Genomic DNA, 288,358 nt, shown 5'->3' on the forward strand with positions numbered 1-288,358 from the left:
CTGAGCGGGAACTGTACTTCCTCAGTGGTAGGGAGGCGAGCAGGCCAGAGGTGGATGAACGCAGTGCCCTTATTTGGGTGTAGGGCCTGATCAGAGCCTGGAGGTACTGAGGTGCCGTTCCCCTCACAGCTCCGTAGGCAAGCACCATGGTCTTGTAGCGGATGCGAGCTTCAACTGGAAGCCAGTGGAGAGAGCGGAGGAGCGGGGTGACGTGAGAGAACTTGGGAAGGTTGAACACCAGACGGGCTGCGGCGATCTGGATGAGTTGTAGGGGTTTAATGGCACAGGCAGGGAGCCCAGCCAACAGCGAGTTGCAGTAATCCAGACGGGAGATGACAAGTGCCTGGATTAGGACCTGTGCCGCTTCCTGTGTGAGGCAGGGTCGTACTCTGCGGATGTTGTAGAGCATGAACCTACAGGAACGGGCCACCGCCTTGATGTTAGTTGAGAACGACAGGGTGTTGTCCAGGATCACGCCAAGGTTCTTAGCGCTCTGGGAGGAGGACACAATGGAGTTGTCAACCGTGATGGCGAGATCATGGAACGGGCAGTCCTTCCCGGGAGGAAGAGCAGCTCCGTCTTGCCGAAGTTCAGCTTGAGGTGGTGATCCGTCATCCACACTGATATGCCTGCCAGACATGCAGAGATGCGATTCGCCACCTGGTCATCAGAAGGGGAAAGGAGAAGATTAATTGTGTGTCGTCTGCATAGCAATGATAGGAGAGACCATGTGAGGTTATGACAGAGCCAAGTGACTTGGTGTATAGCGAGAATAGGAGAGGGCCTAGAACAGAGCCCTGGGGGACACCAGTGGTGAGAGCGCATGGTGAGGAGACAGATTCTCGCCACGCCACCTGGTAGGAGCGACCTGTCAGGTAGGACGCAATCCAAGCGTGGGCCACGCCGGAGATGCCCAACTCGGAGAGGGTGGAGAGGAGTATCTGATGGTTCACAGTATCGAAGGCAGCCGATAGGTCTAGAAGGATGAGAGCAGAGGAGAGAGAGTTAGCTTTAGCGGTGCGGAGCGCCTCCGTGATACAGAGAAGAGCAGTCTCAGTTGAATGACTAGTCTTGAAACCTGACTGATTTGGATCAAGAAGGTCATTCTGAGAGAGATAGCGGGAGAGCTGACCAAGGACGGCACGTTCAAGAGTTTTGGAGAGAAAAGAAAGAAGGGATACTGGTCTGTAGTTGTTGACATTCGAGTGTAGGTTTTTTCAGAAGGGGTGCAACTCTCGCTCTCTTGAAGACGGAAGGGACGTAGCCAGCGGTCAGGGATAAGTTGATGAGCGAGGTGAGGTAAGGGAGAAGGTCTCCGGAAATGGTCTGGAGAAGAGAGGAGGGGATAGGGTCAAGCGGGCAGGTTGTTGGGCGGCCGGCCGTCACAAGACGCGAGATTTCATCTGGAGAGAGAGGGGAGAAAGAGGTCAGAGCACAGGGTAGGGCACTGTGAGCAGAACCAGCGGTGTCGTTTGACTTAGCAAACGAGGATCGGATGTCGTCGACCTTCTTTTCAAAATGGTTGACGAAGTCATCTGCAGAGAGGGAGGAGGGGGGGGGGAGGAGGATTCAGGAGGGAGGAGAAGGTGGCAAAGAGCTTCCTAGGGTTAGAGGCAGATGCTTGGAATTTAGAGTGGTAGAAAGTGGCTTTAGCAGCAGAGACAGAGGAGGAAAATGTAGAGAGGAGGGAGTGAAAGGATGCCAGGTCCGCAGGGAGGCGAGTTTTCCTCCATTTCCGCTCGGCTGCCCGGAGCCCTGTTCTGTGAGCTCGCAATGAGTCGTCAAGCCACGGAGCGGGAGGGGAGGACCGAGCCAGCCTGGAAGATAGGGGACATAGAGAGTCAAAGGATGCAGAAAGGGAAGAGAGGAGGGTTGAGGAGGCAGAATCAGGAGATAGGTTGGAGAAGGTTTGAGCAGAGGGAAGAGATGATAGGATGGAAGAGGAGAGAGTAGCGGGGGAGAGAGAGCGAAGGTTGGGACGGCGCGATACCATCCGAGTAGGGGCAGTGTGGGAAGTGTTGGATGAGAGCGAGAGGGAAAAGGATACAAGGTAGTGGTCGGAGACTTGGAGGGGAGTTGCAATGAGGTTAGTGGAAAAACAGCATCTAGTAAAGATGAGGTCGAGCGTATTGCCTGCCTTGTGAGTAGGGGGAAGGTGAGAGGGTGAGGTCAAAAGAGGAGAGGAGTGGAAAGAAGGAGGCAGAGAGGAATGAGTCAAAGGTAGACGTGGGGAGGTTAAAGTCGCCCAGAACTGTGAGAGGTGAGCCATCCTCAGGAAAGGAGCTTATCAAGGCATCAAGCTCATTGATGAACTCTCCGAGGGGACCTGGAGGGCGATAAATGATAAGGATGTTAAGCTTGAAAGGGCTGGTAACTGTGACAGCATGAAATTCAAAGGAGGCGATAGACAGATGGGTAAGGGGAGAAAGAGAGAATGACCACATGGGAGAGATAAGGATCCCGATGCCACCACCCCGCTGACCAGAAGCTCTCGGGGTGTGCGAGAACACGTGGGCGGACGAAGAGAGAGCAGTAGGAGTAGCAGTGTTATCTGTGGTGATCCATGTTTCTGTCAGTGCCAAGAAGTCGAGGGACTGGAGGGAGGCATAGGCTGAGATGAACTCTGCCTTGTTGGCTGCAGATCGGCAGTTCCAGAGGCTACCGGAGACCTGGAACTCCACGTGGGTCGTGCTCGCTGGGATCACCAGATTAGGGTGGCAGCGGCCACGCGGTGTGGAGCGTTTGTATGGTCTGTGCAGAGAGGAGAGAACAGGGATAGACAGACACATAGTTGACAGGCTACAGAAGAGGCTACGCTAATGCAAGGAGATTGGAATGACAAGTGGACTACACGTCTCAAATGTTCAGAAAGTTAAGCTTACGTAGCAAGAATCTTATTGACTAAAATGATTAAAATGATACAGTACTGCTGAAGTAGGCTAGCTGGCAGTGGCTGCGTTGTTGACTTTGTAGGCTAGCTGGCAGTGGCTGCGTTGTTGACACTACACTAATCAAGTTGTTCCGTTGAGTGTAATAGTTTCTACAGTGCTGCTATGTTCAATAATGGCCCTTTTCCCCCTTTATTCAAATATAGCTATTTTAAAAACAAGTCATAGAAAGTTTGTTGCAATTTCAGTTTGATCCCCCAGAAAAGACACAACACATATTACAACAAATATTAGGGTTAAACGTAAATATACTAATTGATTAAAATAAATCTATATCTTTGGAAAAAATATTTTAAAAATGATATAATCTTTGTAAATGATATCATAACTAGAACTGGTAGAGTTGTCACACATGCATCTAACAAAAATTATATGGAAGTGGAAATGCTCTACTCAAAATTACAACCAGCTATTTGCAACATTACCGCGAAAATGGAAGAGGCCCTGCATTAAAGACCAAAGTAGGTTAATGAAAATTGTGATAAATATGAAAATATACCAGTTTCATTTAAGGACCAAACAATTGACCATGTAGATTGCAAAATAGTTGGGAAGAGATTTTCGATTTACCGATTCCATGACACATGGTTTATGAACTGATACACAAAACAATGCTGGATTTAAATTATTATACAAAATATTATTGCAACCAATAGAATGTTATATACAGCACCAGTAAAAGTTTGGACACACCTACTCATTCAAGGATTTTTCTTTATTTTTAGTATTTTCTACATTGTAGAATAATAGTGAAGATGTCAACACTAGGAAATAACACATATGGAATCATGTAGTAACCACAAAAAGTGTTAAAACAAATTAAAATATATTTTATATCATTCTTCAAAGTATCCACCTTTTGCATTGCACACTCTTGGCATTCTCTCAACCATCTTCACCTGAAATGCTTTTCCAACAGTTTTAAAGGAGTTCCCACATATGCTGAACACTTGGTTGGATGCATTTTATTCACTCTGCAGTCCAACTCATCCCAAACCATCTATTGGGTTGAGGTCAGGTGATTGTGGATGCCAGCTCAATTGATGCAGCACTCCATCACTCTCCTTGGTCAAATAGCCCTTACAAATCAAATCAAATCAAATTTTATTTGTCACATACACATGGTTAGCAGATGTTAATGCGGGTGTAGCGAAATGCTTGTGCTTCTAGTTCCGACAATGCAGTAATAACCAACAAGTAATCTAACTAACAATTCCAAAACTACTGTCTTATACACAGTGTAAGGGGATAAAGAATATGTACATAAAGATATATGAATGAGTGATGGTACAGAGCAGCATAGGCAAGATACAGTAGATGGTATCGAGTACAGTATATACATATGAGATGAGTATGTAAACAAAGTGGCATAGTTAAAGTGGCTAGTGATACATGTATTACATAAGGATGCAGTCGATGATATAGAGTACAGTATATACGTATGCATATGAGATGAATAATGTAGGGTATGTAACATTATATTAGGTAGCATTGTTTAAAGTGGCTAGTGATATATTTTACATCATTTCCCATCAATTCCCATTATTAAAGTGGCTGGAGTTGAGTCAGGGTCAGTGTGTTGGCAGCAGCCACTCAATGTTAGTGGCGGCTGTTTTAACAGTCTGATGGCCTTGAGATAGAAGCTGTTTTTCAGTCTCTCGGTCCCAGCGTTGATGCACCTGTACTGACCTCGCCTTTTGGATGATAGCGGGGTGAACGGGCAGTGGCTCGGGTGGTTGTTGACCTTGATGATCTTTATGACCTTCCTGTAACATCGGGTGGTGTAGGTGTCCTGGAGGGCAGGTAGTTTGCCCCCGGTGATGCATTGTGCAGACCTCACTACCCTCTGGAGAGCCTTACGGTTGTGGGCAGAGCAGTTGCCGTACCAGGCGGTGATACAGCCCGCCAGGATGCTCGCGATTGTGCATCTGTAGAAGTTTGCGAGTGCTTTTGGTGACAAGCCAAATTTCTTCAGCCTCCTGAGGTTGAAGAGACGCTGCTGCGCCTTCTTCACGATGCTGTCTGTGTGAGTGGACCAATTCAGTTTGTCTGTGATGTGTATGCCGAGGAACTTAAAACTTTCTACCCTCTCCACTACTGTTCCATCGATGTGGATAGGGGGATGTTCCCTCTGCTGTTTCCTGAAGTCCACAATCATCTCCTTAGTTTTGTTGACGTTGAGTGTGAGGTTATTTTCCTGACACCACACTCTGAGAGCCCTCATCTCCTCCCTGTAGGCCGTCTCGTCGTTGTTGGTAATCAAGCCTACCACTGTTGTGTCGTCCGCAAACGTGATGATTGAGTTGGAGGCGTGCGTGGCCACGCAGTCGTGGGTGAACAGGGAGTACAGGAGAGGGCTCAGAACGCACCCTTGTGGGGCCCCTTTGTTGAGGATCAGCGGGGTAGAGATGTTGTTGCCTACCCTCACCACCTGGGGGCGGCCCGTCAGGAAGTCCAGTACCCAGTTGCACAGGGCGGGGTTGAGACCCAGGGTCTCGAGCTTGATGACGAGCTTGGAGGGTACTATGGTGTTGAATGCCGAGCTGTAGTCGATGAACAGCATTCTCACATAGGTATTCCTCTTGTCCAGATGGGTTAGGGCATTGTGCAGTGTGGTTGAGATTGCATCGTCTGTGGACCTATTTGGGCGGCAAGCAAATTGGAGTGGGTCTAGGGTGTCAGGTAGGGTGGAGGTGATATGGTCCTTGACTGGTCTCTCAAAGCACTTCATGATGACGGAAGTGAGTGCTAGTGATGACGGTAGTCGTTTAGCTCAGTTACCTTAGCTTTCTTGGGAACAGGAACAATGATGGCCCTCTTGAAGCATGTGGGAACAGCAGACTGGTATAGGGATTGATTGAATATGTCCGTGAACACACCAGCCAGTTGGTCTGCGCATGCTCTGAGGGCGCGGCTGGGGATGCCGTCTGGGCCTGCAGCCTTGCGAGGGTTAACACGTTTAAATGTTTTACTCACCTCGGCTGCAGTGAAGGAGAGTCCGCATGTTTTCGTTGCAGGCCATGTCAGTGGCACTGTATTGTCCTCAAAGCGGGCAAAAAAGTTATTTAGTCTGCCTGGGAGTAAGACATCCTGGTCCGTGACTGGGCTGGTTTTCTTCTTGTAGTCCGTGATTGACTGTAGACCCTGCCACATACCTCTTGTGTCTGAGCCGTTGAATTGAGATTCTACTTTGTCTCTATACTGACGCTTAGCTTGTTTGATAGCCTTGCGGAGGGAATAGCTGCACTGTTTGTATTCGGTCATGTTACCAGTCACCTTGCCCTGATTAAAAGCAGTGGTTCGCACTTTCAGTTTCACTACACAGCTTGAAGGTGTGAAAAACAAATGATAGTCCCACAAAGTGCAAACCAGATGGGATGGTGCCTTGAATTAAAGTCGTCCCTTAAATTCTAAATAAATCACTGACAGTGTCACCAGCAAAACACTCCCCCACCATCATACCTCCTCTTCCATGTTTCATGGTGGGAACCACACACGCGGAGATCCATTCACCTACACCTACTCTGCATCTCACAAAGACACAGCGGTTGGAACCAAAAGTTTAAAATTTGGACTCAATAGACAAAAGGACAGATTTCCTCCGGTCTAATGACCATTGTTCATGTTTCTTGGCCCAAGCAAGTCTCTTCTTATTATTAGTGTCCTTTAGTTGCGGTTTCTTTGCAGCAATTCGACCATGAAGGCCTGATTCATGCAGTCTCCTCTGAACAGCTGATGTTGAGATGTGTATTCTATTTGAACTCTGAAGCATTTATTTCTGAGGCTGGTAACTCTAATGAACTTATTCTCTGCCGCAGAGGTAACTCTGGGTCTTTCCTGTGAAAGTCCTCATGAGAGCCAGTTTCATCATAGCGCTTGATGGTTTTTGCGACTGCACTTGAAGAAACGTTAAAAGTTCTTGACATTTTCCATATTGACTGACCATGTCTTAAAGTAATGATGGACTGTCATTTTTCTTTGCTTATTTGAGCTGTTCTTGCCATTTAATGGACTTGGTATTTACCAAATAGGGCTATCTTCTGTATATCCCCCCACTACCTCGTCACAACTCAACTGATTGGCTCCAACGCATTAAGGAGGAAAGAAATGCCACAAATGAATATTTAACAAAGCACACCTTTTAATTGAAATGCATTCCAGGTGACAACCTCAAGAAGCTGGTTGAGAGTATGTCAAGACGGTGAACGCTATCAGAGGCAAAGGGTGGCTACTTTGAAGAATCTCAGATATAAAATATATTTCGATTTATTTAACACTTTCTTTGGTTAGTACATGATTCAATGTGTTATTTCATAGTTTTGATGTCTTCACTATTATTTTACAATGCAAAGAAATAGTACAAAAAAAGAAAAACCCTTGAATGAATAAGGCATGTCCAAACATTTGAATGGTACTGTATATGGGGTATAAACCATCCCAGTGATCCGAAAAGTCATAGTCAACCTATCTATAATATAATAATGCTCTTAGCCAAAGTGTTCTGTGCAGTTCAGTTGGTACCGCAATCGAACCAACTGGGTTGTGGGTTTGATTCCCATGGGAGACCAGTACAAAGAAATTATTCAAATGTATGCCCTCGCTACTTACTGTAAGTCGCTCTGGGTAATACGACTGCTAAATGACTTAAATGTAGGAGAGTTAACATGTAAAACTCAGCAAAAAAAGAAATGTCCTCTGACTGTCAATTGCGTTTATTTTCAGCAAATTTCACGTGTAAATATTTGTATGAACATAACAAGATTCAACAATTGAGACATAAACTGAACAAGTTCCACAGACATGTGACTAACAGAAATGTAATAATGTGTCCCTGAACAAAGGGGGGGTCAAACGTAACAGTCAGTATCTGGTGTGGCCACCAGCTGCATTAAGTACTGCAGTGCATCTACTCCTCATGGATGACACCAGATTTGCCAGTTATTGCTGTGAGATGTTACCCCACTCTTCCACCAAGGCACCTGCAACTTCCCGGACATTTCTGGGAAGAATGGCCCTAGCCCTCACCCTTCGATCCAACAGGTCGCAGACATGCTCAATGGGATTGAGATCCGGGCTTGTTGCTGGCCATGGCAGAACACTGACATTCCTGTCTTGCAGGAAATCACACACAGAACGAGCAGTATGGCTGGTGGCATTGTCATGCTGGAGCGGCATGTCAGGATGAGCCTGCAGGAAGGGTACCACATGATGGAGGAGGATGTCTTCCCTATAACGCACAGTGTTGAGCTTGACTGCAATGACAACAAACTCAGTCCGATGATGCTGTGACACACTGCCCCAGACCATCAACCTCCAAATCGATCCCGCTCCAGAGTACAGGCCTCGGTGTAACGCTCATTCCTTCGACGATAAACGCGAATCCGACCATCACCCCTGGTGAGACAAAACCGCGACTCGTCAGTGAAGAGCACATTTTGCCAGTCCTGTCTGGTCCAGCGACGGTGGGTTTTTGCCCATAGGCAATATGCCGGTGAGGTCTGGTGAGGACCTGCCTTACAACAGGCCTACAAGCCCTCAATTCAGCCTCTCTCAGCCTGTTGCGGACAGTCTGAGCACTGATGGAGGGATTGTGCGTTCCTGGTGTAACTCGGGCAGTTGTTGTTGCCATCCTGTACCTGTCCCACAGGTGTGATGTTCAGGTGTACCGATCCTGTGCAGGTGTTGTTACACGTGGTTTGCCACTGCGAGGATGGTCAGCTGTCCTTCTCCCTGTAGCGCTGTCTTAGGTGTCTCACAGTATGGACATTGCAATTTATTGGCCTGGCCACATCTGCAGTCCTCATGCCTCCCTGCAGCATGCCTAAGGCATGTTCAAGCAGAGGAGTAGGGACCCTGGGCATCTTTCTTTTGGTGTTTTTCAGAGTCCGTTGAAAGGCCTCCTTAGTGTTCATAACTGTAAGTTTTCCTAATTGTGACCTTAATTGCCAACCTGTTAAGCTGTTAGTGTCTTAACGACCGTTCCACAGGTGCATGTTCATTATTTGTTTATGGTTCATTGAACAAGCATGGAAAACAGTGTTTAAACCCTTTACAATGAAGATCTGTGAAGTTATTTGGATTTTTATGAAAAAGGAACGTTTCTTTTTTTTGCTGAGTTTACATGGTTCATTATTGATTTTCAATGTCCGTCAGAAAAGTTGCAAAGGCTATCCATCAGCCAATTACAAACATAAAACAGGGTTTTCCCCACCAAACAGCTGCATTGGACATGCATTCCATGCATTTTGGTTTGAAAGTAGCCTTACTCAGTCAGTGGTTCAAGTTGTATCTTTCTGTTGGTAACTTTGCTCTCAGTCCCTCTGACCCCATAAGCCCCTCACCCCTGATTTCCCATTGGCCCAGGGTCTCAAAACCCTCTAATCAGTCTCTCTGACAGGGAGTTACTTCAGGAATAGACAGGTGTATGGTGCATAGGCCTTCTCCACTCTCCATATGAATGGAGTATTAGCTATATATATATATATATATATTTATGTATTTATTTATATATATATATTTTTAAATATATTGTGTATATATTTATATATATATATATTTAACAAAAAATATCCATGACTTACTGACATGGATTACTTCATGTTCCTGCTGGTAGCAGGCCTCAACCTGGATGCAGGGAAATGTCCTGCCTTGGAGTATGGTTGCATCCATCTCCAACGGGCCCTTAGAAATCATATGACAAACCTGCATAGATGAACAAAATAAATTGTTAACTGTATTTAGTCAATTGAAGTCATGACAGCCATAGGTTATTTATACAGGAGTGTAAAGGTTTTTGTTCCAGCACTTCACTAACACCTCATTCAACTAATTGTGGTCTCAATTTGAACAAAAACGTTCACACAGTTCAGTCCCCTGGGACAGAAATCACCCACGTCTGTATTATTGAATGAGTTTCCCACGTTACAAGCTAAGCTACAATTCTGCATGATAGGTTCCCAAGTTTTGTTGATCTGTCTGGGTGTTAAGGATGTGCTTCAACCTGAGAAAAAAGAGGGGGAAGAAATGAACTTCACTGCTCAAATTTCAGTGCAGGTTCAAGTTGCTAAGAACCACAACTACCTTTAATGTGCCATCATTTTGTAAACAGTTTTACATATTCATACGCTTGATCAAGTTTACTTTTAGCTAGCTAATCTATTTCCAGGGAAATTGAGGGGCATTTTTATTGCTAACTTTTTCAGTCACCAATTTATCAACAAACAGGCAGTGAAATTAAGTAGTTTGACAAATGTTCAAAAGTCAGTAAGAGGTCTTCAACATATACAGTAGCTAGAAAATGTATGTTTTAATCTCTAGAAACCTAGATAGCATTCGCTATACTGCAGTGATGATGGTGGGACTCTGAGTTAGCTAGCTAGCTTTCCCACAGTAGTTTCATTTTAGCTAGCTATCTAGCATTTCCCAGGCAGTATTGATTCTGTGTTTCATGTCAAGATGCTACTCCTATGTTTTATCATTCCATGTTCTGTGTTGTATTAAACTTACCACCTGCACCTGCTTCTCGACTCCCAGCATCTACGTTACAGAATACTGCCTCCACCAATGGAAGGAAATCAGAACATCTCCCAGACGGTCGATGAACAGGGATACCTACTTCGTCAACACCACGACCAGCTGGCGCAACTGGGGACGGCTATGGAAGAGGTCTTCGCAGCGTTGCCTTCAACTAGCCGAGGATACTCGACCACCAGTTGAACCAGTGAGCATGCACACCAGCACACCAGCCCATTCAGCAACCCGCCCAGGTCTGTGCGTCCTTCTAAAGTGCTCCCTCTAACTTGGCGCAAGATGTTATTCCTTTCATTCCAGTACTCTGCTGCCTGTGACTGGAACGAATTGCAAAAATCGCTGAAGTTGGAGACTTTTATCTCCCTCACCAACTTCAAACATCAGCTATCCGAGCAGCTAACCGATCGCTGCAGCTGTACATAGTCTATAGGAAAATAGCCCACCCATTTTCACTTACCTCATTCCCATACTGTTTTTATACTGTTTTTATTTATTTACTTTTCTGCTCTTTTGCACACCAATATCTCTACCTGTACATGACCATCTGATCATTTATCACTCCAGTGTTAATCTGCAAAATTGTATTATTCGCCTACCTCCTCATGCCTTTTGCACACATTGTATATAGACTGCCCATTTTTTCTACTGTGTTATTGACTTGTTAATGGTTTATTCCATGTGTAACTCTGTGTTGTCTGTTCACACTGCTATGCTTTATCTTGGCCAGGTCGCAGTTGCAAATGAGAACTTGTTCTCAACTAGCCTACCTGGTTAAATAAAGCTGGAAAAAAAAAAAAAATTCAATACATCAACTCCTGTTCCATATGTGCACAAACTAAATCCCCCTGGCAGGCTCCAGCAGGGAAACTCCTTCCCCTGCCTCAGTGTCCCTGGTCTCATCTATCCATTGACTTTGTCACTGATCTCCCCTCCTCTGATGGTTTCACCACGATTTTAATTCTCCAAATCCTGTCATTTCATCCCTATGCCTGGTCTTCCTGCTGCTCTCCCAGTCACTGAGGCACTGTTTCAGCAGGTCTTCTGGCATTATGGCCTTCCGGAGGACATAATCTCCGACCGTGGCCCCCAATTCATGTCACGGGTATGGAGAGCCTTTATGGAGATGCTCGGGGTCACAGTCAGCCTCACTTCCAGGTATAGGCCTCAGTCAAACGGGCAGGTGGAGAGGATGAACCAGAAGCTGGGGAGGTTCCTGAGGAGTCACTGCCAGGACCGGAAGTGGGCCCAATCCCTTCCATTGGCGGAGTACGCTCAGAATTTATTACGTCACTCCTCCACCGGACTGACTCCCTTCCAGTGTGTTCTGTGTTTTCAGCCGGCCCTGGCTCCGTGGACAGACCAAAGCTCCTGCGGTGGATGAGTGGTTCAGGCGCGCAGAAGAAGTGTGGAGCAACGCTCTCATCAGACTGCAGTGTGCCATCCACCGTCAGGAGCAGACAGACTGCCACCGCAGTAAGGGTTAATGAGATGGCGTACAGATTACAGCTCCCCAGTGAAACCGGGTCTCATCTTCCTTTCATGTCCCCCTTCTCAGGCTGGTGGTTCCTGGTACCCTGGCTGATGTGTCCCCGACACCCCTCCGTAATTATAATCCACATTTCCTGTTGCTCCAGGATTATCTTCCTGCTGTAGCAAACAGGCTCAAAAGATCCTACATTTTTAGGGAATACCATTCAGAACAATGCTGACATGCCAGTACACAATGTGAAGATGACATTCAAGGCAAACATGACCGTTTCCACACATGCTGTCAAACCATACTTTGCATCATAGCACAGTCAAAATCATATTTTTCATAAAATGTTATATTTCAATGAAACCACATCAAAGTATGATGACCAAACTATTAAAGATTACTGTTGCTTCTACATTTGAAGTCGGACGTTTACTTACATCTTAGCCAAATACATTTAAACTCAGTTTTTCACAATTCATGACACTTAATCCTAGTAAGAATTCCCTGTTTTAGGTCAGTTAGGATCACCACTCTATTTTAAGAATGTGAAATGTCAGAATAATAGTAGAGAGAAGGATTTATTTCAGCTTTTATTTCTCTCATCACATTCCCAGTGGGTCAGAAGTTTACATACACTCAATTAGTATTTGGTAGCATTGCCTTTGAATTGTTTAACTTGGGTCAAATGTTTCGGGTAGCCTTCCAAAAGCTTCCCACAATAAGTTGGGTGAATTTTGGCCCATTCCTCCTGACAGAACTGAGTCAGGTTTGTAGGCCTCCTTGCTCGCACACGCTTTATTAGTTCTGCCCACAAATTTTCTATCGGATTGAGGTCAAGACTCAAATACCTTGACTTTGTTGTCCTTAAGCCATTTTGCGACAACTTTGGAAGTATGCTTGGAGTCATTGTCCACTTGAAAGACCCATTTGCGACCGAACATCCTGACTGATGTCTTGAGATGTTGCTTCAATATATCCACATAATTTTCCATCTTCATTATGCCATCTATTTTGTGACGTACACCAGTCCCTCCTGCAGCAAAGCACCCCCACAACATGATGCTGCCACCCCTGTGCTTAACGGTTGGGATGATGTTCTTCGGCTTGCAAGCCTCCCCCTTTTACCTCCAAACAAAATGATGGTCATTATGGCCAAACAGTTTAACTTTTGTTTCATCAGAGTAGAGGGCATTTCTCCAAAAAGTACGATCTTTGTCCCCATATGCAGTTGCAAACCGTAGTCTGGCTTTTTTATTGCGGTTTTGGAGCAGTCAGCAGCCATTCAGGTTATATCGATATAGGACTCGTTTTACTTTGGTACCTGTTTCCTCCAGCATCTTCACAAGGTCCTTTGCTGTTCTGGAATTGATTTGCACTTTTCGCACCAAAGTACATGAATCTCTAGGAGACAGAACGCGTCTCCTTCCTGAGTGGTAGGACGGCTGCAAGGTCCCATAGTGTTTATACTTGTGTACTATTGTTTGTACAGATGAACGTGGTACCTTCAGGTGTTTTGGAAATTGCTCCCAAGGATGAACCAGACTTGTGGAGGTCTACAATTTGTTTTCTGAGGTCTTGGCTGATTTCTTTTGATTTTCCCATGATGTTAAGCAAAGAGGCACTGAGTTTGAAGGTAGGCTGTAAGGCTCCGGGTGTCGTGGGTGTGGAGTCAAACGCAGGAGACAGAGAGTGCAATGCTGTGCATCTTTAATAGCACCAACGCACCACAGGGTGCTCACAATAGTAACGGCCCCAAACACAGGGAATGAAAATGTACAACGGAAAAGTCACGACCAGGCACAAACACGTACCTCTACAACAGAGCCGAAGGTTACACTGAAATAATCCCGCACAACAACCAGGCGGGCCGGATGTCTAATAAAGACAAACGAATCATACATAAACAGGTGCTACCAATAAACATACAAGGAGGGGGAGGAAAGACAATCAGTGGCAGCTAATAGGCCGGTGACGACGACCGCCGAGCGCCACTCGTGACATAGGCCTTGAAATACATCCACAGATACACCTCCAATTGACTCAAATAATGTCAATTAGTCTATCAGAAGCTTCTAAAGCAATGACATAATTTTCTGGATTTTTAAAAGCTGTTTAAAGGCACAGTCAACTTAGTGTCTGTAAACTTCTGACCCACTGGAATTGTGATACAGTGAAATAATCTGTCTGTAAACAGTTGTTGGAAAAATTACTTGTGTCATGCACAAAGTAGATGTCCTCAAAACTATAGTTTGTCAAGAAATGTGTGGAGTGGTTGAAAAAGGAGTTTTAATGACTCCCAACTGTCACGTTTTGACCTTTATGTTCTTTTGTTATGTCTGTTTTAGTATGGTCAGGGTGTGAGTTGGGTGGGTTGTCTATGTTCCTTTTTCTATGTGGTGTTTTTGTGTTTGGCCTGGTATGGTTCTCAATCAGAGGCAGGTGTCGTTCGTTGTCTCTGATTGAGAATCATACTTAGGTAGCTTTTTCCCCCCTGTGCGGTGTGGGTGATTGTTTTCTGTCTTTGTGTATATCCCCAGACAGGACTGTTTTGTTTCGTGTCATTCTCTTTGTTATTTTTGTTTTAGTGTTCTGTGTTTAATAAATTCATCATGAACACGTACCACTCTGCGCATTGGTCCTCCGTTCCTTGCTACTCCTCCTCAGAAGAGGAGGAAGACGAGCGTTACAGAATCACCCACCAACCAAGGACCAAGCAGCGTGGTAACGGGCAGCGGCAGAAATCTCAAGACTCCTGGACATGGGAGGAGATTTTGAACTGAGAAGGACCCTAGGCACAGGCTGGGGAATATCGCCGCCCCAAGGCAGAGCTGGAGGCAGCGAAAGCTGAGCGGCGGTGGTATGAGGAGGCAGCATGGGCAGCGCGGCTGGGACGAGAGTCAGCCCCAAAAATGTATTGGGGGGGGAGGCACACGGGGAGTTTGGCGAAGTCAGGTAGAAGACCTGCACCAACTCCCCGTGCTTACTGTGGAGAGAGGTGGACCGGGCAGGCACCGTGTTATGCCGTGAGGCGCACGGTGTCCCCGGTGCGCAGGCATAGCCCGGTACGTTACATTGCAGCGCCTCGTATCGGCCGGGCTAGAGTGGGCATCAAGCCAGGTGCCATGAAGCCGGCTCAGCACATCTGGTCTCCAGTGCGTCTCCTCGCGCCGGGGTACATGGCACCAGCCCTACACATGGTGTCCCCGGTTCGCCAGCACAGCCCAGTGCGGTCTATTCCACCTCGCCGCACTGGCCTGGCTACGGGGAGTATCCAGCCAGATAGGGTTGTGCAGGCTCAGTGCTCGAGACCTCCAGTGCGCCTCCACGGTCCGGTCTATTCGGTGCCTCCTCCACGCACCAGGCCTCGGGTGGCAGCTCCCCGCACCAGGCTGTCTCTCCGTCTCCTTCCTCCAGGTGCTCCCGCCTGTCCAGTGCTGCCGTCTCCCTCCTGTCCAGAGCTGCCAGAGTCTCCCGTCTGCCTTGAGCTGCCAGAGTCTCCCGTCTGTCCTGAGCTGCCAGAGTCTCCCGTCTGTCCTGAGCTGCCAGAGTATCCCGTCCTCCCTGAGCTGCCAGAGTCACCCGTCTGTCCTGAGCTGCCAGAGTCGCCCGTCTGTCCTGAGCTGCCAGAGTCGCCCGTCTGTCCTGAGCTGCCAGAGTCGCCCGTCTGTCCTGAGCTGCCAGAGTCGCCCGTCTGTCCTGAGCTGCCAGAGTCGCCCGTCTGTCCTGAGCTGCCAAAGCCGCCCGCCAGTCAGGAGAAGGAAGACGAGCGTTACACCAACCTAAAGTATATGTAAACTTCTGACTTCAACTGTATATTAATCAAGTTTGATCATAAATTTACTGGTAAACTCCCCCGTGTCAAACAAAATATAAATGCAACATGCAACAATTTTAAATATTTTACTTGTTCATATAAGGAAATCAGTCAATTGAAGTAAATAAATTAGGCCCTAATCTATGGATTTCACATGACTGGGCAGGGGTTCAGCCATGGGGTGGGCCTGGGAGGGCATACCCACTGGAGAGCCAGACAGAAGTTGGTTCAGAGTACAGTACATGATAGCTCAGGTTCTGCAAAGTGTCTAAGACATCCTGTAACTTATATAGCCTCCCCAGTTTCCCTTGTGTGACTTTCCCTGGCAACAACATTTTAATAAATCTATAACCTCCCCGTGACAGCAGCAACCATCTTGTCAGCAATTAAAAGCTCAGAAGTGGGTTTGACCGAAACTTGACCTTTCATCACAAGTATAGGGTCGTAACAAGGTGAACGAGTCTAAGCATCTTCTGACAGGTGGCTGTTTTCATCAGGCCTGCGGCAGCCTTGTGTTCTCAGAAAACCAGTCGTATTCTCAGAACCTCAGATAGCCACGGTGGGGCCCAGACAGAAGGAGTATGAGCATAGGCGGTTTTTGCCTTCTGATCATGTCTGAAGGGCACAACACTCAAAACAGGTTTTAACACACACACAGAGGTCTCCTGAGAGGATAACTTACGGTTTATTATAATACAATTTATTAACCCTTTAAAAAGTATGAGGCCTTGGTTTAACCCCTTCTCTGTAAACTGCATTATAAGAGACATGCCAAACTGGGGTTGTATATTTTTGACAGCATTGGTGCAATTTCAATGTTGTTTTGAGTTGCTTTGTGTATCACCAAATTAGCTTGAGATGTTTTTACTGCAACACTGCATCCACATTGCTTGACATAGGCATTTCAAAGAGCTGTCAGTCAAGGCGAGCTCATGAATATAAGCTCCCCGCCCACTTAGCCACGAGAAGAAAAAAAAATGCTGAAATGTTCAGCATTTTTATCCAAAACAAATCTTATGGGTGATATTTTCATAACGCAAAATGCGGTTTTACATGGGACTGTTAGGGTCCTTTAAATCATAACTAGCGCGCTTGTAGAACATGGGATCTAACATTGGATCTATCTAGTGATCGAGTGGAAAGTAAATCTGTGACTAGTTGATCCTGTGGGCTGCAGACATCTCATCTATATGTATGGCCTAGTTATGAAGATTCTCAGGGCTCTGGGGGTAAGCCCACCTGCTGTCATTCAGCACAACACACTCCAGTGGCAACACTTCCTGCTAATACAGTAGCACCCTGCTGTGTTTGCCTTGGGTCCATTTTACCATATTTATCTCTGCAGACAGATAACACTATTTTAGAATCCCAGCGGACTCTAACAGCTACAGGAGGCTTGGGGGTGTGTGTGTGTGCGTCTCCCTTTTCGCCCTCATGGTATCTTTGGCATAAAATGTATGTCAACAGCGCAGATACAACAGTGCCACATCAAAGTGCAGTTTTGTTTCATGTTGCTGCCATCTGGCCTTGAACTCAAACTGACAATTTTGTTGTTTCATTTGTATCACAAATAATGTTCCATGTTTCAATCACAGTTATTATAACCCTGCCATCCATTGGCAGGGTCAGGCCATGGTAAAATTGGTCCCTTTGGAATGGCTGTTTCTAGTACGAACAGCCACTGGTAGCTTACATGTTATTAGAATTGCAGCATGAACTGAGCTGCCACGTAAATGTGTTGTCATCTATAACAATTGCATGTCTATGACTTAGTTCAAGTACTACTGTACATATTGTCCTGGGTTCTGCCCAGTGACCTATTGTGAAAAGGACTTGGCTAAATCTGTCTACTTTTATTACTCTAGGCCAGTCAGAATCCCCATGCTGGACATCCTGTTTAACTAGGGAAAATTGCAAACATTTGCAGAACCACAACAATACGTTTGCAATCAAATGTAGGAAATTGAGTATGAACATGAATGCACACACGCACACAAGCAGCACACACATATGCATGCATGCATACTCAACACACACACACACAAAAACACATTTCATGCTCTCATACAATTTCCACAGTCTCCAGACCATTATGATGAAAAACGTTCTATTATGAAAGTGTGTGTGTGTGGGGGGGGTGGGGGGGGGGTAAAACAAAAACCCCAGAAAGGATAACAGAAGAGATACACAGTCAGGAGAGGAAATGAAATCACTATGGTTAGGGTATAATGTTCCGTCAATAACAGACAGACTATGTGAATTGATATAGGCCACATCGAATAACAGCTACTGCAGCTCTTCCTGCCCCCTTTCATGGAAAATTATGGTTTTCCTCTGAGTGCTGCAGACAAAATACACAGGAAGTTATCTTGAATTTACTTCAACGACAGACTGTTCTGTTCTGACATCTTGATGAATACCTAACGGAGATGAGAATTCATGTCATCTTTGACAAGTTAGTCATATAATACTACAGGTTATTCTCACAGAGGGACCACACTGGCATTCAGTAGCGTGCTGTTCAACAGGAACGATTCACCAATGTAAGGCTTAATGACTGTCATATCATACCTTCATACTGTGTCAGAACAGCCCTGATATATCGTAATATATAAGCGTAACACATTTGATAAATCCCATTGCACAATATCCATTCCCTAGGCTTTTATACAGTCATGTTATAATGACCGGCTATTATCATGTCATCTTAGGTATAGATGGCAGGAAGCACTGAAGGACGGTGGCTTAGACAAGCGCGTGTAGGGAGGCTACGGACAACAGGCAGAGGAGGAAATGTTTCCATCTCATAAATGCAGGCACATAGAGAGAACCACAACAATTGGTTAGAGGATAATTGGAATCTTGGTGGCCTTCCCTTTAAAACTCTTAAACGTTCTCTCTCTCTCTCTCTCTCTCTCTCTCTCTCTCTCTCTCTCTCTCTCTCTCTCTCTCTCTCTCTCGCTCTCTCTCTCTCGCTCTCTCTCATTGCAGTTACCATGACAACCAAGGCCTTCCCTTGATTCTAACCTAAGGAGATTCTTCCCCCCCCCCCTTTCTCTCTATGGTGACCGACACAATATGCAGATCTGGGAGATAGCGTAGGTACGGTACACACACGCACACACACATGCCCAAGAGTGGGAGGATCTTATCATATGAAAAGATCCCTGTGACGCATGTTCAGACCTTGAGGGGCAAGTGTGGTTGGGGACTAGGATGAGAGGGACAAAAAGACTGGCATTTCTACGTCATTCACAGGTGGGTTCACTAAAATACCTTCCTTTGGAATGTTACAGTTTTGTTCTCCTACTCTCACTGTGTCTACTATATACTGTCATTGAGCAGATTCTGAATGAACAATCAGCATTTGTAGCATTAAGTGGGAATTTTGGATAACTGCACAGAGGTGTGGATCATTTCCAAATATCAATGTATTCAGATGTGATACATGAATCAATATTAATTTCAGTGAGGCCTGAAAAATAACAATCGTGAACAGCTGCCGTGCAGTCCATGATCAGGAAAACCTAGAGACCAGAAGTGGTGTTTAGTTGAATACTGACAATAGAGAAACATAGTCGATTACAAAAAAAGACCTAGTCCTTGTAATTTAAGTTGACAGCATGCTGGAAGTACTCTGGTTGAGCAATCAGAGAAGCCTGTTGGAAATGTAGGTTTGGATTGGTTTGTTTGGGAGCAGTGCCTTCTACTGACAGACTAAAATCACTGCAAGCACACGCTTTTTTCCCCTGTAGATTTTTAGATAGATAGTAGATACTCTGTTCTGTTTTCTGGTGGTTTCCAGATACAATTATCACATTAGTTGCCACTAAAGCAACTGTAATCTATTCATACTTAAAATATGTTTATTATTTTTATGGAAAAGTCAACCAGTCCATGTGTGTCTATCTGAGGGCCATGGGGGCCAGAGGCAGTGCTCAGTGGCAGATGGGTGACTAGATAGACTCCCTGAAGAATGCAAGTGCAAGACCACGCTGGCCCAGCACAGTGATAATCATCACAGATCTAGAGGGATGGAATGTAATTATAGGTGGGAGGAGCTATAAGAGGACAGTCTCATTGTAATGGCTGGAATGGAATGAATGTAATGGTATCAAACACATCAAGCATATGGAAACCACATACTGTATTTAACTCTGTTACATTAATTCCATTCCACCCATTACAATGAGCCTGTCCTCCTATAGCTCCTCCCACCAGCCTCCTCTGAATGCAATACACATATTTGTTTATGGCTGAGTCTCAATCTACTCAATCTACTCAATCCCCCCCCCCCCGGGTGCACGTATTTTGCCCTGAAAGAGTTAGTTATTTGAATCAGCTGTGTAGTGCTAGGGCAAAAAACAGTGTACCCAGGAGGGGCTCCAGGACCGAGTTTGGGAAACTGTCTTAAGTGACCTACATTCTTTCATCTGAAACACCTGGTCAGTTCCTCCTGGTCTGTAGGGAAGGAAAGGAGACAAGGACATGAATCTACCTCAGGTCCCTCAGCTTGACAGAATAGGCTGGGTGGATATAGGCCTACGGTGGATCACGAGTTCCGAAAGTCTAGGTGGGTTCTACTCCACTTATTCTGTGGTCCCAAAAAGAGACGGAGGGTTTCGACTTATTCTGGACCTCCGCAACCTCAATGGGTACTTAAAGGTACTGAGGTTCCACATGCTGTCCCCAGCCCGCGTGTTGCAGGCCGTGTCCAGGGACCAGTGGTTTGTGACGCTGGACCTGAGGGATGTGTATTTCCATGTTCCTGTTCACCCTGCTCATTGGCAGTACTTCTGATTTGCTTTCGAAGGGAGGGCTTACGAATTCCCGGTACTTCCCTTCGGCCTCTCCTTGGCACCATGCACTTTCACAAAGTGCATGGACGCTGACCTGGCACCTCTCACGTCCCGATGGTTGTTGATCCTCAATTGCCTGGACGATTGGCTGATCTCTGCCCCAACCAGGACCCAGGTCCTGTCAGACAGAGACATGCTCCTGACCCACATCAGCGGGCTGGGTATTACTGTAAACAACAAGAAGAGTCGTCTGACGCCAACCCAGAGGGTGGCCTTCATTGGCATGGAACTGGACTCAGTCTTCATGAGAGTTGCCAGCCCACCAGAAGGTTTCAGGCGATCTTATCTTGCCTTGACCACTTTCGGGAGGGGCAGATGGTATCCTTCCTAACCTGCCAACGCCTGTTGGGCTTGCTGACGGCGGCCTGGTTGTTGATTCCCCTGGGCCTGCTCCATCTCCGGCCTCTTCAATGGTGGTTCAACTCCCACCGGCTGCACCCGAAGCGCCACCATTACCGCCCTCTGCGGGGGACCGCACAGTGCCTCGGGGCATTGTTGAGGGGACCCTGTCACTCCTTTCTCTCAGGTGGGGTGGAGATGCTGAGGATGTGTTTCTGGAATCTGGTCAGCACAGACGCCTCCCAGTTCGGCTGGGGGGGTGCGACCAAGGGCAGGTCGGCCAGCGGCTGTTGGCTACCCCCTTGGAGCGGCAGGCACATCAATACACTGGAGCTCCGAGCTGTACTGCTGGCCCTGCAATCTTTCCTTCCACACCTGAAGGGAATACATGTCCTGGTGAGAATGGACAACACCACAGTGGTGGCTTACATCAATCATCAGGGTGGACTGAGGTCGCAACGCCTCCATCTTATGGCACGGGAGCTCCTTCTCTGGGCTCAGGGAGTCTAGCGTCTCTATGCACAGCGCACGTACCTGGCATCCTGAATGTGGCAGCGGATATGCGGTCAAAGGAGGGCCCCCCACCTTGGGACTGGAGCCTACCTCCCCAGGTGGTGCAGCACCTGTGGGACAAGTTTGGGAGGGCACAAGTGGACCTGTTTGCCTCCCTGGACTATGCGCTCTGCCCCCTGTGGTACTCCATGTCCGAGCCATCGGGGCTTCTTAAGGACATTCAGAGACTTGTCCCGAAGCCACTGCTGCGTTGTCTTATCTGTGTGCTTAGGGTCATTGTCCTGTTGGAAGGTGAACCTTCGCCCCAGTCTGATGTCCTGAGCGCTCTGGAGCAGTTTTTCATCAAGGATCTCTCTTTACTTTGCCCCGTTCATCTTTGCCTCGATCCTGACTAGTCTCCCGGTCCCTGCCGCTGAAAAACATCCCCACAGCATGATGCTGCCACCACCATGCTTCACCGTAGGGATTGTGCCAGGTTTCCTCCAGACCTGACGCTTGGCATTCATGCCAAATAGTTCCAATATTGGATTCATCAGATCAGAGAATCTTGTTTCTCATGGTCTGAGAGTCATTAAGTGGCTTTTGGCAAACTCCAATTAGTATTTGGTAGCATTGCCTTTAAATTGTTTAACTTGGGTCAAATGTTTTGGGTAGCCTTCCACAAGCTTCCCACAATAAGTTGGGTGAATTTTGGCCCATTCCTCCTGACAAAGCTGGTGTAACTGAGTCAGGTTTGTAGGCCTCTTTGCTCGCACACACTTTTTTAGTTCTGCCCACAAATGTTCTATAGGATTGAGATCAGAGCTTTGTGATGGCCAATCTAATACATTGACTTTGTTGTCCTTAAGCCATTTTTCCACAACTTTGGAAGTATGCTTGGGGTCATAGTCCATTTGGAAGACCCATTTGCGACCAAGCTTTAACTTCCTTAATGATGAGTACGATCTTTGTCCCCATGTGCAGTTGCAAACCGTAGTCTGTTTTTTTATGGCAGTTCTGGAGCAGTGGCTTCTTCCTTGCTGAGCGGGCTTTCAGGTTATGTCGATATAGGACTTGTTTTACTGTGGATATAGATACTTTTGTACCTGTTTCCTCCAGCATCTTCACAAGGTCCTTTGCTGTTGTTCTGGGATTGATTTGCACTTTTTGCACCAAAGTACGTTCATCTCTAGGAGACAGAACGCGTCTCCTTCCTGAGCGGTATGGCGGCTACGTGGTCCCATGGTGTCTATACTTGCGTACTATTGTTTGTACAGATGAACGTGGTACCTTCAGGCGTTTGGAAATTGCTCCCAAGGATGAACCAGACTTGTATTGGTCTACAATTTTTTGTCTTGTCTGATTTCTTTGGATTTTCCCATGATGTAAAGAAAAGAAGGTAGGCATTGAAATATATCCACAGGTACACCTCCAGTTGACTCAAATTATGTCAATTAGCCTATCAGAAGTTTCTAAAGCCATGACATAATTTAATAAACATTCCATCACAGGTATTTTATAAAGAATACCATATATCCCTTACAGAGGCCAGTCAAATAACTCTGTGGCCTTACGTCATCACCTTTAATGATGATTTACTTATGAGTGACATGCACAGGCAGTCCCTTTGTCTCCACCCTGGCACTCTAAAACTCCGAATTGGACTGTGAGGATGCAGTTCTAATTTCTACACATTCCACAACTATGAGGGTGAAACCATGGTATGGGTTCTTTCAGCACCTAATATTCATATATGCCACCTCACACTAGTCACCTGCAACCGAGGAGCTAGAGGTCATGTTCATTATATGGAGTGCACTAAAACGAGTGCTTTGACTAAAAAGGAATCTCCTTACAGAGACTGAGGCCAGTGTAATGTTACTCAGCTGATATGTACAGGTACGTTTTTAATCCTGTTTTTAATCCTCGTCTAAACTAAAGCTGTGGATCAAGAGCTTTAGATCCGTCACAGAACACTCGCCTGAGGGACATTAACTTTATCACTCACTTACTCACCTCTGAACCATCCAGATCATAAGAAAACGATTTGTTCTGGAATGGGCCCGGGCTGTTGCCAAACCCCTACGCCAGGGATTCCGTAGTGCCGCATACACTACCTTTTTCAAATGTGTTTAACCAACTTTGAAGACCAGGTGGGTTTTAGTTTAGGCAAACCACTGAACTGGGTCCGGTTTCCCAAAAGCAGCTTAAGGCTAAGTTCTGTGTTAGAACCATAGGATCTTATGGTTCTGAAATGAATATAGCCTCAAGATGCTTTTGTGAAACCGGGCCCTGATCAATTAAGTAGTTAAGTGTGGTGTAGTGCCGTAGGCACAGCATTTTTTTATTTACTACATTAAAAAAAATGTATCCCGGAGTGCTGGAGGCCGGAGAGTTTTTGGATTATCAGTAAATTAGTTCTGTGCTTCTTAGGGAAGTCAGAGGACTCACAGTAACAGCCTTAAATGGAGAAGACTTGTCTGTGATCAGACACCCGCACTGAAATCTATGAAACTTCTTCAAATGGGACTTCAGTAACAGAAAGAGGGTTGGTGGTAGTTAATAAAGTTTTATGCTTTAAATAGAAAGTGACAGACAGTCAGAGACAACGGAAAGTGGCAATAATTCCAATGTTGTCATAAATTGGTTGGTGGGCACTCACCTTGTAAATCCTCTGTGTTCTATGAGTTTCACATCCTGAAGATCACGTGTCAGGGTATTTCTTATGACAAAGACAATGGGGACACGATGCTATGCATTCTACACTACCTGAGATGGAGAATGGGATATTACACGGTTGTATAACAGGGGTTTATAATCATCGCTACCCAGCACTCTACGCTGCTTTGTCAACACGACAAATACAAGACTTACCACCGTAAGTGTAATAAAATATGTCACTTTTAATAAAAACTGAACAAAGAAACAAAACAATGTTACAATGACTTGCATTAATAACACAAACACACATTATGCATCGCACACTTCAGACATTATAAGCAGCCAGACAACAGCAATTATTTACATGTCGTTGTTCCACCAGAGGCACACCGGGGGTCAGTTTTCATGCCACACTTATGTCAATAACACACAGGGGGGGGGGGACACACAATGCCTTCCAGCAGATGCTCACCATACGAGGACACGTGACGGTAAGTTCTGTTGGATGGGAAATAAGAGAGGAGGACGGCTATTCAACGGTGGTGTCGATGACTTTCTGAGCATCTGTTGAATGGCATTGGGCCCACTTTAATAAACACATGGCCATTGCCGTTAACTATAATGGCTATTGCCGTTCAATTCTTCATTGCAATGACATGTAAATCGTGATATGAAAACCCATGTCATATTCATTTAGTTATTGACTGTAGATAGCAGACTCATCTATGGGTGTATTGCCTTTTACTAACAGAGAATAACTACTTGAGAGACAGCACAGTACATCAACTTTACTGTATGGATGTTAGGATTCAAATTGTAGGATTACATGCAGACACACAGATTAGGTCAAATGAAAAGCAATTCCTTTTTTTTTGTCTTAATTTCACCCACTCCAGAGTATTAGTGGTAACTACTAGTAGCATCACAGCTTGCTGGAATTGAGGTAGTTACTAGGTGACCTCATCACCACTCAATTCTGAATTTCTTCAGTAGTTAATTAACATCATTTGCTTACTGAAATGGTCAATTAACAAATGAGTAAATAAATCACAATGGATGTGTGGCACCCAAATATGGAGGTGTGGCATTCACAAGTTTACAGCATTATACCATGTACACTATAAGTCATCACTAGTAGAAGCAACATGATTGAATTCTTAGAAGCACAACTAACACTCACAGTGATAACGAGTAAACATTTTGATTTATCAACATCAAGATTTTCAGTGAATCATAGTTTTGTTATGGCTTTTCATAGTAGTCGGTACTTTGAATTGTAGAAGCATTTCACATTTAACAGAGACAAAATATTTCAAACACACAGGTTTTAAAATACAATTACATAATTTGGTCCATTTTGATAATAATACCTTACTATGATTGGCATATATGTTCAGGACAATAAATACAGTTTGAAAGTGAAAAGACAATCTTAATAATTGTTAAATGTATTTAAATCAAGTTGGAGAGCAAGATTCATTTCACCCATATTGCTGATAGTGCGACTTGAAGTGCATTTACTAAAAATAAAGTATGGGGACAAAGTATGGGGACAATGGGGACAATGGGACCAGTCAAAAATTATACCTTAAACAGAAAATCAATTTGGGCGCAGAGACTTAAAATGTTTGCACTTAAAGTCAAAAGAATAAACTAGACAGTCATGTGATTCGTCTGTCCTTCTCTATTATAATGTGATGGGGGGGGGAATCAAATGCCCAAAATTTTAAAAATAGTTCATAGCGCTATTTACATGAGATAGTTCATAAAGCTTAGAACTTAGGGAAGAATTGTCTGTGATGGAAGACTTAAGATAATATTTCCCCCTCGTAAAATTGCAAATTGACAGGTACAGTATATAGCCTAAACTAGTTTGACCTAATACAAGGAATTTTAATCAAAAATCACTTTGGTAATCAAATGCCAAAGCAAAATCACAAATAATTATATAGTAACTAAATCAGCCAATCAATATGGCAATAGTATTTCTGTGAAATGAGACTGGCAAGATGCTAAGCATTGCTGGTGAACCGAGCTCATACACTATTATGGGTCATTTCTAAATACTACGATATATCCTTTATCTTCCAAAGTATATCAACATCCTTGAAGTTGATAAACGCATTATGACCAAAACAAAAGAATGAATCAGATGATGAACATTTGATGAAATGACAAACAGAATGCAAACTGACATCTAAACTACACCAACCAAGCAGTACAAGATGAACTATAACCCAATTTATTATTTTTGTTATTTGACGGATGATTCTGAGAGGTGGATGCTCTCTACCTGCCATTTATGGATAAGAACAGAAAGTTGGAAGTGGTGGACAGGAAGCTTCGACTGAGCGCGCTCTGTAACAGATGGGTAGCTTGGAGCTCTTCTGGAGGCCCATGGCTTAATGGCTGATAGTAGGCGGATGGATATGAGGAGTCTGTTGCAGTTAGTCGGAGAAGAGGCTGGCGAAGGACTGGCGCAGGCTGCGGATGGTCTCTGCCTTGGCCTCGTCGTCCGTGGCGTTCCCTTTCAGGGTCTCAGTGAAGGTGTTGGTGAGCGACTGGGATTTGCTGCAAGGCGCGAAAGTGAGAATGAGGCTGAGGCTTGAGGGGCATGCAAGATGGAGGATGGTGGATGTATGTGCGTGTATGTTTGCGTGCATTCGTGTGTGAAGAGGGGCGAGGGGATCATATTCGGACAACTTTGCTACTGCAGTTTGATCAACAGAGGCTGGCCAACAGCACATACAACAGGGAATAAACTAGTGCACTTTGCTCTCTAAGGCCAACTAGATTTGGACAAAGGAGCTTAATCTTAGAAGAGACGTGTTCATGTGTATTATAGCAAAGCCAACGACTGTCAGCTTGGACAGAAATACAGTCAAACTTTAGTTGTGTATCCGAGCCATGAGGTAAACTGGGCAATGGTTGTGGAGAAATCTAGTTGTAAATTGCCCTACAGACAACCCCTTTGTCATGTACAGCCAATCCACGTTGAACTAGGGAGTTACGAGAGAATCAAAACTCACTTTTAACACATATTATCTGAAGGGGTGGCTGGAGCTGAGCATCCTGCAAATGCAGGCCATTTATTAACAGCCGTTAAACAGGAACAAATGTGGGCATGTCAGAGACTATAATAGAGTATTTCTGTAAACAGGAAGTGTCGAGCGACAGGAGCGGTAAAATCTCTATACAAAGTCTCCATCTAGCAGCCATTTGTGGCATCTGCACAGATCTGTTCCAAGTAGATATATTCCTAGTTTTACCCAGAAAGTAAATATTTTAATGAAACGACGACAGTTTAAGGTTTTCACAGAACTTTTACTAGAGATCTTGTACTTAGCACAGTAGAGTTCTTTACTATTCTAATTAAGCAATAAGCCCCGAGGAGGTGTGGTATATGGCCAACATATGAAATTCTAAACTGGGTGGTTTGAGCCAAGAATGCTGATTGGCTGAAAGCCGTGGTACATTTACATTTACATTTAAGTCATTTAGCAGACGCTCTTATCCAGAGCGACTTACAAATTGGTGCATTCACCTTATGACATCCAGTGGAACAGTCACTTTACAATAGTGCATCTAAATCTTAAGGGGGGGGTGAGAGGGATTACTTATCCTATCCTAGGTACATCACATCGTATACCACGGGTATGACCAATTTGTTTCTTTTTTTTACTGTTCTAATTACGTTGGTAACCAGTTTATAAAAACAATAAGGCACCTTGGGGATTTGTGGTACAGTGCCTTGCGAAAGTATTCGGCCCCCTTGAACTTTGCGACCTTTTGCCACATTTCAGGCTTCAAACATAAAGATATAAAACTGTATTTTTTTGTGAAGAATCAACAACAAGTGGGACACAATCATGAAGTGGAACGACATTTATTGGATATTTCAAACTTTTTTAACAAATCAAAGACTGAAAAATTGGGCGTGCAAAATGATTCAGCCCCCTTAAGTTAATACTTTGCAGCGCCACCTTTTGCTGCGATTACAGCTGTAAGTCCCTTGGGGTATGTCTCTATCAGTTTTGCACATTGAGAGACTGAAGTTTTTTCCCATTCCTCTTTGCAAAACAGCTCGAGTTCAGTGAGGTTGGATGGAGAGCATTTGTGAACAGCAGTTTTCAGTTCTTTCCACAGATTCTCGATTGGATTCAGGTCTGGACTTTGACTTGGCCATTCTAACACCTGGATATGTTTATTTTTGAACCATGCCATTGTAGATTTTGCTTTATGTTTTGGATCATTGTCTTGTTGGAAGACAAATCTCCATCCCAGTCTCAGGTCTTTTGCAGACTCCATCAGGTTTTCTTCCAGAATGGTCCTGTATTTGGCTCCATCCATCTTCCCATCAATTTTAACCATTTTCCCTGTCCCTGCTGAAGAAAAGCAGGCCCGAACCATGATGCTGCCACCACCAATGTTTGACAGTGGGGATGGTGTGTTCAGGGTGTTGCTTTTACGCCAAACATAACGTTTTGCATTGTTGCCAAAAAGTTCAATTTTGGTTTCATCTGACCAGAGCACCTTCTTCCACATGTTTGGTGTGTCTCCCAGGTGGCTTGTGGCAAACTTTAAACGACACTTTTGATGGATATCTTTAAGAAATGGCTTTCTTCTTGCCACTCTTCCATAAGGGCCAGATTTGTGCAATATACGACTGACTGTTGTCCTATGGACAGAGTCTCCCACCTCAGCTGTAGATCTCTGCAGTTCATCTAGAGTGATCATGGGCCTCTTGGCTGCATCTGTGATCAGTCTTCTCCTTGTATGAGCTGAAAGTTAAGAAGGACGGCCAGTTCTTGGTAGATTTGCAGTGGTCTGATATTCCTTCCATTTCAATATTATCGCTTGCACAGTGGTCCTTGGGATGTTTAAAGCTTGGGAAATGTTTTTGTATCCAAATCCAGCGTGTGTTCCTTGTTCTTCATGATGCTCTCTGCGCTTTTAACGGACCTCTGAGACTATCACAGTGCAGGTGCATTTATACGGAGACTTGATTACACACAGGTGGATTGTATTTATCATCATTAGTCATTTAGGTCAACATTGGATCATTCAGAGATCCTCACTGAACTTCTGGAGAGAGTTTGCTGCACTGAAAGTAAAGGGGCTGAATAATTTTGCACGCCCAACTTTTCAGTTTTTGATTTGTTAAAAAAGTTTGAAATATCCAATAAGTGTCGTTCCACTTCATGATTGTGCCCCACTTGTTGTTGATTCTTCACAAAAATGTACAGTTTTATATCTTTATGTTTGAAGCCTGAAATGTGGCAAAAGGTCGCAAAGTTCAAGGGGGCCGAATACTTTCGCAAGTCACTGTATATGGCCAACATACCATGATGGCAAAGGGCTGTATCCAGGCACTCAGAGTTGAGTCGTGCTTAAGAACAGCCCTCAGCCGTGTTATATTGGCCATATACCACACCCCCCCCCATACCTTATTGCTTAATTATATTTTTCTGTTAAGTTAATATTCGTATTACACACCAATGTTAACATCAGCTATGACCATGGAGATGAGATTTAAGGCACTTGATGCGTTGACTTACTTCAGTTGAGGAGGTTGTTTCTGGGAGCAGGGGCCGGTGGCAACGGGAGGTGGGATGGGTCCGGGCTGGAAGGCCTGGCTGGGAGAGGTGTTAGCTGAGCGGGCTCGCTGAGGAGAACCCTGGGCTGACTGGGAGGGAGAACTAGAGCCAGAGCGATGCCCACCTGCAGAGCAAACACGCACTCGTGTTTTGTCTTAGAGACTCAAGGCACTACTATGTGTATTTCTCAACACTTATCATAATGTTCATATTCACCACAACAACAATCAAATGTTGTAGCAATCAAACTGGTGATAAGATGTCGATGGAGGTCTCTTTACCTTGGGCCCTTCTTGGCTGGGTCGTCTGTGGCTGTGAAATGAAAGGCATTGAAAATGGACAGTAATAGTGCATGATGCATGGTTGGTTTGATATACTCTCTACACAAGGGCTTATTTGAAGCAATTCTTCATTACTTCTGAGATCAAATCTAGATAATAAATTCAAGTGCAAATCCATAATAGTGTTACACTCTGGAGAGGAGGTGAAAGAGATTTACCTTCACAGCGATGGGCTGTGGTGTGTTGATCCCGAGCAGCACGCTGCACATCTTATTGATCACTAGATCAGTGATCAGCTGCCTGTCCTCCTCCACGTGCTCACCAATCAGAGGCATGGAACTGTCCATCACCTAGATGACACAGGAGAGGTACACCAATCAGAGTGAAGAACAACTACACGGACAGTATTGGCAGGGATTCTCGACTGAGTCAATGCTAGTAAATGGGAAATTCACTGTAAATCCATTCAATGTGATTGACGTCATTCTTGCCACTAGAGAGCAGTATTGGAATATCTTATTTGAGCAGCTATGCCTGATGAAGATGATGGTGAGGGGGTGAAATTCACTGCAGTTTTGATGTTAGAGCACAGTGACTACTGATATGTGTAAATGTCTATACTATAGTGTATACTACACTATACTGTACTATAGTACTATAGGCATAAACATGAGAGATGTGACTTATTGATGTGACATATTATTACATCAAATACATCACAATATTCAACATAATCAACATAAACTTTCCCCACCGTAGCATTTCAACTCACAACACATGTGCTTTGTTTGAAACCATCTCCGCAAAGCATGTGGCTCTCCACCAATCCACCAGCCATGCTTTCCTCTGCATGAGAGGGTCGTGCCAATGCCACGCCAAATGAGAACCAAAACAAACAGAGGAAAGCCTGTTTCACAGGCTGAGGGAGAAAACAGAGGGAACACTGCCAGCAGAATGCATGTGTCATGTCCCCAGAGTGGTATCAGGCCACTGCACGCATTGTGGCCAGAGCAAACTGTAAACAGACAGAACTCCTTTTATCCATGTGCCCCATGTACACAGTGTACACAGGCGAGTGTCTGTCTGTATGCGTGCGTGCATGTGATGTGTGCGTGTGTGTGTGTGTGTGTGTGTGTGTGTGTGTGTGTGTGTGTGTGTGTGTGTGTGTGTGTGTGTGTGTGCGTGTGTGCGTGTGTGCGTGTGTGCGTGTGTGCGTGTGTGCGTGTGTGCGTGTGTGCGTGTGAGTGTGTGCGTGTGAGCGTGTGCGTGTGCGCGTGTGTGCGCGTGCGTGCGTGTGTGTGTTAGTGTGCGTGTGTGCAGCTGGGAGTTGGGTAGAAGGAAGAGAACTGGGCAGGTGATGAGCCTGGCAGTGTGGCCCCTTAGTCATAACTAGTGGTGTAAAGTACATAAGTAAAAAATACTTGAAAGTACTACTTAAGTCGTTTTTTGGGGTATCTGTACTTTATAATTTTTTAAATTTGTACTTTTACTTCACTACATTCCGGAAGAAAATTATGTACATTTTACTCCACACATTTTCCCTGACACCCAAAAGCACTTATGTCTAAGTGTTGGCGCGTACCCCTGGCTATCTGTAAACAAAAAAACAAGAAAATGATGAAGTATGGTTTGTTTAATATAAGGAATTTGAAATTATTTATAATTGTCCTTTTACTTTTGATACTTAAGTATATTTAGCAATAATATTTACTTTTGATAATTGAGTATATTTAAAACCAAATACTTCTGGACTTTTACTCAAGTATTATTTCACTGGATGACTTTCCGTTTTACATGAGTCATTTTCTACTAAGGTATCTTTTACTTTTAATCAAGTATGACAATTGGGTACTTTTTCCACCACTGGCCATAACCATAAGGGGCTGGGACTGACTGAGCCCTGGAGGACTGGCAGCTGCAGCCGGGACCCACTGCAAGCCAGGAGCCACTTCAAACGTGGTGCAGTGGCAGCCAGAGTACCGGTTACACCCTGGTGATTTATTGGGATATATAGACTCATCTAGCAGATGACAAGGCTGCAGTTAGTTGCCCTTTAGTATTAGAACATAGAGGAGAGGTGTTGTTTTCCCCCTCTTTCATTGGGCTGCACAGTGTTCTCTGCTGCTGGTCTGTACACTGTATTCTGGGATGGAAAGATTAAGGGTTGGAAATGGTGCAGTCTGTACTCGGGATGGGCAGTACAGAAACTCAACAAGAGGCTACTGTTGTTTGTTTACTTTAGCTAAATAATTTCTATGATGGTGTGTAATGTTTTTTTTTATGTGGAATGGCAAGTGCCCAGTGCATGCCCAAGTATGTGTGCCAAAAATTCTCACACAGATGTTGTTGAACTATTCGTGCAAACGATTTCAGTTGAATACAGCTTGATGATAATAATACATATACATACTTATATAGCGCTTTTTTCAAGGACCCAAAGTCGCTTCACAATCATGGAAATGGAAAAAGAAAAGCAACAGGAGACAAATCAAAACATCAGACGAAACAAGACATGAATAAAGAGAGGGGTGGGCTCAAAGAGGGGAGCGGTTGGGATTTGGATATGAACCCGGTGTAGGGTAAGGGGTAGGGTAAGGGTTAGGTGCTGCTCAGTATGGTGACGAGAGGAGTGTCTTGGTAGTATATTTCGTTGCTTGTACGGGTGCGTGGAGGGGCAAGCCTTAAGGGTAGGCCTTGTCAAAGAGGTCAGGCTTTAGGAGAGACTGAAAGATAGTAATGGACTCTGAGTCATGGATGGCTGGAGAGAGGGAGTTCCAGAGCCTAAGAGCAACCCTGGAGAAGGCCCTGTCACTGATGTGCTGCCAGGACTTGGTGTGGGTGAGGAGAGTTTTGAACCTTATGGAGGGAGCTTGAGTTGATGCTGGAGGGTTGTGAGATGCAGTCGTCAAGACGGGAGGAGACGAATGCACGTATGAGAGTTTCAGTGGCAGGACGGGAGAAGGAAGATCTGACTTTGGCAATGTTGCGGAGGTGAAAGAATGATGTTTTGACAGTCTGTCTTATGTGGTGGTCAAATGAAAGGTTGGAGTCCAGGATGGCACCAAGGTTTCGTGCATGGAGGGAGGGAGAGACAGTGGTGTCGTCAATGGTGAGGGTGAGGTTGCCAACTTTGGTGAGGGTGGAGGAGGAGTTCTGTTTTATCACTGTTGAGCTTAAGGCAGTGTTGTTTTTATTGCAGAGAGGCAGGATTCAATGTGGGTCAGAGGTGGTTTGAGGAGGGATTTGGTGCTGAGGTATATCTGGGTGTCATCGGCATAGCAGTGGAAGTCAAGGTTGAAGTGACAGAGGATCTGACCAAGGGGGAGGATGTCGATGAGGAAGAGTAAGGGACCCGGCACAGAGCCCTGGGGGACACCCTCTATAACTGCAGCTGAGTCTGAAGTGTGGCCATTGAGGGAGATGTAGTGGTTCCAGTTTATGAGGTATGATTGTAGAGAGCAGAACCCTCAACAAATAATAGCAACATCATATTTAGTGCTGTCAAATTTGAGTATAATGACGTCCTTAGATATGGAAAGCATGAAAGCCTGTTTGCAGATAAAGGAAGAGGTCCCAATTAATTTCCTAAGAGATTAAGGTTATATCCTATATGCCATGAGTTATATGTGTAGACCTACCTACAGTGCCTTCGGAAAGTATTCAGACCCCTTTACTTTTTCCACATTTTGTTAAGTTACAGCCTTATTGTAAAATAGATTAAATACATTTTCCTCATAATCTACACACATTAACCCATAATGACTAAGTGAAAACAGGATTTTAGATTTTTTTGCAAATGTATTAAAAATAAAACACAGATACCTTATTTACATACGTATTAAGACACTTTGCTATGAGACTTGCAATTGAGCTCAGGTGCATCCTGTTTTCATTGATCATTCTTGAGATGTTTCTACAACTTGATTGGAGTCACCCTGTGGTATATTCAATTGATTGGATATGATTTGGAAAGGCACACACCTGTCTATATAAGGTCCCACAGTTGACAGTATGTCAGAGCAAAAACCAAGCCATGAGGTCGAAGGAATTGTTCGTAGAGCCACGATACAGGATTTTTGTCGAGGCACAGATCTGGGGAAGGGTACCAAAACATTTCTGCAGCATTGAAGGTTCCCAAGAACACAGTGTCCTCCATCATTCTTAAATGGAAGAGGTTTGGAACCACCAAGACTCTTCCTAGAGCTGGCCACCCGGCCAAACTGAGCAATCGGGGGAGAAGGGCCTTGGTCAGGGAGGTGACGAATAACCCAAACTGATGATCACTCTGACAGAGTTCCAGAGTTCCTCTGTGGAGATGGGAGAACCTTCCAGAAGGACAACCATCTTTGCAACACTCCACCAATCAGGCCTTTATGGTATAGTGGCCAGGCGGAGGCTTGGAGTTTGCCAAAAGGCACCTAAAGGACTTTCAGACCATGAGAAACAAGATTCTCTGGTCTGATGAAACCAAGATTGAACAAAGTACTGAGTATAGGGTCTGAATATTTATGTGATATTTCCATTTTGATTTTTAATACATTTGCAGAAAACAAACATTTTTTCTATTATTTTTGCTTTGTCATTATGGGGTATCGTGTGTAGATTGATGAGGGGGAAAAAAAACAATTTAATAAATTTTAGAATAAGGCTGTAACAAAAAGGCACTGTATGTTAAAACAAATGTACACAAAAAATACAGTTAAACATAACACAGTGTATAAACCTGTTACAATCGGATCAGGCCAACCCTGCTCTAGTTCTACTGGGTGTTTCAGTCAAATAGTCTGGGTAGCCATTTGATTATGTGTTCGAGAGTCTTATGGCTTGGGGGTAGAAGCTGTTTAGAAGCCTCTTGGACCTAGACTTGGTGCCGCTTGCCGTGTGGTAGCAGAGAGAACAGTCTATTACTAGGGTGGCTGGAGTCTTTGACAATTTGTATGGCCTTCCTCTGACATTGCCTAGTATAGAGGTCCTGGATGGCAGGAAGCTTGGCCCCAGTGATGTACTAGGCTGTTTTCACTACCCTCTGTAGTGCCTTGCGGTCGGAGGCTGAGCAGTTGCCATACCAGGCAGTGATGCAGCCAGTCAGGATGTTCTCGATGTTGCAGCTGTAGAACCTTTTGAGGATCTGAGGACCCATGCTACATCTTTTCAGTCTTCTGGGGGGGGGGATAGGTTTTGTCGTTCTCTCTTCACGACTGTCTTGGTGTCCTTGGACCATGTTAGTTTGTTGGCGATGTGGACACCAAGGAACTTGAAGCTGTCAATCTGCTACACTGCAGCCCCGCCGATGACAATGGGGATGTGTTCAGCCCTCTTTTTCCTGTAGTCCACAATCATCTTTGTCTTGATCACGTTGAGGGAGAGGTTGTTGTCCTGGCACCACACGGCCAGGTCACTGACCTCCTCCCTATAGGCTGTCTCATCGTTGTCGGTGATCAGGCCTACCACTGTTGTCATCAGCAAACATAATGATGGTTTTGGATTCGTGCCTGGCCGTGCAGTCATGAGTGAACATGGAGTACAGGATGTGACTAAGCACGCACCCCTGAGGGGCCCCTGTGTTGAGGATCAGCGAGGCGGATGTGTTGTTACCTAACCTTACCACCTGGGGGTGGAAGTCCAGGACCTCCTAACCTTACCACCCGTCAGAAATTCCAGGATCCAGTTGCAGAGGGAGGTGTATAGTCCCAGTGTCCTTAGCTTAATGATGAGCTTTGAGGGCACTATGGTGTTGAACGCTGAGCTGTAGTCAATTAATAGCATTCTCACATAGGTGTTCCTTTTGTCCAGGTGGGAAAAGGGCAGTGTTGAGTGCAATAGAGATTGCAACATCTGTGGATCTTTTGGAACGGTATGCATATTGGAGTGTGTCTAGGGTTTCTGGGATAATGGTGTTGATGTGAGCCATGACCAGCCTTTCAGAGCACTCCATGGCTACAGACGTGAGTGCTACGGGTCGGTAGTCATTTAGGCAGGTTACCTTAGTGTTCTTGGGCACAAGCACTATGGTGGTCTGCTTAAAAAATGTTGTTATTACAGACTCGGACAGGGAGAGGTTGAAAATGTCAGTGAAGACACTTGCCAGTTGATCAGCGCATGCTCGCAGTGACACGTACTGGCAATCCCTCTGGCCCTGCGGCCTTGCGAATTTTTACCTATTTAAAGGTCTTACTCACATTGGCTTCGGAGAGCGTGATCACACAGTCTTTCAGAACAGCTGGTGCTCTCATGCATATTTCAGTGTTATTTGCCTCGAAGCGAGTAGTTTAGCTCGTCCTGTAGCCTCGTGTCATTGGGCAGCTCTCGGCTGGGCTTCCCTTTGTAGTCTGTAATGGTTTGCAAGCCCTGCCACATCCGATGAGCGTCAGAGCCGGTGTAGTACGATTCGGGTCTTGGTCTTGTATGGACGCTTTGCCTGTTTGATGGTTCGTCGGAGGACATAGCGGAATTTCTTATAAGCTTCCGGGTTAGAGTCGTGCTCCTTGAAAGCGGCAGCTCTAGCCTTTAGCTCAGTGCAGATGTTGCTTGTAATCCATGGCTTCTGGTTGGGGTATGTACATACGGTAACTGTGGGGACGACGTCATCGATGCACTTATTGATGAAGCCAGTGACTGATGTGGTGTCAATGCCATCGGAGGAATCCCGGGAACATATTCCAGTCTGTGCTAGCAAAACAGTCCTGTACCTTAGCATCTGCTTCATCATAGTCACTGGTACTTCCTGCTTTCATTTTTGCTTGTAAGCAGGGATCAGGAGGATAGAATTATGGTCAGATTTGCCAAATGCAGGGCGAGCGAGAGCTTTGTACACGTAAAGGTGGTGCAGAGTTTTTTTTCTCCTCTGGTTGCACATTTAACATGCTGAAAGAAATTTGGTAAAACGGATTTAAATTTCCATGCATTAAAGTCTCCGGTCACTAGGAGCTACGCCTCTGGGATAGCGTTTCCTTGTTTTCTTATGGCGCAATGCAACTCTTTCAATGCTGTCTTAGTGCCAGCCTCTGACTGTGGTGGTATGTTAACAGCTACAAAAAATACATATGAAAACTCACTAGGTAGATAGGGTGGTCTACAGCTTATCATGAGATACTCTACCTCATGCGAGCAATAGCTCAAGACTTCCTTAGAAATCGTGCACCAGCTCTTTTTCATAAAAATACATAGTCCGCCGTCCCTTGTCTAACCAGACCCCGCTGTTCTATCCTTATATTTGATTGTCACTCTCTCTCTCTCTCTCAGTATATCAGCCATGTGAATCCGTTTCGCAGCTTATCATATGTCATGCATCTCCAATGCAGCCATATGCCTACAGTCTGATGACATTACTGGCCTTATGGGCATCTGTCATTTGAAGCAGAGAATAGCTAAACTCACACATGTTGAGATATGTTCTTAATTTAAAATGATACCAGTAGATAATGTATATGAGGCAAACCATATACCAGATGCCTTTTAAGTACTGACGTGTACAATTGTTAAGTATAAATCCAACCCTTGTAATTTAGTAGGTGCAGTATGAAAATAAGAAGATGGCAATTAGGTTACAGGAGATGAGCATTACGGGTCAAATTTTACGAGGTTCATTTTATTTGATTCATTTTCACAATGTTGCTTGCAAAATTATTGCAGTTGTTCCTATAGCTTTATTGACCCTGGATAAGCTAGCGACTGGGCCAACACTGCTAACCTTTTAGGTCAATAATATTCTGTTTTTAGTAACATTTTGTTGGCTTTATAATCGTGAGAGAAAGAGACCTAGCTAGTAGCTAGCGAGTTAGTTATACCTAGGAAGCTTACAAGGTTAGTTGACTTTTCTCAAAACAAACTGTCACACCCTGATCTGTTTCACCTGTCCTTGTGCATGTCTCCACCCCCCTCCACGTGTCACCCATCTTCCCCACTTATCCCCTGGGTATTTATACCTGTGTTTTCTGTCTGTCTGTGCCAGTTCGTCTTGTTTGTTCAAACCTACTAGCGTTTTGTGTCTCAGCTCCTGCCTTTTCCAGTTTCTCTTTTCTCGCCCTCCTGGTTTTGACCCCTGCCTGTCCTGACTCTGAGCCCACCTGCCTGATCACTCTGCCTGCCCCTGACCACTCTGCCTGCCCCTGACCACTCTGCCTGCCCCTGACCCTGATCCTGCCTGCCATCCTGTACCTTGGCCCCACTTCTCTGGATTATCGACTCCTGCCTGCCTTGACCTGACGTTTGCCTCCCCCTGTTGTTACTATAAACATTGTTACTTCTACACAGTCTGCACTTGGGTCTTGAAACCTGATACAAACCTCATTGTGGCTAGCTACGTCTTGTCCCTCATACTAGCCTTTATAGCCAAATAACACTTCAGAAAACACATCTAAATATTGATATGGCCAGCACTGTAGACCATTTCTCCCCCATTGCTGCAGCTTTAGCTCATATTAAAAGAACAGCGAAATGCTGTGAAAACCAGTGTGCCACAAACGTTCTAAAATGATTTGTCACCAGTGCTTGTTTTGTTGATTTTTTTTGTCCTCATAACTGTAACTCTATTTCTGCCATGGAACTTCACCAGGCTTCCTGGAATAAACATAGATACAGACTAGAAATGTTTTAACTATATACTTTTCTTTGAGAAGCTTACATTAAATTGCCACTCCATTGCTTCCATTCACCTTGTCACAAGGGGATTTATGGCTGATTTAAGATGAAATCGTCAACCCTGTGACTTTATTTGGCACTGAATAGGCACTTACTATAGTCATTTATGTATTTAACCTCGAGATCTGAAAGCATGTTTTTATGAAATTGTTCTTGCTCTGTGACAAAATGTTTAAAAATGTTTTTAAAAGTTACACTCAAAAGGCACCGAATTAATGGAATGACCCACATGTTGAGATCAGTACCAGTGGATTCTATATGAAGCGAATGTAAACACCCATTACTTTTCATTAATGGGAAGTGTCACCATTTTTTTTAAATTTCACCTTTATTTAACCAGGTAGGCCAGTTGAGAACAAGTTCTCATTTACAACTACGACCTGGCACCATGTGTAATGTCTGTCTGGAACACAAACAGGTTCCCACTGCCAGGAGCGTGCAATATTGCTATGTTACCATTCACACTAATTAAATGCCACCAAGTCGAGGGGTGTGTATAATTTGGTGGTTTCTTATAAAAACATGTGCTTTTTACATATCCCAACTCCCCCTGAGACACCCTCGGAGAGTGGGGTCACGGCCAAGGTCAGCCATTAACAACAGCAACCCTGGAGTAATTAAGGTTCAGTGCCTTGCTCAAGGGCACAGACAGATTTTTCACCTCGTCGCCTCTGGAATCCAAACTAACGACCTTTCCAGTTACTGGCAAAACGCTCTAACCGCTAGGTTACCTGCCGCCACGCCACAGTGTGTGTGTGTGTGTGTGTGTGTGTGTGTGTGTGTGTGTGTGTGTGTGTGTGTGTGTGTGTGTGTGTGTGTGTGTGTGTGTGTGTGTGTGTGTGTGTGTGTGTGTGTGTGTGTGTGTGTGTGTGTGTGCGTGCGTGCGTGCGTGCGTGCGTGCGTGCGTGCGTGCGTGCGTGCGTGTGTGTAGAACTCTCCTTGTCACAGAACATTGTTTCGTGACTGTGTCACTGCTGCGATCACAGTCTGTCTCAGACCTCTAAGACCGGTGTGTCACACACACATTGATTATAAGTCCCTTCCTACAATGGGAAGAGAGAAAGAGGATGACAGATGGGTAGGTGGGAGGCTGGCCTCCACCCTAGAGAGAAAGAGGATGACAGATGGGTAGGTGGGAGGCTGGCCTCCACCCTAGAAACATCAGGCTAAGAGAGAATGTTGACGCATGTTAGAGAGCAAGCTAAATATGGACATCTCAGAGCACCGGGCCGAGAGGTCATTTTACATCTAACTGCCCACGAGGGGACTGCACATAAACACACCACATTGGAGAGATGCGTGTGTGTGATCTGAGATGACGATGCAGATCGGAAATACCCTTCTTAAGCATTTTGAAAACTGTTTATGTGAATGAGTAAAAGCTCAGACATTTTGGGGTCTCATCAGTAATCTCTCAAGGTTAAAGGTCATTCAAAGCAAAACTGGTTTCGGTTCCTGTACGAGAACATTCCTGTTGTTTTACCGGTTTTAATATAAACCCATTACAAAGTGTTTATCTCATTTTATCTAACATTCATGAGTGTTTCTAACTTCCACTGCTGTACATGGACATGGTAATGTGTTTAGAGGAAAAGCACAGAGGAGTCCATTGTATACTAGTCCTTAATTTCCTCCTTTCAGTGGTACAGTGAGTTTAATGGCTTATATTTAATAAGGACCGTTGAAGAATGCCAGAAAATGTGTTTTGGACAAAGTTATACTGTGGTAGATACATGACACAATAGCCTATAGTACACCATATCACAGACAGGTTAGCACCGAAATGATGTCTAATCACCCTCTGCAACTGGAAAAGTCTAATGATTTATGGAATGCAACCAAGAAAAGTAGGTTAAATTGGCATAGTAAATCAATTCTGTTGTGTTTTCCATGAGATCAAAAGTATAGGTAACACCTGCTTTATGAAATAAATTAACACTGGGAACAGAACTATTCATCAAAAACAGTGGCTTACAAATGGGTTCCGCTTGGCCTGCTGCACCAGGGACAGTTACTCACAACAGCTGGCAGTCAGTTGCACTGTAAATCAACTGTGCAGGTGTGCAGCAAACACACACACACACACACAGGTGCAAGCTAGCACACATAAGCATGCATATGCACACACGCACACAGACACGTGCGCGCGAGCACACACACACATGCGCAAGCACACACGCACCCCTCTGAATTGTCTCGATTGTCCAATCCACACACACTCTCACACAACCAGCTCTTTCCTCTTCCTCCTACCCCACCCCTTCTTCTTGCCACCGGTCGGTCCATACACTGCCCTGTGAGAGGAGATAAACCAGGCTTGTCTGGAGGAAACGAGACGCTGGGCCGGTTATGAGAGATGGAGCTACCTAAGCACTGAGACGGCTGCACTACGTCATGTTTTTACCAGTCCCAATACAGTACGTCAGGTCAGGACCATGCACGTATCTCAGTCTGCCGAAGCTTCTTTTTGCCCTGTCTGTATATGTGTGTGTGTGTGCATGCGTGCGTGCCTGCGTTTCTTCGCTTGTCCAATAACGTCAGGTTAGGGCAATGCAGTTATCTCTGTGTATTGTGCGTGGTTGTAGCTATAGGCCTTGTCTGCAGTCAATGTGAGCTAAGTGGAACAACAGGAAGTGCCTGGTCGGTGTAACGGTGCATCTGCTCCTTTTAAACAGATGTGTTCTACAGCAACAAGTGTTCACCATGCCGTGCTGCCCAGCAGCCCAATGTAAACCCAGCCAGAGGTTGAGATGGAGCTACCTAAGCACTGAGACGAACTAGCTGCACTACGTCATGTTTTTACCAGTCCCAATACAGTACGTCAGGTCAGGACCATGCACGTATCTCAGTCTGCCGAAGCTTCTTTTTGCCCTGTCTGTATATGTGTGTGTGTGTGCATGCGTACATTTTTAAACAGATGGGTTTATTGGTGTTAAAATATACCAGTTATGCTATTTTGGACCACCAGGCTGCTGATGTCATGCAGCCTGTTGTTTTTGTGTTTATACTTTTTCATAACGACAAGACAAGTTTGATGTCGGACGACAGTAGAATGTTCATGATGTCACTGCGACAACAGTCTACAGACATGTCGATAGACGTAGTAAAAACCAGCCGTTAGTCTTGACATCTTTGGTTGTTTAGTACACTACCGTGCTCACTCTGTTTAGCACATGACCTCACATGTGAATCCTTCAAAAGATGGGTGGGGCTAAGGCTTAAGATGGTGTGTAAGATGCTGAATGGCTGTAGACAAAGAAGAGGCCTCCAGTAGAAGTACCAAAACATTCAAGGGCTATTTTCTCAAAAGTGGGGTTCGCAAGTTGATCAACTTTCAAAGCAGAATTACTTTCCCACTGTTCCTCAACTGTAGTGTATGATAAAACTTTGAAAGTTTTCACATTTTGTTGTGTTACAAAGTGGAATTGAAATAAATTTAAATGTAAATGTTGTAAAAAATTAAATAACTCAAATAGTAATTGCATAGGTATTCACCCCCTTTGTCTAGGCAAGCCTAAATTAGTGCAAAAGTTCAATTTGGCTTAACAAATCACATAGTAAGTTATATGGACTCAAACTGTGTGAAATATTTTTTTCATGACTTCCCCTTCCTCTGTCCTCCATACTGTACATACAACATCCGTAAGTTCCCTCAGTCAAGTATTGAATTTCAAGCACAGATTCAACTACAAAGACCAGGGAGCTTATTGAAAGCCTCATAAAGAATGGCAGTGATTGGTAGATTGGTACCAATAACAAATAAGACATACACAGACATCAAAGACGCAGTCCTCCTTCTGAACTGAGCTGCAGGAAGGAAACTGCTTAGGGATGTCACCATGAGGCCATTGACTGAGTATGGATCAACAACATTGTAATGACCCCACAATAAAGTGAGAAGAAAAATACAAATATACTGAATAAAAATGTTGGAAAAATATTCCAAAACATGCTTATGTATAGGGGCGGCAGGTAGCCTAGTGGTCAGAGTGTCGGACTAGTAACCGAAAGGCTGCAAGATTGGCTCCCTCGAGCTGACAAGGTAAAAATCTGTCGTTCTGCCCCTGAACGAGGCAGTTAACCCACTGTTCCTAGGCCGTCATTGAAAATAAGAATTTGTTCTTAACTGACTTGCCTATTTAAATACAGGTCAAATAAAAGTATGCAACAAGGCACTAAAGTAATACTACAGAAAAATACAGTAAAGGAATGCACTTTTTGGCCTACAGGAAATGCAAAGCCTTATGTTTGAGGCAAATCCAACACAAGACATCACTGGGTAACTGCCTCCTTATTTTCAAGCATGGTGGTTGCTGCATCATGATATGGGTGTACTTGACATTGGTAAAGACTGGGGAGTTTTTCAGGATGAAAAAAAAACAGGATGGAGTTAAGCACAAGTATATTCCTAGAGGAAAACCTGCTTCAGTCTGCTTTACACCAGATACTGGGAAAGGAATTCACCTTTCGGCAGGACAATAACCTACAACACAAAGCCAAATCTACACTGGAGTTGCTTACCAAGAAGACAGTGAATGTTCCTGAGTGGTCAAGTTACAGTTTTGACTTCAATCTGCTTGAAAATCTATGGCAAGACTTGAAAATTGCTGAATAGCCATGACCCCAAAACACGTTGACAGAGCTTGAAGAATTTTGAAAAAAATGATGGGCAAAGATTGCACATTGCAGGTGTGCAAAGCTCTTAATAAAAAAAAGTGTCTCAGGGGGTGAATACTTATCTAATCAAGGTATATTGGTGTTTTATTTTTCATTCATCTTTTTGTTTACCTTGACATAGTATATTGTGTAGATTGTTGACGAAAAATAACAATTAAATACATTGTACCGCAACTGATTCCAATGATAAGATCTCTGTTTCTCAGTATGTCTGTGTCTATCTGACCCTTGAGTTTCACAGGTTTGAATACACACGGTCCTCCCCACAGAACAAAACACTATATTTGATCTCTATGGTCCTCCCTAAATCTTCTCCTCAGTTCTGCAATTTGAACCAACTGAGGAAAACAAAATGTTTCCTCAGGTATCTATGACTTCAGACAGGCAGACAGGCAGACAGACAGACAGACAGACAGACAGACAGACAGGCAGGCAGGCAGACAGGCAGGCAGGCAGGCAGGCAGACAGACAGACAGACAGACAGACAGACAGACAGACAGACAGACAGACAGACAGACAGACAGACAGACAGACAGACAGACAGACAGACAGACAGACAGACAGACAGACAGACAGACATGCAGACATGCAGACATGCAGACATGACAGACAGACAGACAGACAGACAGACAGACAGACAGACAGACAGACAGACAGACAGACAGACAGACAGACAGACAGACAGACAGACAGACAGACAGACAGACAAACATGCAGACAAACATGCAGACAAACATGCAGACAAACATGCAGACAGACAGTCAGCGTGGGCAGCCGGCGAGCCGTGCCTTTGTATGAATTCCGACAGCCGTGTTTAGTCTAACGGCGTAATCATTCTTTCATTGCTCTGACTCGGACTAATCATGCCTGATCTATCCCGACTGCGCCCTCGTCCTCCACCATCGCCCGCCAAACTCTTGTCTGTCAATGCAATCTATTACTTCATGATGACTTTGAAAATGATATCGCCCACCAGAGAAATGTGATTTAATAAACATGTTTCTGGACTCGACATGATCTTTCATCGCCATCCATTGTTACTCACGCCCTGTTTATTATGACTCATCCAATTCAAACGTGGTTAGCATTCATGGTGAACACCACGTGTTGCCGGAACATCCTTCAGAATATTTGATAACTACAATTTACCTCGAGCTGTACGTAGTCTGGCAAATATTATATTAGGAACACATACAGTGATCATGATATGAGATATGTCTTGTGTTTTTTTGTCGTTGTTTTTTGACCCTGAAAGAGAAGGCCTAAGAGATACTGTGTCATTTTCTTAGACAGAACTTGCTACGACATGCTGAGAATCAACTGACCTCGATAATGTAGTCGTTGCCATCTTTCCCGTGGACGGCTTTCACAGCACAGATGTCAAGGCCCCCGAACATCTCGGCACAGGAGTCCACCCACGCACGATATCTGGAACACAGTGACATCCACAACTGTCATTGTCAACTACAAAACAGACCTGGGCAGTGAAAAACAACTTTTGCTAACCTGAAGGGCTTGTATGACATATTTGAAACCCTCAGGTTTGTTCGTTTTTATCACTCCTGCACCTGCACTTTTCACTTGCCTTCTAAACTCCCATCACATTGTCTTGTAATTACTTGTGTGCACATTAATAAACACAGTAATACATCTTTAAGCTTTCAGAATGTCTCATAACAAGGCTTATCTGTTATGTCTATAGGCCGGCTTACCTGTCTGTCATAGCGATCTGTTCCAGCATGGCTGAGCCTGTGTTAGCCTTCCAGTTACCTGAGATGGACGTCCTCCTAGAAAAGGTGAGATCAAATCAAAGAGAAAATCAAGGAAATGAATCAGGCATTCAGCTATTCTCTGGACCGGAATGGAAAGCAATGGTCAGCTAGCTTAGTCATTGTGTTTTTGTAGTTCAACGGAAGACCCTGGGGGAAGGGGGGGGGGGTCTGTTATCGTTGAATTCTACACTGATGACGATTGCAATGTACGCCTATATTATGTTTGTGTAACGGTCGGTTGGAGACCTGCTTTCATGACTGGTGCCGAGGAAATAAGTGGAGATAAGGAGGTAAATTCCACTCGTTTTAGTCAGGCAATAATTGTTCGGATTGAGAGACGTGAAAGTAGAAAGGGCGTAGATTCACACTGTCATTGTTACTGTGCATGGTGTTTTACATTTATTGCAAAGGTCTGTTGTTGAGGGTGCTGTTGAGCATTTGAAATTGAAGTGGCTGGTTACTCAGAGAAGATTATATTAGTTCAAACTGAGATTGAGACTATAAGGCTGAACTTGCCCAGTGGTCACAGCCACGTCGGCTGATCCTGTCACTTCCCTCTGGGGAGACAGAATGGAACGCCAGTTCAGGGTGCAACCCAGGTCGTTGTCCCTGGGTAGAAAAGGTGCTGTTGTGTAGGAGAGCCCTGCATGGCTCCACTGACTGGGAAGGGCGTACCATGGGCCTATTCCCACGCTCATATTGGTATGCAGGATGGACTATTCTTGGGCCTGTCTCTGTCTCTCTCGCCATCTCTCTATTTCTCTGTCTCTTTTTATGTTTCTCTTCATCCGTCTCTGTTTCCATGTCAACCCCCCCCCCCTCTCTCTCTCTGGTAAAGTCATTCGCATGCAAGCCATATAGTTTCCTTCTAGTCACATTCATTGCTGACATGTCCAAGTCACAGACAAAACCCAGTGTACACAGCATAGAGACGACATCATACTTACATGTAGGCCTTGTAGTTGTTGCCGATTTTCTGGATCCTGATGTCGTACTTGGACAGGATGTAGGGCTCAGAGGTGGCATAGGTTCTGGCCAGCGCCACCACACTGGTAATGTCCTGGAAGTCAAGTTCGTTCTCCACTTTGATCTGAAACAGGAGGACACCACTAATTAGTTAATCGGCAGGAAGCTATGCCTAATTGTTGCTTTGTGATGGTTAATTACCAAACATGCTGTAAAAGCAATGAGACAGGAGCTGAACTAGACTGTTAGAATCCCACAGGAATGTAAATCCAACACAGACAGGACAATGAAAAGCTTCCTCTCTGGAAAATGTTAGGATTTTAGGAGCTGCATGTTTCTCACATCCATGAGAGTTCATCAGGTACACAATGACGTCATATACAGACAGTGCAGTAATAATTGATTTCATTTATATAGCGGGTTTCCACCTGCAGTAGGTGGTCAAAAGCCCTTTACAAAGTAAGGGAGTAAACTCACCTCTTCCACCACTAATATGCTAGACAACATTTTGATGGAAATGACAAACAGTAGCTAAATTCAATCGACCCACAACGTATCCAAGGAGAACAAACATTCAAATTCTGTAGATTCCTTTTTTTTCATACAGTACATGCTAATCTACAGTATCTTTTGTCTTTTTAAATGTAAACAAGTTTGATTAAATACATTAACTGACAGGCACACTATGCCTAAGAAATTCAAGTACCAACCAGACATGTCTGTATTGATAGCTAACAAAAGAGGGATTCCAACACTCCAGAAACTCCCTCAGACCACGGGAGAAGGGTCAGAGGAGTAGTAGACAGCCATAAATCAACAGCCCGTAATGCACGGCTGTCTGAATGTACATCATCCATATGATGGATGATGATAGCAGCCGGAGTCCTGGACATTCCCGTTATATTCCCTCCATTGACTCTCATTATCATCCCCTCTGGCTGTTATCTTTGGTATTATGATTCATCCGTCATGGCAGTGGGAGTCGGTGGCAACAGTGAGGCGCTGTCGTGGACAGGGACAGATTGGACTGATGCTCTCCCTTTCCCACCCACACTCCTCTCTCCTTTCAGCTCGTCTCTTCTTCTCTCCTGTGGCCTAATTGTCAAGTGAGATGAAGAGGTCCCTATGGTAAAGATATGAGTTGGCCCACTTTGTGGATCGGGCATTTCATTCTCTGTTTTGTCATAACTACTTTTGACGATTCTTACTTAGCATCTTGAGTTTGTTTGACATAGAGGCGGAGGTAGCTAGACAAGGGGGGGAAATGGTTTTGCTCTGTTCATATGAGGAAAGTATTTGTGCACTTGGTTACCCACTGTGGTTCCAAAGGTAAAACCCAATACCTCTGGAGAGCCAGAGAAAAAGAAGCCAAACCATGGTGTAAATAAAGTCAACTATAATACTGGAAGCAGAAACCATAAGGTCATTTAGAGGGTATGTACTGGCAGTTGGATCGAGAGCTGGTTGAGGTGGAAAGCAACGTGATCCCGGACACTGCCCAGTTTCGATGGTTATGAAATATTCCCTAGTGTCTGTTAAGTCCGTCTACCCTTTAGTGAGCCATTCGTAACTCCCCAAACCGGGATTAACAACTCCATGCGATGGACAGGCTGGAAAGGTCTCTTTCCGAGATCTGATATCATTAAAAGGAAATACAAAACAAAATGGATTGACGTTAGACTAGGATGGGAAGATCGAAGTAGCCAATCATGATCTTTGTTTTAACGGCTATTCACCCTGTCATCCTACAAGATATTGCCGTAACATTTGACTTGGGCTACGGATCATAAAGAACTGTTGAAGTGAAAACCCTCTGCAGTTTATTACATTAGGTTACGCAAACGTAGTGTTAAAAACAACTGAAAAAACAACTGAAAATCGTAACACTGGCCATAGTCCTAGTCCCAATTCCACAACTCCAGATACTTGAATTTTAATGTCTTTTGTCAAGAGACTCTCAGCTCAACTTAAAAGCCATGTGGAGCACTTGAATGGCCTACATCCAGACTCTCTTCTCTCCCCCAGTTCTAAGTCCTCTGTGAGGTCAGAGGAGTTAAGTGAGGTCCTGGTCTACAATGGGCCTATGCTAAGTGAGCCAGAGGGCATGTGGGAACTCTATAGCACTCCAGGTTCCTGTAAAATAGGAAACCCCACCCAGCCCTTCAGATGGAAAGGGGGGATAAACGTATAGGAAGTGCTTCCCCCTGTGTACTGTGTGAACACACAGACTCGGCCCGGGAGGTTCTGTATTATATGTGAGGAAGGTGGGCTCCATTTGGGGCTAGTAATCACTCACTTTGGTTGACTGTTCACTGAACTGCATGCTGTTGAAAGTGTGTGTGTGTGTGTGTGTGTGTGTGTGTGTGTGTGTGTGTGTGTGTGTGTGTGTGTGTGTGTGTGTGTGTGTGTGTGTGTGTGTGTGTGTGTGTGTGTGTGTGTGTGTGTGTGTGTGTGTGTGTGTGTGTGTGTGTGTGTGTGTGTGTGTGTGTGTGTGTGTGTGTGTGTGTGTGTGTGTTGCTTGCTTCCCTGTGTGTTTGCGCGCACCCTGTGGTGGTGCCACTTGCTAATGACCCACTTAGCTGGGTTGTTATGCTGCCTGCCCGGTGCCTGGGTTCCCCGAGGCGAACAGTCACATGCTTGTTTTAATCCTTGTTGTTATTTACAATGGCCTAATGAGAAAAATAGTCTTGGGGTTACGAGACATGAGACGGCTTCTCTCCAGAGTTTAGAATGTTGTATTCAATGGAGGATGAAGTGTAGAACAACATGGACTGTAGAACAAAATGGTGAAACAAAGAGGAGGAATAAGATATAAGGAGAAATTAGGATATATCCATGTTCAAGCGTTGTCTATTTTCTGCACCGCTGCAGACTCCTCACACTTGCAGTAGCATATCCAGGCCTTAATGAGTTAACTAGAAGAGGTCTTCAGATCCCGACACTGATCAGCATGCCGGTGCCCACGTCATGCCCATATCTCCTCCCTAACTCCATAATAACATGTAAAAAAAAACCTGAAAAAGCCCCCAAAGTCCCTTCCTAGCAGACAGGCTGTGAGATCATGGGCTTCGACAAGGACCAGATCCAGCTCAGCATCACACCCGTCTCCACCTCCTCTCCGAGACTGATAGTCTGCTTATGGAAGGGATGTCATGCCATCATCCCTTTGGCTCAGAGATACACAGAGAAGAGATAAGGAGCCTGGTCTGTTATGTACAGCTCAACTCCTTACTGCACAGTATGTAATAGGTTAGCATTACAAACACAAACCAATCAAGACTAGACATGTAATGGTGGGGTGGAGAGATGAGCGGCTAGGGAGTGCCCAGACCTTAGTGGTGGTGGTGTGTGTGTGGTTTGGGGGGGGGGGGGGGGTTACCTTGCCAATGCCGGCGTGGGCATGGCCCATCTTGACCACCACGGGGAACGTTGGTGTCGTCACCTGGGAAAGAAGACAAAGTAGAGCGTTACCACAGTCTGGAAAATCACCGGCAGAGGAGAGGACATGCAGTATGCATTAGTCCTACTACCAACTAAATGGATAGAAGATTTCTCTGAATAGCAACCGTGATATCGTAATGGTTAGCGTGACAGGGCTGTGGAGCAGGGAAAGCATTTTAGAGCTACACCGAGGTCCCTATAATGACAACCAGTGTCTTCCTGTACCTACTATGATTGACAAGGGCTCCACGACTACGAATTGGCTTAGATTGAACTGTAAGGTGCATGTGAGTGACTGACTACTAAAAGCAGAACACAAGTTCCTCCTTAAACGTAATTGCGAGGCATAGCTCAGATCTGGCGTATGGTATCGAATCAAAACCTAATTTAAAGAGAATGACTTCTCAAAGACCATTATGGAACTACCACGTTGAACTTAAAGCCTCCCAATTTAGGGAAGCATGAGGTATTTTCTGAAGAATGTTGGTTTATTACACAAAAGAGAAGTTCTGGGAAATGAGAAAGCGAGAGACCACAGCCACAGCTTCTTGGGATGGGCTTAGACAACCCAGCCCCACCGCAGGCGTCATGGGCTCTCTCATAGAGTGGCGTGCAATGTGAGAGGAGGAGGAAACGTCAACAGACGACTTCAAACGTCCTCTTTAAACACATTCTTGCCACCGATCGATCCCCTGACACCATTGTTAGATGGGAATGTCGTCTAAAGAGAGGGCTTATCCAGTTTGAAACCACTTTCTAAATCTCTTATTTTCCCCCCACTTGTTTGAAATGGCACACAGAAATGAGATATAGACTCGCGGGAGAGTTTGCGTCATCGTTCGCTATATAACAGCCCCCTTTAGTTAGATTAGACAGTATCAAAGCCATCACATCAGTGACATGCATTCTGACAGAAATGTATATATTACACGAGAGAAACTTGGCCAGTTAGTGTTCTGGTGGTGTGAATAATATAATATGTCAAGTCGTGATATGGCATGATAAAAACGGTTCATTTGTCTATAAAGTATTCTTCTGAGGAGCAAATTACCTGAACAACATGAATGGGGTGTGTCTGTAACATCACTTTACTGCAGTCGTTACGGCACAAAACATCAGAGTTATAAGGTGGGCCTGGGTACAGAAACACAGACTCTTCCCGACACACACTGAGAGAAAACATTTAGATAAGCAGAGGAGAGATGTTCAGTCAGAGCAGAGGGCACACAGCCAGAGTACGCACACAGCCGTGAGCTCAGGCCTGACAGATCTGCTCGGGCAAAGGCAGCTGCTGCTATCGTTTTATCCACACTTCGTCTGGCTGTCAGTGGACAGGACTGAACAGAACAGAGAAGAACCCCGGTCTGGATGTTGCCTTGTTGGTGTTGATCATCACAGCGCTCTACTCTTCGAAAGACGCGAGGATGCTAGGACACAAAGTAATATCCCACAAACACAGGTGGGGAAAATGCTACCTAAATATGATCCCCAATTAGAGACAACGATTACCAGCTGCCTCTAATTGGGAACCATACAAATCACCAACATAAAAAAATAAACTAGAACACCACATAGAAATCATAAACTAGAAATCAGTGCCAACCGTGTTGAGAGATCTTGAAACTACAGCCCCAAGATGTACGGGCAAAATAACAAAATCGAACGAAGAATGTGTGTGAGTTGGAAGTGTAATTGTGAATTTCTAATCCACTTTCAAACTCTGTGAGTGACATAATCATGATTAACAATCCATTTACACTTGTGAGTCAACCACTTGAAATCCCTAAAAATAGTACAAAGTGCTTCAGAACCCAGGTAATAGGTATACAGTTGAAGTCGGAAGATTACATACACCTTAGCCAAATACATTTAAACTCAGTTGTTCACAATTGCTGACATTTAATCTGAGTAAAAATTCCCTGTTTTAGGTCAGTTAGGATCACCACTTTATTTTAAGATTGTAAAATGTCAAAATAATAGTAGAGAGATGTCATGTACGTGAGGAGAGACGGGCTAAGGCGCAGCGGATGTTGAGTTCCACATATTTATTATAAAGTGAAACTTAGCAAGAACAAAACAATAAATCAATAAACTAACAACGAAACGTGACTACATGGTGCACATTCACAAAACACAAAATAATATCCCACAAACACAGGTGGGAAAAATGCTACCTAAATATGATCCCCAATTAGAGACAACGATTACCAGCTGCCTCTAATTGGGAATCATACAAATCACCAACAAAGACAAATAAACTCGAACACCACATAGAAATAATAAACTAGAATACCCTCAGTCACGCCCTAGGCTCTCTATGGTCAGGGTGTGACAAGAGAATGATTTATTTCAGTTTTTATTTCTTTCATCACATTCCCAGTGGGTCAGAAGTTTACATACACTCAATTAGTATTTGGTAGCATTGCCTTCAAATTGTTTAACTGGGTTTTGGGTAGACTTCCACAAGCTTCCCACAAAAAGTTGGGTGAATTTTGTCCCATTCCTTCTGACAGAGCTGGTGTAACTGAGTCAGGTTTGTAGGCCTCCTTGCTCGCACACGCGTTTTCAGTTCTGCCCACAAATTTTCTATAGGATTGAGGTCAGGGCTTTGTGATGGCCACTCCAATACCTTGACTTTGTTGTCCTTAAGCCATTTTGCCAGAACTTTGGAAGTATGCTTGGGGTCATAGTCCATTTGGAAGACCCATTTGCGACCAAGCTTTAACTTCCTGACTGATGTCTTGAGATGTTGCTTCAATATATCCACATAATTTTCCATTCTCATGAAGCCATCTATTTTGTGAAGCACTTCCAGTTACTCCTGCAGCAAAGCACCCCCACAACAAGATGCTGCCACCATAGTTGGGATGGTGTTCTTCGGCTTGCAAGCCTCCCCCTTTTTCCTCCAAAGATAACAATCATTATGGCCAAACAGTTCTATTTTTGTTTCAACAGGCCAGAGGACATTTCTCCAAAAAGTACGATCTTTGTCTCCATGCTCAGTTGCAAACCGTAGTCTGGCTTTTTACGGCGGTTTTGGAGCAGTGGCTTCTTCCTTGCTGAGCGGGCTTTCAGGTTATGTCGATATAGGACTTGTTTTACTGTGGATATAGATAATTTTGTACCTGTTTCCTCCAGCATCTTCACAAGGTCCTTTGCTCTTGTTCTGGGATTGATTTGCACTTTTCACACCAAAGTAGTTAATCTCTAGGAGACCGAACGCGTCTCCTTCCTGAGCGGTATGACGGCTGTGTGGTCCCATGATGTTTATACTTGCGTACTATTGTTTGTACAGATGAACGTGGTACCTTCAGGCGTTTGGAAATTGCTCCCAAGGATGAACCAGACTTGTGAAGGTCTACAAATTTTTTTCTGAGGACTTGGCTGATTTCTTTTGATTTCACCATGATGTCAAGCAAAGAGGCACTGAGTTTGAAGGTAGGCCTTGAAATACATCAACAAATACACCTCCAATTAACTCAAATTATGTAATTTTGCCTATCAGAAGCTTCTAAAGCCATGACATAATTTTCTGGAATTTTCCAAGCTGTTTAAAGTCAACTTAGTGTATGTAAACTTCTGACCCACTGGAATTGTGATACAGTGAATTATAAGTGAAATAATCTATCTGTAACCAATTGTTGGAAAAATGGCTTGTGTCATGCACAAAGTAGATGCCCTAACGGACTTGCCATATAGTTTGTTACCAATAAATTTGGGGAGTGGTTTTAATGAGTTTTAATGACTCCAACCTAAGTGTATGTAAACTTCCGACTTCAACTGTACTCTGTTTAGGTGACACACATTGGTTCATAGAAAGATAAATGGACTAGGGTTGCAAAATTTGGGTAACTTTCCCAAAATTCCCTAGTTTTCCAGAAATCCTGGTTGGAAGGGAATAAGCAGGAAATCTGGAATTTTCCAACCCAAATTTATGGAAAAGCAGGGAATTTTGGGAAAGTTACTGGAATTTTACAACCCTAAAATGGACTCCTCAATGTATCTCTCAATTCATAATTTATATTCTGAAGAATAAGCTACATACCGATCAACAGTCACTGACCAATTATGGTAGGTCTCTCCCTTTGTGGTAGTTAGTTCCATTTTTTAAATGGAAATCTCCATGTGCCAGAGAAAATAACATTCACTAAGCCTCAGACACAAGCTGAGTCATTTTGTATTTAGTACATGTGAGCTATGCAGCAGGGAGACACCTGATATAACATGTGTATGAGAATGACTGAGGACAGTGGTTTCCCTGTGGGGGATTGTCCTAAAATGACAGAGGTGGTTATGGGCGGGCAGATTTGTGGCCGCCAACTCTGTCTGGATGTATAATCTGCGCACCTCCCAGTCATTCCCATCAATGTGGCAATGACGGGAGACACTGTGTAGGAAAGAGACCACATCCTATCTCGTGAGGCTACACTGGCAGCACGGAACATCAGAAGGAGGAACACATAAGTCAAGACACTAAACCTGGCATAACACCATCTCAGGTTGAGACATGAGCTCACTGTTTTGTATTGATTCACTGATAACTTACGTACACTGTCAACCGCTCTTCTTCAGTAGTTACGGTAATACTCGGGGGGGGGGGGGGGGGGCATTTGTTTAAAGCCAGAGACAATTATTACAAATGATTATATTATTACAGACTGTATGTCACTGATATAAAATGGGGAGTTGTTTTTTCACACACTATGGAAACTATGTTATTAGTCCAGACTGTATTACAGCAGTGATTGATATGTCCTTTATAGGTTTTTCATCAAAACATCCACCCAGAGATTCCTATCCATAAAATATCCTTGGTGGGCCTTTAGTACATTTTGATTTGTCTCAGCTTTTGTTTTCTCACAGCCGCATGAATGACTGTTACTTGGCTTTCTTGTTCCCACCCGAAAAGCGTTAACAATGTGTTCAATATGGTCAAGTAATTGAGAAAACACACACACAATCTAATTATACGGCCAGTGATTTCACCAGTCTAGGTTTGGTTTCACAACATGAGGTTGCCGTCATTTACAGTAACCCACCAGACGACCAGGTCTGGCACCTAATGGACATACTTCAGGGTAGCCCATCCTTCGGGCCAAAACACTCAGTCTATATATATTCTGCGTGTGAAAGTCAGACAAGTGGATCATTTAGGGCCGAAGGCTGTTGTGAATCACACTCTTCCCTAACCTCCAAACACCTCTGTGTCACATTCTTAAATCCCCCACGCTCCCCTCGCCTCACTCAATTATAAAGTTAAGTTCAGTTGAATGTTGGGTTGTTGGCATGCAGACAAATTAGGTAAAACATTGAAGAATTGTTTTTGAACCAGTCGATTAGACCCATGGAATATTCCCCAAACTAAAGGGCAGCACTTCGAACTGAGAGGGGACATGAGTCATCCAATGCAGGTGTCATCATGTTGGACCGAGGCTAGTTGTCACGTAACATCTGTGCTCAAATAGCCATCCTTAGTGAATCACCACAGTTATACTGGGAGGGACCTAAAAAGTTATTTGACCATTATAATTGCCAAAGGATCCTTGTGAAGTAGGGGGCGTGGCACTAATATAATGTACAATGTTACAGTGGTACCTGTAAAACATTTATCGTAAAACTTCATATATTGGTTGGCAATTAATGAAGCAATGAGCGGCTAGACAAAAAAGGCGATCTGAGAGTAGAGGGTGAAAGGTCAAACAAAAAACATTCCCCACGACATTAGCCAGGAGAGAGGCCAGATGGATAAGTACTTAGATGTACATTGTAAATATGTACTTATGTCAAGCTCTGATATGAGGGGGTGGAGTCATTCTAAGGGGGCGCATCAATTATCCAACGCAACACATGGTGCATCCATCCCTGCGTATGTATGATCTCTTCATTTTTATGATGGCCGCTCAAAGCTGCCACATCGAGGAAGCGGACAGCAGCGGACAGACTTACGCAGACGAGGAGAGGAGAGCTGGGGTACCCTGACCCAGGCCGCTGTTCAAAAAGATCTCCTGGCATCGAAACCAAAGACAGCCTCTTCACATAAAACCCTGCTCAAAGATTAATTTGGCCTTGAGAGACAAACGAAGCACAGGCAAATTACTAACTGTAATCGGACACCTGGCCTGAGTGGATTTGATATGCCTCTTTCAAATCAGCATTGCACAACCTCAGAACTATTCCCGTACTATATATGTATGTGTTGTAGTAACCATCAAATGTTCTGTGGATCGATGAAGCCTTTACACAATCAAGATCAAACCTGAAAGTTGAGGATGAATATTTTACATTGACATTTTAAACAGGTGAGTGAATGGATAACTACAGTACATGTACCAAACCAGACTGTCAGAACATCCTCTTGTTCATCAGGTCATTCCGTGGTTTCTCTGAGGTCTTTAAATTGTGCTGGTGTGGTAAATGTACAAGTGTTTGGAGCTTCAAGAAAACACTTAACCTAGAGCCAACCATCTATCATCGCCATCTTCAAACCCACACTCAAATGTACACTAGATCCGAGGGATTTGTCATCTTCTTTGTAAGCAAACCACTGCACTTCGTCATTGCCGAGTCACTACACAAGATAAACGTGCCACGGCCTTTGTAGTTGTACAAATTGAATTAAGCCGTAGACATAACACACCTCTCCCAACATGACACCGGCATGACACACTGTTCCCAGAAGACAGAGAGACCAGACGACACAGTGTTTAAGTTGTATTTACCGACCAGCCACCGCAAACTGTGCATCGGATGCTCAGTGTATCACATCGTAAGCAGTAACAGACTGCTAATGGTGGCATGATAATTATGGTCATGGAATTCAGGGTCATCTGGCTTCCATTAGGATCCATCCTGATCCGAGTGTGTTTCCATGAGGGAAACATCTGTCTGGAAAACAGACAGGCAGCCTATTTTCAGGGATGGAAGTTTCCAGAGTGGAAGTCTCCTCAGAATACCGAACACCAGGTTCGTGATAGAGATGTATTGATGTATTGATGGTGAAGAGTCTGAACACTTTGTGCAAGGCACCTGCAAATGGTTCGTGGGTTTTTGAAGAGAGAGGCAAGGAAGATGTTAGAAGTAAGCAATGTCTGTGGCACTTCTTAATTGAGGTAATGGCTGACCATTCAGAAATATTTCAAATATTTCATCTTCGGAGATCTGCACAGTGTTCTGAGGAATACACTCTGACAAATGCTGAGAAAATACTGGGCAATTGGACAAGAAGTCTTACTATATGACCACCTTTAGTTCTAACTGGTGCTCTAATCGAGGAATCAAGAATGAATGAAAGGGAACTCTTCACGCTTCCTACTCCAGTTTCCCTTCAAGCCATGATCGAGCAGGTGTCAACCAATATGCTTTAATAACAGAACATGGCCACTACTTCACTCAGGGTCATCTATTTTACGTAAACACAGATATGAGTGTAGGTTATGTCATACCCCCCCCCAATGCATAGCCTAAGTAGAACAGACACTACCACTACCAAAACAATTGCTATTTCAATACAACTTTACTGTGGTGGTGCAATGATAGAGTCATGCAGCAGGGCTATTAGTGCTAATCAATTCACTAACCTAGCTACATTTCAGCTGGCGTCTACATTTGAAAAAAGTGAGAGCCAACATCATTGGGACAGACAGGGCATTGCCGGGCCTGCAGAAACGATTAGTGCGGCAGGGCATTCCTCTCCGTCTAAAAGGGAAAGAGATGTCACATTCCCATTTTCCAGGGTTAGGCTACAGTATACTGGGTCTTTGGAAAACGACTGCGGATGTAAGGAGGCAGTGTATGCAATTACACCCAGCAAAGTCACTTGATCCTGGGGTCGGGAAAGCCGTGAACCTCTGGTCATTGACCTCTTAGAGGAGGCATACATTGAGAAGAGATTGGTTGATAACAGAAAATTGCACTTTTATTGAGTTCTAGTTCAAAACATTATGTTTCTGACCAGAAAGGGCTTCAATGGATAGTCAGGAGGCATAAAACCAGTTTTGCCATCAGTTTCATGATACATCCCATCAGTTTCATGTTCACAACATGATGCAACACGATGACAATTATTATGTAATTACTCATACCTCTTCTCATGATGCAGTTGCTGATTTCTCATGTCTTGATTTATGATGTTCAGAAATAGCTGTAAAAGTTTTTGGAAAGTCAAATGTTTTTTTTTTTTATGAGCTTTGTCCAGAAGTTGAACAATTTGAACAACTTTCCCCAAGTCGTACAAGCCCATATACACATTCCATGACAGATTGCTGGGCGTTTGTCTTTGCACAGCTCTGATGGTTTTTATTATTTATTTTTATTTTATGCTAATGAAGCAACGGACAAATAAAACATTCCAAAAGTCTATTTGGCATCGGGAGTTTGGAGCAGATGGTCGAGGTCCTGGTGTTGATAGAACAGACGACTGGCATCACAAACTTTGTTTACTCAATTTAAAGTGGGGTTCAACAGGCAATTTGCATTGAGAGAGGTAGGCTTTCAAACAGCTGGTAACAGTAAATTATCCAGTTTTGCAAGCAGGGTTAAGATGTGATAGGACAGCCAAAATGTAATCCTCAAGTATCCCTCCTAAAACACTGATCAATGAGGGGACTTTGCAGGCGCACAACAACAAAACAATTTAGTTCTAGTGGCACGTGAGGGAACTGGGAAATGTTTCATAGTGAAGGCCTAAATGAGGAGCAAAGGAAATGGTTTTGAACCCCCCCCCCCATATCCAGAGCCAAAAGCCCTAAAGTGGCCCAATGGATTAACAAATAAGGAGAGAAGAAAGAAAGTGGGCTAAGCAAATGAGACAAGGCTGGGAACATAGAACAGGTGCTAATACTGTAGAGTTCTATAGGCCTCTGGAAAGTGACGGTTTCCTTCTCTATTATCATCTGTCCGGATGAGAAAGTACAGGACCATAGAGTCAAGAATCTCCCAGAGTTGTTCTGACACGGCCAGGAGTCCCGGGACACCCAGTGGCTGTAGTAAAGGGTGTTGGCCCAGGGGATTTATCGAACAGGAAGAGAAGGGCTGTTGGGAAATCCACCACTGAGTGGCCACTCGGACGTCGCAGTCCGCCACTCAAGAGTTAAATGGGAAAGCCGAGGGCTGAAGAAAGACAGTTTACAGGTTGGGACTCGGCCTGTAGGTCCTCCTTACTAGAATTCAGTACGGATTGTACTTGCGTGCATACAACTACAATATAAATGGTGTTGAGCAGAATTAAATGAGTCTAGATCATGTAAGACTGAATCTAAAAATAAACATTGAACCAATTGGGTGATTCATGGCATCGATCAACTGCCATAGATTCACTGAGCTGAAAGTCGTACTGTACATGTGTTATTGACTATCACTTCATGTTTAACCTACATGACTGTGTGAAAAACATACACAGCATTATATAGCCTGATAACATGCAAGGCCCATTACAAGGTCATTAGCACCTCAGGTGGTGTGAGATAAGCCTAAGGGAAGGGTGAGAGCACTCTGTTTAATTGATGATGTTGTTGTTACCATTCGTGCTCACTTTAGGATTTAGAGCTTAAACAAGCGTGAAAATCTGATTGGATATACAGTGCCTTCGGAAAGCGTTTAGACCCAATAACATTTTCCACGTTTTGTTACGTTACCACCTTGTTCAAAAATGTATTAAATTGTTTTTTTTCCCCCTGATCATTCAACACACAATACCCCATAATGGCAAAGAAAAACGTTTTTTTTGTGATTAAAAAAAAAAAAAAGCAGAAAAATTTAATTTACATTAGTATTCAGACCCTTTACTCAGTACTTTGTTGAAGGACCTTTGGCAGAAATTACAGCATCGATTCTTCTTGGGAATGACACTAGAAGCTTGGCACACCTGTATTTGGGGAGTTTCTCCCATTCTTCTCTGCATCTTAAGCTCTTTCAGGTTGGATGGGGAGCGTTGCTGCACAGCTATTTTCAGGTCTCTCCGGAGATGTTTGATCGGCTTCAAGTTCAGGCTCTGGCTGGGCAACATTCAGAGACTTGTCCTGAAGCCACTCCTGCGTTGTCTTGGCTGTGTGCTAAGGGTCGTCGTCCTGTTGGAAGACAAACCTTCACCCTAGTCTGAGATCCTGAGCGCTCTGGAGCAGGGTTTCATCAAGGATCTCTCTGTACTTTTCTCAGTTCATCTTTGCCTCGATCCTGACTAGTCTCCCCGTCCCTGCCGCTGAAAAACATCCCACTGCATGAAGCTGCCACCACCATGCTTCACCATAGGGATGGAGTCAGGTTTCCTCCAGGCATTCAGGCCAAAGAGTTCAATCTTGGTTTCATCACACCAGAGAATCTTGTTTCTCATGGTCTGAGAGTCTTTAGGTGCATTTTGGCAAACACCAAGTGGGCTGTCATGTGCCTTTTACTGAGCAGTGGCTTCTGTCTGGCCACTCTACCATAAAGACCTGATTGGAGGAGTGCTGCGGAGATGGTTGTCCTTCTGGACAATGTTCTTGGTCACCTCCCTGACCAAGGCCCTTCTCCTGACGATTGCTCAGTTTGGCCGGGCGGCCAGCTCTAGGAAGAATATTGGTGGTTCCAAACATCTAACATTTAAGAATGATGGAGGTCACTGTGTTCTTGGAGACCTTCAATGCTGAAGAACATTTTTGACATCCTTCCCCAGATCTGTGCCTCGACACAATCCTGTCCCAGAGCTCTACAGGCATTTCCTTGTTTTCTTTGCTCTGACTTGAACTGTCAACTGTGGGACCTTATATAGACAAGTGTGTTTCTTTCCAAATCATGTCTAATCAATTGAATTTACCAGATGTAGACTCCAATCAAGTTGTAAAAACATCTCAAGGATGATCAATTGAAACAGGATGCACCTGAGCTCAATTTCGAGTCTCATAACAAAGGGGCTGTTTTTTTTATTTCTAAAAACCTGTTTTCACTTTGTCATTATGGAGTAATGTGTGTCCATTTTAGAATAAGGCTGTAATGTAACAAAGTGGGAAAAGTCAAGGGGTCTGAATACTTTCCGAAGACACCGTACATCAGCCATCAAAGGTCATGGTCATTTCGTGCAATATTAGCTCTACTGACCTATACTGTATTTCACAAGATTTATTTCTAAGCACGTGTGATCATACACATACACATGCATGTCGATGTTGGCTCTTACACTACCCAACACCTGAGGAAAACAATAGAAGGAACAGGCAGCTCCTTTTGGCAAAAGAGAGAGGGGAACCTTCTGCAGACTATACAAAGCCAGAGCCCAAATGTCAGCACAGCCACTGCTTTCAATGAGGCCCCGGTACAGAGGAAGAGAGAGAGAGAGAGAGGGAAGGGAACATCAAGGGGGAAAATATTTTGGAACAGCTGGATGCGGCACACCCCGGCTCTATTTATACCGTCAGAAGGGAGCGAGAGAGCCAACCTCTGCTGTAGAACCAGTCCCGGGCAGCTGGCCGCCTCGCTTTTGATGTCTCACTCAGACCAAACCCTGGCCGGGCATCTCCATCCTCATAGCCCGGGGTAGATCCACTTCCTCACCTGGAAAAGGTGCTCCGTTTAGCATGGTGAAGGAAATGGTTTGACTAGAGAACAATGTTGTAGTAGTATAGTGGTAGGGTCACCTGGCCAGACCTCTTTTTACCCAGGAAGAGCTGGATAGGGCATACTGTAGAAGAAGGAGTGACAGGGAGTCACTCTGGGAGCTACAAGCAATTGCAAGTGTGGTGTGAGGGTTTTGAGTGTGGTTTGAGTATATTGCTTCATGTCCAGTAAAGCAATAAATTGAGGGAGTCTTCCCAGTGTGGCTATACGCCCTCTCTCTAAAGACAACATTAATCATTATTGGGTGACGCAAAGGCACTCTCAAGCTGCTTTCTCACAATCTGCACTTTGTATACTGTCCTTTATACACAACCAAGTCTAATATGTTGCTTTAAAACTGAATTTACAGCCACCAAGCCCCCCAATGTATACAACACTTACAGCCACTTTATGGGCAGTTGAAGGAATAAGACAAAAACACTGTTCCATTATAATGGTGAGACTAAACATTTATCGAAACTCTCTAAAGGACTATGACATCATAAATGCATTCTTCCTCTAAAAAGGCCTAGCCATCCTCAGTTGCCCAAACACCCCTATCAATTTGAGGACAGTTAGAAACGTTATTGTGAAACAGCACAATGCTCCCATGATGCTGTGGATAAATGTTTGTGCAGGTTCTCCTGCGGTGCTGAGGGGAGATTCCAGGCATCAGTAAATCTGGACATGGGATGAGCTGCGGTACCTCACACAGCAGTTTGTCCGGTAACACCGCGGTCAACCACGGTCAATCGTGGTCCACCTAGTCCACACACCCCATGGGCCATGGTCTGGCCTGGTTCACCATTACCCTAGGGGGAGCAGAGGGCGAGCCAAGCACAATGACAGCATGCTGATGGATAAAGGACAATACTCCATAACTCACAGGCCACAGTAAGCCCCACACCCTCTTAGATCACCACTGACCATGGTTCAATCGCTACCACAAAAATGAAGTCCGTGTGTTAGGGTTGCTGCATGTAGGCCATGGGTCCTTATCAATGCAATACATAGAGCTACAATATCCACTATCTACGCAACATAATGTAGTGAACATATTCAGTGTAATTATAGTAGTGGGCAGATATTAATACCATTAAGTCATATGATATCACAGTGACCACATGCTATGGTATGCGTTTAGGGAAAACAACAACAACTAATAGGGGTATTCCTGTGAAATCATGTCTATATTTAAGTTCCCACAATTCCCTCAGAGACATATGATTGTCTCCACGCAGTGTGACGTCTACATCCGGTGAACCCACGGCCCTTCAACCTCCCTACCCATGAATCACTGGTCTGCAGTCCATCCATCATCCTTGACTCAATAGCTAAGCCCCCTCCTCCCACTCACCTTCCCTTCCTCAATTGTTTCTGTTTCTGGGAAGGGCTGCAAGAGGAAACACAGGCACTGGCCCATTTTAAACTGCCAGTGGAATCCTACTAGAACTAGATGCCAATGAATGCATAGGAGCACAGTGCAATAACACACTGGTTGAAGCTAGCAGGTAGCCTAGCGATTAAGAGCATTGATTAAGAGCATTGATTAAGAGCATGGGGTTTGAATCCCCATGCCCGGCAAGGTGGAAAAATCTGCTGTTCTGCCCAGTTAACCCCCAACAACAACTAATCCCCTGGCGCCGATGACGTGGACGTCGATTAAGCCAGTCCCCGCACCTCTCTGTTTTAGAGGGGTGGGGTTAAACGCGGAAAGACACATTTCGGTTGAATGTACTCAGTTGTACAACTAACTAGTGTCCCTGACATGTCGCAAGGATGAGAAGGCCACAATATAAAAACACCTGATGACAGCGATTCCAGTTACTCATAAAACAGTGTACAATTACCGGGTTTATCTTCTAGTTTGACAGCACATAGATCATTGGAATGGCAAACCTAAATCATTTCGAACAGCCCTTTCAGTGGTCAGTCAATGAGACAGCCTTATATGACCAAAGTAAATAGGAAAGTCGTTTTCACTGTGCTCAGCATAGGACGGCCTGTTTCCGCGACGACCCTGCATTCCCTTAGCCTCCTGGAATTCTAAGGAGCTATTTCCATGCTGTCATGCTTCCTGCATATCCCAACTGCTGTGCGGTGTCTCATTGTCTCATGGCGTAATGCAACATAGTAATTTTGGGGGTTTCTCTGACTCTGACGGTTTGACAGTTCACCAAATATGTAGTGTACAGTATGCAAGGGAGGGAAGAGGGATTCTGGGCACAGAGCCGTAAAGCGGTGTGGTTGTTACTTGGACCTAGCGTGTCGGAAGTCACTGACCGTTCATCATACTTTAACTACTGGGAGCGGGAGTCCCATTGTGAGTGAGATGGAGAGCACAGGTCAGGGTCTGGGACGTGTTTCCCTTTCCTAGTAGTCAAAGGTCTCCGTTGAACATGAGCTGATAGCCATAATCTCACCGTTAGTTAATGGGAACAGTGAACTGACGGTGGTTTCACCAGAGAGATAAGAATGGGTATCACCATCAAAAAGCTAAGGAGCTGTCCGTGAAGTCTTGCTTTGAAAATGAAATGTTTTAAAATGCGGTGTAGACGAATGAGCTGCTGATAAATACGGAGATGAAAACATTTCAGGGTCACGGTGATGCTTCCAGGTTTCCTAGTTGACCTCCTCGATCCTAGAGTAGCTTCACAATCAACAATGGGCATCAATCACACTGTGCTGACACATCAGAGATAGAATGATTTGACTTTATCGCACAAGAACTGGCTTCCTTCCGATTAAAGTTTGATGCCCAACACCTAATATCTTCACTCACAAATGAAGTCCGACACCAGTTGACTGAATGGGGGGGTTTGTTTGACCTGCAGGACCAGACGTCCAGGAAGTTTCAATTAAATAATCTCTCACTTACCCTCTATTAGTCTCACAGGCCTGTTTGGCACGCAGGGATAATGTCTACCAATGCCTAAAGCCACTGTATGTGTGGGTGAGTTAGCCTAAGTGAATTCACTCAGGCCATTGTGTTTGGTTAGGGGGATGGAATGTAGTGTAAACTTGAGCCTCGTCAACCTTGATTGGTTTTACTACCATACACTATGTACATTGCCCATCTCATACACTGCAGTATTTCACATGTTTTCTTCAAAATAAACAGCAGTAAAGCAAAAAGGAGGCCATGTCCCACTTAAACACTATGGCATGTAGGAGAGGGAGTAGCGTAGGAGAACCAACAGGCAGGAACCTCCGCCCCCCCCAACCCTCTCTCGGCGCTGCTATCTTTTCAACTTTCGCCTCTTCCTGTGTCTATTTAACAGCTTGTCAGTCACATGAAAGGTATTTCCTCTGAGTCACCGCCTGGTCCCTTTTGTCATTACAGAACCACAGAGCCACACATACTGTAGAGCCTTCAAACATTTCTTAGCGCACAATGCCTTCCCAGGCTCCCCGAAGGCTGGCTGGGCAGCTCGCACAAAATAACAGTCATTTTTTTTCTACACATAGATTTAGAGATGAGATTTATGCGCCTGCATTTTGCTTACTTGGCCTACTTAGGACAACAACATTTCCATAAGGTCCTATGCCGTTTTTTTGTGTAAAGGACAGATGGGGGTCATATGGAAACGCCACGAGAGATATCACAAAGAGATCACGCAAAGCCGCAACTCCCTCATCATGCCATTCTCTGAGTCACAATCTTTTTATATAAAGTGACTTCAGAAATGTTAGACAGTAACTATAAAAAGTACACCGACAGAGGCTTAAATTGAGGCCATGGTGACATAAACAAAGAAACAAAGATGTTATGTGGATTATTGGAGTATTTGTTTGAAGAATCCTCAGGGACATCAGATGGAAATGGTGGACCCCCCCCAGAAGGAACCTAATAAGTCTCCCATCTCTGACCCGACAAGGAATGCAACAAATATGATGACTCCGTCATGTTCCAACCTGACAACGGCTCAACAGAGGTTATGTTATCAATGGTTAAACAATGGCCTTCCATATCTCCTGTTTTCTTTGGCTGCTCACCATGAAGTTCTGACGTGCCATCTGCATATAAACAAAGTGGATCTGGTGAAACTGGACTTCGGCTGTGGTCATCTGATTCTATTCTGTTCCAAAGTTAGTCACCCACGGCTTGTTTATTTTTTGTCTAGAGGAAGGAGTCCAAGGATTTCCAGGATATACGTACTGTACATGTACCCCTGAACAAATACCGGCTGATGATATAGGAAATGGTGCTCAGGAAACAACGGCATAATTCTGAAATAATACATTTATAGAATATTTATTTGCAGTGTGCCCGTTATTGTACAGTCGTAACATGATCTGTGTATGACAGACACCCTTTGCCAACAAATACGTGCTTCTCTGTTGTTAAATGAAATAGGCAGACAAAGGCCAAAGTGACTTCAGAAATGTGATGCACTGCTGCACACACCACTTGTATGTCTTTATGGGCCATATAAATATTTGACCATTTCTGGGTTGTTTAGCTGATTGTAATAACGTCATTCCCACCACACTTGCCTGCTGGGCCTGTTCCTATTGAGGTTAATGAAGAACATTCTAAAAAAGGTGTTGAGGGGCTATAGGGTCATAGTTCATTAGCCTGGGATTACTCTGGCTTTGTTAGATAATTCTCAACCCTAACCCCTAATGTGGCTCCACAGATCAGCCTCCACACACAGCGATATCTCCACTCGGGTTTCTGAACCCTTACATAAAAACACAAAGGGGAGGAAAAACAGATTAAACTTAATTTTGTCTAATTCTAGAGATTGTAGCCAGCGTGAAGGATTGTACTATCACTCACACTGGGTCACATGACAAACACGGTTCTCTCTCTCTCTCTCTCTCTCTCAACTTCAGCATGAGAAGCTTTTGAAAATGAGACTGGTTGTCAGACTAATGCCAATTACTCAGAGGTCATTTGGAATGTCTTTTCAAAGGTGTAAAAGGACTCTGTGGTTCTCACATTGGCGGCAGCGTAGCCTAGTGGTTAGACCGTTGGACTAGTAACCGGAATGTTGCGAGTTCAAACCCCTGAGCTGACAAGGTACAAATCTGTCATTCTGCCCCTGAACAGGCAGTTAACCCACTGTTCCCAGGCCGTCATTGAAAATAAGAATGTGTTCTTCACCGACTTGCCTGGTTAAATAAAGGTAAAATTTAAAAACAAATTAGAGGTGAATTCATAAGCATATACACAGGTGCAAAATGGTCTAGAGGCCATGTTGTTTTTGACTATATGAAAAAGTACGGTGTAAACAAATGGAGTTCATTATTGCCTGGAATTGAGCCCTGATCACTGACCAGAAAATGCTACAGAAGTTCACACTAAATGGACATTTAGTGGTGAGCCTGGAAAAACCACCAAACCATGTCTTTCTGATACACCCAAGGAAACCTCATTTGTACATGTTGCTGTTTCACTGTTAAAATAAACAAAACATTGTAATAACAACATAAAAGCAAACAAGTGCCGAGTTTCCCATTAATTACAACAAATAAATGCTCCTTGAATGTATGAAACATTACATCAGCTCATGTGGTTTTCCATTCAATGAGCAATTTCCAGCGGTTTTTACTCAGACTGGAATGTTTTATGGCTGACAAAAGTGAAAGGGGGAAAAATTATATATTTTTATTTTTTTTAAAAAGAGACAAGCACTGTAAAGTCAATTCCAATATGTCATGCATCTGTTATTCTTGATGACATCATCGACGGCTCGAGTCATGATTGGCTGTCGTGTCGCGAAATCTGGCGAGGTGGGTGGCGTTCCAGCGTCTCGCGCACTATATGTAATTTGTGACTCGGGCTCTGAGACTCAGTGACAGGCAGTACCCTGACCGGAGAGTAGAGTTGGACATACCCACTGAAGCAGACAACAGCTCAACTCAGGACAGACTTTGAATAACTATTCGGCGACATAACTTTTCTGTTTGTAAAGTAAACAGACAACAAGAGAGATTTTACGCACGAAAAATGCAGCCCCTCTGTCACCAACTGCTCAGCTTGCTGTTCGTTTTCAGCAGCCTTCAGATCCATCAACTCACAGAGGCTTGCTCGTGTGCTCTGTCTCACCCGCAAGATGCGTACTGCAACTCTGACATTGGTAAGTCGCATGGTTTGAGTCCACATAGACTATATGTTATGCCAAAAAAAACATGTTCTCTATTTAAATACATTTTTTCTGTGGCTTTGTGATATTCTGCATACACGGAATATAATCAAATAATAAACTGTTGTTAGTATAAAGCGATGCAACTTTCAGTCTGGGACCTACAGCATGCGTAATTGGTAAATATATGCCAAACAAAGTTGTGCGTAAAATGTAACCATCACCTAAAAGCCCATTGAAAATAGACTGTCAGAATATACCAGTTTGCAAGTATCAGATGGCTCATAGGCTAACGGTTTCACTACAACAGCACGCTTTCTGACTAGTCTAAATAAATGCGTCATCTCTCAAATTAGTGAGTCAAGAGAGAGGAAGCTTTACTTTATTTCCCCTCGCTCTGATGAGAGGGAAGAGTTAACGGGAACGGTATCCATGGAAACAGGTCCCACTGATCATAATGCCTTTCAGAGCTAAATGACCACTTGCTGAGCAATAAACCAGAACAGAACAGGCAGACAGTAGTCAGCCAAGGGTTTTTTACTGCTGACTGAATATTGCACCCATGTGTGGAGGTTACCAATGGCAGATTTGGAGTGGAGACTCAGTTCTTGGATCTTGGATGCTCTTCTGTTCTGTCTGGCTTCCCATAAGATGTGAGAGCCAAGACTTGGCTAGGAATGTTAAGCAAGTGCTCTTGCAATCAATTTGTGAATTCTACAGTCCGAGTGGTATAGCATTTCCCTTCAAGTGTTTGTGCTCTTCTATGAAATCACATGTTTACTTTCCAATAGGGGCCTGATTCATTCCATTCACGCATTTGATATAGAGATATGGAGTCAGCATTGGTATAATAAAGCCTTGGTTATTGACTTAGATCCACTGTGTTGATTCCCGGGTGATACTTTCTTTTGGGGCTGATCCTGGGACCCTCTTGTAGCTGAGATGTCCTTGGCCTCCTGTTCTGAGGAAGGTGGCTTTGTAGAGCTTGTTGTACCACAGGGTCATGCTCTCACAGGCTATGCCAGAATAACATGACCTCCGCTGTTCTTATCGAGGAATGCCTGTCCAACCTGAGCAGTGTTATTGGATAACACTTGTTAATAAGACCAGGTGGGTCCTGGCTCACCCCTGTTGCTGCAGGAGACTCATTCCTAGTAAGGGATTATTTGATAAGCCTGAGCAATAATAAGTGTTGTGGGGGGTCTAAGCAGGAGGAAAACGGTTGAGTGAAAGAGAGAGGAGTCCACTGGGATATACAGTATTAGGAGAACTGTGTGCAGCTCTTTTGTATTGTGGAACGGAACTGCTGAGTGTGTGTGTGTGTGTGTGTGTGTGTGTGTGTGTGTGTGTGTGTGTGTGTGTGTGTGTGTGTGTGTGTGTGTGTGTGTGTGTGTGTGTGTGTGTGTGTGTGTGTGTGTGTGTGTGTGTGTGTGTGTGTGTGTGTGTGTGTGTGTGTGTGTGTGTGTGTGACCAGTCACAGATAGCTTTGTCAGACACAGCCATCAAACGTCCATTAGGGTAGCATAGAGTGGTCCAATGCCCCGGAGCGGAGGAGAGGAGGAAAAGTGGACATCAGAGCTGTTTTCCGGAGTCTTGCTGAGGACACAACTATGATGTCGTGTTTTTTTTTTCTGCAGTGAACTACGACCGGAGCCTGACCAGGTCAGAGGAGAGAAAGCTATGTTAACTTTTCGACGTATGGCAACTGTTTAAAAATAGCACCCTCTCACAAAAGTGTCAGGTTGAACATTCATGTCAAACATCAACGTATTTATGCAAACATTTCCTCAACATTGATGAGCATTGCCTGTTATTTAATTGTAATTATTGGGGCTTATGCTAGTTGGTGACTTGGTTCCATTGTGTTGAAGATGTACAAATGTTTGTGTCACAAGCAGTCAGGTGGCACCTTGCCTTTCATGTCCCCTAAATTGGCTCATCCCATTGGCACAGAGTGGAGCCAAGTGGTCCAGAATCTAGGGCTGGCTTTAACTGCTGCAAGTGAGCACTTGTGAGCTCCACAAAATTCAATTTCCAAGGTCTTGGCTCAGCCAGAAGTGCGCCACGAAAGCCTGTAGCGTGCACAGAACTAGGGATGCCTCTTTCCTCCCACTGCAACGGACTGTGTCGCAGTAGTCCCAATAAAACAGAACACTGTAAACATGCCATAATGCCAAAGCCAGGATCACATTTCATCATGTCGATGACTCAACTGTAGAGTTATTTTTCCCAGTGGAACAATTGGCCACGGAGATAGCTTGAGAAAATTCTATGGGAGTAACATGCGCACAATAAATTTGACCATATATCCATCTTCTGCTCATTGAGCCATAACGAAGGCTATCGCTTTCGGTTAAGAGACAGTCAAGGAAGGTTGGACATCTGTTAGCATATAGGGCTCTAGTGCAGTTATCGTGAACATGTAAGCTTATGATGACTATTGCATAATTATTATGCAACTGATGACATTTTTTGGGGGCAAGATTTCACGCCAAATTCCGATGGCTCTTGTGTTGTAAGTCAACTGTAAATGGGGTTTGGCATGAACATGATGTTTTTGGACTGTGAAGGGATAACAGTTATCTCCTGGCAACACCTAGAGTTATGATGGATATTCTGATTTGTGTCCCCGTGGGCATGTCTAAACAAACATGTGCTGCAGTCTTTTTCAAACAAGCGTAAGTCCATTTTCTGGGATGAAACGTAGTTCCAAAAGCTTTACACGGCCTTGAATTGCATCATGTCACTGGGGTTTGATGAATGTCACCTTTGATAAACCTTACAGTGTCAAAATATACCCCTAAAACATACTGTATACAGATCTATACCTACAAAATATTCCCTATGAAAGATATGAGTTATAAAATGTGCCTTTATCCTCACCCCCCCTCCCCATTTCATTTGAACAGTACTTTCAATGAAGGCTGTTTATTTCGTCAACGACCTATTTTTCCGGACTAAAACTATGACGATAATGGGACGAGATGACCTGGGGGGGATAAAAACAAGAACTATTACAAATTACTTTTCATTTTAGTTGACAAAAATATGATGAGACGAGAATTCCCCGTGAGACGAATGGACATTTCATTTGACATGAAGCAGATTTTAATCTGTTTTGTCCAATTCTTAGCATGCATGCAGAATATTTCATGCTATCCTCTCATTGGCAGAATTCACATCTTTCAGTTGTGCAGTCTGATTGAGCTCTCCCACACAGCTCCAGGCAATCACTTCAGTCAGTCGCCAATCTTCTGAACTGATGCGAAGCCAGGACACTTGACTTGTAACCAACTTCAACTAGAAACCCTGAGCTCGGTTACATGCACACAATAATGTGATACTTGTGGATAGTCAGGTTAATATAATAGTTAGTTTAAAATGTTTACATGCTTGAAAGTCATTTAGGTGCTGTTTTTGGTGAACTCCAAGTGGGCTGTTGTGCCTATTCCTGAGGAGTGGCTTCTGTTTGGCAACTACCATAAAGGCCTGACTGGTGGAGTGCTGCAGAGATGGTTGTCCTTCTGGAAGGTTCTCCCATCTCCACAGAGGAACTCTGGAACTCTGTCGGAGTGACCATCGGGTTCATGGTCACCTGCCCGACCAAGGCCCTTCTCCCCCAATTGCTCAGTTTGGAAGAGTCTTTGTGGTTCCAAACGTCTTCAATTGAAGAATGATCGAGGCCACAATTTGTTTGGGAACCTTCAATGCTGCAGAATTTTTTTTGGTACCCTTCCCCAGATCTGTGCCTCGACACAATCCTGTCTTGGAGCTCTATGTACAATACATTTTAGAATAAGGCTGTAACGTATGTGAAAACTATTTATAAGATGCATACTTTCAGTTTTGCGAACTCACTTCACTCGCGCGTAAGAGGGAAGCTTGCGTTACCCGGTGCTAGCACATGCTCAGATCAAGTACACCACTGGAACGCCGATTAAGCTGTTTACATGTCCTAATCATTTGAAAGATTCCCTAGAAAACCAGGTGTTTTGATTGGTGTATGCCTACTTCGATTATGACCTTGTTACGATAAGCAGAGTAAGGTGTTTACATGATTAATGCCATACTCAGCCTTCTGCTATAATCAGTTTAATATCAAATGATTAGTGTGCACGTTAATGTACTCGATGTTTACTCTCACCCTCTCTCCCTTACTTTCGTGTAGGCTATTTTTGCTTTGATCACATCAGAAGCTATATTTTCCGCTGTTGTTCATTCATCCGTGTTGCCGCTCTCGCGCAGCGGTCTGCAAATGCGAGTTGCGGTTGCTTTTGTTGTAAGGGCAAAAACGAATGCTATTTGTTGAATATTAGAGAGTAATACTTCTGCCATTTTTCTCCTTATCAAGGAAACCACTGTTATTTACCCCCTTGACAGTTGTGATTGGCTGAAAGTCAGAGCTGTAAAATTGTTTAACTTGTAGCCAAGGCTTTATAGCCTATATGGTTAATTATGTCTGGCATTGAATACAATCTGCCACAATATCAATGTTGCCATCTAAGGTAAACGAGGGGAAAGTAGGCTTAGTTGGACAAGGCTATCTGAATGTGCACATGATGGAAGTTAGCGGTAGCTTAAATATTCATTATTTAATAGAACAAAATGCAAAACAATGTGACAAAAGGGCTGTGACTAAAACTAGACAAAAAATGTCCTGGGTTTTAGTTGACTGATAATAACTAAAACTAACAAAGGATGAAATGACAAAAATGTGACTCAGACTAAAAGGTACTTTAAGCACTAAAACTAAATCTATAATAGCTGCCAAAAACCCTAGGGCTGACTATCGTCAAACGGCTATGGTTTGCACCCAGTGTGAATACCTATATATGGATTAAAATGCAAATGGTGACCTTTAAGCTCCCCTTAGGTGTAACGCTGAGTGAGGAGAGAGGCTAATTTCCACTGTCAACTTCAAAGGCGACACGGTAGAACATGAATCATCGCAATTTAAGAGCCAGAGGCGAGTTCAAAGCCTGCTCCTGTTGTTTCATAGGCCCTGCTCCATAATCACCAGCAGCACCCGCTCTAATAGATGAATCAGACAGACTTTTTGAATTGAGGAAATGAGGGTACATAAAAAAAAAAAGATACAACAAAGAGAAAACAAAATGTTAAATACCAACTCCAAATAACCTGAGGGTAACTTCGCAATCAGCAAACAGTGCAGTGGCTGGCTGTGATACAGCATTCGGCTGGCAGCGTGAGGAGTTCAACTATGTCAGCGGATACATGTTCTCTCAATGAACCCTTCCTTGCATTTCTAGACGACAGTCGAATATCCATTTCCTGACCCCATTTTTCTTGCCGCATACGTAGGCTACTTGAGACAGAGAGACGGAGAGCTAGAGACAGAGAGGTTGCTTTGGGTGCACAGCAGACCTACTGGGATGTCATTTAATTGGTGACTGAAAAAGCTAATTCACATTGGAAGGCTGTTTTTCTAAAGCTTTTCATGCAGCAGATGAGCGTTTTTCGGTCGGCCCGAGCTACACTTTGGCCTTGGAGTTTAATATCCCTTCACGGCCATGGCCCACGTTCCCAAGGAGCTGAGGTGTCAGGAGCAGACCTTTACATTCTCGTGTCATGCACCAATGCAGTATAGAAGATTACAGCTGTGGGTAAGTGTGGCTTGGCCTGAGATAAGAACCTTGGAGAAACATGTCGTTTAGACTGGTATAAGCTAGTTCTCAGAGTGGTGAGGGAGGAGGTCCTCAAGTTACCCTGTCCTTTCTCTTGGGAGGCCTGGAGAGGGAAGCAATGAGCTATTGCTAACTAGGTTACAATAGCTTGCAATCATGCAAAACCCAATCCTATTCTCTTCTGCTACCTAATCATCTTCCCAACTGCCAGAGGGCATAGATGGTCCCATATTATGAGGAACATTATGTCATCTGGGATCAGCTCGGCGCATTCAAATCAGCTTTATTCCATAAGACCAGCGTTCCTACCTGTTAAAATAGGTCAAGAAGTCAAAAGGTGCAAGATTCCCTGCATGTTTGACATGGACACCCTGTGAGACAGGCCTATCGAGTGTCTAAGCCAACTTCAATCACCAGTGTAAGCCATGACTGCTTCTGAAACAGTAGTACCCAGTTCCCTATACAGTGAATTACATTTGATCAGAGCTACACATCCCATGTTGGTTCAATTGCGTCTATCTCTCCGGTGAACTGGTGAGGACATTTCATTTCTATTAAGTATAATCCAACTCCGGGTGTGGTCGGCTCTGACGCCTCGAAAAGAGGAAGAGTGCTTATAGAGAGTAGTTTACCCATTGAGTGTGTCATACTCAGTAGCATCGCTCACTCACCTCAGATCATGTTCAGAATCAGTCTCAGCCACCAAACACACAGATAGTTTATAACGCTGGTTATACACCACCACATGACTTTTCCCTATTCTTCCCCTCTCCATATGACCGTCTATTTCAACCTTGTCATGGTGACTTTTCCCTCATCATGCAATCTGTTTGCTGCGGTCACAATTTAGCCTGAGGTGCCTCACGAGATTCACGGGCAAAAATGTAAAGCAGGAGGAGGCTTAAACTGCTTGATTGAATTACATTCCCACTTGCGTTGCGATTAGCATTTGAATGCAGAGTTTAGCAATCCAATGCTTCGGGGAAGAGATACCGTGCTAAATGAATTCAATTACTTTCTCTGTCGTACCCCAGTTACTTCTCCTTATCAACAAAAAAAAATCCACCCACTTTCCACGGAGAATGTATGTCAAATCCACTGCAAAACATGAATATGCATGCGGCAGAAACAGGAGAATAGCACTCGCCTGTAATTGCTATTTGTGTGTTGCAGCACAGAGAGAGAGAGAGTGAGAGGGAGAGAGAGAGACAGAACAGGGGGCACTTACTCTATATAGGGCTGAAAGAGACTTCTAGCTGCAGTGCCGTTTACAGCTAAACTAACCGGTACCAGTCAGGTGGAAATCTAATGCAGTGCTTGGGCTTAGAATTGGGTCACATAAACACTCACAATTTGGTAATTTCTGACACTGGGGCCAGGACCTAGCCCGAAGAGGCATCTTGAAAGAGAACTCGGTGGTCAGGGGTAAATATAGCTAGCGTTCTGAGTTCGCCTCAGGCCCCTTCCCTTGGAGGTCAATGGGTCGCTGTAGGGAATCACACAAATCCTCTGTCTCATCAGCAGCTGCGGCCTTTCACACATTCCGCCAGGCAATGACTTCGGCACCACCCAATTAGTGGCTGCCGGCCCAGTGGCGAGCGTGTCCCGCCTCAAAGAGCATTTGGTGTTACTGTTGGACTCTTGTTCAGCGATATGACCTATGACTCCTACACCTAATAACATTTGAAGGCTCAACGCAATGCGCTTTGGAATTGGAGTCTTGTCATTTTGGGTGGGGAAAGCTGTCTTTGCAATGGATTTTAGGTTTTAAGGGGAAGGCATGTTTTGGGCTACTGGCTTCTGAAAATAGTTTGAGGAATCAGTGCATCATATCTGTGCATCATATCAGTGTATCACATTACATAAGGAGGGATCCGAGTAGCATACGTTTCATATCTTCACATTCCAGAGTAATAGTGCCTATGGTCCATACAATTATATCAGTGAAAGTAGCATTCATTTGACTCTGCATAGCAGAGACTGGTTAGGTAACAATGCTGTGAGGCTCATAATATGCGAGTTGACTGATTAATAGAGCAGATGTCCTTGGGTGCATTGGCTCAAAAAAGGTCACCAAGAACCTGACTAGAAAAAGAATCGTTGCCTTATACATGGATGTGAGATTCTCTAACAGCTATCAATTGGATGGCATGGCTCTATTAGAGAGTCATGTCATTCTAAGCTGGCAGGTGAAAATGTGAGCATGTGAGCTCCATTGAAGGTGTTCATGTCACCTCACCGGAATCTTCTAGGAGACTTTTCTATTCATAAAATACCAGGATTACTGCTTTTCTTTTATTAGACTCCCTTTGCTGCCCATTTCTGTGTGTCCGGGACTTAAATACAGACTATGACACTATAAGAGGAGATGTTACAGTACATCCCTTCTTCACTCTATCTAGAGCAGTGAGACGCGCTTCCCCTTTTTCCCTCCCGGCTCGAGAATGTGAGCCTCAAAGGAATGTGGGAAGGAAATTCCGGAGAGGAAAGATAAACATCCCCATCGTTAGTTATGTCTCTGGCTGTCAGGCTGCGGGGAGCAGGTGAACTTGACTCGAGTCAACTGCGCCTGCATGTGGACTACCCTTCCACTACCCCTTCTCCCCCGGGGGGCCTCAGAGCTCTGATACAAGATCTCTGGGGAGGACCCTATTCACTGGCCTAAATGAGGCTTCGTTCATAAGCCAATCCCCCCACACAATGGACCCACTTACTTTAAAAGGAGTGAAAGCAAACAAGGTGATTCCACAGCCAAACTGTTTCACCTAGCCGCTGTTTACATGAGGGTGAGCAGCACTGATATGATCTTTTCCCACCCTGTGCTGAATGTAAAGAAAGGAGGTTGTTTGTGGAGACACATGGTTTTACGATACAGGGACGAGGCTGGAGGGAGGTAGTAATAAAGCCGTGGCCTCATTTTTACTGTCCTGAAGACGAACTGCTTTGGCCTCTGAGTCAAATTCAAATGCTAGCCTCCTAGTCTTCCCTTGGACTTGTTTGGCAAGCAGAAGCAATCCATAAAAACAAATTAATATATTTTAAACTGAGCTAAACCATTACAAAATATTCCCTGGGTCTCTCCTCTAGAGGCTGGGTTTTTAATGAGCTTTGGAAAAGCAATGAGCAGCACAATGCATTCTAGGGTCCTAATCGGGAGTTGATATCACCCTGCTTCTAGCTAAAGTATTTGTTAGGGTGATGCGTTGGGATGTTGTGTTGGGCATACTACTTGGGCTTCTCTTTTGATGCTCACACAAGCACATCAGCCTGGCTCCAGACGTCAGGGACAGAGACGAGACTTGCTCTGATGTGACCTAAATTCAGAATCATCCAATATGCTGGATTTGGCAGCCTGGGGCTTTCCAATCGCCGCCCATTGCATAATCGACTAATTCTGTGCTTGTGTCTTCTGTCTACAGTGATCCGTGCCAAAGTGGTGGGCAAGAAGTTACTGAAGGACGGGCCTTTTGGCACCATGCGTTACACGGTCAAACAGATGAAGGTAAGCCGTCACCGCATCATTCAGCCCGAGTTTTACGCAATCTGGCCAATACCTTGAAGGGCATAACCGGACTCTGGGAAAACAGCACAAGGCCATAAGAATCACTAATCAGCTCATAGGCTTTGAAACTGGAGACCAGTGTACCACTGTAGGCCTACTAAAATGATATGGTGTATGACTAGGCTACTGTAGCAGTATCATCTAAGTTAAAGGGCAATCCCTAATTCTTATAACCAAAACACGAGTTCACCGATGCCGTGAAATGGCCAAGCTTTTCCATTAAGTGCCACGAGAGTATGTTACAGAGGACTAGATGTTGTTTTCATCATTACATCTAACACCCTGTGGCAAGAAGGTTTGGCTAATCCAATTTAAGTGTGTTTGAATATTTGTTTGGCCTATGGAATCCAATGTAGTCGTAATGGTCTAAAGACAATTGCGTCCCAGTAAATAAATCACGAAGAGTGGGGCTTTGTTGCCCCTATAAACATTTTCCCAGAAATCCCCCAGTTTTAGGTCCCTACGGCTCGCCTCTTTCACGGTTTGTCCTGTTATTTCAAAGAATAGCCGCGTCTAAACAGGGATTTCCTGTTGTTCCCAGACAAATAAATCACGATGGACCAAACACAACAAATTCCAGGGCAAACATTTACTTTGTCTGGCAGCGTTTGTGTTCCGTGCACCTGAACTCAATGGGTGGACCCACGGTTCAACCCCAAAGTCACGTCTTCATTATGTCCTGTGATTATGTTCGTTTTCATGTGGTTAATGATAGCGTCAGTGGCCTCTTCCACTACCAACCTGAATTCTTGGAAGCGATGTGATCTCATGATACTGTGTTTATTGTTGTGGATTCCTGACAACTTCGAGAACAACTCAATAATTCCAGTTGGGTCAAACGCGTCAGAAGCAAGAACAAGTGCCAGAGGTGTTTGATCTTCATTCCAGATTATATTAACACACTGTTTGTCGTGGTCTGTTTGGCAGATGTACAAAGGATTCAACAAAATGCAGCACGTTCAGCACATCTACACAGATGCCTCTGAGAGTTTGTGTGGAGTCAAGTTCGACATCAACAAGTACCAGTATCTGATCACAGGTGAGTCACTATTCAACCATACATTGCAACGATGTCATAAGGTGAATGCACCAATTTGTAAGTCGCTCTGGATAAGAGCGTCTGCTAAATGACTTAAATGTAATGTAAAATGCAACTGATCTGAAAGCGGACAGCTAATGTACAGTACTTGGCGGGCTGCATAGTTGTCACGGTGGTGCCAGTGTCTTTCCATTCAGAGCTAGTAATAAGCAATAAAAACAGCCTCAGGAGCTGCCTCAGAAGCACATGACCAAAAACAAATTAGCGAGGCAAGCAAGCACGTCAGTGGAGTTGACTCCAGCTTGTTCTCCCAGGCCTGTTACCCTAACTACCTCTCTGCAGCACAATGGCAGCGTTGCTAACTGGCAGCCCCATTTTTATTTGGGGGGCGAGGGGGGGATAAATACAACTACCCCCCTCCCTTCCCTCCTCCCCAAAGACTTCTTGACTGATCTGTGACACAAACTTTCCCACTATTTATAACCTCCCGTCTGTGAGAGAGAGGCAGGGCGGCACTTCTTTTTTTGGAGTGTTTCCTTCTCCTTTAGGGCATAAACACCCTCCTTTTCTGTTATAATTAACAGTTCTAGCAAGACGTTCTGGCGTTTCCAGTGCGGGCAGGCATTTATCAAGTTCAAGTTTTATTTATTAGTCGTATGTACAGGATACAGATGGTATACACCATCCAACTAAATGCTTAGCTGCATGCTACACATACATACTTGTGATGTGTGTGTGTGTGTAGTATGAATGTATACGTGTGTGTGTGTGTGTGTGTGGATGAGTGTGTGGATGAGTGTATGTCAGTGTGGGTGTGTGCGCAAGTGGTCAGTCCAATTCAAGTGTTCGGCAGTCTGATGGCTTGAAGATAGAAACGGTATCTGAGCCTATGAGTTGCTATGGAGACTCGGAGAGCATTTCAGTGAGACCTAGTGTGGCTGTCACACTGTTTCAGCTGTGTGTTGTATGTTCCCATCACTACGTCCCAAACCTGTAAACATGCCCTATGAAGCCAATGAAACATAAGGAAGGAAATCACCCCTGGCAACACAAGTGTGTGTTTATTGTGGCTGGGTGATGATGACATCACAGTCATCCAGGCCAGGCAGCAGCTCTAGCTCTGGTTTGGGGAGTGAGTCTATAATTGGGTCTTGTGTCCCTGGGCCATACTGTATCAGGACTCAATTACAGGCATGTTAAATACGCCAAGGCCTGATAGATTAACTCCACGGGTTAGACTTTGATCAACCCAGAGTGAGTGCACGGCCGCCTGATTAGCTGATTAGCCACTAGCCTGGTCCCAGATCTGCTTGTGCTGTCTTACCATCTACTATACCAACTACAATTTGGGAACAGGCTAATGCGCCTCTCTCACCATTGTCTAATAACTTTGCCAGAGACGCCAATAATCCATATGGAAATCGGTCTAAGAGCTGTGTGTTTGCCAGCTTTCAGCTCAGTGTGTGATGACGACAGGACAGTGTAGCACTAGCAAGGGACACACTGTTAGAAACAACCATGTTGTTTGAGTGCTAGCTGGCGGTCTACAGTGTAGGGTGAACCTGTTTTGCAGCAGAGGTTGTCATCCTGACCTCGGTGGTAAGCTGTGAATGGCCTAACCTAAGAATAGAAGTTAGACAACCTTTTGGAAATTCCGAAATAGGGGTGTTGGTTTCATATGGGATTTAGTGTACAAGATTGTCTTACCATAGTTAAAAAGCTTTGGACCGCTTGTTTGACTGGTGTATTTATGCTGATCGAGGTATGGCAATTATACAATTAGCCAAAAATATACTATGGATGACATCTGACTCTTTGGACATCTGACACTTTCCCATGTCATTGGGAATATGACATGGCATTGGGAATATGACATGGCATCGTTTTTCAGTCTTCAGTTTTTGGGGGAAACCAACAAACCATTGTAATGAATGTTTTGTAAGTCATGAAATAATTCACCAATGATGTAATGCATAACAAAAGCTGATCTGTAACCAAACCTCTCTCCCCCCTCAGGCCGCGTGTTTGACGGCAAGGTCTACACCGGGCTGTGTAATTTCAACCAGCCATGGGAGCGCCTCTCGCTGGCCCAGAAGAAGGGCATCAACCACCGCTACCAGCTGGGCTGCAACTGCAGGGTGAGTGGCAACAACTGCGCTCTCGGGGAGAATATGGATGAAGTGGCTCCGGGGGAGAATATGGATAAGATGGCTATGGAGAAGGAAGCTAAAGCAACCCAACAGCAGCAGAGCCAAGATGGAGGAGTAGGAGCCAGAAAGAGGGGCAGGGGCCGGGGCAGAGGCAGAGGCAGAGGCCGGGGCAGAGGCAGGCAGAACCAGAACACCCTGCTTACTGCAAAGCATACCATCCTGCTCTGAGCAGCTCTCTGCTCGTCTATCTCAAAGACTTCTTACCACAGTTGGGGTTGCCCCTCTTCAAAGACACAAGGCACTTCATAATCTCCATATGTTATTCGATATCGGATATTGCCTGTAGAATAGGAGGGGAAATAATGTGTTCATTTTATGATCATAATGACTTTAGTGGCCTTGCATATATTGGGTCAAATAGATTATGCTGATGAACTGCGACCAATTATGAAATCCTTGCCAAACCATTTAAAACGTTTCCCTCTTCTTAAGTGTAGCACAATACAAGCATGACTATCAAAATATATACCAAATCATTTTGATTATGTAATTGTAACTTTTCTGATTGTAGGGACATACTAATTCCAGATAGTGGCTGAATGATATAATGTAAAGGTTTAAGCTGTCAGGAATATATAAGTGTCCCCTTTCCGTTTTGGCATCATGACGGATAATACACATCCATGAATGTAACTGAAGAGACAGATGGGAAGACGAGGAGAGAGAGAAAAGAGAGATTTATAATGATCTTTGGGAGTTATTAAATCATTTATCTACACTGGAATCACTTTCCCTGTTATTCCAAACCCTGAATTGAGCGCTCGGTCGGACCTCCTTTATGCGGGACCTGCTCCTGTGCAGCTCCAGTCCAGGCTCATAAATATCCTGCTGTACTGCATGGCTCCAGACACACCATCTGGTCTGCCCATCACAGCCCCATCAACAACAATAAGTGCATTGCCAGACAGGAGTTTCTACGGAGTCCAAATGCTGTCCAACACCTTTCAAACTGCTCACACCCAAACGGCTTAAAGGGTTGTAATGTTAAGACACGTTAGGCGTACAGTGAGTCTTAGAGGCCAACATAGAACAATGGAGGTGAACGTATGCCTGTGACCAAACATGGCAAGTCAGCACCAGGAATGAAAACAAACTTGGACAGAACTCGCCATGGTAGAAGCGTATTTTATGTTGTTTATTGTCCATTTCAGTTCAAATGTAATCTTTAATCTGAAGGGGGAAAAAAATCACACACAAATGTGTTCTAGCAATAGGCTGCTGCTACACAATACCTCATTGTGTGAACCCCTATGAAGCAGCATGCTAACTGTCTGAGAAGACAAGTGAAGAGACAGACAGAGGCAGTGCAGACACAGCCCTCTCTGTGGTTTTTATATCAAGTGCAAGAACCTCCTAGAGATCCCTTAGAGTGCGAACGTCACACTTCACTGATGCTAAAACCACGGTTTGTCATCTGTTGCTTTCTTCAACAAATGATGATTTACAGCTAAGGAATGCAGGAAGCATGTGAAAATAATCAGTGTATTAAAAACCATTGGCCTCAGTAAATGATTAAAAAGCTAACTGTCCATAACATAGCCCCATGAACACCAGAACTAGTTAAACTTCATTGAAAATGCTTGCACGATATGGACCATAACGAATGCGTTCAGCTTCACCCATATTGCTCAAGCTCTCTGCTGTCGATTCCTCTGGCTCTGTCATTACTGCACAGCTTTTACTGAAACACCTCTTTGGATTCCTCTAAAACTCAGTGTATTTGTCAGTTAGTTTCTCAGTTTCTAATTTCTCACCTTTAAAGACATTTGGCAGGCTATACAGTGCATTCGGAAAGTATTCAGACACATTTTGTTACCTTAAGAGGCTTATTCTAAAATGGATTACATTGCCCCCCCCCCACCCGTGAGGCTACAAGTTTGGCACACCTGTATTTGGGGATTTTCTCCCATTCTTCTCTGCAGATCCTCTCAAGCTCTGTCAGGTTGGATGGGGAGCATTGGTGCACAGCCATTTTCAGGTATCCCCAGAGATATATGATCGGATTCAAGTCCGGGCTCTGGCTGGGGCACTCAAGGACATTAAGAAACTTGTCCCAAAGCTACTCCTGCGTTGTCTTGGCTGTGTGTTTAGGGTCGTTGTCCTGTTGGAAGGTGAACCTTCGCCCGAGTCTGAGGTCCTGAGCGCTCTGGAGCAGGTTTTCATCAAAGATGTACTTTTCTCCATTCATCTTTCCCTCAATCCTGACTATTCTCCCAGTCCCTGCCGCTGAAAAACATCCCCACAGCATGATGCTGGCACCACCATGCTTCACCGTAGAGATGAAAGTTCCAGGTTTCCTCCAGACGTGATGCTTGGTATTCAGGCAAGAGTTAAATTTTGGTTTCATCACACCAGAGAATCTTGTTTATCATGGTCTGAGAGTCCATTAGGTGCCTTTTGGCAAACTCCAAGCGGGCTTTCATGTGCCTTTTACTGAAGGCACTCAACCATAAAGGCATGATTGGTGGAGTGCTGCAGAGATGGTTGTCCTTCTGAAAGGTTCTCCCATCTCCACAGAAGAACCCTGGAGGTCTGTCAGTGACCATCGGGTTCTTGGTCACCTCCCTGACCAAAGCTCTTCCCCCCGATTGCTCAGTTTGGCCAGGAGGCCAGCTCTAGGAAGAGTCGGTGGTTCCAAACTTCTTCCATTTAAGAATGATGGAGGCCACTGTGTTCTTGGGAACCTTCAATGCTGCAGAACATTTTTGGAACCCTTCCCCAGATCTGTGCCATGACACAATCCTGTGTTGGAGCTCTACGGACAATTCCTTCGACATCATGGCTTGGCTTTTGCTCTGACATGCACTGTCAACTATGGGACCTTATATAGAGAAGTGTGTGCCTTTTTAAATCATGTCCAATCAATAGAATTTACCACAGGTGGACTCCAATGAAGTTGTAGAAACATCTCAAGGATGATCAATGGAAACAGGATGCACCGGAGCTCAATTTCATGTCTCATAGCAAAGGGTCTGAATACTTGTAAATAAGGTATTTCTCTATTGTTTTTTGTAAAAAATTTGCAAACATTTCTAAAAATCTGTTTTCGCTTTGTCATTATGGAGTATTGTGTGTGCATTGGGGATTTTTTCAAATGTAATCAATTTCAGAGTAAGGCTGTAACTTAACAAAATGTAGAAAAGGTCAGAGGTCTGAATACTTTCCGAAGGCACTGTATGTGAGAAGGAAATTTGAAGTTTAAAGGATGTTGATGGAATTGCAGTTTGACTTTGGTTTTCTTCTCCATTCCCAAATGGAAAACTACAAACTAAGTAGTGGACTTTAATTTCAGAGGCTGGCAATTCGATTCATATTTGACCTCCACTGGCTTATCTACAGGAAACTACATTTGAATTGAAACCATCCATTCATTCATTCATCCTGTAGAGCAATGAGTATAAAATGCATTGATGAGTTTTTTAATTGTAATGTAATGAATTACATAAACTACAAAAAGATCTTGACTCACCTCACTCTTTGCTGATTCAACCCAATTATCTGGAGGGATTTAGACTTAAATCACTTCCTTTTTCTCCTATTCAAAATCGTATTCTCCACATATTAAGTCTTGTGTACAAGATGATGCGTTGCTTCAGCCTGTCCTGAAATGCTAATTCTGTCTTGGCCTTGTTCATTTACTGCTGGATGTAGACTCACTGTGCTTTGAATTGGTCAATATGTAACAGAAAATGAAATTCGTATATCTGTCACATATCCTAAATCAGAATTGTGGTGAATCAAAAATTATTCAATTGAACTTTATTCAAGTCAAACTGTAAACACACAGTGAGCCTTCACCAGTATGCTGTAGCATTATTCCATTTTATTTTCCTGCTTTACGACTACATCTTTAGTTTCGCTTCTTCTCTCTGTAGATTAAGCCCTGCCACTACCTGCCCTGCTTTGTGACCTCAAAGAACGAGTGCCTGTGGACGGACATGCTGTCCCACTTCGGCTACCCCGGCTACCAGTCCCGGCACTACGCCTGTATCCAGCAGAAAGAGGGCTACTGCAGCTGGTACCGGGGGATGGCCGGCCGTGACAAAACCACCATCAACTCCACCGACCCCTGAGCGTAAAACCACAGCCAACCCCCAAAACCATCACAACTTTCTTGAGTTTCTTCTCCTCTTCCTCTCACTCTTCTACACCTTTCCCAAACTCCCCCACGGCCCTCGTCAACCACAGAGTATTACAGAACTCTTAAAACGTACAGTACTAGCCCCAAGTGACCACTCCTACGTCCTCTGACGAAATATACGAGACCTAAAATAATCAGTGCCTGGCTGTCTCATAGAAATAGCACTTCATGCTGTACATTTCAGTTTCTCCCACCTAACCTTTCCGACATTTTCCCTAGCTATCAATGAGCAGAAATTAGACCCGATCCCAGTCAACTTTTTTCAGACTGCGAGACCTTTTTCAAACTATCGTAATGCTTATTATGGGTGGGATGGCATTTCAGAACGGCAGTTTCCAGCAATGCATAATGGTGAAAATGATTTGAATATTAAGTGTGTGGTGCAGACCGTATCAACAAAGCTCCCGCAACATAATGTTATCCTCAACACAGGTTATGCTCAGTAACCAGACACATTGTCACCAGTACGAGGGCAATGCCAACACGAGGTATGACCTCTGAAAAGCAATACCTCTTGCTCCAGTCACACAAAGGTATTTTATTGGTATTTAACAATGATTTTGAATCACATGAAAGTGTATATGTATGTGTTGACAGTTTATACTGTCAACATGTCTATTTATATGAATGATGCAATCTTTGCCTCCCTGACTGCTTGCACTGTAAAGTTCATTCTAGGTTGTATTAAATTGCATTTACATTTGAGTAATTTAGCAGATCACACTATATGAATGCATTGCTAATATCGGACAAAGAATTGATTGAGTATAGCTATATTTTCTTCTCCGTAACCAGCACTAAGAATGAACCTTACAGCTCAATCACAGGGAATTCTTAATCTTTCGCAGAGAAATGGATGCAAGTTATTTAATTTTTTTTGCTGTATATGATATAAGCTACAAAGCAATGAACAGTTGACTCGACTGAAACCTCTGTAGTAGATTTATTTATCCTTGTTTGTCGAATCAGACAATATCCATGCAAATACTACAAACAAAATCAACTATCCTACTAAAATATCCAAATATATATATATCTTTGTATCTGGCCAAAACTGTACCATCACTACCCTGTTTGGCTGTCATGAAGGACCAGAATCCCAAATTGTGTTTGTAAAGCATTGATTTAATGTTAGTTCTGTGTTAGATCCGCCTTCAGCAGATTTTGAATGATGGTACTTTTGCCCAATCACAGTTCCCCTTCTGGTTCTCATGAGGGAAGGAACATTTTAAAGCAGAGGTTTCAGACAAAACAAAGTGTTTTCATAAATGTATATTCCATTTGTGTAAGTATTTGAACTATTTCAGATGAAAATAACACTATTGTCACTAAACTCTTCTACTTTTGAGTTTTCCAGTTCAGTATCTTCAGTCCATTCCGTTAGAAACAGAGATGCCTCAGCAGGAGTTAATAGTCTTTGCCCAGTCTCTCAGCTCTGCCCACTTTTCCATTATGTTCAGAAAAGGCCATGCCAAGTTGGTGTTGAACAGAATAGAGTACGGCCCTGACGTGACAGTTTTAGAAGGAAATCCACAAAAATATAGTTTAGTCAATTTATTATTCACGTAATCTGTTATAACGTGAGGAACTCAAATTAAATCTAAATCTTGCCTCCTCCGCAAGGCACTTCTTAACATGAAACATTATCTCATTCAACAATGTAGAACAGAAAATTGTAAAACAATGTCGAATTCGACATTTCCGACCATTACAAAAGAAGAGGAGGTAGAGGTGGTTCATCGGTCTCAGCACGTTTCACCACTGCTGAGCTTCTGACACCTCCAGGCCTTGGCTGAGCTCCTCAGTAGTCTGAGAGGACTACTATGCCACAGAGATATCACTAAAGCCTGAACGTTTTACATCAGCAACACTGTTCTTGTTCTCCTCAGGCAGTTAGAAGTAGAGCTGGTTTAGCATTGAGAGAATGGTGGACTCGGTGAGCGTAGCCCGATAGTTCCGGAAGCCGGATAGTATGTAGTCTTCATGTAGATCCATCCTTTAGTTAGAATACTGGGAAGGTTCCTCGGTATGTTTAGCCTTCATTGACACACTTCTCTAGTTGTCAGTCTTGAGTTGTTTCCATCTTCCTCATCTGGTTTTTGGAAGTTCCTCTCTCTTCGGCCTTGGCATCTCTGCATCTGTATTTTTTTTGTGGTTCATGTTTGTGTAAATTTACTGTCTGCTTAACACAGAAACACTTGGTCAAGTCGATCCAGACTGCATTTTAAAAGGAAGCTGGCAAAAGGTTGTGTACCATGTGTGTGTATACACTGATTCCTAAAAAGGGGGGAGGGCGAGCGACCGTTTCCTTGTAGGGGTTGCAGAAATGTTTGACTTAATTTCTGTGTTTTATATTTTTATAATAAAGATTTAATGAAAAAATTGACCATATGAGTTTGCATTGATTCTTGTGCTGTTGTTTTCTTGAAGTCAAAAGTAGCACACCTGGTCATGATCCAAGCTCAGTATTTTATCACGGTCACAAGGCAAATTTGGATCTGACCTTTTACATCTTTGATATCATAGAACAATCTGCAGAATCAGGAGCTACATTACATAATGGAATTACACACAATTGTTCCAACTTGCACATTCAACTTTGCACCAGTTAGATTACACCAGTAAATAGGTAAGCACGTTAAAATATTGCTTTATAAATACCATAGAAATGGTTTATGAAATGGTAGCAAGCTCCAACAAGGCTGTCACTAAGAGGCTAATCAATCCCACCTGTTTGTCATTGGCCTAGAAAATATGTTCATAGAAACATGTCCAGCTGCTACACTTGATAGTTTGGAGCAACCTTAAACCTACTTACCTGGCACTGTCTCTTTAAGATCCATGGGCTTCAGTGTTGTGATGCCCATAGTGTTGCACTGAGACATAACAATTATTTTGTTATGACTACTTTGAGGACAACATCCTTCAAGTGGTCTGTGTTTTCCCCTTACTTTCTCACTGTTTCCCGCTTTTGCCCTTGTGACACTTGTCTACCCCAAGTTAAGACAAGTGTCACAAGGGCAAAAATCAAGATGATCTGAAAACATACAGAGTTCATTCATTCCGAGTGCTACGTCTATATGCAGATGGTAACGCAGTAAAGCAGAACACGCATTATAAACAAACAGTGTGTCAGGAAGGCGCTCACCATCTGGGTGTGGTTGGGGTAGAAGGTCTGTTCATTCAGTGGGAACTTCTCTGGGCCCAGGGAGTGGTAGAGCTCAATCATGTGGGAAAACTGCAAGCAGAAACAAAACACGAGACACCAAGCTATAGTAGTTACTGTATATAGACGGCGGGATAGAAAGTGTCTTATACTACATCTGTAGTTATCTGGAGACAAAAAAACTGACACCTTGAAAGCTGAATGCAGCCCTATCCATTAAAAATGTTTTTAGTGAGAAACTTTGACCTTTAAAACAGGTAAGTTCCTGGAATGTTTTGTCTACTACCGCCAACATGTTTTGTCTGGGTTCTAAAGATTGTAGCCATGGTACAAATGTAACTTGGCCCGGCTCCAGCTCCAGCTCGAGCGCACCTTGCCTGGCCGCCTCTCTGCTGTTAAAACAGGGTGAATAATAACGGGTCTTACTGGAGGCCCCTGGTCTGGCTGTTTCAGAAACAGGTGTTATGGCTACTTTTAATAGCCCAAATAAATCAGTCTGAGGTGGCCGCTAAGGGCCTCGTTATGTGGGGTAAGATGGGGGGTGGAACGGTGGTGAGGAGGCAGGTTATGGATCACGCACCACCCAGGGTTTGCTGCAGAAGTTGTAGATGGAGAGCAGGGAGTTGATGCTGGCGACTCCCCCGTATTGAAGGCCAATCACCAGGCTCCTGAAGTCTTCGCCCGGAGTCATGCTGTAGGCATGCTGGCGAATCAGGACAAAGTCTGGCTTGAAGGATCTGGAGAAAGTCAAAACAAAGTGGGACATGAGATAACGGAAAAACCAACAACATGCTGATGTCAAGGTAAAGTAAAAGTAAGGGCACATTCTACCACCCTGACTTTCACATTATCTGCTTCGACCAAAACATTGATAGAAACGGGAAGAAAACATCTGTACCACTGGGCACACACTTGTTGAATTAACGTTTCCACGTCATATCAATAAAAAGACGTTGAACCTACGTGGAATAGATGTTAAATTGACGTCAGTGTCCAGTGGCGTGTGCCTCACGGACTGCTGATGACACTACACTACACTGTGAAGACAGACAAACTGTTGCCAGTTGGGCATTTTAGAGACCTGGATATTTGTTACAAATATATCTTTAGCATATATATGAAATCACAGAGATTGGTGCATGCATACTGTATTTCAATTACTGACTTTGTCACTCAAGTTCCAGACCTCAAGCAGTCGAACTGCAACGACAGCAGCCATCGTAGAGCCTTTCCAAAGTCCAACACAGCAGCTGTAACTGCTCAGAGCCCAGACCGATAGTATCTGTCACCGCATTAACACGTTAAGATTACAGGCAGCTCATTATTTACAAGGAGGAAAAAAGCTCCATTATTCAAAGGCCATAGGAGGAGGGCGAACAAAGGAACGCTGGTCAGAGTCAGAGAAGCTAATCTTTTTGGACCATCTATCCAATTAACGCAGCCTAATCCCTCTCATTACAAACTGTTCTGGGAACAGGGCCAAGTAACCCATCAGGGACCCGGGAGGATTGTATCCCATCTTGCTATGATTAAGATAAAGAGGGAGAAAATTCCACTCTTTAACTGAAGGCAGGTATGCAGGGATATTATGCCCCCCTCCCCAAAGATTCATTCAGCTTAGATTCAGGTAGGTTGGCTATCTTGGATGGATCTGTGCTGGCTGGGCTGAGGGATGTAAATTAAGTTCTCTTTCAAATGGCTGGTAACTGTTCTGAATGCTCTGATTGTAATTTACAGTTTGGCGAATGGTAACATCTTGATGCTTTCGTCTGAATTCATTGCTTCAGCCTGACAAGTCCATGAGCTGTTGAAAGTTATTTCCAATGGACTTTAGCTGTTCTCAATGAATCAACGTCTAGAAACCTCTGGCAAAGGTTCTAGGTGTTGATTGAGTTGATATTCGTATATTTACATTTTTGTCATTTATAAGTGCGTACATTTTTATACTTTTTCCCCATGGAAATCGAACCTGCAACCCTGCCATTGCAAGCACCATGCTCTACCAACTGAGCCACATGCACTGTAACCATATTGTCTCCAATACTATCATTCACCCTCTTTCGCACACACACACACACACACACACACACACACACACACACACACACACACACACACACACACACACACACACACACACACACACACACACACACACACACACACACACACACACACACACACACACACACACACACACACACACACACACACACACACACACACACCCCTGGGCTGGAGAGCAGCCATCTGGTGCAGCTTGTGGACTGAGACAGTAACGCACACACACACGCACGCACGCATGCATGCACGCACGCACGCACGCACGCACGCACGCACACGCACACACACACACACACACACACACACACACACACACACACACACACACACACACACACACACACACACACACGCACACGCACACGCACACACACACACACACACTTGGAGCCATGGAAGTGTTGCATTATGTAAGACAGCCGACCTGAGGCACAACTCAGGACTCAGTGAGAGCTGTCGTGGTCACGGCGACACGAAGGCTACAGCTGCTCTCTTTAAAAGTGTTGTTGTGCTCACTGCTCAGCCAAGGTGGCACTGGTCCAAGGGCTCACTGCATACTGCTCAGCCACAGTAGTGGCACTGGACCAAGGGCTCACTGCATACTGCTCAGCCACAGTAGTGGCACTGGACCAGGGGCCGATCTATTTCTACATCGGTTTATTGAGGGACAGACTGACACAAACCTCGCTCATACCACGTCGAAGTGCCCACATCACATGCACTGGCACCTGACGCACCAGGTTTGTTGTTTTGGCCTGCTCGCCTCCCTACCACTGAGGAAGTACAGTTCCCGCTCAGCTCAGTCAAAACTGTTCGCTGCTCTGGCTCCCCAATGGTGGAACAAACTCCCTCATGACGCCAGGACAGCGGAGTCAATCACCACCTTCCGGAGACACCTGAAACCCCACCTCTTTAAGGAATACCTAGGATAGGATAAAGTAATCCTTCTCACCCCCCCCCCCTTAAAATATTTAGATGCACTATTGTAAAGTAGTTGTTCCACTGGATGTCATAAGGTGAATGCACCAATTTGTAAGTCGCTCTGGATAAGAGCGTCTGCTAAATGACTTAAATGTAATGTAAATGTTTTGGTATAACTTCACTTTGAAGGGCACAAGAGTGTACAAGAACTATAAAGCGTCAATAACGGCTTATGTGAGCAGCCACAGGCGTATGCTGCATGCACCTATCTGTACAACCTATTTACTGCTCATCATGAACATAGAAGTGCAAGTTGTGATGATGTGACTGTTTTTAGCCAGGCAACGGCTCATAGCAGCATTGCCCTATAGAGCTGCAGCATTAGCACGCTTATTCCAGCCATTAACTTTGTTATCGGTTTCCCAAATCGGAGTCCTTCTGCCCGAGTAATGCTCCCTGTGGGTTGTGGATCACGCCAAAGCTGTGTATTAAATGTATTTTGTGCTTTACAATCCCAATCGCTCAGGCCCAATGGTGATCGCTTCACTGCCAATATGCTAATGCACCCTTTAAATTGTTCATCAGTGTTGCCATAAAAAGGAATGCTTAATGGGGACGGAGATGATGATGCCGAGATGTGAGGTAGGGATGTCCTGTATTTATGTGGAATTGAAGGTTCTGCTTTGTAATAGCCAAATGGAATTGGGTTCCTTAGGGAGAGACGGTGAGCAGAGTGGGAGATATAAACACAACAGATAGAGCACGCACGCACGCACGCACGCACGCACGCACACACACACACACACACACACACACACACACACACACTTGTATTTATTAGGGATCCCCATTAGCACTCTTCCTGGGGTCCAAACATTTTAAAACACTTACATTACATATAAAACTAAACATAAAACAGTACATCATTTAACATTATTACACCACTACTGTACATATCTACAATACAAAATGTTTAATACCAACAACAAAATCACAATGTATGTGTCATGTTTTGTCATTTATTATCATGTCTTGTCCCTGTGCTTCCCATTCTATTCGTTTCCCTCTGCTGGTCTTATTAGGTTCTTTCCCTCTTTCTATCCCTCTCTCTCCCCCTCCCTCTCTCACTCTCTCGCTCTCTCTTCTCTCTATCGTTCCGTTCCTGCTCCCAGCTGTTCCTATTCCCCTAATCATCATTTAGTCTTCCCACACCTGTTCCCGATCCTTTTCCCTGATTAGAGTCCCTATTTCACTCCTTGTTTCCCGTACCTGCCCTGTCGGATCCTCATGTATAATTCACCGTGCTGTGTCTATGTTTTGCCCTGTCGTGTCGTGTTTTCCTCAGATGCTGCGTGGTGAGCAGGTGTCTGAGTCTGCTAGGTTCAAGTGCCTTCCCGAGGCAACCTGCAGTTCTCGATCAAGTCTCCAGTCTGTTCTTGTCTTTACGTGTAGTATTATGCTTTTTGTTTTGTAAAGTTTATTCTGGATTAAATACTCTGTTTTCGCCAAGTCGCTTTTGGGTCCTCATTCACCAGCATGACAGAAGGATCCGACCGAGGAATGGACCCAGCGACTACAGACGCTCGTAACACTGCCGTCGAGATCCAAGGAGCCATGCTCGGCAGACACGAGCAGGAATTGTCTGCTGCTCGCCATGCCGTGGAGAACCTGGCCGCTCAGGTTTCCGACCTCTCTGGACAGTTCCAGAGTCTTCGTCTCGTGCCACCTGTTACTTCCTGGCCTGCCGAGCCTCCAGAACCTAGGGTTAATAACCCACCTTGCTACTCCGGGCAGCCCACTGAGTGCCGCTCCTTTCTCACCCAGTGTGAGATTGTGTTCTCTCTCAACCCAACACATACTCTAGAGAGAGAGCTCGGGTTGCTTACGTCATTTCACTCCTTACTGGCCGGGCCCGAGAGTGGGGCACAGCTATCTGGGAGGCAAGGGCTGATTGTTCTAACAATTACCAGAACTTTAAAGAGGAGATGATTCGGGTTTTTGACCGTTCAGTTTTTGGTGGGGAGGCTTCTAGGGTCCTGGCTTCCCTATGCCAAGGTGATCGATCCATAACGGATTACTCTATAGAGTTTCGTACTCTTGCTGCCTCTAGTGACTGGAACGAGCCGGCGCTGCTCGCTCGTTTTCTGGAGGGACTCCACACAGTGGTCAAAGATGAGATTCTCTCTCGGGAGGTTCCTTCCTGTGTGGACTCTTTGATTGCTCTCGCCATCCGCATAGAACGACGGGTAGATCTTCGTCACCAGGCTCGTGGAAGAGAGCTCGCATCAACGGTGTTTCCCTGCTCCGCATCGCAACCATCTCCCTCCTCTGGCTCTGAGACTGAGCCCATGCAGCTGGGAGGGATTCGCATCTCGACTAAGGAGAGGGAACGGAGGATCACCAACCGCCTGTGCCTCTATTGCGGATTTGATGGACATTTTGTTAATTCATGTCCAGTAAGAGGCCAGAGCCCATCAGTAAGCGGAGGGCTACTGGTGAGCGCTACTACTCAGGTCTCTTCATCTAGATCTTGTACTACTATGTCGGTCCATCTACGCTGGACCGGTTCGGGTGCTACATGCAGTGCCTTGATTGACTCTGGGGCTGAGGGTTGTTTCATGGACGAAGCATGGGTTCGGAAACATAACATTCCTTTCAGACAGTTAGACAAGCCTACGCCCATGTTTGCCTTAGATGGTAGTCATCTTCCCAGTATCAAATTTGAGACACTACCTTTAACTCTCACAGTATCTGGTAACCACAGTGAGACTATTTCTTTTTTGATTTTTCATTCACCTTTCACACCTGTTGTTTTGGGTCATCCCTGGCTAGTATGTCATAATCCTTCTATTAATTGGTCTTGTAATTCTATCCTATCCTGGAACGTATCTTGTCATGTGAAGTGCTTAATGTCTGCCATCCCTCCCATTTCTTCTGTCCCCACTTCTCAGGAGGAACCTGGCGATTTGACAGGAGTGCCGGAGGAATATCATGATCTGCGCACGGTCTTCAGTCGGTCCCGAGCCAACTCCCTTCCTCCTCACCGGTCGTATGATTGTAGTATTGATCTCCTTCCGGGGACCACTCCTCCTCGGGGTAGACTATACTCTCTGTCGGCTCCCGAACGTAAGGCTCTCGAGGATTATTTATCTGTGTCTCTTGACGCCGGTACCATAGTGCCTTCTTCCTCTCCGGCCGGGGCGGGGTTCTTTTTTGTTAAGAAGAAGGACGGTACTCTGCGCCCCTGCGTGGATTATCGAGGGCTGAATGACATAACGGTTAAGAATCGTTATCCGCTTCCCCTTATGTCATCAGCCTTCGAGATTCTGCAGGGAGCCAGGTGCTTTACTAAGTTGGACCTTCGTAACGCTTACCATCTCGTGCGCATCAGAGAGGGGGACGAGTGGAAAACGGCGTTTAACACTCCGTTAGGGCATTTTGAGTACCGGGTTCTGCCGTTTGGTCTCGCCAATGCGCCAGCTGTTTTTCAGGCATTAGTTAATGATGTTCTGAGAGACATGCTGAACATCTTTGTTTTTGTCTATCTTGACGATATCCTGATTTTTTCACCGTCACTCGAGATTCATGTTCAGCACGTTCGACGTGTTCTACAGCGCCTTTTAGAGAATTGTCTCTACGTAAAGGCTGAGAAGTGTTCTTTTCATGTCTCCTCCGTTACTTTTCTCGGTTCCGTTATTTCCGCTGAAGGCATTCAGATGGATTCCGCTAAGGTCCAAGCTGTCAGTGATTGGCCCGTTCCAAGGTCACGTGTCGAGTTGCAGCGCTTTTTAGGTTTCGCTAATTTCTATCGGCGTTTCATTCGTAATTTCGGTCAAGTTGCTGCCCCTCTCACAGCTCTTACTTCTGTCAAGACGTGTTTTAAGTGGTCCGGTTCCGCCCAGGGAGCTTTTGATCTTCTAAAAGAACGTTTTACGTCCGCTCCTATCCTCGTTACTCCTGACGTCACTAGACAATTCATTGTCGAGGTTGACGCTTCAGAGGTAGGCGTGGGAGCCATTCTATCCCAGCGCTTCCAGTCTGACGATAAGGTTCATCCTTGCGCTTATTTTTCTCATCGCCTGTCGCCATCTGAGCGCAACTATGATGTGGGTAACCGTGAACTGCTCGCCATCCGCTTAGCCCTAGGCGAATGGCGACAGTGGTTGGAGGGGCGACCGTTCCTTTTGTCGTTTGGACAGACCATAAGAACCTTGAGTACATCCGTTCTGCCAAACGACTTAATGCCCGTCAAGCTCGTTGGGCGTTGTTTTTCGCTCGTTTCGAGTTTGTGATTTCTTACCGTCCGGGTAGCAAGAACACCAAGCCTGATGCCTTATCCCGTCTGTTTAGTTCTTCTGTGGCTTCTACTGATCCCGAGGGGATTCTTCCTTATGGGCGTGTTGTCGGGTTGACAGTCTGGGGAATTGAAAGACAGGTTAAGCAAGCACTCACGCACACTGCGTCTCCGCGCGCTTGTCCTAGTAACCTCCTTTTCGTTCCTGTTTCCACTCGTCTGGCTGTTCTTCAGTGGGCTCACTCTGCCAAGTTAGCTGGTCATCCCGGTGTTCGAGGCACTCTTGCGTCTATTCGCCAGCGATTTTGGTGGCCGACTCAGGAGCGTGACACGCGCCGTTTCGTGGCTGCTTGTTCGGACTGCGCGCAGACTAAGTCGGGTAACTCTCCTCCTGCCGGTCGTCTCAGACCGCTCCCCATTCCTTCTCGACCATGGTCTCACATCGCCCTAGACTTCATTACCGGTCTGCCTTTGTCTGCGGGGAAGACTGTGATTCTTACGGTTGTCGATAGGTTCTCTAAGGCGGCACATTTCATTCCCCTCGCTAAACTTCCTTCCGCTAAGGAGACGGCACAAATCATTATCGAGAATGTGTTCAGAATTCATGGCCTCCCGTTAGACGCCGTTTCAGACAGAGGCCCGCAATTCACGTCACAATTTTGGAGGGAGTTCTGTCGTTTGATTGGTGCGTCCGTCAGTCTCTCTTCCGGGTTTCATCCCCAGTCTAACGGTCAAGCAGAGAGGGCCAATCAGACGATTGGTCGCATACTACGCAGCCTTTCTTTCAGAAACCCTGCGTCTTGGGCAGAACAGCTCCCCTGGGCAGAATACGCTCACAACTCGCTTCCTTCGTCTGCTACCGGGTTATCTCCGTTTCAGAGTAGTCTGGGTTACCAGCCTCCTCTATTCTCTTCCCAGCTTGCCGAGTCCAGCGTTCCCTCCGCTCAAGCGTTTGTCCAACGTTGTGAGCGCACCTGGAGGAGGGTGAGGTCTGCACTTTGCCGCTACAGGGCACAGACTGTGAGAGCCGCCAATAAACGCAGGATTAAGAGTCCTAGGTATTGTTGCGGCCAGAGAGTGTGGCTTTCCACTCGCAACCTTCCTCTTACGACAGCTTCTCGTAAGTTGACTCCGCGGTTCATTGGTCCGTTCCGTGTCTCCCAGGTCGTCAATCCTGTCGCTGTGCGACTGCTTCTTCCGCGACATCTTCGTCGCGTCCATCCTGTCTTCCATGTCTCCTGTGTTAAGCCCTTTCTTCGCACCCCCGTTCGTCTTCCCTCCCCCCTCCCGTCCTTGTCGAGAGCGCACCTATTTACAAGGTACATAAGATCATGGACATGCGTTCTCGGGGACGGGGTCACCAATACTTAGTGGATTGGGAGGGTTACGGTCCTGAGGAGAGGAGTTGGGTTCCGTCTCGGGACGTGCTGGACCGTTCGCTCATTGATGATTTCCTCCGTTGCCGCCAGGATTCCTCCTCGAGTGCGCCAGGAGGCGCTCGGTGAGTGGGGGGTACTGTCATGTTTTGTCATTTATTATCATGTCTTGTCCCTGTGCTTCCCATTCTATTCGTTTCCCTCTGCTGGTCTTATTAGGTTCTTTCCCTCTTTCTATCCCTCTCTCTCCCCCTCCCTCTCTCACTCTCTCGCTCTCTCTTCTCTCTATCGTTCCGTTCCTGCTCCCAGCTGTTCCTATTCCCCTAATCATCATTTAGTCTTCCCACACCTGTTCCCGATCCTTTTCCCTGATTAGAGTCCCTATTTCACTCCTTGTTTCCCGTACCTGCCCTGTCGGATCCTCATGTATAATTCACCGTGCTGTGTCTATGTTTTGCCCTGTCGTGTCGTGTTTTCCTCAGATGCTGCGTGGTGAGCAGGTGTCTGAGTCTGCTAGGTTCAAGTGCCTTCCCGAGGCAACCTGCAGTTCTCGATCAAGTCTCCAGTCTGTTCTTGTCTTTACGTGTAGTATTATGCTTTTTGTTTTGTAAAGTTTATTCTGGATTAAATACTCTGTTTTCGCCAAGTCGCTTTTGGGTCCTCATTCACCAGCATGACAGTATGCGTATGCATGTGTCTGTACCTTTGTGTGTGTCTCTTCACATATACCTTCCATAAGGTATATTTTTACCTGTTTTTTAAAATCTGATTCTACTGTTTTCATCAGTTACCTGATGTGGAATAGAATTCCATGTAGTCATGGCTCTACTGTATGTAGTACTGTGCACCTCCCATAGTCTGTTCTGGACTTGGGTACTGTGAAGAGACCTCTGGTAGCATGTCTTGTGGGGTATGCATGGGTGTCTGAGCTGTGTGCAAGTATTTTAAACAGACACCTCGGTACATTCAGCTTGTCAACACCTCATACAAAAACAAGTAGTGATGAAGTAAATCCACTTTGAGCCATGAGAGATTGACATGCATGTCATTAATGTTAGTTCTCCGTGTACTTTTAAGAGCCAGCCGTGATGCCCTGTTCTGAGCCAACTGCAAAGTCCCTCTTTGTTGCACCTGACCACACTACTGAACAGTAGACTAGGGCCTGTAGGACTTGCCTTGTTGATAGTGTTGTTAAGAAGGCAGAGCAGCGCACACGAGTCCATGCCATAGTCACTACTACTGGGCGTCTTGCTGGTACATGTTCAGAGTTGGTTAGAGTTCAGTTGGCTTTGATGGTAGCCATGGCAACTGCCTTAAATTGCAGCAAACTGTGGGACAGGATTTATTGGAACGTTTGCATTAATGAACTTGGCTTTACCCCTTACTTCCGTAATTGGGTTTTCAGTGTAGATGCCGTTTCTGTGTTGGTGCTGTGTTGAATCATGGAGCAGATTTCCCCCATGTGTGAAGTCAGTACTACTGGGGCAGGGAGGTAGGATATTATCATCATGATAAACAATCTCATTTGTGGCTATGGCTGTTTTCAGACCTTGAAGCATGTCAGGGGGGGAGACAACCAGTCAAACACGACAATCGCCTGCCATTCTATTCTCTAAGTAAATTTATCTTCCACATCTTTGACCTTTTCATTGAGTCCTCTGGGAGATCTATTCTGAATTGCAATGCATGTACATTCATCCTTGTAATGCCCTCTTGCCAGCCTCAAAGGTCTGCTGGTAGAGTAATCTCCATCCAATCTGTCTGACTCAGGTTGATAAGGGTAATACGGTTCAAGCTCACAAAGTGTTCCACAAAGGTTACACGTGTTGACTGCAGCGCATTGCTCAGAACAAGAGGACATTGTGTCATTGTGCACCCGTTTGGTCTACAGAGAACGTGCCTAAGGGACAGCTCTCACCAGACACCAAGCCCAGACCAGCATTGATGAATGATGGGAAAGGGAGAGTGAGTGAAAGAGAAACCAAGAGAGAGAGAGGGGGTATGAGAGAATGAAAGAGAGAGAGAGAGAGAGAGAGAGAGAGAGAGAGAGAGAGAGAGAGAGAGAGAGAGAGAGAGAGAGAGAGAGAGAGAGAGAGAGAGAGAGAGAGAGAGAGAGAGAGAGAGAGAGAGAGAGAGAGAGAGAGAGAGAGAGAGAGAGAGAGAGACAGAGAGAGAGAAAGAGAGAGAGAGAGAGAGAGAGAGCGAGAGAGAAAGAGAGAGAGAGAGAGAGAGAGAGAGAGAGAGAGAGAGAGAGAGAGAGAGAGAGAGAGAGAGAGAGAGAGAGAGAGAGAGAGAGCGAGAGAGCGTACCTACAGAAAGTGAACACCCCAAGCCTAGCTTTGAAGAATGGATGGAGAATGATGGGAAAGGGAGAGTGAGGTGAAGTGAGAGAGAGTCTTGCAATTGCCTCCACAAAGTAAGACAGACATTCCTCATTATTCAAAGGAAAGTAAAACGTTCAGGTTTCAAACAATTATACTGCCTCAAACTCACATTGTAAAGTGGTTGGTGTTGGGCTCATAGCCTGCCTACCGTTGACTTTAGCCTATGCACTCGAATGGCGGGTTGGGAGTTGAGATTGAGAAATAAAAATAGCTATTTTTAATCGTAGCCATCAAAAAAACATGTTAACACGCGATTGCATTTAGAATTGTAATTTGTGGATGGACGGAGAAGGATGGGAAAGGGGAGAGAGGAGTAATAAAAACAAAAGAAAAAACAGAGAGAAATGATAATACATTTCATTATGTTCAAATTAAAGAGATGCTCCATTACTTTTGTATACTTTTTAGACAGTAGTTCTGAAAGTAGCACTCACAAACCAAAAGTGGTACCCGAAAATGGTGTACTGTGTCACATACGTATTTACCGATACGTGCACCACATCATCTCTCTCTCTGCTGTGTCCACTGAGCCGTTGTAAGTCGCTCTGGATAAGAGCGTCTGCTAAATGACTTAAATGTAAATGTAAATGTTGCGCCCACCCTACAACTACATTGGGCAGGTCTCTTGCTAGCTGTCACTCAAATGTGAGGGGCTGAAGCTCATTGGCTAGAACTCGTGGGTGGAAAATGTAGAGAAAATAGTGCAGCACAGCTTCAAGAAAACAGTCGCTTTCAAAGTTGGGATTTCGTGGCTAATTTAGGTAAGGCATTCATTCTGCTCATAGATTGCATGTATGAACTACACATTGACACAGCAGGAGGTTTGAAAAATACTTTCTTAGTCGCCAAAGTACCGGAGCATGTCTTTAATAACTACAAAGAAAAATAACGAAGTGAAAGAGAGAGAATGAAAAAGAGAGAGAATGAAAAAGAGAGAGAATGAGTCCAGTAAAATATGCATTTGGGAGAGGAACATGTTATGGACCACTTGGACTATTCTGAGCAGCTAGGGGAGCGGTCGTACTGTGGCTAGCAGTCACAGTCACGATCCCAGACCCAGCGCCACCAGGCAGGCCTGGCTGCATCTCAGGACCATGATGGGCGGTGGCGCAGTCATGCAGTCAAGCCTGCCAGTAAAGACCACTGCTCTGGCCACGGTCCAGTGAGGAATGCATGCAGAGCTCCTAAGGAGCACCAAGGGTCAGAGAAATGGTGAATACACCCCCTACCATGGCTAGACACCATAAGACATGCACTGAGTGCACGAAACATTAGAAACACCTGCTCTTTCAAATCAGTATACAGTCCATTCGGAGAGTATTCAGACCCCTTTGACATTTAGTTAGGTTACAGACTTGTTCTAAAATGTATGAATTTTTTCCCCCTCCATCATTCCTCATAATGTTTGATAATTTATAGAAAATATAAGACGGAAATATCACATTTACATAAGTATTCAGACCCTTTACTCAGTACTTTGTTGAAGCACCTTTGACATCGAGTCTTCTTGGGTATGAAGCTACAAGCTTGGCACAACTGTATTTGGGGAGTTTCTCCCACCCTTCTCTGCAGACCCTCTCAAGCTCTGTCAGGTTGGATGGGGAGCGTTGCTGCACAGCTATTTTCTGGTCTCTCCAGAGATGTCCGATTGGGTTCAAGTCTGGGCTCTGGCTGGGCCACTCAATGACATTCAGAGACTTGTTCCGAAGGCACCCCTGCATTGTCTTGGCTGTGTGCTTAGGGTTGTTGTCCTGTTGGAAGGTGAACCTTTGCCCCAGTCTGTGGTCCTGAGCGCTCTGGAGCAGGTTCTCATCAAGGATCTCTGTACTTTGCTCCGTTCATCCTTGCCTCGATCCTGACTAGTCTCCCAGTCCCTGTTGCTGATAAACATCCCACAGCATGATGCTGCCACCACCATGATTCATCGTAGGGATAGTGGCAGGATTCCTCCAAACGTGACGCTTGGCATTCAAGCCAAAGTGTTCCATCTTTGTTTCATCAGAACAGAGAATTGCGTTTCTCATGGTCAGTGTCTTTTGGTGCCTTTTGGCAAACTCCAAGCGGGATGTCATGTTCCTTTTAGTGAGGAGTGGCTTCCATCTGGCCACTCTACCATAAAAACCTGATTGGTGGAGTGACGCAGAGATGGTTGTCCTTCTGGAAAGTTCTCCCATCTTCACAGAGGAACACTGGAGCTGGAGCTCTGTCAGAGTGACCATCGGGTTCTTGGTCACCTCCTTGTCCAAGGCCCTTTTCCACGATTGCTCAGTTTGTCCGGCCGGCCAGCTCTAGGAAGAGTCTCGGTGGTTCCAAACTTCTTCCATTTAAGAATGACGGAGACCACTGTGTTCTTGGGGACCTTCAATGCTGCAAAAAATGTTTTGATTCCCTTCCCCAGATCTGTGCCTTGACCAAATCCTGTCTCGGAGCTCTACGGACAATTTCTTCAACCTCATGGCTTGGTTTCTAGCTCTGACATGCACTGTCAACTGTGGGACCTTATATAGACAGGTGTGTGCCTTTCCAAATCATGTCCAATCAATAGAATTTGCCACAGGTGGACTCCAATCAAGTTGTAGAAATCACAAGGATGATCAATGGAAACAGTAAGCTCAATTTCGAGTCTCATAGCAAAGGGTCTGAATACGTTTTTATCTCTATACAGTTGCAAAAAAAATGTAAAAACCTGTTTTTGCTTTTCATTATGGGGTATTGTGTGCAGATTTATTCAATCCATTTCAGAATAAGGCTGCAACGTAACAAAATGTGGAAAAAGTCATGGGGTCTGTATACTTTCTGAAGGCACCGTAGATGAAGGGGAGGTTAAATAAGCCTTCAGACAATTTTGACATAGATGCTGTATGTGCACCATTCAGAAGGTGAATGGGAAAGACAAGATTTAAATGCCTTTGAACAGGGTATGCAAAGCAGGTGCCAGGTGCAACGGTTTGACCGTGCCAAGAACTGCAAAGCTACTAGGTGTTCAACAACAGTTCAAGTGTGACCAGGAATGGTCCACCACCTAAAAGACATCCAGCCAACTTGACACAACTGTGGGAAGCATTGGAGTCAAAATAGGCCAGCATCCTTGTGGAACGCTTCCGACAATGAATTGAAACTGTTCTGAGGGCAAAAGGGGGTGCAACTCAATATTAGGAAAGTGTTCCTAATGTTTTGTTCACTCAGTGTAGTGGGTAAGATACATAGTTAATTCAAGTGGAAAATGTGATATTCGATCTACATGACAGACGAATTACGATGTGTCTTGCAACTAAATGGTGATTGCGCGGCGGTGGCGAATTCTGAGATGAAGACGAGTCCCTCAAGTGCACTTACACTGTTAATATGAAAAGCATCAGATGTGAATTGCGGGCCAGGAGCGAGGCAGTGATATAGCACTAGTAAATTACCTATGGCAGAAATGGAAATTAGTGTTATGAGTTAGAGTGGTTTAGAGGGACCATTTGTATTCAGGAAAACATTATAGAAATTGGCATCAGGCCTCATTCTGAGCTGTATAGTATTTGTAATAAAGCCTGGTGGTGCTTTCGGGGGAAAACCATCCTCAGGTTTGTTAAGCTCATGCCTGACTTCAGCGTGTCTGTCTGTGAGACGGATTTATTTGCTCTGTTATAAGGTAAACCCGTCTGAGGTATTAGGTCTGATTGAAGTACAGTAGCAAGGGTCTTTTGCGGGAAAAAAAAGGTGATTCAATTGTGTGTGTGCGTGCGTGCGTGTGCGTGCGCATGACATGTCTGTCTCAATTCTGGGGGTCGATTTAGTGTAGATTCATGAGGAACATGCTCCTTTACATGTGTGTGAACCTGTGAGTGTACAGTGTGTATGGAGTGAGTGTGTGTTTAGGCCGACATGAAACCTCTGCGTGGTTGGGCTTAGGTCAGTAATCTCCACCTGATGTAGTTTAAGGAGAGACAGGCCCCGTCACACTACAGTATATGTGCCTTCGGGACTCAGACGCACAACCCTGTCTGGCTGTGTAGGGCCGGTTATGGTCGCTTATGGGATAGATTATTAGAAAAGAATAACAGACAAGTATCTGCTAATGCAATCTCCCTGCGCCATCTGTGAGACTGGCTGCAGATCTGGGGGTGTGGGGACAGGGAGGAATGCAGAGGGAGGATGGGGCCCTGCAGTCAGCCACGAGAAGGTTTAGGGACTCCCTTCCACTACCTGTCTACTACAAAATAGTATGGCTCTGGATAAGCAAGGTGCTTTGGTATGCAGTTCAGGTCTTTGGTCGTTACACCTACAATGCTTACCTGTTTTTACATTTGTATGTACACTTTGTAAATCAACACCAAATCTACAGAGACGATTTGTTCTGGTCTCTGGAAGTGTTCAAGGACAGTGAAATCAACATGTCTTCAGGTATGGACGAACTTATCTGTACAATTGAAAAGATTCATTCCCGAAAACGCTATATATCCATTTTCAGAAATGTTGGTAAATTTGCTTTTATTGTTTATAGAGAATGGTATCTAATAATGGAATAGGGTTGTTCAATGACAGACATGCATTTGTTTAAAATCACTTGATGGTTTCATTTCAGAGTTTTTTTGCAAAATGGAATCAATCCGCCTTACTCTCAGAAATAATAATAGTACTGCTAGGTTTTACACAGTCAAAGGTAACAAATAACAAAAAATAATAATAATGTACAAATGATACATTTATATATAATGATATTATAATTTAATCCAGTAATATGAGATCTGTATGTAAAACATTTACATTTGACATAATTAGTATGTATTAGTATAATTAGTACATAATAGTAATTTAGCAGATGCTCCAGTAAGTGCATTCATTGTGAGATAACAACATATCACAGTCAAATATACAGCATACAAGCATTTCATTAAAACTAAACAATGGATATATAGCGTTTTACAAAAAATGTAAGAAAATGTCAAATCAGACACATCTAAAATCAGTAATATTTTACACACACAGAAAAGTGCACATAAGCTATCATTTGAGGAAAAAACAAATGTGAAACATTTGTGGATATTGGAAATAAAAAAACATTCAGACCCGTTTTATGGGCATTACTTCTATCTGAACAGGTAACAATTCATGTCCTACTACTTGTCATCGTTTCAAAATATGTAATTGATTATTATAATAGGTTATCTTTTAACATTAAAGGGTATCAAGATAACTAAGGGTGAATGACCGACGCCACAACAGTCCACCTGATCTGGTCCCGTGGTAGCTCCCTAACAAAACCAGACTCTTATACACTAGTAATCACTTTGCAAAAACATGCCAAATTTGTCCTTTACATGCCTGAATAAAAACACTTTGCCCTCTAATCACAGTGGGGTACTTACGCAACCCTGAGGGACCCCAAGCCAGATAAGACAGGTATAGTGAGGTCTCTGGGAGCCGTCAAACAGTACGAGCTATCCTGCCCTCTATAACTGTCATTCACTTGGCCTAATCCAGCACTTAGTGTGAGTGGGGGTGTTTTTCATTACGTTGTATGCACATAACAGGTAAACAAGTGGCCATATGGAATCGCCCAACCCAGTCCAGGCAGACAGGCAGTTACTTATTCACATCTCAGTATTGCTACTAGCATCACTGGCCAGGATGCTGTGTTTGTCATTACTGTAATCACCTCCCCGATTGGATTTCAGTTTATTCATCACAGGAGGAGCCGGACTGTGGAGAAGAAACCTTTGGCTGTGCTGATCTGAGTCTTTTTGCTGTGGCTAATCATGCTCCATTGCTATAATCGTGAAACACTTTGCCAGACCAGTGTTTCTGCTTTAAGTTAAGTTCAGCAGTTGGGCTGGAGGGGTTTGGCAGAAATAGCTAAATGAAACCAAAACGGGTGACGGCACGTTTTGGATGCGACTCTTTCACGAACGAGAACGCACCATATATGCTCAAAAACCTGCCTGCCTCTACTCCAAGGCAGAAAATAACAAGGGCAGAACCACTTGAATTTTTCTAATACCCAGTAACAGCAGGTCCTCCTAACGTCATCATAGGAGGACCAAGTCATGTACAAAAGCTTGAATCTTCATGTTCTACATTGTTTTGTTGTCATTTGTGCTCCCACACAAGTGCATGTGCAGTCACGCAACGCAATTACATATGCATCGGCCGCATCAAAACCCACAGGGTAACAGTACACTTGTTACAGTTTGGTTGATATATGACAAACAAGTGAAACCGTGCACTTCTAAGAAGTTCCACTTGAATAAACAAGTCTGAAACCACAGAACTGTGAGAAAGTGTGCTGCCTTGATAGGCCAGTAGAGGGGAGGGGAAGTGGGGAAGTGTTTAGGGAGCGCACCCGCAGCCAGATGCCAAGGGTCAGAATGCTGAACGGAACATGGCCCTTATTTATGCAGCCCTGCACGTACGGAACAGCAGGAGCCCTATAAACTGACCAGGACACACACAAATACACACAGGCGCACACACAAATACACACACAGCAGTTTGAAAGCTGTGAGAACCAACTACTTACATGTACAGTACACACTTTATGCACACACACACACACACACACACACACACACACACACACACACACACACACACACACACACACACACACACACACACACACACACACACACACACACACACACACACACACACACACACACACACACACACACACACACACACATACAATTTATGTTATAAAACATAATGCCTTTAATCTGAGGTCCTCAGGAAACATGCTGTTTATCCGATATGATTATCTTAAGGAATGTGTCTCAAAGCATATAGGATTTGTAAGATTTGTTTTCATTTAGGCCAAGAATAAAATGTAACATTAAGTAGTCATTATTAGCCTAGCTTAGGCACTAATACAGAATTGTTTATAGACTACAGTAAATCCTGAGTATCTTCTGAGTATAGGCAGTGATAGGCTATACTATTGTATGGCATAGGGGAATGTGTGTCAAGCAAAGAGGACAACAACAGCCGTATCTTAGAGAAGTTATCGACATTTTCCCACCATTGACTCACCACCCACATGAAAAACTACTATACTATCTTACAAATACTGAAATATTCACTGTAGTGTTTTGCGGACTAAACTGTAGTCTTCGCTGTAGTATACTGGTGTATACTGTAGTATTTACAGTTACCTATAGTATACAGTGCATTTGGAAAGTATTCAGACCCCTTGTCTTGATCCACATTTTGATACGTTACAGCTTTATTCTAAAATTGGATTAAATTGGTTTGTTTTTCGTCATCAATCGATACACAATACCCCATAACGACAAATCAGACAGGTTTTTAGAAATGTTTGCAAATGTATCAAAATGTACTCTTAAATTTTACATAAGTATTCAGACCCTTTATTCAGTACTTTTGGCAGCGATTACAGCCTCGAGTCTTCTTGGGTACAAGCTTGGCACTCCTCTATTTGGGGAGTTCGTCCCATTCTTCTCTGCAGACCCTCTCAAGCTCTATCAGGTTGGATGGGGAGCGTCACAGCTATTTTCTCCAGAGATGTTCGATTGGGTTCAAGTCCAAGCTCTGGCTCGGCCACTCAAGGACATTCAGAGACTTGTGCTGAAGCCACACTCTGGCTCGGCCACTCAAGGACATTCAGAGACTTGTGCTGAAGCCACATCTGCTTTGTCTTGGCTGTGTGCTTAAGGTCGTTGTCCTGTTGGAAGGTAAACTTTTGCCCTGAGGTCCTGAGTGCTCGGAGCACGTTTTCATCAAGGATCTCTCTCTGTACTTTGCTCCATTCCTCTCCCTTGATCCTGACTAGTCTCCCAGTCCCTGCCACTGAAAAACATCCCCACAGCATAATGGTGCCACCACCATGCTTCACAGTAGGGATGGTGCCAGGATTCCTTCAGACGTGACGCTTGGCATTCAGGCCAAAGAGTTCAACCTTGGTTTCACCAGAACAGAGAATCTTGTTTCTCATGGTATGAGAGTATTTAGGTGCATTTTGGCAAACTCTAAGCGGGCTGTCATGTGCCTTTTACTGAGTGGCTTCCGTCTGGACTACCATAAATGTCTGCTTGGTGGAGTACTGCAGAGATGGTTGTCCTTACGGAAGGTTCTCCCATCTCCACAGAGGAACTCTGGAGCTCTGTCAGAGTAACCATTGGGTTCTCGGTCACCTCCCTGACCAAGGCCCTTCTCCCCCGATTGCTCAGTTTGGCCAGGCGGCCAGTTCTAGGTAGAGTCTTGAAAGATGCCCACGGTCCCTGCTCATCTGCGTGAACGTGCCTTAGGCATGCTGCAAGGAGGCATGAGGACTGCAGATGTGCACAGGGCAATAAATTGCCATGTCCGTACTGTGAAACGCCCAAGACAGCGCTATAGCAAGACAGGGCGGACAGCTGATCGTCCTCATAGTGGCAGGCCACGTGTAACAACACCTGCAAAGAGTTGGTACATCTGAACATCACACCTGCGGGACAGATACAGATGGAAACAACAACTGCCCAAGTTACACCAGGAACGCACAATCCCTCCATTAATGCTCAGGCTGTCCACAATAGTCTGAGAGTGGCTGGACTGGGGGCTTGTAGGCCTGTTGTAAGGCAGTTCCTCACCAGACATCGCCGGCAACAATGTCGCCTATGGGCACAAACCCACCGTCGCTGGACCAGATAGGACTGGCAAAAAGTGCTCTTCACTGAAGAGTCGCGGTTTTGTCTCACCAGGGGTGATGGTCGGACTCACGTTTATCGTCGATGGAATGAGAGTTACACCGAGGCCTGTACTCTGGAGCAGGATCGATTTGGAGGTGGAGGGTCCGTCATGGTCTGGGGCGGTGTATCACAGCATCATTGGACTGAGCTTGTTGTCATTGCAGGCAGTCTCAATGCTGTGTGTTACAGGGAAGACATCCTCCTCCCTCATGTGGTACCCTTCCTGCAGGCTCATCCTAACATGACCCTCCAGCACGACAATGCCAACAGCCATACTGCTCGTTCTGTGAGTGATTTCCTGCAAGACAGGAATGTGTGTTCTGCCATGGCCAGCGAAGAGCCCGGATCTCAATCTCATAGAGCACGTCTGGGACCTGTTGGATCGGAGGGTGAGGGCTAGGGCCATTCCTCACAGAAATGTCCGGGAACTTGCAGGTGCCTTGGTGGAGTGACATCTCACAGCAAGATCTGGCAAATCTGGTGCAGTCCATGAGGAGGAGATGCTCTGCAGTACTTAATACAGCTGCTGGCCACACCAGATACTGACTGGTACTTTTGATTTTGACCCCCCCTTTATTCTCTCTTTCGGGTGACACAAATTTGGATGTGGGGGAAGGGGATGGGCAGGATATATGCAAATTAAACACTGTAGTATATACTATAATGAATAATAATATAGTTAAAACAAATGTAGTGTTTTTGTAGACATTACTGTAGTAATTACTTTAGTATTCTACAACATTATATATAGTACTACACATGATTGAGGGATACTACAGTGTGTGGTAGCGCTGTCCCCGACTACAAAATATTTTGTCGACCAAAAGTCATCTGTTCTTTGGACCAATCGATTGGTAGTATTTTCAAACATCAAATATACTGTAGACATTCCCTATGATTTTTTAAATAAAAACAACTATATGAATTGAGCTTGTCTGATGCTTTAAATCAAATCAAATTGTATTGGTCACATGCACCTAATACAACAGGTGTAGACCATACAGTGATATTCTTACTTACAAGCCCTTAACCAACAACAGAGTTTTAAGAAAATACCCCCCAAAATTCAAATAGTCTAGGTAGAAATATTAGTGTTCAGGAGTCTTATGGCTTGGGGGTAGAAGCTGTTTAGAAGCCTCTTGGACCTAGACTTGGCGCTCCGGAACCGCTTGCCGTGAGAGAACAGTCTATGACTAGGGTGGCTGGAGTGTTTGAACATTTTTAGGGCCTTCCTCTGACACCGCCTGGTATAGAGGTCCTGGATGGCAGGAAACTTGGCCCCAGTGATGTACTGGGCTGTACGCACTACCCTCTGTAGTGCCTTGTGGTCAGAGAACGAGCAGCTGCCATACCAGGCAATGATGCAACTCATCAGGATGCTCTCGATGGTGCAGCTGTAGAACCTTTTGAGGATCTGAGGACCCATGCCAAATCTTTTCAGTCTCCTGAGGGGGAATAGGTTTTTCGTGCCCTCTACACGACTGTCTTGGTGTGCTTGCACCATGTTCATTTGTTGGTGATGTGGACACCAACAAACTTGAAGCTCTCAAGCTGGTCCACTATAGCCACTTCGATGAGAATGCAGGTGTGCTCGGTCCTCCTTTTGCTGTAGTCCACAATCATCTCCTTTGTCTTGATCATATTGAGGGAGAGGTTGTTGTCCTTGCACCACACAATCAGGTCTCTGACCTCCTCCCTATAGGCTTCCTCGTCATTGTTGGTGATCAGGCATACCACTGTTGTGTCATCGGCAAACTTGATGGTGTTGGAGTCGTCCCTGGCCGTGCAGTCATGAGTGAACAAGGAGTACAGGAGGGGACTGAGGGGTCCCCGTGTTGAGGATCAGTGTGGGGGTGGCCCGTCAGGATGTCCAGGGTCCAGTTGCAGAGGGAGGTGTTTAGTCCCAGCTTTGAGCTTTGAGGGTACGATGGTGTTGAACGCTGAGCTGTAGTCAATTAATAGCATTCTCACACAGGTGTTATTTTTGTCCAGATGTGAAAGGGCAGTGTAGGAGTGCAAATTGGGGTGGGTCTAGGGTTTCTGGGATGATGGTGTTGATGTGAGCCATGACCAGCCTTTCAAAGCACTTCATGGATACAGACAAGGGTGTGACGGGTCGGTAGTCATTTAGGCAGGTTACCTTAGTGTTCTTGGGCACATGGACTATGGTGGTCTGCTTGAAACATGTTGGTATTACAGATTCAGACAGGGAGAGTTTGAAAATGTCAGTGAAGCCACTTGCCAGTTGATCAGCACATGCTCGGAGTACACGTCCTGGTAATCCGTCTGGCCCTGCGGTGTTGTGAATGTAGACCTGTTTAAAGGTCTTACTCACATCTCCTGCAGAGAGTGTGATCCCACAGTCGTCCGGAACAGCTGATGGTCTCATGCATGTTTCAGTGTTACTTGCCTAGAAGCGAGCATAGAAGTTATTCAGCCCGTCTGGTAAGCTCGTGTCACTGGGCAGCTCTAGGCTCTGCTTCCCTTAGTAGGCTGTAGTAGTTTGAAAGCACTGCCACATCCGACCAGCGTCGGAGCCAATGTAGTATGTTTCGATCTTAGTCCTGTATTGACGCTTTGTCTGTTTGATGGTTCGTCAGAGGGCATAACAGGATTTCTTATAAGCCTCCCTCTCTTGAAAGCGGCAGCTCTACCCTCTGGCTCAGTGTGGATGTTGCCTGTTATCCATGGCTTATGGTTGGGGTGTGTACGTACTATTTAAGCTCACAGTTTGATAAAATAATCCCAGAGATCTAGATAACCAAAAAAAAAAGATCATCCTCCTCTCGCTCTTGCTGGCTTTCTCAGATTCTGCCATTACTCTCTTGAAGGTGCCAGTAATAGGCTACAGAAGGAGTCCGCAACTTTTCTCATGTGGAATGTCAATTTATCTTACCATTTCTACCGATCTGCGTGCCAGTTATGATTCTCATATGCACATTTTTGTGAAAGTTTCATTTAATTTATAATAACATAGCTCAAAATCATTGTCATGTGGTTAATCAAAATTCTATCCAAATCTAAATGAAAATTATACAAACCTAAAAAGTAACTTCTATTGCAATTGCCAACTATGTAAAAATAGCCTACATAAAACCAACAAATAAAACCATTGCAGCTTGCAGGTAGAAAATATCCTGATAAAAACAAATATCCTATAAAATCACATTGGCTACACATGGCCTGTAAAAAATGTTCTGGGCCCTCAGAGTTTCCTGCGCCAGTGAGCTTGGGACAGACACAACTGTAGGCAATTTGCGCAAGGGACAAGAAGCAGTACTTGACTTGGCTCCTGCACCTAAATAAACAGTACCAGTAAAAAGAGTAACAAAACCTATTTCAGTCCAAGTCAAGCGCTGATAAGAAGTAAATCAGGCATTTTTTAAATTATGTTTCCACTGGATCAGAGCATGACATTTTACCCTTTCACGAGTGGTTATCGAAAGGGACAGTGTTGGAAATATTATTCAAATCAATTAAAATACACACAGACTTTGTTTGCTTGCTGTTTGATGAGAAGTAAACATTACTTTGAGAAGCTCCACAGCTCATTAGTGGTGGTGCGTTAAGCCAATCAGAAATACTATCAGATCCTCAAATTGGCACATTTATATGCCTAAGTTTGCGCGCAGGCAAGGTAGCCTATAGGTCAACTTCATGCATGCGAGTCTTTACTCAATATTGACAGGAGCTCTCCAAACAAAAGACAATGACTAATTTGACAAAAGTCGTAAATGTAATGAAACAAACCAAAACTTGATTCCAAATGTGTTATTTCATGTTTCATAGTTTTGATGTCTTCACAATTATTCTACAATGTAGAACATACATGATTATGTATGTAGAGTAATAGCGAAGACATCAAAACCAGGAAATAACACCTAGGGAATCATGTAGTAACCAAAAAAGATAACAGCCTTGCACACTCTTGGTAAACTCTCAACCAGCTTCATGAGGTAGTCACCTGTAATGCATTTCAATTAACAGGGGTGCCTTGTTCAAAGTGAATTTGTGGATTTCTTTCCATCTTAATGCGTTTGAGCCAATCAGTTGTGTTGTGACAAGGTAGGGGTGGTATACACAAGATAGCCTTATTTGGTCCATATTATGGCAAGAACAGTTCAAATAAGCAAAGATAAACTACAATCCATCTTTACTTTAAGACATGAAGGTCTGTCAATACGGAAGATTTCAAGAACTTAGAAAGTTTAATCAAGTGCTGTTGCAAAAAACATCAAGCACTATGATAAAACTGGCTCTCATTAGGACCGCCACAGGAACAGAAGAGCCAGAGTTACCTCTGCTGCAGAGTTCTTTAGAGTTAAGTGCGCCTCAGATTGCCGCCCAAATAAATGCTTCACAAAGTTCAAGTAACAGACACATCTCAACATCAACTGTTCAGAGGAGACTGCGTGAATCAGGCCTTCATGGTCGATTTGCTGCAAAGAAACCACTACTAAAAGACACCAATAAGAAGAAGAGACTTGCTTGGGTCGAGAAACATGAGCAATGGACATTGGATCGGTGGAAATCTGTATTTTGGGATGATGAGTCCAAATTTGATATTTTTGGTTCCAATCTCTGTGTCTTTGTGAGACAGAGTAGGTGAACGGATGATCTCTGCATGTGTAGTTCTCAATGTAAAGCATAGAGCAGGAGGTGTGATGGTGTGGGGATGCTTTGCGGGTGACACTGTCAGTGATTTATTTAGAATTCAAGGCACACTTAACCAGCATGGCCAACACAGCATTCTGCAGCGATACGCCATCCCATCTGGTTTGCGCATTTGTTTTTCAACAGGACAATGACCCAACACACCTCCAGGCTGTGTAAGGGCTATTTGACCAAGAAGGAAAGCCTCCACAATCACCCAACCTCAACACAATTGAGATAATTTGGGATGAGTTGGATCAGAGAGTAAAGGAAACGCATCCAACAAGTGCTCAGCATATGTGGGAACTCCTTAAAGACTGTTGGAAAAGCATTCCAGGTGAAGCTGGTTGAGAGAATGCCAAGAGTGTGCGAAGCTGTCATGAAGGCAAAGGGTGGCTACTTTGAAAAATCTAAAACATATTTTGATTGGTTTAACACTTTTTTGGTTACTAAATGATTCCATATGTGTCATTTCATAGTTTTGATGTCTTCACTATTATAATACAATGTAGAAAATAGTACAAATAAAGAAAAACCCTTGAATGGGCATGTGTTCAAAAACTTTTGACAGGTAGTGTATATATACAGTTGAAGTCGGAAGTTTACATAGACTTAGGTTGGGGTCATTAAAACTTGTTTTTCAACCACTCCACACATTTCTTGTTAACAAACTATTGTTTGGCAAGTTAGTTAGGACATCTCCTTTGTGCATGACACAAGTCATTTTTCCAACAACTGTTTACAGACAGATTATTTCACTGTATCACAATTCCAGTGGGTCAGAAGTTTAAATACACTAAGTTGACTGTGCCTTTAAACAGTTTGAAAAATTCCAGAAAATGATGTCATGGCTTTAGAAGCTTCTGAAAGGCTAATTGACATAATTTGAGTCAATTGGAGGTGTACCTGTGGATGTCTTTCAAGGCCTACCTTCAAACTCAGTGCCGCTTTGCTTGACGTAAAATAAAATAAAATCACCCAAGACCTCAGAAAAAAAATGTAGACCTACACAAGTCTGATTCACCCTTGGGAGCAATATCCAAACGCCTGAAGGTACCACGTTTATCTGTACAAACAATAGTATGAAAGTATAAACACCATGGGACCACGCAGCCGTCATACCGCTCAGGAAGGAGACGGGTTCTGTCTCCTAGAGATGAATGTACTTTGGTGAGAAATGTGCAAATCATTCCCAGAACAACAGCAAAGGACCTTGTGAAGATGCTGGAGGAAACAGGTACAAAAGTATCAATATCCACAGTAAAACGAGTCCTATATCGACTTAACCTGAGAGGCCGCTCAGCAAGGAAGAAGCCACTGCTCCAAAACCGCCATAAAAAAGCCAGACTACAGTTGGCAACTGCACATGGGGACAAAGATCGTACTTTTTGGAGAAATGTCCTCTGTTCTGATGAAACAAAAATAGAACTGTTTGGGCATAATGACGTTTGGTGGTAAAAGGGGGAGGCTTGCAAGCCGAAGAACAGCATCCCAACCGTGAAGCACGGTTGTGGCAGCATCATGTTGTGGGGGTGCTTTGCTGCAGGAGGGACTGGTGCACTTCACAAAATAGATGGCATCATGAGAATGGGAAATTATGTGGATATATTGAAGCAACATCTCAAGACATCAGTCAGGAAGTTAAAGCTTGGTCGCAAATGGGTCTTCCAAGTGGACAATGACCCCAAGCATACTTACAAACCGGACTCAGTTACACCAGCTCTGTCACGAGGAATGGGTCAAAATTCACCCAACTTATTGTGGGAAGCTTGTGGAAGGCTCCCCAAAACATTTGACTCAAGTTAAACAATTTAAAGGCAATGCTACCAAATAATAATTGAGTGTATCTAAACTTCTGACCCACTGGGAATGCAGTGAAAGAAATAAAAGCTCTACTATTATTCTGACATTTCACATTCTTAAAATAAAGTGGTGATCCTAACTGACCTAAGATAGGGGATTTTTACTAGGATTAAATGTCATGAATTGTGAAAAACTGAGTTTAAATGCATTTAGCTAAGGTGTATGTAAACTTCCGACTTTAACTGTATATATATTTGTTACTGCTCTACCAAAACAATCTCGGCCAACAGCCTAACGACAAAACAATCGACCAGTTGACTAATTGGGGTCAGCCCTAGTGTGTAGAATAGTATTCTACAGAATTCTATAGTAAGTACTGTAGTATTCTATAGTAAGCTGTAGTATTTTTCATGTGGGCATTGACTCTCTATTGCAGTCAATCCATGGGAATTGATTACATAATACAGGCAAGCAATACAATAACCTCAGTGATGGACAGCCAGGCAGGCACCCAGACAACAAGCTACAACAGAATGGCATGATACATAACACTACAATCTGTCTATTCTAGCCACTGTGTATCCTTGACTTAACTTCAAACTGTTTCAAACTACACACGGCCTCGTGTCCTGAACATTTCCTGTACGACTGCCAGATCCAACCCTGAAGGTTGTTTTTTCAGATTATGTGTATACAAGAAAAATACAATGTTCCTTACAGCGATAAACTATCGTTGCGATGCCAGCATAGAGCTGAGTAGTACATTTTCTAGCCTGGTCCCAGATCTGTTTGTTCCAACTCCTATGGTAATTGTTATGCTGATGGCAAGACAGCACAAACAGATCTGGGACCAGGCTAGGGCATTCCCCAGAAGGCTGTGAAACAAGCAGTGGTCTGACGCTCCACAGCAGCATGCACCTCATTAGCTAATCTAATTTGCAAATCAGGGCCTGAAACCCTGCTAAAGAAGAGAGAGGCAGGGGGTGACGTCAACTCCCAAACTGCTCTACTGCAGCCCACAGCGGAAGAAGTTGGTATGTAAAGAAGTTGTGTGAAGACGGTTCCATTTTGGAACCTTGCTGATGTATGGAACACAGAACAACATTGAGGAGGGAATTCTGGAACTCTGAGAAGTAGTGTTTGGGCTGGAAGGAAGGATACAGAGGTAATAAGGTTGGGTGCTTTTGATGCTGTACTTCTTTTCAGAGGTATTCACAGAAATGTTTTGCGTGACAGTAATATCCAGTCCTTTTCATATAATTTCCCACTGGCTCCATCTTCTTTTGTGATGTCCTTTTTTTTGTGACTGAAAGCAAATGTATATATATACACACACACACACACACACACACATATATTACTTGTCTACAATGTAGCTGGTGGCTGTTGAAAGGGAATAACTGGAGCCATTGTCTGGACCCACTGAGGGAGACTGAAGATGCGTGGGCAAATGTGTCAGAGCAGAGCTACTGACGGACATACAGGGGCCGCGCTCTCTTTCTCCATCTCCTTCCATCGCTCTCTCTCTTTGTTACCTTACCTGACCACTTTGGTTCCTCCTCTTATGGCCTGCATATCGATCATACACCCAGTGTTCCTGTAGGAAGCCAGGTTGATCTCTGAGAACTCTGCCTGTGAAACAAGGAGAAAAACACCACGTTGATTATACACATTATTCACTGGGGGACAGAAGTAGCAAATTACTGTAAAACACAATTTCCATTTGGTGTATATAGGCCTGAATCAACAACATAAAACAGTCCTCTAACTTTTCAACACTAACATAAAAGCCACCTGCCCTTTCCTATGGCTTTCTGTAAAATAATTTAACTATATGAGAGTAAAACATTCCACACGCACGCACGCACGCACGCACGCACGCACGCACGCACGCACGCACGCACACACACACACACACACACACACACACACACACACACACACACACACACACACACACACACACACACACACACACACACACACACACACACACACACACACACACACACACACATTAATGTTGCCACACTTGGATGTGAGTGGGAAACATCAACGTCCAAAATAGTTTGCAGCAGAAAACACACATCACTCAGAACCTATGATGTCATGTGTAAGTGGTGTGGAAGGCTCTACCACTTAAGCTCCAGTCACCCCTTCTCTAGGGGCATGGAGGGCCATAGAAATAGTTACTATAACGAGAAACATCAAGTCAAGGAGGCCACAATGAGAGGTAATATTATTTTTCTGTGAGGGGTGGGAGAGAGAGAGAGAGAGAGAGAGAGAGAGAGAGAGAGAGAGAGAGAGAGAGAGAGAGAGAGAGAGAGAGAGAGAGAGAGAGAGAGAGAGAGAGAGAGAGAGAGAGAGAGACAGAGACAGAGACACAGAGATACAGAGATACAGAGACACAGAGAGATACAGAGCCAGAGAGGAGAGACAGATAGACTAATCAAGTTATCCAGAGTCTGTCTGTGGCCTCCCGGAGAGGACAGGACAGCAGAGGCCTTGTGACAGGGAGGGAGGCTTTAGCCCAGGCAGCTACTTAATGACTTGATCAAACTCCCAGGCAGAGCAGAGATCCTCTCTGGAGGGGAAGGGACACTGCAGCTTGGCCTGTCTGGGAGAGAGCTCTGGGAACAGAGGGACTACAATGGGGCATTAGGGGCCAAGTGCCTCCATTGTCTCTTATGTAATTACAAGTTAGAAAAAGATTTGCTCCAGAGATTTAACTCCCATGAATCTGTTTTTTTAGTCTCTCACTGGCTGACTATGTTCTCAGGACAGTACCTCGCAAGGAGACACGCGCATAGTGTGCCTAAATGTTATAAATTCATAACCTTTTCCAAATCTACCTACATCTGCTTCAGCCTAGACACAGATCACATACATGATTAGCTATTAGTACATTTTGCTGCAAGGTAAATACTGTACAATCAGGCACTTGCACAATGGCTGTGGCCCAGTGGGGTAACTTGTTATTGAGACACACATCCTCTATGTATGGCATGTCTGCTAAAGTGTGGGCTGATAAAACACACCATATTTATGCTAGAGAACCACAGAGACAGACAGGCCAATGAATGATGCTGTCCTAAGCCAGGAATCAGGAAGGAACACTACATTTAAAATATATTTTACATATTTTTTCAAATCATAATAAAATAACAGAATCACTGCAGTCATTTCAGTTTGGGGTTTTGTTTGATCATATGCTGGGTTCACGTCGTTGTTTTGGGCCTTGATGACCTTGTTTGGGTGTTGGTACCCTAAAAGATTTAGCTTCACTGAGGGCCAAAAAGCTAATGAACCCTAAAGAAAATACAACATTCCTGCCTTACTTTACTATGAACATGCTTCCAACATGTTAGCTCTGTGGAGATGGGGAGGCCAGTCTACTCGGGATGGAAGGAGAGGTGAGGGTTAGGGGTCAAATGTCAAGAAGGATCGGTTTCAGTACGTATACTGCAGTGTGGGATGTTACAGAGTTAGAGTAGAGCTCGTCTCAGGCCCTCCAAGTCCTAGCTAGGTGCTCCAGTTAGAAGTTGTGAACCAAAAGCCCCAGAGAGAGATCAGTAAGAGCTTGACCTCGGAACAGCAAGATGTTGACCTCCGACTTCTAGTGGTAACATTTGTCAGACTTAACATCACTTTGACGAATGTAGCGTGACACTAAGGCGGGCATTTTAATGGGTCCTCAATGTGTAGTCCTGCAACTTTTCTACTATGAAAAATTCAATTTGGCGGACCTGGTTGACTCCCAAACACAATTTTACAGAGAGCGTGTTGGTGATGTAACTTGTCATATGAGGAACCTACATGGGCTCGTGGTGGGCCAAATTCAATAATTCACTCTTCCTATAGGCTACATAGTTAAACAATGAGTTACTCATCTAAATAAACAAGCTGCCCTGAGGGTACAAAACATGATGAACTCTCCGTGGTGCAGACTGACGAGGTGAATCAAGACGGAAGCTATGATCACTTATTGATCTCACGTGTTACATCCACTTCAAATCAAGTGTAGACGAAGGAAGACAGGTGAAAAGAAGGATTTTCAAGCCTTGAGACAATTGAGACATGGATTTGGCAAGACAAAAATATTTAATGCACCTTTTAATGGGGTATGGTAGTAGGTGTCACGTGCACCAGTTTGTGTCAAGAACTGCAACGCTGATGGATTTATCACGCTCAACAGCTTCCTGTGTGTATCAAGAACGGTCCACCACCCAAAGGATATGCAGCCAACTTTGGAGTCAACGCTTTCGCTTACTTGGCCGATGAACGTGGATGACAAGAACTCCCAAGAACATGGATGACTTAAAGTTCAGGCAATGTGAGTTCGGCCTCTGAGGTATTTGTTTGAGAAACATGAGCTTGTCCTCGAACCTGAGAAGCACTCTGAGACCTCACTGATGTGTGTCAATCTCGAAAAGGCCATAACTTGAAGAGACCATTACTTTCCTTAACTTCCGGTGTTTGTTGTTTTGTGAGGCGCCAGCGTTGCTCTTCGGCTATCTTTCTGGGTCTCTGCAGTGTGGATACTTTGTAGGAAAGGATGCAGGCCAAAGCCTCCATTTACTTGAATAGAAAACAGTGTCTTCTGTACAGTTTATTGCAACCAATATACTCCAGAATCCTATTCAAAATGCTCAATTGTGGCCAGCACAAACAAAAGTATGGGGAGTAGGTCTTCCTCATTGGTTTGTTTCCAGAACAATGTGCCAACATAACAAAACAGTATTTTTTTCTGTTAAAAAAGACCCCCTCTTTTTATTTATTGTGTTGCGCTTCCAGAGGAGAAGAAGAGAGCAGGGGGCGAGTAAATTCCCTAATCTCATTTACGGGACAGCAAGGCGCCACTCACTCTCAATGCGCCTCAAAGACATAACACACTGGAACTTGGCTCCCTTCTTCTCCTCAGCTCCTCTCCACTGATACCCGCCTCGCAACGAAACATCTGTGTGCTCGGCACAATGCTTTACCATCACCAAGAAAGACTCTTAAAAGACGTAACAGACACACACAGAGGTGCTAACTTTCTCACACGCACACACACACACACACACACACACACACACACACACACACACACACACACACACACACACACACACACACACACACACACACACACACACACACACACACACACACACACACACACACACACACACACACACACACACACACACAGAGAATCGTGCACAGAGAATCGCACACATCTACACACATGCCACACAACCCAGTATACAGATCTGCAACTCATCCCCCTGGCAAATTGCAATCCCTCAGCAGGGGCCTACATTGACATTTGCTGTGACCAGATAAAACCAGAAGAGTGGGCTAGTTTCTGGCAACAACCAAAAACGCTCCACAACTCCTGCTATTGGCTGGCTGGCTCGGTGGGGCCCTCTGTCATTGGACAGTTATGGATGAGCCGTTTTTGTGACTGGGGCGAGTGCCCGGGACACAGGGCCCGTTTGACAGTGCCATGGTTACCATCAGGGTAATAGATTCAGATTTGTGTTAGAGCAGCTCTCACCCTGGGAAAGGAAAACAGGACAGGATACATGGGAACTGCCTTCTCTCCCCTTAAACTGCCCCCCAGTACACGATTCTTCTTTCCTCTCTAACCGCCACTGGTGTCACTTAACGCTGGATCTCTGTGTTAGAGTTGCGGTATGTCTAAATGTGCCAGGAGGCTGCAGTACAGGTCTTTGATGCTGGTGTCCGACATATCAAGCAGTCGGGCCAGAGAGCCATCTTTCTAGGACAATTCAATGAGTGCCTAAATGATACTCACACCAAATCTCCCACAACCTGTTAATGTTCGAGGAACAGGATCTGAAGTGCTAACTGTCCTATATGTGTTTGTTTTTAAAACCATACCCTGGCCTCAAGAAGAGTGTTCCATGACTTAACTGATTAAAGTCTCTCTAGTGGCTCTGTAGTGTTCCATCCTTGAAGCTGCCTTGGTCAAATCTGGACTTGAGATAGAGTGCACGTGCATAACTCAAACTTGTGCACCAATTTGTGTCAAATCCAATTTGATTTGTCACATGCGCCAAATACAACAGGAGTAGACCTTACAGTGAAATGCTTACTTAAAAGCCCTTAACCAACTACGCGGTTAAGAAAAATACAGACAAATAAAATTAAATAAAAGTAACAAATAATTAGAGAGCAGCAGGAAAATAACAATAGTGAGGCTATACACAGGGGATACCGGCACAGAGTCAATGTGCGGGTGCACTGGTTAGTCAAGGTAATCAAGGCAATATGTACATGTAGGTAGAGTTAAAGTGACTATGCAGACAATAACAGAGAGTAGCAGCAGCGTAAAAGAGGGGGATAGTCTAGGTAGCCATTTGATTAGATGTTCAGGAGTCTTATGGCTTGGGGGTAGAAGCTGTTTAGAAGCCTTTTGGTCCTAGACGTGGCGCTCCGGTACCACTTGCCATGCGGTAGCAGAGAGAACAGTCTATGACAAGGGTGGCTGGAATCTTTTACAATTTTTAGGGCCTTCCTCTGACACCGCCTGGTATAGAGGTCCTGGATGGCAGGAATGTACTGGGCCGTACATTCCTGCCAGTGATGTACTGGGCCGTTCTCACTACCCTTGCGGTCGGAGGCCGGGCAGTTGCCATACCAGGCAGTGATGCAACCAGTCAGGATGCTTTCGATGGTGCAGCTGTAGAACTTTTTGAGGATCTGAGGACCCATGCCAAATCTTTTCAGTCTCCTGAGGAGGAATCATTTTTGTTGTGCCCTCTTCACCACTGTCTTGGTGTGTTTGGACCATGTTAGTTTGTTGGTGATGTGGACGCCAAGGAATTTGAAGCTCTCGACCTGCATTAGTACAGCACGTCGATGAGAATGTGCACATGCTCAGTTGTCCTTTTCCTGTAGACCACAATCATCTCCTTTGTCTTGAGGTCATGTCTCTGACCTCCTCGCTATAGACTGTCTCATCGTTGTCGGTGATCAGGCCTACCACTGTTGTGTCATCGACTTACTTAATGATGGTGTTGGAGTCGTGCCTGGCCGTGCAGTCATGAGTGAACAGCTCCCGAGTGGCGCAGCGGTCTAAGGCACTGCATCTCAGTGCAAGATGCATCACTAGTTGGGGCGGCAGGTAGCCTAGTGGTTAAAGCATTGGGCCAGTAACCGAAAGGTTTCTAGATCAAAAGCCCAAGCTGACAAGGTAAAAAAATCTGTCGTTCTGCCCCTGAACAAGGCAGTTAACCCACTGTTCCTAGACTGTCATTGTAAATAAGAATTTGTTCTTAACCGACTTGCCTAGTTAAATAAAGGTTACGTTAAATAAACTACAGGCCATGGTTTGAATCCAGGCTGCATCACATTTGGCAGTAATTGGGAGTCCCATAAGGCGGCGCACAATTGCCCCAGGGTCGTTCAGGTTTGACTGGGGTAGGCCGTCATTGTAAATAAGAATTTGTTCTTAGCCTACTTGCCTAGTTAAAAAAGGTTCAAATATATATATTTAGTACAGGAGGGGACTGAGCACGCACCCCTGAGAGGCCCCCGTGATGAGGATCAGTATGGTGGTTGTGTTGTTACCTACCCTTACCACCTGGGTGCGGGACGTCCAAGATCCAGTTGCAGAGGAAGGTGTTTAGTCCCAGGGTCCTTAGCTTAGTGATGAGCTTTGAGGGCACGATGGTGTTGAACACTGAGCTATAGTCAATTAATAGCATTCTCACATAGGTGTTCCTTTTGTCCAGATGTGAAAGGGCAGTGTGGAGTGCAATAGAGATTGCATCATCTGTGGATCTGTTGGGGTGGTATGAAAATTGGAATGGGTCTGGGGTTTCTGGGATAATGGTGTTGATGTGAGCCATGACCAGCCTTGCAAAGCACTTCATGGCTACATACGTGAGTGCTACGGGTCGGTAGTCCTTTAGGCACGTTACCTTAGTGTTCTTGGGCACAAGCACTATGGTGGTCTGCTTTAAACATGTTGGTACTACAGACTCAGACAGGGAGAGGTTGAAAATGTCATTGAGGACACTTGCCAGTTGGTACACGTCCTGGTAATCTGTCTGGCCCTGCAGCCTTGTGAATTTTGGTTGACCTGTTGAAAGGTCTTACTCACATCGGCTGTGGCGAGCGTGATCACACAGTCATCCAGAACAGCTGATGGTCTCATGCATGTTTCAGCGTTACTTGCCTCGAAGTGAGCATAGAAGTAATTTAGCTCGTCTGGTAGGCTTGTGTCACGGGGCGGCTCTCAGCTGTGCTTCCCAGCTCTACCCTTTAGCTCAGTGCGGATGCTCCCTGTAATCCATGGCTTCTGGTTGGGGTATGTAGGTACAGTCACTGTGGGGACAAAGTCATCAATGCTTTTATTGATGAAGCCAGTGACTGATGTGGTGTACTCCTCAATGCCATTGGAAGAATCCCAGAACATTTTCCAGTCTGTGCTAACCAGCAGAAATCAGAAGGATAGAATTATGGTCAGATTTGCCAAATGGAGGGTGAGGGAGAGCTTTGTACGTGTATCTGTGTGTGGAGTAAAGGTGGTCTAGAGTTTCTTCCCCTCTGGTTGCATATTTCAAATCAAATCAAATTTTATTGTTCACTTACACATGGTTAGCAGATGTTAATGTAAGTGTAGCGAAATGCTTGTGCTTCTAGTTCCGACTGTAACGGTTGTCGTCTTCCTCTTCTGAGGAGTAGGAAATATCGGACCAATATGCAGAGTGGTAAGTGTTTGTCATATTTATTACACTGAACACAGGAAACAAATGAACAAGCGAATAAAGAAAAACCGAAACAATCCCGTATGGTGAAAAACACAAACGGAAAATAACCACCCACAAACAAGAGTGGGAAAACAGGCTACCTAAGTATGGTTCTCAATCAGAGACAACGATTGACAGCTGCCTCTGATTGGGAACCATACCAGGCCAAACACATAGAAATATAAACACAAGAACAAAACATAGAATGCCCAACCCAACTCACGCCCTGACCAACCTAAAATAGAAACATACAAAAGGAACTAAGGTCAGGACGTGACACCGACAGTGCAGTTATATCTAACAAGTAATCTAACAAATTCACAACGACTACCTTATACACACAAACGTAAAGGGGTGAATATATATGTACATATAAATATGTGGATGAGCGATGGCCGAGCAGCATAGGCAAGATGCAGCAGATGGTATAGAATACAGCATATACATATGAGATGTAGGATATGTAGGATATGTAGACATTATTAAAGTGGTGTGATTAAAAGTGACTAGTGATACCTTTATTAAATCCATTTATTGAATGTATTAAATTGTTCAGAGATTTGAGTCTGTATGTTGGCAGCAGCCACTCTATGTTCGTGATAGCTGTTTAACAGTCTGATGGCCTTGATATAGAAGCTGTTTTTCAGTCTCTCGGTCCCAGCTTTGATGCACCTGTACTGACCTCGCCTTCTGGATGATAGCGGGGTGAACAGGCAGTGGCTAGAGTGGTTGTTGTCCTTGATGATCATTTTGGCCTTCCTGTGATATCTGGTGGTGTAAGTGTCCTGAAGGGCAGGTAGTTTGCACCCAGTGATGTGTTGTGCAGACCGCACTACCCTCTGGAGAGACTTGCGGTTGTGGGTGGAGCAGTTGCTGTACCAGGTGGTGATACAACCCTACAGGATGCTCTCGATTGTGCATCTGCAAAAGTTTGTGAGTGTTTTAGGTGACAAGCCATATTTCTTCAGCCTCCTGGAGGTTGAAGAGGCACTGTTGTGCCTTTTTCACCACTTTGTCTTTGTGGGTGGACCATTTCAGTTTGTCCGTGATGTGTACGCCGAGGAACTTACAACTTTCCACCTTCTCCACTACTGTCCCATCGATGTGGATGGGGGGATGCTCATTCTGCTGTTTCCTGGAGTCCACGATCATCTCCTTAGTTTTGTTGACATTGAGTGAGAGGTTATTTTCCTGACACCACACTCTGAGGACCCTCACCTCCTCCCTGTAGGCCGTCCTTTCACTGTAGTGTAACCTGCAACTTGATGATTGGGTTGGAGGCGTGCATGGCCAAGCAGTCATGGGTGAACAGGGAGTACAGGAGAGGGCTGAGAACGCACCCTTGTGGGGCCCCAGTGTTGAAGATCAGCGGGGTGGAGATGTTGTTTCCTACCTTCAACACCTGGGGACGGCCCGTCAGGAAGTCCAGGACCCAGTTGCACAGGGCATGGTCGAGACCTAGTGTCTTGAGCTTAATGACGTGTTTGGAGGGTACCATGGAGTTAAATGCTGAACTATAGTCAATGAACAGCATTCTTACATAGGTATTCCTCTTGTCCCGATGGGATAGGGCAGAGTGCAGTGTGATGGCGATTGCGTCGTCTATGGACCTATTGGGGCAGTAAGCAAATTGGAGTCGTCTAGGGTATCAGGTAGGGTGGAGGTGATATGATCCTTGACTAGTCTCTCAAAGCACTTCATGATGACAGGGCGAAATGATTTAGTTCAGTTACTTCTGCTTTCTTGTGGACAGGAACAATGGTGGCCATCTTGAAGCATGTGGGCACAGCAGACTGGGATAGTGATTGATTGAATATGTCCGTAAACACATCAGCCAGCTGGTCTGCTCATGCTCTGAGGACATGGCTAGGGATGCCGTCTGGTCCCGGCAGCCTTGCGAGGGTTAACACGTTTAAATGTTTTACTCACGTTGGCCACGGAGAAGGAGAGCCCACAGGCTTTGGTATTGGGCCGTGTCAGTGGCACTGTATTGTCCTCAAAGCGAGCAAAGAAGTTATTTAATTTGTCTGGCGCGCAAGACTATGATGTCCTTGACGGAGCTGGTTTCTTTTTGTAATCCGTGATTGACTGTAGACACTGCCACATACGTCTCGTGTTTGAGCCGTTGAATTGCGACTCCGCTTTGTCTCTATACTGAAGTTTTGCTTGTTTGATTGCCTTGCGGAGGGAATAGCTACACATTTAACATGCTGGTAGAAATTAGGTAAAACGGATTTTAGTTTCCCTGCAGTAAAGTCCCCAGCCACTAGCCTGGCAGCTGTATGTTATTCATGACGTTGTTCAGCTACAACTCCGTGAAACATAAGATACAGCTTTAATGTCCCGTTGGTCGGATATACATGCTTTTAGTGCGTCCAATTTATTATCCAGCGATTGTACTTTGGCCAATAGGACCAATGGCAGAGGCAGATTAGCTACTCGTCGGCGGATCCTGACAAGGCACCTCTATCTCCTCCCACGAATCCTCAGTCTCTTCTCCTGCAAATGACGGGGCTGAGGGCCTGTTCTGGTGTCTGGAGTAAATCCCTCTCGTCTGACTCATTAAACATTAAAGAAAAAGCTATTTTCGGTCATACGAGACGGTAGCAGCAACATTATGTACAAAATAAGTTACAAACAATGGGAAAAAAGAAAACAAAATAGCATGGTTTGTTTAGAGACAATAAAAGGTCAGCCGTCCTCTCTGGCGCCATCTTGGAACTGAGTGTTTGTTAGTATTTTAAAGTCTGCATTAGGCCCTCTGAACAGGCAGCGGAGGGCATAAATCGGCATTCTGAGATCACTCTGCCCAACTGTACCAAACACACACACACACACACACACACACACACACACACACACACACACACACACACACACACACACACACACACACACACACACACACACACACACACACACACACACACACACACACACACACACACACACACACACACACACACAGAGAGAGAGAGAGAGAGAGAGAGAAACAGACAGGGCCCCAGGACAAGTGGACAGCACAGTAAAAACAGCAATAGACTCCAAATATGGTCACCCCTCCCCTTCCCTCTCCTCCCCCTCTCTCCTTGCTAGCATCACACAACCCAAAGCTCATCTGAAATCTTTGGGAGTATTTTTACAATTCTGCTAATGGGTGTCATTGAGGTTCATGTGCACAAGGTGCCTTTCGCTATGGTCAGGCGACAAACGTGTAAACGAGAACTTTGGTGGCCCGGAGTAAAACCACACGCAAATCTAAAGCATTATCCCAACATTCAGAACGTGATAATAAGTGATTTTACTACAACTATGCCGGCTTCTGCCGGCAAAAAGCCTGTGATCGATATTGACATCTGCAACTGTGATACAACAATTCATGAGGTGTCACGCTCTTAGGACACAGGGTACGGATAAACAACGACAATAGCTCAACTCCTAGAACTGTGGCAAGCTCTATCACAGAAAGGATTCTCTGCTTCATGTGCGAGACCCATTTAGACTAAACCTCCTGCTCCTCCCCCCCTACCACCCCCAATCATTACATGGCCCATTATATCTCCTGTAAAAGAAACAGTCCCCCTGACCAGATCCCTCTCGATATATACAAGAGGAGTGGGAAACCTAAAATAGCTCCTGGTGATGAACGTAGATGTGGGGGTAGGCAAATGAAGGCTCCTATCTTGCGGTTTCCTTTGGGTCCAAACATAGCTGTTTTTCAACAGCAGAAATGACTATTTACTTGGACTCGATACACTTCACCTCATTTATCTGAACAAACAAATGTGTGCTGCATTGTAAGGCAGTGGAGTCTGAGGAGAGCAGCAACCTTTCCGTAATAGAAACCTTATTATCATCTATATAGGGCACAGCTGCACTTGTTCAAGTTGGTCAAGAAAGGGCAACAGGAGTCATTGTACAGTTTGCCAGTGCTGATCCCTCGTAAAAGATTTCCAACTGAACATCAATCTTGTAACAACGTCAACACAGATGCCCTGAACCTCTGGGGGTGGAGACGTGAGGCGATTACTAAGGGTACGGATTACACAGACCCAATTGGCTGTGAATCGCCATTACTGCAGGAGAGAGGAGCGTGGAGGAACAAGGTGGAGGGGAGCAGAGCGGAGCAGAGCAGGCATTCTGTTCTCACTGAGGTCATAGGCCTGGTGAGCAGATGTTGTCCCTTCTGACCCGACTAGAACTCATTCTAATCACATAATTTGTCCAATTGCGCAAAATTGAGTACTTATTTTCCTCTACTCATGAACAAGGGTTGTCGAGGAACCAATATGTACCCAGTGGATGGCTATTATTGCATTTGAATCATGCCTGTGATGTTAATATCACATTGACGGAGATGACACGAGCAAGCAGCCTCGGAAAAAACATTACTCACAGGGGAAAGAAACTGGATGTCATGACCGAGATCCTCCGCTTGGCACTGCTTAGCCCACGAGCACAGAAAGGGAGCACACATCCAAGAGACTTCAAAAGAGACACAAAAGGCATTGTGGGAGATAGTGGAAAAAACCCAGAAGACCCGTGTATGCCCCTTTAGAGCACATCAACAATCTGAACACACACAGGATCTCCTGGCACAAGTGTGTAGAGATAAGAGCGGGCACAGCCAATGGCGCAGGGTATCTTGGAGCACTTATTGAGAGATTGATAAGACTCCCAGAGGGTAAGTCAATGAGGATCTGGGCAGCAGCTCGAGGCCAAGCCAAGGTTGATCGGTGCCAAAGGAAAACCCTGGGAACGAGTTCAGTTGGACGTGCCTGGCATGAGGCATGATACCTGTGGTACCCAGGGCAACATCTGGCCCTCAAGAAGGTCTAGCAAATCAGACACAGGCAGCTTGAACTTGCAGCTTGGAAAACTAGGACAGTGATGGGATTTGTTCACACTCTCTTCATGTATCGTATACGCCTACTTGCAGATGTGCACCACACAGCAGAACGTTCAAACTTTGCTGAAGCTGTCACTGGACAAGCATGACGACAGCTAGCTCCAACGCTAGATGATTAACGCTCATTATTATGGAACTCGTGAAAATGCATGGAGCACAAAGAATCAACTGATTAATGTTCGGTGGGACCTAACGTTCAATTGATGCACTGCTCTCCGTTCTATTCATGCAACCCAGTGAAACATGAGTGTGAAGAGTATATGAAACGACGCATGACGTTCCCTCTGAAACTATGCTATTCAGAGACAATGTGACACCGATATAGAGCCTTAGCTATGAGCTGAATATTTAAAAAAAAGTTTTGCTTGTAATCTGTTTGTCATCTGCACGGTGCAATGGAGAGTGTTCTGAAGACGTTTTGCACTCTGTGTTTCAGTGTTTCATACATGTCGAGGCGCCGGGAAAGTTAACCTTCAAAAACAGGGCCTCGTCGGTGTGGAGGAGATTGTTTTATGACAACATGCTCACACCTGAAATATTTTAATGGGGTTGGGCCGAGGGGCATATCAAGAGATACACTATATATACAAATGCATGTGCACACCGTTTCAAATGAGCGGAATAGGCTATTTCAGCCACACCCATTGCTGACAGGTATCAAATCGAGCTCACAGCCATGTACTCTCCATAAACAAATATTGGCAGTAGAATGGCCTTACTGAAGATCTCACCGACTTTCAACGTGGCACCATCGTTACACCACCTTTCCAACAAATCAGTTTGTCAAATTTCAGCCCTGCTAGAGCTGTTCCCGGACAACTGTAAGTTCTGTTACTGTGAAGTGGAAACATCTAGGAGCAACAACGGCTCAGCTGCGATGTGGTAGGCCACACAAGCTCACAGAACGGGACCACGAGTGCTGAAGTGCATAAAAGTCTTTGGTTGCAAAACTCACTACCTCTGGAAGCAACCTCCACATAATAACTGTTCGTCGGGAGCTTCATGAAATGGGTTTCCATTGCTGAGCAGCCGCACACAAGCCTAAGATCACCATGCGTAATGCCAAGGGTCTGCTGGAGTGGTGTAAAGCTCGCCGCCATTGGAGTCTGGAGTAGTGGAAACGTGTTCTCTGGAGTGATGAATTACGCTACACCCCCTAGCAGTCTGACGGACGAATCTAGGTTTTGCGGATGCCAAGAGAACGCTACCTGCCCCAATGCATAGGGTCAACTGTAAAGTTTGGTGGAGGAGTAATGATGGTCTGGGGCTGTATTTCATGGTTCGGGTTGGCCCCTTAGTTCCAGTGAAAGGAAATCTTAACGCTACAGCACCCAATGACATTCTAGACGATTCTGCGCTTCGAACTTTGTGGCAACAAAGTTCCGTTCCTGTTACAGCATGACAATGCCCCAGTGCACAAAGAGAGGTCCATACAGAAATGGTTAGTCGAGATCAGTGTGGAAGAACTTGACTGGCCTGCACAAAGCCCTGACTTCAACTCCATTCAACACCTTTGGTATCAGTTAGAATGCAGAATGCGAGTTAGGCCTAATCTCCCAACATCAGTGCCCGACCTCACTAATGCTCTTGTGGCTGAATGGAAGCAAGTCCCCTCAGCAATGTTCCAACATCTGGTGGAAAGCCTTCCCAGAAGAGTGGAGGCTGTTATTGCAGCAAAGGGTGCACCAACTCCATATTAATGCCCATGAGTTTAGAATGAGATGTTTGATGAGCAGGTCTTCACTTACTTTTGCTCATGTAGTGTACCAGACCTCAATAGGCCTCTCTTTCTCTCTCACATTCTCTCTGTCTTTCTGGCTGTCTATCTGCCTTTCTCTCTCTCTCTCAGCTATCAGAAGCTGCTATGGGTGGCCTGTACACTGCCTGTGCCTCAGACTGGCACCTTATATGGCAGCAGCTGTTCGAAGAGCAGGAGAGAGCTAGCTAGGTTGGCTTTGGGCACTTGGGCACCAGTTGAGTTCAGAGCAGGGTGAGGGAAGACAACAACACTGCAGAGCTGAGGAGGGAGGAAAGAGAGAAAAAGAGAGAGAGCAAGGGGGCTGTGATTTTATTGTAGTTTTCAACAAAAAAAAGGGGGCCATCATCCCATTGATCCAACTTTTCACACAGGGATCGGGTTTCCTTCATCCTTGAGCTTTATGATAGATGTACTAACACCCGGCGAGGGGTCCCGGCTGGCTGGCGGCCTTCCCACCCTACACAGGCCAATTAGCATCTGACTCGTTACCCTGCGAGGAGCGGAGGAGGACTTCTGAGAAACAGTGGAGGGTCTGGCAAAAATAAAACTGGGGTTAGATGGGGTTTAGGGGGATTGAGGGTGCGACCCCCATAGCGGTCCCTTCGCTCTTGATTTAAGGGTCCTAATTAAGAGCCGCCACGTTTTTATTTGGGCTTGCTCTCAGCAACGCCGAGAACCTGCAAAAACGCAGAGCCCCCATATTTCACAATTCTTAAAAAATGCATGATTGTAATTTACAACTCCAAGCCCCACTAGCCCAGCTACGGTCTCAATATTACTGAGAATCAGATATAACCACAACAGTAGAGTGTTGAGCAAACAGACAGCCTATAAAGTCCCTGGTCTGGTCTTTTGTGGTTTGCTTTTTCCTTCTCCAAATAAATCCCACCACTTAATTTCAAAGACAACGACTCCAGTCTGCCCAATCGCTTGCAGATGTATGGCCAAGCTTTTAGGAGGGAAATGAGATGTTATCTACCCACCAAAAATACTGTATGTCTAGACGGTTGCGTATTTTTGCATATACATTGGCACTGACGGCATCTTTTCATGTAAAAAAAGAAGAAGATAAATGCCCATTAAAACTGCCGTGTTTGTGCTACAAGGTTAAGAACAGGTTACTTCAGGGGGAAGTTGGTGTGACAAAACATTTGTAAAAGAGCTACCTGATGGGAGAGTCAGAAATAATTAATCGAGCTACTGCCATTGCTAGCTTCTGATTCAAATAAAAAAGAATCAACTCAGAACTCTAAGGGACTGCTTCTGACACGAGTCCAGAAAACATTTCAATCCTCCCTGCATATAATCCAATGCTGAGAAGACAAGTACATCAAAATAAGTACATTCCATCAGGCAGCCAAGCACATACTGTACACAAACACAGAGCATGCTAGCATGATAACAGGCTAACTGAGGCATGGGAGTAAAAAAGCCATGTACTTAGTGTCTAATAGGTACCGTAATTTCCGGACTATAAGCCGCTACTTTATTCCCACACTTTATACAATGACGCGGCTAATTTATGGATTTTTCCCGCTTTCACAAGATTCATGCCGCCAAAAAAACTGAGCACCGTCACATAATGCGACGTAAATCGAGCGCGCTCAAACTTCCCATCATTCTGATTACGGTGGTAATTTTGTCACCCTCATCATGGCAAAGACACGGAGAAATGCATATGATGCAGCTTTCAAGTTGAAGGCGATCGATCTGGCTGTTGGAAAAGGAAATAGAGCTGCTGCACGGGAGCTTGGCCTTAATGAGTCGATGATAAGACTCTGTAAACAGCAGCGTGAGGAACTGACTCAGTGCAAAAAGACAACAAAAGCTTTCAGAGGGAAGAAAAGCAGATGGCCCAAAGTATTTGCAGCCACTCGACATCGGTGTAAATCATGCATTTAAGGTGGCGCTCCTTGTTCAGTGGGAGGCTTGGATGACAAGTGGGGAGAAATCCTTCACTAAAACGGGCCGCAGGCGAAGAGCATCTTATGGTCAAGTCTGCCAGTGGGTCCTGGCGTGGAGCATTGTCAAAAAATCCACTATCATCAACGGGTTTCGGAAGGCTGGACTGCTGCGTGTTGAAGGGGCAGCATGAGCTCAGCGGGGTATTTGCCTCCGGATGAAAGTGAGGAGAGTGACAATGAAAACGATCCAACATCGGGTGAAGCAATTCTGAGGCTATTCAACTCCGACACCGAAGGAGATGACTTCAGTGGTTTCAGTGCACAGGAGGAGGAAGATAGTGACCAATGACTGTCTTGGTAAGCTACTGTTTGCATTTTTGTTACAAGCCGTGTTTCGTTAAAGCCTATTTATTTTTGTTACAATGCCGTGTTTTGTTTAAAGGCTGTGTAAAGTTCATTTGTTTCAATGTACCGGTAGGCACCTGCGGCTTATAGACATGTGCGGTTTGTTTATGTACAAAATACATATTTTTAAATAATTCAGTGGGTGCGGTTTATATTCAGGTGCGCTTAATAGTCCAGCAATTACGGTACATAATACCTGCTGCTACCCAGCTGCTAAAGCTCTAACATGCGATCCTAATGGTGCTTGAATATGGCAGCTTAGATTCCTAGTGGGATGACGGGGTTACGAAATTGTGAAAGATGTGGGTCAAGTCGGTCACCCAAGAGTGGCATCAGCTGAGCTAACAAAACCCAATCCCTCGTCTGAGCCATCCCCAGCCACATTCCCCTGCAGCTCCAACAGTCCTAACGCCACCAACCTGCTCCACCCGGATGTCGCACTCCCCGTTCAACTTCTTCCCTCGGAAATACTTGGCCCTGTGAGGAAAGAAATGGGAAAGAGACTAATGAGACGAGATGAAATGCGATCACAACTTTCAGAGCTCATAAACCTTTTTTTTTTCACACAGTAGCCTAGGGTAGCTTCTAGACAGGGAAAGATTGTCTACAGTCGTGAAATGACCTGTGTCGGAGACGACTAGAAAATAGCTTCTCCAGTATCACCTGAGTCCTGGATAATTACAAGGGTATCTATTGTAGTGGACACCTGTGTATACTCTACCACGACACTTCTGTTTCTTCGCCAACAGAGACAAGTATGTCGTCATAACAACAGTATGCAGTCAAAACAACCTCGGAATAATCTGTTTATTTGATTAAGGAAGGCTGAAACATCAAGTTTTCCAAAATAGCTTGAGACCATTGACAAATATTATTTGTTTCCATGATTACAACATTGTGGTCCTTGTGTAGTACCATACAAACTTTCCCAGTCTAAAAACCAGCTGAGCATCATAATCAGTCATAACATCATATCCCCCACCTATTAGGCGGTTAGGCACCTCATGAAGAAACAGCAAGAGAAGAGAAAGAGTAAAGAGAGAGAGAGGCGAATCTCAAATCAACAGGATATTAAAAGAGATATGACTCAATGTCCCTGAATGGAACAATGTCCCAGTACACAAACAGTAAACAGTAACAGTGATGTCCTTTTTTTTGTCGTCTGAGTCTGTCTGTCTGAAAACCCATTTCCTGTTCCTAACCGTGACATCCTTACAGGCCAGGCATCAGGCTTCACTGGCATCATCAAACACCATAGGCAGGAAACCTGATTACATTTTTAGACAGCCCTGATAACCAACAAAAACAAACACAAACAACCACAAAAAAACACAAGGAACAAACACAAACACGAGGCAGAAACCGACGGTGACGGTGTCGCTTTAAAAAGCGAGGGATTGGGTATGTGTGTGTTTGGAGAAGAGGAAGGGGGTGGACATTCACATAAATCTGGACATTTCAGATATACTACCTCTCGTGCACACTTTTTGGGCGTTAAGAGCTCTAAGTTTATAGCCTGGGAGCCTGTGTCTTTGCCAACACTCTGTGGGTCCAGCCGGTGAACTCTCACCCCGAGCAGGCGTGGGCCGGTTATCAATCTGTCAAGGGCTACATGCTAGCTGTTGGTGTGTGTGTGTGTGTGTGTGTGTGTGTGTGTGTGTGTGTGTGTGTGTGTGTGTGTGTGTGTGTGTGTGTGTGTGTGTGTGTGTGTGTGTGTGTGTGTGTGTGTGTGTGTGTGTGTGTGTGTGTGTGTGTGTGTGTGTGTGTGTGTGTGTGTGTGTGTGTGTGTGTGTGTGTGTGTGTGTGCTCTACATGCTGGAGGCTCCTGATCAGTAGGACACAGGCTGTTAGGGATTTAGAGTAACTGCCTCTCAACTCAACTCTCTCTCTTCTCTTTGGGATTGCACTTTTTCTGGTAATCACCCAAAAGATTATTGGTGTCTTTTCTGTGACAGAATGGGGCCCTTCCAACTAATGAGTTATAAATAAAAAATAACCCCTCAATAGACCCCCCTTCAAGCCAATGACCAGTCAATATGACTGCAACATTCTAACAGTGTAATTAATACATTTTATATATGCTCTCGCTTGTTTTAGGTAACATAAGAATACAATTTGTTTTATTAGTTTATGTTACTGTAAGACAGTTGTCTACAACTTTTTCTAACATGAGAGTTACTTTCAAATTATGAAACATGTTCAGAGGTACTCTAATCTTTTTTTTGTAGCTTTCAAATAGGCACTTTGTATTTTCCCGATATTCCATTTTCTCAGCTTTATTTTTCCTGGTTTGTAATTTTTTTTCAGTTTTCACTCTAAACAGTTCAAATTATTTCAATGAGAAACAATGAAATTAGACGTTCTGAGTCCATGTCAATGCTTAAATCACACCAGAAGACACTTTTTTTAGGGCGGGGCAAAAAATGAAGTAATGTCTCTTTAATTGTGCATTTTGTGCGAGAGGAATGTGCTGGCCTAGCTATGTTTTTGTTGCTGTATATATTATGACAGAGTTTGCAAAACAAAAGCCCATCAGACTTGATACAAATAATCATTATATAATTCTGCCAGGTAAGCTTACTTTGCATCATTACCGCTGGAAAAATGAATGATAGACAAACAAACACACACACACACACACACACACACACACACACACACACACACACACACACACACACACACACACACACACACACACACACACACACACACACACACACACACACACACACACACACACACACACACACACACCACACAGAAGTACACGGGCAATTTTGCTGGAAATTAATTGACAGATATTGTGGTACGTTTAGTTTTTTTAAGCCAATTTGAACTAACTAGGGATAATGTCAAAATGGATTTGATTGGATAGTAGCCGGGAGCTTATGGTGTCTGATTACTTGACAGCTTGTGATAGAGTTCTCATTCCCAGCCCAAACCCGGCCTTATAAATGATAATAATACAATTATTGATTGTAATTGAAAGGCATGAATTAATCAGCGTTATGGCGCTGTCCCAACCAAAACGGTGCTGAAATTATCATAAATGGCTTTTTTTTCTCAGAATGATTTGGCGAGCTACTCATAGCTGGGCTGCGAGCTACTGGTAGCTTGAGATCGACCTGTTGGAGACCCCTGCTATTTAAACACTAAAAACACCTTGATTAAAGTGTTCAATACTAATAATTTGATCTCTGGAGTGCATTTGTTACAACTATGAAACAGAAAGCATGTGTTGGAACGTGGTAACAGCTTCATTTTTAGAACAAAACACAAAAAAATACCCCAACCACTTAGACGCACAAGATGCTCAGTCAAATAATGAAAACATCATTAGCCTAAACAACATTATAAACTGGGTGGTTTGAGCCCTGAATGCTGATTGGATGACAGCCGTGGTATATCAGACTGTAGTATGACAAAACGTTTATTTTTACTGCTGTAATTACGTTGGTAACCAGTTTATAATAGCAATAAGGCACCTCGGGGGTTTGTGGTATATGGCCAATATACCACGGCTAAGGGCTGTATGCAGGCACTGCGTTGCGTCGCGCTTAAGAACAGCCCTTAGCCGTGGTATATTGGCCATGTACCACACCCCCTTGTGCCGTATTGATTAAAAATAAGCACCAAGTGTGCTTGATAAAGTAAAAATCAGCACAAAAGCAATAATGGCATTATAATTCATATAAGTCTCGATATGACAGCAGTCAAAAATAGTAAAATTGTCATCTTATTGGAGCATGTCCATGTCACATAAACAAGGAAAGCTGGTGAATGCGTTGCTAATGTTTTGGTTTTCTTGAGATGTAGGGCCTGGTCTCTCAATGATGACATTTTGTGCAAATAAGCGGCCCGTAGCATTGTCATCGGCTTGTTCAATCCAAACAGGGCCGTCCCTCCTCTCTCCTGTTTCACCGTTTCATTTGGTGGTGGCGCAGGCACCTGCTCAGTGCGCAACGTTGTCTTTTTTTTGCGCTTAGGCCTCGGAGGTGTTGGTTCAGGCTGAGGCTCTGAATCGGAAGAATAATCATCAGAGATGTTGTGATTCATTTCTTCCCCATCATATGAGTCTTTTTCATTCAGATGTGCGTCCATTCATCTTGGTCTTCTTGCCATTTGTAAATGACACACGCTCTCACTTGGTACTCCAAGTAGGCCAGGGTAGACTGCTTGGATTCGGTGTACTGATTTAGCGTACATACCATTTTGAGATTATAATTTACATTTACATTTAAGTCATTTAGCAGATAATTTAGAATAGATCAAAACAATAAAGGCTCGTCCTGTTCTTCATTCATAAATTGGTGATTACATAGTTATGCATCTTTCGCTTCCCCTCACTCATCAACTCACCCATTCTCACCCATTCTCACCCATTCTCACCCATTCTCCGCCTTTCTCACCCATCACATATTACTTCATTCATTTAATGTTGTTATGTCTGTTAAATTAGTTTGGGTATAGTTTTAGGTTCAGATTCGAGGCAATTATCAGGGTGCTTATCAACTGGGCATGGCACCTCCAAATATCGGGAGAAGGCTCGGAGCGGGCACTACTGTCAGGAGAAGAAACTATCTCACCGGAGAAAGCATTCGAGTGAGCTAAACAGCACCCCTCTCTTACTACATCATGTAGCTGTTGCTGCCTGGACAAAAAGAGTATGACATGCCATACTGGATAAGAGCGTCTGCTAAATGACTTAAATGTAAATGTAATACTATTTTTGTCTAGACAGCGTCAGATACACATAATGCCACAAGGGGCGCTGTTTAGCTCGCTCTGCTGATTTATCAGGGATTGATGAGTCTCGGTCCAATAAATTATCAGTATTTTAATATTTCATTTGGACAGGCAAGGAGGTATGGTAGGGCGGGCCAGGCCCCCTAAGGACCATCCGTAACGCCTGCCCTGATTCCCAACCTTGGTGTTTGTCTTCTCTGGCAGTATAAGGTCACACTAGCTCTCTCCTTACGTCTCTTCTTGTCGTACCCCTTTATCTCCCCCTATCCCTGCTTTCCATATGCTCCTTTACAGTACATGAGATGCAAATTCATCTCATCACTGATCCTCTTCTCAAGGTTTTCCAACTGTTGAGCTGTTGACTATAAGATCCATGGTTATCCTTCCCTGTCATTTAGTTAGCGGTGAACCATTGAAAGCGTCTGACCTAGATACAGTAAAGACCAATGCTCTGTCACCCAGGGCCACTCTTACCTTCACCATGACCATAATAGAGCATGAGCCATGAAGCGAGACCAGGAGGCTCGCGTACGGGTTAAAAATGACTGGTATGTTTTCAAGCCAAGGCATTGATTGTACAACCTGTCATCACTTCAAATTATCCCTTCAATGTATGGTCAGTTGGACTTTAAAAGTGGAGGTGAGCAGCCCTTCGCATGGTTCCAAGAGTAAACACCCAGACAGGATTTGGCCCATGTTCTTCCCAAACACTCACTCTAACACACAGCCACACACCCATTGTAAAAACATAATGCAGAGGAATCCAGAATCTTTACCATGAAACTGTTCCCTCCGTTGCGTTAGTCTCCCATAAAGCCAAAGTGAGTCATGTATTTTGGCAGATGATGAAATCTGGAATTTGCTATTCTTTCTTACACGTGAAAACATGGGTGAGGCTATATGACAATGAGAACTCACAGCCAGATTTGTCCCACAGCCATCAATTACTATCACTTCGACAGCAGATATGACAATAATGACATCGGTGATTGTATTGCATTCACCAAAGAACGGTTGGATAGAGTTATCTAATATAGGATCATCCAAGAGCCGGTACATTGTTCAGATTCGAACAACAACAACCTGACAGCTTCTTGGCTTGCAGAATGTCATGTGGCATGATAGGGAGCCAATGGCAAGTCAGATGAGGAGGGCGAGATGGAGAGAGAGAGGGACCAGGCAGCCAAGCAGGAGAAAGGAGGAGAGAGGGAGCCCTGGGAATGAGAGATTCCGAAAGACGGTGCGAGAAAAACAGAGAGGTGAGAATAGGAATGAGAGACCGAGAGCTAGCGAAAGATGGAATGAGAACTGGAGAGAGAAAAAAAAGAGCGTGAGGGAAAAGATGAGTGAGAGAAACAGAAAGAGAAAAAGTGATGAGGATGGTGGATGGTGATGTTGTGGGTGGTGAAAGCTGCTGTTGTGTGTGTGTACCGCCATTGTGCCCCAGTCAGAGCTGGAGGCCAGGCCTGTCAGGGGAGCCCAGCGTTTCCCTGGAGACCAGCAGCCTCTCGTCTGGAATGCCCTGGAGGAAATGTGACCCCGAGGCAGAGGGCAACGATGGATGGACATGGGACACCCTCACCAACACTAACCCTCACCCACAATTAAAGATCCTAATAGCTTGGATATACAGTACAGTACTAATGAGCTACTATTTCTAATACAGCTGTCTGTGCAAACACCTCCCAAGGGGAGACATAAATATTACAGTCATGTTCACTCAGCTATGAGATTCTATTAAATATTAACAATGAGAAAGGTCAATTCGGGGAACATGAAGAAAGACTGTGGCAATGCCACACATGTTGTAACACTGATTGGTATTTAGTGTAATATTGTAAATCACTATTAAACCAATTTCAGATAAGAGATCCTATCAGCTATCAATAAGCCATTGATGACTTCTGAGTTCTAACTCAAACTTGAAATAGTGTTAATTATCAGGTATTCTATTGAAATATTGAGTGCTGTGGTTTAGAGGGTCTACACCAGAAGTCAAAGGTTATCTGTAGGAAGAAGGTATATGGTTGGTGCAATTAAGCTTGGAATGTACTGAGTGGAGGGAAAACAATCATATGTGGCAGGCACTGATGAGGCGAGAGAGCCATGGATTAGTAATGAAAGGGGTCGAGGTCAGGTCAGGTCACGTTAAGAGAGAAGGAAAAGTGTATTGCCAGTATCACTTTGTTTCCTGCCAAGCAATAAAGATACTATGTTTAGTTAGAAGGAGGAGACTCCACCTAAAGTGGGGTACATATACCACCACTATTTGTTAACCATGTCCTTGTCTGTTTAGCTGTTCTATCCTTTGGGAAGAATAAACTTGGTTTAAGCTTTCATAGTGTCCGGCGAGCTCTTACTCTGATAATTAGAACCTAACAGTTGGTGCTGATTCTGGATCAGTGAAACAGGAGCCGGCACCAGAAACAAGGTAGGCACAGTTCCTACACCTGTTATCACTAATTCTGACATGTTGGGGAGATGAGAGTCGTAGGCTGAACCAATTATAGGATACGGACCTAGAAAGCCTGAGCTTATTCAGTAGTCCCATTGTATTACCACCAGTCGTAGCTTTGTTAAGTCCAGGTGAGGTGAGCCCGAAAAGGGTGGTACCTATAGAGGGTAAGTCCTAGGGGATAAATCCCGAGTGGGTTAGTTCCTGTGACTACTATAAACTATAGGGTAAGACCCGGAAGGTAAGCCTGAGCAGGCTGGTACCGGCAGAGGGTAAGTCCTAGGGGGTAAATCCAGAGTGGGTTGGTTCCTGTGAGTACTATAAGAAAAGAGTGTGAGGCAGTATAGTGCCAGGGGATTGATAAGTGTCTGGAGGAGAGGCTCATCCATGGTTAGAAAAGGAGAAAGATAAAATGATTCAGAGATGTCACGAACCGGCTCAAAGCCCGTAACAAAGGGAGACAACGTGGAGATAAGGAGTAGCAAAATCTATATTTATTAAAGAAGTAACTAAGTATAATATACAATGGTGTGTGTAATCAGTAATCAGTAGTGTAAGTGAGTGTTTTGCATGCATGAATGTGATAATGCAGGGTGATGAAAGGTGCCAAAGCAAACAAACAAACGGCCACCAAGAACCACAACACAATCTACAACGGGTGTCTGCATGGAGAGAGTCTCCTCCATGAATGTTGAAGAGGTCTATTTATCCTGGGAGACACCTGGCCCAGGTGTTTCCCATGTAGCTGACGACCCTCTCAACTCCGCCCACCGGCATCCTAATAAGGAAACAAGAACAAAGACAGAATATGGCAGACAGAGTGGGAGGGTCGTCACATTCCCCCCCATAAAACCGGGGACCAACAAGGACCCCGGAACATACCAGCCTCCCGCGTCCCAAATTGACACAGGCCTCCCGCGTCCCAAATTGACACAGGCCTCCCGCGTCCCAAATTGACACAGGCCTCCCGCGTCCCAAATTGACACAGGCCTCCCGCGTCCCAAATTGACACAGGCCTCCCGCGTCCCAAATTGACACAGGCCTCCCGCGTCCCAAATTGACACAGGCCTCCCGCGTCCCAAATTGACACAGGCCTCCCGCGTCCCAAATTGACACAGGCCTCCCGCGTCCCAAATTGACACAGGCCTCCCGCGTCCCAAATTGACACAGGCCTCCCGCGTCCCAAATTGACACAGGCCTCCCGCGTCCCAAATTGACACAGGCCTCCCGCGTCCCAAATTGACAGGCCTCCCGCGTCCCAAATTGACAGGCCTCCCGCGTCCCAAATTGACAGGCCTCCCGCGTCCCAAATTGACAGGCCTCCCGCGTCCCAAATTGACAGGCCTCCCGCGTCCCAAATTGACACAGGCCTCCCGCGTCCCAAATTGACACAGGCCTCCCGCGTCCCAAATTGACACAGGCCTCCCGCGTCCCAAATTGGTGAGGGGTTATGTGTTCACACCTCCACCTGCCCCAACCAACCTCCTCCTCCTCAGACCTCAGCAACCTTTGCGCATAGGAAGCAATATTTAAGAGGAAAGAAGAACACAAGACCAGGAGGGAACAGACAGGAAAGATAGAACATGACAACCAGAACATGACAACCCGAAACAATGGTCAGTCATGTAAACATTCAGGAACATGGCACAAAAGACCAACAGCTACAAACTCCAACGAAAAGAACATCAGGGTCCTTCTTAATTTTTACAACTCCCAACGATTCATAGTCACTTCCAACGATTCATAGTCACTTCCAACGATTCATAGTCACTTCCAACGATTCATAGTCACTTCCAACGAAACAGAATTTCACTAATTTCAATCATTTAAGCTTGTAGTGTTCAGCGATCTTCAACAGCTGTTCTTAAGTACATAATTCTAACAGGTCCTCTGATGGAAAGCGAATGAACTTGTATACATGAGACACCATAGTCATAAGTAAGTAATCTTGCTCAACCCCTCTGCTGAGCACATCAGACCACAACCAGAGAAATGACAATCACCCTGAGCACCACAGAAGAGAGATGAGATATGGAGCTTCCCCAAAACCTACAATAACTCAACCCTAGTCTTCGTGCAGATTTGCGGTGGGAATTTACGCACTGTAGCCCGCTGGCAAGGAAATAGAACTCCCCAGCATGCTGGCAAATTCCACCAAGCCACGGATGTGCCCCCGAGACAACTGCTCAGTCCACAGACACCACACAAAAATAACAAACATTAACCATGCCCAACATATTCCAAAAAATGAAACACGTCGCTAAACCTATCAGGGGAAAAAGGCTATAGCTCCGGGTAGCAAGTTCCACTACCCTACCCAAATCTCCCACCGAGGTACACAGCAGATTACTCACTTCAGACTGACGTCCCAACAGAAAGTAGAACAAGAGTTCAGGCTAGGCAGGGCCTGGAAACTAACCATTATACTCTCTCCAACGCAGCACACAAACCAAACAACAAAGGCAACCAATACTGGGCCGATCACACTCAAACACCATATTCAAACTAAACACGTACCTCCACGGTCTCCCAAACCAATAGTTCAAAGATCCCGGATGAGCCCCCACTTGTCACGAACCGGCTCAAAGCCCGTAACAAAGGGAGACAACGTGGAGATAAGGAGTAGCAAAATCTATATTTATTAAAGAAGTAACTAAGTATAATATACAATGGTGTGTGTAATCAGTAATCAGTAGTGTAAGTGAGTGTTTTGCATGCATGAATGTGATAATGCAGGGTGATGAAAGGTGCCAAAGCAAACAAACAAACGGCCACCAAGAACCACAACACAATCTACAACGGGTGTCTGCATGGAGAGAGTCTCCTCCATGAATGTTGAAGAGGTCTATTTATCCTGGGAGACACCTGGCCCAGGTGTTTCCCATGTAGCTGACGACCCTCTCAACTCCGCCCACCGGCATCCTAATAAGGAAACAAGAACAAAGACAGAATATGGCAGACAGAGTGGGAGGGTCGTCACAGAGAATATGAGCAGTAGCAACAAGGAGAGAGGTTGGTTTATGCCCTATTGGGGCGGGGCAACTGTGACAGCTGATGTGGAAATATGAAAACAAGTGGGAATAATGTTGGTAATGTGTGTTATCAACAACAGTGATATTTGAGGCGCAACCCTGGAATAAGACATTAGGTCATCCGTATTCTCCAGTAATACATTTGCATACTCTATAGTAGTGGTTCTAATACAAGGTATTAGGTGCCGTGACCAATTAAAAGGCACAAAAACCTTTCTATCCGAACTATTATTCGGGGAAATGGGTAACGCTACCTTGGAAAACAGTTCATAGAAGGGAGTGAAGAAATCTAAAACACCCTGGACATCGTCGGGAGAGGTTTGGGAATAAGAACTATTGATATGGCAACAGACAGCCCCGATTCACGAGCATTCTACCAATTCGGCTCGAATATGGGAAAATTTTTGAAACTTTCTTTTGTTAGCATTTCCCAGCTAACGGAAAATTCTAATCTGATAGAAAATTTAGGGAGGCAATTATGACTTGCCACAATGACATAAAACCAGAATCAAAAGCTCAATATTCCAGCGTTTAGATGTCAGCATTCTATCAGCAAAAAATACAAACCGATAAACCCGGAATTAGTAGATTTACTCAGCTACAGAAACACTGGGAACTGGAGTAAATTGACAGAATTTGTGCATCGGCTTTGATGACATGGTTGAAACCTGTGATCAAAACGACAAATGCGGGGGAAGTGGATGAAATAGAGCAGGATGCTTTGAGAATGGAATATAACTCCGCTCACTTCGCAGGCGTGCAAGGGGTTAATATGGCCACAGTGAAAGTCACTAACGGTGGTTTCAATGTAAGACAAAGAAACGTAGCGAAAAAGCATCAAAGCGTAGGGAGTGAGATCCCTGTTTTAGATGTGGGGCCGTTGGGCATTTGGAAGAATGAGTGTAGAGTGGGAATGAAGCCTGTTGCATTCGGAGGAAATGCTGCCATGCAAGCGTTTGCCTCTTTTTCAAAAAGAGCAGCAACAAATCTTCCTGAAAGTAGCGGGACAGGAAACTTTCACATAGCGGTGTATGGCCTCGGTACGATCAATAGTGGTTCATAGAGATTACAGTTTCTATGTGAAGGAAGACATACGAGACATACGTTTTAATTTGGTTTTAAATTGGGTATGCAGAATGATGGAAAATGTTTGAAAGGTTTTTTAATGGTTTCTGAAGCACAGGGAAAGAAAAGAGACAGGAAATATTGAATGGTGTCGAATTCACTCTATCCTGACTTTCTGGTTAGTCCTGATCCATCTCACTAGAAATGATGGAAACAGGTGGGATTTAATTATAAAATGAATGAGAAAACACCAGTCTCTATTCTATTTGACCATTTCTATTGGGGTACCAGCATTTCCTTGTGGAGTTTTCAAGAGTTGTAATTCTAAAACGATTGGTTATTCAAATGTGTTTCTTTTTTATTTAACATGCAGTGTTGTTTGTTTTTGAATCACGATATGAAGGAAGGTCTACACACTGCGAACAATTTAGACTAAGAATGCTTTGAGATACCGATCTTTCATTACAATGCCACTGGCGACAGGAAAACAGGGACAGATGGGAGTTGTAATGAGAAGAGTCGGCAATAAAAGGTCCCGTTTATAAATGTACATTCTAACCGTGATGATGTGTGCCAGGTTGAGAAGCTTGAATTCAAGTGATAGACTCAAAGTAAAGTTACTGTCATTCTAAATTTGGGTTGGATAATTTATCAAATGTTTTAGTTATGATTTGGGTACAGCGAGAGAGAGTTGCTCTCAAACTGTGAGGGGTAGGTGCACTGCTCAAATGTATTGGGCCTAGGGAGGCTCTAGAAATCTTGTCTTTAAGTGTCCTCCGAGAGGGAGGTTATTAGAGGACTCACTGGATGATAGCTTGGTTCAAGCATGAAGGTTTTTGTTTTACCATGTCATACATTTTTTTGTTAAATCGCATCAATACATATAGATAGATTACTAGATTAAAAAAAAGGTACAATTGATTGCATACAAGGCTCAAAGTCTGTCTTGCATTAACACCCAAGGATGAAAATGAATGAGATGGGCGTGGAGACCAGCATCACATGGGCATACAACGTAACGGATGGACGGTTCTGTCCCCAGTCTTAGTCGCATCAAGGGTGATGTGAAATGATTAAACATGCATTTTCTCTTTTCCCTGTTTAAGTCAATATGTGTTTAGGTTTCGTGGAACATAAGAGTGATTGATCATTGTTCCAGAGGACGGACTGTTGTATATTGACTAATCGATTTGAGAATTAAAAAGAAATATTTATAACTTTAGAAGTGCATTAAGAGTAGTGACCACATGAGTTAGATGGAATGATATATGTGTAAATGTATCTGTAGCAGGAGGTGAGGTACACATGAGGTCTGTGTTTGAGACAGAATGTTTACATAAGGCTGTTACGTGGGATGGATCATGACTGGGTGGAGATCTGTGGGGGCTCATAAATTGAGGTCGGGGTGATGGTTTCTGGGGATGATACCACTCTATGTATATTGTTACAGGTGATAGCTGGTAGGAGAGGGAGGACAGCTAACTGTGCACAATATAGGGGATATTACACATACCCAGAGCATGGAGAAAGTAGCAGAGATAGGCATTTCAGACACTATTGTCAACTTTCAGGAAACCTGTGACTCAGAGTTTTGTTAGGTTGGATATTCTTCCAACGTCATTGATCTCTTTCCCATTTATAACAGCCAAACAGCCAGCGAACACTAGACAGATTCCATGCAGTAGTTATACATCGCGGCAGTCGCTGTAGGGACAGTTATTGAAGGAGGCGATAGTAACATCCTGGAATTGGACTTACGGTCCAAATTGGGGATTTGAGTTATTTGAGATATGCTTCATGGGCAGTGTTAGTAGTAGCGGGCATTACTTTAATAGCATTGTTGGGAGAGTCTATGTTGTCAGGAAATGACCCATGCGTTGCTGTGTGTCCACACATAGTACTCCTTACAGCACCTGCAGCGGTAAAGATCGTCACGTCTCTCCTCGGTGGGTTCACACTCCTCACATGAAGTGAGATCCAGCTGCATAATGGGTGAGCTTGAAGACACCATGACAGGGGAAGCAGAGCTTAAGAGAGAGAGAAAGACTAGATTCCATTGTAGACATGCAGACGGGTTGGATCTGGGAGCTATTTTAGCCGCCATAGTTGGGTTAGTTTGCTTTATTGGTTAATGCATCATATGAAAGGGAAGATGTTGGGGCAATTGTACACTGGACACAATTCTGGAGGCATTGATGTGAAAGCATATGCAGTGCTAAGTTACCTCAAGAGGAGTGGCGTTGATTAGGCCTACGCATTTGCCTATCAGTTGACGTGCCTATCAGGTGGCAATGGAGGAAATGGGGAACAAAGTGAAAATGACATTGTCATGTTTTGTCATTTATTATCTTGTCTTGTCCCTGTGCTTCCCATTCTATTCGTTTCCCTCTGCTGGTCTTATTAGGTTCTTTCCCTCTTTCTATCCCTCTCTCTCCCCCTCCCTCTCTCACTCTCTCGCTCTCTCTTCTCTCTATCGTTCCGTTCCTGCTCCCAGCTGTTCCTATTCCCCTAATCATCATTTAGTCTTCCCACACCTGTTCCCGATCCTTTTCCCTGATTAGAGTCCCTATTTCACTCCTTGTTTCCCGTACCTGCCCTGTCGGATCCTCATTTATAATTCACCGTGCTGTGTCTATGTTTTGCCCTGTCGTGTCGTGTTTCCCTCAGATGCTGCGTGGTGAGCAGGTGTCTGAGTCTGCTAGGTTCAAGTGCCTTCCCGAGGCAACCTGCAGTTCTCGATCAAGTCTCCAGTCTGTTCTCGTCTTTACGTGTAGTATTATGCTTTTTGTTTTGTAATGTTTATTCTGGATTAAATACTCTGTTTTCGCCAAGTCGCTTTTGGGTCCTCATTCACCAGCATGACAGAAGGATCCGACCGAGGAATGGACCCAGCGACTACAGACGCTCGTAACACTGCCGTCGAGATCCAAGGAGCCATGCTCGGCAGACACGAGCAGGAATTGTCTGCTGCTCGCCATGCCGTGGAGAGCCTGGCCGCTCAGGTTTCCGACCTCTCTGGACAGTTCCAGAGTCTTCGTCTCGTGCCACCTGTTACTTCCTGGCCTGCCGAGCCTCCAGAACCTAGGGTTAATAACCCACCTTGCTACTCCGGGCAGCCCACTGAGTGCCGCTCCTTTCTCACCCAGTGTGAGATTGTGTTCTCTCTCCAACCCAACACATACTCTAGAGAGAGAGCTCGGGTTGCTTACGTCATTTCACTCCTTACTGGCCGGGCCCGAGAGTGGGGCACAGCTATCTGGGAGGCAAGGGCTGATTGTTCTAACAATTACCAGAACTTTAAAGAGGAGATGATTCGGGTTTTTGACCGTTCAGTTTTTGGTGGGGAGGCTTCTAGGGTCCTGGCTTCCCTATGCCAAGGTGATCGATCCATAACGGATTACTCTATAGAGTTTCGTACTCTTGCTGCCTCTAGTGACTGGAACGAGCCGGCGCTGCTCGCTCGTTTTCTGGAGGGACTCCACACAGTGGTCAAAGATGAGATTCTCTCTCGGGAGGTTCCTTCCAGTGTGGACTCTTTGATTGCTCTCGCCATCCGCATAGAACGACGGGTAGATCTTCGTCACCAGGCTCGTGGAAGAGAGCTCGCATCAACGGTGTTTCCCTGCTCCGCATCGCAACCATCTCCCTCCTCTGGCTCTGAGACTGAGCCCATGCAGCTGGGAGGGATTCGCATCTCGACTAAGGAGAGGGAACGGAGGATCACCAACCGCCTGTGCCTCTATTGCGGATTTGATGGACATTTTGTTAATTCATGTCCAGTAAGAGGCCAGAGCCCATCAGTAAGCGGAGGGCTACTGGTGAGCGCTACTACTCAGGTCTCTTCATCTAGATCTTGTACTACTATGTCGGTCCATCTACGCTGGACCGGTTCGGGTGCTACATGCAGTGCCTTGATTGACTCTGGGGCTGAGGGTTGTTTCATGGACGAAGCATGGGTTCGGAAACATAACATTCCTTTCAGACAGTTAGACAAGCCTACGCCCATGTTTGCCTTAGATGGTAGTCATCTTCCCAGTATCAGATTTGAGACACTACCTTTAACTCTCACAGTATCTGGTAACCACAGTGAGACTATTTCTTTTTTGATTTTTCGTTCACCTTTCACACCTGTTGTTTTGGGTCATCCCTGGCTAGTATGTCATAATCCTTCTATTAATTGGTCTTGTAATTCTATCCTATCCTGGAACGTATCTTGTCATGTGAAGTGCTTAATGTCTGCCATCCCTCCCATTTCTTCTGTCCCCACTTCTCAGGAGGAACCTGGCGATTTGACAGGAGTGCCGGAGGAATATCATGATCTGCGCACGGTCTTCAGTCGGTCCCGAGCCAACTCCCTTCCTCCTCACCGGTCGTATGATTGTAGTATTGATCTCCTTCCGGGGACCACTCCTCCTCGGGGTAGACTATACTCTCTGTCGGCTCCCGAACGAAAGGCTCTCGAGGATTATTTATCTGTGTCTCTTGACGCCGGTACCATAGTGCCTTCTTCCTCTCCGGCCGGGGCGGGGTTCTTTTTTGTTAAGAAGAAGGACGGTACTCTGCGCCCCTGCGTGGATTATCGAGGGCTGAATGACATAACGGTTAAGAATCGTTATCCGCTTCCCCTTATGTCATCAGCCTTCGAGATTCTGCAGGGAGCCAGGTGCTTTACTAAGTTGGACCTTCGTAACGCTTACCATCTCGTGCGCATCAGAGAGGGGGACGAGTGGAAAACGGCGTTTAACACTCCGTTAGGGCATTTTGAGTACCGGGTTCTGCCGTTTGGTCTCGCCAATGCGCCAGCTGTTTTTCAGGCATTAGTTAATGATGTTCTGAGAGACATGCTGAACATCTTTGTTTTTGTCTATCTTGACGATATCCTGATTTTTTCACCGTCACTCGAGATTCATGTTCAGCACGTTCGACGTGTTCTACAGCGCCTTTTAGAGAATTGTCTCTACGTAAAGGCTGAGAAGTGCTCTTTTCATGTCTCCTCCGTTACTTTTCTCGGTTCCGTTATTTCCGCTGAAGGCATTCAGATGGATTCCGCTAAGGTCCAAGCTGTCAGTGATTGGCCCGTTCCAAGGTCACGTGTCGAGTTGCAGCGCTTTTTAGGTTTCGCTAATTTCTATCGGCGTTTCATTCGTAATTTCGGTCAAGTTGCTGCCCCTCTCACAGCTCTTACTTCTGTTAAGACGTGTTTTAAGTGGTCCGGTTCCGCCCAGGGAGCTTTTGATCTTCTAAAAGAACGTTTTACGTCCGCTCCTATCCTCGTTACTCCTGACGTCACTAGACAATTCATTGTCGAGGTTGACGCTTCAGAGGTAGGCGTGGGAGCCATTCTATCCCAGCGCTTCCAGTCTGACGATAAGGTTCATCCTTGCGCTTATTTTTCTCATCGCCTGTCGCCATCTGAGCGCAACTATGATGTGGGTAACCGTGAACTGCTCGCCATCCGCTTAGCCCTAGGCGAATGGCGACAGTGGTTGGAGGGGGCGACCGTTCCTTTTGTCGTTTGGACAGACCATAAGAACCTTGAGTACATCCGTTCTGCCAAACGACTTAATGCCCGTCAAGCTCGTTGGGCGTTGTTTTTCGCTCGTTTCGAGTTTGTGATTTCTTACCGTCCGGGTAGCAAGAACACCAAGCCTGATGCCTTATCCCGTCTGTTTAGTTCTTCTGTGGCTTCTACTGATCCCGAGGGGATTCTTCCTTATGGGCGTGTTGTCGGGTTGACAGTCTGGGGAATTGAAAGACAGGTTAAGCAAGCACTCACGCACACTGCGTCGCCGCGCGCTTGTCCTAGTAACCTCCTTTTCGTTCCTGTTTCCACTCGTCTGGCTGTTCTTCAGTGGGCTCACTCTGCCAAGTTAGCTGGTCATCCCGGTGTTCGAGGCACTCTTGCGTCTATTCGCCAGCGATTTTGGTGGCCGACTCAGGAGCGTGACACGCGCCGTTTCGTGGCTGCTTGTTCGGACTGCGCGCAGACTAAGTCGGGTAACTCTCCTCCTGCCGGTCGTCTCAGACCGCTCCCCATTCCTTCTCGACCATGGTCTCACATCGCCCTAGACTTCATTACCGGTCTGCCTTTGTCTGCGGGGAAGACTGTGATTCTTACGGTTGTCGATAGGTTCTCTAAGGCGGCACATTTCATTCCCTCGCTAAACTTCCTTCCGCTAAGGAGACGGCACAAATCATTATCGAGAATGTGTTCAGAATTCATGGCCTCCCGTTAGACGCCGTTTCAGACAGAGGCCCGCAATTCACGTCACAGTTTTGGAGGGAGTTCTGTCGTTTGATTGGTGCGTCCGTCAGTCTCTCTTCCGGGTTTCATCCCCAGTCTAACGGTCAAGCAGAGAGGGCCAATCAGACGATTGGTCGCATACTACGCAGCCTTTCTTTCAGAAACCCTGCGTCTTGGGCAGAACAGCTCCCCTGGGCAGAATACGCTCACAACTCGCTTCCTTCGTCTGCTACCGGGTTATCTCCGTTTCAGAGTAGTCTGGGTTACCAGCCTCCTCTATTCTCTTCCCAGCTTGCCGAGTCCAGCGTTCCCTCCGCTCAAGCGTTTGTCTAACGTTGTGAGCGCACCTGGAGGAGGGTGAGGTCTGCACTTTGCCGCTACAGGGCACAGACTGTGAGAGCCGCCAATAAACGCAGGATTAAGAGTCCTAGGTATTGTTGCGGCCAGAGAGTGTGGCTTTCCACTCGCAACCTTCCTCTTACGACAGCTTCTCGTAAGTTGACTCCGCGGTTCATTGGTCCGTTCCGTGTCTCCCAGGTCGTCAATCCTGTCGCTGTGCGACTGCTTCTTCCGCGACATCTTCGTCGCGTCCATCCTGTCTTCCATGTCTCCTGTGTTAAGCCCTTTCTTCGCACCCCCGTTCGTCTTCCCTCCCCCTCCCGTCCTTGTCGAGAGCGCACCTATTTACAAGGTACATAAGATCATGGACATGCGTTCTCGGGGACGGGGTCACCAATACTTAGTGGATTGGGAGGGTTACGGTCCTGAGGAGAGGAGTTGGGTTCCGTCTCGGGACGTGCTGGACCGTTCACTCATTGATGATTTCCTCCGTTGCCGCCAGGATTCCTCCTCGAGTGCGCCAGGAGGCGCTCGGTGAGTGGGGGTACTGTCATGTTTTGTCATTTATTATCTTGTCTTGTCCCTGTGCTTCCCATTCTATTCGTTTCCCTCTGCTGGTCTTATTAGGTTCTTTCCCTCTTTCTATCCCTCTCTCTCCCCTCCCTCTCTCACTCTCTCGCTCTCTCTTCTCTCTATCGTTCCGTTCCTGCTCCCAGCTGTTCCTATTCCCCTAATCATCATTTAGTCTTCCCACACCTGTTCCCGATCCTTTTCCCTGATTAGAGTCCCTATTTCACTCCTTGTTTCCCGTACCTGCCCTGTCGGATCCTCATTTATAATTCACCGTGCTGTGTCTATGTTTTGCCCTGTCGTGTCGTGTTTCCCTCAGATGCTGCGTGGTGAGCAGGTGTCTGAGTCTGCTAGGTTCAAGTGCCTTCCCGAGGCAACCTGCAGTTCTCGATCAAGTCTCCAGTCTGTTCTCGTCTTTACGTGTAGTATTATGCTTTTTGTTTTGTAATGTTTATTCTGGATTAAATACTCTGTTTTCGCCAAGTCGCTTTTGGGTCCTCATTCACCAGCATGACAGACATGGCTTGGGAACGCCTCTCAGAGCCTGTGGCCGGAAAGGGGAACACTGGGTGAAATCCTTTTTAGGGCTTTCATTTTTGCCAAACTCAGCAGAAAAGTATCCTGGAGGCGTTGAGTCAGGCAAAGAAAGTATGGGAATTGTCATGTTATCAAACTTTGGGTTTTCATGCATATATAATTATGCATAGATTACCACATTGTTAATACTGTTATGTTTTGTGTTTCTCCTTGCCTTTCAATGTCTAATGTGCTATCATTCTCCTAGGAACCAGAAGGAGATAGTTGAGATGGAAGGAGTCAACAGCTCCAACAGACATGTTATTCTCAGTGTTCTATGAGAAATGGAAATAAGAGTGTGCTTGGTGTGATCATAGAACAGAGGCCATACGTCTCTGGGTTTGTATATGTTCATGTGAATGTTAGGCATGTTTATTATTATTTTTTTAATGGTTCATGATTTATTATTATTGTTTGTCCATTTATAAGTCATTTCCAAGTTTATGTCATGTTGAACAGTATGGAGTTAAATGTTCAAAACGGGTGACTGATGGATTCCGGGTTCTAACTCCCAAACTCTCAAACTTGAAATAGGGTTAATTATCAGGTAATTCTATTGAAATATTGAGTGCTATGGTTTAGAGCGCGTCTACACCAGAAGTTAATGGGTATCTGTAGGAGGAAGGCGTATGGTGGGTGCAATTAAGCTTGGAATGTACTGAGTGTAGGGGAAACAATCGTATGTGGCAGGCACTGATGAGGGGAGAGAGTCATGGATTAGTGACGAAGGAGGTCGAGGTCAGGTCACGTTTAGGGAGAAGGAAAAGTTTATTGCCCGTAATCATTTTATTTCCTGCCTAGCAATAAAGATGCTACGTTTAGCGAGAAGGAGGAGACTCCATCCAAAGTGGGGTACATATACCACCACTATTGTAACCATGTCTTTGTCTGTTCAGCTGTTCGATCCTTTGGGAAGAATAAACTTGGTTTAAGCTTTCATAGTGTCCGGCGAGCTCTTACTCTGATAATTAGAACCTAACACCGTCTATCAATGCATCATAAAAAATGTTTAATTCTCATACTTGGTTAAGATATTTGGGTAATCATGGATCACTAAAGCTTTCAAGTTTCAATGTCTGTATTACACCACATGATCCCAAGGCTTGAATATAGGTCAAATGGTGTTATTAATAACTCATCTTGATACGGAATTAACCTGGAATTAAAGCACATCCAAACCAAATTATTGCAGAGGTACCGACAGAGACAAAGCAGGAAAACATTGACCAATTTCAATAGTTCCATTGTGTCTACAAATGAAACCTGGGAGTTTGAAACGAAACGGTGCACCCGTTTGTGGCCTCCCATCAGACAAACATTGATCCTGCATTACAAATGCAGCTCTTTTTTTGGTTCCCTGGTGGGAATGGATGACTGTCATCATAAGGTTTTATTGTGGTTATTTATCTTATGGTCGTTCGCCTGATGTCCGGGGCAACCTTCTCCAAGCTATCGGTTTGTGTTGCCTATAATAGTTTTTGCTCCAGATAATATACTTGTGTTGGCAACCGTAGCAACAATAAAAGTGCCGGGAGATTGGATCAATGTTGATTTATGGAGATGCAGTAAAAAAAACAAAGCATGTGAGGACTATTGGAAAGCTTAGGCAGCCAGAAAGTGAACTTTTCATGAACTACTGTACCTGGCAGACTTTCAGATGGGAGTCACGGATTTAAAGCCCTAGATTTCACCTAAAGCCATGATCTACTACCTTAAGGGGTTTCATCACGTTTTCCATAGCATCCCTAGCAAGTGTCCTCCTCTAAAATCAAGAGATATGTCTCATTCAACACGAGAAAACGTTTACATCGTTTTCATTTGAACCCTGTTTGCAAATACCACCTGAACACCTACTGATGCATTATATTGTGGTAGCTGACAGAAGGGTGTTGACCCAATTCCACTGGACCCTGTTAAAGTGTCTGCAAAATGACTATCATAAACAAATGTGGTAACGGAGGCCCATTCAAACACTTCTGGAGCTTTAAGTTTCCCCTACAACGCCAGCCAAGTGCATGGAATAGAAGGGAGACATGCAGACAGACAGACGGTAGCAGGAGGGTTCACAGAGAACTGACATCTGTAGTAGCACTACACCGCCATCAATTCATCCACACATTAAACTGAAGAGAGAAAACTAGCATGCCTAAATGCACATTCGTACACATTGTCTTTAACAAATAAGTAAGGGGGGGGGGGGGAGAAATCGGCACCATGATACAGACACGTTGCCAAAGCAGCAGCCAAAATATTTGGCATTTAAAGGCTTTTACGAGTTGTACTTCTCTCACAGGGGTATTGCTCAATCGTTAAAAAGTTGAGCTGCTGCTATTCTCCACTCTTACTCCACCTTTGATTTGGTAGCCTGGTCTCAAGATGTGCTTGTGCTCTCTTGCCAACTCATATGGTTATTGTCACTGAATTACAGTGATATAAAGAGATGATGATAAAAGAGAGAAGAGCCTCAAGGGACAAATTACACCAAGTGTGTAGGTCTACATGAAAAGGGCCATGCTGCTACCACAAAGCTCAATCTTTGATGGTGCACTGCTCCCTCTATACTGAGTAAACAAAGTTAATCCCCATGTGTTTGAAATGACAACAGAACAAGGCCATGTATGTGCCACTTGAACAGATCTGTAATGTGGTGGCAGACCATATAGGTGTTCACGGGTAGTATTGAATGGTCAGAGGTAACCCAGGGAGCAATGCTCAGCACAGGTACAGATTCACTCAGAGTTTTCCAATAGGTTATCAGCTAGCGCCACCTGCTGTTCATAACTCAGTGTTACTCTACACAGAGATGCAGTGAACGTGGAGAAACACATCAGCGCTCAAGTAGGTTGTGATCTTGTGGCAAGTGGACTACAGTGCCTCAGTGTGGCCAAAAATGAAACACCTCAGTTTTCATATGGTAACATCCCAATGCTGTTTATATCAAACACTATGCATGAAAACACTTTTTTAAGACCTATATTTATTACAGCCTTTTACCAACCATTGCCACACATTACCAACAATAAAGAGAAGACTGCATGGTTGACACAATACACACAAACATAATGGTATGTTTGGTAAATGATTCACTCAAGTTCTCACTGACATCTTGTACTTGAAAACATGCACTTAGTATGTTCACTTATAGACCTAAGCTTAAATATGGATATGGTGTCTGGGCAAACGGATATGAACACAAAGATCCACTACACTGTACATACGAGGGACGTCTGCTGTACCGTGTATAACTAGGTCAAGACCAACTTTCATTGGAGATGCTTAACCACATTTCTTTTGACATTGTATCCAGTATGTTTGTTTTTGTTTTTATGTTTGGCTCATGTCTGCACAGAAGACCTATGAAACATTCATACTATTATAAAAAAGATGCTGTCAAACTGAATCTGAACATGCCTCATTAACAAATGCACTGTTTTTTTATTCAGTCTGGTTGCAACTCAGAAGCTAACCAGCTAATTAGCTACTAGCTATTTAGTCAATGTCAGCCACTGCTAGCAGCCTTTACCTTCCGCACAGGCACCAGACGTTTTTTTTAGCCTGGATAATACTTGCCAGCCTGCCAGTATCGGACTGTTTTCTCCACAACAACACCGGATTCCTGCCGTAAGCCCTGGACCATTACTCCTAATCATCACGGCTAGCTAGCTGACACCGAGTGATCCAGCCCCGAAGCTAGCTCTGAGCCAGGCCCACCTCCCGGCCTACTCAGTGATCACTCGGCTACACGGCTGATGCCTCCTGGACTCTACCCCAGCACGGCTAGAATCCACTACTCTACCAGATCCTTTCCGTAAGCTCTGGACCTTTGCATCGGCTCATCGCTGCTAGCTAGCTGCTACCGAGTGGCTATAGTGGCTAACAGCCCTGCCCCGAAGCGAACACCATTTAGCCGCGAGCCAGGCGCATCTCAAAGCTAGCAAATGAAATTACTACAACTACAATACCTCTTTCGTCATCTGGCCTAGACCCTTTGTCGACATGACACCCTGCCGTACCACCAAGACTGGTCTGCCGACGGAAGTCTATCCGCTGTGCCCTCAACCGGCCTTTGCCAGACGTCGGAGCAGAAGCTTTCACTAACCCCGGCCTGCTAACTTTAAATGCTGTGTCTCCCATATACTAGCGTAGTAAAGACTACCCCGCGGCTTTCCTGTTCCATCTATTGCTGTTCACTGGACCCTATAATCACTTGGCTACATAGCTGATGCCTGCGGGACTGTTCATTAATCACGGTACTCTGTTTTGTTTATTTTTTGTTTATCTCTCGGCCCCAGCCTCGAACTCAGGCCCTGTGTGTTGTTAACCGACCCTCTCTGCCCATTCATCGCCATTTTACCTGTTATTGTTGTTTTAGCTGATTAGCTGTTGTTGTCTTACCCGTTATTGTCTTAATTAGCTCTCTCAATCAACACCTGTGATTGCTTTATGCCTCGCTTTATGTCTCTCTCAAATGTCAATATGCCTTGTATGCTGTTGCCATGGATAGTTATCATTGGTTTAGTTTAATGCGGAGATCCTAGTCCCACTGAACATGCCTCAGATACCTTCTTTGTCCACCTCCCAAACACGAGGTGACCTCTCCCAGCATAACTAGCTCGTCCAGAGATGCAACCTCTATAATCATCACTCAGTGCTTGGGTTCACCTCCACTGTACCCGCACCCCACCATACCCCTGTCTGCACATTATGCCCTGAATCTATTCTACCACACCCAGAAATCTACTCCTTTTATTCTCTGTCCCCAATGCACTAGACGACCAGTTTTGATAGCCTTTATCCATAACTTCATCCTACTCCTCCTCTGTTCCTCGTGGGATGCGGAGGTTAACCCAGGCCCTGCGTGTCCCCAGGCACTCTCATTTGTTGACTTCTGTATCCGAAAAAGCCTTGGTTTCATGCATGTTAACATCAGAAACCTCCTCCCTAGGTTTGTTTTACTCACTGCTTTAGCACACTCCGCCAACCCTGATGTCCTTGACGTGTCTGAATCCTGGCTTAGGAAGGCCACCAAAAGTTCTGAGATTTCCATACCCAACTACAACTTTTTCCGTCAAGATAGAACTGCCAAAGGGGGAGGAGTTGCAATCTACTCCAGAGATAGACCTGGAAAGTATGACAGAACTTTGCAGGCTATACCCAAACAGTTCAAGCTTCTAATTTTAAAAATGAATCTCTCCAGAAATAAGTCTCTCACTGTTGCCGCCTGTTATAGACCCCCCCCCCCCCCAGCTGTGCCCTGGACACCATATGTGAATTGATTGCCCCCCCATATATCTTCAGAGTTTATTCTGTTAGGTGACCTAAACTGGGATATGCTTAACACCCCGGCAGTCCTACAATCTAAGCTAGAGGCCCTCAATCTCACACAAGTCATCAAGGAACCCACCAGGTAAAACCATAAATCCGTAAACATGGGCACCCTCATAGATATTATCCTGACCAACTTGCCCTCCAAATACACCTCTGCTGTTTTCACTCAGGATCTCAGCGATGACTGCCTCATTGCCTGCATCCGCTATGGGTCCGTGGTCAAACAACCACCCCTCATCACTGTCAAACGCTCCCTAAAATACTTCTGCGAGCAGGCCTTTCTAATGGACCTGGCCCGTATGCTAGCGTGGAAGGATATTGACCTCATCCCGTCAGTCGAGGATGCTTGGTCGTTCTTTAAAAGTAATTTTCTCACCATCTTAAATAAGCATGCCCCTTTCAAAAAATGTAGACCTAAGAACAGATACAGCCCTTGGTTCACTCCAGACCACCAATAAATCCACGATAATCGAGAATTTGATTAAGCATTTCTCTACGGCTGGCTATGCTTGCCTCCTGGCTACCCCAGCCCCGGCCAACAGTTCCAAACCCCCCGCAGTTACCCGCCTAAGCCTCTCCAGCGTCTCCTTCACCCAAATCCAGACAGCAGATGTTCTGAAAGAGCTGCAAAATCTTGACCTGTACAAATCAGCTGGGCTAGACTATCTGGACCCTCTCTTTCTAAAAATATCCACCACTATTTTAGCAACCCCTATTACCAGTCTGTTCAACCTCTCTTTCGTATCGTCCGAGATCCCCAAAGATTGGAAAGCTGCCGCGGTCATCCCCCTCTTCAAAGAGGGTGACACTCAAACTGTTATAGAGCTATATCCATCCTGCCCTACCTTTCTAAAGTCTATGAAAGCAAAGTTAATAAACAAATCACCAACCATTTCGAATCCCACCTTACCTTCACCGCAGTGCAATCCGGATTCCGAGCTGGTCACGGGTGCACATCTGCCACGCTCAAAGTACTAAACTATATCATAACCGCCATCGATAAAAGACAATACTGTGCAGCCGTCTTCATCGACCTGGCCAAGGCTTTCGAATCTGTCAATCACTGTATTCTTATCGGCAGACTCAACAGCCTTTGTTTCTCAAATTACTGCTTCGCCTGGTTCACCAACTACTTCTCAGACGGAGTTCAGTGTGTCAAATCTGAGGGCCTGTTTTCCTGACCTCTGGTGGTCTCTATGGGGGTACCACAGGGTTCAATTCTCGGGCCGACTCTCTTCTCTGTATATATCAATGATGTCGCTCCTGCTGCGGGTGATTCCCTCATCCACCTCTACGCAGACGATACCATTCTGTATACATCTGGCTCTTCTTTGGACACTGTGTTAACTAACCTCCAAACGAGCTTCAATGCCATACAAACTCCTCCCGTGGCCTCCAACTGCTCTTAAATGCAAGTAAAACTAAATGCATGCTCTTCAATAGATTGCTGCCCCACCTGCCCGCCCGTCCAGCATCACTACTCTGGACGGTTCCGACCTAGAATATGTGGACAACTACAAATACCTAGGTGTCTGGTTAGACTGTAAGCTCTCCTTTCAGACTCATTAAACATTAAACATCTCCAATCCAAAATTAAATCTAGAATCGGCTTCCTATTTCGCAACAAAGCATCCTTCACTCATGCTATCAAACATACCCTCATAAAACTGACTATCCTATCGATCCTCGGCTTTGGCGATGTCATTTACAAAATAGCTTCCAATACTCTACTCAGCAAACTGGATGCAGTCTATCACAGTGCTCTCTGTTTTGCCACCAAAGCCCCTTATACCACCCACCACTGCGACCTGTATGCACTAGTCGGCTGGCCCTCGCTACATATTCGTAGCCAGAACCACTGGCTCCAGGTCATCTATAAGTCTATGCTAGGTAAAGCTCCGCCTTATCTCAGCTCACTGGTCATGATAACAACACTCACCCATAGCACGCGCTCCAGCAGGAATATTTCGCTGGTCATCTCTAAAGCCAACAGCTCCTCTGGCCGCCTTTCCTTCCAGTTCTCTGCTGCCAAATAACTGGAACGATTTTCAAAAATCGCTGAAGCTGTAGACTTATATTTCCCTCACTAACTTTAAACATCAGCTAAGTGAGCAGCTAACCGATCGCTGCAGCTGTACATAGCCCATCTCTAAATGGAGGCTGAAGAAAATCGGCTTGTCACCAAAAGCACTCACAAACTTCTACAGATGCACAATCGAGAGCATCCTGTCGGGCTGTATCACCGCCTGGTATGGCAACTGCTCCGCCCACAACCGTAAGGCTCTCCAGAGGGTAGTGAGGTCTGCACAACGCATCACCGGGGGCAAACTACCTGCCCTCCAGGACACCTACACCACCCGATGTCACAGGAAGGCCATAAAGATCATCAAGGACAACAACCACCCGAGCCACTGCCTGTTCACCCCGCTATCATCCAGAAGGCGAGGTCAGTACAGGTGCATCAAAGCTGGGACCGAGAGACTGAAAAACACCTTCTATCTCAAGGCCATCAGACTGTTAAACAGCCACCACTAACATTGAGTGGCTGCTGCCAACACACTGACTCAACTCCAGCCACTTTAATAATGGGAATTGATGGGAAATTATGTAAAATATATCACTAGCCACTTTAAACAATGCTACCTAATATAATGTTTACATACCCTACATTATTCATCTCATATGTATATGTATATACTGTACTCTATATCATCTACTGCATCTTTATGTAATACATGTATCACTAGCCACTTTAACTATGCCACTTTGTTTACATACTCATCTCATACGTATATACTGCACTCAATACCATCTACTGTATCTTGCCTATGCCGCTCTGTACCATCACTCACTCATATATCTTTATGTACATATTCTTATCCCCTTACACTTGTGTCTATAAGGTAGTAGTTTTGGAATTGTTAGCTAGATTACTTGTTGGTTATTACTGCATTGTCGGAACTAGAAGCACAAGCATTTCGCTACACTCGCATTAACATCTGCTAACCATGTGTATGTGACAAATCAAATTTGATTCGATTTGATTTGATTTAAATAGCCCACCCAATCTACCTACCCCATACTGTTCTTATTTACTTTTCTGCTCTTTTGCACACCAGTATTTCTACATGCACATCATCTGCTCATCTATCACTCCAGTGTTGATTTGCGAAATTGTCATTCCTCCGCTCCAATGGCCTATTTATTGCCTTACCTCCTCACGCCATTTGCACAAACCGTATATAGAGTTTCTTTTTTTTTCTATTGTGTTATTGACTGTACGCTTGTTTACTCCATGTGTAACTCTGTGTTGTTGTGTGTGTCACACTGCTTTGCATTATCTTGGCCAGGTCACAGTCGTAAAACTAGCCTACCTGGTTAAATATAGGTGAATATTTTTTACTTTTACATTTTTAACTCAAACTACATGTCAAAAAAGCTCTATAGCACATACTCAGTAACATGTGTCAAGGTCATCTGACCATCTCCTACAAATAATTATACAGTGGCAAAATATCAAAAAGCACTGCCGAGTTGCCATAGGCAGAATGTACTGTATAAAGCTGCAGGGAGCTCCTTAAGACAGCTGAGAGTGATTGACTCAGCCTAGAGGATCTACAGTAGATACCGAAGGGCTTCTGCTGCACGGCTTAATTACAGCTACACAATAAGATGAAAGGGAATGAGACATTTTGGGATCCCAGATGGCATTTAAAAGGAAAGAAGAAGAAAAAATGCCCTGCACACAGACTTTTAACAGCATAGTCTGCTGGGACATGACTTAGTAATAATTCCAAGACCAGTCAGGCCTCCCTGTAGAATCTTAATGGAGAGCTAAGGGCAGCAGCCAAGTTCGGAGGGAGAGATATTCTAGTCAAACTTAACCCATAAGAGTCTAAGCCAGTGGAGGATGGTTCTACTAAGCTATACGGAAATGTTTTAAGAAGGTCATACCAAGGATCACTTCGCTATTTGGTTTAACATTTTAAGACTCCTTGAAGTATCCCCAAAAAATACCCCAAAATAATTTGATGAAATATATTTTTGAGCTTACTGCTATTAGCCAATACAAACACATTAAATAACAGATTCACTACTTGGAACAACAGATTGTCCCCCCCAAAAAATAAAAAGGAAGTTTGTTCTGAAGTGTCTGTCCTATATCTGCGAGATATAAGAAAGATCAGGAAACATACTTGTATTTACCCTCTTCTTTATTTTACCGTCCGAGTAGACCTACAATTGACCAGAAATACAGTAAAGACATTGTTAATGTTGTAAATAACTATTGTAGATGGAAACGGCTGATTTTTAATGGAATATCTACATAGGCCCATTATCAGCAACCATCACGCCTGTGTTCCAATAGCACGTTGTATTAGCTAATCCAAGTTGATCATTTTAAAAGGCTAATTGATCATTAGAAAACTCTTTTGCAATTATGTTAGCACAGCTGAAAACTGTTGTCCTGATTAAAGAAGCAATAAAACTGACCTTCTTACAGGCTCAAAAAGGCCAGAAACAAAGACCTTTCTTCTAAAACTCGTCCGTCTATTCTTGTTTTGAGAAATGATGGCTAATCCATGTGAGAAATTGCCAAGAACTTAAGATCTCGTACAACGCTGTGTATCACTCCCTTCACAGAACAGCGCAAACTGGCCCTAACCAGAATAGAAAGAGAAGTGGGAGGCCCCAGGGCACAACTGAGCAAGAGGACAAGTACATTAGAGTGTCTAGTTTGAGAAATAGACGCCTCTCTAGTCCTCACTCAACTGGCAGCTTTATTAAATGGTACCCGCAAAACACCAGTCTCAACGTCAACAGTGAAGAGGCGACTACACTGTATTTCTGATCAATTTTATGTTATTTTAATGGACAAAGAATGTGCTTTTCTTTCAAAAACAAGGATATTTCTAAGTGACTCAAACGTTTGAACGGTATTGTACATGTTTGTGAGAGTCCCACCTTTCCACCTTTTTCATATTAGTGTGTAGCCCAAACTGTTTGGAAGCTACAGATAGAAGGCAGATGGGCTGTACTGACTTCAGACACTTGTGGGGGTCACAGAGCAAAATAACAATAGTTTTATAGTCCAAACCGTTCGGACGCCACCGACAATTTTATGAAGAAGGAAAAAAATGATTTTCGGGATGCCTAATGGTCTGAGAAACACTGCTCTAGCGCTGTCACATTTCACCGCAGATGTGGAAGTGCGACATCGACGGATGCAGTGGATTTAGACGCAAAAAAACAGATATCGCTTAAACTTTATGGGGATGTTTTATTTTGCTACTTCGGTTACCACGGAGGCGCAGACATCAACTCCAGGGGTTTAAATAGACCTCCAATCCAATGCATGATTGCTACTTGCATCTAATTGGTGCCATCTCAGCAGTTCCCTTTCTGAATTGGTTTTACTTTATTAGTATGACTAATGCTGCATACAAGAATAGACTTTAGCTATTTTCTGGTAAATTCCATGTGCTGTCCAAGTGGACAGAGGGTATGTGAAACACTGCTTGAGCACAGTGCATTTCATCCGAATTCAAATAGGTTGTTTTTACTTTACTGTGATATCAAGTAATACTGGCGACATAGCCTAGGCTTGTGTAATATACTGATGTAGTGGTCACTTTTATGGGAGAGAAACATACCAGTCTGTGTGCAGATCGTCGATGACCAGTAGAATCTTGGGCTTCCGTATGACAGGTTTGGCGGGCGCTGCTGGTGCAGCTTCTGCCACCGCCGCTGAAGCCTTGGCTGCTGCTGCGGCGTTCTGTGCCAACTGGGCGGTCTTCACCACGCTGGAGAAGGAGCTGAGGAAACCCCCGGGGGCCGGGGCCGGGGCTGGGGCCGGGGCCGAGCTTGAAGCCGGGGCCTGTGGTGGCAGGCTGGGGGGCGTTCGCCTCTCCGTGGCTGGGGAGGCGGGATTGGAGGTGGAGGAGGGCGTGGTAGGGCGAGGCCCACTCTGCAGGTCCATCATGTAGCCGTTGGGGAGGTTGGCCACAAAGCTGCTGTCGGACAGACGCCTGCGTAGGTAGTTCATGCTGACTGGTGGGTCGGTCGGTCAGGCCAGCTGGACGAGGGGTAGACAGTGAGATCCGAGAGGGACAAAGGAAGGGAGAGAGAGATAATAATAATAATAATAATGATACATTTGTAACAATTATAATAATAACAATAATTTCTGTTCCCTCGGGCACAATACAACACTCAAATGTTATATGCTACTTTAAATGTGAAAACCAACGCTTCTCATTTCAAAATGCATTTGGAACAGGAGTATGGAGCAGTAGGCAGCATCATTGGTGCAGCATTGATGTCAGCTTAGCTCTCATAGGAACACTGGGCTATAAAACGCAGCCAGCCAGCCACCAATCATTCATGAAGAAGGAAAGTAGGATTGCGCAACCCTGTTGGAACCACAGTGGCAGCCTCAGAAACATGCATATAAATGAGCAATTGCCTTAGGCACAGGAGGCGGCAGGCTGGGGGAGGCTGGGGGGATTCACATTCACAAACCTTGTCAAACACACCTAATGCATTTTGAATCTGAATCTAAACAATGGCTTTACATTTTGAACTAATAGGCTCATGTTAAAGGGGGTATTCTAGGTGGGATTGACTTGAGGGCCTTGATACAAGCCTACTAGGAGTCACTCAATCACCTCATGGTTTTAAAAGTTGGTACAGTACTAGTATATGGAGCAGCCTCATGTCAGGAAGGATGTAGGGAGAGGGATTCGCAATTCAAACCTGGTTTAAGGAGACTGCAGCTGCCTTAATGCATTTTGAGTCTAACCATCAAAGTGCTAACAATCTGCTTTGCATCCAGAGCGGAGGTAGTGTGGTACTGGGCTTGATATAGGAGAACGTCACTCAGATCAGCTGCACTGACTAAGAGGACAATGTAAAGGCGTGCTGATTAGAGTGAAAGCTTGAGTTATGACACTTTGAATAAGCCTCAGAAGGGGGCTGGGTGGGAGAGATAAGGCATTTTGTGGGATGGGTTTGCTGACTATCAGACGCTGATTGATACAGAATTGGATTGTGTGGGTAAATAAGAAGAGAGAGGATTGCGGAAAAAGGATATGACAAGGCACTGTGGGAAATCAAAACATCAATTTTATAAAAAGGCACTAGCTCACACCACAGACAGCCTTCCAGACTGCACGGCACTCTCTGGGACATAAAATAAATTACAAAGAATTTAACATGAAATGTTCAATGGAAACTTGCCTGCACACGACATGTAGAATACGTTACTATAGCTGCAGTAGCAGAATACTATAGAGAACATGGCCTTCAAAGGACATATGTTTGTTCATTTTTCAAACTATGTCAAAGAACATGTTTAGCTTGGCATTAATGCCATTGACTTTGCAGGGACTTAAAGGAAAATACTGAATACACTTAATACTGAAGCAAATATGGGCATTGAAAGTTAACATTATGCAATTTCTTGTAAAGTGTTAACAACACAGAGATTTCTTTACTCAGGGAGCTGTCCACTCTTTATGGTGCTGAAACAGCCCATCCTTAGAGATCCATCAATCGCCACTAAAGGCAGGGGGAAATACCTATCTTTATGCCACTACTTGTGCATTCCCCCACTTTCTCACCATCCTTAAACCAGCCTTAAACCAGCTTCCGTCTCATCCCTCTGCACATTTAGTATCGGATGCTATTAAAGCCTTAGGGGCAAACCCTTTCTCTCTTGAATAAAGACAACAGAGACAGTTTCAACAAGCCCCTGCAGGAAGTGAGGCTTATAAAATCTGCCCTCCCGTCACTCCCAAACTGATGAGTCGACATTAGCAATAAGGGGTTATCAGTAAGAGTGGAGAGGGGAAAGGAGAGCCGGCACACATTTAGAGGTCCCGAGTCTTGCCCTACCAAAAATCTAACAATCAACCCCCCAGGGCCCCAACTGATCCCCTCTCTCTTAGCCTCTTAAACGACAAATAGAGCCTTGACTGGTACTGCACCAAGGCAGGCAGCAATGGCTTGCATTGCGCTATGGAAGGCAGTAACGGTAGTCTCTCCTCTGTAATTAATGGATACAGCAGGGTAATGCTAGACTAAGGCGATGTTAAAGACCGTGATGGGATTGTGTTGATGTTGCTGGCACCAGGGTCAGGCGAAGAGCAGACCAAGAGGACCTCGGAACCATGGGTAAAGGGGGTGCCAGGGGTGGATGGGAAACTCTGTGACCTTTTTTTGAGAGAGTATCATAGAAGAATGATGTGTAGCACTGCTGAAGATGAATGGTGCCCTCATACCCTCAGCACAATATATCAGCACAATATATAGGTGATTATCAGAAATAGACCCGAGGTGTTCTGGCAGAGTTTGTATGTGAAGGGATGTGGATATGTAACTGCTAACTGAGCCTAGAAAAGTCCATCGTCTTGCTGTCCAGTGTGTGGTAGAGAATATTTTCCATATTAAAGAACATGCAGTGAGCAGGGGGAGCTTGAGTGTCTCCCTTCCGCCGTGCATTTAGGATGTTAGCAGCATTACAGAGTATGTATTATTCATGGCGGTCGATGTGTCTGAGGTCATGGGAATTTTTGTCATGAAGTATTTTTTGATTTCTTTTGAACCTTTATTTAACTAGGCAAGTCAGTTAAGAACAAATTCTTATTTACAATGGCGGCCTACCCTGACCAAACCCGGACGACGCTTGGGCCAATTGTACGCCGCCCCCTGTGGGACTCCCAATCACGGCGCGGATGTGATACAGCCTGGATATGGAGCGTTTACATAGGGTCTTTACTTCAATGAAGGGAAATCACGATGCTGAGTTGGAATTACAGCTGACTGGGACTTGAAAGAGCCCAAGCACTGAGAATAACAGTTGTATGGGAATTGCATTGCCTGTAACAACATATGTGAAGAATACCATTAATAACAAATGAACAGTAGCACATCTAAAAGCAATCAAAAAAAAGCAAGAACATAACGACACAATGGGGTTTGGGTCCTCCATCTACAATTCAGCTTTATATTAATAGCTCATCCTACTTTATTTTTCTTTTCTTTTTTAAATACACGTGCGCATCTCATACCCGACCCACACGTAGCACACGATTCTGGTCCCCTTGTACTTAGTGATATAACTGACACGGCAGTCGCTTAGCAACCAGTTCCTTTTTTACTACTAGTCTAAAAGAAACTTGGCACAGTATCACATGAGTGTGATGACATACAGTATGTGTGAGTCATCGCGATACATCAACCACATGGCATGGTATACGGTTACCAACGAAGAGTCGGCTGTGTTTTATTCTCACCAGTGTTAGAATCAAATCTCTATATCTACACAGACTGCTGTCACATACCACATGAACGTCTTCTCAACAAATTATCTTACCTCCTCATCATTAGTAACCATGAAAATAAGGAAACAGAGGAGGATACAGTGCATTTGGGAAAGCATTCAGACCCTTTGACTTTGTCCGCATTTTGTTACGTTACAGCCTTATTCTAAAATATATTAAATAAAACATTTCCTCATAAATCTACACACAATACCCCATAATGACAAAGCGAACAAAAAAAAAAGTTTTAATTCTTGCAAATGTATTTTTAAATATATATATATATATTTACATAAGTATTCAGAACCTTTGCTATGAGACTCAAAATTGAGCTCAGGTGCATCCTGTTTCCATTGATCATCCTTGAGATGTTTCTGCAACTTGATTGGAGACCACCTGTGGTAAATTCAAATGATTGGACATGATCTGGAAAGGCACACGTGTGTCTATATAAGGTCCCACAGTTGACAGTGCATGTCAGAGCAAAATACATGCCGTGAGGTCGAAGGAATTTTCCATAGATCTCTGAGACAGGATTGTGTCAAAGCATAGATCTGGGGAAGGGTACCAAAACATTTCTGCAGCATTGAAGGTCACCAAGAACACAGTGGCCTAATTTCTCTGAAAAGGGGAAAACCTCATCACCAAATTCACTGAGAATAGTAGTGTGAATAAACAATACTCCAAGCCACACCACCATACCACTTGTTAAACACAGAGAACTGGCCTTTGGGGTGGGCTTGGTGTGAGATTTGAGAGGTCTGTGGGTGGCTTTTAAACATTTATTTGTATTTCTCAAATAAATCATTACTAAAAAGAGGTTTGGTCCAAATCAGATGTTGGGTACAACATGTAATGAATATTACATGAATCTTTTAAATGTAAATAGCCAATTGTGGTACTATCAATTAGCTTAATTTGTCAGAGTTCAAATAATCTTTCAACAATATACTGTTTCAGGAATGCTTATCTTAGTGGTTTCAGGTAGCCTAATGGTTGGCCAGTAACCGAAAGATTGGTGGATTGAATCCCAGAGCTGACAGGGTGAAAATCTGTTGTTCAGGCCCTGAACAAGGCAGTTAACCCACTATTCCTAGGCCATCATTGTCAATAAGAATTTGTTCTTAACTGACTTGCCTAGTTAAATAACTACAGAAACTATTTCAGAACCATCTGAGATGGTGGGTGTTGAAATCCTCTTGTGCTTTTTGAGGTGGAACAACATTACTCATTACTCCAAGTTATTACTCCAACCTATATCACTTAGCCGTCAGCCAAAACGGGCCCCTGGCTCACGCCCGGGAGGCAGCCTGCTCCCAAACCAAATGCAATCAATGGTTGCCTGATTCACCCAGGGCAGGCCTGGGGCATTATTCAAATCACCTCCCAGCCACAGAGGGTGGCAACCTTAGATGGCCTATCAGCATTCCACTACAGTGCCAGGGCTACACAACCAAGGGCACAAACCGCTTAGCCAATCCCTCGCCACTTCATCATAAGCAACCAGTCCTGCAGAGTTAGGAGGCAGAAGAGGATCATTATATTTTTAAACATTTAAACATAGAAATGGATGACATCAGTAACAGCTTAATGTTCCTTGCACTGTGGTCTTCTGTCTTGTCCATGACGTGTTTGCACAGCATGTTTTGGAACGTATCGGGCCTGTCCATGCATGCAGCCTTGGCCTGGCAGCAGTGAATAAAGCAGTGGCTCAGCAGGACAAGAGGGTCAATCAGAGGCATGTCATTTTCATCACCTCTCAACCACAAAGACATGACAGGTGTGAAACTCAGATTGCCTCTCACTGCATCAGTCTGCCACTATGGTGCCAGGGGCGGGTACCCAACAGTTTTAGCTTTGCAACAAGGACTATGCATCCGCATTTCTATGTTTACTGCAAGAACTGCTACATTGAGCAAATATCCAGATCAGCTAATAAAACATGGACAGCTTTTGATTAGACTGAACAAACAGAGGACACTCCCAGCTATCTCAAGGCCAGATCATGTCTTCCGGTTGAGATCATCAAGAATCCCAGATCACCAGAGCCTTATGCAAGATTCAGTAGTACTGTATATGTGTTACATAGTCAATTATTTCAATTGAACATTTTGGATTCTTAGACTGGCTCAAGTATCAAGGGTGAACACTGGCAGAGAGGATACTGGCCAAAGATCACTAGCTATCTACTCAGTCACAGACTGGCAGCACTTGCATAGCGTTGAGTTAAACCAGCAATGACAGCATCTCTAGACATCTCTAAAATGAACATGGATAGGATTCTATCGATAAAAGATATATGCATGGCCGTACAGCCTTCAGTAGCCTAATAGACATACTGTATGATGGCATGATGATAAACAAACTCGTTTCCTATCAATTTGAAGGGGGGGGGGGGCAGGAACAGTGGCATTTTCAACAAGTGCGTTCACTCGCTCTGCAATAAAATAGCATAATTTGGGTATACGTAATTTATGTATATAAAAATGCCAAATTCCAAGTATGTTGATGCAGAGGGTTAGGATTCACTAAATATAAAACAAAACGGACTAATGGATTCCTAGCTGCATGCGGGAATTCCCTTTTCACCCCAAACCAATCAATAAATCCGAAGATATTCATGAACAGATCATTGCCGCACATCGTCACCGACCACCCCATATAGCATGCAAACAGCCCTGACCACAACGCGCTAATTCGCCTGCGCAAATGAATATAATCAGCCGCTGTAATACGCTAATGTGCCCGAAATAACCGTTTCGTTTTGTATGTTGAATAATCGGCTGAGAGCGGTGGACCGAGAATGACTTGGCGAAAACAAAAATAAATAATACATGCACACAGACAACACATTGAATTGCGGGCGGCATCGATATGTCAGTCAACATTTTCATTCATTTTTCTGTAATGTTTTACCTGGTATCACGAAGTGTTTGGATGATGCACCCCTTGCGCTCGTGTCTCAATCCTCAGCAGCTCGCGCTTCAGCATCAGCATCCACCAGTCTCCTCCGTATCCCACAATGCTGCATGCTGGGAGCAGCAAAATGCATCCATTCCTGAGATCCCCTTCTTACCTCATTGGTCGATTCGCTTGTGGTGTTTAATAGCATCCCTCATATTTTGTTTGAGTTGTGGAATATAAATATGTCATATTTTTAAGGATGTGGCAGCATTGTATTTTCAGTTCAGACAAATGCAATGCTGAGAGACAGGAGACACTCCAGACAGGTGACTACTGATTTCCAGGGAAGCCCTCTTTCCTTGAAAACACACACACACACACACACACACACACACACACACACACACACACACACACACACACACACACACACACACACACACACACACACACACACCACAGAAAATATTTAGATTCATTTGGAATCATATATCTTCTGTAGACTTTATCATTATTTGTATTTCAGACAGAAGTTTTCATTTCTGTTATGTATATTCTTGGGACACCAATGTGTTTTGGCCGATCCAGAGTCCGACCACATTCTCTTTATGGCAAGTATTCATTCAATTACCTTTGCAAAATGATACTCTCCACAAGTATAAGAATCTTGTTAACTGTCTCAATGCTCCCTATCCCATACACTCTTAGAAAAAAAGTTCCAAAAGGGTTCTGCAGCTGTTCCCGTAGGACAACCTTTCTTGGTTCCAGGTAGAACTCTTTTGGGTTCCATGTAGATATCTCTGTGGAAAGGGTTATACATGGAACGCTAAAGGGTTCTACCTGGAACCAAAAGAGGTTCGACAAAAGGATTATCCTACGGGGACAGCCGAAGAACCCTTTTTGGTTCTAGATAGCACCTTTTTTAGGGACAGAAAAACGTGTAGGGACAGAAAAACTGTCACATAAGAGTACAATTCACCACTAGTCCCATTATGAGACCATTCCAGGATTGAATGAGTCAAAGCTCTAACTCTCAAACTTAATGCCCTTGCTCAGTGCTGTGTAACAAATAATATAGGATGCGAATTCATGATTTTTAAACATTTAACATTTTTATTTGTATTGGGAAACACCTCTTCTGGTAGGCTATATGAAACGAGGTTGCCTCATATTGGAACATTTCCAGGGTGACTGGATTGGAAACTTTTAATTAATTCAAACAAAACTGACTGAATGAATTAAAGCCTAAATATTTCATTGTTTATAGGCTAATTAGAATTTAGTGAGAAGTTCCGGTCTTGCTCATCCTTCCAGGGAAAAACACAGTACTTTCACAGATGCTGACTCCCATGGATTCCCTTAGTAAAGATATCATTGTCACCATAAGCAGACTAATTTACTTCAGGCTTAATACACATATCAATTGCTTGCTGGGTTGATAGCAGAGGGATTAGAATGTAACTAGTAAACATTGAGATTCGATGTCAATCGTGTTTGAAATTCATAGCAAGTCAGTGGTTTGGAGTGTTTCGAGATCACAGTATTAGTATGCATGCAAGATGCACAGTGTGACTTACTCCCTTTATCAAGGTCATGCAGTACTTATTTCTTTTTAACGGCTTGAGGTTGGGGGCGTCATTTCATTGTGAGTGAGCTTTCAGAAGTTCAATGACAATAAAACACTACATTGCATTTGAAATATTCAGAATCAAACAACTATTTGATTTTATACCCAGCCTGCAACATTGGAAAATCTGCCAAGATCAGCTTTCGATTTCAAAGAGCTTTTGACTCCCAGCCCACTGAAATGTAACACAATCAATCAATAGTAGACCTCTGGCAGGGGAGACTCTTGAATGAGCATATTAGTTTAAATGATTCACTGCAGAGGGAAACCAGACAGACATTTTTTGCCTTCTCTTTGGATATCCTATTTAGGAGTCTCTCTACCATATCTTCAATAGTTGAACGTTTCAGCACCTTGTACATTCCAGTATTGAGTCAAATTACGTATGACGGCAGGCCCTGACGCAGAAAATAATGTGCGTTGCACAGTGTCCAATGATTATAATCAACAATGCCATTCCACGTTTAACTCAACAGACACCTACCAATACCATGAGACATGACAGCGGATCCTCATAGGAAAGTGTCATCCATGCCATAGACCTTAATCATAAAGGAAACCTGACTGACTTCCGAGCCCTCTCCAACTTTCCTCTGCAACATCTTGCCTCGTCTTGGTGCCGACTGGGTTACTATGAAGCACTTTGTGTCAATGATTTTTTACAAAAGTGCTAATTAAATCAACATTTTGTTTGATTGAAGGATTCTCTCTCCCCGCTCTCCCTCCCTTTCGCTGTCCCTCGATCCCTCTCTCTGTCCTCTTTTCTATGGTCTGGCGGCTGCTCTGAAACGGTTCCTCACCAACTTCCCGCTGTAAGTGTGTCAGAGAGATCAGAGCAGCATCATGGGCCAAGGAGAGAGAGGAAGGAGGAGTCATATTTCATGAATATCTCATATCAACTCAGGAAAACCACACTCGACCACACTTGCAGACACATGCTGATATTGAGAAGTGCCCCGTGGCCAGCTCCATGTGAACCACAGCGTTCTCCTATCCACCCGGCAGCTGTGGCCATCTCAGGGCCCAGTGGCTGCCAATTTAAATGGTCCAGACAGGAAGTGGATGTTAGGGCTGGTTAAGGTCAATGGCTGTTTACTGTCGTATGCTGGATGGACTGATCTTAGCCTGCAGGGCACAGCTGTGTTTTTCTACAGGACAGCTCTATTTAGCTGTTCGGCAAATGGATGAAGAGGTTGGGTATGGTATAAGGTTTGCGGAGTGTCATCCATGCAAGCTGATGAAATGTGTTTAGTCTAGAACGAGGCATTGCACTGCAGAATGACTTTTGTGATGTATTAAATGATATAATTGTATAGGGTCTGCTGGAGACCTCAGGTGGCTGGGTTAGATAAACATAAAACACTGGTTTGTCACTGGGGACCTACACAGAATTCAATGATGTCACGTAAGGTCACGGATGACCTCACAGCACAAGCATGCACATCACACAGTCCACTGTACCATACATACTGTACGCAGGGGAAGGGACCGTCTGGACCCCTTTCTAAAGCTATTTATCTCACAGATATGCCTGGGTGGGGTCAATATATGGGGAAGCACAGTGACGCCTGACTGATTTGCAGCACTAGAGGGAAAGCGCTCATTTCGGAGGGAGGAGGAAACGGAGGAAACCCTCCGGGGGGGAAAGGAGGGATTCATGGGAGGATGAGAGAGATGCTCATTGTGTTCAACCGGATCAGCCTGAGGAAAGAGCTGTTCATAATCACTGATCTCCAAATCACCTTGCATCAATATTGAGAGAGCGAGAGGTGTAAGACAAGGCAGTAGAAAGAAAAGCAGCCTGTTTTAGAATATATTTTAAAATGTAGGAAAATGATAGTCTGGTTAAGCCTACAATGACAGTGAAGGTTTCAGTTGGCAGAGTGAACAGCATTTTGCTACATTTACATTACATTTAAGTCATTTAGCAGACGCTCTTATCCAGAGCGACTTACAAATTGCTACAGTTAAAAGTGATAGAAGTACATTAACCTGCAACTGAGTTGGGTTCTATAAGGCAAAACTAAGCTGAAATTGTGTCTATGCTGCTACTCCCTAGTGGTGATGATAATGCAGTAAAGAGAGGGTACAGTTTTTTCAAATTGCCACTAGGGGATAGCAAACACCAAATATTGTACATTTCAAAAGCTTCTCATTTTAGGTAGAGATGAACTAGGCAATGTTGAGGCATTTGTTTTGCAAAATTGGAACAACAAAATAAATAGGGAGTGGAAACTATTTAAGATGCAGTTGTTACTTTATATCAGAAGTTCAATTACAGCAGTATGTTGAAGGGTACAAATCGTATCATACAATTGAATAGTCTCTCTTTTGCATTGATCCAGACACACTTTAGTATCGTTACAGTCAAGATTATACAAATATTCCCATAGAATCTGAAATCATGAAATCTATGTGCAGTCTAATGATTAAAACATCTATTACTTGTGATAGCTTATATGGCTTAGAAACCATTTCATACAGAAACAGTTTTTTTTTTAATTAAATACTTGGTTCTTAGTGGTAAAATACTTTTGGTCTTTGGAGTCTCCTGAGTGGTTGTCATATCTCTTTGGCACTTAAGAAGGCATCGTCATAATCTCTGGTATGACATCAGGGTAGGCATTGCCAGGGATGCTGTTAGGCATGGTTACCCTAAGAACAGGAGCTGTAGATCATGACTTTCTGGCTGATGTCATCGAGCAGCTGGCGTGCTGTTTTCTCCAGCCCGGCCAGCTGACCTGCCTTGGCCTCTAGAGTACGCTGGTTGGCTGCATACGACCTCTCCAACTCTGCAAACAGCACACAGTGATGTCATTAGAGTGTGTGTGTGTGCATGCATGCGTGAACGTGCTCTTGTGTGTGCATGCTTGTGTCGTGTGTGTAAGCACATTGGTGTGTGTGTGTGTGTGTGCATATGTGCGTTACCTCTGAGTCTCTGTAGTTTTCCGCTGGTCTGGGTGAGCAGCTCCTTGGCCTCCTGCTGGAGTAGCTCCGCTCTCTTCTTGGCATCAGACACGCCCACTGCCTTTGTCATCACCAAGCCCTCCACAATACTGTACTGACCCTTCACCTCCGAGTCAAACTCCTACACACAACAAACACACACACACACACACACATACACACAAAGCAGAACACACACTGAGAATGGGTAGCAATATAATTGGCAGGTAAAATGCTGGGCTGTGTGTGCGCGCGTGCGTCTATCTATGTGTGTGTACCTGCAGGGCCCGCTCTGCGTCCTGCTTGGCGGTCTCAGACAGTCTCTCAGTGTTCTGTGTGCGGTGGCTGGTGTCCAGGCTGCTCTCTCTCAGCAGAGTCACGTCTCTCTCCAGCTGCAGCAGACGCAGTGTGGCATTACTCAGACGCAGCTCTGACTCCGCAGTCTCCGACTCCACCTATAAACACACAAGCCCATATTAGCATGTATTCATGCACAGACGCAAACACAAATATTGTTCTTCAAAATTCTATTTTCCATAAGCCTAACCCTGATCTTAACCCTAACACTAATCTTAACCCGTAACCTTAAACCTAACCCCTCTTAAGCTTAAAATAGCCTTTGTCCTCATGGGGACGTGGGAATTTTCTTTGTTTTACTATCCTTGTGAAGGACTTCTGGGAATTTTAGGTCCCATCAAGGATAGAAGAACCAACACACACACACAATACACACCTTTAGAGATCTTGCATGGAATGTGTATTTATACAAATCTCAGGCACAATTGAAGCCCTGGTCACAGGTGACTTACAGACGTGATGAGGTCAAGTGTACCCCTGGTGTTGTTGTAGACCTGCTTGACGGCGTCGATGGCAGCATTCTGAGCCTGCTTAGTTGTATCCAGAGCCTCCTTCACCAGGGCAGCTGTCTCCTTCACCTCAGACGCCTCCTGACTGAGAGACAGAGAGGAGATTGTATGCGTGAGTGAGTGAGTGAGTGAGTGAGTGAGTGAGTGAGTGAGAGAGTGTTAGCCTGTGTTTGTGTGTGTGTGTGTGTGTGTGTATGCATGAATTCATGCGTGCATCTTTACCTGGCAGTGCGAGCCTGCTCCAGCAGCTTCTCTGTAGTGTGTATGTCGTTGGCACTCTGACTGAGGATGTCCTCCACGCTGGTGAGGGTTCCCACTCTGTCTCTGATCTCCTTGGTCAGGGCCTCCAGCTGCCCGGGCGACGTGGGCATCTTCAGGGCCAACACCTCGTTCGACACCGCTTCGATAACCTCCACGTTGGCACGGTCGTCTGTCACCATGGAAACAGAGCCAATTAAGACTCAGAGAGCCATACACAGGTCACAATCAATTCGAATCACAATCATAACCAATCACTCACATGGGGAAAGAAGAACTGGAGCCCTGATTGTCTATGAATCAGGGATCATTTAGTTAGTCTGTAGAGTACGTTGAAAGATTGAGGCCTGGTCTTTGGAAAAATGTGTGTATACTCACTAGTGAGTAGGTCTCGTATCTCCTTGATGAGGCTGCGGAGCTGCTCGTTGGTGTGCTCCACTCCATCTCGGCTCTGGTTGGACTTCAGCAGCACCTCCCGAGCACTCAGCTTGGCCTCGTCCGCATGCACCTTCACCTCCCACACCTAGAGGGCGCCACAGGACACGTTAACTCAAACACGGTAAGGTAAACACTCCTCAACGCTTGTGCAGGAGCAAGCAGATATTCTATTGATTATATTCATGTAGGGCTGAATCATAACTAAACAACAGCTGTACTACACAAAGTTATATTCATGAATCAGGCGTTGGATTAGTAACCGGAAGGTTGCAAGTTCAAACCCCCGAGCCGACAAGGTACAAATCAAGTCGTTCTGCCCCTGAACAGGCAGTTAACCCACTGTTCCTAGGCCGTTATTGAAAATAAGAATTTGTTCTTAACTGACTTGCCTGGTTAAATAAATTAAATAAATAAATCTAAATAAAAAGTAAAAAGTAAAAAAGTTAGGATTCGGCCCAGAATGTAAAAAAACTACAGTTCCCACCATTCTAGAGAGCTTATCCACTTCCTGCATGGTGGACAGGATTTCCTGGTCGAAGTCCTTGGCTGTTTTCAGAGTGCTTTGTGTCTGTGTGACCAGACCGTCACACCCGTCTCCTCCACAGCGATGGGTGCCGTCCTCCGACACACACCCCACCCCTCCACAGGGTGACGCAGCGCACCCCTCCCCCCCACCAGCCGCTCCACATGTCTGCACAGAGGGAAAACACACCAATTGGGTTAGAGCACTAGAAAACAAGGGACCCATTCAAAAAGCATTGTGGTGAAGAAGTGCGATAATAATTGACTACTGATTTTTATTTATTCATTTATTCAGACTTACCTGCTTGCTGAGCTCTGATAGGTCAAGAGTTTCGAGCTCCATGCTAAGCCTCTCCAGTCTCTCTGTGTGTTTCTGTTGTCTCAGGTCAAACTCCGCCTGGTTCTGGCTCAGTCTGGCCTCCGCTTCGCGCCGTAGCGTAGCCGACTGCTCCAAAGTGTTGTCGGGGTAACTGGTGGTCTGATTGACACGGATCTCCGCCCTCTTAGACTCCAAGTGGGCATCGGTGATGGTGTCCATCGCTCCTGCCATACACAAATAAAACACACACAAACAGGGGTGTGTCAGAACTAGTAATGATGTCATGCATACTATACCCCCTCTCTCACCCTCTGCCTCCTTTCTCTCTCTCCTCTCTCACCCTCAATGTTAGAGTTCTTCACAGTCTGTATGCGGTCTCCAATGTCTTTGACTGTTCTCTCTAGCTCTTGGGCCTGCTCTCTCAGTGTGTCCAGACTGGCCTCGGTGTAGTTGGCATTGACAACGAGACGGGACAGGGAATCCTCTGAGACGTTCAGCCTCTCGTTCAGGTCTGCCACCATCTCACTGTTGCAGACGCACGCACACACACACACACACACACACACACACACACACACACACACACACACACACACACACACACACACACACACACACACACACACACACACACACACACACACACACACACACACACACACACACACACACAAACAGAACCATTGGTGCTGTGAGTTTCAATGTGTAAATGTGTGTATGCAAGCGCACGTGTTTGTGTGTACATACGTGACCTGCTGCATCATCTGTTGTACATCTTCCATCTTCTGTATAGCAGGGTTGTTCTCTACTATCCCACTGATAGCATTAGCACTAATCTCCAGACTGCTAACGGTGTCTGTGTACGGCGCCGTCACCCCATTGGTCTGGAGCTCTGTCACGTGATCCTTCAAACGCTGCGCCTGGTTGGTCAGTTCCCCTACCACGCTGTCCCACTCGTCGAAGCACTGGTGGCATCGTTGGCAGGCGGGGAACTCCCCATGGTACCCTCTGGCACACTGGTTACACCGGGGTCCAGACACACCCTCCACACACACACACTGGCCGGACGAACGGTGGCACTGCTCGCTGGCGATGCCACGCAGGTCACAGTCACACGCTGGAGGGTGAGGGAGAGAAAGAGGAACAGGAGAAGAGAGAAAAGTGTTAAACACATACCTATTCCTGACTTGAGGTGAAAACAGTGGTGATGATGGAAAGGAAATGAGGGTACAAGGAAATGAACTCATACTAATATGAGAACAGGTCTGTGCCCTTTAAAAGCCACCCTAGGAAAACAGAGGTACTGAAAAACTATTAAACGGCTCAAAAGTCTGAGTGTAAATGAACGCACAGGTAGCCTTGACCTCTAAAATCTATCCCCCTTTTGACCCCCCGCAGTCTGAAGCACAGCAGAGACAAGTCTTCTAACCTCTAAAGTGTGAGGAGAAGGAGAGAAATAGTGACGGAGTAAGTCAGTGAAACAAATGTGAGGAATGGAGAACAGGAAAGGGTGCATATAAGCAGTTAGCACCCATTACTGTTGCCTGAGCTTTTGAAGAGGTGATTGATGCACCCCAAAAAAAAGAATGATTCAACATACAATTATGAAGCAACCAGCTGCAATAGGAGTGTGAGTTTGCTCAACATTTGGTGTACAAACTACTAAGAACACCTGCTCTTTCCATGATATAGACTGACTACAATCACTTATTGATGTCACTTGTTCAATCCACTTCAAATCAGTGTAGATGAAGGGGAGGAGACAGGTTAAAGAACGATTTTTAAACCTTGGATTGTGTGTGTGTGCCATTCAGAGGGTTAATGGGCAAGACTAAATATTTATGTGCCTTTGAACAGGGTGGTGTGGTAGTATGTGCGGTACGCACCAGTTTGTACCAAGAACTACAACGCTGCCGGGTCTCTCACACTCATAAAGTATCCCGTGTGTATCAAGAACAGTCCACCAACCAAAGAACATCAAGTCAACTTGACACTGTGGGAAGCATTGAAGTTAATGTGGGCCAGCAGCTCTGTGAAACACTTTCAACACCTTGTATGTCCACTGAGGCTGTTCCGAACAGGTAACACGGTAATCACAGCCACGTGCGTGGTAGGGTTGCGACTGTTGCCATGACCGTGGCATCTTAATTCACACACACACAGGCGCTGTTGTCAAGCCTGTCACTTTTACCTCTGACCTCTTAAATCAGACCATGACATGATCCTCTTAACCCAGACATGGTGTCAAACATTTCGCTCTTTATCTCGCTCTCTTTCAAACACACACACACACACACACATGCGTGCAGTATTCACACAGTGCGCTGAGAGGGTGAGGACAGCGACAGGAGGTCAGACTAACTTTACAGGCAGTTTGGGAATACTGCAGGAATTCCTAAACCACAGGAATAAGATCACGATTAAGACAGGATTCCTCTGATTTCTGGAACATCTGGCTCTGATTCTCACACGAACCAAGGAGTTATTCCCAGAAATTCACTCTCAAAATCTCCCTCCTCTCTCTCACCGTCTCTCTGAGGGTGTGCCAACTTCTGAGATATACATTTCTCCAGATGCAGTGACTGATGGAAACTGGTCTGTTTGTCAGTCAGTTGTTCAGCAGACAATAAACCATGTAGAGGTGTCGACAGGGAGGAGTAATTTAGAGCCAACTAACACCACACTGGTGACACACATGCACACACTGACACAAGGACAGACATACGCACGAATGCACACATACACCGACAAGCATTTCGCTACACTCGCATTAACATCTGCTAACCATGTGTATGTGACAAATACAATTTGATTTGATACACGCAAACATACAAAACAGAGACTGACACAATATCTTTTTTAAGAACACGATTAAGATTTTTATTTATTTTATTTATTATTATTTTTTGTTTTATGTTATTTATTTTTTATTACTTTTTATTTGTGGAAAATGTTAAACTTCATCCTGCTCCAGTTTCTACCCATAGTCCCTCCCCCCACCTCACTTCTACCCATAGTCCCTTTCTCCATGATTTGTGGAAAATGTTAAACCCTCCAGTTTCCCCACCTCACTTCTACCCATAGTCCTTTCTCCATGACCCCATCTTTATATTAACCCCCCCCACCTCAATTCTACCCATAGTCCCTTTCTCCATGACCCCATCTTTATATTAACCCCCCCCCCACCTCAATTCTACTCCTAGTCCCTTTCTCCATGACCCCATCTTTATATTAACCACCCCACCCCACCTCACTTCTTACCCCTGTCGTCTCTTCTCCCCATAATTCTCCCCATGGTCCTCTGTAGCTCAGTTGGTAGAGCATGGCGCTTGTAACGCCAGGGTAGTGGGTTCGATTCCCGGGACCACCCATACGTAGAATGTATGCACACATGATTGTAAGTCGCTTTGGATAAAAGCGTCTGCTAAATGGCATATATTATATTATTTATTATATATTATATATTATTATTATTATTATTATTATTATTATTATTATTATTATTATCTTGGAAATTCAATACTGAGAGAGATTTGGTCATTTCTTCTAACAATCCTCTTTATTTAATATCGCTTAATTGTTGCAATAATGAGGCTGGTCGAACCCCCACACATGAGTATTGGACCAAGTAACCTAACCTTTACATAAATGCAGAGTGCTATATACAGCTGAAGTCGGAAGTTTTACATACCCCTTAAACAAATATATTTAAACTCAGTTTTTCACAATTCCTGACATTTAATCCTAGTAAAAATCACCGGTCTTAGGTCAGTTAGGATCACCACTTTATTCTAAGAATGTGAAATGTCAGAATAATAGGAGAGAATGATTTATTTCAGCTTTTCTTTCTTTCATCACATTCCCAGTGGGTCAGATGTTTACATACACTCAATACATATTTGGTAGCATTGCCTTTAAATTGTTCAACTTCAAACGGGGTCAAACGTTTCTGGTAGCCTTCCACAAGCTTCCCACAATAAGTTGGGTGAATTTTGGCCCATTCCTCCTGACAGAGCTGGTGTAACTGAGTCCGGTTTGTAGGCCTCCTTGCTCGTAAACACTTTTTCAGTTCTGCCCACAAATGTTTTATAGGATTGAGGTCAGGGCTTTGTGATGGACACTCCAACATTATTATGCTTAAGCAATTTTGCCACAACGTTGGAAGTATGCTTGGGGTCATTGTCCATTTGGAAGACCCATTTGTGACCAAGCTTTAACTTCCTGACTGATGTCTTGAGATGTTTCTTCAATATATCCCATAATTTTACGTCCTCATGATGCCATCTGTTTCATGAAGTGCACCAGTCCCTGCTGCAGCAAAGCACTCATACAACATGATGCTGCCACCCCCGTGCTTCGCGGTTGCTATGGGGATCTTCAGCTTGCAAGCCTCCCCCTTTTTCCTCAAAACATGACGATGGTCATTATGGCCAAACAGTTCTGTTTTTGTTTCATCAGACCATAGGACATTTCTCCAAAAAGGACGATCTTTGTCCCATGTGCCGTAATCTGGCTTTATTATGGCAGTTTTGGAGCAGTGGCTTCTTCCTTGCTGAGCGGCCATTCAGGTTATGTTGATATAGGACTCGTTTTACTGTGGATATAGATACTTTTGTACCCGTTTCCTCCAGCATCTTCACAAGGTCCTTTGCTGTTGTTCTGGGATTTATTTGCACTTTTCGCACCAAAGTACATTCATCTCTAGGAGACAGAATGCGTCTCCTTCCTGAGCGGTATGACAGCTGCGTGTCCCATGGTGTTTATACTTGCGTACTATTGTTTGTACAGATGAACATGGTACCTTCAAGGCGTTTGGAATGAAGGATAAATCAGACTTTTGGAGGTATACACATTTTCTGGGAGGTCTTGGCTGATTTCTTTTGATTTTCCCATGATGTCAAGCAAAGAGGCACTGAGTTTGAAGAGAGGCCTTGCAATACATCCACAGTTACACCTCCAATTGACTCAAATGATGTCAATTAGCAGAAGCTTCTATAGCCATGACACCATTTTCTGGAATTTTCCAAGCTGTTTAAAGGCACAGTCAACTTAGTGTATGTAAACTTCTGACCCACTGGAATTGTGATACAGTGAAGTAGAAGTGAAATAATCTGTCTGTAAACAATTGTTGGAAAAATGACTTGTGTCCTGCACAAAGTAGATGTCCTAACAGACTTGCCAAAACTATAGTTTGTTAAGAGTGGTTGGAAAACGAGTTTTAATGACCCCTAAGCTTCAGACTTCCAACTGTATGGCTGACTCTAACAATGCTCAGTCACGGTTGGTTCAACCCCCCTCATGCAGATTGGGGCATCATAAGCCACTCTGGGTTCATCCGGTCGTTATCTGCACGTGGGTTGTTGTCTTAACCCCACCCTGACTTAGTTTCCCAGATGCAAGGATGATTTTGAGACAATGAGTGATTGTTCTACTCCTAAACGATCTCTAGTAAAAACACATTATTGTCTATGTAATGCAGTCTTTAACCCATTTGTCAGCTCAAGCCATCTCCTGTGACCATACACCCACATTAGCTGCAGGGAACTAGAAGTGGAACCCATGAAAACACAGACACTAACAGGACAGAAATATCCTCCTATCTATTAAGCATGCTAACTATTAATATCAAACAAATCAGGTAAATATGCAATTTTTCAATCATAACATGCGTACACACAATGTTAAAACAACACGGATCCACTCTGCTGGAGTCTGATAACACACACACACACACTCACACACACACGCACTGAGAAAACTGCAATGCTACAAAAAAACAACATAAAACCCGGCTTCCAGCCCAGTCACTCAGGGGAACCACCGGTCATGAGAACGAGACCATGAGAGACTGTTTACTCAAACTCTAAGAGACAGATTCAAAAACACGCAGAACCCCTCTCTAAGAGTGTTTCTCCAGACCCCAGTAAATTCAGAAGGAGACCCACTTGGAGAGGAAGCAATGACGCACTTAAGATACCCTGTTGCACGTGTTTCAGCTTCATGATGCACACAAGTTTAAGGCAGTCATGGGAACGAATCCACACACATATTTTGTACTTTCCACTGACACGCATAATCCCAGCCAGAGAAACTTACCTTGACATTTGACCTCAGGATCTCCCCAGAACTTATCTCGGCATTCGTTGCATTTTCTTCCCCCGAAACCAGGCCTGCATGAGCACTGCCCCGACAGCTAGAAAACACACAACACATCAGCATTATGAACATGCAATATACACTGAGTGTACAAAACATTAAGAACACCTAATATTGAGTTGCCCCACCCAGCTTCAATTTGTCAGGCATGGACTCTACAAGGTGTTGAAAGCGTTCCACAGAGATGCTGGCCCATGCTTCCCTGGACTCCAATGCTTCCCACAGTTGTGTCAAGTTGGCTGTGTGTCCTTTGGTTGGTGGACCATTCTTGATACACACAGGAAACTGTTGAGTGTGAAAAAGCCAGCAGCGTTGCAGTTCTTTGAACAAACAGGTGCGCCTGGCACATACTACCACACCTTGTTCAAAGGCACTGAAGTCTTTTGTCTTGCCCATTCACCCTCTGAATGGCACACATACACAATCCCATGTTTCAAATGTCTCAAGGCTTAAAAATCCTTATTTAACCTGTCTCCTCCCTTTCATCTACACTGATTGAAGTGACTTTAACAAGTGACATCAATAAGGGATCCCAGCTTTCACCTGGATTCGCCTAGTCAGCCTATGTCATGGAAAGAGCATAATGTTTTGTAAACTCAGTGTACCATCTCTAGGTTAGAGGACGGTGTCCTTGCTACACACTGTACAATGGACAGTGGCCTGTATTATATACAGAGTCCATGAGTAGGAGTGCTGACCTAGGATCAGATCCTTCTGTCCATATCATCTTTTTCAGTATAATCTAAAAGGGAAATCCAATCCTACATCAGCACTCCTATTCTGAAACTATTTGTGAATACGGTCCAGGGTGTTTGCAGCACAAAAAAAACATGTCTGTATACAAAATGATAATGAATTACTATTGGGTCTAGCTTTCTCCTGTTCTTATCCCATAAATGGTTGATGGACTTTCTCTGTCTCGGAGTGGAATGTTTGTTTAGCAACCCTAAAGTGTATTCTAAGCCTTCCTTCCTCTATGGAACTCGGCCAGTAAACACACTATTCCTGCTGACAGTGTTTCCCAACCAGGAAATGGTGTGTTTTCTAATCAGAAAAAACTGAGCCCAAGCCCTAGTTACACGTGCTATCAAACCGCTGCAACTTATACAGAACGCGGCAGTCTGTCGGTTTGAAAACCTTCCCCAAGTTCTCCCATATCACCCTGCTCCGCAGTAAACTCCACTAGCTTCCAGTTGAATCTCGCATCCACTACAAGACCATGGTACGTGCCTACGAAGCAGCAAGAGGAACTGCCCCTCCCTATCTTCAGGCTATGCTTGAACCCTACACCCAAACCCTCAGTTCTGCCACCTCTAGTCTCTTGGCCCTCCCACTGCTAAGGGAGGGCAGCTCCCACTCAGCCCAGTCAAAGCTCTTCTCTGTCCTGGCACTCCAATGGTGGAACAAGCTTCCTCCTGAAACTAGGACAGTAGGGCCTGGCCATCTTCTGAAAACATCTGAAACCCTACATCAAATACTACTTCAAATAGTATCTTAAATAATCCCACACACCCCCACCAGCAAATCGGCTCCAAGGTTTTTAAATTTATTTTTTGCATAATAAGGAGATATTCGTGACCGTATACAAAAGTAAACAAGGTTTGAAATGATTATGTTTTAGTCAAATGTTATATCTGTTTGGGCTTCTTGCTATCAATTTGCAGTCTACAAATGATTTGTAACTATGTTCCGGCTCTCTGACCATTCTCTCAAGACAAAAATCATCCCTCAGCTAAATGTAGTTGATGATCCCTGAGCTAAAGCATCTAAACTTGAACAACCTTTTCAGTAATGGGTGCGGTATATCTAAGTAACAGATTGGATAAGGTTAGGAAAATGTATGCTATTTATATTTGTGTAGCATAATATGAATTCATCAATTCACATGCAAACACATACAGTGCATTCGGAAAGTATTCAGACCCCTTGACTTTTTCCACAAGTTGTTATGTTACAGCCTTTTTCTAAAAATCTATTAAATAAAATCCTCATCAATCTACACACAATACCCCATAATGACAAAGTGAAAACTGTTTTTTTTTTTTTTTAGAAATGTTGGCAAATTCAAATGTTATTTATATGGTGGATACAACCTTCCCAGCTCTGCAGATTCTGGTGTTAAGTGATAGATGGGAGGAGTTGAATGGAGCTGAAGGTTGGGACTGATAAAAACGAACAACAACAAGATAACTAATGTAAAACATACTGTGCCCGTAAAACGTATATAGGTTAAGAACTTTTGTGAAAGAGCACAGTTTGAAAGAAGTGGCAAATAGAAATCAAACCGGATGGACATCAGAAATAGATGGGAGAGATTGAGGGTAGAGGATGGACAGGAGTAAAAACAAACTAAATAGAACTATTGTAAAATAGATTGTGTCCATAAAATATAGTATGTATAAGCTGGAAATACAGGTGTAAGTGTTGTTAATCACTAGTTTGCTCCAATTGGGGGAGGGGAAGAGGGTAAAGATTATATTTTTTATATACACACACACACACACACAATATACACTACCATTCAAAAGTCTGGGGTCACTTAGAAATGTCCTTGTTTTTGAAAGAAAAGCACATTTTTGTCCATTAAAATAACATAAAATTGATCAGAAATACAGTGTAGACATTGTCTCTTAGGGATGCAGCGAATTTTTGCAGCTTTTTGTTAAAAATCGCGCAAAATTTCAACGTCCTGCTACTCATGCCAGGAATATAGTATATGCATATGATTAGTATGTGTGGATAGAAAACACTCTGAAGTCTCTAAGACTGGTTACATCATGTCTGTGGCTATAACAGAACGTGTTTAGGAGGCAAAATCCCAAGGAAAACTGTTCACAAAAAACACGAAACAAAAAATATCCCTCCGCCAGTCTCTGTATTGTACAGCTTCCAGACGATGTCGCCAGTACTGGCAATTCAGTTGTAGTTTATCCTTGGTGGGATGACAAATAGGCACTTCCTGTCTTCGGGTCCACCGAAGGAAGTTATGAAAGGGAGAATATGGACGATGATTTCAAGACTTGCTGCTATCAAATACAGATCGCCCCGTGATCAATTTGATCGATTATTAACGTTTACTAATACCTAAAGTTGGTTTACAAAAGTAGTTTGAAGTGTTTTGTCAAAGTTTATAGGCAACTTTTTTAATTTTAAAAAATGACGTTGCGCTTTGGAAAGGTGCTTTTTCCTGGATCAGACGGGCTTCATAAATGGACATTTTGGGTATACATGGACGGATTTAATGGGGAAAAAAAGACCCAATTGTGATGTTTATGGGACATATAGGAGTGCCAACAAAGAAGCTCGTCAAAGGTAATGAATGTTTTATATTTTATTTCTGCGTTTTGTGTAGCGCCGGCTACGCTAATTATTCTGTTTACGTCCCCTTTGGGTATTCCGGGGGTTGCATGCTATCAGATAATAGCTTCTCATGCTTTCGCCGAAAAGCATTTTACAAATCTGACATGTTGGCTAGATTCACAACGAGTGTAGCTTTAATTGAGTACCCTGCATGTGTGTTTTAATGAAAGTTTGAGTTGTATCGAGGACTATTAGTTGGCGCTCTGAAATTTCTGCTGATTTTGATGCCTGTACAGGTACCGCAGCCGTAAATTACTATTGTAGCTGGAAACGGCAGATTTTTAATGGAATATCTACATAGGCGTACAGAGACCCATAATCTGCAACCATCACTCCTATGTTCCAATGGCACGTTGTGTTAATCCAAGTTTAGCATTTTAAAAGGCTAATTGATCATTAGAAAACCCTTTTGCAATTATGTTAGCACAGCTGCCAACTGTTGTTCTGATTAAAGAAGCAATAAAACTGGCCTTCTTTAGAGTAGTTGAGTATCTGGAGCATCAGCATGTGGGTTCGGTTACAGGCTCAAAATGGCCAGAAACAAAAACATTTCTTCTGAAACTCATCCATCTATTATTGTTCTGAGAAATGAAGGTTATTCCATGCGGGAAATTGCCAAGAAATTTAAGATATTGTACAACGCTGTGTACCACTCCCTTCACAGAACAGAGCAAACTGTCCCTAACCAGAATATTTTTTATTTTACCTTTATTTTACTAGGCAAGTCAGTTAAGAACAAATTCTTATTTTCAATGACGGCCTAGGAACAGCGGGTTAACTGCCTGTTCAGGGGCAGAACGACAGATTTGTACCTTATCAGCTCGGGGATTCGAACATGAAACCTTTCGGTTAATAGTCCAACGCTCTAACCACTAGGCTACCCTGAAAAGAAAGAGGAGTGGGAAGCCCCGGTGCACAACTGAGCCAGAGGACAAGTACATTAGTGTGTCTAGTTTGAGAAACAGACGCCTCACAAGTCCTCAACTGGCAGCTTCATAAAATAGTACCCGCAAAACACCAGTCTCAACTTCAACCGCGAAGAGGCGACTCCGGGAAGCTGGCCTTCTAGGCAGAGTTCTGCTGTCCAGTGTCTGTGTTCTTTTGCCCATCTGAATCTTTTTATTGGAAAGTCTGAGATATGGCTCTTTCTTTGCAACTCTGCCTAGAAGGCCAGCATCCCAGAGTAAAAACAAACAAAATAGAACTATTGTAAAATAGACTGTGTCCATAAAATGTATATAGTATGTATGAGCTGTTAATAAAGGCCTAAGCGTTGTTGTTCACTAGTTTGAGGGGTTGTAGGGTTGGCGGGTAAAGGAAATATATATATTTTTAAGATGTACAGTTGAAGTCGGAAGTTTACATACACCTTAGCCAAATACATTTAAACTCAGTTTTTCACAATCCATGACATTTCAACCCAGTAAAAATGCCCTGTTTTAGGCCAGTTAGGATCACCACTTTATTTTAAGAATGTGAAACGTCAGAATAATAGCAGAGAAACTGATTTATTTCAGCTTCTATTTCTTTCATCACATTGCCAGTGGGTCAGAAGTTTACATACACTCAATTAGTATTTGGTAGCATTGCTTTTAAATTGTTTAACTTTGGTCAAACATTTTGGCTAGCCTTCCACAAGCTTCCCACAATAAATTGGGTTAATTTTGGCCCTTTCCTCCTGACAGAGCTGGTGTAACCGAGTCAGGTTTGTAGGCCTCCTTGCTCACACACACTTTTTCCGTTCTGCTCACACATTTTTCATAGGATTGAGGTCAGGGCTTTGTGATGGCCACTCCAATACCTTGACTTTGTTGTGCTTAAGCCATTTTGCCACAACTTTGGAAGTATGCTTGGGGTCATTGTCCACTTGGAAGACCCATTTGCGAACAAACTTCCTGACTGATGTCTTCAGATGTTGCTTCAATATATCCACATAATTTTCCATCCTCATGATGCCATCTGTTTTGTGAAGTGCACCAGTCCTCCTGCAGCAAAGCACCCCCACAACATGATGCTGCCACCCCTGAAAGAATGCGTCTTCTTCCGGCTGCATGGTCCCATGGTGTTTACACTTGCGTACTATTGTTTGTACAGATGAACGTGGTACCTTCAGGCGTTTTGAAATTGCTCCCACGGATGAACCAGACTTTTTCTTGAACCAGAGGTCTTGGCTGATTTCTTTTGATTTTCCCATGATATCAAGCAAAGAGGCACCGAGTTTAAAGGTAGGTCTTGAAATACACCCACAAGTACGCTTCCAATTTAATCAAATCAAATGTCAATTAGCCAATCAGAAGCTTCTAAAGACATGACATCATTTGCTGGAATTTTACAAGCTGTTTAAAGGCACAGTCAACTTAGTGTATGTAAATGTATGACCCACTGGAATCGTGATACAGTGAATTATAAGTGAAATAATCTGTCTGTAAACAATTGTTGGAAAAATGACTTGTGTCTTGCACAAAGTAGATTTCCTAACCGACTTGCCAAAACTACAGTTTGTTAACAATAAATTTGTGGAGTGGTTGAAAAACGAGTTTTAATGACTCTAACCTAAGTGTATGTAAACTTCCGACTTCAACTGTATATATACACAGTACCGGTATATACTCTACCGTTCAAAAGTTTGGGGTCACTTAGGAATGTCTTGCTCTTCGACCTTCGCCTCTCCTGAGTCCGTATGGGAGTTGCAGCAATGAGACAAGACTATAACTACCAATTGGATACCAATTGGGGTAAAAGTACAACAACAACAAAAAATTCAAGGCAAACTTAACCAGCATTCTGCAGCGATACGCCATCCCATCTGGTTTGGGCTTTGTGGGACTATCATTTGCTTTTCAACAGGACAATAACCCAACACACCTCCAGGCTATGTAAGGGCTATTTTACCAAGAAGGACAGTGATGGAGTGCTGCATCAGATGACCTGGCCTCCACAATCCCCCAACCTCAACCAAATTGAGATGGTTTGGGATGAGTTGGACCGCAGAGTGAAGGAAAAGCAGCCAACAAGTGCTTAGCCTATGTGCAAACTCCTTCAAGGCTGTTTGAAAAAAATATTCCAGGTGAAGCTGGTTAAGAGAATGCCAAGAGTGTGAAAAGTTGTCATGAAGGCAAAGGTGGCTATTTGAAGTATCTCAAATATAAAATATATTTTGATTTGTTAAACACTTTTTTGGTCACTACATGATTCCATATGTTTAATTTAATAGTTTTGATGTCTTCACTGTTATTCTACAATGTAGAAAATTGTAAAAATAAAGAAAACCCGTTGAATGAGTAGGTGTTTTTGACCGGTAGTGTAAAACAATATGAGGGATTGGAAGTGATGCAGACAATTACATTTTTTTAAAAGGTACACACCTGTTTATTTAAGGTCCCACAGTTGACAGTGCATGTCAGAGCAAAAACCATGCCATGACGTCGAAGGAATTCTCCGTAGAGCTCCGAGACAGGATTGTGTCGAAGCACAGATCTGGGGATGGGTCCCAAAAAAACTCTACAGTGTTGAACGTCCCCAAGAACACAGAGGCCTCCATAATTCTTAAATGGAAGAAGTTTGGAACCGCCAAAATTCCTAGAGCTGGCCGCCTGGCCAAAATGAGCAATCGGGGGAGAAGGGCCTTGGTCAGGGAGGTGACCAAGAACCTGATGGTCACTCTGACAGAGCTCCAGAGTTCCTCTGTGGAGATGAGAGTCCTTCCAGATGGGAGTCCTTCCTGCAGCACTTCACCAATCAGGGTTTTATGGTAGAGTGGCCAGACGGAAGCCACTCCCCTTAGTAAAAAGCACATGACAGCCTGCTTGGAGTTTGCCAAAAGGTACCTAAAGGACACTCAGACCATGAGAAACAAGATTCTCTGGTCTGATATAACCAAGATTGAACTCTTTGGCCTGAATGCCAAAGAGTTCTGGAGGAAACCTGGCACCATCCCTATGTTGAAACATGGTGGTGGCAGCATCATGCTGTGGGGATGTTTTTCAGCGGCAGTGACTGGGAGACTAGTCAGGATCGAGGAAAAGATGAACGGAGCAAGGTACAGAGAGATCCTTGATTAGAACCTGCTACAGAGCGCTCAGGACCTCAGACTTGGGCAAAGGTCCATCTTCCAACAGAACAACGACCCTAAAAACACAGCCAAGACAATGCAGGAGTGGCTTCGGGACAAGTCTCTGAATGTCCTTGAGTGGCCGAGCCAGAGCCCGGACCCGATCGAACATCTCTGGAGAGATCTGAAAATAGCTGTGCAGCAGTGCTCCCCATCCAACCTGACCGAGCTTGAGAGTATCTGCAGAGAAGAATGGGAAAAACTCCCCAAATACAGGTGTGCCAAGCTTGTAGAGTTTAACCCAAGAAGACTTGAGGCTGTAATCACTGCCAAAGGTACATCAACAAATTACGGTTTAAAATGTGATATTTCCACTTTTTTTCTAAAAACCTGTTTTTGTTTTGTCATTATGGGGTATGGTGTGCAGATTGATGAGGGGGAAAAAAATGTCATCCATTTTAGAATAAGGCCGTAACGTAACAAAATGTTGAAATAGTCAAAAGGACTGAATAGTTTCCGAATGTACTGTAGATATTGAAACAACCAATTCCAAAAGAATCTACCTGCAATAGAGCATACTGGGCAATATGATAATGACGGCCGTAGTTTTAGTTCAACTCTGGATATTTACACCAATGCTGGGGTTCTTTTACACCACTGAGTGTTAATTGAACCCTTACAGAGTTCATTTAACACCTGAATCAACACTAGAAATGTTACACTGAAAATCAACACTAGGTAACATTGGCCAATTTGCTGTGTATAGATGGGTTGGGTGACTACACGGGGTGTGGGTGTTGTTTTGGAAGGATGAGGTAAAGGAGTGGTCAGTTGTGGCCCTCACCTCGTTGCACAACGTCCCAAAGGAGTGGGTTCGGTCACAGTCACAGGTCTGGCAGCCCTGTCCGCTTCCTATGTTGAACGTATCAGGGGCACAGCGGTCACAGTTCTGGCCAATCACGTTAGGCCGGCAGGGACACTGGCCAGTCTGCAGGTCACAGTGACACTCCACCGGGGATGGACACGCCTCCGACGTCGTGCCCACTGAATAACACATACACCCTACAGAGAGAGAAAGACAGTTACACACACACAAACACTACATACATACATACATACATACACACTGTCTAATTGTACTCACTCCTGCAACTCTGGGTGGCGGCGTTGCCGTAGTAACCCAGCTTGCAGCGCTGGCAGCCATAGCCCTCGGTATGGTGCAGGCATTTGAGGCAGACGCCTGTGCGAGCGTCGCAGGACCCCGGGTCCAGCTGGTCAATGTTGTCGCTACACTGGCAGGGCAGACAGCGCCCGCTGGGCACCTGGGGGTTACCATAGTGTCCTGGGGCACACTCGTCACACCTGGCTCCTATGGAAGGGAAGGAAAGGTCAATTCCCAACTGTTTACACACACACACACACACACACACACACACACACACACACACACACACACACACACACACACACACACACACACACACACACACACACACACACACACACACACACACACACACACACACACACACACACACACACACACACACACAGATCTGTAAGGAAGCAGAACTGTCCATTGGCTGCAGTATTTAGTATAGCGCAGTCATGGCACAATTGTAAACACTCATAAAACAGTCGTAAACAGTCGTAAACAGTCGTAAACAGTCGTAAACAGTCGTAAACAGTCGTAAACAGTCGTAAACAGTCGTAAACAGTTACAGGCAGTGGACTGGCTTCCTGTTCCAGTGAGAGAAGTATCTGTGGGGTTTGTCACACACTCACTGTCCCTGTAGTTACTACCTGCCCATTATGACTAAGACCAGAAGGGATTCAGCTAGCTCTGTAATTTCAGAGAAAATGTGAACTAGGACCTGGAGAACAATGTGTGACATGGTGTGTGTGACGTGGCGTGTGTGATGTGGTGTGTGTCTGATGTGGTGTGTGTATGATGTGGTGTGTGTGTGTGTGTCTATCTATCTAACCTCTGTATCCAGGGCTGCAGACACAGACCAGCTGGTAGTTGTTGGCGGTCTGGTAGCAGCCGTCTGCATACTGGCGTCCGCTCCCCGGCCCATCTGGACACATGCAGGGGCGGCAGTGACGCCCCAAACCCAACACTGGGTCGCCGTGGTAACCATCCAGACACCTGTAGGTACGGGGTAAGACATGATAAGAGGCACGGAAAACACTCACATACACACAAACACGGTTGGTACTGAAAGCATGACAGTGAAATATGCAGTTGTGCCCTACACTGTGGTTTGGTGTGCGGTATATTAGCTAGCTATTATTTTTACATGGTATAATTTCACACAGTACCTTTCACACATGTGCCCGGTGGTGGAGGCGCGGCAGCCCTGGCACTCCCCAGTCTGAGGGTGGCAGAAGTCGCTGTTGCCGTTGCACTGGCAGGGCCGGCATTGAGGGAAGCCCCAGTAGCCTGGCAGGCAGTGGGCACACTGACGCCCTGATGCCCCTGGCACACACTCACACTGACCTGTGGCCTCGTGGCAGAAAGCGTTCACAGAACCCACAGGGTTACACTCACAGGCTGGGGAGAGAGGAGTGAGAGGGAGGGGGGGAATAACAGGGAGAGGGGAAGGAGGGGTGGAGGAAAGAGGAAGAAGAGGGGGGAAAGGGATATAAAATACCACACAAGTTGGAATCTCAACCCCAGTCTCCCCCTGACCTTTAACCTCTGACCCCATGCTTGTCTGTCACTCACGTCGGCATCCTGAGGGGCTGAACTGGAAGGTGGCGGGGGCACAGCGGTCACAGTTCCTGCCCGCCATGTTGGGCCGACACCTGCACTGCCCGCCTCTGGGGTCGCACACCGCACTGAGCGAGCCCTGGGAGTCACACTGGCACGCTAGAGAGTAAGAGAGAGTAAGAGAGAGAGAGAGAGAGAGAGAGAGAGAGAGAGAGAGAGAGAGAGAGAGAGAGTAAGAGAGAGTAAGAGAGAGAGAGTGAGTAAGAGAGAGAGAGTGAGTAAGAGAGAGAGAGTGAGTGAGTAAGAGAGAGAGTAAGTGAGTAAGAGAGAGAGTAAGTGAGTAAGAGAGAGAGAAGTGAGTAAGAGAGAGAGAGTGAGTAATTATTTTTATATTTTTTATTTTACCTTTATTTAACCAGGCAAGTCAGTTAAGAATATATTCTTATTTTCAATGACGGCCTGGGAACAGTGGGTTAACTGCCTGTTCAGGGGCAGAACGACAGATTTGTACCTTGTCAGCTCGGGGGTTTGAACTCGCAACCTTCCGGTTACTAGTCCAACGCTCTAACCACTAGGCTACACTGCTGGAACGTAGCAATGCGAGTTGTTGTTGCTGTATGAATATTAGGAATGCTTCAGGAAGAAAATTATTGTTTACTAATGATAAACAGACTCACTGAAAACATGCACTCTCACACACAAACATACAGACTACCCCCCCCTTCCATCGAACCCCACACACACACACACACACACACACACACACACACACACACACACACACACACACACACACACACACACACACACACACACACACACACAAAGCCCCGTTTCCTACCCATAGCCCCCTGGTGTAGCAGGGCAGACACACTGAAGATGTAGTCGTTACAGATGTCCGTCATGGGGCTCTTGATGACGCTCTGGCTGCTCTCCAGACAGCGGTACTTCTGGAACGTATCCCACGCCTCCTCGCCCTGAGAACCCTCAAACAACTCCAGCTCACGTACCCGCGGAATCAACACCAACTAGAGGGAGAGAGAGGGGAGGGAGGGAGGGAGGGAGAAGGGAAGGGTAGGAGGAGAGTAAGTAAGTGAGAGATGGATAAAGACAGAGGGCTTGTCGTAGAGATACGACAAGTCTGTTGTTCCACACTACATCGACTATAACCTGAGTACACACAGGGATGTTTTCCACACTGACTCGTGTCTGTGTATTAGCGGAAACTACAGTTTATCAGACTGTATGGAGCGTGGTTTGCGACTGCTACTTACAGAGTCGATGAGTGTGTAGGGGCTTTGGACGTCACTGAGAGAGGAGTAGAGAGGCAGACTGAGGCGCAGGGTGTAGTTCCGTCCCTTGTCCAGACACACAGGCCTCAAGAGCATCACATGTCTGAAACACACACACACAGAGGAGAGTAAGGTGTACGGTTGGAACGACAATAGAGGTGGTGTGTGTGTGTGTGTGTGTGTGTGTGTGTGTGTGCGTGCGTGTGTGTGCGTGCGTGCGTCTGCGTACGTGTGTGTGCGTGTGTGTGTAAAGATGTGTATGAAGGTGGAAGTAAGGGTGTATTGTAGGGACTAGGGAGGAGATGTGTGCCACTTGGGTGCCTACCTGGATCCCGGAGGAAGAGACACCGACTGCTGATCTCCTCCTGGTAGCGTGTTTTCACAAGGACTGACTGGCTGCCCCACTCTCATTGAGTACGGACGTATCACTCTGATCTCCACCTGCTCCCACTGCTCAGGCAACTACAGCAACACACACGCAATATCACACATTGGAGATAGTAGAGAAAACTGCGTGTAAGCATGTGTGTGTTCGCGTGTTCTTATGTGTGTTTGCATGTTCGTATATATGTGTGTGTGTGTGTGTGTGTGTGTGTGTGTGTGTGTGTGTGTGTGTGTGTGTGTGTGTGTGTGTGTGTGTGTGTGTGTGTGTGTGTGTGTGTGTGTGTGTGTGTGTGTGTACTTGTGGTTCATAGCGGATCAGCACGTCGTAGTCCATGGAGTCAGGTAGGTTGTTGATGTGGAACTCCAGGTGGGCTCCCTCAGGTACGTTGACAAACCCTGCCCCTGTCCAGGTAGGACTACGGTTCAGAGGATAGGGCCTGGGAACCACAGTCACACCCTAAGAGAGAGAGAGAGAGATACGACCGATTTAAAAAAGACCGAGACAGAGAGATCGAAAGAGAGAGGTCAACACACACACAGACACTCACAGGGCCGTGCTTGGCGTCCTCGGCCTCGTAGGTGTAGTGGTCCAGGGCGATGAAGTAGTATCCTGACTCCAGCTGGTCACAACGCCTCCCATACATGTGTTCTCGACACTGACACTGGCCTGATATCGGCGAACAACTAGAGATGGAGGGAGAGAGAGGGGGAGGAAGAGAGAGGGGACAATAGGGAGATAGATAAATAGGGAGAGCAACAGAATGAGAAACTGATTGTTAGTAAATATCCAATATCTACAGATACATTTCTACAACAATGCACTTCAGGCGAGGTGGAATTAGGAAGAGTAGTTGTGCTGTGATTGGATCATACGAGTAGAGACATGACGCGATTGGTTAAAACATACTCATTGTTGACGGCGCCGCCCTGGTCGCAGTCACATGGTCTGCAGCCGTCCATGTCATTGCTCAGCCCCCAGTGACGCGGCTGCAGGAACAAATGAATAGAGATATAAACACACACACACACAGCAGACAAACAGTGACGGGGTCGGTAAGTCCCTCACCAGACACTGGTCACAGTTCCTGCCGGTGACAAGGCGTTTGCAGAAGCAGTTTCCTGTGTCCATGTCACATGGGCTTCCTCCAGGTAGCGTTCCCAGAGGGTTACAGGTACACTCTGCCAAAGACACACGTCAAATAAACAATGAGAGACAAAAAGATAGGGGTGTGTGTGTGTGTGTGTGTGTGTGTGTGTGTGTGTGTGTGTGTGTGTGTGTGTGTGTGTGTGTGTGTGTGTGTGTGTGTGTGTGAGACTCACGCAGGCAGCCGTTTGGGCCCTGTCCCAGGCCGTAGTGTCCCTGTCTACAGTGGTCGCAGCGCTCTCCCTCCACACTGGTCTTACAGCGACACTGTCCTGCTATCAGACCAGCAGACACGTCTGTCCGGCCGTCACATGCACCACCCTGCAGGGAGCCCGCCGGGTCACAGCTACACGCTACAGACAGAGGGAGAGGGAGGGAGGTGAGTGAGAGGAAAAAGACAGGAAGGAATGCGAGGGGACAGGGAGGGTGGGAGGGAGAGTGATGAGGGAGTTGAAGGAGGCCGAAAGAGTTTGGGGAGGGTATTGGGAGATGGAGAGACGAAGGAGAGCGAGAAAAGAGGACAGAGACACCGACAATACATTCAGACTTTTAAGTTCAGAGACAGAGATCAAAGGGCGAGTTGAGAGTTGACAGGTCAGTGGTCAAAGGTGAGGCCAGCAAACTCCTGGCCCTTGTCATGGGTCACAGACAGACGGTGACGTACGTTCACAGATGTTGGGGTCTCTCAGGTGTCTTTCGGGGTGCTGGTAGTAGAAGGGTCTGCACTGCTCACACTGACGCCCCGTGGTCTCGTGTTGACACTCATCACACACTCCTCCACTCACGTTCCCCGTAGACAGATACACAGCCATGTCAAAGTGACATGACCTGGAGTGGTGGTTACACTCGCACACTGGGAGAAGGAGAGAGACAGAGCGGGAGAGAGAGAGCAAGAGAGATAGAGATGGACAGGGAGAGGGGCCAGAGAAAATTTTGTTTAAACATATTTTGCACTTCAAAAGACTATCAACAGGACGGAATGAGGGAGATTCCTGTTGAATAGTTTGATATATCTGGAACGGAATGATCCAGACTGTATATATCTGGCACAGTGTGATCAGTGTGTGTGTGTGTGTGTGTGTGTGTAAGTGTCTCACTCTTGCAGGCATTGGTGTTGTGTCCCTCTGCAGGCCTCCAGGGCAGGTCGTTGTAGAAGTCCTTACAGTGCTCACAGTTCAGACCCTCTGTGTTGTGGTTACACATGCAGTGACCATGGACCTGGATACACGCACACAGAGAGAGAGAGAAACACTCGTTTTAGAGGCGCAGGCACCGAACACTAGAGAAAAGTAACTTGAGTCATCTCCCTCTTAATGGTCACACAACCTATTAGGAGAACGTGTGTGTGTTGCATCGTGTGTGTGTGTGTGTGTGTGCCTGTTTCACTCACCATGCCCTCTGTGCCTACATGTATCCCATCGACAGGGGCACACTTGGAGGCATGTCCGTAGCAGAAGCAGTTGCCGCGGACGACCATGTCGAAGAGGGCATAGTAGTATTTCTCTGTGACCTCGTCTCTGGAGTCCAGCAGATTGTCACCCAGTGTGTGGAGCTTACTGAACTGGACACGCAGGTTAGTGATCTTCAGCATGTCTACACACACACACAGTCGGAATAAAGGCAGACTTATTACCAGTTCTGATGTAACAGCCCATCTAAAACAGCAGTTATAGGAATGTTTCTATAGGTTACTGTGTCTTTATATATTAGGTTCTGGATCTTCTCCAAGCTCATCTCTACGACCTCTGACCCTAAAGATGTGGGATCCTGCTTCTGAAGGCACCCTACACACACATTCACCACATACTTAACATGAGGGGCTCTCTGTGTAAGTGTGCGTGTGTGTGAGTTTGGGTATGAATGAGGCGCTAAAGTGTGTGTGTGTGTGTGTAGCTTCTACATGTGAAATTCCATAAGAGGTGCCAGGATAACCTGACCTCTAACCCCTGCCCTGCTGTATTGCCTTGACTACCGCCACTACTCAGACTTTGGTTTTCACACTTAGAAAATGATTTGTTGCAGTACTAACTGGATCGTATGTAGCAATTGAGATATGCCACCTCTAGCCTGGTGTTGTACTGTAGTTACTTACTCTGTATCCTGGGACTGTAAGGGTCGTCAATCTCAAACGCTGGGTCCAGCACCCTGAATATCACCTGATAGAGAGGGGTAGAGAGGGACAGAGATTGTAAAAATGTTGTAATTCAATGAGAGACTAACTCTTGAAGCATTATGGAGCCACATCTTCTACCCTCTCTCTTGCAAAAGCTCAAAGGCCCAGACAGAGATGCACACCTCTCCCTCTGCGGACGGCTCTATGTCAGAGTAGCGGGAGTCACAGATGATGCCGTCCACTTTGACCATGGGTCCCACGGATATCCCAGGGAAGGCGGACTCACAGTCGTAGCTATAGTAACGGTACACCTGCCACTTCTTCCCAAAATCCATGGAACGCTCGATCACCATGGTAGCCGGACGGAACGTCTACCAATCAAAGAGATCATTCTAATTCGTAAACACAGAAATACAACACACATAAAAGGAATAGATTCTTGACCACGTCACCCGAACAGGGAAAACTCTTGTGTCCTAATATTAGAACACAGAAAGAAAAAGAGCGAATGAGAACAAGAATGAAAGAGAGTGTCCAGACCAGATCAGAGACACATGGAGGTTCTAAAGGAAGCTGAATAGGCTTCTGATGCCAGCAGTACAGAGTATAGTGTTTTACAGCAGCCTTCTCTACCATCCATCTCAAGAGACTAGGGACATTTTCCACATACCTCGAACACAGTGAGTGTGTGAGTGTGTGTGTGTGTGTGTGTGGTTGCGTGTGGCCACCTTAAAGGTCATGATGAGATGTGTGAAGTGGAACTCAGCTTCCAGGTTCAGTTGAATGGTCACATTCTCCACACCTGCAGCACAGGGAAACAAACACACAACACACACACACTGAGAAAGACATCCCATGACTGACATATCCTGCTTTATGTCAAGAGTTACAGACCCATAAACACAATTAGTGAGTCTGCCAAAATCTCACACACACACACACACACACACACACACACACACACACACACATTTGACCATGTCAATTGGTCTTTCTACCACACCCATGTGATGAATTGATCCGTTGCCGTGGTAACATGTGCGTAGTGGGATCTCATAGGGACTAATGCAGCGGGATAAGGAAATCCCAACCCCTGCTTTTCCGTGTTTCGTCCTTCCTGGTATTCCCGGACCATCTGGGCATCCGGCTGTGGCTCCTTCCATGACTCAACAATGGACACTTTATCCTCCACATCTGTCAGAAGACTCAGCAATGAATAAACAAACCCACTGTGTGTGTGTGTGTGTGTGTGTGTGTGTGTGTGTGTGTGTGTGTGTGTGTGTGTGTGTGTGTGTGTGTGTGTGTGTGTGTGTGTGTGTGTGTGTGTGTGTGTGTGTGTGTGTGTGTGTGTGTGTGTGTGGGAAGCCAGTCCAGCTCCCATGCTCTCAGACAAGAATACCTCAGTCTCTCATTACGTTGCCCAGTTGCAAGTATGTGTGCGAGGGAGTGTGTGTGCATGTGTGTATTACAGGGAACAATGCGGCCATGTCGTGTCAGCAGTGTTGATATACAGCTGTTCCTAAAACCTGTTCACTTGAGCATACCTGTATATCCTCTGCCCTGAAGCCTGCTCTGATTGGCTGAGCTGTGTTGCTCTGTGATCTGCTCTATTCACCGTACCGCCCCCTGTTCCCATGAGAACACATTTAGCACGCACTCACACACTGACCATTCTCTCACAGCTGGACTTCAACTTGACACACACGCATTTTGTTTTACTATCCTTGTGGGGACCAAGCAATTGATTCCTGTTCAAAATCCTATTTTCCCTAAACTTATTTGTTTATTTGGATTCCCATTAGCTTTTGCAGAAACAGCAGCTACTCTTCCTGGGTTCTACAAAAAACACAAAACATTACAAATAACAAAACACTGATACACAAGGACACTAACACAAATTTTAAATACAGCGATATACAAACAATACAACAAATAAATTATAGAAACAATGCAACTAAAATAAGGGATGTGTGTGTTAGTGTGTGTCTGTTTGTCCCCTCGGTTCCATGAGTTGTTGTTAAATCCACTTTTTAAAGATCATTTTGCTGTTTGCTTTAGTAAATTGGAGACGGAAGGGAGTTCCATGCGATCATGGCTCAGAATAAAACTGTGTGTTGCCGTCAATTTGTTTTGGACTTGGGACCTGTGAAGAGCCCCTTGGTGGCATGTATTGTGGGTTATGCACCTGTACATAGCCCATCTGTAAATAGCCCATCCAACTACCTCATCCCCATACTGTTGTATGTATCTTTATTTTGCTCCTTTGCACCCCAGTATCTCTACTTGCACATTCATCTTCTGCACATCTACCACTCCAGTGTTTAATTGCTATTTTGTAATTATTTCACCACTATGGCCTATTTATTGCCGTATACCTACCTTATCCGACCTCTTTTGCACACACTGTATATGTACTTTTTCTATTGTATTATTGACCGTATGTTTGTTTATTCCATGTGTAACTCTGTTGTTTGTGTCGCACTGCTTTGCATTATCTTGGCCAGGTCGCAGTTGTAAATGAGAACCTGTTCTCAACTAACCTACCCGGGTAAATAAAGGTTAAATAAAAGATGTAAGAATGTATGGGTGTCTGAGCCGAATGTTGTTTGATTATGGAGACAATCTGGAACTTGTGTCACAGTAATATTTCTTATAAAAACTAGGAGAGAAGCAGAGAATCTCTCATCAACACTGAACCAGGAAAGACTGTCATGCATGTTGTTGACGCTAGTTCTGTACGCGCAGTTAAGGGCAAGGCTTGCTGCATCGTTTTGGGCCAGCCACAGCTTTGTTAGGTCTTTCTTTGCTGCACTTGACCATATTACCGGACAGTAATCAAGATGGGACAAGACCAGAGCCTGAACAACTACTACAGTTGATTCATGTCAAAAAACACAGAACATCTTTTAATAACAGACATACCTCTCCCCATCTTCACAACAACTTTGTCAATTTGACTTGACCATGATAAATGACCATCCGATGTTATACCTAGGAGGTTAGCTTTCTCAACTTGCTCAATAGTCACACCCTTTATGTACAACTCCAGTTAAGGTGTAGGTCTTCGAGAAGGTTTTGAACCAAATACGATGCTTTTAGTTGTCGTCACGCCCTGATCTGTTTCACCTGTCCTTGTGCTTGTCTCCACCCCCTCCGGGTGTCGCCCATCTTCCTAATTATCCCCTGTGTTGACTGTCTGCTTGTTGCCAGTACATCTTGTTCGTTCAAGTTTGCCAGCATTTTCCCTGTCAGCGCCTATCGCATTCCATCCTCTCTTTGCTAGTCCTCCCGGTTTTTACCTTTGCCTGTCCTGACCCTGTACCTGCCCGACTGACCTCTCTGCCTGACCCTGAGCCTGCCTGCTGTCCTGTACCTTTGCTCCACCTCTGGATTACTGCACCCTGCCTGACCCTGACCCCAAGCCCGCTTGCTGTCCTTTTCCTTACCCTGGATGTTTGACCCCTGCCTGTCTTGACCTGTCTTTGCCTGCCCCTGTTGCTACAATACAATAAACAGTGTTACTTCGACAGTCTGCATCTGGGTTTTATCTTGATCTCTGATAGTTGTAGATGTATTTAAGACCCGTTTATTATTAAAATCACCATTCTGACACTGATTAACTCCTTATTTAGAATTTCAGTGAGCTCACTGGCTTTGGGTGCTGTCATGTAAAATGTACTTAAACATACTTAGTAATTCTAGCTTCTAGAGAAGAGTAATGGCCCAAGGCAACTTCCCTGGGGGACACTGCACTGTACATATCTGATATTAGAGAAGATTATATCGAAGAACACGCTCTGGGTTCTATTGGATAAATAACTCTCCAACCATGTGAAAGTAGGTGATGTAAAGCCATAGCAAGTTACTTTATGATCAATAACATCAAAGGCTGCACTGAAATCTAACAATAGAGTTCCAACGATCATCTTCTTATCAATTTATTTTAACCAATCATCTGTCAGTGTCAGTTCAGTACAAGTTGAGTGCCCTTCTCTATATGCATGCTGAAAGTCAATAGTTAACAGTATTGTATTTGGGGTCAAACACAATCCTCTCCATCAGTTTACTAAGAACAGGCAGCAAACTGATTGGGCGGCTGTTAGAGCCAGCAAAGGTGCTTTACTATTTTTAGGCAGTGGAATTACTTTAGCTTCCTTGCATGCCTGTGGGGACACACTCTCCCTTTAGTCTTTGGTTAAAGATATAACAAATAGGGGTGGCAATATAGGGTGTGTTAGTAAATTCAATCTGGAGTGCCAAAGCCCGCTCAGAGTGCGCTCTGGGCATTCGTAAATTCAGAGTGTTGTCAGATTGTCCGTTCATAAATTCAGAGCGTTTCGCTCTCAGAGTGTTCAGAGCGCACACTGGACGAGGAGTAGGGTTGATCTGAGCGTTCTGACCTCACAACGACTGTCAAGCACCTAAGCTAACGTTGGCTAGCTACTTCGACACGAATGAGAGAACACCTCACTCTGACCATTTTACTCGCTCCAGCAGAGCTGGTTAGGCTGTTTTCATGTTATCCAGAGCTGACTAACTGTGCTACTGGCAACCATTTAAATCAGATTTTTTGCAGACATTTACTGAAACCGGCCATATTCAACGGGTGTTGAGCGTTCGTAAATGTATCAATTATTCTGCGCTCTGCTCCGAAATCGGAGTAGAGAGCCAGAGTGAATTTACAAACGCACCCATAGTCTGCTACCACTCTCAATAGTTTCCCATCAAAGTTGTCTATACCTGGTGGCTTATCATTGATGGATAACAATAATTATCCCACACTAATTTGACCGAATTCACAAAGCAATCCTTCTCTTTCATTATGAGATTTTTTATTTTTTAAATGATGGATCACTGTTCAATGTTGTCATTTCACTTCTGAGTTTTTCCACTTTACTAGTGAAATAGTTACTGAAATGATTGCTAATATCAAAAGGTTTAGTTATAAATGACCCATCAACGACGTAGTGGGGATTTCTGCCCATGATTTCATTTACGGTACTACAATATTTTTCCATTGTGTTTTATGTCATTTATCTTTGTTAAGTTTAGTCACAACATTTCTTAAATTTACAGTATTACAACCATTTATGATATTTTATCAATTACTTTAGGCCCAACCGTTGGCACTTTGGTTTTCCTTGTTATTGCCACAACAGCCAATGGAAACTGTTATTGCTTTGGATGTCACAGATCCAACACTATTGGTATGCACTCTATTTGGTTGATGTAACGTGTACGCTGGGAGTCGGGAAGCAAGTACGGGGAGTGCAAATGTACTAATAAATAGAACAGTACAAAATAAGAAACACGGAAATCGTACAGACATGAAACAGAGTCAATTACACCTGGACAAAGAACTAAAGGTGCAGAGTGACAGATATGGAAGGTAATCAGGAAGGTGATGGAGTCCAGGTGAGTGTCAGGTGCACGTAACAATGGTGGCAGGTGTGCGTAATGAAACGACTGGCGACAACGAGCACCAGAGAGGAGGAGCAGGAGTAGACGTGACAGTACCCCCTCCCTGACACGCGGCTCCAGCCACAGGTCGCCGACCAGAGGGCCGGTCGCTTCTGCTGAGGTGCGGGAACCTGTATAGCCAGGTGAGGCGCGGGAACCTGTATAGCCAGGTGAGGCGCGGGACCCTGTAGAGCCAGCTGAGGCGCGGGAACCTGTAGAGCCAGCTGAGGCACGGGAACCTGTAGCTGAGGCACGGGAACCTGTAGCTGAGGCACGGGAACCTGTAGCTGAGGCACGGGAACCTGTAGCTGAGGCACGGGAACCTGTAGCTGAGGCACGGGAACCTGTAGCTGAGGCACGGGAACCTGTAGCTGAGGCACAGGAACCTGTAGCTGAGGCACAGGAACCTGTAGCTTAGGCACAGGAACCTGTAGAGCCAGCTGAGGCACAGGAACCTGTAGAGCCAGCTGAGGCACAGGAACCTGTAGAGCCAGCTGGGAACCTGTAGAGCCAGCTGAGGCATGGGAGCCCGAAGAGCAGGCTGCTGACGTCAACTCCTGTTCCGTATGAGCTCAAACTAAATCCACCTGGAATGCTCCAGCAGGAAATCTCCTTCCCCTTCCTGTGCCTCAACGTCCCTGGTCCCATCTATCAATTTACTTTGTTACTGATATCCCCTCTGACGGTTTCGCCACCATTTTGGTGGTTGTGGATAGATTTTCTAAATCCTATAATTTAATCCCTCTTTCTGGTCTCCCTACTGCTCTCCAGGTCACTGAAGCACTATTCCAGCAGGTCTTCCGGCATTATGACCTTCTGGAGGACATTGTCTCCATCCGTGGCCCCTAATTCACATCATGGGTATGGAGAGTGACAGATATCCATGGAGGAAGGGATAGAGAGGTGGAGGGAGGGATAGAGAGGGAGGGATAGAGAGGTGGAGGGAGGGATAGAGAGATGATGGAGGTCTGTGGAGTACAGAGATAGGGGTGGATGGGGGGAGGGAGGGATAGAGAGGTGGAGGGAGGATGTGATATATGGAGAAGCTTGGGGTCACGGTCAGCCTCACTTCCGGGTATAGATGTCAGTCCAACGGGGCAGGTGGAGATGAACCAGGAGCTGGGGAGGTTCCCGAGGAGTCACTGTCAGGACCGGCAGGGAGAGTGGGCTCGATTCCTTCCATAGGTGGTGTACGCCCAGAAATCGCTACATCACTCCTCCATTGGGTGGACCCCTTCCAGTGTGTTCTGTGTTTTCAGCCGTCCCTGGCTCCGTGGACCCCGGGCCAGAGAGAAGCTCATGCGGTTGATGAGTGGTTCAGGCACACAGAAGAAGTCTGGAGCAATGCTCACGCTGAGACCCTGGTTCGTGGGGCCGTTCAAGGTTCTCCGGAGGGTCAACGAGGTGATGAATAGGTTACAGCTTCCCAGTCACTACCGTATTTCACCTTTTCATGTCTCCATTCTCAGGCCGGTGGTTCCTGGTCCCCTAGCTGATGCTATCCCCACGACAACCAGCATCCCTGTGGAACGCTTTCAACACAGTGTAGCGTAGTGTTCTGAGGGCAAAACGTTGTGCAACTCAATATTAGGAAGGTATTACTAATGTTTTGTAAACTCAGCGTATATTAATATGGGCTATTCTAAGGCATCTCCTTGGTAGCTTATCGGAGTAAAACTATATATATTTTCATGTGTGTGTGTGTGTGTGTGATGTTGGGCTGAAGCTACTGGCCCTGAGACTTGGCTCTCTCATTCCTCCCAGTCTTTTGGGAGGGAGGTTTGACAATGAGCCTGTTGTAGGAGATGTAAGCAATGTTCCCATGCTCTCTGGCAGCTTTCATAACTTCCTCCCAGTCTTTTGGGAGGGCTTCAGGTCTTGAAGAAGATTCCTCAAAGTTCTTGCCTCTGTCATTTCTCCCAAGTTTTTGCAAGGGAGGGTGGACAATGAACCTGTTGTAGCAGATGTAAGCAATGTTCCCATGCTCTCTGGCAGCTTTCATAGCTGGGATAAGTTCTTTTCCCCACCTCTGGCGCACAGCTTCAGAGAAGTCTTCTTTGAGGAAGATTCCTCACTGTTCTTAGCTCTCTCCAGAACAGCCTTAAACCTCAGGAACTTGACCACTATCGGTCTGGGTCTGTCACCTGGGCCGGGTTACATGCTTTCCAGACCTGTGGGCTCGCTCCACCTCAATCTCCGTATGATCCATCTGCAGCTTTTCAGTGACCATTTTTCATACTTTTCAGACTCGGCCCAGTTCTCATGTGAAGACTCTGGTATGCCGTCCACAACCATGGTATTCCTCCTGGATTGTCCCCCTAAATAGTCCGTTTTCCCAGTCATTGTTAATAAGGACTCATGCTAATGTCATCTCGAGAGGACTTTGTTTGTTGTCACATCATGCTGCATGTCTCTTTCAGGACATACACCTCTCCCTTGGAGAACTGCAAACGGTTCTTACATTTCTAGACCTCTCCATTAGTATCTGGACTAAGCTCTTAAAAGCTATTTTCCTTTTGTTCTAACAACTGCTTGTAAAAATATTTTTTGTTCATTTAAAAGATCAATCACCTGTGATAGAGAAACACCGTCCTCTCCATACCTTCCACCTTTGGCTTTGGATGCCATGGTAGCAATGTAGGACAACGCTGGTACACCACGCAGTTCCAGACAGGGCCGATCGCAGGGCAGATTTAAACAGAAACAACCACCAGGGATTTAGACGGCCACAATCCGCAGTCCCAGCCACAAGGTCTAACCGCATCGCGGACTGTGTTCAAGCTGTCAAGGAAACCTTGCTATGCCAAGCAGCTCTTCAAACTTTAGGTTGGCAGGATCTCTGGAAAGATATTAGTGGTCCCAGAAACTGAGGCTAACCTCGTCACGGGATCCAAATTCACAAAGGTAGCTAGTAACCAAACTTTTTCAATAGAACACTTTTTCAGAGACTTTCAAAGCGACAAACCGAGCTCTCCCTCGTTCCATGTTCAATATGTGATGTCCATACCCTAACCCTACTTGTAAACCTAAACCTAACCCTTGAGGGGACCGGCGAAATGTCCCCACTTGTCTGAATGTTCCTTAATTTACTAGTAAAACCAAAAACATGACCACACAGACACCCACCCACACCCACATTCTCACCATTCTCAGACTGCCACCAGGTCTTGAGGCGGTTGGGGGCAAAGGTGGTGACCAAGTTTTCGATGCTGTGGCTGGTTGTGTGGTTCAGCCTCTCATCATACATCTCCCTGGAGTCACACACAAAACACTTCTTCTCCTCCTACAGAGAGAGGGAGGAGAGAGAGAAAATGCCTCAGTACTGTGAAGAACATGATCATTCACCTCTGATTATAGAGCAAGAGTACATATATTACCACCCAGTCTGTCATCACCATTGTCTGTGCGTGTGTGTATATCCTGTAGTGTAGATAGTTTATTCTACTCTCTAGGTTCACTACCCCTCTTAGCAGCAGGTTTGTCTGCTCTCCAGATGGTTTGGCCTACACACACGGATTCTGAATTCTGTCTTCCACACACACACATATCCTACTCTCTGCACTGTATCTTTCCAACATGTGTGTGAGTGAAGATTTCACAACCTCACAGTGTGACTTTCACAACATTCTAATTTTATTCAAGCGGTTGCTGTCTAATCTATCTGCACACTCAAGTTTTTACTGTGTTGAAATGTGATCAACTGCTGGTACAGCTCCCACTCCCCTGTAAGCAAAGACTGCTCCCAGATTTTTTGGCACTAGACCCTCAGGGGGGCTCTTCTCCTCATCCCCCGTTCTCCTCCTCGTTACGATGACTCATCCTAGAATGTTCCAATGTTTCGTTAATCGTTCCACAGCCCATAACCACCCCCTTCACATTCTGAAATAACGGAATACTCCCGATCACGCTCTCTCCCCATTATAAGCACACAGGGCGGTGACTGTGTGGCACACAATGCTTATTGTGGAGGGAAATGCCAAGACTCCTACGCAGCACAATTCCATAGAGTCTCTCTCGTACACTCAAATTGCCAAAACATTACACTGTACTACACCATTACACTATTTTTTTGCAACACAATTAAGTGTTGATCATGTACAGTACCAGTCAGAAGTTGACACACCTACACATTCAAGGATTTCTTTATTTTTACTATTTTCTACATTGTATAATAATAATAAGACATAAACTATGAATGAACACATATGGAATCATACACAAACCTTAAAAAAGGATTAAACAAATCAAAATATATTTTATATTTGAAATTCTTCAAAGTAGCTACCCTTTGCCATGATTTCTAGGTTAAATGACCTGAAATGAAATAGACCGAGAATAGAGCTACAATGTTACTTTTGTACCTGCCGGCGGGGCAGGAGTAACAGCGGGCGAGAAGTGCACAATATCGGTCTCATCTCCATGCTACTGGTTTGTAATGCTCGTTACTTTCAACAAATGTACCATCAGCCATCATTTCATGTTTGTGTCAATTTGAATAATTAATGATATAGGTTCGAAATGTATGAAAATGAACCATGCGTCAACATCGCAATGCAACAACATTATTTTGCCTTCCATTTTAGTCTATTAATGTATCACAAAATAGCTATAGTGCATTCTAAAAGTATTCAGACCCCATGACTATTTCCACATTGTTACGTTACAGCCTTATTCTAAAATGGATTCAAATGTTTATTTTTCTGTCATAAATCTACACACAATATCCCATAATGTCAAACTAAAAAACAGGTTTTTAGAAATGTTTGCAAATGTATTATAAATAAAAACAGAAATATCACATATACATAAGTATTCAGACCCTTTACTTGAGTCTTGTTGGGTATGACGCTACAAGCTTGACACACCTGTATTTGGGGAGTTTCTCCCATTCTTCTCTGCAGATCCTCTTAAGCTCTGTCAGGTTGGATGGCGAGTGTCGCTGCGCAGCTATTTTCAGGTCTCTCAAGAGATGATTGATCAGGTTCAAGTCAGGGCTCTGACTGGGCCACTCACGGACATTAAGAGACTTGTCCCGAAGCCACTCCTGCATCGTCTTGGCTGTGTGTTTAGGGTCGTTGTTCTGTTGGAAGGTGAACCTTCGCCCAAGTCTGAGGTCTTGAGCACTCTGGAGCAGGTTCTCATCAAGGATCTCTCTGTTCTTTGCTCCATTCATCTGTCCCTAGATCCTGACTAGTCTCCCAGTCACTGCCGCTGAAAAACATCCCCTCATCATGATGCTGCCACCACCATGCTTCAACATAAGAATGGTGCCAGGTTTCTTCCAGACATGACGCTTGGCATTCAGCCCAATGAGTTCAATCTTGGTTTCATCAGACCAGAGAATCTCGTTTCACATGGTCTAAGAGTCCTTTAGATTCCTTTTGGCAACTCCAATCTGGAGTGACTGCCTTCTGGTCACTCTACCATGAAGGCCTGATTGGTGGAGTGCTGCAGAGAGATGGTTGTCTTTCTGGAAGGTTCTCCCATCTCTACAGAGGAACTCTGGAGCTCTGTCAGAGTGACCATCGGGTTCTTGGTCACCTCCCTGACCAAGGCCCTTCTCCCCCGATTACTCAGTTTGGCCGGGGTGGCCAGCTCTAGAAAGAGTCTTGGTGGTTCCAAACTTCTTCCATTTAAGAATGATGAGGCCTCTCTGTTCTTGGGGACCTTCAATGCTGTAGAAATGTTTTGCTAAACTTACCCAGATCTGTGCCTCCTCAAAATGAAATTCCTTCAACCTTATGGCTTGGTTTTTGTTCTGACATGCATTGTCAACTGTGGGACCTGATATAGACAGGTGTGTTCCTTTCCAAATCATGTCCAAACAATTGAATTTACCACAGGTGGACTGCAATGAAATTGTAGAAACATCAAGGATGATCAATGGAAACAGGATGCACCTGAGCTCAATTTCAAGTCTCATAACAAAGTTTCTGTTTCTGTTTTGTATATATTTTTTTCAAAAAAAAAAAAAAACCTGTTTTCGCATTTAAAAAAAATCCATTTTAGAATTAGGCTGTAACGTAACAAAATTTGGGACCGATCAAGGGGTCTGAATACTTTCTGAATGCATTGTACGTTAACCATAACTTCCTCAACCATAACTTTCTCATCTCACTTTAATGGGGATGTAGTAGATGATTTTCACCATTTTCAATGACTATTCATGCGTAGCCCTACCAATCAGGTGTGCTCCAGCTGTCCTTGTCATGCGCACTCATGTCTTGATAGAATAAATGTTTTTATTCTCTTCACAAACTGCAAACTCATCATGCTAATCACATTTCCATGGCTTGACACGAGGTAATTGACCCCCAGAATCATAAAGATATATATTTCTATCCACTAACCTGTCCATAAAAGCTTACCTGAGAAGCTGATCCTACAATTCAATTGATTAAGGCTAATGCTAATGACATCATATATCATTTTCAAACCTTCAGTCACATGTTGATATTTTGCAAACATTATAAAAGCAATATGAACTAGAGGAGACAATGGCCTTGTGCTTACACATTTTATTTTATTCCAGGTCATCAGCTAACATTGTGTTACTTTCGTCACAACCGTCTCTGCTATAACTGCACCCAGGCTAACACCCAAGGATATCTAGCATGATACTTGAAACCTACAGTCTGCCGGGATTTAGTCACTAGATGGGTTAAGAAAATGACATGTGGAACCTTAAACAACCATACAACCCCCCCAATTAACTTCCAAGTCTGTGTTTTTACTTACATTGCGCTAAAAAAAATTATTTTTATAACAAAGGGAAACATGGTTGGACTGGCCAGTTGTTTTTGCAGGGAGCTCGTCCTTCTCATTAGGAACGTGGTGACTTCACTACTTCATTCTAGCTTCTGTTTTATCTGAGAAAATGGGTGTGTTACTTTCATCCCAGCTCTCCCCTACTACAAGCTGTGTGTTGTTCTGTCTGTATGCTATGTCTTGCTTGTCCTATGTTGCTCTGTCTGTATGCTATGTCTTGCTTGTCCTATGTTGCTCTGTCTGTATGCTATGTCTTGCTTGTCCTATGTTGCTCTGTCTGTATGCTATGTCTTGCTTGTCCTATGTTGCTCTGTCTGTATGCCATGTCTTGCTTGTCCTATGTTGCTCTGTCTGTATGCCATCTCTTGCTTGTCCTATGTTGCTCTGTCTGTATGCTATGTCTTGCTTGTCCTATGTTGCTATGTCTGTATGCTATGTCTTGCTTGTCCTATGTTGCTCTGTCTGTATGCTATGTCTTGCTTGTCCTATGTTGCTCTGCGTGTGCTCACTGCTCAATGATTGTCTATATTGTAAATGTTTTTAATAACCTGCCCAGGGACTGCTGTTGAAAATTAGCCGGCTGGCAAAAAACTGCACTTTTATTGAAATGTTGATTAATGTGCACTGTCCCTGTAAAAAATAAAATAAACTCAAATTAAACTCAAGTTAAATTAGCTGGCTAGACTAATTTAACAATCTAAAAAATGTTTTTCTGAAAGGTGCTAATTGAGTGACTGTCAGTTAAAACGGCGGAGTCACAACCACATTTCAAAATTGCACCTTGTGTATTCTACTATTCAAACTCTCAACAGTTGAGAACCAGGCTGAGATCATAAATAAGCAACCGCTTATGGCGGCTGGGGAGCCTAAGCAACTGCTTATGCCCACCCTGTCTAGGTGTAGTACACCTATCTGTGACCCAGGTGTGAGGTGTCTTACCTCCAGGTGACCAACAATGCAAAAGCGTTCAGGCTTCTCAATGCCGCAGGTGGAAGAGGCTGTGAGCTGGTGCGCACGGCCGATCAGAAGGTCCCCGGTGGCGGGGTAGCAGCTCCCCTCAGTGCACACATCCCCAAACTCCGGCAGCTGCGCAAAGGACCGCCACCAGAGGGCTGCCGGACAGAAACAACATTTGAGTGTAGCTGATGATGCTGCACGGGCGAGCAAAACATGCCTGGAGTATAACTCTCCATGCAACTATTATGGTATATACCTAAACTGTTCCACAGTTAAAAATCTGTACAAATATTTTTATTTTCGATTTACCACAGGCTCCCTTTAGTCTAATGCTTCACTGGGTATAAAAACATAACGGTCACAAGATAGGCTTCCAGTTAATTTAATTGAAATCACATGGACGATCTTTCCAATCGATCCCTGTGGCGGGACTGTTTATGAAAACAGGCTGCTATGTTCGGGAACAACAGCGACTGTGGGAAACAGTTATTGACTGCACTAAACAGCCCCTGTAAACGATAGCTAGTTGAAAATGATGTGCCCAAAACATAGTGGACTGAGACATCTGACATGTATAAACTGTTGAACACATTTAGGATGTTTAAATAATGGCTTACAGTTCCTCATTATAGGGTATCCATGGTCCTGAATAAGTGACAGTGAAAAGTAACAGTGAAATGAAACTTTGACGGCAACAGAAAATAAAATCCTCTATTGGATCTCTTCACATTTGACTTTTCCTCTTAAGACAATACTTGGCTTTTGGCTACGCCTCAAATGCATCGAGAATACTTTAGCTAGCTACCTGCGCAGTAGGAAAAGACGAAAACACTTCCATGTAAAAACAATACTTACTCAAAAGTGATGTGATGAGCAATATCAACATTTTCGAGTGTTAAACATTGATATTTATCCGTCGGGTGGTTTTTGGCAAGTCCTGATGCAGTTGCGTGCGTGTGTCTGTGTAACTCTGTTCTAGGAGGTCCTGGCGAGCCCCCAACTACACACCCCACGCGTTCCCGAGTCCCAACCCTCCAGCCTGGGTATGCAGCGCAGCGTGCTAACGAAGACAAGCGCATCACATTCAGCCAGGACTGTCTTTGATTAAATAATACAAGTAAATTACTTTACATCTCGAGATAAGTCAACAGACTGCCCTAGGTGTGTTGTCAAATCAAAAGTTGTGGCCAGTAGGCTTGTTTAGGCTACTGAGAACATAAGAGCATATCAGTCGGTCTGTAGGTCAGACAGACATCGGTGTAGCTCTGGAATGCACTGCTGCACATACATTACCTGCCATGTTTCACACGATCAACTTCACGGATCTTCTGACTGACCCCAGAAGGATAGTTGGGTACTTTACCATGTCAAACGCAGAACTCCACATCCGTCTCTGTCGGGCAGAGGGACACACAGGGGCCATTTCCTGTATTTTGTAGTGGGGGGGCTTATTTAGCAGTTGGGCACAGATGGGTGATAGCTGAAAAATCCTAGATTTTTCAGATTCAATCCCCTATTGGGCTAAACCCTGGACATGCTTGTCGTTGAGTTGGACACAGTTATGGCAAATGGCAACCGAGGCAGGTGCCCATAGTTACCCTTCAGGAAAATAGACACAGCATCTCCCAGAACACTGAAAGTTAAAGATGATTCCCTCAGTGCTGAAGTAATTTGCCTGGATTTTGTCTGAATTTTGAATGGTAAAATCAAGACGTGTTTATTCGTTTTTTAAGACACCCTATTCATCAAGTTCAATGGGGTTTATTTTAAAATTTAGACCAGGATTTCCCAAACTCAGTCCGAGGTCCCACCTGGGTGCACATTTTGGTTTTTAACCTAGCACTACACAGCTGATTCAAATAATCTAAATTTAGTGAGTTGGTTATTTGAGTCGGCTGTGTAGTTGTAGTTCAAAAACCAAAACATGCACTAGTTTTGGAAACCCGGGTTTAGACTGCAACCTATGTATGAAACATCTCAGAGCAGGAGTGCTGATCTAGGATCAGTTCTGGCTTTCAGATCATAATAAGATTAAATGGACAGGGGGATCCTTATACAAGATCAACACTCCTACTCTTGAGACATTTGGAATACAGCCCCAAGACTCAGCAATTGACCACAACTATACGTGCCATGTGCATACATCACCCTCGTGTGGAATATTGAAGAACTGCAAGAGACATGCCAAATAGCTCTCTCATGCTCTCAATAACAACATATTGTTCATCCTCCTCCGATTTATTATAATCATCATAGACAATACATTTCCTCATGAATCAAAAAATAGAATCAATCATCTGTGTACTATGGCAGTTAGGTTTCAGGCACAGGTGTTAACACTATTGGCAGGTTGAAACTCATACAGTTCAGTGAATGAGAGACTCTGACCCACTATTGTGGACACTCCTCATCAGCCCTCGAGTTATGTTGTACAGCTGTGTCCACTGGATCTGATGACTCTCACTCATTTCATAAATATTCATCCTTAAGAGTATATTGATGCACCCAAAATACTGTCAGTTTAAGATACATCTGTTTTTTATTTTTTATCTTGGGCTGTCTCTCAATCCACCCCATCCGCCTATGTCGACATTCCACATCTGAGGTGGAAGGTGACTGAGCTACAGTGGTGTTTGTCAGACAGAGACATCAAAAAAAAAAATTGGTCTTCTCACAAAAAAAATCTTAGTCCAAAAATATATCATAAGGAATGTCTTTTTTTTGCCATTTATGAATGTGTTATATTCAGTGTGTTTCTAAAGACCAAATTCAATATTTTAAGTAATAAAAAAAAGAATAGCTAAAACCAAGTGTACACCACACAAATTTCCAAATCCTATCGCTGAGCCTGTCACATTAAACGACTGTCTTTCCTGACGTTTTTAAGTCTTGACAACGCAGTGGTGCGCTCACTAAATGACATGGCAAGACAGGGGTCACACACTATACGATTCTTCACTTGGTCGTTAGAGTGGTATCGAGAATCCTGTCTCGCAAAAATAATGATGTTATGTATAATTATTAGCTTAGAAGAACCCTCCCACCCACTAAAATAATTAGACTTAAATTAAAAAATACATTAACACTTTATATTTTAAGTTATAGCTTAGTCAATCATACTAGGTCCTTCATGCTCTTTGGTTGTGACATCACAGCTTGGCCTTAGGCACAGAGTCAGGGCTGGGGTAGAGGTGTTGCCGTAGGAAGCTAAGGATCTTCTCCCAACAGTCTTCCTGAGCATCGGCATGCGGCTTGGTGTACCCTCCCCATAACATGATCACTGCAACACACACCATCATTATTACATTGGGAGTGAACAATTGGTTATATATATATATATCTCTTAGTTCAGGTGTGTATACTATAGGTGGAAGTTGTGTGTACAGTACCTTTCTGTCGTGTTTGCTGCATTATGAAGTTGCTGGCTCTGAAGTGGGGTGTGTAGGGCGGCTCAATGAGGTGTCCAGCATCAGGGTATTGTAGAATGGTCAGCAGGTGCTCGTTACCCGCTGCACGCATCATCTGGGTCATCTGCAGGTGTCGTGGAAAATTGTCTCAGAAATAGAACACTCTTACAAGAACTTGCGAATTCAATATAGACTTTAATACAAAGTAGCAAAGCTGAGCCCTTCCATGGAAGGACCCTATCACAAACGTAACAGAGCCGAGCCCCTCCATGGAAAGAGACTAACTTCTGTTATTACAGAGTCCTGCCTTTATAGGATTCTGTCTTTGCATAACGTATAGAGTCCCCTCCCTCTATATGAAAATAGCTTCCCTTGACCTTTCTCCATTATTTTATTTTCATCTCAGAACTTGCTTGTTAATATATGTTCCATTCCTTATATAGCCATTCTGTCTCAGCTCTTCAAAGTGGAAAGCCTAGATGCTGCTAATATTGGAAATGTAATCATAGTCATGAGTTTTGCTCCCACACAGGTCAGAGGTCACATTCAGCATCAATCACAATTATTGATTTCATAGGAAGCTTGTAATCATGTTTGTGTGTGTACTCACGTCCTTAGCAGACTCCACTGTGGCCCAGTTCTGATCATCCTCCCCGACGACCAACATCAATGGACACTTTATCCTCCCCATCTGTCAGAAGACACGGCAATGAGTAGACAACCCCACAGTGTGGGTGTTTGTGTGTGTTGACTTACATCCACTTTCTCTCCAAGGTCGGTTGGGATGGGCAGAATGACGTCTCTCCAGACCACACGGCCCTCTTCATCAAATCGGATCTTATGCCCATCCCTGGCAATAAATCATTGTGTTTTTAGTCTCTATATCTTCACTTGGGCTGTATGTCACAAGCTTCATAATCACGGTACTTTACACCTTCACTTTGAACAGTTTTGGGTTTATTCATCATACTCACACCACTCACTTGTTCATCTTTCTAAACACCTCGCCGATAACCTTGTTGACAGGGTTGACAGGGTTGACGTGACTCCCACTGATACACACAAAGCATTTGGGCTGGAATACACACAGTAAACTCATAAGCATATACACATGGTCAGTGTTGGGACAATAACGATTACTGAATCTGAATTCACTCTATAAATACAAAGCTCCAATCTGGAGGAAAACGAGGAGAGTAGGAGGGAGAGGCTCACGCTGATGTCTTTGGAGTAGGCTGCCAAGTTGAGGGCGATAGACACGCCTAAGGAGAGACCAAACAGAGCAACTCTGTCCTTCATCACCAGGGGGTGCTCCTGCACAATCCTGAACGCTTTCTACATAACAAAGAGATTGAGCTCAAGTTCAAGTGATAAGGCTACAATGTAGGATCCAATGTAGCGGATGTGATGTAATATAACGTGAGGTGATGTAATATAACAGTGAGTCTGGGTAATGGGTCACAGGAGGACTCTGCCCTCTCAGGGCCGTTTATGAACATTAAGACAAGCACAAGCATGTAGGCACACACACAGTATGAGACTTACCTCAAAGTAGGTTTTTGATTCGATGTCTGAGGTTCTGTTCTTGTCATGGGAAAGGTACTCTAGCGCCATGGAAACAAAACCGTGTGACGCCAGGAGGCCAGAGCGGTACTCCACCAGCCCCCCACCCCCTCCCCACATATCCAACACCCCAGGGAAGGGTCCAGGACCTGGGGGTAAAAAGAGGGTCCCTCGGACTCCATGTTCCCTGATGTCAATTCTGCACACACCCGGTGCCATGTACCATCGTTCTGTGACAACGGTCGCTAGAGGAGACTGCTTGCTGAAGCCCTCAGTCATGTGCCCACTGTACACAGAGATGTGTACCACCATAGGAGTGAGGACATCCATCTTTCTCAACCTGAGAGACAGAGAGAGTTTGACTTGTCCAGCCGGGCCCGGTCACCCTAAATGATGCGTTTATCCTATGTAAAATTGACCGCAAATATTGAATTGCATTGGTGTATTACCTGAGGCCTGTCCGACTGCCTGGAACAGGCTGCATGCTCCACAGTAGACCCATGGGCTCTGCTCCTTCATATGTTCCTCCAAGACTGGCATCCTTAGCAACTACATAAACAACAGAAAAGAGAAAGAGGCTGGAGTTCCTGACTTGGACTTCGGAGTTGGATGACCATTCAAAACTATTTTTTTCCTACTCGGAGCTCATTTTTTCAGAGACGTCAGTTGTAGAGGTTGACTGATTATGATTTTTCAGCACCGATACAGATTATTGGAGGAACAAACAAAGCTGATACTGATTAATCTGCCGATTTTATATGTTTGTAATTAATGACAATTATAACAATACTGAATTAACACTTATTTTAACTTAATACATAAATCAATCAATTTAGTCTCAAATAAATAATACAATATGTTCAATTTGGTTTAAATCATGCAGAAACAGTGTTAAGTAACAGTGCAATATGTGTCATGTAAAAAAAGCTAACGCTTAAGTTCCTTGCTCAGAAAATGAGAACATATGAAAGCTGGTGGTTCCTTTTAACATGAGTCTTCAATATTCTAGGAATTATAACTCATCGACTATTTCTCTCTATACCATTTCTATTTCATATACCTTTGCATGTTCTTATAGGCACTATAGTATTGCCAGCCTAATCTCGGGAGTTGATAGGCTTGAAGTCAAACAGTGCTGTGCTTCAAGCATTGCTAAGAGCTGCTGGCAAACGGAGTAAAGTGCTGTTTGAATGAATGCTTACCACCGCTCAGTCAGACTGCTCTTTCAAATCATAGACTTAATTATAATAGAAGAAACAGACAGAAATACGAGCCTTAGGTCATTAATAGGTCAAATCCGGAAACCATAATTTCGAAAACAAAACGTTTATTCTTTCAGTGAAATACGGAGCCGTTCCATATTTTATCTAACGGATGGCATCCCTAGGTCTAAATATTACTGTTACATTGCACAATCTATGTTGTGTCATAATTATGTAAAATTCTGGCAAATTAATTACGGTCTTTGTTAGGAAGAAATGGTCTTCACACAGTTCGCAACGAGCCAGGCGGCCCAAACAGCTGCATATACCCTGACTCTGCTTGCACTGAACGCAAGAGAAGTGACACAATTTCCCTAGTTAATATTGCCTGCTAACATGAACTTCTTTTAACAAAATATGCATGTTTAAAAATATATACTTCTGTGTATTGATTTTAAGAAAGGCATTGATGTTTATGGTTAGGTACATTTGTGCAACGATTGTTAAATCATCACCCGTTTGGCAAAGTTGAAGTAGGCTGTGATTAAATGATAAATTAATGATAAATTAACAGGCACCGCATTGATTGATTAACCTAGTAATATCATCAATCATGTAGTTAACTAGTGATTGTGAAGATCATTTTTTAAAATTTTTATATAAGATGCTAGCTAGCAACTTACCGTGGCTGCGAGGAGCCACAAGGTCCTTTTGATGCTGCACTCACGTAACAGGTGGTCAGTCTAACACGCAGTCTCCTCGTGGATTGCAATGTAATCGGCATCCAAAAAGGCTGATTACCGATTGTTATGAAATCTTGAAAATCGGCCATGCCGATTAAATCGGTCGACCGCTAGTCAGTTGTCTGTGGACTGGGGCTCCCGAATGGCGCAGCTGTCTAAGGCACTGCATCTCAGTGCTAGAGGCGTCACTACAGACACCCTGGTTCGATTCCTGGCTGCATCACAACCGGCTGTGATTGGGATCCTATAGGGCGTTAAATCCCCATCCCGTCGTCCGGGTTTTGTAGGCCGTCATTGTAAATAAGAAATTATTTTACTCAGTAAAGAACAATGGTTAATTTTTTAAAAAGTCCCAAGCACACTGAATGGGGCTTTCAAAACAACTGGGAACTCTGTGAAAAAAACAGAGGTCAAATAATGACATCAGTGATCTTCAGGTAAGAAAGTCAGAGCTCTAGAAAGAGGCCGAGTTCCCGACTTGGAATTCCAAGGTTGATTGACAATTTTCAATGATTTGTCCTAGTCGGAGCTCGTCCCAGTTGCCTTGAACACACTGAAGTCGAATATTTCCAATTTCAGAGTTCAGTTGTATTGAACTTGGCATTAATGTGCTTGGGCGTGTTCATTGGTCACGCCTTTCACAGTGTTGCATTTTAAGACTGATCCTACTCAGGACGACAGGTCCACTGCATGACCTTCACAACAACCATATTGGTTTTAATAACATCTATTTTGGCATCCTTTACTCAAGGTTTGCTGTGATGTTGTACTAACTTGATAGCAATAGAGGGCAAACTAGCAGGCAAAAACATTGGCCAGCATCTCATTGTAAGTCGTTCTGGATAAGAGCGTCTGCTAAATGACTTAAATGTAAATGTAATGTTACAGCGCATGCTGATCTTATTGGCAACCACCAGGACAACGTAATTGAATTAAACAAGAGTATGGGATTTCATACAGAAGTTAGGCCACGGCTACATCCAAGAACACGGTCTGTAAGCCCGGTCGGCGGTCACAAACCTACCTGTCACCATGCCTTGGCCGTCGCTGGTGTAATGGCCGAATGACTCCCAAAAGTCATTATCCTCAGAGTGATGAAGGGAATGCAGTGTCACCGAGAGCGCTGGAGGTAAATTCCTCACAACTACCTGGATCTTCTCATCCACGAGCCCCCGCGTTGGCTGCACTGACAGAAGCGGGAAAGTCCCAACCATGGTGGACAAACACCTGTAGAAAAAAAGACAGAAATCAAACAAACATTGGTAAAGATGGTGGGATTGACATCCCATTTGTCTTGGCTTTAACCTGTGAAAATCAAATCAAATGTATTTATATAGCCCTTCTTACATCAGCTGAGATCTCAAAGTGTCCACATTTACCTAGACTAAGTTATTCGACAATGACAAGTCAAAGACATGCTTACATAGAAAACCGCTCTGTGTAGTTACATAATTCTGGTGCGAGTAGATACTCGTGCAGGAAAGTACAAAGTCCGTGTGGCACTGCTCACAAAGTTACAGCAACTAGAAACCCATAGCGATGAACTGTAGACCTATGCATGATTCATCTTCACAAAGGCGGCAAGATTTTTCTCAAAGGACTGTTACTTACTTCACCGGTTAAAAACAACTTAGACTTGGGTTTACGCACTGGTTGGTAAAAGGGTCTGCTTAATAAGCGTCAGTCAGCAACACTAAAACGGTAGTTCCGGGTCTCTGAATTTCTGACATTTTCAAAATAAAAGTTCCTCACGTAATATAAAAGTATAATTAACCTCAAAAGTCTACCCTCATGATACACTAATTTCAATGGAAGGAAAGCAGAGAGGGCAGGGGACCTTTGGGTGAGGGAGGCGGTGGAAAATATAAACTTTTCCCAACTTTATGCAAATCACCAGCGGCGATTGCAAAAGATGTAGAATATGTTACGAATTTGCAGGACATATGATATGTTACAAATTGTAGATAGATGGCTAACATTAAATAGCTGGCTAACGTTAGCTAGGCTAGGGGTTAGGATTAAGTTTAGGAGTTGGGTTAGAGGAAAGATTAGCTAAAAAGGGTTAGCTAACATGCTAAGTAAGCTAAAAACTAGTGGAAAAGTTGCTAAGTAGGTAAAATGCTAAAGTTTTCTGTGATGAGATTCGAATTTGCGAACGTTTTCGGTTGTTAGACGTCGGTGTTATAGGCCCACCCATCCACCCTGACAAGTAACTATCTGTTTTATGTAACCATAACAACTGTAACACATATTAATTTCAGTCTCCCGGATTTCGTTTAATTATGTTACATCTAGTATATAAGACCAGGCTGCAATACGTGGCTCTATCTTTTGAATAGTTTAACCTACAAAATATTATGCCCCATCCTGAAATGTGTGTTCATAAATTTCAGTGAACACATTATGTACATTTTATTTATTTATTTTACCTTTATTTAACCAGGTAGGCAAGTTGAGAACAAGTTCTCATTTACAATTGCGACCTGGCCAAGATAAAGCAAAGCAGTTCGACAGATACAACGACACAGAGTTACACATGGAGTAAAACAAACATACAGACAATAATACAGTATAAACAAGTATATATACAATGTGAGCAAATGAGGTGAGAAGGGAGGTAAAGGCAAAAAAGGCCATGGTGGCAAATTAAATACAATATAGCAAGTAAAACACTGGAATGGTAGTTTTGCAATGGAAGAATGTGCAAAGTAGAAATAAAAATAATGGGGTGCAAAGGAGCAAAATAAATAAAATACAGTTGGGAAAGAGGTAGTTGTTTGGGCTAAATTATAGGTGGGCTATGTACAGGTGCAGTAATCTGTGAGCTGCTCTGACAGTTGGTGCTTAAAGCTAGTGAGGGAGATAAGTGTTTCCAGTTTCAGAGATTTTTGTAGTTCGTTCCAGTCATTGGCAGCAGAGAACTGGAAGGAGAGGCGGCCAAAGAAAGAATTGGTTTTGGGGGTGACTAGAGAGATATACCTGCTGGAGCGTGTGCTACAGGTGGGAGATGCTATGGTGACCAGCGAGCTGAGATAAGGGGGGACTTTACCTAGCAGGGTCTTGTAGATGACATGGAGCCAGTGGGTTTGGCGACGAGTATGAAGCGAGGGCCAGCCAACGAGAGCATACAGGTCACAATGGTGGGTAGTATATGGGGTGACAAAACGGATTGCACTGTGATAGACTGCATCCAATTTGTTGAGTAGAGTATTGGAGGCTATTTTATAAATGACATCGCCAAAGTCGAGGATTGGTAGGATGGTCAGTTTTACAAGGGTATGTTTGGCAGCATGAGTGAAGGATGCTTTGTTGCGAAATAGGAAGCCAATTCTAGATTTAAACTTTGGATTGGAGATGTTTGATATGGGTCTGGAAGGAGAGTTTACAGTCTAACCAGATACCTAAGTATTTGTAGTTGTCCACGTATTCTAAGTCAGAGCCGTCCAGAGTAGTGATGTTGGACAGGCGGGTAGGTGCAGGTAGCGATCGGTTGAAGAGCATGCATTTAGTTTTACTTGTATTTAAGAGCAATTGGAGGCCACGGAAGGAGAGTTGTATGGCATTGAAGCTTGCCTGGAGGGTTGTTAACACAGTGTCCAAAGAAGGGCCGGAAGTATACAGAATGGTGTCGTCTGCGTAGAGGTGGATCAGAGACTCACCAGCAGCAAGAGCGACCTCATTGATGTATACAGAGAAGAGAGTCGGTCCAAGAATTGAACCCTGTGGCACCCCCATAGATACTGCCAGAGGTCCGGACAGCAGACCCTCCGATTTGACACACTGAACTCTATCAGAGAAGTAGTTGGTGAACCAGGCGAGGCAATCATTTGAGAAACCAAGGCTGTCGAGTCTGCCAATGAGGATGTGGTGATTGACAGAGTCGAAAGCCTTGGCCAGATCAATGAATACGGCTGCACAGTAATGTTTCTTATCGATGATGGTTAAGATATCGTTTAGGACCTTGAGCGTGGCTGAGGTGCACCCATGACCAGCTCTGAAACCAGATTGCATAGCAGAGAAGGTATGGTGAGATTCGCAATGGTCGGTAATCTGTTTGTTGACTTGGCTTTCGAAGACCTTAGAAAGGCATGGTAGGATAGATATAGGTCTGTAGCAGTTTGGGTCAAGAGTGTCCCCCCCTTTGAAGAGGGGGATGACGGCAGCTGCTTTCCAATCTTTGGGAATCTCAGACGACACGAAAGAGAGGTTGAACAGGCTAGTAATAGGGGTGGCAACAATTTCGGCAGATAATTTTAGAAAGAAAGGGTCCAGATTGTCTAGCCCGGCTGATTTGTAGGGGTCCAGATTTTGCAGCTCTTTCAGAACATCAGCTGAATGGATTTGGGAGAAGGAGAAATGGGGAAGGCTTGGGCGAGTTGCTGTTGGGGGTGCAGTGCTGTTGACCGGGGTAGGAGTAGCCAGGTGGAAAGCATGGCCAGTCGTAGAAAAATGCTTATTGAAATTCTCAATTATGGTGGATTTATCAGTGGTGACAGTGTTTCCTATCTTCAGTGCAGTGGGCAGCTGGGAGGAGGTGTTCTTATTCTCCATGGACTTTACAGTGTCCCAGAACTTTTTTGAGTTCGTGTTGCAGGAAGCAAATTTCTGCTTGAAAAAGCTAGCCTTGGCTTTTCTAACTGCCTGTGTATAACGGTTTCTAGCTTCCCTGAATAGCTGCATATCACGGGGCTGTTCGATGCTAATGCAGAACGCCATAGGATGTTTTTGTGTTGGTTAAGGGCAGTCAGGTCTGGGGAGAACCAAGGGCTATATCTGTTCCTGGTTCTAAATTTCTTGAATGGGGCATGTTTATTTAAGATGGTTAGGAAGGCATTTAAAAAAATATCCAGGCATCCTCTACTGACGGGATGAGATCAATATCCTTCCAGGATACCCCGGCCAGGTCGATTAGAAAGGCCTGCTCGCTGAAGTGTTTCAGGGAGCGTTTTACAGTGATGAGTGGAGGTCGTTTGACCGCTGACCCATTACGGATGCAGGCAATGAGGCAGTGATCGCTGAGATCTTGGTTGAAGACAGCAGAGGTGTATTTAGAGGGGAAGTTGGTTAGGATGATATCTATGAGGGTGCCCGTTTTTAAGGCTTTGGGGGGGTACCTGGTAGGTTCATTGATAATTTGTGTGAGATTGAGGTCATCAAGTTTAGATTGTAGGATGGCTGGGGTGTTAAGAATGTTCCAGTTTAGGTCGCCTAGCAGCACGAGCTCTGAAGATAGATGGGGGGGCAATCAGTTCACATATGGTGTCCAGAGCACAGCTGGGGGCAGAGGGTGGTCTATAGCAGGCGGAAACGGTGAAAGACTTGTTTTTAGAGAGGTGGATTTTTAAAAGTAGAAGTTCAAATTGTTTGGGTACAGACCTGGATAGTAGGACAGAACTCTGCAGGCTATCTTTGCAGTAGATTGCAACACCGCCCCCTTTGGCAGTTCTATCTTGTCTGAAAATGTTGTAGTTTGGAATTAAAATTTCTGAATTTTGGTATCTTCCTAAACCAGGATTCAGACACAGCTAGAACATCTGGGTTGGCAGAGTGTGCTAAAGCAGTGAATAGAACAAACTTAGGGAGGAGGCTTCTAATGTTAACATGCATGAAACCAAGGCTATTACGGTTACAGAAGTCGTCAAAAGAGAGCGCCTGGGGAATAGGAGTGGAGCTAGGCACTGCAGGGCCTGGATTCACCTCTACATCGCCAGAGGAACATACTGTTTCCCTCTACTATAAACACAAGCCGTTAGAAATTAGTGTACAAGACCAGGCACAAAATTAGACTGGGGAAGACAGAACATCAATGATGATGTTATTTTCTACTCAGAAGACCATAGGACATTATTGCCTGATGATCATCTTAACCTCCCAATACATTTCTGATGCATTTCAGTCACTTCAAACCATACTGTCTTCAGAATGAAATGCTGTCAAAAAATGCTGTAACTGATTGGTAATCGACTGTCATAACCCAAATTACAAAAGTTAACATTTGCCGTTGATTACATAACTTTGTTTGCATGTCAATATGGTGTTGCAGGCACAGGAACAATTGAGTCAGATGTAATGAAGCTGAGGGTACGATCAGTGTTGCCAACTAATTTTCAGGGTAAGTTGCTAGAGGCAGGTTGACTTGTTGCTAAAAGTTGCTCAATGACGTTGTGATGTCATTGCGTGATAACGTAAAACTGCGTAATTACGTACAATACACAATAACGTCACTCAAATTGACTGGCCATCTCTGCAAAAAATATTATTTGACATTTGTTCAGTTACAGACTCCCACTCTTTTCTGTACTTCTGGCTGTACAATTTTGATTGAAACTTGTTGATTGATGTTGTAAGTTCTGTTCAAGATCAAACATTCGTTACCAACTATATTAATTGGGTTTGGCTCGTCGAACTCGTGCAACATTGATTTGCTATTTGCTGGAATTGCTGCCACCTGTGCACGAGCTGAGCGCCTGCTGCTGACGTCACTCACAATGCCCTTTTGCAGCCAGGCATGTGTGTTTTGATTGAGTATGTGACAGAAACAAAATCGTTTTTTGTCATTTAGAGGGAAAAATGCATGCATTTTAGCGTTTGAGTCACTTTTCAAAAGTTGCTAAAAGTTCCAAATACATTTTTTAAAGTGTTGCTAGGTGCTGTTTGAAAAGAAAGTTGCCAGGGTAGTCTAAAAAGTTGCTAAATCTAGCAACAAAATTGCAAAATTAGCATCACTGGGTGAGCAGTCAGGTTTATATGCCGAGGGATGAGAACACTTTGGTTTGACAGTTCAGTTTGAGGCTGAAGTAATGGAGCCGGATAGCTGACAAAAGGTTGAACGTACATATCGTTAGGATCGTAATAAAATCCAATCCATTCTTAAATTGTCAGGATCGTACGAAAAGCCATTCATGAAACGTAAACGTGAAATTTAATCTGTAAACATACAAACACCATGTTACGATTACGGACTAACATTGTAGGCTTGAACAAATCTTTTGTTGCAATTCTGACGTACAATAATACCTTTCAGAGTTTTGGCAGTTTCATCTCACCAACAAAAATAATTTACACCAAATGGCCTGTGAGGAGTGCTACACGAACAAACACTGAAAGAGGTATCCTGTACGTTTTCAAGTTAAAAGTCTCCATTCTCTATTACTCCTCAGTTGAGTTCACTTCACATTTAGGTAGCTAATGTCATGGATTTGTTTGCCAGCGCAAGTCTAGATATCACAAACTGTATCATGCATACAACAGTTAAATTTCAGTCCACATAGAATAATAATAGATGTTTGGTGAATATATGAATTATGTATGACCACTGGAGTCTTTGCCACTCAAAATATTGTTTTATAGAATATTTTGAAATGTATTTAATCACTCAATCTTGCCAAAACCTATTCTGTAGGAGGAGTTAATATGAATTTCAAATTGGACATGACTTATATATGTTTTATTTAACTAGGAAATCAGTTAAGAACAAATTCTTATTTACAATGACTGCCTGTTTCATCAGAATCAAATCAAATCAAATTGTATTTGTCACATACACATGTTTAGCAGATGTTAATGCGAGTGTAGCGAAATGCTTGTGCTTCTAGTTCCGACAATGCAGTGATAACCAACAAGTAATCTAACTAACAATTCCAAAACTACTGTCTTATACACAGTGTAAGGGGATAAAGAATATTTACATAAGGATATATGAATGAGTGATGGTACAGGGCAGCATACAGTAGATGGTATCGAGTACAGTATATACATATGAGATGAGTATGTAGACAAAGTAAACAAAGTGGCATAGTTAAAGTGGCTAGTGATACATGTATTACATAAGGATGCAGTCGATGATATAGAGTACAGTATATACGTATGCATATGAGATGAATAATGTAGGGTAAGTAACATTATATAAGGTAGCGTTGTTTAAAGTGGCTAGTGATATATTTACATCATTTCCCATCAATTCCCATTATTAAAGTGGCTGGAGTTGGGTCAGTGTCAATGTCAGTGTGTTGGCAGCAGCCACTCAATGTTAGTGGTGGCTGTTTAACAGTCTGATGGCCTTGAGATAGAAGCTGTTTTTCAGTCTCTCGGTCCCAGCTTTGATGCACCTGTACTGACCTCGCCTTCTGGATGATAGCGGGGTGAACAGGCAGTGGCTCGGGTGGTTGATGTCCTTGATGATCTTTATGGCTTTCCTGTAACATCGGGTGGTGTAGGTGTCCTGGAGGGCAGGTAGTTTGCCCCCGGTGATGCGTTGTGCAGACCTCACTACCCTCTGGAGAGCCTTACGGTTGAGGGCGGAGCAGTTGCCGTACCAGGCGGTGATACAGCCCGCCAGGATGGTCTCGATTGTGCATCTGTAGAAGTTTGTGAGTGCTTTTGGTGACAAGCCGAATTTCTTCAGCCTCCTGAGGTTGAAGAGGCGCTGCTGCGCCTTCTTCACGACGCTGTCAGTGTGAGTGGACCAATTCAGTTTGTCTGTGATGTGTATGCCGAGGAACTTAAAACTTGCTACCCTCTCCACTACTGTTCACTGCATTGCATATCACTGCATTGTCTGTAGGCAGGGATCAACAAAATGGAGTCGTGGTCAGCTTTTCCGAAAGGGGGTTGGGGCAGGGCCTTATATGCGTCGCGGAAGTTAGAGTAACAATGATCCAAGGTTTTACCACCCCTGGTTGCGCAATCGATATGCTGATAAAATTTAGGGAGTCTTGTTTTCAGATTAGCTTTGTTAAAATCCCCAGCTACAATGAATGCAGCCTCCGGATAAATGGTTTCCAGTTTACAAAGAGTTAAATAAAGTTTGTTCAGAGCCATCAATGTGTCTGCTTGGGGGGGGGATATATACAGCTGTGATTATAATCAAGAGAATTCTCTTGGTAGATAATGTGGAACAGCTACATTTGATTGTGAGGAATTCTAAATTAGGTGAACAGAAGGATTTGAGTTCCTGTATGTTTCTTTCATCACACCATGTCTCGTTAGTCATGAGGCATTACGCCCCTGTATGTTTCCCCACCATCTTCTTACCAGAAAGATGTTTGTTTCTGTCGGCGCGATGCGTGGAGAAACCCGTTGGCTGCACCGCCCCGGATAGCGTCTCTCCAGTGAGCCATGTTTTTGTGAAGCAGAGAACGTTACAGTCTCTGATGTCCCTCTGGAATGCTACCCTTGCTCGGATTTCATCAACCTTGTTGTCAAGAGACTGGACATTGGCAAGAAGAATGCTAGGGAGTGGTGCACGATGTGCCCGTGTCCGGAGTCTGACCAGAAGACCGCTACGTTTCCCTCTTTTACGAAGTCGTTTTTTGGGGTCGCTGCATGGAATCAATTCCGTTGACCTGTTTGTGAGGCAGAACACAGGATCCGCGTCGCGGAAAACATATTCTTGGTCGTACTGATGGTGAGTTGACGCTGATCTTATATTCAGTAGTTCTTCTCGACTGTATGTAATGAAACCTAAGATTACCTGGGGTAGTAATGTAAGAAATAACACGTAAAAAAACAAAAAACTGCATAGTTTCCTAGGAACGCGAAGCGAGGCGGCCATCTCTGTCGGCGCCGGAAGTGCAGGGGCAGAAAGATAGATTTGTACCTTGTCAGCTCAGGGATCTGGTCCAACAACCTTTAGGTTACTTGCCCAACTCTCTAACCCCTAGGCTACCTGCCGCCCCTACTTGGCTACCTGCCGCCACTACTAGGCTACTGCTGCCCCTTCTAGGCTACCTGCCGCCCCTACTAGGCTACTGCTGCCCCTTCTAGGCTACCTGCCGCCCCTACTAGGCTACTGCTGCCCCTTCTAGGCTACCTGCAGCCCCTACTAGGCTACTGCTGCCCCTTCTAGGCTACCTGCCGCCCCTACTAGGCTACCTGCCGCCCCTATTCGGCTACCTGCCGCCCCTACTTGGCTACCTGCCGCCACTACTAGGCTACTGCTGCCTCTTCTTGGCTACCTGCCGCCCCTACTAGGCTACCTGCCGCCCCTACTAGGTTACCTGCCGTCCCTTCTAGGCTACCTGCCGCCCCTACTCGGCTACCTGCCGCCCCTACTTGGCTACCTGCCGTCCCTTCTAGGCTACCTGCCGCCCCTACTAGGCTACCTGCCGTCCCTACTAGGCTACCTGCCGCTACTACTAGGCTACCTGCCGTCCCTACTAGGCTACCTGCCGCCCCTACTAGGCTAAATGCCGCCCCTACTAGGCTACCTGCCGCCACTACTAGGCTACCTGCCGCCACTACTAGGCTACCTGCCGCCACTACTAGGCTACCTGCCGCCCCTACTAGGCTAAATGCCGCCCCTACTAGGCTACCTGCCGCCACTACTAGGCTACCTGCCGCCCCTACTAGGCTAAATGCCGCCCCTACTAGGCTACCTGCCGTCCCTACTAGGCTAAATGCCGCCCCTACTAGGCTACCTGCCGTCCCTACTAGGCTACCTGCCGCCACTACTAGGCTACCTGCCGCCCCTACTAGGCTAAATGCCGCCCCTACTAGGCTACCTGCCGCCCCTACTAGGCTACCTGCCACCTATATGAATCAGGTCATGAACATATGGACTTTGAAATAAATAAGGGAGAGGTTAAACGTAGGCTGAGTCTGGCATACACTTATTCCCACACTTTACAATAACTCGTTTGCAGTGGCCTTAGGTAGTCTCCGTATAGGTTATTTCCTCCATCGTGACACTGCTGCCTAGTTGAAGAGCTTATGATCTCCATGCAGCACCACAGCACCATGCTCCTTCGGAAAAGCACCCCACAGCCTCAGAAGATGCCCTTCTGGAGGCATGCAGCCACAGAGCCATTATACCCTAATGTAGACCTATTTGCCTACTAGCCAAATAAAGTACAGAGCATGCATGATGCGTGCAACTCGTCATTCCAACCTATTTGAACATTTACGTCATCCTTCATTCAGTTCAGTCAGTCAATATGTCATTTTTCTGAGTTGCAATAAAATGGAAGAGTCTTGTCATTTTTTAAATTGAAATTCATGTGTGTATTCAAAATTATCCAGTTATTTAGCCTATCACTTTAATAATTCAATGTTTCATTTAGGCCTATCCAAATAAAATAGGACTTCAGCTTATAGGCATTGCAATTTAGGCTGTAATTTGGGGTACTGGTGTCTTGCCGAATAATTGTAGAACTCTATTTGTCTTTTATAATAGTTTTTATTATACACTTCCCCTTAAAAAGAGACCCTAGCTACCAGGCCACTAAATATAGACTATAAATAAATGGTAACTAAAATAGTTGAAGACGCACATGCAGTGACTGATAGGGAAAACAGATCTGGCAATAAGAATAGGCTTTTGATAGTCTTGACCATTTGGGACCCCTTGGCTAATTCACTCAGGACAGGCCATCCTGCTCCCCTCCTCGCTACCTAAACTTCCCTCACAGTACCTTGAATTTCCCTTGAGTCCTGTTAGTTTGACTGCTAAGCCTACCTTAGTTATCCATCACCCATCATAGATAGCCCTGCCATTCCCAACCAATCAAAGCACTTTGAAAGGTTCATCTGGACACTGCACCCACCCACTCAGGTCAGTGTATGGATATCTGAAGAAAGACACAATTCACTCTCAATCAAGAATCATGTTATCTGATCAAAAGCATCAGCATTGTTGTTACTGGACATCTTGTGGAGGGTCAGAACCCAAATCACAGTCAGCATCATTATACTAGTGGGTGAGGGCATTCACAGCCGAACGCTCAGACGAGTGAGGTCATACCAGCCAACTGTTTTTATACAAGCCTTAATCAATATTTGGTTTTGTCTCGTTTATTGCTATGGATATAGCCTCTGTGTGATGGGGTTGTGCAACTAAAATGGCTATAACAAGCCTACATACAGAATGGAAATGTTATGCACTTGAGTGAGGACCCAAAAGCGGTTTAACAAAAACAGAGTCCTTTAATGTAAAAACACAGGGAAGACATAGATCCTCTTCAGATGTATATAATGGCAAAATAGACAACCCGCAGAGAGGGCGACAAATGAAACAAAAAGTCCTTCTGATATTTACAGAAGAGTCCCCCTTATTAGCAGCAGAGGAGAATAGCTGGGTTAGAGTCCCCTTAGCAGCAGAGAAGAATAGCTGGGTTAGCGGCGACAGACTGCTGGTCTCTCTGGGTAGGCGCGGGTCGTAGAGGACAGAGGTACCTAATCACACGTAGCATCAGATGAACAGGCAGATTCCGACAGGACAAGGGTGAAGCAAACGAGACGATAGTTCGGTTCTGGCATGAGAAACTCAAACGAGAATCTGACAAAGAAAGAAGCAGGAACAGAGAGAGAAATAGAGACCTAATCAGAGGGAAAAAGGGAACAGGTGGGAAAAGGGTGAACGAGGTAGTTAGAGAAGATGAGGAACAGCTGGGGGGAGGAGAGAAAGAGAAGGTAACCTAATACGACCAGCAGAGGGAGACGGAGTGAAGAGAAAGAACAGGAACAAGACATAATATGACAATACATGACAGGAAATCGCAAGTACAACAGTCAAAATGCCTAATATAAGCTCAGGCGGTTATTTTAGACAAGGCTGTTGTTCTGTGTATTTATAGTATCATTCTCACACAAGTCATTTGCTGAAGGCCCAAGCCTATATTACACCATCTACTGGTAAAACGTCGTTGTCGAATGCCGTTCTAAAACAAGCTCTAGACTTTTATTTTGGAAATTAACGTCTTGGGCTAAAGTTGCTTGATTGATTAGCTAACTTTGATTAGCTAACTTCATCTCCCTCTCTACATGTGGTCTTATAACTGGCTCAACCTTTCTCTCTGAGAGAGTCCAGTCATTTTTAAGTACCAGTGTGCTGACCTTTGACCCCCCCCCCCCCGTTTCCCTTTCTGACTGGGCATCTCTGGCTCTGCTCAGCGTTGCATTACCCAGAGCTCTGTTGGTGTCAACCGGTGCTTGTCTCATAGATCTAGAGTTTGTATCAGTGCATGTTGTCTATATATTGTGAAGGGGGTCATGTTGAAGTTCAGAGTTGGCAGGGGAAGGATATGGAATAGCCTATATGTAGATGCTGGACTGAATTTGATATGTAAGTGATGATGATCATCATCAATGGAGTATTGTGACATTGTGGTATAGTAAGTCAGTATACCCTTCTTCTTTACCCCACTCAGCTTGTGTACATCAGTCCCTGAGAGACACCCGAGTCTCCCTGCAGTTCCCCAAGAACAAAGAACAGACCCCCCCCTCCTCCTTTTGGACCCTCCAGTCCACACATCCTGATATTTAAAAAAAAGAAAATTGAGTCATTTAGCAGACACTCTTATCTAGAGCGACTTATAGGAGCAATTAGGATTAAGTGCCTTGTTCAAGGGCACAAAAAACAGATTTTTCACAGAGTCGGCTCTGTGATTTGAACCAGTGATCTTTCGGTCACTGGCCCAACACTCTGAAACTCTAGGCTACTGATAATGACAATAATAATTAGGTGGGTATCACGCCCTGACCTTAGTTATCTTTGTTTTCTTTATTATTTTGGTTAGGTCAGGGTGTGATGAGGGTGGTTTGTTTAGTTTTTGTATTGTCTAGGGGTTTTTGTATTGTCTAGGGGTTTTGTGTTTATATGTCTATGGTTGCCTAGATTGTTTCTCAATCAGAGGCAGCTGTTTATTGTTGTCTCTAATTGGTGACCATGTTTAGGTAGCCATTTTGCCTAGGGTATTTGTGGGTTCTTGTCTATGTGTAGTTGCCTGTTAGCACTTATGTGTATAGCATCACTGTTCGTTTGGTTGTTTGTTTCAGTGTTTCATTCTTTAATAAATTAAGAATGTACGCTTACCACGCTACGCCTTGGTCTACTCCTTACGACGACAGTGGGTGCTTATATTTGTCCTATTTGTAAGTCGCTCTGGATAAGAGCGTCTGCTAAATGACTTAAATGTAAATGTAAATGTATTATATGCATGTGTGAATTGGAAATGTTTTTTGGGGATATCCCAACCCCCGAGACACCCTCAGAGTGGGGTCACGGCGAGTGTCTGCCATTATCAACAGTAACCCTGGAGAAATTAGGGTTACGTGCTTTGCTCAAGGGCACCTGGACAGATTTTTCACCTTGTTGGCTCAGGAATTCAGAAAGCAACATTTTAGATACTGGCTCAATGCGCTAACCGCTAGGCTACCAGCCGCCCTGGGTCGTGTGTGTGTGTGTGTGTGTGTGTGTGTGTGTGTGTGTGTGTGTGTGTGTGTGTGTGTGTGTGTGTGTGTGTGTGTGTGTGTGTGTGTGTGTGTGTGTTTCTTTTTGGAAATACAGACACAGCAGCACATTTTGGGAATGTGAACTTGACCCTAGAAAGGGAGTAGGCAGACATGCACAGTTTTACACACACACACCTGAGGGAACAGGACAACAAACGGACAGGGAGAACTCAGTGAACCTTAGTGAATCACTAGCCAAACGAATCCCATTTCCCCAGGGGAAATGTCATTCCGGCTTTCAAATTACTCTTGGAAGTTGTGACAGTAGAATGCACAAGGTGCAATTGCGACATTTGGTAGTGCATCATCAGTTTTCCTCTTGTCATGTCAGTCATTGCATACCTTAGAGAGCTATTAATAACTTATAATCAGAAATGTGCAGATCATCTAACCGCTGTTAGCTATTGTTTTTTTTGCTAGGTTTTTTACCCCATAGATTTTGTTGCAATGTTTGAATCACTCAAATATCAAATGAACACACATTGAACATGGAAAAATGTATAGAATTGAACGAAAATAAGCTTTAAAACTGCAAAATGTTCTCTGCACCCCATTACAAAATGTGTAGAATTGCAGAAAATAAGCTTTAATCATACAAAACCTTAAAACCAACAATAGGGGTGTGAACTCTTTGTGTCATGAACTGTGTTTGAGCTCATAGAAAAAGATGACTTGCGCGCGGAATGTTCCCCCCCAGTGAAAAAGTTTGGGCACCCCTGTTATAGAGTAGTGTGTGTGTGTGTGTGTGTGTGTGTGTGTGTGTGTGTGTGTGTGTGTGTGTGTGTGTGTGTGTGTGTGTGTGTGTGTGTGTGTGTGTGTGTGGCAGTGGTGTAAAAATAACGACTACTTAAGTCGTTTTTGGGGGTATCTGTTCTTTACTTTACTATTTATATTTTTGAAAATGTTTACTTCACTACATTCCTAAAGAAAATATTGTACTTTTGACTCCATACATATTCCCTGACAACCAGAATGACTTTTAATTACTTAACAGGACAGGAAAATAGTCAAATTCACGTACTTATCAAGAGAACACGTGGTCTTCCCTACTACTGTCACGTTCTGACCCTAGTTATTGTGTTATTTCTTTGTTTTAGTTGGTCAGGACGTGAGTTGGGTGGGTATTCTATGTTTTGTGTTTCTAGGTTGGGTTTCTTGTTTGGCCTGATATGGTTCTCAATCAGAGGCAGGTGTTAGTCATTGTCTCTGATTGGGAACCATATTTAGGTAGCCTGTTTTCTGTTGGGGTTTGTGAGTGGTTATTTTCAGTCTTTGTGTGGCTGCACCAGATGGAACTGTTTCGGTTGTCACTTTGTTGTTTTGAAGTGTTCAATTGTTTATTAAAAAGATGAACACTAACAACGCTGCGCTTTGGTCCTCTCTATCTCCAGATGACAACCATTACAACTACTTCTGGCTTGGCGGACTCACTAAGCACAAATGCATCCTTTGTAAATAATCTGAGTGTGCCCCTTGCTATCCGTAAATGATTAAAACAAGAAAATGGTGCTGTCTGCTTTTAAGTGATTTTTTAAAATACTTTAAAGTACTACTTATTAAGTTGTTTTGGAGGGTATCATGCTGAAACATGAAGTGATGGCGGCAGATGAATGGCACGACAAAGGCTTCAGGATCTTGTCACGATATGCAATTGTGCATGCTGTCCGTAATCTATGCCTTCCCATACCATAGCATACTCAAAATCCAAGATGGCGTAGCAGTCAGACTTCTTTGTCCTGTCGTGTCCCTTTTATATATCGTTTTACATATTTTTCGTCGCATTTCCTTTAAAATATTTTGCTAAACCTCAACATCTAATTACTCTCCTGCAACCCGCATCACCCAATGTGGCGTGGATCTGCTTTTTTTCCCTAAAGTATTTATATTTACTTCGGATCTGGAATCTCTCAACTGAAGCTAGCCAGCTAACTATCAGCTATCAGTCAGCAAACCATTGCCAGTGGTCATCAGCAAACCTTCAGATCGGAAAACTCTCGCCAGTTCGAACAACGTGACTCTAACCAGAGCGTAACGGACCTGTTATTTTTATCCCCGGATTCCTACCGCAAACTGAACATTTTCATCTGGATCTTCACAACTGGATAACCGCAATCCCGGTTGACTACTCATGGCTAGCGTTTCCATCCCAGAGCAAGCACCAATTAGCTTGAAGTTAGCCCGGCCAGGGCTCCTGTGCGACCACCGAAGTATACTCCTGGGCTACAGGGGCTAGAAAGTTAACCTTTGGGGGATGTCGCGATGGGGGTAAGTCTGTTTTTGCCTCTTCGTACGGTGACGTCGATGGACCAGTCGTGGAATTAATAGGGTTCCAAGTAGCTCTAGGTAGCTAGCAGGCCTAGCTGGTTAGCATAATGGGCCTTCAGCGGGCGTCGCGGGCGTCGCGCCTGTTGGAGTCCTCGGGCAGATTATGTCGGTATTCCAGTCGTAGGGGATCTGCGGGGTTCCATGCCCCATACCGGCTGTAGAAGGGGAACCCGCAGATCCCCTACGACTGGAATACCGACATAATCTGCCCGAGGACTCCAACAGGCACATCAGGTGCGACGCCCGCTGAAGGCCCATTATGCTAACCAGCTAGCTACCTAGAGCTACTTGGAATCCTACTAATTCCACGACTGGTCCATCGACGTCACCGTACGAAGAGGCAAAAACAGACTAACCACCATCGCAACGTCCCCCAAAGGTTAACTTTCTAGCCCCTGCTATCTGCTTGCTTGCTAACCTGGTCTGCTAACTGCTAGCCCTTGCTAACTGCTTGCTTGCTAACCCGGTCTGCTAACTGCTTGCTTACCCCAGTCTACTAACTGCTAGCTGCCGGCCCTGGCCTGCTAACTGCTTGCTTATGTGCCCGGTCTGTAACTGCTAGCCCATGCTAACTTCTTGCTTGCTAACCCGGCCTGCTAACTGCTAGCTTGCCCCGGTCTACTAGCTGCTAGCTTGTTTAGTCCCGGCCTACTAACTGTTAGCTTGTTAGTGTCGGCCTACTAACTGTCTGAATCACCATGTCCCCAGCCAGCCCAACCACTCACTGGACCCATATGTTCACTTGGCTATGCATGCCTCTCTCTAATATCAATATGCCTCATCCATTACTATCCTGGTTAGTGGTTACTGTCTAATTTCACTGTAGAGCCTCTATCCCTGCTCAATATGCCTTAACCAACCATGTTGTTCCACCTCCTACATATGCGATGACATCACCTGGTTTATATATCTCTAGAGACAATATCTCTCTCTTCATTACTCAATGCCTAGGTTTACCTCCAATGTACTCACATCCTACCTTACCTTTGTCTGTACACTATGCCTTGAATCTATGCTATCGTGCCCAGAAACCTGCTCCCTTTACTCTCTATTCTGAATGTGCTAGACGGCCAATTCGTATAGTCTTTACCCTTATCCTACTTCTCCTCTGTTCCTCTGGTGATGTGGAGGTTAATCCAGGTCCTGCAGTGCGTAGCTCCACTCCCACCACCCAGGTGCTCTCATTTGTTAACTTCTGTAAACGTAAAAGCCTTGGTTTCATGCATGTTAACATTAGAAGCCTACTCCCTAAGTTTGTTTTACTCACTGCTTTAGCACACTCTGCCAACCCAGATGTCTTAGCCGTGTCTGAATCACGGCTAAGGAAAACCACCAAAAACCCTGAAATCTCCATTGCTATCTATAATGTTTTCCGCCAAGATAGAACTGCCAAAGGGGGCGGTGTTGCTATCTACTGCAAATATTAGTCTGCAGAGTTCTGTATTACTATCTAAGTCTGTACCCAAACATTTTGAGCTTCTACTTCAAAAAATTCACCTTTCCAGAAACAAGTCTGTCACTGTTGCCGCTTGCTATTGACCTCCCTCTACCCCCAGCTGTGCCCTCGATACCATATGTGACCACCCCTCATCACTGTCAAACGCTCCCTGAAACACTTCTGCGAGCAGGCCTTTCTAATTGACCTGGCCGGGGTATCCTGGAATGACATTGACCTCATCCCGTCAGTAGATGATGCCTGGCTATTCTTTAAAAGTGCCTTCCTCACCATCTTAAATAAGCATGCCCCTCTCAAAAAAATTAGAACTAGGAATAGATATAGTCCTTGGTTCCCTCCAGACCTGTCTGCACTTGACCAGCACAAAAACATCCTGTGGCGTTCTGCATTAGCATTGAATAGCCCCCGTGATATGCAACTTTTCAGGGAAGTTAGGAACAAATATGCACATTTACATTACATTTACATTTAAGTCATTTAGCAGACGCTCTTATCCAGAGCGACTTACAAATTGGTGCATTCACCTTATGACATCCAGTAGAACAGTCACTTTACAATAGTGCATCTAAATCTTAAAGGGGGGTGAGAGGGATTACTTATCCTATCCTAGGTATTCCTTAAAGAGGTGGGGTTTCAGGTGTCTCCGGAAGGTGGTGATTGACTCCGCTGTCCTGGCGTCGTGAGGGAGTTTGTTCCACCATTGGGGGGCCAGAGCAGCGAACAGTTTTGACTGGGCTGAGCGGGAGCTGTACTTCCTCAGTGGTAAGGAGGCGAGCAGGCCAGAGGTGGATGAACGCAGTGCCCTTGTTTGGGTGTAGGGCCTGATCAGAGCCTGGAGGTACTGAGGTGCCGTTCCCCTCACAGCTCCGTAGGCAAGCACCATGGTCTTGTAGCGGATGCGAGCTTCAACTGGAAGCCAGTGGAGAGAACGGAGGAGCGGGGTGACGTGAGAGAACTTGGGAAGGTTGAACACCAGACGGGCTGCGGCGTTCTGGATGAGTTGAAGGGGTTTAATGGCACAGGCAGGGAGCCCAGCCAACAGCGAGTTGCAGTAATCCAGACGGGAGATGACCAGTGCCTGGATTAGGACCTGCGCCACTTCCTGTGTGAGGCAGGGTCGTACTCTACGGATGTTGTAGAGCATGAACCTACAGGAACGGGCCACCGCCTTGATGTTGGTTGAGAACGACAGGGTGTTGTCCAGGATCACGCCAAGGTTCTTAGCGCTCTGGGAGGAGGACACAATGGAGTTGTCAACCGTGATGGCGAGATCATGGAACGGGCAGTCCTTCCCCGGGAGGAAGAGCAGCTCCGTCTTGCCGAGGTTCAGCTTGAGGTGGTGATCCGTCATCCACAATGATATGTCTGCCAGACATGCAGAGATGCGATTCGCCACCTGGTCATCAGAAGGGGGAAAGGAGAAGATTAATTGTGTGTCGTCTGCATAGCAATGATAGGAGAGACCATGTGAGGTTATGACAGAGCCAAGTGACTTGGTGTATAGCGAGAATAGGAGAGGGCCTAGAACAGAACCCTGGGGACACCAGTGGTGAGAGCGCGTGGTGAGGAGACAGATTCTCGCCACGCCACCTGGTAGGAGCGACCTGTCAGGTAGGACGCAATCCAAGCGTGGGCCGCGCCGGAGATGCCCAACTCGGAGAGGGTGGAGAGGAGGATCTGATGGTTCACAGTATCGAAGGCAGCCGATAGATCTAGAAGGATGAGAGCAGAGGAGAGAGAGTTAGCTTTAGCAGTGCGGAGCGCCTCCGTGATACAGAGGAGAGCAGTCTCAGTTGAATGACTAGTCTTGAAACCTGACTGATTTGGATCAAGAAGGTCATTCAGAGAGAGATAGCGGGAGAGCTGGCCAAGGACGGCACGTTCAAGAGTTTTGGAGAGAAAAGAAAGAAGGGATACTGGTCTGTAATTGTTGACATCGGAGGGATCGAGTGTAGGTTTTTTCAGAAGGGGTGCAACTCTCGCTCTCTTGAAGACGGAAGGGATGTAGCCAGCGGTCAGGGATGAGTTGATGAGCGAGGTGAGGTAAGGGAGAAGGTCTCCGGAAATGGTCTGGAGAAGAGAGGAGGGGATAGGGTCAAGCGGGCAGGTTGTTGGGCGGCCGGCCGTCACAAGACACGAGATTTCATCTGGAGAGAGAGGGAGAAAGAGGTCAGAGCACAGGGTAGGGCAGTGTGAGCAGAACCAGCGGTGTCGTTTGACTTAGCAAACGAGGATCGGATGTCGTCGACCTTCTTTTCAAAATGGTTGACGAAGTCATCTGCAGAGAGGGAGGAGGGGGGGGGGGAGGAGGATTCAGGAGGGAGGAGAAGGTGGCAAAGAGCTTCCTAGGGTTAGAGGCAGATGCTTGGAATTTAGAGTGGTAGAAAGTGGCTTTAGCAGCAGAGACGGAGGAGGAAAATGTAGAGAGGAGGCAGTTAGAAAATCTAAGGCAAGCTTTTTCAAACAGAAATTTGCAGTAGTACTTACTCAAAAAAGTTCTGGGAGACTGTAAAGTCCATGGAGAATAAGAGCACCTCCTCCCAGCTGCCCACTGCTCTGAGGCTAGGAAACACTGTCCCCACCGATAAATCCACTATAATTGAGAATTTCAATAAGCATTTCTCTACGGCTGGCCATGCTTTCCACATGGCTACCCCTACCCCGGTCAACTGCCCAGCACCCTCCACAGCAACCCGCCAAAGCCCCCACCATTTCTCCTTTACCCAAATCCAGATAGCTGATGTTCTGAAAGAGCTGCAAAATCTGGAGCCCTACAAATCAGCCAGACAATCTGGACCATCTCTTTCTAAAATTATCTGCCGAAATTGTTGCAACCCCTATTACTAGCCTGTTCAACCTCTCTTTCGTATCGTCTGAGATTCCCAAAGATTGGAAAGCTGCCGCGGTCATCCCCCTCTTCAAAAGGGGTGACACTCTTGACCCAAACTGCTACAAACCTATATCTATCCTACCATGCCTTTCTAAGGTCTTCGAAAGCCAAGTTAACAAACAGATTACTGACCATTTCGAATGCCACCATACCTTCTCCGCTATGCAATCTGGTTTCAGAGCTGGTCATGGGTGCACCTCAGCCACGCTCAAGGTTCTAAACGACATCATAACCGCCTTCGATAAGAGACATTACTGTGCAACCGTATTCATCGACCTGGCCAAGGTTTCGACTCTGTCAATCACAACATTCTTATTTGCAGACTCGACAGCCTTGGATTCTCAAATGATTGCCTCGGCTGGTTTACCAACTACTTCTCTGATAGAGTTCAGTGTGTCAAATCGGAGGGCCTGTTGTCCGGACCTCTGACAGTCTCTATGGGTGTGCCACAGGGTTCAATTCTCGGGCCGACTCTCTTTTCTGTATACATCAATGATGTTGCTCTTGCTGCTGGTTATTCTCTGATCCACCTCTACACAGACAACACCATTCTGCATACTTCTGGCCCCTCCTTGGACACTGTGTTAACTAACCTCGAGACGAGCTTCAATGCTCTTAAACGCAAGTAAAACTAAATGCATGCTATTCAATCGATCACTGCCCGCACCTGCTAGCCCGTCCAGCATCACTACTCTGGACGGCTCTGACTTAGAATACGTGGACAACTACAAATACCTGGGTGTCTGGTTAGACTGTAAACTGTAAACTCTCCTTCCAGACTCACATTAAGCATCTCCAATCCAAAATTAAATCTAGAATCGGTTTCCTATATCGCAACAAAGCATCCTTCACTCATGCTGCCAAACATACCCTCGTAAAACTGACCATCCTACCGATCCTCGACTTCGGTGATGTCATCTATAAAATAGCCTCCAACACTCTACTCAAAAAACTGGATGCAGTCTATCCCAGTGCCATCCGTTTTGTCACCAAAGCCCCATACACTACCCACCATTGCGACCTGTACGCTCTCGTTGGTTGGCCCTCGCATCATACTCATCGCAAAACCCACTGACTACATCTACAAGTCTCTGCTAGGTAAAGCCCCGCCTTATCTCAGGTCACTGGTCACCATAGTAGCACCCACTCGTAGCACGCGCTCCAGCAGGTATATCTCACTGGTCACTCCCAAAGTCAATTCCTCCTTTGGTCGTCTTTCCTTCCAGGTCTCTGCTGCCCATGACTGGAACAAATTGTAAAAATCTCTGAAGCTGGAGACTCGCATCTCCCTCACTAGCTTTAAGCACCAGCTGTCAGAGTAGCTTACAGATCACTGCACCTGTACATAGACCATCTGTAAACAGCCCATCTATCTACCTACCTCATCCCCATACTGGTATTTATTTATTTATTTTGCTCCTTTACACCCCAGTATCCCCAGAATCTGGGGTGCTCTGCACCCTCTGCACACTCATCTTCTGCCGATCTACCATTCCAGTGTTTAATTGCTATATTGTAATTACTTCGCCACCATGGCCTATTTATTTCCTTAACTTACCTTATTTGCACTCACTCTATATAGACTTTTTGTTTTCTTTTGTTCTACTGTATTATTGACAGTATGTTTTGTTTATTCCATGTGTAACTCTGTGTTGTTATATGTGTTGAATTGCTACGCTTTATCTTGGCCAGGTCGCAGTTGCAAATGAGAACTTGTTCTCAACTAGCCTACCTGGTTAAATTAAGGTGAAATAAAAATATGTTTTTAAAAAACAAAACATTGCCACCATGAGGCACTCTTTTCACAACGTTGACATCATGACATGGGGCGGCAGCGTAGCCTAGTAGCCTAGTGCGTAACTTATTGGTTAGAGCGTTGACATCATGACATGGGGCGGCAGCGTAGCCTAGTGGTTAGAGCGTTGGACTAGTAACCGGAAGGTTGCGAGTTCAAACCCCCGAGCTGACAAGGTACAAATCTGTCGTTCTGCCCCTGAACAGGCAGTTAACCCTGTTATGCACTTGAGTGAGGACCCAAAAGCAAAAACAGAGTCCTTTACTGTAAACACAGGGAAGACATAGATCCTCTTCAGATGTAGATAATGGAAAAATAGACAACCCGCAGAGAGGGCGACAAAATGAAACAAAAAGTCCTTCTGATAATTACAAAAGAGCCCCCTTCTTAGCAGCAGAGGAGAATAGCTGGGTTAGCGGCGACAGGCTGCAGGTCTCTCTGGGTAGGCGCGGGTCGTAGAGGAACAGTGGTACCTGATCTCACGTAGCATCAGATGAACTGGACACAGTACAAACGATAAGACAGTTAGCTGAGTACAGGATGCACTTGCCAGGCAGATTCCGACAGGACAAGGATGAAGCAAATGAGACGATAGTTTGTTTCTGGCATGAGAAACTCAAACGAGAATCTGACAAAGAAAGAAGCAGGAACAGAGAGAAATAGAGACCTAATCAGAGGGGAAAAGGGAACAGGTGGGAAAAGGGTGAACGAGGTAGTTAGAGGAGATGAGGAACAGCTGGAGGAGGATGAGAGAAAGAGAAGGTAACCTAATACGACCAGCAGAGGGAGACAGAGTGAAGAGAAAGAACAGGAACAAGACATAATATGACAAGACATGACAAACCCACTGTTCCCAGGCCGTCATTGAAAATAAGAATATGTTCTTAACTGACTTGCCTGGTTAAATAAAGGTAAAATAAAATAAATAAATAAACACACCATCTGCCTGTTAGAGGAATTTAATTCCTATATGTTAATTAACCAATTAAATTGTAACAAATTGTAACACACTTTGTCCATTTCTAAGAATTTGTAAGCTTATTATTTGTATAAAATAGACAAAGATCAGTAGTGTTTATTTCCTGAGAGCTCTGGTCATAATACCATGTACATTGGTTTATATACCGCAAATTTCGTAATAAATGTCTATCCCCCTCTCCTATACAATGGCAATATAGTTCACAAGCCTTCTCACATTGTATGCCACCTGTTAAACAATATACTACAAGCCCAAGGTCTCTCTCCTCCCTGGGTAGGGACAGAATGTCCTGTAAGGAACACAGTATTCCAGCCAGTCTGACAATAGCTCCATTCGTTTATACCAAGGAACAGAAAGTCATTGTTCTAATTCTTGACAAAAACTACACACCTTATATTCAGTGTTATGATTATAATAAGATTCATACATTCCTACAGTAACAGAGTAGTATTCTGTTTAGTTATAATTCTAAACTGAATGTATACATAATTTAGTCATTAGTCATAAAAATATCATAACACCCTATGACTAAATATTATACATCCAATCACACCTCTATTTTTATTAACCTGTTAAGTCGACCCTCTACTTTTTCGAACATTCTGTTAAAAATCGCACAACATTTCAGCGCCCTGCTACTCAGGCCAGGAATAAAGTATATGCATATGATAGTATGTGTGGATAGAAAACACTCAGACGTTTATAAAACTGGTTAAATCACGGCTGTGACTATAACAGAACGTGTGTTTCATCGAAAAGTGCAGGAATATCTGATCACTGAAAATGGAAAAAAATATCCATCCACGACTTCAAGGAATTGTTCAAAGTGAATCGAATTAAATGAGGCCGAGGTTGCAGTGCCTAGCAGCTTCCACACGTTGTCTAGAGTCTTGTCATTTGATTCGCAATTGATTCTTGGTCTAACTGAATCAAGGGAATCGATTCCCTCCGGTCTCCGACCGGATGTTTTGGTCGAGCTCTCTCCAAGACATTTTTTCGAAACAGACACCTATAGAATTGACATCGCCTCCTGCATGAATTGTATCGCTTATTAACGTGTACTAATACCTAAAGTTGCATTACAAAAGTATTTCGAAGTGTTTTGTGAAAGTTTATCGTCAAATCTTTGAATTTAAAAAAATGACGTTACATTATGAAACGCTATTTTTTTCCGTTTATCACACAGTCTTCATAGATCGATATCTAGGCTATATATGGACCGATTTAATCGAAAAAAAGACCCAATAGTGATTATGTGACATCTAGGATTGCCAACAAAGAAGATGGTCAAAGATAATGAATGTTTTATATTTTATTTGTGCGGTTTGTGTAGCGACGACTATGCTAATTATTTTGTTTACGTCCCCTGCGGGTCTTTTGTGGTGTCACATGCTATCAGATAATAGCTTCTCATGCTTTCGCCGAAAAGCATTTTAAAAATCTGACTTGTTGCCTGGATTCACAACGAGTGTAGCTTTAATTCAATACCCTGCATGTGTATTTTAATGAACATTTGAGTTTTAACTAATACTATTAGCATTTAGCGTAGTGCATTTGCATTTCCAGAGCTCTAGATGGGACGCCTGCGTGCCAGGTAGGACCAAGAGGTTAAAATATTAAAAAGCAAACATCTATTTTTATTAGAACTATCTCTTGTTATCCAAAAACATCCTAACAAATACCAACATATGTATTACATTGACTGTTCCAGGCCTACATCTGAATCATAACTCTTCTTATCAGGATATTTGTTATAATCTTCATCAAAGAAACAGTGTAAACATCAAAACAAGAAACAAACTAAAATCCCTAAACATCAAAAATGGTCTCATCCAACTTAGGCTCCTCGTATGTGAAGGAACCGGATCCATCCGCTAGGTCTGGGGGCATGTATTCATCATTGTATACATTCATTGTATCTCAACATCTGTTGTGTCATCGATTTCTACAGAGTCCTAGAAATGAGACCTCTCACGCAATGAATAAGACAACAGCTGCACAAAACTAACACAGTCACACAGTTGAAAGTTGCCCACAGCACAGTTATCATGACATTTTTCCATTTTCCAAACATACTGTCAAACCAATTAGTCAGAGAAGTATCCACCCCAGAGTTTTCTGCCAACTCGTGAGCTAGGATGGTTAAACCAGCCAGGGCCTTGGTCACTGATCTGTCCGGAGCTGTGTTATTTGGGATGAACGTACAGCACATTTTACCGAATATCATGCAGCCTCTCCCTTTTCTGGCAACAACATATCTAATGCGATTCTGTTCTGCCAAGTAATCAGGCTGGTTGCTTCGGTCTGCTCTGCCAATCCTTTTATGGCATCTCTGGTATAATTGATGAAGCGTTGTTGATTATAATATATATAATTAATCCAGTCCACATTCTTATTGAGAGTGGACCACCAGCAAATGCTTGACTCTAATCCAGCTAGGATCTGATTTCTTGCTTTGAACTCGTCTGGCATCCCCCGTGGAACCCCAATGTTATCAATATATACTATATCATCAAAAGACCCAGATGGAGAACTTCTTTTCTCCCGTTTGGCCAACACCGTATCATGGTGTTGAATGAGGGTCAAAGGCATTCCCAAATGCACAAGAGCGCATAGGCCTGTCCAATTTGTAGGTAAATTTGGCCATAACGTCATTCCCCCACACAACTACCAGATGTCCGCCCTGGGCCTATTTATTTTACTGAAATCCCTAGAGCTCAGCCAGCCTGTCAGATCGCTCATAGTCCCATCAGTGGTAACATTCTCTGTCCTATTGCAGGTGCTAACTTCCCCTACATATCTTCCATAGGTGTTGTACCTGGCCCCACAGTAATAATCTCCTCTTGCCACAGTAAAGGGTGGGAGCCTAGATCTAAGGGTACATGTGGATACAAATAGTGCAGATCAGAGCATCTGTCATTATCTGGCATTCCTGCTTTCATGAGCAGCTTTACCATACAGGCCATACCCCTATGTGAATGAACTCCATTAAGCGGAAAAGGGATAGTTGTCAACTGAGGTTTAGCTGTGGCACAGGCATAACATTCTTCTTTAGCTACTGATCTGGCCATATATTGAATCCATTCCAACCATATGTTGGAATCCCCAAACCCAGTCTCCACCTCTATCACTTCCTCTTGTCTGAAATATTCGTACTGGTCCTTGGCCCTGGGTGTAATCACACTAGGAATGTCCGTTGTGTTAGGCAGATTAACTGAACTCCGGCCGACCATAGCTTACCAGCTCTAACCTCTGCCACCTGGAACGGTACCATAGTATCATTTGAAAACTGGTTGAAACCAACATACCATAACCCGAGATCCTGGGTCTTTACCGTTTTAATGGTAATTCATACCTTTATTCAATATTTCCCCTGCAATATTTCCCCTGGAACACAGTCAGAAACTCCCACCTTTACTAGATTCCATGTGCTCCCAATTTGGGTGTGTGGGTTTACATAGCCATCCCTCTCAGTGTGAGCTATGACCGGAATCCATGAATTACACAGTGATTTACACAAATACCTTCCATAGAGACCCATGGTGGTAACCATGCCCCTGTTTCTCCACTGAGCTGCAAATACATGGACAGTGTTGAAAGCATAAGCACTATCAGTATGTATCGTAATGCATTTACCCTTTCCCAATTCACAAGCCCTGGTAAGGGCAACAATTTCAGCTTGTTGAGCAGAGTTATTTCAGCATCTGGCAAAGGCAGATCAGTTAGATCTGGTCTGGGGAGAACTACTTTCTCCATCTCCGCTACACAATCATGGGGACACCCATCGGTGGCTATAGGAATTAGGGTGGAGGGGTTCAAGGTAGTACATCGCTCAATTGTTAGATCTGGCATATTTAACAGAATAATCATACAAGACAAGTGTCTAGCTGGTGACATGTACGCCATTTTATGTTCTACTAACAAGATTGAGACGGCATGTGGTACCCTCAAAGTCAAATCATGGTAAAGTACTACAGAGGCTGAGTCTTCCACAGCCCGTCCTACAGCAAACACAGGGGCATTGCTTGCGCCACCTGATCAATAATAGGCCACCGGCTTATTCTTCCCTCCGTGTCTCTAAGTCAACATTGATGTCATGAACCCCTCCCTGCAATCCACAGTCTCTGTGAATACACGGTCATACCTAGGGAATGCCAGAACAGTGTCAGATATCAATAGCTGTTTAATAGCCACAAACTGTTTCTCCGCTTCTCTTGTCCATACAATTTTGTCTTTTGCTGTCATAGCCTTACCATAGATCAAATCACTAAGTAACCCTGTATGCAATGGAAAGTGTGAGACCCACGCCCTACAATAGTTAATCATTCCCAAGAAACTCATCATCTGCTTTTTGATAAGTGGTTTGGGTGCTTCTGGAAGGGCTGTCTTTCTGGTTGAATTAAGTGTTCTCCCTTCCTGGGTTATGGTGTGTCCTAAATAGATAACTTGTTCCTGCCAGAGCTGTAACTTCCTCTTATTAACTTTGTGACTTGGTCTGCTAGGAAGAGAAACAGAGTAAGAGTATTCGCTTTAAAGGCCTCCTGTGAGGAATTTGACAGCAGAATATCATCAACATGTATTAATATTTGGCTCCCCCGGGGAGGGTCGAATTTTCCAAGATTTCTAGTAATTGCCTGACCATAGATTATAGGACTTTCCAAATAACCTTGAGCCAAATGGCTATACGTCCATTTTTGGCCTAAAAAGGTGATCCCGAACCACCCCTGGCTGTCTGGGTGTATCGGAATACTAAAGAAAGCATTAGCAAGGTCTATCACAGTAAAGTAAGCATTCTCAGACTTCAGTTGGTTTAACAGAGTGTGCGGGTCTGGTACACAAGATGTTCTTGGTATCACACTGTTATTGACCCCCTGTAGGTCCATTACCATTCTCCAGTCAGTGCTAGGGAACGCCTTCTTTACTGAAAAAGAGGAGAGTTACAGAACGCTTCATCCCCTGGTATGATAACCCCTCCCTTTCTCAGCTGTTCAAAAGTGGGTGTTAACCCTTTAACTGCTTCAGGCTTTAATGGGTACTGTTTTTGGTAAGGTATATCATTTGATTTTGGAACTACTTGCACCGGAGTTACTCCTTTAATTAAGCCTACATCAGCGGGACCCTGAGACCACAAATATTCAGGTATCTCTTTTAAATCATCCTCCTGTTCTATGGTTAACAGGTACTCTGCCTCTCAGAAATCCCCCCCACTCTCACTCATGTGCACTGTGGGTGTACAGTTAGCTCTCCAGTTCAGTTTTCGTCTATCTGTCTGTGGACGTTCTATGTTGCAAACCTCCCTCCCCTGTTACCCAGTCTGTTAGTCTTTTCACCTTTGTGAATGTCCTGTAAGGTGTTATGCAGGTGAATGAGGACCCAAAAGCGACTTGGCGAAAACAGAGTCTTTATTCCAGTAAAGGATAAAAGCAATACTCCTGGACAATCAGAGCAGAAAACAAAACATAAAAAACTTAAACCCACTCGTAGTGACGAGGACAGACTGGAGACACAACCATTAACTGTAGGTTGCCTCGTGAAGGCACCGACCGTAGCAGACTAAGGCACCTGCTCGCACGCAGCATCTGAAGGTGACAAGACACAACAGGGCGAGACAATGACACAGCACAGCGAACATCAAACAAGGATCCGACAGGACAGAAATGGAAAACAAGGGGAGAAATAGGGACTCTAATCAGAGGACAAGATAGGGAACAGGTGTGAAAAGACTAAATGAGTGAGTATGAGAATGAGGAACAGCTGGGAGCAGGAACGGAACGATAGAGAGAGGAGAGAGAGGGAGGGAGAGAGAGAGGGATAGAAAAAGGGAACGAACCTAATAAGACCAGCAGGGGGAAACGAACAGAAGGGAAAGCATAATGACAAGACAATATAAGACAAAACATGACAGTACCCCCCTGAAACTCACCAATATGAGCGCCTCCTGGCGCACTCGATAAAAAGGGTTAAAAAAAAAAATGAGAGGAACACTGGCGGCTAACGGAGGAAATCATAGATCACAAACGGTCCAGCAAATATTAAACTTTAACTTTTAAACTTGAACTCCTAAATATGTGATTGCACAGAATGTTCAGAACCCAACTTCATCAATCTCCTCAGGACCGTAAGGTGTTCAGGAAAATGTTTTGTTCGATAAAAAAACAGGGAAACTAGGGTACTACTCAAAAAAAAAAAATGAGACACGGGTAGAGAACTGAAAGCTTTAGAAATCGGCAAACAGGACCAAACAGGCCAGGAGAGTAACAACTAGGGACAGACTTTGAAATGACACAGCAAGGGCAGGAACAAGACCAGGAGAGATGCGGTGGCAGGGAACAGACTGAGACCCAGCAAGACCAGGAGCAGAAGCAGAAAAAAAAGTTAACCAGACTTATTCTGCGCGCAGTCCGAACAAGCAGCTCACCTGAAACGGCGCGTGTCACGCTCCTGAGTAGGCCACCAAAACCGCTGGCGAATAGAAGCAAGCGTACCCCGAACGCCGGGGTGGCCAGCTAACTTGGCAGAGTGCGCCCACTGAAGAACAGCCAGACGCAGTAGAGACAGGAACGAAAAAAGGTTACTAGGACAAGCGCGCGGATGGACGACGGAGTGTGAGTGAGTGCTTGCTTAACCTGTCTCTCAATTCCCCAGACAGTCAACCCGACAACACGCCCAACAGGAAGGATCCCAGATCGGGATCGGTAGAAGAACAAATACTCCACAGAAGAACTAAAGAGACGGGATAAAGCATGAGGCTTGGTGTTCTTAGTTCCCGGGCAATAAGAAATAACGAACTCGAAATGTGCGAGCAAACAGGAAAACAGGCAACGCCCAACGAGCATGAACGACGCATTCAGTCGTTTGGCAGAACGGATGTACTCAAGGTTCCTTTGGTCAGTCCAAAGAACGACAAAGACAGGAACGGTTACCTCCAACCACTGTGAGTGAGTGCGCCATTTGCCTAGGGCTAAACGGATGGCGAGCAGTTCTTAGTTCCCGGGCAATTAGCCACATCATAGTTACGTTCCGACGGTGACAGGCGATGAGAAAAGTAACCACTGCGCATTTGCCTAGGGTGGACCCCATCGTCAGTATCGGAGCGCTGGGACAGAATGGCTCCCACACCCACCCCCGACGCGTCAACCTCGACAATAAACTGTTTAGTGACGTCAGGTGCAACAAGGATAGGAGCGGATGCAAAACGCTTCTTGAGGAGATCAGAACAACAATCATACGACCGGTGAGGAGGAAGGGAGTTGATTCTGGACCGACTGAAGACCGTGCGCAGACCATGATATTCCTCCGGCACTCCTGTCAAATCACCAGGTTCCTCCTGTGAAGAGTGAGCAGAAGAAACAGGAGGAATAGCAGACATTAAACACTTCACATGACAAGAAACGTTCCAGGAAAGGATAGAATTACTAGACCAATCAAAAGAAGGATTATGACACACTAGCCAGGGATGACCCAAAACAACAGGTGTAAAAGGTGAACAAAAAATCAAAAAAGAAATGGTCTCACTATGGTTACCAGATACAGTGAGGGTTAAAGGTAGTGTTTCACATAATATACTGGGCAGAGGACTACCATCCAAGGCGAACATGACCGTGGGCTCCCCTAACTGTCTGAGAGGAATGTCATGTTCCCGAGCCCAGGCTTCGTCCATAAAACAGCCCTCAGCCCCAGAGTCTATTAATGCACTGCAGGAAGCTGCCGATCCGGTCCAGCGTAGATGGACCGGTAAGGTAGTACAGGTACTTGACGGAGAGGACCGTCTAGTAGCGCTTATCAGTCGCCCTCCGCTTACTGATGAGCTCTGGCCTTTAACTGGACATGAAATGACAAAATGACCAGCGGAACCGCAATAGAGACAGAGGCGGTTGGTGATTCTCCGTTCCCTCTCCTTAGTCGAAATGCGAATACCCCCCAGCTGCATGGGCTCAACACCTGAGTCAGTGGGGAAAGATGGTAGTGTCGGAGAGAGGGGGACACAGTTAACGCGAGCTCTCTTCTATGAGCTCGGTGACGAAGATCTACCCGTCGTTCAATGTGAATAGCGAGTTCAATCAGAGAATCCACGCTGGATGGAACCTCCCGAGAGAGAATCTCATCCTTAACCTTAGCGTGGAGTCCCTCCAGAAAACGAGCAAGCAACGCCTGCTCGTTCCAGTTACTGGAGGCAGCAAGAGTGCGAAATTCTATAGAGTAATCCGTTATGGATCGATTACCTTGACATAGGGAAGACAGGGACCAGGAAGCTTCTTTCCCAAAAACAGAACGATCAAAAACCCTTATCATCTCCTCTTTAAAGTTCAGATAATCGTTAGTACACTCAGCGCTTGCCTCCCAGATAGCTGTGCCCCACTGCCGAGCCCGACCAGTAAGGAGTGATATGACGTAGGCAATCCGAGCTCTCTCTCTTGAGTATGTGTTGGGTTGGAGAGAGAACACTATATCACACTGGGTGAGAAAGGAGCGGCACTCAGTGGGCTGCCCAGAATAACATGGTGGGTTATTAACCCTAGGTTCCGGAGACTCGGAAGACCCGGAAGTAGCTGGTGGCACGAGACGAAGACTCTGATACTGTCCTGAGAGGTCGGAGACCTGAGCGGCCAGGGTCTCAACGGCATGCCGAGCAGCAGACAATTCCTGCTCGTGTCTGCCGAGCATCGCTCCCTGGAACTCGAGAGTAGAGTAGAGAGAATCCATAGTCGCTGGGTCCATTCTTGGTCGGATCCTTCTGTTATGCAGGTGAATGAGGACCCAAAAGCGACTTGGCGAAAACAGAGTCTTTATTCCAGTAAAGGATAAAAGCAATACTCCTGGACAATCAGAGCAGAAAACAAAACGTAAAAACCTTAAATTCACTCGTAGTGACGAGGACAGACTGGAGACTCGACCATTAACTGTAGGTTGCCTCAGGAAGGCACCGACCGTAGCAGACTAAGGCACCTGCTCGCACGCAGCATCTGAAGGTGACAAGACACAACAGGGCGAGACAATGACACAGCACAGCGAACATCAAACAAGGATCCGACAGGACAGAAACGGAAAACAAGGGGAGAAATAGGGACTCTAATCAGAGGACAAGATAGGGAACAGGTGTGAAAAGACTAAATGAGTGAGTAGGAGAATGAGGAACAGCTGGGAGCAGGAACGGAACGATAGAGAGAGGAGAGAGAGGGAGGGAGAGAGAGAGGGATAGAAAAAGGGAACGAACCTAATAAGACCAGCAGGGGGAAACGAACAGAAGGGAAAGCATAATGACAAGACAATATAAGACAAAACATGACATAAGGAACACAGTATTCCAGCCGGTCTGACGATAGCTCCATTCGTTTATACCAAGGAACAGAAAGTCATTGTTCTAATTCTTGACTAAAACTACACACATTATATTCAGTATTATGATTATAATAAGATTCATACATTCCTACAGTAACAGAGTAGTATTGTGTTTAGTTAAATCCAAATCAAATCAAATCAAATTTATTTATATAGCCCTTCGTACATCAGCTGATATCTCAAAGTGCTGTACAGAAACCCAGCCTAAAACCCCAAACAGCAAGCAATGCAGGTGTAGAAGCACGGTGGCTAGGAACAACTCCCTAGAAAGTCCAAAACCTAGGAAGAAATCTAGAGAGGAACCAGGCTATGTGGGGTGGCCAGTCCTCTTCTGGCTGTGCCGGGTGAAGATTATAACAGAACATGGCCAAGATGTTCAAATGTTCATAAATGACCAGCATGGTCAAATAATAATAAGGCAGAACAGTTGAAACTGGAGCAGCAGCACGGCCAGGTGGACTGGGGACAGCAAGGAGTCATCATGTCAGGTAGTCCTGAGGCATGGTCCTAGGGCTCAGGTCCTCTGAGAGAGAAAAAGAAAGAGAGAAAGAGAGAATTAGAGAGAGCACACTTAAATTCACACAGGACACCGAATAGGACAGGAGAAGTACTCCAGATATAACAAACAGACCCTAGCCCCCCGATACATAAACTACTGCAGAATAAATACTGGAGGCTGAGACAGGAGGGGTCAGGAGACACTGTGGCCCCATCCGATGACACCCCTGGACAGTTATAATTCTAAGCTGAATGTATACATAATTTAGTCAGTATTCATAAAAATCTCATAACACTGCCCGATACAGTTGAAACCGGGATTAATCCGTGAAGAGCACACTTTTCCAGCGTGGCCATCGAAGGTGAGCATTTGCCCACTGAAGTTGGGACGATGCCAAACTGCAGTTAGGTCAAGACCCTGGAGAGGACGACGAGCTCACAGATGAGCTTCCCTGAGACGGTTTCTGACAGTTTATTCGGTTGAGCAAATCCACAATTTCATCAGCTCTCCGTCCGGGTGGCTGGTCTCAGATGATCCCGCAGGTGAAAAAGTTGGATGTGAATGTGAATTCTGTAAAATGATGTTGGAGCCGGCTTATTGTAGAGAAATGAACATTACATTTTCTTGCAACAGATCTGGTGGACATTTCTGCAGTCATCATGCCAATTGCACGCTCCATTAAAACTTGAGACATCTGTGGCATTTTTTTTGTGGCCTTTTACAGTCCCCAGAACAAGGTACACCTGAGTAATGATCATGCTGTTTAATTAGTGTCACGTCCTTCGTAAGGAAGAGACCAAGGCACAGCGTGGTAAGCGTACATTCTTAATTTATTAAAGAATGAAACACTGAAACAAACTAACCAAATAACTGAAAGAAAGGTGCCGCTATACACATGCATGCCAACAGGCAACTACACATAGACAAGAACCCACAAATACCCTAGGAAAATGGCCACCTAAATATGGTCCCCAATCAGGGACAACAATAAACAGCTACCTCTGATTAGGAACCATATCAGGCCACCATAGACCTACATATATCAAGACTTACAAAAAACCCTAGATATACAAAAAGCCCTAGACAATTCAGAAACTAACATGCCAACCCTAGTCACACCCTGACCTAACCAAAATAACAAAGAAAACAAAGATAACTAAGGTCAGGACGTGACAGTACCCACCCCCAATGGTGCGGACTCCCGACTGCAAACCTGAACTTATATGGGCAGTGTGCCCATGCATTTATCAATCCAATGTTATAATGATTTGTTATCAGGGATATTATACTTTAGTAATCCACAATGATCCAGTGATGTAAAAGTCTAAACATTACATTGTCGTCCATATTCCTACAGACACCTTATAAATGGAGACTCCTTCAAAACGATTGCCTACAGTTAATATATAGGGCACAGCAAGGTTGGGTGACCAGGGCCATCTGTGACTGCGTCCTGGAGGAATTCAGGTGTGTGAAGGCTACCTGTGTCCTGCATAACTTGATGAGGATGGACACGAGGACCAGGAGGGGATCTGCAGCTCGCCGCCGTGAGCCAGAGTAGAAGTCTGCTGCTCTGCAGGATGTTTCAAGGATGGGGTCCAACAACGCAGCAAGAGAGGCAATCAGTGTGCGGGAGATCTTCACCTCCTACTTATTTGAAGAGGATGCTGTTCCCTGGCAACACTATAGACTACACTATGCACAACAAAGGCTCTTTTAAGAGCCATTCACACTGCAAAAATATTATTCTTCCATTTACTTAGCTATGTCAACTGCAGTTATTCCATTCCCAGTTTCTCTCCCTTTGATTTCTACTTCTCAGGTGAGAATGCTGTTTAGGTAAGGGTGTGATGTCTGTACAAAAACAAAACAGGCTATTTTAAATCACCCAACAATTAGACACCCTATAACCCACACACTCATGTATCAATCTGATTGACGGATTGTGTTGTGCTGTAAGCAGGCTTAGGTGTATAACTGTGGCGCCTTCCACCTTCAAAGAATAGGCAAGAGGGCCAACCATGGAGAATAGTAAGATACTTCAATATTTCTATAACTACTCTATATTGTTTGTCCTCGTGTGTCTGTTCATGTTTTTCAGCATAAAGTACTCTGCAGCCCCTTAGTGTGGTGTGGACACCAGGAAAGGCCACACAGAGATTTCTGTTGAACACTGTCACGTTAACTACCTTATTTTTCAAGAACAGTCTCGTTCAATTCATCCATCTCTCCTCTTCCGGGGCGGCAGGGTAGCCTAGTGGTTGGAGAGTTAGACTAGTAACCGAAAGGTTGCAAGTTCAAATCCCCAAGCTGACAATGTACAAATCTGTGGTTCTGCCCCTGAACAGGCAGTTAACCCACTGTTCATAGGGCGTCATTGAAAATAAGAATTTGTTCTTAACTGACTTGCCTAGTTAAATAAAGGTAAAATAAAATAATCCTCTAAGTTATATCAACTGTGTCAGTGAACCCTTCCCACATCTGAACTTGCTACATAGAGGGCACAGGATGATCTGAGGTTAGAGGTCACTTGGCCATGTCAACAGGAAGTTTATTAAAGAGATACTTTACATTGAAATACAGACAAAGATGCAGTAGTCCCAGAGTTTATGATCCAAGGTCAGTTTTGCATTTCACCGCCTGATTATTATGATGATTAACAATGTTAGAATAAGAACACAAGCACATGCTCTCTCTCACTGTCCATCTGTCTCTCATCTGCAGATACGTTTCGATGTGAGAGGGGATGCCAACCCCCAGTCCTATCATCGCCACCTCACCTGCTTTTAAGATAACCTTTGGGCTGTCGAGTGATACTTATGTAATTGTGATGAACTGAGATAATATTTGGATAGCACTGTGATTCATTAATCATATGCTGCCTTCCCTGCTCCTATGTTTTACCTCTTTCCCTTTCTGTCTTTTACACCTCTCTCGCCATCTCCTCTATCTCCCTCTGTTTTTATAATGCACAAAAAATGTGCATTGAAGTACAGATTAAACTTCTATTTATAATATTACAATTCTAATATGTATAATGAATATATTTATAACTCTTGGATAATGAACTTCTTTCAATAAAGCATTTCACATTCTCTACTGGTTCAAATGAAGTCTCTGATTTGATGAAATATTACACCTATCCTGTGTTTATCAGATCATTGCATTATATAGACATTATATAGACGTCGTTAATGACAACTTACATCAGCCTCGTAAACTGTGGATATTGGCTTGAAAACTCCCCATAATGTAAAATCCTGTAGTATTAGCCTAGATATTGATGATGTTTTATGTTATGACCAGGCAAAGGTTGCAAATTATTTTAAACCTCTTCGGGAGGCTGCGAATTTTCGCAGCTTTTTGTTAAAGATCGCGCAACATTTCAGCGCCCTGCTATTCATGCCAGGAATATAGTATATGCATATGATTAGTATGTGTGGATAGAAAACACTCAGACGTTTCTAAAACTGGTTAAACCACGGCTGTGACTATAACAGATCATGCGTTTCATCGAAAAGTGCAGGAAAATCTGATCACTGAAAATGGGAAAATATATCCATGCGCCACTTCAACCAACTGTTAAAAGTGACCCACATTAAATGGGGCCGAGGTTGCAATACCTATAGCTTCCACACGATGTCAAGAGTCTTGTCATTTGTCTCGGATTTGTTTCTTGGTCAAACCGAAACAAGGCAGCCGATTTCTTCCGGTCTCCGACAGGATGTTTTGGTTGAGAAATATCCGGACATGATTTCAAGACGTGGAGCTATAGAATATACATCGTCCCGTGATCATTTTGATAGATTATTAACGTTTACTAATACCTAAAGTTGCATTACAAAAGTATTTCAAAGTGTTTTGTGAAAGTTTATCGTCGACTTTTTTAATTTTTAAAAATGACGTTGCGTTATCAAACTCAGTTTTTTCCTTGATTACACAGTCTTCATAGATCGATATCTAGGCTATATATGGACCGATTTAATTTAAAAAAGACCCAAATAAATGTTTATGGGACATCTAGGAGTGCCAAGAAAGAAGCTTGTCAAAAGTAATGAATGTTTTATATTTTATTTCTGCGTTTTGGGTAGCGCCGGCTACCGCAAAATCTGTCGTGTTAGGTGACGTTGCAGTATTTTGGGGGTACATGCTATCAGATAATAGCTTCTCATGCTTTCGCCGAAAAGCATTTTACAAATCTGACTCGGTGGATAGATTCACAACGAGTGTAGCTTTAATTCACTACCTTGAATGTGTATTTTAATGAAAGTTTAATGAAAGTTTGAGTTTTATCAAAAACTATAGGTGGCGCTCTGAAATTCCGCTGAGTGATGTTCCTGCATGGGAACTGTATTCTGCGTCATCCTTAAGAAGTTTTAACACATTTTTTACCACTATAACCTCATCTCTGGTTAATAAGTTACCTATCTGCTCTGGACACTATGGCTAGTCTTTCATTAACAACTTTTACCATAGCAAAGGTATCACAAATTATTTGTTTGAGCTGCGCTTGTCTCAACCTTGATTCAGTGTCATTTTGATTATGCCTAATCTGCTTTGTATACTGGGCTATCAAAAAAGCTGAAAAGGAGAACGCAGGTCATGCAAAATAATCAGGTGTATGCTGAATGTCCCCCCTAGGACCCACATGGGGTACAGGAGTTCTGGGAGGTGGGCTTGTTGCCTTTGGAGTCCAGAGTGGTGCAACTTAATCATATGTTTGACATCTTAAATGACCGTGCCCCACATGAAAAACCACATTGATATGGTCTATAACCAACACAGCACGTACTTCCTTGCCAGGCATGTATCTATGGAATAGTCTTCCCTTGGAGATCAAGCAAATAAAAAGTAAAAATAGCTTTAAAAAGCAGGCAAACTTTTTCATTTGGCAGGGTAGTCTAAGTATGGGAAACCACTCCATTGCCCCTTGTGCCCCTTCTGCCTGGCTGGTGTATTTATTTGAAGGATCGGTATGATGTGCAAGGGTTAGCGAGAAGTGTATTGAATAGTGCCACTTTTTAGGATGTCAATATAAATTAATGAATTTATGGTTGTTTGTCATTTTGTCTTGTCTTTTAATCATGTGTTATCGTTTTTTACCATCAAGGTGTCACGTTCATCACGTTCTGACCTTAGTTCTTTTGTTATGCCTTTGTTTTTGGTTGGTCAGGGCGTGAGTTTGGGTGGGTAGTCTATGTTCTTTTTTCTATGTTGTGGTTTTGTGTTTGGCCTGGTATGGTTCTCAATCAGAGGCAGGTGTCGTTCGTTGTCTCTGATTGAGAATCACACTTGGGTAGCCTTTTCCCACCTGTGTTTTGTGGGTGATTAATTTCTGTTTAGTGTTTTTCGTCACCTTACAGAACTGTTTCCGTTTCGTTTCATTCTCTATGTTATTTTTGTTTAGTGTTCTGATTTGAAATAAAATCAACATGAACACATACCACGCTGCGAATTGGTCCGATATTTCCTACTCATCATCAGACGAAGAAGACAACCGACCACTTTGGAAATAAGCGTTTTAATTCATACTTTCAAGTGATAACCTCTGGGTCCACATTGTACATGTTGTTGTATATGTATGTTGCCCAAAATAAATTCAATTTAATTCCATTCAAGGACATTAGATATTGAGATGATGTCAAGGTTTACCAGAATTGGACCCAGAAGCAGACCAGGACAAGGTGAGTATAAAGATGGTGAGTATTTATTAATCAATGAGAACGTGGAGGTAGATAGTTCCGGGTGGAGGAGCGGGCAGCGGAGGTGGGTTGATGGGAGTGAATAGGCAGATCCAATGGATAACAACACACTGGCGACAATCAGATGGGGATGGGGTATGGGTTCCGGGTGAATGGTGTTCACGGCTAACGATCCGGCAGGGAATGGATGTCAGGTCAGAGCTTTTGAAGGGGAGAGGTGATGATCAGGACAGGTGTGCAGATTACTGATGGGATACAAGTGCGGGTGAACATCGATCTCCCAACAAGCTAATTCACCCGGCAACCAGACAGGGTGCGTTCCCGGACACCGGAAACACACTCCAGGACAGAAACACAGGCAAACACAGACACAGGAAGCGGGATTCGTGACAGATGAACTGGTTTTAGAGTATTTACATGGTGCATAGGAAGTGTAGTGTACTGTTTTTTAAATTATATGTCTCTATATATGAATTACAAATCAGCCTTAACTAGTTAAATCCTGTTTCTAGTCTATTAGCTTCAATGTGTAACCATTGATGTCCCAGGACCAGGATTGGTAAACACTGTTGAAGTGTATAATTGTAATACATACAGTTGAAGTTGGAAGTTTACATACACCTTATACAAATACATTTAAACTCAGTTTTTCACAATTCCTGACATTTAATCCAAGTACAAATTCCCTGTCTTAGGTCAGTTAGGATCACCACTTTATTATAAGAATGTGAAATGTCAGAATAATAGTAGAGATAATTATTTCTTTCAGCTTTTATTTCTTTCATCACATTCCCAGGGGGTCAGAAGTTTACATTCACTCAATTAGTATTTGGTAGCATTGCTTTTAAATGGTTTGACTTGGGTCAAACGTTTCGGGTAGCCTTCCACAAGCTTCACACAATAAGTTGGGTGAATTTTGGCCCATTCCTCCTGACAGAGCAGGATGCTTGTAGGTTTGTCAGGTTTGTTGGCCTCCTTGCTCACACAAGCTTTTTCAGTTCTGCCCACAAATTTTCTATGGGATTGAGGCCAGGGCTTTGTGATGGCTACTTCAATACCTTGACTGTGTTGTCCTTAAGCCATTTGCCACAACTTTGGAAGTATGCTTGGGGTCATTGTCCATTTGGAAGATCCATTTGCGACCAAGCTTTAATAACTTCCTGACTGATGTCTTGAGATATTGCTTCAATATATCCACATAATTTTCAATCCTCATGATGCTATCTAGATTGTGAGGTGCACCAGTCCCTCCTGCAGCAAAGCACCCCCACAACATGATGCTGCCAACCCTGTGCTTAACACGATGGTCATTATGGCCAAACAGTTCTATCATCAGACCAGAGGACATTTCTCCAAAAAGTCCAATCTTTGTCCCCATGTGCAGTTGCAAACCGTAATCTGGCTTTTTTTATGGCAGTTTTGGGGCAATGGCTTCTTTCTATCTGAGCAGCCTTTCAGATTCTGTCGATATAAGACTCGTTTTACGGTGGATATAGATACGTTTGTACATGTTTTCTCCAGCATATTCACAAGGTCCTTTGCTGTTGTTCTGGGATTGATTTGTACTTTTCGCACCAAAGTACATTCATATCTAGGAGACAGAAGGCGTACTTGCGTACTATTTTTGTACAGCTGAACATGGTACCTTCAGGGTTTGGAAATTGCTCCCAAGGATGAACCAGACTTGTGGAGGTCTACAATTGTTTTTCTGAGGTATTGGCTGATTTATTTTGATTTTCCTATGATGTCAAGCAAAGAGGCACTGAGTTTGAAGGTATGCCTTGAAATACATCTACAGGTACACCTCCAATTGACTCAAATTATGTCAACTAGCCTATCAGAAGCTTCTAAAGATATGACATAATTTCATGGAATGTTCCAAGCTGTTTAAAGGCACAGTCAACTTAGTGTATGTAAACTTCTGACCCACTGGAATTGTGATACAGTGAATTATAAGCCTTCTTGATCCAAATCAGTCAGGTTTCAAGACTAGTCATTCAACTGAGACTGCTCTCCTCTATATCACGGAGGCGCTCCGCACTGCTAAAGCTAACTCTCTCTCCTCTGCTCTCATCCTTCTAGATCTATCGGCTGCCTTCGATACTGTGAACCATCAGATCCTCCTCTCCACCCTCTCCGAGTTGGGCTTCTCCGGCGCGGCCCACACTTGGATTGCGTCCTACCTGACAGGTCGCTCCTACCAGGTGGCGTGGCGAGAATCTGTCTCCTCACCACGCGCTCTCACCACTGGTGTCCCCCAGGGCTCTGTTCTAGGCCCTCTCCTATTCTCGCTATACACCAAGTCACTTGGCTCTGTCATAACCTCACATGGTCTCTCCTATCATTGCTATGCAGACGACACACAATTAATCTTCTCCTTTCCCCCTTCTGATGACCAGGTGGCGAATCGCACCTCTGCATGTCTGGCAGACATATCAGTGTGGATGACGGATCACCACCTCAAGCTGAACCTCGGCAAGACGGAGCTGCTCTTCCTCCCGGGGAAGGACTGCCCGTTCCATGATCTCGCCATCACGGTTGACAACTCCATTGTGTCCTCCTCCCAAAGCGCTAAGAACCTTGGCGTGATCCTGGACAACACCCTGTCGTTCTCAACCAACATCAAGGCGGTGGCCCGTTCCTGTAGGTTCATGCTCTACAACATCCGCAGAGTACGACCCTGCCTCACACAGGAAGCGGCGCAGGTCCTAATCCAGGCACTTGTCATCTCCCGTCTGGATTACTGCAACTCGCTGTTGGCTGGACTCCCTGCCTGTGCCATTAAACCCCTTCAACTCATCTAGAACGCCGCAGCCCGTCTGGTGTTCAACCTTCCCAAGTTCTCTCACGTCACCCCGCTCCTCCGTTCTCTCCATTGGCTTCCAGTTGAAGCTCGCATCCCCTACAAGACCATGGTGCTTGCCTATGGAGCTGTGAGGGGAACGGCACCTCAGTACCTCCAGGCTCTGATCAGGCCCTACACCCAAACAAGGGCACTGCGTTCATCCACCTCTGGCCTGCTCGCCTCCATACCACTGAGGAAGTACAGCTCCCGCTCAGCCCAGTCAAAACTGTTCGCTGCTCTGGCCCCCCCAATGGTGGAACAAACTCCCTCACGACGCCAGGACAGCGGAGTCAATCACCACCTTCCGGAGACACCTGAAACCCCACCTCTTTAAGGAATACCTAGAATAGGATAAGTAATCCCTCTCACCCCCCCCCCCCCCTTTAAGCTTTAGATGCACTATTGTAAAGTGACTGTTCCACTGGATGTCATAAGGTGAATGCACCAATTTGTAAGTCGCTCTGGATAAGAGCGTCTGCTAAATGACTTAAATGTAAAAATGTAATGTATAAGCGAAAAAATCTGTCTGTAAACAATTATTGGAAAAATTACTTGTGTCATGCACAAAGTAGATGTTCTAACTGACTTGACAAAACTATAGTTTGTTAACAAAAATGTGTGGAGTGGTTGAAAAACAAGTTTTAATGACTCCAACATAAGTGTATGTAAACTTCCGACTTCAATTGTACATGCTGACACAGTATCATTTAAAGACAGGAATTTGATAACCCTGGTATTAGATATGACTGAAAAATAATCTTAAAGACATTCATACCTGAACTGCACCTTTATTTGCCAAGGTAGAGTACATGATCAATGAATATATTAAAAGTACAGACTACAATGTAGGATCTCATGCATTGTAATAACTACATGTATAAACAACCTGCATCCTTGACACAAAGTTATATTATATTCTACTCAATCCATAGGCTTCATTAATGTCATTCAGACTGTTTTGAAGTTGATACAACTGGCTACGAGAGCTGAGGTTCATAGCTAGGTTCTGAACTAATATGTATACCAAACGTTTGGGTTCATACACAGATCGGCAAGATAGCTAGCTACACATCCATAGGCATACAGGTATGTTTATCCTCCTCTGCACATTTTTTATTTATTTTTTATTTCACCTTTATTTAACCAGGTAGGCTAGTTGAGAACAAGTTCTCATTTGCAACTGCGACCTGGCCAAGATAAAGCATAGCAGTGTGAACAGACAACACAGAGTTACACATGGAGTAAACAATTAACAAGTCAATAACACAGTAGAAAAAAATGGGCAGTCTATATACAATGTGTGCAAAAGGCATGAGGAGGTAGGCGAATAATACAATTTTGCAGATTAACACTGGAGTGATAAATGATCAGATGGTCATGTACAGGTAGAGATATTGGTGTGCAAAAGAGCAGAAAAGTAAATAAATAAAAAACAGTATAAAAACAGTATGGGAATGAGGTAGGTGAAAATGGGTGGGCTATTTACCGATGGACTATGTACAGCTGCAGCGATCGGTTAGCTGCTCGGATAGCTGATGTTTGAAGTTGGTGAGGGAGATAAAAGTCTCCAACTTCAGCGATTTTTGCAGTTCGTTCCAGTCACAGGCAGCAGAGTACTGGAACGAAAGGCGGCCAAATGAGGTGTTGGCTTTAGGGATGATCAGTGAGATACACCTGCTGGAGCGCGTGCTACGGATGGGTGTTGCCATCGTGACCAGTGAACTGAGATAAGGCAGAGCTTTACCAAGCATGGACTTGTAGATGACCTGGAGCCAGTGGGTCTGGCGACGAATATGTAGTGAGGGCCAGCCGACTAGAGCATACAAGTCGCAGTGGTGGGTGGTATAAGGTGCTTTAGTGACAAAACGGATGGCACTGTGATAGACTGCATCCAGTTTGCTGAGTAGAGTGTTGGAAGCCATTTTGTAGATGACATCGCCGAAGTCGAGGATCGGTAGGATAGTCAGTTTTACTAGGGTAAGCTTGGCGGCGTGAGTGATGGAGGCTTTGTTGCGGAATAGAAAGCCGACTCTTGATTTGATTTTCGATTGGAGAGATGTTTGAGATGTTTGATGTGAGTCTGGAAGGAGAGTTTGCAGTCTAGCCAGACACCTAGGTACTTATAGATGTCCACATATTCAAGGTCGGAACCATCCAGGGTGGTGATGCTAGTCGGGCATGCGGGTGCAGGCAGCGATCGGTTGAAAAGCATGCATTTGGTTTTACTCGCGTTTAAGAGCAGTTGGAGGCCACGGAAGGAGTGCTGTATGGCATTGAAGCTCGTTTGGAGGTTAGATAGCACAGTGTCCAATGATGGGCCAAAAGTATATAGAATGGTGTCGTCTGCGTAGAGGTGGATCAGGGAATCGCCCGCAGCAAGAGCAACATCATTGATATATACAGAGAAAAGAGTCGGCCCGAGAATTGAACCCTGTGGCACCCCCATAGAGACTGCCAGAGGACCGGACAGCATGCCCTCCGATTTGACACACTGGTGAACCAGGCAAGGCAGTCATCCGAAAAACCGAGGCTATTGAGTCTGCCGATAAGAATATGGTGATTGACAGAGTCGAAAGCCTTGGCGAGGTCGATGAAGACGGCTGCACAGTACTGTCTTTTATCGATGGCGGTAATGATATCGTTTAGTACCTTGAGTGTAGCTGAGGTGCACCCGTGACCGGCTCGGAAACCAGATTGCACAGCGGAGAAGGTACGGTGGGATTCGAGATGGTCGGTGACCTGTTTGTTGACTTGGCTTTCGAAGACCTTAGATAGGCAGGGCAGGATGGATATAGGTCTATAACAGTTTGGGTCCAGGGTGTCTCCCCCTTTGAAGAGGGGGATGACTGCGGCAGCGTTCCCAATCCTTTGGGATCTCAGACGATATGAAAGAGAGGTTGAACAGGCTGGTAATAGGGGTTGCGACATTGGCGGCAGATAGTTTCAGAAATAGAGGGTCCAGATAGTCAAGCCCAGCTGATTTGTACGGGTCCAGGTTTTGCAGCTCTTTCAGAACATCTGCTACCTGGATTTGGGTAAAGGAGAACCTGGAGAGGCTTGGGCGAGGAGCTGCGGGGGGGGGGGGGGCAGAGCTGTTGGCCGAGGTTGGAGTAGCCAGGCGGAAGGCATGGCCAGCCGTTGAGAAGTGCTTATTGAAGTTTTCGATAATCATGGATTTATCGGTGGAGACCGTGTTACCTAGCCTCAGTGCAGTGGGCAGCTGGGAGGAGGTGCTCTTGTTCTCCATGGACTTCAGTGTCCCAGAACTTTTTAGAGTTGGAGCTACATGATGCAAACTTCTGCCTGAAGAAGCTGGCCTTAGCTTTCCTGACTGACTGCGTGTATTGGTTCCTGACTTCCCTGAACAGTTGCATATCACGGGGCCTGTTCGATGCTATTGCAGTCCGCCACAGGATGTTTTTGTGCTGGTCGAGGGCAGTCAGGTCTGGAGTGAACCAAGGGCTGTATCTGTTCTTGGTTCTGCATTTTTTGAACGGAGAATGCTTATCTAAAATGGTGAGGAAGTTACTTTTAAAGAATGACCAGGCATCCTCAACTGACGGGATGAGGTCAATGTCCTTCCAAGATACCCGGGCCAGGTCGATTAGAAAGACCTGCTCACAGAAGTGTTTTAGGGAGCGTTTGACAGTGATGAGGGGTGGTCGTTTGACTGCGGCTCCGTGGCGGATACAGGCAATGAGGCAGTGGTCGCTGAGATCCTGGTTGAAGACAGCGGAGGTGTATTTGGAGGGCCAGTTGGTCAGGATGACGTCTATGAGGGTGCCCTTGTTTACAGAGTTAGGGAGATGCACTATTGTAAAGTGACTGTTCCACTGGATGTCATAAGGTGAATGCACCAATTTGTAAGTCGCTCTGGATAAGAGCGTCTGCTAAATGACTTAAATGTAAATGTAAATGTACCTGGTGGGTTCCTTGATGATTTGAGTGAGATTGAGGGCATCTAGCTTAGATTGTAGGACTGCCGGGGTGTTAAGCATATCCCAGTTTAGGTCACCTAACAGAACAAACTCTGAAGCTAGATGGGGGGCGATCAATTCACAAATGGTGTCCAGGGCACAGCTGGGAGCTGAGGGTGGTCGGTAGCAGGCGGCAACAGTGAGAGACTTATTTCTGGAGAGAGTAATTTTCAAAATTAGTAGTTCAAACTGTTTGGGTATGGACCTGGAAAGTATGACAACACCCATAAAGCTAACCAGCTAACTGGCTAGTCAGCTAGCTTGATAAATCGTAATTTTTGTAAATTAACTTTATGATAAAAAAAATATGTATAATCATTTGTCTCTACATTAACTAACATATTCCTGTCAACTGTAAATGTTTTGCATGATTCGTTATGACATTATAATCACTTCCATTTGCTTCGATTCTAGTATTTTTGTCACCCTCAACTTTGTGAGCAGTGCCACACGGACTTTGAACTTTCCTGCACAAGCAAAGTTGTCCACTCGTACCTAGCTATATAAAGCGGTTACCTATGTCAGCATGTCTCTGACTGTTGTCATTATCGAATAACTCAGTGTAAGTAAATTTGGACACGAAGTTTGAAGCGAATGTGACTCGTTAGCCAATTCGTTCTGTCGCCAAACAGTTTTCACAGGTTAAAGCCAGAACAAATGGAATGTCAATCCCACCATCTTTACCAATATGCGGTTGTTTCTGTCTTGTCTTTTTCTACAGGTGTTTGTCCACCATGGTTGGGACTTTCCTGCTTCTATCAGTGCAGCCAATGCGGGGGCTCGTGGATGAGAAGATCCAGGTAGTTGTGAGGAATTTACCTCCAGCGCTCTCGGTGACACTGCATTCCCTTCATCACTCTGAGGATAATGACTTTTGGGAGGCATTCGGCCATTACACCAGCGACGGCCAAGGCATGGTGACAGGTAGGTTTGTGACCGCCGACCGGGCTTACAGACCGTGTTCTTGGATATAGCCGTGGCCTAACTTCCGTATGAAATCCCATACTCTTGTTTAATTCAATTACACGTTGTCCTGGTGGTTGCCAATAAGATCAGCATGCACTGAAACATGAGATGCTGGCGGCTGGCCAATATTTTTGCCTGCTAGTTTGCCTTCTATTGTCATCAAGTTAGTACAATATCACTGTACAACACAGCAAACCTTGAGTAAAAGATAGCAAAATAGATGTTATTAAAAACAATATGGTTGTTTGTAGCTCCCTCCAGTAACCACAAGCAAAACAGTTCCTTGATTTTAACTGGTGGTTTTATTCTGTAGTTTTAGTCATAATTATCACCTTCGTGAGAACTATAAAGTAAATGAAAATACAGTTAAGCACACTCTTAAAATGTTCTTGTTTTATGAGTGACTTATTAGCTTGACACAACTCTGATGTGCATGGGGCGGTAGGGTAGCCTAGTGGTTAGAGTGTTGGACTAGGAACTGAAAGCTTACAAGTTAACCCACTGTTCCTAGGCAGTCATTGAAAATAAGAATTTGTTCTTAACTGACTTGCCTAGTTAAATAAAGGGGAAAAAAACATACATAAAACCAGTTTGGCCAGAGATCTAACAATATCAGATTAAACACATAAACAAAGGAAAAATACCTTGTTGGCTGCTTATTGTAGAAGGGAGGATATCCCAAACTTCACACGTCTTATTCCTGTCATGAATTCACGCTTCATCCTTAACTTCTTAAGGTATGGAGGGCAGCATTTTCACTTTTGGATAAATAGCATGCCCAATTTCAACTTTCTGCTACTCATGCAGGAATTATAACGTTACCATCCTATTATAACGTTACCATCCTAACATACACACTTCAACCGTTACGAACTACACCCGAACACTGTGTGGGATTGCCTCACCCCAAAAGTGTGTTGCTACGATAATAATCCCCGTTACAACAGTTCTTAGCCACGTAGTTCCGTTTGTTTTACAGTTTCCCCGCATAGCGAACACGTAAACAATTCAAACAAAAAACAACGACAAAGACTGACAGGTTAGTTGTCAGTTACAGTCATGCAGTGGACCTGTAGTCAGAAGTAGTATAATTCTTCAAATGCAACACATGTTGAAAGGTGTGACCAAAGTTGGTCAACATCTTGGCAATAGTGTTCCACTAGAACAAGTTCAAAACAACTGTGAACTTTGATATTGGAAATATTCCACTTCAGTGTGTTCAAGGCAACTGGGCTGAGCTCCGACTAGGAAAAAAACCCATTTTAAACTGTCAATCAAATTCCAAATCAGGAACTCGGCCTCTTTCTTAAACTCTAACTTTCATACCTGAAGATCACTGACATCATTATTCGTTTTTTTCTCAGTTGTTTTGAAAGCACCATTCAGTGTGTTTGAGAATTTAAAAAAAAGTAATTGTTGTTCTTTACTGGCTTGCCTAGTTAAATATATTATTGTTTACAATTGACGACCTGGTAAAACCCGGATGGCACCGGGCCAATTGTGCACTGCTCTATGGGATCCCAATCACAGCTGCTTGTAATGCGGCCTGGAATTGAACCAGGGTGTCTGTAGTGATGCCTCTAGCACTGAGATGCAGTGCCTTAGACTGCTGCGCCACTCGGGAGCCCCAGTTGACAGACTGACAACTCTTAAAAACGAGCTCTGACTACAAAAAAAATAGTTTTGAATGGTCATCCAACTCCAAAGTCCAAGTCAGGAACTCCAGCCTCTTTCTCTTTTCTGTTGTTTATGTAGTTGCTAAGGATGCCAGTCTTGGAGGAACATATGAAGGAGCAGAGCCCATGGGTCTACTGTGGAGCATGCAGCCTGTTCCAGGCAGTCGGACAGGCCTCAGGTAATACACCAATGCAATTCAATATTTGCGGTCAATTTTACATAGGATAAACGCATCATTTAGGGTGACCGGGCCCGGCTGGACAAGTCAAACTCTCTCTGTCTCTCAGGTTGAGAAAGATGGATGTCCTCACTCCTATGGTGGTACACATCTCTGTGTACAGTGGGCACATGACTGAGGGCTTCAGCAAGCAGTCTCCTCTAGCGACCGTTGTCACAGAACGATGGTACATGGCACCGGGTGTGTGCAGAATTGACATCAGGGAACATGGAGTTCAAGGGACCCTCTTTTTACCCCCAGGTCCTGGACCCTTCCCTGGGGTGTTGGATATGTGGGGAGGGGGTGGGGGGCTGGTGGAGTACCGCTCTGGCCTCCTGGCGTCACACGGTTTTGTTTCCATGGCGCTAGAGTACCTTTCCCATGACAAGAACAGAACCTCAGACATCGAATCAAAAACCTACTTTGAGGTAAGTCTCATACTGAGTGTGCCTACATGCTTGTGCTTGTCTTAATGTTCAGAAATGGCCCTGAGAGGGCAGAGTCCTCCTGTGACCCATTACCCAGACTCACTGTTACATTACATCACCTCACGTTATATTACATCACATCCGCTACATTGGATCCTACATTGTAGCCTTATCACTTGAACTTGAGCTCCATCTCTTTGTTATGTAGAAAGCGTTCAGGATTGTGCAGGAGCACCCCCTGGTGATGAAGGACAGAGTTGCTCTGTTTGGTCTCTCCTTAGGCGTGTCTATCGCCCTCAACTTGGCAGCCTACTCCAAAGACATCAGCGTGAGCCTCTCCCTCCTACTCTCCTCTTTTTCCTCCAGATTGGAGCTTTTGTATTTATAGAGTGAATTCAGATTCAGTCATCTTTAATGTCCCAACCCTGACCATGTGCATATGCTTATGAGTTTGTTTCGTGTGTAAACAATAAATACTGTGTGTATTCCAGCCCAGATGCTGTGTGTGTATCAGTGGGAGTCACATCCACCGGGTCAACCAGGCTTTCAGCAAATTGTTTAGAAAGATGAACAAGTGAGTGGTGTGTGGCTGAAAAATAAACCCAAATCTGTTCAAAGTGAAGGTGTAGGTACCGTGAAGTGAAGGTACCGTGATTATCGTGAAGTGAAGGTACCGTGATTATGAAGCTTGTGACATTCAGCCCAAATGAAGAAAAAGAGACTAAAAACATAATTATTTATTGCCAGGGATAGGTATAAGATCCGATTTGATGAAGAGGGCCGTTTGGTCGGGAGAGACATCATTCTGCCTATCCCAACCGACCTTGGAGAGAAAGTGGATGTAAGTCAACACACACAAACACACACAGTGGGTTTGTTTACTCATTGCTGTGTCTTCTGACAGATGGGGAGGATAAAGTGTCCATTGATGTTGGTCGTCGGGGAGGATGATCAGAACTTGGCGACAGTGGAGTCTGCTAAGGACGTGAGTACACACACAAACATGATTACAAGCTTCCTATGAAATCCATCATTTTCATTGACGCTGAATATTACCTCTAACTTCTGACTTGCAGATGACCCAGATGATGTGTGCAGCGGGTAACGAGCACCTGCTGACCATTCTGCAATACCCTGATGCTGGACACCTCATTGAGCCGCCCTACGCACCCCACTTCAGAGCCAGCAACTTCATAATGCAGCAAACACGACAGAAAGGTACTGTTCACACAACTTACACCTATAGTATACACACCTGAACTAAGATAGATATATATATATATATATATATATATATATATATATATATATATATATATATATATATATATATATATATATATATATATATATAAACCAATTCTTTACTTCCAATGTAACTAATGATTGTGTATGTGTTGCAGTGATGGTGTTGTGGGGAGGGTACACCAAGCCGCATGCCGATGCTCAGGAAGACTTTTGGGAAAAGAGCCTTAGCTTCCTACGGCAACACCTCTACCCCAGCCCCGACTCTGTCCCTAAGGCCAAGCTGTGATGTCACACCCGGGGAGCATCAAGGGCCTAGTATGATTGACTAAGCTATAACTGTTCAAATAAATGAACACTTAAAATATGATAAAGTCTAAGCCTTTGGGGGGGATGGGAGGGTTCTACTAAGCTGTCATGGAATTGTTTTAGTCATACCATAGATAATTTAGCTATTTGATTTAGAATTGTAGGACTCCTAAGCCAGGTGTATGCTACACGATTTTGGCCCCAATTTAGCTCTCCCAGACAAGTTTTTGAAATTGAAGACCAAATCCCCATGTCATTGCCTACCCGAGGCGTTTGGCCGTCACAACGCTCATTTAATGTGAGCGGGTAAAATACACAATCTGAGGGCTACAAATCTCATCTTTGAGCAGACCCAGACGTCCCGATATTTTCAAAATGTTTTGAGAACGGGTAATCAGCAATAGCCAATGAGAGCTCGCCAGAGAAGAAACCAGTGAGATGATGATATTTCTCATCCCCCAGAATGTGAGCTACTACTACTACTACTACTACTACTACTACTACTACTACTACTACTACTATTACTACTACTACTACTACTACTCAAAGTATGCGTTTTACTTGCCTTTAACCAAAGCGTCAAATCGTTGCAGTTCACAAGCAAAGTTATTCAATTCAAAATGCTAGATATTTCAAGTCAGTATGGCAAGCGTGAATGTCTGACTGAAAACGTTTGAGGCTGCTTTGAGCCACTGCTCGTTGTAGCTATGTTAACAATCTAATCACATAATTATTTTCGCGAGACAGCGTGGTATCGAAAATCCTAACGACCAAGTGAAGTATCTTGTAGTATGTGATCCCTCTCTCCTTCCATCCCTCCTTCTCCCTCCACAGTATCCCTCTCTCCTTCCATCCCTCCTTCTCCCTCCAGACTATCCCTCTCTCCTTCCATCCCTCCTTCTCCCTCCACACTATCCCTCTCTCCTTCCATCCCTTCTTCTCCCTCCACATTATACCTCTCTCATTCCATCCCTCCTTCTCCCTCCACACTATCCCTCTCTCCTTCCATCCCTCCTTCTCCCTCCACACTATCCCTCTCTCCTTCCATCCCTCCTTCTCCCTCCACGCTATCCCTCTCTCCTTCCATCCCTCCTTCTCCCTCCACACTATCCATCTCTCCTTCCATCCCTTCTTCTCCATCCACACTATCTCTCTCTCCTTCCATCCCTCCTTCTCCCTCCACACTATCCATCTCTCCTTCCATCCCTCCTTCTCCCTCCACACTATCCATCTCTCCTTCCATCCCTTCTTCTCCATCCACACTATCCCTCTCTCCTTCCATCCCTCCTTCTCCCTCCACACTATCCCTCTCTCCTTCCATCCCTCCTTCTCCCTCCACACTATCTCTCTCTCCTTCCATCCCTCCTTCTCCCTCCACACTATCCCTCTCTCCTTCCATCCCTCCTTCTCCCTCCACACTATCCCTCTCTCCTTCCATCCCTCCTTCTCCCTCCACACTATCCATCTCTCCTTCCATCCCTTCTTCTCCATCCACACTATCTCTCTCTCCTTCCATCCCTCCTTCTCCCTCCACACTATCCATCTCTCCTTCCATCCCTCCTTCTCCCTCCACACTATCTCTCTCTGTTATGCAGGTGAATGAGGACCCAAAAGCGACTTGGCGAAAACAGAGTCTTTAATCCAGTAAAGTAACTTTACAATCAAAAGGCATAATTCTACTCGTAATGACGAGAACAGACTGGAGACTTGATCAAGAACTGCAGGTTGCCTCGGGAAGGCACTTGAACGTAGCAGACTCAGACACCTGCTCACCACGCAGCATCTGAGGGAAACACGACACGACAGGGCGATACATAGACACAGCACGGTGAACAATAGACAAGGATCCGACCGGGCAGAAACGGAAAACAAGGGGAGAAATAGGGACTCTAATCAGGGAAAAAGATAGGGAGCAGGTGTGGGAAGACTAAATGATTGATTAGGGGAATAGGAACAGCTGGGAGCAGGAACGGAACGATAGAGAGAAGAGAGAGAGGAAGAGAGAGAGAAAAAGGGGAACGAACCTAAAAAGACCAGCAGGGGGAAACGAACAGAAGGGAAAGCATAATGACAAGACAATATATGACAAAACATGACACTCTCTCCTTCCATCCCTCCTTCTCCCTTCACCACTATCCCTCTCTCCTTCCATCCCTCCTTCTCCCTCCATATTGTGAAAATTAACAGCTCACCTGACTAACAGCCACCAGCTCCCCCGTGAGCTAATGCAGTCTCGCTCTAAATTCAAAAGCCACTGAAAAGCCATGCAATAAAACACACACGAGAGCGCGGGTTCACACACACAAACACACACACAGACATTGTTCCAGAGTGATGATAAACTTAATTGGGGCCATACTTGCGAACATTAGAAACAGTTCAAATTGAAAGTTTCTCCATCTCAATATGCACATTAGCCTACTTAAGTATTTGATTTACTTGCATGTGATAGAACTCTACATTGTAGCTGGTCCCATCAGATAGTGAGTGATTATTTCCTGTAACAATGTTCCCATCAGGCTTTCAAAGATCTTAGACTTCATATCCACTGACCAATGGCTTTTCTTAAAATAAGTCAACCATGGTCACTAGTGGGATATTTTAAAAGGTTCAATGCAGCTGTTTATATCTCTATCCAAAAATATCTGCTGATTGTTTTCAACTAAAATCAGTGGTGTGGATTTATGGACGCCAAGGGAAGCTAGTCTTCCCCAGATATTTGACTAATACATTTTTTTAAATGATCTTTCGTCTCTGTATTTTCATAGTTTGTATCAATTCACAGATCTCTGGATCTCACCGGAGAAGCAAATGGCTGGGTACTGATTCCTGTCTGCACTTCTCCATTGGGACATTCAGGACCTCAGCCTTGACCAGCCTGACATCTACAGGGAGAAGGAGGGGGCCACTGAATAAGGAATTCAAATCAACAGACTTTTGGATATGTGTTTAGAATTAAACATTTCTGTACTTCCTGGACTTTGGAATCTCTCTCTCACTGTGTCCCTCACCTAGCTAATGAAGTAATGGCTAGTCCAACATTACTAGCTGTTCCAGCTGGCAGATATCATTTGATACGTACAGTAGCTAGTGTTAATGTGTTATGGGATTTTTATCAATAATGACTAAATGAGGTATATATATTTTTGTATTTATTTTTATTTTTTTAACCTTTATTTAACCAGGCTACGCTGCCGCCCGCTGTTGCTCCAGTTTCAACTGACCTGAGCCCTAGGACCATGCCCCAGGACTACCGGGCATGATGACTCCTTGCTGTCCCCAGTCCACCTGGCCGTGCTGCTGCTCCAGTTTCAACTGTTCTGCCTGTGATTATTATTATTTGACCATGCTGGACATTTATGAACATTTTAACATCTTGGCCATGTTCTGTTATTATTACATTTACATTTACATTTAAGTCATTTTGCAGACGCTCTTATCCAGAGCGACTTACAAATTGGTGCATTCACCTTATGACATCCAGTGGAACAGTCACTTTACGATAGTGCATCTAAATCTTAAAGGGGGGTGAGAGGGATTACTTATCCTATCCTAGGTATTCCTTAAAGAGGTGGGGTTTCAGGTGTCTCCAGAAGGTGGTGATTGACTCCGCTGTCCTGGCGTCGTGAGGGAGTTTGTTCCACCATTGGGGGGCCAGAGCAGCGAACAGTTTTGACTGGGCTGAGCGGGAACTGTACTTCCTCAGTGGTAGGGAGGCGAGCAGGCCAGAGGTGGATGAACGCAGTGCCCTTGTTTGGGTGTAGGGCCTGATCAGAGCCTGGAGGTACTGAGGTGCCATTCCCCTCACAGCTCCGTAGGCAAGCACCATGGTCTTGTAGCGGATGCGAGCTTCAACTGGAAGCCAGTGGAGAGAGCGGAGGAGCGGGGTGACGTGAGAGAACTTGGGAAGGTTGAACACCAGACGGGCTGCGGCGTTCTGGATGAGTTGTATGGGTTTAATGGCACAGGCAGGGAGCCCAGCCAACAGCGAGTTGCAGTAATCCAGACGGGAGATGACAAGTGCCTGGATTAGGACCTGCGCCGCTTCCTGTGTGAGGCAGGGTCGTACTCTGCGGATTATTATCGTTATTATTATTATCTCTGTTATGCAGGTGAATGAGGACCCAAAAGCGACTTAACGAAAACAGAGTCTTTATTCCAGTCTAGACAAAAGCGATAATCCTGGATATTATCTAGGTGAAAGCAAAAACAGGAAAACTGAAATCCACTCGTCAGTAGAGAGGAATGACTGGAGACGCGACCACAGACTGCAGGTCACTTCGGGAAGGCACCGGCCGTAGCTGACATTGACACCTGCTCACACGCAGCATCTGAAGAAGGTAAAACACGACAGGGCGGAACAAGGACACAGAACAGCGAACATCATACAAGGATCCGACAAGGACAGAAGCGGAAAACAGAGGGAGAAATAGGGACTCTAATCAGAGGGCAAAATAGGGGACAGGTGTGAAAAGAGTAAATGAGGTAGTTAGGAGAATGAGGAACAGCTGGGAGCAGGAACGGAACGATAGAGAGAGAGAGCGAGAGAGGGAGAGAGGGAGGGGGAGAGAGAGGAATAGAAAGAGGGAAAGAACCTAATAAGACCAGCAGAGGGAAACGAATAGAAGGGAAGCACAGAGACAAGACATGATAATCAATGACAAAACATGACAATCTCCACCCGGCAAAGCCAGAAGAGGACTGGCCACCCCACCTAGCCTGGTTCCTCTCTAGGTTTCTTCCTAGGTTTTGGCCTTTCTAGGGAGTTTTTCCTAGCCACCGTGCTTCTACACCTGCATTGCTTGCTGTTTGGGGTTTTAGGCTGGGTTTCTGTACAGCACTTTGAGATATCAGCTGATGTACGAAGGGCTATATGAATAAATTGGATTGGATTTGATTTGATTTTCTTTTTCTTTTGACTCACCCTATCCGCTTTTCTCTACTTTTTTCCTTTTTCTATCTCTAATATCCCTCCCTCGGCTTCAGCAGGCTTCACATATATGGGTGGTGATATTGCAGGTAGCTCCTGCAGCCGTATTCTCACAACCACTATTTCATCGACAGGATTACCTCTGTATTTTTGGTATACTCGAGATGGATATAGTTTGTTACCCTCACCCCCGCCCAATTGGCTAACTTTTTCATCTGCGGGAGCAGGGAGCAGCGCATCTTGGCTCTTTTTGGGTTTCCTCCTATTTTCACCCTCAACTCTCTTTTTTGCTTCCGAAAGCCAAACTCCGGCTGTGTACAACCCCTGTTTATTCTGCTTCTTCACATCTTTTCCACATTCCTTATGTATCTGTTTTATAAGCAATTCTAGTTTTTCAACATTCAGACTCCCATCAAATTCATACCGCTTACTCCATTTTGGACAGAATTCTATGTTTCTCTCATCTTTATGCTCCATAAATCGCTGGTCTCCCGTTAATACCGGGACCTCCTTTGAGGATTTACTACCCATTTGATAAATCCTTGCCGTTACTTGTAGATATGGTATTTAATCACTTATCTATGCCTTTCTATTTTTTACCTTCTATGTGTGTGTATTTCTATGATCTGAGTATGTGCTATATACCATTACCTAGTTACAATCTATGTGTATGGACTTATATGATTCTTCTCCTTTCTGGAAACTTCATCTATAGATTTCACTTTTGATCGGACATTAAATTTCACCCGTATACAATTATAAGCTCATTATAAACTATTGTTCCTTGGGACTGTCAACGTTAATATCTCATATCTCACTTCTCTAGACTAGGTTTCCCTCTCCACTTTTTTGGATATTACTTTCTTTAAGTATTGAATATTGAGTATTGTAACGGGGTTCTTCTGTCGAAGGAGAGGCGGACCAATACGCAGCGTGGTTGAAGTTCATGGTTTTTAATAAGAAAAACTATACATGAACAAACTACAAAACAATAAATGTGAAAACCCGAAACCAGTCCCGTGTGGTACAAACACTGACACAATCACCCACAAAACCCAACACCAAACAGGCTACCTAAATATGGTTCCCAATCAGAGACAATGACTAACACCTGCCTCTGATTGAGAACCATATCAGGCCAAACACAGAAACAGACAAACTAGACACACAACATAGAATGCCCACTCAGATCACACGCTGACCAAACAAAACATAGAAACATACAAAGAAAAATATGGTCAGGGTGTGACAAGTATTGAATTGTTTGTACCAAACGCACGTCCTATTTACCCATACCTACTATATCCCTTCCTTCCTTCTGTTATATTTATTTGTGGTAGAATTCGTTACCTCAGGTCTTTTCGGACCTGCCTTGCTTTCTATCGATTTTGGTTCAACTACAAAGTAGTAACGTAGTGTATTTGTTCAGAATATTCAAACACCTATCATTGATTAATTCTAAGCTTCTTTAGAACATCCAATCAAAAGTATCTTAAATAATTCCTCCCAAATTTGAGAATAAAGACTGTTTACCGTCATCCTGTAGACTGGGAAAAGCAATGCCGGTTCGATTCCGTCACCTTCTCTGTCGAACCTCAGATATATATACCGGCCATGCACGGCTTTCGACTCTACCCTCGGACGACAGAGGCAAGTTTTTGGAAATCTGCTCTAAGGACCAATTGTTACTGTAATTTCATTATTTCCAATAGGTTTTAATTAATTGAATTCACTTAGTCTATTTTATGAGAATTTGTAAGATTCTTATTTGCCTAAAATAGACGGAGACCAGTCTGATCAAAAATAGATAATAGTATTTATTCTCGGAGCGCGTGTGGTGGAAAATCGGATCAAATACAACGCATACCAGAACTTGTGAAATCAATCAGGCTTTAATACAAAAGTATAGCAAGCCGGAGTGCCCCGCGGAACACACACCTTTTCCAGAGCCCTGGCTCCAGTATTTATCCACATATTTCATATGAGCCCATCCTACATGCTAATAAAGTTACATTCCAATCCGTGCATCATGCTTGTTCAGCTCAATAACGCCCATATCTGCTTTCCGTCAGATTATAATGATGACAAGACCCTTGCTTTGTTCCTGCACTTTGCGAAATGCATTCTTTTGTTTGTGTATTATCTAGGATCAGCAGACTATGTGTCTCCTCAGTTTCTAGCGTGTCCAGCTATACTAAAAATACTATACATTCCTCTATTTTACAGCCCTATGCTTTGGCTCTGCACTTAGCTCAATATGTTACTATGTATGTGTGTCTTTATCTCAGAGCAACAGACTATGTGTCTTCTCTGTCATTCCTTCTGCATCTCTATGTCCTAAAAATATGCGAACTATGTCTATTGGTCATCAGTTAGTCATTCGACTGACCCCCTCCTTTGTATATCCCTCTGGCCTTGGTATGTCCAGCTATCCTAGCACCTGTGTCACCTTCCCTTCATGTAGTCTGTTTTTAGTGTTCAGCTATTCTATACATCTTATGCATTTGTCTATGTGTTATATTTGCTCCCACACGCGCTGCCATGTAACCACGAACAACAGTTTATATACAAAATATGACGTCACAGGTTCTAGAATGAATCTCCTCCTTCCGACCAAGACAGAGCAAGTTTAAAAGTTCATTCTGACCCACTAGCGCACACACAGGACACACAACATAACTGAATTAACTCTTGATCCCTCACCATTATCGATCACCACTTAGCTGACAGTTCTAGTTAAAAGAAAACCTGGGAATGCACTAACTGCCTTCAACACCCCAGAGCTAAGTTTCGTCGGTTCAACCATAGGTTAAAGACCTTTTCTGCTTACTTAAAAAAACACTTCCAACCTCATCCAACCTGGCTGGAATGGTATTTATTTAAATGTAATTACCCCCTGTTTCAGGCTCCACAATCCCTCACTTATGAACTCATATTGTTAATCAGATATAATAAAACAGAGTATAAGTTTACTTAGTTACAGTTCTATTTAAAATGGGGATATTGTTTAGTCAGATATTCATACAATTCCTAACAGCAATGTACATTATACCAGTGGCATTGGTAGACAATGTAAGTAACCTAGTTTATGTCCCTGAATGCCTCTGTTGAGCCTACAGCTATTGTATGCAAAAAGCATGTGCATATGAACCAGACTTATGCTGTTAGCATTGAGGCGGTGTGCACTAGTAGGAAGTCCACTGTGTGCAGCTCACCCTGCGCTAACATAAATAACATGAGAATGTCTACTTCTGCTAACCTTCCCAGTAAAGCAATGAAAACAAGCAAGCATCCTAGAAAAGTGCTCAAAATAGCCCATGTTAACATAATAACTTGCTAGTAACATAATAACTTGCTAGTAACATTCAAATTCGGAATATATCTGAAACTGACTTAGATAATACCTTTGTTTTCTATGTTTAACTTATTTTGTGTCAAAAATGTGTTTGAAGTTATTCAGGGGGGAGGTGGGACAAAAAGGGAAAAATTAACAATGCCTGAATGTTTTGTCTTCCATTTTCTGTGAAATTAAGTTATAACATATCACATATATTTTTGAACGGAATCTACAATTCTACAATTGTACCTTTTGTGTCCATTCTGATTCACCACCTGTTCTGAAACTGTTCTGTTGCTGTTATGACCATGGGGTTACAGCAGGACATCAGCACACCACAGCTCTTGATGCATGAATGTTTAATAATCCAATTTGTAAGTCGCTCTGGATAAGAGCGTCTGCTAAATGACTTAAATGTAAATGTTAAATGTAAATATGCAGTACCTTCCTTTCAGTTACACACTTCATTGTTTAGAGAAAGTGTCTGAATACCTATATTGATAGCAGTACAATTTTATTTCTAGATGCATGGAATTAAAAGTGTGCGATAAAGTGTAATTGTGACAAAACATTTAAGGTGACCTTATTGGATTTCACATAACTATAAATGTACTTCATCATTCCCTATGATTGTTTTTCCATCACAGTGACATAAACACCACCAGGGGGTGCTGTGAAACCTGTGCTGCTGTTAGGACCATGGGGTTACAGTAGGACATCAGCACACCACTGCTCTCGATATGTTTTATAAATATGTTGCACATTCCTTTCAATAACACACGTCATTGTTTAGAGAAAGTGTCTGTATACCTATAATTTATTTCTGAAATTAAAAGTGTGCGATAAAGTGTAATTGTGACAAAAATGGAAAGGTGACCTTGTTGGATTTCACATAACTGTATAAATGTGCATTATCATTTCCCATGATTGTTTCTCCATCACAGTGACCCCCCCCAATGGATTTTTGACATGTTTTGTAGAGATTGCAGGACTAAGAACAATCACCCCCCACACAAAACACACACAATACAATAGTCATGAGCCCCAGCATCAAAGGGCTTACCCTCGATTAATAGTACATTATGATAAAACACCTCTCCTTGTGTTTCTGCAGATGATTTACGCAGCTGCTGTTGATGTAGGATCTGTTTGTTTTTTAATGACTGCACAGAAGTCTGCCAACACGGGGATTCACTTCCTATAACTTCCTCTCCTCATAGTTTTCAGTTCAGACACTTTCTTTTCTTTTATGTAAGTACAATGAAGTCTTATATTGCTGTTGAAACAAACTTCTCATCCTTGAAGAATGTGGGAACAGCTCATTCAGACACATCAAAAACATTCTGGAGGTAGTTTAAATATATTTCAAATGTGAAGGACGCAGTACAACAGGGATCATTATCTAAATAGAAATTACATTGAGGGCTACCAGGTAGTACATTATGTGCTGGTAAATAACATTGCTGTAGGCATTCTCACTTTATATGGAGCCGACGCAGGGATGCTAGTATCTGACTGAAAGTTATCCCACTGACTTCACCTGCCCTGGGAGATGACAACTGTCTCTCCCATGGTGAAAGGTTCCCTTCTTACTCTATAAATGTTGCCTTGTTAACTAAGTATGTTCTGTTATGCGCATCCTATCGAATCCTGTACCCTGTTACATAGCGGCAGTTGACCTTGGTCCGGTCGGTCTGCAGAGACACAACTCATACCAATGTGACCCCTTTGGGGTGTTGGTGGCAGGTTGCTTGAGTTCATTCTTAGGACATGGGTTGGAGATGGCCTGTATCCTTCCAGGACCCTCTGAATTGAAGTTAATGAGTGAACAGGTGAGAGGCAGGTAACCTCATTGGCAGCCTCATCTGATGGTGATTGACACACACACACAGGAAGCAATCAGTCTGATCCTTCACTAGTCTGGTCAGATTACGTGGGCATCTCTCCCTTGTAACAGGTTGTACAGGGGTTGTTGATAATACGTTTTCTAGCAGCTGATGTGATATGCATGTCCTTGGTAGAGGAGGAATAGGTTGTTGTTGAAGATGACGTGTTTGATCTCAACTCTATAACCCCATTGTTCTATGAGGTATCTGTCAGAATAGGTTTCTTGAGTTATTGCTAAAGATGAGAATGTGTTTGATGTCAACTCTATATAATCAGATGTACTATACGTGATATGATGGGTACTGTTTGTTCTCAGGAGAGGATGAAGTGATTCTGTGGGACTGGGCAGCCAAAGGCAGCACTGGATCTGATTAGCCCTCCTCTTCTTTGCCATTCCTCCTCAAGTACTAGTCTTTTTCCAGAGACGCACCACACGCACCATTACACTCTACAATATGTCTACCATGTGTGAGACTCTTACCCAATACTGTACTATACTGTGCGCTCTCTTGCCAAAACTCCATCTTCTTCTAACGCAGAAAATATAATATAAGTTCTTTCTGCTATCCAAGATTTCACAAAATCTTCCTTCATATACCCTGTAAGACCTTTAAACCCATATCACTAACATGTCATCTATAACCCTGTAATAACAAGAACAACCCCGTAATAACATCTCAGTAATATTACTCATTTGCACGTCTGTGCAACGGATCCACTGTGTGCCTCTCCCGTTATTATAGGAGTCTGCTGTGATATTAACAGGGTTAGTAAGTACCCTCCCTCAGGCCACCAGCCGTGCTAAAACGACCGGCAGTATTGGCCTTGTGATGATAGATTTGCTATGTGTCACGCCTTGGTCATTATATTTTGTGTTTTTGGTATATGTTTGGGTAAGCCAGGGTGTGACATGGGTTTATAGGTTGTGTTTCGTATTGGGGTTTGTAGTAATTGGGATTGTGTATGATTAGGGGTGTGTCTAGTTAGGCTTGGTTGCCTGGGGCGATTCTCAATCAGAGTCAGGTGCTTGTCGTTGTCTCTGACTGAGAACCGTATTTAGACAGCCTGACTTTCGCGTTGTATTTTGTGGGTGTTTGTTCCTGTCTCTGTGTTGTTGTCACCAGATAGGCTGTAATAGGTTTTACGTTCCGTTTGTTGTTTTTTGTATTTTTTGAGTTATTTCATGTACCGCAATTCCTTCATTAAAGTCATGAATAACCTACACGCTGCATTTCGGTCTGACTCTCTTCATACAACAGACGAACGACGTTACACTATGTTTCTTTTAAAGGTATTTGTTTTGGCCATATCTTGTTCCTAATCAATGCAATGCTAGGTGCTGACATGTTTACAGTTCTCCTTATCCAAAACAACAATGAGTGAGGGAAGGAGAAACTGAGGGAAAAAAACTCCAGATTGGAATGGTTACAAACTGTAGAGAGAAGGACAGTAAAAGGGAGAGTTAGCGAAAGAGTGTAGGGAAGTCAGAAAGACAAATAGAGGGGTATGGGGAGAGCGAGAGAGATTGACAGACCTATAAAAGACGGACTGAGTACGATGTATAGTTTAGATATATGCCATTTTGGTGTTAGGCAGGATGTGACTCCACCCTAACGTCTTTACAATTAATGTTTTGGGGTCATTCCATCTCCACTGCCATCTGTACCTCCTGCCTCCAAAACAATGTATGTGCTTTTCCTGGCCTGTTCTGTTTGGCTTCCTACTGGGACGTAGCGTCCAATCCCAGGAGACCACCTGGCCACTGTACACCCTCAACCCCAGAGACTGGGCCAGCTCTCTCTCTCTCCTCTCTGTGTGTGATGTGTTTGTTGAGTAACTTTTACAACAGAAAATAACCAAGTGGGACACAGGAGTACCATTTCAATAAATTTAGTGAAAGTCAAGCTCGAGAGATACAAAATAATAATGATGTCATCTGAGTGGTCAATCAAGGTTTAACAGAGTTTTTATTCTATGCCTATGAATTCACTGTGCCGAACACTAGACTGTCTCTCTCTTCCTATCTCTATCAAGCTCTCCCTTCTCTCTCACTTTATCTCCCTCTCTACATGTGGTCTTATAACTGGCTCAAGCTTTCTCTCTGAGAGAGTCCAGTCATTTTTAAGTACCAGTGTGCTGACCTTTGACCCCCCCTCCCAGTGTTTCCCTTTCTGACAGGGCATCTCTGACTCTGCTCAGAGTTGCATTACCCAGAGCTCTCTTGGTGTCAACCGGTGCTTGTCTCATAGATCTAGAGTTTGTATCAGTGCATGTTGTCTATATATTGTGAAGGGGGTCATGTTGAAGTTCAGAGTCGGCAGGGGAAGGATATGGAATAGCCTATATGTAGATGCTGGACTGAATTTGATATGTAAGTGATGATGATCATCATCAATGGAGTATTGTGACATTGTGGTAAGTCAGTATACCCTTCTTCTTTACCCCACTCAGCTTGTGTACATCAGTCCCTGAGAGACACCCGAGTCTCCCTGCAGTTCCCCAAGAACAAAGAACAGACCCGCCCCCTCCTCCTTTTGGACCCTCCAGTCCACACATCCTGATATTTTTTTAAAAATTTGAGTAATTTAGCAGACGCTCTTATCTAGAGCGACTTATAGGAGCAATTAGGGTTAAGTGCCTTGCTCAAGGGCACAAAAAACAGATTTTTCACAGAGTCGGCTCTGTGATTTGAACCAGTGATCTTTCGATCACTGGCCCTGCACTCTGAAACTCTCGGCTACTGATAATGACAATAATAATTAGGTGGGTATCACGCCCTGACCATAGATATCTTTGTTTTCTTTATTATTTTGGTTAGGTCAGGGTGTGATGAGGGTGGTTTGTTTAGTTTTTGTATTGTCTAGGGGTTTTTGTATTGTCTAGGGGTTTTGTGTTTATATGTCTATGGTTGCCTAGATTGGTTCTCAATCAGAGGCAGCTGTTTATCGTTGTCTCTGATTGGGAACCATGTTTAGGTAGCCATTTTGCCTAGGGTATTTGTGGGTTCTTGTCTATGTGTAGTTGCCTGTAAGCACTTATGTGTATAGCGTCACTGTTCGTTTGGTTGTTTGTTTCAGTGTTTCATTCTTTAATAAATTAAGAATGTACGCTTACCACGCTGCGCCTTGGTCTCCTCCTTACGACGACCATTACAGTGGGTGCTAATATTACGTGCTTTGCTCAAGGGCACCTGGACAGATTTTTCACCTTGTTGGCTCGGGAATTCAGAAAGCAACATTTTGGATACTGGCTCAATGCGCTATCCGCTAGGCTACCAGCCGCCCTGGGTCGTGTGTGTGTGTGTGTGTGTGTGTGTGTGTGTGTGTGTGTGTGTGTGTGTGTGTGTGTGTGTGTGTGTGTGTGTGTGTGTGTGTGTGTGTGTGTGTGTGTGTGTGTGTGTGTGTGTGTGTGTGTGTGTGTGTGTTTCTTTTAGGAAACACAGACACAGCAGCACATTTTGGGAATGTGAACTTGACCCTAGAAAGGGATTAGGCAGACATGCACAGTCTTACACACACACACACACCTGGGGGAACAGGGCAACAAAAGGACAGGGAGAACTCAGTGAACCTTAGTGAATCACTAGCCAAACTAATCCCATTTCCCCAGGGGAAATGTCATTCCGGCTTTCAAATTACTCTTGGAAGTTGTGACAGTAGAATGCACAAGGTGCAATTGCGACATTTGGTAGTGCATCATCAGTTTTCCTCTTGTCATGTCAGTCATTGCATACCTTAGAGAGCTATTTATAACTTATAATCAGAAATGTGCAGATCATCTAACCGCTGTTAGCTAATGTTTTTTTTGCTAGGTTTTTAGCCCATAGATTTTGTTGTAATGTTTGAATCGCTCAAATATCACTCAAAAACTCAATGAATACACATTGGACATGGAAAAATGTATAGAATTGCAAGAAAATAAGCTTTAAAACTGCAAAAATGTTCTCTGCACCCCATTACAAAATGTGTAGAATTGCAGAAAATAAGCTTTAATCATACAAAACCTTAAAACCAACAATAGGGGTGTGAACTCTTTGTGTCATGAACTGTGTTTGTGCTCATAGAAAAAGATGACTTGCACGCGGAATGTTCCCCCCAGTGAAACAGTTTGGGAACCCCTGTTATAGAGTAGTGTGTGTGTGTGTGTGTGTGTGTGTGTGTGTGTGTGTGTGTGTGTGTGTGTGTGTGTGTGTGTGTGTGTGTGTGTGTGTGTGTGTGTGTGTGTGTGTGTGTGTGTGTGTGTGTGTGTGTGTGTGTGGCAGTGGTGTAAAAATAACGACTACTTAAGTCGTTTTTGGGGGTATCTGTTCTTTACTTTACTATTTATATTTTTGAAAATGTTTACTTCACTACATTCCTAAAGAAAATATTGTACTTTTTACTCCATACATATTCCCTGACAACCAGAATGACTTTTAATTACTTAACAGGACAGGAAAATAGTCAAATTCACGCACTTATCAAGAGAACACGTGGTCTTCCCTACTACTGTCACGTTCTGACCCTAGTTCTTGTGTTATGTCTTTGTTTTAGTTGGTCAGGACGTGAGTTGGGTGGGTATTCTATGTTTTGTGTTTCTAGGTTGGGTTTCTTGTTTGGCCTGATATGGTTCTCAATCAGAGGCAGGTGTTAGTCATTGTCTCTGATTGGGAACCATATTTAGGTAGCCTGTTTTCTGTTGGGGTTTGTGAGTGGTTATTTTCAGTCTGTGTGTGGCTGCACCAGATGGAACTGTTTCGGTTGTCACTTTGTTGTTTTGTATTTTTGAAGTGTTCAGTTATTTATTAAAAAGATGAACACTAACCACGCTGCGCTTTGGTCCTCTCTATCTCCAGATGACAACCATTACAACTACTTCTGGCTTGGCGGACTCACTAAGCACAAATGCATCCTTTGTAAATAATCTGAGTGTGCTCCTTGCTATCCGTAAATGATTAAAACAAGAAAATGGTGCTGTCTGCTTTTAAGTGATTTTTTAAATACTTTAAAGTACTACTTATTAAGTTGTTTTTGGAGGGTATCTGTTTTTTACTTTACTATTTATATTTTTGACCATTTTTACTTCACTACATTCCTAAAGAAAATATTGTACTTTTTACTCCATACATTTTCCCTGACAACCAAAAGGACTTGTTACATTTTATATACTTCGCAGGACAGGAAAATAGTCAAATTCACATACTTATCAAGTGAACATGTGGTCATCCCTACTGCTTCTGGCTTGGTGGACTCATGAAGCACAAATGCATCTTTTGTAAATAATATGAGTGTTGGAGTGTGCCCCCGGCTATCCGTAAATGTTTTTTTATTTTACCTTTAACTAGGCAAGTCAGTTAAGAACAAATTCTTAATTTCAATGACGGCCTAGGAACAGTGGGTTAACTGCCTGTTCAGGGGCAGAACAACAGATTTGTACCTTGTCAGGAAACCCTCACTTCTCTCCGGAAATGAGAGGGACTGCCTACCAAACCCGACATACTGCATCCAGATGGGAGGGATCCTGTGGGGGAGCCTTGTGATCCAAGTGTTAACTGAGAGGAGTAACGTGTTGTAACACTGCACGTGGCTGTGGCTTTGGATGAGGAGAGGACTAGGTGAGGTTTAGTGGTGCCCGCTGAGCCCCAGCTGACCTGTCTTCCATACAGCAAGAGAGAAGGGTACAGAGAACAGTCTACTCTCATTATAGTGATTTACATCTGAGCAGGACAACTTGATCACTATTACTAAAACAGCATTCACTATAAGCAGAGTGCACTGTACGTGATATCAATACATAGTCAGCCTGGTACTGTAACATGGCTGTGTATAGTTTGTATCTGCTCTTAATGTCACACAAGCATACACACACAATCTCTCTCTCTCTCTCTCTCTGTCGAATATGTACTTGATATGTAAACTATGTCTAATAATATAAACATCTGTTATTAAAATAAACTCTCTGTGAGTACATGTTTAGAATAACTGGTATAAGCCTAGGTTTAGGTGTGGAGCTCTTGTGACATGAAAACATATTGTCCCATGTCAGATTGCGTTATTTATTCCATATCTTTACAGCATAATGTCCTACAATCTCAGACATAATATGTACAGGTGAAAGAGGTCACATTGAGATGGCAAATATAATGGCATGTATAATGGCACCGGAAGAGATGGCTGTCTTTTTATGGTCTCCTAACCAATTGTGCTATTGTGTGTTTTTTTTGCGTTTTTTGTAACTTATCTTGTACATAATGTTTCTGCCACTCTCTCTTATGACCGAAAAGAGCTTCTAGATATCAGGACAAAGGTTACTCACCTCGTACTGAACAAAGATTTTTTTTCTCTGACGAGTCGGCACAAATCCCTGGGATTCACATGAGAAAGAGACAGAGATATGGGAGACTTAGGTAGGGGTGCCTTATAAGGATCCAACGGTGTGTGGGTAATTTGCCTCTACCATCATTCCTATTAGGCAACGTACAATCATTGGATTAAAAAATTGACAAACTACGATTACGAATATCCTAACAACCGTACATTAAAAACTGTAATATCTTATGTTTCACCAAGTAGTGGCTGAACGACGACATGAATATCACACAGCTGACGGGGTTTACGCTGCATCGGCAAGATAGAACAGCCGCCTCCGGTAAGACAAGGGTTGTATCTCATGATAAGCTGTAGACCACACTATTTATCAATAGAGTTTTCATGTATATTATTCTTACGTAGCTGTCTATTTACCACCACAAACCGATGCTGGCACTAAGAACATACTCAATGAGCTGTATACGGCCATAAGCAAACAGGACAACGCTCATCCAGTGGCAGCGCTCCTAGTGGCCGGGGACTTTAATGCAGGGAAACTTAAATCCATTTTACCTCATTTCTACCAGCATGTTAAATGTGCAACCAGAGGAAAAAAACTCTATACCACCTTTATTTCACACACAGGAACGAGTACAAAGCTCTCCCTCTGCCTCCATTTGGCAAAACTGACCATAATTATATCTTCCTGATTCCTGTTCACAAGCTAAAACTAAAGCAGGAAGCACCAGTGACTCGGTCAATAAAGCTATGATCAGATGACGCAGTTGGTAAGCTACAGGGCTGTTTTGATAGCACAGACTGGAAAAGTTCAGAGATTCTTCTGATGGCATTGGGGAGTACAGCAGATCAATCACTGGCTTCATCAATAAGTGCATCAATGACGTTGTTCCCCGCAGTGAAAACGGATTTACATACCACAACCAGAAGCCATGGACTATCAGCAACATTTGCACTGAGCTAAAGGGTAGAGCTGCCGCCTTTCAAGGAGCGGGACTCTAACCCAGAAACTTATAAGAAAGATCAAAGATGCAAAGCGTCAATACAGGACTAAGAACGATTGTACTACACTGGCCCTGACACTCATCGGATGGGGCAGGGCTTGCAAACAATTACAGACTACAAAAGGGAGCACAGACGTGAGCTGCACAGTAACACGCGCCAACCAGACCAGCTAAATTGCTTCTATGCTTGCTTCGAGGCAAGAAACATTGAAGCGTGCATGAGAGCATCAGCTGTTCCGGATGACTGTGTGATCACGCTCTCCGTAGCCGATGTGAGTAAGACCTTTAAACATGTCAACATTCACAGGGCCAGACGGATTACCAGGACGTGTACTCCGAGCATGCACTGACCAACTGGCAAGTGTCTTCACTGACATTTTCAACCTGTCCCTGACTTAGTCTGTAATACCAACATGTTTCAAGTAGACCACCATTGTCCCTGTGTCCAATAACACTAAGATAACCTGCATAAATGACTACCGACACGTAGCACTAACGTCTGTAGCCATGAAGTGCTGTGAAAGTTTGGTCATGGCTCACATCAACACCATTATCCCAGAAACCCTAGACCCACTCTAATTTGCATACCACCCCAACAGATCCACAGATGATGCAATTTCTATTGCACTCCACACTTCCCTTTCCCACCTGGACAAAAGGAACACCTATGTGAGAATAGTATTTATTGACTACAGCTCAGCATTCAACACCATAGTGCCCTCAAAGCTCATCACTAAGCTAAGGACCATGGGACTAAACACCTCCCTCTGCAACTGGATCCCTGACTTCCTGATGGGCCACCCCCAGATGATTTTCAACACAGGGCCCCTCAGGGGTGCGTGCTCAGTCCCCTCCTGTACTTCCTGTTCACTCATGACTTCATGGCCAGGCACGACTCCAACACCATCATTAAGTTTTCCGATGACACAACAGTGGTAGGCCTGATCACAGACAACGATGAGACAGCCTATAGGGAGGAGGTCAGAGACCTGACCATGTGGTGCCAGGATAACATCTTCTCCCTCAATGTGATCAAGACAATGGAGATGATTGTGGACTACAGGAAAAGGAGGACAAATCACGCCCCCATTCTCATCGAAGGGGCTGTAATGGAGCAGGTTGAGAGCTTCAACAAACAAACTAACATGGTCCAAACACACCAAGACAGTCGTGAAGAGAGCACAACAAAGCCTATTCCCCCTCAGGAGACTGAAAAGATTTGGCATGGATCCTCAGATCCTCAAAACGTTCTACAGCTGCACCATCAAGAGCATGGTTGCATCACTGCCTGGTATGGCAACTGCTCTGCCTCTGACCGCAAGGCACTACAGTGTCACGCCCTGATCTGTTTCACCTGTCTCTGTGATTGTCTCCACTCCCACCTGGTGTCGCTTATTTTCCCCAGTGTATTTATCCCTGTGTTTCCTGTCTCTCAATGCCAATTCGTCTTGAATATTTTCTAAGTCAACCAGCGTTTTTCTCCGTTCTCCTGCTTTTTGACCCTTGCCTGTTTTAGACTCTGTACCCACCTGCCTGACCTTTCTGCCTACCTTGACAACAAGCCTGTCTACCACTCTGTACCTCATGGTTTGGACCTTTTGCCTGTCCACGACCATTCTCTTGCCTACTTTTTTTGGATTAATGAACATTGTAAGACTCCAACCATCTGCCTCCTGTGTCTGCATCTAGATCTCACCTTGTGCCATGACATACAGAGGGTAGTGCGTACGGCCCAGCATTGGGTCCAAGCGTCCTGCCGACTAGGACCCCTATACCAGGCGATCAGAGGAAGGCCCTAAAAATTGTCAAAGACTCCAGCCACCCTAGTCCTAGACTGTTCTCTCTGCTACCGCACTGCAAGCGGTACCAGAGCACCAAGTCTAGGTCCAAAAGGCTTCTTAACAGCTTCTAACCCCAAGCCATAACACTCCTGAACAGATAATCAAATGGCTACCCAGACTATTTGCAATGTCCCAACACCCCTCTTTTACACTGCTGCGACTTTATTATCTATTCATAGTCACTTTAACTGTACCTACACGTTCATATTACCTCAATTACCTCGACTAACCTGTGACCCCGCACATCGACTCTGTACCGGTACCCTGTGTATATATCCTCGCTACTGTTATTTTACTGCTGCTCTTTAATTAGTTAAATGTTTTATTTAACACTTTTTTTCTTAAAACTGCATTGTTGATTAAGGGATTGTAAGTTAGCATTTCAATGTAATACCTGTTGTATTCAGCGCATATGTGTCACGACTTCCGCCGAAGTCGGTCCCTCTCCTTGTTCGGGCGGCGTTCGACGTCACCAGCCTTCTACCCATCGCCGATCCACTTTTAATTTTCCATTTGTTTTGTCTTTGATTTACACACTAGGTTTCAATTCCCCTATTACATGTTCATTATTTAACCCTCTGTTTTCCCCATGGTTTTTATGCGTGATTGTTTTATGTATGTTCGGTCCGTTATTGTGGGCTCAGTATTACGACATGTTATTGGAATATTTGAGTAAAGTTACTTTTGTTTCTCATCTCTGCTGTCCTGCGCCTGACTCCTCTGCACCAGCTACACCCAGACCACGACAATATGACAAATTACATTTGATTTGAAATAGTGATATTTCATTTAGTATACATTGTAAACTGCTGCTCCAGTTTCAACTGTTCTGCCTTACTATTATTCAACCATGCTGGTCATTTATGAACATTTGAACATCTTGGCCACGTTCTGTTATAATCTCCACCCGGCACAGCCAGAAGAGGACTGGCCAACCCACATATGCTCTCTCTAATTCTCTCTTTCTTTCTCTCTCTCGGAGGACCTGAGCCCTAGGACCGTGCCCCAGGACTACCTGACATGATGGCTCTTTGCTGTCCCCAGTCCCCCTGACTGTGCTGCTGCTCCAGTTTCAACTGTTCTGCCTTATTATTATTCGACCATGCTGGTCATTTATGAACATTTGAACATCTTGGTCATGTTCTGTTATAATCTCTACCCGGCACAGCCAGAAGAGGACTGGCCACCCCACATAGCCTGGTTCCTCTCTAGGTTTCTTCCTAGGTTTTGGGGAGTTTTTCCTAGCCACCGTGCTTTTACACCTGCATTGTTTGCTGTTTGGGGTTTTAGGCTGGGTTTCTGTACAGCACTTTGAGATATCAGCTGATGTACGAAGGGCTATATAAATACATTTGATTTGATTTGATTGTACATTTAAAATATGTCATATGATTACAATAACATCAAATGTCGATGCATGGCTTCTATCTAAATGTATTTAGACTGGAATGTATTTAAAACAGAATGGAATCCAGGTGCCAGTCTCCCGCCTCGACACTCCCCACAGAATACTCAACACCGAATGGACTAATTTCAAGCTTATCAACTCTCACAGACTGGAAACCCTAAGGGATGATGGAGAGTCAATGAAGGAAACAACAACATACTTCACAAAGATGGAGTGAAGGGCTTGATGGGGAGAGGGGTAGAGAGCGGTTTGTTGGGGGAGAGTGATGAAGGGAGAAAGAAGAGTGGTGTGTTATTGTTTTTATTCAACCTTTAAAAAAAATTATAAACATTTTTAATGTGACAATGTACTGTAAACCTAAACATAACCACACAATCATCAAGTCACAGTCAACCTGTCATTTAAAAATTGCAATTACCATATATTAAGCATATGATGAGTTACTGAACAACACATACTGACAGACCTGACCTCTCGGTTCATTTGGAATGACTGGTTAATAGCAACGATTCTGATCGCTGCATGAGTCTGGGCCCATAAGAGCCTGTAAGAGCATACATATTAGAGTGTTTTAGATGCCTCCTGACTGTGTCAGTTCACATTTAGCAAGAAGAGACAGGATATCCTAGTTATAGCCTGCCACATTTCCACTGACAGATTGATGAGCGTTGAATACCTCTCTGAGCAGAAACACAATCTCCAGGACAGATGGATGCACTGACTCTGTTCACATTGTTTCCATTAAGCCTCCCCCTAAACCTACGACAGCCGCCGTCGCTGTGGAACATAAACTGAACCATATGGACAGTGTTTAGTGCGAGCACGCGGTCAAGACTCCACCGGGATTGATTGACAGTTCCTGTGGGAGTGGTGAATGCAATCTTTGCAAGAGCTTTTCTCTGAGCTCCGCCGGGGTAGGGCCCGGGAGTGGTACCCGGGTCAGGAGTGTGGTGTGGCGGATGCTGCTGTTCGAGTCCTGATGGCCGAACCTGTGGAACAGCCTCCGGCAGCACGGCAGACAGTGGACCATGTCAGAGAGGAGGTGGCCGCTGAAGATCATGTAGATCC

The 288,358-nt window shown here is 44.4% G+C and overlaps 6 protein-coding genes across 9 annotated transcripts in view; 2 read left to right on the forward strand and 4 right to left on the reverse strand.

Moving 5' to 3' along the window:
• Positions 1-24,342: 24,342 nt before the first annotated feature.
• Positions 24,343-167,680, reverse strand: LOC123994679 (synapsin-3-like). Its single transcript, XM_046297577.1, has 14 exons — positions 167,424-167,680; positions 160,839-161,260; positions 131,246-131,303; positions 114,625-114,716; positions 87,495-87,651; positions 86,897-86,986; positions 49,433-49,495; positions 46,035-46,177; positions 45,028-45,102; positions 44,641-44,743; positions 30,217-30,348; positions 29,999-30,029; positions 29,679-29,841; positions 24,343-26,691 (listed from the first exon to the last, which is right to left on the reverse strand). The coding sequence occupies exons 2-14, from the start codon at positions 161,228-161,230 to the stop codon at positions 26,568-26,570; spliced, it is 1,623 nt and encodes a 540-aa protein (XP_046153533.1). The 5' UTR covers positions 161,231-161,260; positions 167,424-167,680; the 3' UTR covers positions 24,343-26,567.
• Positions 66,871-86,134, forward strand: LOC123994680 (metalloproteinase inhibitor 3-like). 2 transcript variants are annotated; one of them, XM_046297579.1, is made up of 5 exons: positions 66,871-67,145; positions 76,216-76,298; positions 77,286-77,397; positions 79,414-79,535; positions 83,483-86,134. In XM_046297579.1, the coding sequence occupies exons 1-5, from the start codon at positions 67,016-67,018 to the stop codon at positions 83,678-83,680; spliced, it is 645 nt and encodes a 214-aa protein (XP_046153535.1). In that variant the 5' UTR covers positions 66,871-67,015; the 3' UTR covers positions 83,681-86,134. The 2 variants fall into 2 exon arrangements, with proteins under 2 accessions (XP_046153535.1, XP_046153534.1); XM_046297578.1 differs by lacking the exon at positions 83,483-86,134 and having other exon boundaries at positions 79,414-81,498.
• Positions 167,681-171,250: 3,570 nt separating the features above from the next.
• On the reverse strand, positions 171,251-209,825 carry LOC123994682 (laminin subunit beta-1-like). Its single transcript, XM_046297580.1, has 33 exons — positions 209,641-209,825; positions 208,768-208,940; positions 204,205-204,343; positions 196,329-196,402; positions 195,783-195,971; positions 195,580-195,643; positions 194,878-195,080; positions 194,585-194,705; positions 194,152-194,340; positions 193,664-193,840; positions 193,410-193,522; positions 193,251-193,330; positions 192,892-193,027; positions 192,642-192,800; positions 192,285-192,421; positions 191,942-192,062; positions 191,509-191,695; positions 190,683-190,826; positions 190,277-190,508; positions 189,940-190,103; positions 189,099-189,323; positions 188,799-189,016; positions 180,484-180,580; positions 175,135-175,504; positions 174,728-174,912; positions 174,370-174,611; positions 174,031-174,237; positions 173,487-173,631; positions 173,073-173,280; positions 172,794-172,935; positions 172,263-172,439; positions 171,967-172,126; positions 171,251-171,830 (listed from the first exon to the last, which is right to left on the reverse strand). Exons 1-33 carry the CDS (start codon positions 209,669-209,671, stop codon positions 171,694-171,696), a joined length of 5,346 nt encoding a protein of 1,781 aa, XP_046153536.1. The 5' UTR covers positions 209,672-209,825; the 3' UTR covers positions 171,251-171,693.
• A 1,177-nt stretch (positions 209,826-211,002) lies between these two features.
• On the reverse strand, positions 211,003-217,454 carry LOC123994683 (peroxisomal succinyl-coenzyme A thioesterase-like). Of its 3 annotated transcripts, none has more exons than XM_046297583.1 (10): positions 217,312-217,454; positions 216,725-216,927; positions 214,205-214,304; positions 213,738-214,095; positions 213,408-213,527; positions 213,176-213,267; positions 212,949-213,042; positions 212,803-212,883; positions 212,175-212,316; positions 211,003-212,065 (listed from the first exon to the last, which is right to left on the reverse strand). In XM_046297583.1, exons 2-10 carry the CDS (start codon positions 216,912-216,914, stop codon positions 211,935-211,937), a joined length of 1,308 nt encoding a protein of 435 aa, XP_046153539.1. In that variant the 5' UTR covers positions 216,915-216,927; positions 217,312-217,454; the 3' UTR covers positions 211,003-211,934. The 3 variants fall into 3 exon arrangements, with proteins under 3 accessions (XP_046153539.1, XP_046153538.1, XP_046153537.1); XM_046297582.1 differs by having other exon boundaries at positions 217,124-217,398; XM_046297581.1 differs by having other exon boundaries at positions 217,048-217,398.
• Positions 217,455-262,306: 44,852 nt separating this feature from the next.
• LOC123995828 (peroxisomal succinyl-coenzyme A thioesterase-like) lies at positions 262,307-266,565 on the forward strand. The gene is made up of 9 exons (XM_046299510.1): positions 262,307-262,660; positions 264,458-264,557; positions 264,667-265,024; positions 265,233-265,352; positions 265,516-265,598; positions 265,772-265,865; positions 265,929-266,009; positions 266,101-266,242; positions 266,428-266,565. The coding sequence occupies exons 1-9, from the start codon at positions 262,399-262,401 to the stop codon at positions 266,556-266,558; spliced, it is 1,371 nt and encodes a 456-aa protein (XP_046155466.1). The 5' UTR covers positions 262,307-262,398; the 3' UTR covers positions 266,559-266,565.
• Positions 266,566-287,634: 21,069 nt separating this feature from the next.
• The window catches only part of LOC123995653 (arg8-vasotocin receptor-like), a 2,924-nt gene continuing 2,200 nt past the window's right edge, over positions 287,635-288,358 (reverse strand). The window contains exon 2 of the mRNA XM_046299302.1: positions 287,635-288,358. This exon is cut by the window's right edge and continues 66 nt beyond it. Coding sequence (XP_046155258.1) covers positions 288,102-288,358 — 257 coding nt within the window. The 3' untranslated portion in view covers positions 287,635-288,101.

This window comes from Oncorhynchus gorbuscha, linkage group LG14, assembly GCF_021184085.1.
Source record: "Oncorhynchus gorbuscha isolate QuinsamMale2020 ecotype Even-year linkage group LG14, OgorEven_v1.0, whole genome shotgun sequence".
In the NCBI taxonomy this organism is placed as follows: domain Eukaryota; kingdom Metazoa; phylum Chordata; class Actinopteri; order Salmoniformes; family Salmonidae; genus Oncorhynchus; species Oncorhynchus gorbuscha.

Excerpts from the sequence above, each read along its gene's own strand:
- LOC123995828 (XM_046299510.1), top strand. The coding sequence starts at position 262,399 with ATGTCAATCCCACCATCTTTACCAATATGCGGTTGTTTCTGTCTTGTC. Across the intron at positions 265,025-265,232 it reads AATCAAAAACCTACTTTGAG|AAAGCGTTCAGGATTGTGCA; the intron begins GTAAGTCTCATA and ends TTTGTTATGTAG. Across the intron at positions 265,353-265,515 it reads CCTACTCCAAAGACATCAGC|CCCAGATGCTGTGTGTGTAT; the intron begins GTGAGCCTCTCC and ends TGTGTATTCCAG.
- LOC123994682 (XM_046297580.1), bottom strand. The coding sequence starts at position 209,671 with ATGTTGATATTGCTCATCACATCACTTTTGA. Across the intron at positions 196,403-204,204 it reads CTGGTGGCAGTCTGAGAATG|GTGTGGAGAATGTGACCATT; the intron begins GTGAGAATGTGG and ends CCTGTGCTGCAG. Across the intron at positions 193,841-194,151 it reads AGACCCCAACATCTGTGAAC|CGTGTAGCTGTGACCCGGCG; the intron begins GTACGTCACCGT and ends CTCTGTCTGTAG.
- LOC123994683 (XM_046297582.1), bottom strand. Across the intron at positions 214,305-216,724 it reads CGGCCAAGGCATGGTGACAG|TTGCTAAGGATGCCAGTCTT; the intron begins GTAGGTTTGTGA and ends TTGTTTATGTAG. Across the intron at positions 213,528-213,737 it reads AATCAAAAACCTACTTTGAG|AAAGCGTTCAGGATTGTGCA; the intron begins GTAAGTCTCATA and ends TTTGTTATGTAG.
- LOC123994679 (XM_046297577.1), bottom strand. The coding sequence starts at position 161,230 with ATGAACTACCTACGCAGGCGTCTGTCCGACAGCAGCTTTGTGGCCAAC. Across the intron at positions 114,717-131,245 it reads GCGACATCCGGGTGGAGCAG|GCAGAGTTCTCAGAGATCAA; the intron begins GTTGGTGGCGTT and ends CTTGTTTCACAG. Across the intron at positions 86,987-87,494 it reads TCTGCAGCAAACCCTGGGTG|TTTTCCCACATGATTGAGCT; the intron begins GTGCGTGATCCA and ends TTCTGCTTGCAG.
- LOC123994680 (XM_046297578.1), top strand. The coding sequence starts at position 67,016 with ATGCAGCCCCTCTGTCACCAACTGCTCAGCTTGCTGTTCGTTTTCAGC. Across the intron at positions 76,299-77,285 it reads ACACGGTCAAACAGATGAAG|ATGTACAAAGGATTCAACAA; the intron begins GTAAGCCGTCAC and ends TCTGTTTGGCAG. Across the intron at positions 77,398-79,413 it reads GTACCAGTATCTGATCACAG|GCCGCGTGTTTGACGGCAAG; the intron begins GTGAGTCACTAT and ends CTCCCCCCTCAG.